This window comes from Haemaphysalis longicornis, unplaced genomic scaffold (assembly GCF_048455015.1).
Source record: "Haemaphysalis longicornis isolate Haplotype H1 unplaced genomic scaffold, Haemaphysalis longicornis Haplotype H1 scaffold_207, whole genome shotgun sequence".
Taxonomy (NCBI): Eukaryota; Metazoa; Arthropoda; class Arachnida; order Ixodida; family Ixodidae; genus Haemaphysalis; species Haemaphysalis longicornis.
The window spans coordinates 110,245-398,602 of NW_027526298.1; the positions used below are offsets into that span (position 1 = coordinate 110,245).

Here is a 288,358-nt window from a genome sequence, read left to right on the forward strand (position 1 = left end):
GTGGCGTTTTCGTGTGACGTCAGGAGGGGATGAGCTGGCAATTGGCTGCGCCACGGCTGCGCTACTGCACGGCTCCCCGGCCGACAGAGTCAGTCGGCCCAGCGTTTCGTCCGCCGGCCGCCGGCGGGTCGTCGCAATCAAGGAGGTTAAAAAAAATTGCTTGGTCGCAATTCGTTCGCTTAGTTGAAACGAAGCCAGGACACGTTTGTGAATGGAAGAATGTGCCTTTTTTTACTTGGTTTGTTTGTACACTGTATCTAGCTCCAAGTCAAGGTCGCTTCACACAAGCGCTGCACATGCGACGCTTCGCTGACTGGTACGCCAGTAGGAAAATATAAGGCCTCTTGAAGGCGGGAGAAGAGTCAGCGAAGTCAATATAGGTACTAAGCAAATAAAATCAACTGATATTTTTACCGTACAGCGTAAAACTAGGGCGCGGGAAGCACTTTTTTGCGCTGGGCGAACAAGCACAGCGGTCAGCAGCACGACTACGCATCTGCGAACGCTTTTCCGTCTACGAAATGCAATTGCTAGACGTGAGCTACTGTGGAAACTCGGGCGACGCTTACTGCACGATCGCAGTACAACGAATTGTCACCTAAGCGGCTTGAAATGCCAAAACTAAATAAAAGTGTAAACCGGTTGTACAATATATACCCTATATTAGCAATGCTTTCGCGTCCCGCTCCGTAGCCTAGCAGTCTGGGGCGCTAGAAATTCACCGTAAATGTTTTGCGAGTCACGAGTACGAATCCCCGCGGGTACGTGCTTTTTTTTTTTTGTAAGTTAACTTTTTTGTTTCGTGCCGATGTTTTCTATATTGAGTTCACCTTTTTTGGGGCCGCAACGTTCATGGCTACACGAACTAGTTCACAAAACGCGCGCAGGCTGGCACTGGCGCGCTAGCGAGTTCTCGTTGGTGTGCTGTTGCCATAAGCACCGACTGCTTGCAGGCAGTGGGCACAGGCCAGAATGAACAGACCCTTGCCTGGTGCGAACACGCTTTTTACGATACAGGCATGAGGGAGGCAAGCTCCAAATATGGGGGAAAAGCGCATGACATTTGGGCGTCTGCGGGTACGCGGAGGGCGTTCATGCACTGCGTAGGTCTCGGCTAGTGAATGCTACTACTACAAGCCGTCCTGGGAGGCTTATCTTGTGCATTTTACAGCCGACAACATGGCAGAAGCGCGGTACGATGATTACTGAGATATTGAGAATGCCCATCCAACAAAGCCATTGGTTATGTTTTACAGAACCGAAACCGAAACCGAAACTTGTGTGATTGCTAACCTTGGGCATCGTCCAATCACGGCGCCCCTCCTCTCAACGTCACAGCCTTAGTTGGTGCGGCCGCCGCAAACCGCGCATGGTAGTTTTTCTTCTTTCGCGCTTTGTAAAATAATTACCGATTTGTCAACCGGATAAACGATGAAAAGTGTGCTAATTTGAGCCAGTCTACGCAGTGCAAGCAAAAACGGGAGCTTGACAAATTCACTTCAGTGTCCCTTTAATGCCCGGCCGCGCCTGGCTCTGTTATCTGTGTCCCATGCGAAGCGCGTGTTCCATTCTTTATTTTTATGCTGCACGGGCTATCTCATTCAGATAAGCAGAGTGTTTCGCCCTAACGCCGCTAGCCCAGAAAAATCTTCTGTGATCTACAATGTTCTGGATGCGAATCGACGGTTCCAGAAACTCTCGCGCCGAAATATAAAAGCCTGCACAGCAGACGCCGCGGCATTCGATTCAGCGACGCTCGCCGACGCACGTATACGTCACTTTGTTGACCGCTGCTTCGCCGCCTCTGTAGTCTTTTCAGTTGTTAGGGAGGGAAGCACAAGTTCGCTCCAATAAACTTGTTTCTTTTCCAAACAACTGCGTCGTCCTTGGCTTCGTGACAATATCACAGGACGACACGAACCCTCATTCCTGACAACTCAACTGCGCATGTCCATGCGTTTCCCAGAGCCACTGGCAGGCGGCTCTACCAGTATCACAGGCGGTGCGTTCCACGGTTCGTATCTGACTACACGCAAGAGATTTGAAGAGACATTTGCCCCTTTCCCAAGGGATAAACTAAATGGAAGTCATTCAGTGTCACTGCCGTTCACTTCACTATAGTTCATCTCACAACCTAGCTGCAGCACTGTGGAGGCTACATTGTTATCAATAGTGCGCCCACTGAGGGCGCCTAATCCGCCGTGAAGGGGGTCCTGAAAGGACACTCCCTTCTCCCCTCTCGGCAAGTGGCACCGCACGGCCCCGGCGCCTTTTGTCGCTACCGTCGCGGTGAGTTAGGCGCCCTGAGGGGGACAACAATGTAGCCTCCACAGTGCTGCAGCTAGGTTGTGAGATGAACTATAGACTTTTGTACCACAGGAGGACCAAAACGCCGCCGTGCGAGCTGTGCATCTCGAAGTACACCAGCTTCGCTGGGCCTAGTCCTCTCACGCGCTTCTTGCTAAAGCGTTTGAACGTCTTTCGCTGTGATAGGCGTCCCCTTTGAATCAGGGTGATGCGAAACGCCATCCCGCTGGCCGCAGTTCCCGACACCACCCCAAATTCTAGTTCAGTCCAACCTGGGTAATCCGCGTTTTTTACATTCTGACGTCAGGTTCTTCCGGCGCGCAACGGAACGCAGAATTTTACCCCAGCTTTACAAAACGCCGACAAAGGAACTTGAACGGTACGCAGCCCCACTCGCGTGCCTTGCATTACGCCGCGCAGTTGGATTAGCGATGTTGTTATCATTCGTTACTTGAGCGCTAGCCAACATACCTGGCTGGCATGGGCCACAACCCAAATCGTGTCTTTGAAGCAGCAAAGGGGGCCTCCTGCGCTGCCCAGGGGGCGCTGCGCAAGCGGCTTCCGGGCAGTACTTCCGGGTAGTACAAAGCTGCGTCGGTCCCATAGGATCCCGTGTTGACAGAAGCAAAATGAGCTTGACGCTCTCGATTATTTTGCGACGTGGTCACCAGCTCATCCCCGACGCGTCCGATCTATTTCAGCGATCAACTTGGCATTAGGGGGAAAAGCTTTGCAGCGCTAGACACGTTTACAGCGCCGACGAAAGTGCCGGGACCGTGACGGCGTCTGCTACTCCCAGATTCACCGATCGATGGTCGTACGAAGTGAAATTTTAAGTAAAATTTCTGGTTTAAACTAATACTCTAGGTGACAAAGACTTCTCAAAAACAGCCGATCAAAAAAGAAGAGTGGCGCAATCGGCGATGATCGCGCTTTAAAAAGCCAGCGAGTCCGGCGGACCGCAGGCTCGCCTGCTGCGGTGCGCCGCTCTTTTGCGTACCTGCACACTATGCGTGCACTTTCATTAAACAGTGCTCGTTTGCGTCGCCGTTACGAATACATGATGCAGAGTTTTGTTGCGTGTGTCAGTGACAAAATGCCGTGACCGACAGAAGCGTGAAATCTGTTTTGCGATTCCGAAATTAGTGGCCGTAAAACAAAGTGGTCGGGCGAACTGATGATGATGATGATCGTTGGATGTTTATGGCGCAAGGCCAACTGGGGCAAAGAGCGCCAAAACTATAGTCGATGATAGGGGTGAAACCTTAAACACTAAGTAAAATCAGCAAAAACAAAAGTAAAATCACGAAACGACAATGAGCATGGCTGGTGTATAGGGCCAGATTTCATGATGCGTGATAGGAAATGAGGTTTAAAAGCTTGACGTCGGACAAATACTCAAACACACGTTTCACGGAAACAATGGCATCATCACCTAGGAAAAACGATGGATGTAGGGGAATATGTTGTCTGTAGAGTTCTCTGAAGTGTTTGTGTCGTGTTGTGTGAAGTGCCTTGCATGTGATTAGTATGTGCACTACGGATAGGGCCTCTCCGCACCTGCTGCACTGGGGTCTAGAAGATCCCGTCAGCAGATACGAGTGCGTCGCATGGGTGTGCCCTATCCGTAGCCTACCCAAAGCGACTTCCGTGTGTCTGTTGCGCGAGTCAGCTGTGTACCGTCCCAAGTGTGGCTTTATTACATGTAGTTTGTTGTCTGTCTGTTCGTCCCAGTGTGTTTGCCATGTTCTGCGCAGGTGTTGTCTTATGTGTGGCTTGAGGTCTGTGTAGGGCACCGCTGTAATGTCCACAGTGTTCCTGAGTGCAGCAGCACCGGCCCTCTCGTCTGCCAACTCGTTCCCAGCGATCCCTGCGTGTCCTGGGACCCAGCAGAGGACCAGCTGATGCTTTTGTGCATACACGGACATGATAGTGCTGAATACAAGATTAACTATGTGGTTTTTGTGGGGCTTGTGCGATGACAGTGCGCGAACAACACTCAAAGAATCTGTATAAATGATGGAATTGGGAATTTGAGTTTCAAGAATGTGTCGTACAATCAGTAAAATTCCATACGCTTCTGCTGAAAAAATTGATGTGTGCACGCTCATGGTTCTGGCTGCATTGAAATTAGGACCATGAGCAGCGCACGACACCATACTGTTGGTTTTAGAAGCGTCACTATAAAATTCTGCACATGTGTACTTAAACTGCAAAGACAGAAAGTGCTGCAGTATTGCAGCTCGTGGTACATGATTTTTGTCAAGTCTCATAAAAGAAAGGTCGCACGACACAGGGCGAACTTGCCAAGGCGGTAAACTTTTAAAAAAGGATGACCTGTACACATCTAAAAACGAAGCACTGAGATCCGAGGCTCGCTCTCTCACTCTAAGTGAGAAGGGCAGAGGAACGGATGGGCGATTTGCAAAGAGCAGAAATGTTGATGTGTCGTTAAAGACAGCATAAAAAGGATGATTATTCAGTGATGAAATTTTAAAAGCATATAGCAAGTCCATGTACGTTCGTTGGTTTTCAAGGCTCCACTTATCACACTCGACATACAGACTCTCGACAGGGCTAGTGCGAAAAGCACCCGAGGCGAGACGAAGCCCCAAGTGTAGCACTGGGTCGAGCATTCGCAACGCTGTCTTAGTCGCCGACCCATATACCACACTGCCATAGTCTAAACGAGACCCAACCAAAGCAGTGTAGAGCCGTAGTAGGAGTTCTTTGTCGGAACCATAAGATTGATGGGAGAGAACCTTAAGTATATTCATTGTCTTCAGACATTTATGTTTAAGTTCCTTGATGTGTGGAATGAATGTAAGTTTCTGGTCAAACACAACACCTAAGAACTTGTGCTCCTTGTTCACAGGAAGCGACACGCCATTAAGAGTAATGTCTGGGTCTATATGGACCCCGCGCTTCCTGGAGAACACAACGCAAGAGCTTTTTACAGGATTTAATTTAAAACCGTTCTTGTCTGCCCAGCCGGCAAGTTTCTTTACACCAAGCTGGACTTGACGTTCGCAGACTGACATATTGCATGATTTATAGGATATCTGCACGTCATCTACATACATGGAATAAGAGATTGTGGGTGGCAGTGCCTTACCAAGAGAGTTCATTTTTACTATGAAGAGAGTGCAGCTCAACACGCCACCCTGTGGCACGCCATTTTCTTGCACGTAAACGTTTGAGAGGGCACAACCAACTCTTACTCGAAACGTTCTGTCTGACAAGTAACTAACAAGAGTGTTCAACATGTTACCCGAAACACCGAATGACTTGAGGTCACTAAGGATCCCATAACGCCAAGCGGTGTCGTATGCCTTTTCAAGGTCGAAAAAGACAGTTAAACAATGCTGCTTATGCGCGAAGGCATCCTTGATATACGAGTCAAGAGCTACAAGTTGATCATTCGTCGATCGCCCCACCCTAAAGCCTGCCTGGCAGCTCTCGAGAAGACCGTTGTACTCAAGGAAGTACACGAGCCTGCGATTTACTATCTTCTCGAAGAGCTTGCACAGGCAGCTCGTCAGGGCTATAGGACGGTAGCTTGAGGGGGACGACGGGTCCTTTCCCTCTTTCAGGAAAGCTACAACTATAGCCTCCTTCCAGGAGTTTGGAATGTGCCCCGAAAACCATATCTTGTTATATAGGTGTAAGAGTGTTAGAAGAGTGTCTGCGTGCAGGTGTTGTATCATTGTGTATGTGATGTTGTCTGGGCCTGGAGCTGAGGGTTTACACGTGCTCAGAGCAGCCCTCAGCTCATGTAGTGAAAACAGGGAGTTGTACGAAGTGTGTGATTTGTTGTTGTCGTGTAGGGACTTCTTTTCACAAGAGACTTTATGTTTCAGGAAAGTGCTCGTGTAATGTGCTGAACTGGACACGTGTTGGAAGTGTTGTGCGAGTGTGTCAGCCTGGTCTTCCAGAGTGTCCCCTGTTGTACTGACCAGGGGTAGGCTGTGTGTCTGTTGTCCTTTGAGTTTGCGTATACGTGTCCATACTTTCCGTGTGTCTGTGTAGGAGTTTATTGATGTTATGAATGTACGCCAACTCTCTCGTTTTGCCTCACGGCGCACACGTTTTCCCATCGCCTTAGCCCGTTTGAACAAGAGGAGGTTTCCCGACGTGGGGTACCGACGAAGGATACCCCACGCCTTGTTCTGGGCCTCTCGCGCCCGCCTACAGTCCTCATTCCACCACGGCCTCCGCTGGTTGCGCGGGGCACCAGAGACGTGGGGAATGGACTTTTCGGCGGCGTCGAGGATGTGCGCCGTGAGGAGTTGGGTAGCTTCTTCAACGTGTAGGTGTCCTATGGATGTGTGGTGTAGTTTGGATGTCTCTGTAAATGTATTCCAGTTAGCTCGTGCTTCATTGAACCTATTATGGGAAGAGGAACTGCTTGGGCCTTTACCTATACATGTAAGTGAGGTGGGGAAGTGGTCACTGCCATATGGGTCAGTTCCCACACCCCACTCGAGATGAGGAAAGAGAACTGCGGAGCCAATCGCCATGTCAAGACATGAGTATGTGTTGTGTCCTATGTTATGGTATGTAGGCTGTTTACTGTTGAAAAGGCATGCTCCTGAAGATGTAAGGAATTTCTCTATGAGGCGACCTCGGGCATCCGTGCGAGAAGAGCCCCAAAGAGTGTTGTGAGCATTAAGGTCGCCTGTCAGGATGTATGGTTCGGGCAGCTGGTCAACCAGCGCCTCGAAGTCGGAGCTCGTAAGTGAAACATCAGGAGGGATGTATATGGAGCATACCGTTATCAACCTGTTAAATATTATTAAGCGTATTGCTACAGCCTCAAGGATAGTGTTCAAGGTGACAGGGTGGCATGCTAACGATTTCCGGACGATTATGGCCACACCGCCAGAAGAGTGTGTGCAGCCATCCCTGTCTTTCCTGTATACCAGGTAACTATTCAAGAAATTTGTATGTTTAGAATTCAAATGTGTTTCCTGAACACACATAACACTTGGCTGATTGGTATGCAGAATCTCATACACGTCGTCAAGATTATTCAGAAGGCCTCTGCAGTTCCATTGTACTATGTTCTCTCTTCCCATTATGAAGTGTTCGGAGCTACTGGACTGTGTTGTTTATGTGTCGTCTTTCGGGGCTGTGACTCTCGTCTTTTTTGGCTTGTCGGGAGGCTTTGGCGTCGGGACGCGTTCCTTGCGGTGCACCGCAGACAAGAACGGACCGACGTCCATTTCATCCTCGGATGTCCTCGGAGCGCCTGAGGGATCAGGCTCCTTGGACCGCGAACCCTTTGGGGCGCGCTTTTCCTTGCCCGCAACCACCGAGGGGTTCAGGAACGCCTCGGATGGCACAGGCGGTGCGGTGGGGGTGGGAGCTGCCGCTGGCTCCCCCAAGTCCATCTCCTCTGCGCCCTCGCCTGTGGCTTGGGACGCTGGAGTGGAAGTGGAGGATGCAGCATCGCTTCCACCAGACGTGGTTGCCCCCACAGCCGCTGCTGGCTCAGCGATCGGTGCGGAGGCGGGTTGGGCTGCCCGAGGCAACCCAGGGGGGGGCGGGGCAGGGACCAGGTCAGACTCGCTGAACTGGGTCCCTGTGGACACCAGACGCCGCTCCGCCCCCCGGCGAGCCGCGTCGGCGTACCTCCCCAGAGGGAAAGAGGCGAACCTCTTTCGCGCCTCTGGAAAGGTGATGTTCTCAATGACCTTTACATTTATGATTTGTTTTTCTTGCTTAAATTTCTCACAAGTGCGAGACCAAGCTGCGTGGGGCCCCTGGCAGTTGGCACAGGTGAAACTCTGGGTGTTGCAGTTTTCGGACGGGTGGTCATGTTGGCCGCATTTCGCACAGGTAAGGCGGCCGCGGCAGGAGTTGGTGCCATGCCCAAACCGTTGGCACTTAAAACAGCGCCGCGGGTTAGGGATGTAAGGCCGGACCGGACATCGAACAAAACCTGCATTTATGTATTCTGGAAGGCTCGACCTGTCGAAAGTTAAGATAAGATGCTTTGTAGGTATTTGTTTGTCCTCTCTACGTATGTTTATGCGCCTGACTGCTGTTACGCCCTGACCTCGAAGGCCCTCCAGCAGGTCGGCTTCAGTTTCGTTTAGTAGATCGGGATCGGAGATCACGCCCTGGGAGCTGTTTAAGCTGCGGTGGGGCGTGACCCTGATGTCAAGATCACCGATTCGGGTCTGGCTCAAGAGTTTTTCTGCCTGCTGCTGCTTGGTCACTTCGACCAGCAATTGCCCAGTTCTTTGTTTCTTGGCTTTGTACGCCTCACCAATTATACTCGTCAGGAACTTCGATAACAAGAAGACAGACAATGAAGCGACAGATCTTTCTGTGTCAGTTGACTCAACTACAAGAAAACGGGAATAGTTGTTTACAGTTGTTGGAAAGACAGTTGTTGAAAGAGGTGGAAATGGAACTTCGGTGCGGCCCCTTTTCGGGGGCCGATCACGTCTGGGGGGGGGTTTTGAAAATGCCATATGACACATTGAAAAGCAGGGAGACGGGGGTACTTTCTTCCACAACCTTACCCTGATAGCTGAGGAGGTCCCGGAGCTCCCTGCCTGGTAAACAGACAGGGAGCCCATCCGCCGGAGCTTGACCTGGGCTCCGACGGCCACCGTTAGAGGTTTCTACCCTTCTCCTTAAAAAACACATCACCACGGTTGGATCCAGCTTATGTTTGGGGGCTCGGGGTCCGCGGTATCGCCAGTACCGTCACCAAGATTGCTCAAGGTGCCCCGTGCGGGGGTGGTCGGGCGAACTAAGAGGCCGCTCGCTTTCCTTGTTTGCTCTCACTTTACTTAATCATGCTCTTGCAGCATACATTCCCAGTTCGCACTTAATAGCCTAGAATGAGGGTCAGCAACGGCCGAGTTCCATGCAGCCGACACGGCGGAGGGCTGGACGGCAAATCGAAGGGGGAGGGGGGGGGGGGGGGAGGAGGGGGGTTTTGAATGCAAAGAGAAAAAATTCAGCGAATTTATAATATTTGACAATAATCTGGCGAAGTGTGAAGATGGTGGGGGGGGGGGTGCAATTCAACTGGAGGACGCCAATTCTCTGTTCTTGTCGTCTTGAAGTCAAAACTGTCGTGTCAGCGTTCATTCGACGACCCCTGCACTAGAAAACCAACGCAGTCAGTGATGATCGTATATATATTTTCGGGGCCCCGCGCCGTGTATGCGGCTAACAGCATATGTTATGCTGTGTTATGTGATGTTATAGAAGTACACATCTCTGCAGGCAGCGGGCGTGTGATTTGGTGCGTGTTTTGCGTCCTTTAATAGCGCTTAATTTGTTTATTTAATACTCGCTAGTATACATGTACCCTGCCGTTCGTAAATCGTGCGGCGTAAAACGTTACGCAAGAATCATTTAGTTTGCGAAAATACGAAACAAAATTTCCAGTCTTTTCAAAGGCGGTGCCAGGCCAGCGGTGTCAGCTGAGTCGGCTGCGCAATTCTTGCGTTCGCTTGCATGCTCCCGATGAAGCAACCTTTTGTAGTTACCTCATGATGTAAGCAGCGTTCCGTATTTATGCTACTCGTGAACTTTCCTTTGTCGACCACACGCAAGAAGAAAAAAACTGTAACTGCCGTCAAACAGTTAAACCACCCGACCTGGCGATACTGTCCCACGTCGCGACCACCACGACAGCTCGCTCAAAAGAAAGCCGACAAATCGGCTTCTTTTAGCGGATATTATTTTGTTTAGCCTCTGCAGCTACTTTAAGGGCTATTTCATACAGTCTGCAGTCATTTAAACACGCCACAAAGCGCCACAATCACCTTTCCCTCTGGCTTGTAATTGAAAACACATGGAGGGCGGCGAGGGTCGTCTGCTTTTGTACTACCCAGAGGCGTCGGCCGCTAGGGGCGCTGCATGTCGCCAAAACTCCAGCGCAGGAGGCCTATTGGCGGTGAGCGCGACCACGGGTGGCGCTGCGAAGGGCGTCTTCGTGACGTCGGCTTAGGGATTCTTGCATTTGTCGTCTGCTTCACTCGGGCTCGCTCTATATGCTGTTTCTTTGCACTCAGTTAACTTTTGATGATTGTCCGCACCAGATTTTGCGTATGCGCAACATTTTATTACAAGAAAAGGCTTAAAATCGCATACACTAGCTGAGGGGGTGATTTGCAGTATAGTTTTCGACACCGCTTCGGAAGAAACATTGCCGGCGTGGCCCCTTTCCTGCGAAGCCGGTCCTGCGTGGAGAGTCGGAGCTAGGCGTCAGCTTCTGTATTCAGAAATCTTTCGGGCAAGCGAACATCCTGAGTCTAAAAACCGACAGCAGCGAAAATGCGAGACCAAAACAAAATCCAGGCCTTCGCGGATCTCGGCTTTGTCAGAAGGCACTAGGATTCCTAGTAATCGTATGTAAGGTAAAACAGTTTTTGCAACCTTGCCGAACGCTGGAAAGTATTCTATCACATCACTTTACGTTGTCATAGCATGAAAGTGTTCCGACATGCACTATGGGGCGCAAAAAATGTAAGTTGAGTTCTAAATAACCTATGTGTGTATAGGCGCGTGCTGGTGCAGACTTTTAACCAGTATGGAGGCTTATTGAGCAAAACGGGAAACGGGTACGGCAAAAATACCGTAACAATATCTTTCTTCAGACCTCTGAGGGACATTTCGGTACATTTCCGACCGCCATGCCTTCCAATATTCAGATTAATAACATTTCACTCATGAGTACGAGGAGGAGGAGCCGGAGGAGGAAAAAACTTTAGCAGCAAAATCGAGCTCGTTAGTGGGCGGGTTCTTCAGTCCAGGACAGAGAGTAAGAATAATTTTCTTCAATTCATCGAATGTCATCCCGAATAGGCCAGGATTTGTTCTTTGCGCCTGAAGGGGTTCGAAAACAATCAATAGCTGCTTGGAGGCATTCATCGGTTATGATTCATCATAATACTGAACACCGGCACGTACACGGTTTATTTCGTTTCTCAGCCAGTATATCATATCAAGCCTTCAACACCGTAATCATGTCATAGCTGTTCATGTTGAGATTCAGTTCATTGGTTACGATAGAAATTGGGGGCGAAAAAATCGCCTTCAAGTACTCTGGACAACGTCGTCTGCGCCGTTGTGGCTTAGCACAAACATTCTCATTGCATTTGCATGTGAATAAACTCACGCTGCTAATATGCACCTTCTTGTACGCAGCCTTACCGAAAGCCAATTTCTGAAAATTGTAGTGTATGCCTCACAGCCTGAAGAACATATCCACACGAACTATGTGCGCCTCTCAAACATCCCCAAACCTCCTAATAAGACGTGCGTGGCGGCGCAGAACATTTAATGCCTTGGAAAAAACACTCACTTCATACAACTCAACAACAACGAAAGAAATAGAAGACAACCGCTTTGTTTCCTGCTTTGCGATGCGCCTGTAGGGACGCGCTGCTTGGTGCGTAGCATAGACTGTTGAGTATTTATAAGAACATATCGAAAATACTTTAGGGGTGCCTACGCATTTTGCATACTTATCGAGGAGCTCTGAGCCCTGAACCTGGCAAATAAGGTACAAAGGACGAGTTACACACGATTATCTGACCGATGCTCTGAAGAAAGTTGGTCTCTCTCTCCTCATTTGTTGCAAACTTTTGCGGTATACAGCTTGAAGTTATTAAGAGCTGTCAGAAGGTGTAAAAATAACTGAATTACTGGAAATACGCTTTTCGATGCCCTAAAAGATCAAAGCGGGGGATTTTTAGCTTAGGTTTTGCTGCCCGTCACAAGCGGACCTCAGCGGAGCGAGTGTGCCAGCGGCGCAAGTGTAGCAGACGACAGCGGCGCGAGTCCCTAAGCTGACTTCAGAGCCAGGGGGCGCCACTCAAACATCTCACCTAGAGTTCCTGTATATAGCTCCCGCAGGGAGCCAAGAGTTGCGCGACCGCCCGCCATCTTGTTATCCGGATTGCTGCGGGAAAGCCGCCCGTCGCGGGCGTAGGAGCCTCGCCGCCGTGCTTCCGACGGCGGCCGACGCGCGGTGGGGGCGCTTCGGTCGGCGGCGCCTTACGGCGGCTACGCTGGATTCCTGCGATGTCGCTCACGCTGCTGCTGCTGTTGTTCCTAGGCGGGGCGCGGTGCCGCCCGCGTCGGCGGCTGCGGCGCAGCCGTAGTGGGGGCTTCTCTGCGCGGCATGGATAACCGGAGTGTCGCAATCACGGCGGCGCGTGGAAAAGGGTCGCGCAACTCTTAGCTCCCTGCGGGAGCTATATACAGGAACTCTAATCTCACCGCCAATAAAGAGGAACGCGGCCAACCAAAACGCGAGGTCAGCAACCAAACGTCAATGTTGAGAGGAAGAGAACTGAGCGGGAAGTCAGGTGGGATCCGAAAATTTTTCGTTTTCGCGCGCGCGCGTTTACAGCGGCCAACTCGTAAGCCGTTGGGTGCGTTCCAATTTACCGTTTAGACAGCTTCGTTGCCGTCTTCGCGGACAGTACGCCATTTTAAGCCCGTTCCAATTCGAACGAAGTAGTCAACGAAGACTGCTTTGAGGAGACAGCATCGAAGTCAGCAACGATGCAGGCTACCTTCCTGTCTAAACTAATAAGTGACGCCAGCAACGCCAGCGCTACCTTTTTGCGTATTAATGTTGAAATAAAAGCACTTGTTCCTGTATTTAAATATTTGGTATAAGTTACTAGTGATGCTGATGACTTTGTTTAATTTTTAAATTACTTAACGTTTGCAATAACAACGGTAATATTAGTTACGAAATGTGCGGTTTGCGCAACTCAACGTGTCTGCTACGACGCTGTCGTCTGCGCTGGCGTTGCGCTTGCGACCGCGGCGCCGTTCCAATTTTATTCCTTTAGACGTCTAGTTAGACTGCTTCGTAGGCCGTCTACGAAGTTGTCCGCGAATTGGAACGCAGCCGTTGTGTGGAGACAAGGACCGGCGAACTGCCTGGCGTGTGTTGCGCATGAAGGCGTGTGTTGCGCATGAAGGGTACGCACCTCTACCATTCTCACGTTTCCTCTTCCTACGTTTCGGACCTCGCGCTCACGCACAACGTGCACGTGCGCAGGTCCAGTGGCTCCGGTTGTCAAAAAATAGAAATGGTTCTTGTGGCTGTTCCAATGTGGCTGTTCTCGATGATGATGGTTGGAGTTTTTTGGCGCAAGGCCACCTGGGGCAAAGAGCGCCAAACAAAAGTATGTAAAAGAAAATAGTGGCTACTGAAGCCAAAATAACAGCAGTAAAATCAATCAACGGCAATGGTGATGGCTGGTGTATAGAGCCAGTTTTGATTACGCATGATAGGAAATGAGGTTTAAAAACTTAACGTCAGACAAATATTTAAAAACGCGTTGCACAGAGACCATGGCATTGTCACCCAAAAACAAGGAAGGGTGTAGCGGAAAGTGTTGTCTGTATAGTTCCTTGAAGTGTCTGTGTCTTGTTGTGTCGAGTGCCTTGCATGTTATTAGGATGTGGACTACGGATAGGCCCTCCCCACACCTGCTACACACAGGTCTTGGAGAGCTAGTGAGCAGGTGTGAGTGTGTTACATGTGTGTGGCCTATCCGCAACCTAGCTAAGGTAACTTCAATGTGTCTGTTGTGTGAGTCAGTAGCATATGGTCCCAAGTGTGGTTTTATTACGTGTAACTTGTTATCTGTCTGTTCACTCCAGTGTGTTTGCCATGTGTTGTGAAGTTGGTGTCTGATGTGTGGCTTCATATCTGTGTACGGCAGTGTTGCTATGCCCACTAAATTCAAGAGTGTAGCAGCAGTGGCCATTTCATCTGCGCTTTCATTCCCGGCTATTCCACAATGGCCACGAACCCAACATATTGTTATTTCAAGACTTGATGCGTATGCCGCCATAAGGGCCTTAAAAACAAGATTGATTACATAATTTTTTGAGCGTTTTCTGGACAAAAGTGCACGTACAACACTAAGAGAATCTGTAAAAACTATGGACTTTGGAATTTTATGTTGGACAATGTGGTCTAAAATAAGTAAAATGCCGTGTGCTTCAGCTGTAAAAATGCTGTTGTGCGAGTTCATTCTTTTTGCCATGTTAAAGTTCAGTCCATGGGCAGCACAAGACACAGCATCAGCTGTCTTTGATGCGTCGGAGTAAAACTCTGCACACTGGTACTTATCCTGCAGGAAGAGGAAATGCTGCATAATAGCTGCCCTTGGTGCCCGGTTTTTGTCGAACTGCACAAAAGACAGGTCACAGGAAACATCCCTGGCCTGCCATGGTGCAATAAAATCAATGATCGGTGTCTTGTGGATATATGAGAATGACACTGCTAGCTCAGAAGCTTCTGCTCTCACTCTGAGAGGGAACGGCATGGGAATAGATGGACGGTTTAAAAAGAGCTGCTGTGAGGATGCATCATGAATGGTCGAGTTAAGAGGATGATTTGTCAGAGACATGATTTTAGAGGCATACAACAAGTCAGTGTATATCCTCTGGTGATACAGGGACCATTTGTGGCACTCTGCATAGAGGCTTTCCACAGGGCTGGTGCGAAAGGCGCCACAAGCAAGGCGAAGCCCCAAATGCAGAACTGGGTCAAGCATTTTAAGTGCCGTTTTCGTTGCAGACCCATATACGACGCTGCCGTAGCCCAGGCGAGATCCAACCAGTGCAGTATACAGACGCAGGAGTAGCTGCTTGTCTGCACCGTACGATTGGTGAGAGACAACTTTAAGGATATTCATAGTTTTTAGGCATTTTTGCTTAAGCATTTTCAGATGAGGAAGAAATGTTAGTTTGTTGTCGAATATTAGGCCTAAAAACTTGTGCTCCTTTTTTACAGGAATCGACACGCCGTTTAGAGTAATGTCAGGGTCCACATGGATCCCGCGAACACGGGTGAACACAACGCAAGTACTTTTTACGGGGTTCAGCTTAAAGCCGTTTGTGTCCGCCCAGCCAGCAAGTTTGTTCACGCCGAGCTGGACTTGCCGTTCACAGATTGACGTATTACATGATTTAAAAGATATTTGCACATCATCTACATAAACTGAGCAAGAAATGGTTGGTGGCAATGCCTTACGGAGTGAGTTCATCTTCACTATGAAGAGTGTGCAGCTCAAAACACCTCCCTGAGGCACGCCATTTTCCTGAACATGTACATTAGAAAGTGCACTACCAATTCTTACACGGAAAGTTTGTTCAGACATGTAGCTAGAAAGAGTGCTAAGCATGTTGCCCGAAACACCGAATGACTTCAAGTCTCTCAAGATGCCGTATCGCCATGCCGTGTCGTAGGCCTTTTCCATATCAAAGAAGACTGTAATGCAGAACTGTTTGTGAATGAGGGCATCTTTTATGTAAGATTCCAAGGCAACAAGCTGATCATTGGTGGAGCGCCCCGCCCTGAAGCCTGCCTGGCAGCTCTCGAGAAGACCGTTGTACTCGAGGAAGTACACGAGCCTGCGATTGATCATCTTCTCGAAGAGCTTGCACAGGCAGCTCGTCAGGGCTATTGGGCGGTAACTTGAGGGGGACGACGGGTCCTTTCCCTCCTTCAAGAAAGCCACTACAACGGCCTCCCTCCAAGAGTGTGGAATGTGCCCCGAAAGCCATATTTTATTATATAGATGTAGAAGTGCTTCAAGTGTGTCTGCGTGTAGGTGTTGTATCATTGTGTATGTAATGTTGTCTGGGCCTGGAGCTGAGGGTTTACACGTGCTTAGAGCAGCCCTCAGCTCATGTAGTGAAAACAGGGAGTTGTAAGAAGTCTGTGATTTGTTGTTGTCGCGTAGGGACTTCTTTTCACAACAGGCTTTATGTTTCAGGAAAGTGTTCGTGTAGTGTGCTGAACTGGACACGTGTTGGAAGTGTTGTGCGAGTGTGTCAGCCTGGTCTTCGAGTGTGTCCCCTGTAGTGCTGACCAGAGGCAGGCTGTGTGTTTGTTGTCCCTTGAGTTTGCGTATTCGTGTCCATACTTTCCTTGTGTCTGTGTAGGAGTTTATTGATGTTATGAATGTACGCCAACTCTCTCGTTTTGCCTCACGGCGCACACGTTTTCCTAACGCCTTGGCCCGTTTGAACAAGAGGAGGTTTCCCGACGTGGGGTACCGACGAAGGATACCCCACGCCTTGTTCTGGGCCTCTCGCGCCCGCCTACAGTCCTCATTCCACCACGGCCTCCGCTGGTTGCGCGGGGCACCAGAGGCGTGGGGAATGGACTTTTCGGCGGCGTCGAGGATGTGCGCCGTGAGGAGTTGGGTAGATTCTTCAACGTGTAGGTGTCCTATGAATGTGTGGTGTAGTTTGGATGTCTCTGTAAATGTATTCCAGTTAGCTCGTGTTTCATTGAACCTATTATGGGAAGATGGACTGCATGGGCCTTTACCTATGTATGTTAGTGAGGTGGGGAAGTGGTCACTGCCATATGGGTCAGTTCCCACACCCCACTCGAGAAGAGGAAAGAAAACTGCGGAGCCAATCGCCAAGTCAAGACATGAGTATGTGTTGTGTCCTATGTTATGATATGTAGGCTGTTTATTGTTGAAAAGGCATGCTCCAGAGGATGTAAGAAACCTCTCTATCAGGCGACCCCGGGCATCCGTACGAGAAGAACCCCAAAGAGAATTGTGAGCATTAAGGTCGCCTGTTAGAATGTATAGTTCGGGCAGTTGGTCAACCAACGCCGCGAAGTCAGAGCTCAAAAGTGTGACATCAGGAGGAATGTATATGGAGCATACCGTTATCAACCTATTAAATATTATTAAGCGTATTGCTACAGCCTCAAGGATAGTGTTCAAAGTGACAGGGTGGCATGCTAAAGATTTCCGGGCGATTATGGCCACACCCCCAGAAGAGTGTGTGCAGCCATCCCTGTCCTTTCTGTATACCAGGTAACTATTCAAGAAATTTGTGTGCTTGGAATTCAAATGTGTTTCCTGAACACACATTACACTTGGCTGATTAGCATGCAGTATTTCATTTACATCGTCAAGATTTTTAAAGAGGCCTCTGCAGTTCCATTGTACTATGTTCTCTCTTCCCATTGTGAAGTGTTCGGAGCTACTGGACTGTGTTGTTTATGTGTCGTCTTTCGGGGCTGTGATTCTCGTCTTTTTTGGCTTGTCGGGAGGCTTTGGCGTCGGGACGCGTTCCTTGCGGTGCACCGCAGACAAGAACGGACCGACGTCCATTTCATCCTCGGATGTCCTCGGAGCACCTGAGGGATCAGGCTCCTTGGACCGCGAACCCTTTGGGGTGCGCTTTTCCTTGCCCGCAACCACCGAGGGATTCAGGAACGCCTCGGATGGCGCAGGCGGTGCGGTGGTGGTGGGAGCTGCCGCTAGCTCCCCCAAGTCCATCTCCTCTGCGCCCTCGCCCGTGGTTTGGGACGCTGGAGTGGAAGTGGAGGATGCAGCATCGCTTCCACCAGACGTGGTTGCCCCCACAGCCGCTGCTGGCTCAGCGAGCAGTGCGGAGGCGAGTTGGGCTGCCTGAGGCAACCCAGGGGGGGGCCGGGGCGGGACCAAGTCCGACTCGCGGTACTGGGTCCCCGCCGAAACCAGACGCCGCTCCGCCCCCCGGCGAGCTGCGTCGGCGTACCTCCCCAGGGGGAAAGAGGCGAACCTCTTTCGCGCCTCTGGGAAGGTGATGTTTTCCGTGACCTTGATGTTTATTATTTTTTTCTCAAGCTTGAACCGCTCGCAGGTTCGCGAATATGCAGCGTGAGGTACTTGACAATTAGCACAGAGCAGTTGATTTGATGAACAGTCATCAGTGAGATGGTGTTGGGCACATTTAGCGCAGGTTGGCTGGCCCCGGCACGAGTTGGTACCATGCCCGAACCGCTGGCACTTGTAGCAGCGACGCGGATTCGGGATGTACGCTCGAACGGAGCACGAGATAAAGCCTGCCTTAATGGATTCAGGAAGTGTGGAGCGGTTGAAAGTCAGGATGATATGTTTTGTGGGGATTTCCTTCTTGTCTCGTCTGATGGTTATACGCCTCACTGCAGTTACACCCTGATCTTTCAGGCCTTCTAACAGATCAGCTTCGGTCTCATTCAACAAATCAGTCTCCGAAATCACACCCTGAGAGCTGTTGAGGCTACGATGGGGAGTGACTTTGATGGCCAGATCTGCCATGCAGGTTTGCGACAGGAGGTTAGTGGCTTGTTGCTGCGTCTTGACATTGACTAGAACTTCACCGGTACGAAGTTTCTTCGCATCGAACGATTTTCCGAGGATGCCTTCCAGGAACATAGTGATCAAGAATATGGACATGGAAGAAACAGGGTTTGTTTTGTCAACTGCCTCGATAACCAAGAATCGAGGATAGTTGTCAGGTTTCGGACTGTGGATTGTTGGAAGGGATGGAAAGGAGACTTCGGTGCGGCCCCTTTTCGGGGGCCGATCACGTTTGGGGGGGGGGGTTTGAATTATCCATATAGCATTGGAAAAAAGTAGGGGACGGGGGTACTTTCGTCTCAAACCTTACCCTAATAGCTTGAGAGGTCCCGGAGCTCCCTGCCTGGTGAACAGACAGGGAGCCCATCCGCCGGAGCTTGACCTGGGCTCCGACGGCCACCGTTCGTGGTTTCTAACCCTCCACCTATAAACACATTGCCACGGTTGGATCCAGCGTATGTTTGGGGGCTCGGGGTCCGCGGTATCGCCAGTACCGTCACCAAGATTGCTCAAGGTGCCCCGTGCGGGGAATGTGGCTGTTCTCATCTCTGCTTTCACCCCACCCAAAACAAAAAAGAATAGCGTTCACTAAAACGCGCAATAACACAGTGAATAAAAGACATTTTTTCTTAAATAAATTATACAAAAATGTTTACAGCAGTGTTAAGGTTATTTTGGAATGCACTGCGTGCGGGCCTAAACGCGCGGGTTTCGAATTCTGACACCACGGCCCCACGGTCTCACCACCACTCATTGCTGTTGCTTTCAGTCAGCATTTCTCTTCAGTGTGGATTCTGTGGACAACTAGCCCACAACCACCTTCTAAGTGCAATGACAGTGTCCAACCTACAGAATTAAACTCATTCGAGATGCTTACCCTACAAATCCGCGTTTAAGACGTTTTTTTTTCTTTTCTGTTATAGACGTTTTAGATGCAGTTTCTCACATTGATCCTTCTCAAAGTCCTAGTCCAGATTGTATCCACCCTTTGATATTTAAACCAGCTGCTCCATCTATGGCCTACTTTCTACGCGTCAAGTTTCAAAAAAGGTAAATGGGACCAATTCGGATCGCTTCAATAGGCCCAATTGGACCAATAGGGAATCCATTTCGACCCATTGGGTTGCAAATTGGACCAATTGGTCGGCCAATGGTTTTTTTCGGCTGGGCAGCCCGCAGAACCGCCTCCCCGGGTATCTCTTGCTGGCGTTCCCACGCTCTACCAAGACGCAGCTGTTTTTTTTAAGTGCCCTAAACGTGCAATTTGCTTGCAGACGTCACCATAACAAATTGTTTAGTGCGCGGAAAGGCAAAGAGAAGCGAAAGAGGACCAAAACGCCGCATGGCCACCGATCAGCCACGCAGCGCTAATCCCGTGAACGCCGTGAAGAAGCGGCGGCAGGCGGCGCAGCGATCGCGAAGCTCGAGGCGCCTCGAGCGCGGCCTGTAGGGGCGCCACTGAAATCCCCCTAGCGGCTCGTATCGAAAGCAGCCGCGGGAGACGCCGGCTCGCTCCCTACTGCCACCGTTGCTTTCGGGGCCCGTTCACGACTGAGATTTACCGTTTGTAGGCGTTGGAAATACATATTTATGTGGAGCAGTCACTCTGTTCGCAAATGTGGTGTTTGCGAGAGTGTAAATGTGTGTGACGCGATCTTAGACTGGTACATTCGGTCTGTACAAGCGCGAAGTGTGCGTCACAGGTCGGCGTCTGCGAAACCGGGATATGCATATGGAGATGATTGTGATTCCACTGCCCTGAAATTTACTAACAGTGTCTCCGTAAGCATAATATCCCCAGATGGTCATGCCATGGCTATATACACTACGATGTAAATCAGTTTTGTGCGCTTATATAACCTAGTGTAGCGCTCATACCTGACAACACGCCAGTTATGCTTGCCAATATCATACCTCAAATATTGATCACTACCCTGGAGATAAATTTCACGAACAATCTACGAAATAAGTGCGATGGTCCGATGGATAATCCGAAATTATACCCAGGATCAGCGCACGACAAAAAAAAATGCTGGGGCGTCTTGTCGTGAGCTGAGGTCCCGCAAACATTCATATATGTTACATATATCCTCCGCGAGCAGGCCGGAGAAGGGCTTCTACAGTAATGCCCGTTCGCGACTAAACGTTTCTTCGAAGCATAGCCATATGACGCAGGGAGCCTGCAGAATCTTGCACAAACGGAAATCAGAAGGCCTTATCCTTTTATCAGTTTTGAACTTGTATACCTCAAAAAATGCGTTCGCCGAGGGATCAGCTGTTAGTTGAAGTCTAAAAACTAGAGTGACGTGAACGAGCTCCTTGTGTGTGTGATTACTAAAACGTTCTTTCCTCGATTTCGCTCCGCAATTGTACACATACGATACGTAAGCGTCCCCCTCCTCTCCCCCCTCCCCATGTCTCGCGAAATATCAGTGCATTTCGCACACTAGTTGGTCTCGTCAGTCCTACCAGAGTCCTTCAATGCTTTACTGGTCACGAAACTTCGGCGCTCGCTTCATATTGGCGGTGAGATGTTTGAGTGGCGCCCCCTGGCTCTGACGTCGGCTTAGGGACTCGCGCCGCTGTCGTCTGCTACACTCCGCTTGTGAGGGGCAGCAGTGCCTGGGCTAGAAATCACCCGCTTCGTTGCTGTAGTGCGTTAAAAAGCGTATTTCTAGCGACTAAGTTATTTTGCCAGCTTCTGACACATCTGAATAATTTGAAGCTGTATCCCCCACAAGTTTGCAACACACGAAGAGATAGAGAACATCTTTCTTCAGAGTATCGGTCAGAAGATCGCGTGTAACTCGTCCTTTCTTGCTTATTCGCGAGGATCAGTGGTCAGAGCTTCTCGATAAGTATTCAAAATGCGTAGGCTTCCCTGCAGTATTTTTGAGATGCTCCTATGAAGACTGAACAGTTTAATGCTACGTACCAAGCAGCGGCCTCTACACGCGCATCGCACAGCAGGAAATAAAGTGGCTTTCTTCTGTTTCTTCCGTTGTTGTCTTGTATCAGATTAATGTTTCTTGCTTTTTTTCTGCCCAACGCATTAATTTTTCTGCGCCGTCACCAACTTCTTATTAGGAGGTTGCGGGATGTTTGGGAGGCTCACAAAGGTCGTGTGGATACTTCCTTCATGTTGTATGTCATACATTCCCTTCTTCACAAATTGGCTTTCATTACGGCTGCGTGCAAGGTGGTGTATATCCGCAACGTGTTTTGTTTATTCACATGCAAATACAATGAGAAGGTTTGTGCTACGCCCCCGCGATCGCGCCCTAAACGACGTGGTCCACAGTACTCGAAGGCGGCTTTTGTGCTCCGAATTTCTATCGTAATTATATCGTTATCATAACGAACTGACTCTCAACTCGAACAATGATGACATGATTAGTGTTGAAGGCATGATATACTCGTTAACTAACGTAATAAATAGTATACCTGCATATATTACAAGAATCGAAACCGAAGAAGAATTCGAAGTAGCTCTTCATTGCTTTTCAACCCTTCCAGGCGCGAAGAACAAATCCTATTCTACTCAGGATGGCGTTCTATGATTTGAAGAAAATTACTTTTACTCTCTTGTCCTGGACTGAGGACCCGTCCCACTAACCAGATTGATTTAATTGTTAAATAAAGTTTTCCTCTCCTCCCCTTACTCCTCCTCCTCCTCTTGAGTGCAGTTTTCCTATAACGCATATCCGAATATCGGGAAGATATGGCTGTGCAAAATGTTCCGAAATATCCCTCCAGGTCTTAACAAACATATATGTGTTACTATAAATTTAACGAATACGTGACTCGTTTTGCTCAATAAACCTCCATACTGGTTAGATGCCTGGTATAGAATCAGCACGCGCGTATATACACACTGGGTTATTTGGAACTCAACCTACAGTTTTTGCAGTCTATAGTGCATGCCGGAAAACTCATGCCTTGACAACGTAAAGTGATGTGACAAAACGCGTTCGAGCGTTCGGCAAGGTTGCAAAAACTGTTTTACCTTACATATAATTACCGGGAATCGTGATGCTTTCTGCCAAAGCCGACAGCCCTGAAGGCCTAGAATTTGTTTTGGTCTTCCATTTTCGCTGCTGTCGGTTATTAGCAGCTGACTGTTCCTTTTGTTCGAATGCTTACATGAGAAGCTGACGCCTAGCTCCGACTCTTCGCGCTCCGCACAGGACCGGCTTCGCAACGAATGGGGTGGCGCCGGCAATGTTTCTCCCGTCGCGGTATCCAAAACTATGCTTTAATTGACACCATGAGTTAGTGTATGCGATTTTAAGCCTATTATTATGATAGAAAGTTACCCACACGCCAATTCTGGTGCGGACAAGCATCAGACGTTGACCGAGCGCAAAGAAACAGCAGGGAAAGCGAGCCTGAGTGAAGCAGACGACAAATGCGAGAATCCCTAAGCTGACGTCACGGAGGCGGGCTTGGCAGCGCCGCCTGTGTTCGCGCTCACCGCCAATAGGGACCGCGCGCGCCACTACAGGCGCCACCGCCGCACGAAGGTCATCCAGCCGCCGCGCCTGCGGCGTATTGGCCAGATCTTGGCGTGCAAACGCTCGCTGTTTTAAATGCGAATGCATTTATTAGCCGGGGGTTGTCTTGCTCCGTTGGCCGGCGTGCGCCTGCATTCCTCCAGCGCGAGCGCACGTGAGCGCGCGCCTCGTAGTTCTGCCTTCGCCGTCGTCGTGGTTAATGCGAATGCATTTCTTAGTCGGGGGTTGTCGTGCTCCATCGGCGTGCGCCCGCGGGTGTTATCTCTCCGCGCTCCTCCTCGCCCCTAGCAACAGCTGTGGCGCGCCTAGCAACCGGAGCAGGTGGTAGCTCGGGCGGGAGTAGCGGAGGGCAAGGGGAGAGGAGGAGCGCGCTCGGGCGTGTGAGGGCGCTCGCATCGCGGAGCTCGGGCGGAGTAGCGGTGAGTGAGTGGAGAGGAGGAGCGCGCTCGGGCGTGTGAGGGCGCTCGCATCGCGGAGCTCGGGCGGAGTAGCGGTGAGTGAGTGGAGAGGAGGAGCGCGCTCGGGCGTGTGAGGGCGCTCGCATCGCGGAGCTCGGCGGGAGAGAGAGCTCGCGCGCGGGGCGGGCGTGTTGCGCGGGTCTCTCTTCTCCGCGTACCCTCTCTCCGCTGGCTGCGCTCGGAAAATGTATATAAATGCAGTGGAGCGCACGCCTCTCTCCGTTACTGCTTGCCGCAGCGCACTCTTCGGTGCACCCAATGCATTCGCATTTCCGCACGATCCCCTTCGGGGAGGTGGGGGGAGTTTTTTTTTTTTTGTGTCTGCGCGCTGATTAAGTGTTTTTTTTTTTCGTAGTAGTTAGCGATGAATAGTCCAGTTATTGTGTTTATCACGTGCCTTCAATGGGGTTTTATTTTTCGAAGTAAGTTACCGTAGGCTTCAGTCTCGAACGGCAACGGCTTCTGTGTGCTCTGGCACAAGCGCTGCGCCGTCGTGTTTACGGATTTTTAAATCTATATTGCTTCTTTTCTTAAAGCAAAGTTGTAAATACCACACATACGGTAGCTGTGTAGTCACGGACTGCTGCGGGCCTATCGATAATACAATTAAATAATTGAAAGAAACCAAGTACGCGTCGTTCAGACTACGCCTAATGAATCCGTTGATTGCTCTGGAATGCACAGAACGCTAAAAGAGATAGCCCAATAGTATTGTCGTTTCGATGAGTGGGTACATACTTGAGAACACCTAAAAACGCTGCAGAAACGCGAAGGATCAAAACACGAAGAGATATATGTTACTCCATGTGTCTTTCTGCTTCCACGCTTTGCAATCCTTGCAAAAACAGGAAGCGAAAAAAGAACAATGAAACTGATTTTATCACACGCAACAGAAAATTTCCTTGTTACGAAGGGAGACAAAAGAGCGTACGTGGTCCAGCGTACAAGAATTTATTTTTGTCGAGCTGCGATGTGCAGCACACGGAGGAAACAGAATATTGCCACGTAGCCAAGAACGACGCAAAGCTTTTCTGAACGCAGCGAGCTAGCGACCTCCTGCACTACAAAAGACTAGAATGAAACACAAACGTCTAAGAAGCAGACCGCAGTGTGACGTGAACAGATGAACGTCGATAAAGTGAGTTGCGCGGCGTTTGCTATGCATGCATTACTCTTGGAACGTTATTAATTTTAGATCCATGGAAATAGGATCGAGAACATTGTCGAAGATACAAAAAATCAGGTTAGCGACAAGGTGGCACCCTTCCCATATCAAACAATATTGCCCGACGGGACGTACGACAAAAAAAGCAAACGGGCGCTCCGGTTGAAACGCCAGATAAGAAACCGGAATCGGCCACGCGCGGTTACAAAACAAACAAAACGAACCCTAAGGGATAATTCGCGGAAATACGAAAAGTAAAAGCACAAGGATGTCCCAAAGCTTTTTTACACGCGAGCCTGAGCGCAAGGTAATACAAGTTTGCAAACAGGTAATGAAGCACCCATGGGCGTCCGGAAGGGGGGGCAAGGGGGGGCAACTGCCCCTCCCTGGAGATTCGGATATTTTTATGCACTACAAAAAAGCTGCGCAGCTTGGTTGGCCCATAATTAAAATAACTTTGCCCTGAAGGACGGAAGAGAGGAGAAAACGACACCGACGTTCCCTCCGTTGTCTCGTCCTTTAGCGCAAAGTTTTTTTCAATTATGTACGCGAACCAACTAGCCCAACAATCCACGCTACTCAAACGATTAGCACACCCACGACCTGCGTATCCGTATGGAACGCCCTTCAGGACTGTGCTCAACATTGCACTTTAGGCACTGACTAACATTGCCGGTCATATGACGGCAGTGAAACAGACTGCCTGTGCTGGCTAGATAGCGAACAATTCTGAAAGGTTTGACGTTTTTTTCTTGTTTTTTTTTCTAAACTTTGGATTTATGTAGTCTTACCACAAGAACTTCAGTTTTCGGACAAATTTGCAGCTATCGTCACCGCTACACCTAGTAGGGAGAGTGTAACATCCTCCCGTGCCATCCCATCACCTAGTACACCATTTCCTTCGAAATAGCGAAATTTCGGCACCACCCAAGCCCCGAAACAAAACCTATATATCAGCCCCTCAAAACGCTTGTATGTCTGTACTGCATTGAAAGTCAGGAAGGCCAGTAGTATCTTGTGTGAGCCATTTCAACAGACTTCATCACAGATGTCATCTCGCAATTTGCCCAGAAAAACCCGAGGCGTCTGCAGCTGCTATTTAAGGAAGATTGACGGAGTGCAGCTGTGTGTATGTGAACGTATTGTGCTGTGTGCAATTGGCGTGAGTCGAGAACCCTCCCGCAGCGAGACTGACCACACTCTTTTACAAAGTGAGAGTAACTTTTCGGATTTTCTTTATTCACTTTATTGCTTTGTTCGGTAATAAAATCCAATGTATATTCTCCAAGTCTGGTTCCAATTCGCTGTTTGTAATTTTTGTAACCACAAATAACGCTTTTTTGGTGCTATCTAGCCCCCCCCCTCCCCCCCCTCCCGCTGATGGATTACCCCCCTTGCAAAAAGTTCTGCGGACGCCCTTGGAAGCACCGCTACAACCTGACTGATATGACAAAAATCCGGCTTTAAGTTAGCCTTGTACGATTCTAGGCCCACGATGCTCTCAAAAAGGTTCATTGCTTTTTCCATTCTCACACACAGTGCATTTCCACACACTGTCGCACACTTATAATCGAAGCTGAAATCTCCCGTTGCTTGACTTGGAATGGCGCCCCTGCATTTCTCACACAGCTGCCCGTCGCTCGGTCAACAAAACAAGGAAACATTTTCTGTGGTATCGTTGTACAAGGAACGACATCCCGGGACGCAACACATGTTCGGCATCGTCGTTGCACTACTTAAGTCGCATCACAAGAGTGCGATATGCACGTTACACTTTTTCCCGCACAAAACAAACACAACTCGCCGCGGCTCCGCCGTTCGAGCCAGCGCAACGCCGCCCGAGGAGTGACCTCAGTGAGAGGGTGGCGCCATGGCGCGGCGGCCAAACGCAGCATATGAAGCTCTCTCATTGAGTTACGGAGCAGTTTAGTGACCAGTAAAGCATTGAAGGACTCTGGTCCTACCCAGCTCAAGTTTATACGAACATGTTTAGCATTTCAGAAGTTGCACCGAGTTTTTTTTTTTAATTTCTGTACGAGCTATTTTGTTTCTTCCGGACTGGCAGACCATTAATTTTTCAGTGGTTTAATACAGTTTTGTTGGTTCTTGCTATAAGACCTGAGTGCACATCTTTCACGACGCAGAGCCTTGGAATATACTTAACATTTTCGCGTGGCTTATATTCTTATAAACGGCACAAGTTATTATCAGGTATTTGGTAATCGCATCCCCGAAATGTATTTTTCTACGACGCATATATCCGTAATGAGGCCGCATTCGTTGTCCGCGCTACAAAACAAAACACACCTCTCAATGTGCCAGTATCAGGTATAAACGAGGCGACAATAACATTCACTTGTGCCGGACGTATTCGGAGGTGACAGTAGTGGTATGCTGCTGCGATTCGCCAACGCCCGTAACAGCGGCCGAGAAGGACGCAGAGCCGCTTTCCCGGATAGCTATTGTTGGTGTTTGAGCACCCTACCAAGACGCAGCGGCTTTTGAAGTGACCTAAACGTACTGTTTACTTACAGACGTCACCATAACACGTTTTTTTAGCGCTTGGAAGGGCAAAAAAAAAAAAGCGACAGAGAACCAAAACACTGCATGAACCCCTATGGGCTGCGCAGCGCTAATCCCGTCAACTCCGCGGAGAAGCGGCGGCAGGCGGCGCAGCAATCGCAAAGCTCGAGGCGTATATCGGAGTACTCCCTGTTCTGTGGTACTCTTGGACGTGGTTGTCGAGGTTGAAGATGCCTGCTGTGAGCCCCTGATTGGTCTCGCATGTTTTCCATCTTTTTAGCAGGACTGTTCCAGCCTTCAAGCAGTGGGACAGGTTTACGTGTGTCTACGTAGGGCTCATTTTCTTTTCTACAGTAATATTTAGTGTGATTCTTTATGGTGATTCGTACTTCACTCACAAAAGCAAGGTCTGATTGGTGTTGACCCCCTCAATCATTGCGGTATTTAGAAGTCAGTGATAGTGTTTTTTTTAAATCAGGTTTTTGGGGTTCAGCTCGAACGTTGTTAGTAGGATGGCACGATCGCTACCCATGCATTCCTGCGTATATATGCATCCAGTTAATCTCCACTCCCTCTCTGGCTGTAGCCAAGTCGGGATTGGTATTGTGTTCCATGGAATTCCCTAATGTAGTTTATTTGTGAAAGTCATCATGGCCGCAATAATTGGCTTCTTGTAGTGTGCGGAGAAGTTTGCTCCCTTATTTACTGTCTTGCTTGAGCCCCCAAGCAATGTGTGGGCCATTTAAGTTCCCGCAAGGATATGCTCGTATTGGCGTCTAGGCCTGTCAGTCTCAGGAGTTCCCGTAATTCATATAAATTGTCCCGGAGGGCTACAGGCATTGGTGACACGAAGAGCGCTTTTTAGAGTTATTGCGATTGTGAGACAACGCTCACAGTCGATTTCGATTATGGACGATCATACTGTTGCCGGAGAGAGGGGGGGAGAGGAAGAGACTTTCGCAGCACAAGTGGCTATCAGTCAGCCGCCGCTGACTCCAACGGCTGTTCGAACGGTTATGGCCAAGCTGCATTTTCGGAGTCGCATGATCGACGTAAGTGCCCCTCTCCACCGAGCACCGATGCTATGAGAGAAAGCTTCTCGGCGCGCGGCCGTGCTAGGTGGTGGTGGTTGTGGTTCGCGACGGGAAAATGAAAGGAAATTCACTGGGGATATTTTGAGCTCGGCAGGGAGCTCACCTGCATACAACCCAGTGCAGGGGAAGGGAAGTAGAGGGGGAGTGATAGGATAAAGTAGAAAGAGAGAGAGAGAAAGGTATAAAGAGAGCTGTCAGTCCTAGAACGCTGTCAGTCCGGGCACACCAGTCAATCACTGCACTCCGGGCTACAGCCGCTGCGTGAGGCCGGTCGTCTCCAGGAAGTGAAGCAGATAAGTGAACACTTCCCGTTGGGTTGCCGCAGGTCCCTTCGGGAACAGAAGGTCCTCCATGTCGGCGCTGGGAAGGCCTCGACGCTGGAGCGCTCGGTGGAGCTCTGCTCTCGGGCCTGCGTGGTGGGGGCAGAAGCAGAGTAGGTGCTCGAGCGTCTCCAGTTCGGAACAGTCCGCACATGTAGGGGAGTCCTTGCGGCCGTGTCGGTGCAGACGCTCCGCCACATTGCAGCAGTTCAGCCGCATGCGGAGAAGCAGGCAGCGGGCGTCCCTGCTGATGCGTGCGGGCAACGGTCTGGGCGCCAGGCCGCTCACGACCCGAGGGTCGGGGTGCATCGTCTGCACCATGCGGGCCAGGGCAGTGCGGGCCTCGTCGAACGCGGTGACGTCTTCGGAGACTGGGGTGCCCTCCTGGTGGGCCTCCCTGGCGCGGGCGTCGGCGTCTTCGTTGCCCCGGATGCCACTGTGGCCCGGCAGCCAGTGGAGCCGCAGGTCGCAGCCTCGGGAGGCCACAGTGCGCAGCTTGATTGCAAGGGAGCGCTCCGGGTAGCCGCTGCTGTTGGTGGGTTGATCGGCCGCGTGCAGCCGCAGCAGGGCTGTCCTGGAGTCCGTGAGGATGACCGCCCCGGGGTGGTTATGGGGCCCCCTTTCGAGGAGGAGGTCGGCGGCCAGGTGCAGCGCTGCCAGCTCCGCCCGTGTGGAGGAAGTGGGGAAGGGCAGGCGGCAGCTCCGGCTGGCTCCCAGCTCAGGCACCACGCACGCAGCCGCCCCCTCGCACGTGCTGTGCTTGACGGAGCCGTCCGTGAAGAGATGCAGGTAGCTGCTCAGCTTGTCCTGCAGCAGGACGGCCGCCTCTTGGCGGATGGCCTGGGGTGGTGTCGTCCGCTTGTTGCGGACCCCGCGGAGGGTCGTGGTGATCTGCAGGGCCTCCCCGGTGTCTGGTTGTGGCGGCTCCAGACAGGGTCGGTTCGGAACCTCGATGCCCTCCTCGAAGATAGTGAGCAGCGCTCCCATGTGCGAGTTGGGCCGGCTACAGAACCTCTGCAGGAGCGGAGCCCCGTCACGTACGGCCAGCAGACGCTGGATGTGCCGCAGCCCCGTCTGCAAGGCCCGCATCTCGATGGGCCAGGTGCCCGCCTCGGTGTAAGTTCCCGCAACCGGCGACGTGGAGGGGAGGCCCAGGCAGAGGCGGATGGCGCGGCGTTGGTCGATCTCCAGCTCCTGCCAGCGTCGTGGTCCCAGGTAGGCGAGTGGAAGCGCGTACAGCACAGCTGCGGAGGCCATGCCGTGGAACACGCGCTGCGCCACTTGGTGTGAGCAACCATTGCCTCGTGACAGAAGCTGCCGCACCCCTTGGAGCACCTGTGCGCTGCGTGCCCGGAGGGCCTTGACAGCGGGCAGCCATGTGAGCCGGCAGTCAATGAGCAGCCCCAGGTACTTCACGGTCAGCCGCCAGGGAAGAGGTCGCCCGTTGAGTGTGATGGGCGGTGTTGCCTGTCGAGCCCTCCATCCTCCCGGGTGCAGCATAAGGGCCTGCGTTTTGGCCTCCGAGAGCTGCAGGCCACGGCTCTCGAGGAAGACCGCAACTGCGCCCAGAGCCTCCTGGAGGCACGCCTTGACTATATGGCAGTCTTTGGTGGGGCCATGGGTCCAGAGTGCCACGTCGTCAGCATACACCGCCACCTCTACTGGGTGTCGCAAGCCTGGAGGGATGCAGTCGGGGAGAGGAGCCAGCACCAAGTTGAAAAGAAACGGGCTCAGCACGCTTCCCTGGGGCACCCCGGAGCGGACGTCTCGAGGACTGCTGGTCGCCCGGCCTACCTTCACCCGCAGGGTCCGGTCACGCAGGAACGCCCGGATGTAGCCTCCTAGGCGCCCCACAACGCCCATGCCGTCCAGGGCCTCCAGGATGGCCCCGTGGGCAACCGTGTCGAATGCCGACCGCATGTCCAGCAGGAGCAGGAAGGCCACCTCCTTGTCATGGCGGGCCTGTTCCAGCATGGAGATGACGTCCCCCAGGGAGTCAGCCGTGCAGCGGTGCCGCCTGAAGCCGCTTTGCTGCTCCCGGAAGACGCCGCTGTGGTCGGCAATCCACTCGAGACGGGCAAGGGCTGCACTCTCCATGACCTTCCCAGCAGCCGACGTCAGGGACACGGGACGGTAGGACTCTGGCTCCGTCGGGGGCTTGCCGACCTTGAGAATTGGCGAGATGAGCCCCACGATCAGGGTGGAGGGAGGACACCAGTCCGCCAGACCCGATTGAACAGTCGCAGAAGCGCTCTAACTGAGTCACGTCCAGGTTCCGCAGCATCTGGTACGTAACCCCGTCCATACCAGGAGCGCTCCGCCGCTTGGAGCATCGATTCAGGGCGGCCTGCAGCTCACGGAGCGTGATGTCCGTGGAGCAGAGGGACACCGCTTTCTGGTCGTGTGGGGCGGCTGGCTCCGCGTCGGGTGAGGCCGCAGGAACTGGAGGCGGGGTTTGAACGGCCTTGGCAAACTGGTCGGCGAACAGCTCCGCCAGGGCCCCTTCTGTGATGCCCAGGGATATGGCGACCGCATGCAGGGGACGCCGGCTGGTGGTGGTAGGCCCCAGCAGAGCCTTAAAGATACGCCAGGCTCTGCCCGGGTCCTTACGAGAGTCCATGGACGAACACAGCGACTGCCAGCCCTGCCTGCGACGCTGCCGTGCCCGTCGGCGGCATTGGGCGTCCGCCCGCCGGTACTCCGTCCAATCCTCTGGGCGCTTGCTTCGCAAAGCCTTCCTCTGTAGCTGGTTGCGGCGGGCCCGAAGCCGTAGCAGCTGCATGTCCGGGAGTGGCGTGCAGAGAGGTACCTCTCCCCGTACCGTTGCCTTGTCGGCGCTCCGCACGACTGCTGCGAGGAAGTCGACTTCAGGATCCTCGGTGCATTTGGTCATTTCCTTGCGGAAGTCGACCCAGCTAGTGACTGCGTAAGCCCTTGTGTCGGCTCGCTTGCGGTGGATCCCGGGGGTGACCAGTATGGGGTAGTGGTCAGAACCCCACGTGCTGGCGGCGGTCTCCCAGGAATAGGCGCACCGCTGCGTCACCAGGGTTAGGTCGATGCATGACTGCTGGACCGTGCCACTGCGACGACATGGGCGGACGAAAGTAGGGCTGCCGGTGTTGGCCACGTGCAGTCCACAGGTGGTGATGGCGTCTAACAGCTCTCGTCCCCTTCGGGTGGCTCGATGACTCCCCCAGGCAGGGTGATGTGCATTGAAGTCGCCGCACAGTACAGCGTCCGAGCCCAGGTTTGCGCGCAGCCGGCACAGCGCCACGGCGTCCCATGGTTTCTGCGGCCGGATGTAGACGCTGGCCACGGTAGTGTCCGTTGTCCCCATGCGTACTGTCACGGCGGCACACTCCATTGGGCCGTCAGCAACTGGGGCCAGGTCAACAGGAGCACTGTTGAGGGTGGCGCGCACATAGACCGCTGCCCGCGACTTTCCCGGTGGGTGGCTGGCGTCGCGGCACGGTGTGCTGCTGCAAGACCTCAGGCGGCAGCTCGTGGCGCTGAGATGGCACACGTAGCCCGGCAGACGCGGCGTGTCGCTATAGATGTACACTTCCTGCAGTGCCAGCACGTCGAAGGACTCCCGCAACAGGTGCTCAGTCAGCTCCGCGCTGCGACGGCCTAGGCCGTTGCAGTTCCACTGCAGGATGCGTGGCCGCTGGCCTTTCCCACTGGGTCTGCTAGCCATGGTGAGGTGGGTGGGGGGGCGAAGTAGGGCCAAGGCGTCTGTGGCCGCCATCCTTGCCGGGTCATCGGCAGGCAGTCGGCCCACCAAGCTGTGCGTCAGGGCCAGGAGGACGGGCATCAGCTGCTCTGGGCCGGGGGCTGCAAGCGCAGCGACTGGGGCTGCGGGCGGGGCGGGCTGCTGGGCAGTGGCGCGCCTGGCTGCCTTTCGCTGGGCTGGAGACCGGGGCTGCAGTCGTCCCTGCGGAGTCTGTGGGCCAAGCCGTGTTTGCTGCTGGGTGCTGCACCGCCTGACCATCTCGGCGTAGCTGGGCTGCGCTGATAGAACCGACGCCTCGACCTCAGCACGGGGCACTGGCTTTAGCGCCTGGGCCATGGCTGTGGCCACACGGCGCTCGTGCTGCCAGCGTGGGCAACGGGGGTCCGTCACACTGTGGCGGCCACTACAGTTGGAGCAGCGGGCAACACCTGCGGTGCACTGTTGTGAGTTGTGTCCTCCCCCACAACGCGCACACCTCACGGTACCCTTGCAGCCGGCCGTCACATGATCAAGTCTCCCACATCGGCCGCACTGGACAGGTCTGGGACGGCAGGCTCTCACGGGGAGCAGCAGCTTGTAGACAGCGACGAAGGCGGGTGGGACCGGTCCCGCAAAGTGCATCACCACTGCACCATTGCGCTGCCGGGACGTTTCACTTATCGGCACATCGGATTTAACGTTGGCCATTATCTCGTCCGACGTGAGTTGCGGGTCCACGCCGAAGATCAGGCCACGACTTGTGCCGCGTTCGACGGGTCGATAGGCTCGTACGGGTATACCGCATATTTCCTCCGTTGCCAGCAGAGAAGAGAGGCACTCCGCAGTCTCGGCATCGGCGGCAACAACGTTTAAGCGAGTGTTCATTCTCACTTGGGAGACACCGGCGACAGCGGCCAATTCTCGGGCGACTGCCTCCCTCGATACCGCAAGGAAGGAGGCACAGCGGTCAGTGGGACGAAATAGGCAGGTGCCGACAGCAGGCTGGTGTATCGGTCGCGTGGCAGCAAGCTTCCGCGCTTTGCGACGGTGTGCCTTTGAGATCTTCTGCGTCCACTGGCCCTCCACGTCGTCCGAAGAAGGTTCGGCGTTGGGTCGCCCTTCTGTGGGGACGCCTGTGGCCGCAAAATCCATCGGCGTGACCACGCACTGCGCCGCATCACCATCTTCTTCCTCGGCCAGAAGAGCGGACGCGGCCGCCGCTCTGTCACGCAGCTCTGCGGCGCGCCGCGCAAAGCGCACAAGCTCGTTGGCGAGCTCGGCGCCACTCGGCGAGGTAGCGGGGGCACCATTCGACGAGGCAGCGGGACGCTGAGGAAGCTCCCTCGCAGAAGCCGCCATCGCAACCTGTCCAGTGGAGGTAGCAAGGGGCCGGTAATGCGTAGGAGAGCTCACGTGAGAACGTGACCTGGCCTTTCGTGTTTTGCCGATCTGCGCAGCCTGGGACATTTTCACCCCTTGCGGAGCATCGCTGGTCTGGTTGCGGCGCTTGGGGATGGGGGCGCGCGCATTGGCCGCCGTCCCTGGGTCCACTGTTGAAATGTCACCAGCTGTATCCTCGGCGTACTCTTGTTCTTCTCCCGAACCGTCGGCGGGGTCTCGGCCGCGTTTTTTTGGCGGCGCAGAGTCGATGCTGACCACCTGGTCGTCTGCATCGGCGTTGAGAGGGCTGTGCTGCGCTTCGACGCCTGCACAGTGGTCGCCAGACGTAACCAGGGAGGGCGTGGTGGTCGATGATACAGCGCCGAGAGGGAGAGGTCTCCTGCCCCGAGCTTGCAGCAGCTCAGTGGCGCGTGCATGGCTGGCCAGGATATCGCTGCACCCGGCTAAGAGGAGTTCTAAGCTGCGTGCACAGTCGATGCTGCTGGTTCGGCGGTGCCGCGTCACTTGGCGGCGTACCTCAACTGGCACGAATGTCGTTGTTAACGGCAGGCTGTCTTGAGGCAGACTGTGGCTGGGCGGGCTTGCTCCTTGCGTGGGCATGCCGATGCACCGAAGATGAGCTTCTTTGGTGGCACGAGGGGTTTCCTCGGTGGTGAGAGCGCGTGCTTCAGCTGGAGATGCATCGGTGGCACGTGGCGACAGCGGCGATCGCGCCGTTGCCATGGCACCGAATTCGAACTCCTTGGTTAGGCTTGGCGAGTCCCGGGCATGACTACGCCTTCGGAAAAGGGGTTCCCAACGTGTATGCGGTCAAATGCGACAAATGATGGATCAGAATGATCCTGGAGGCTTGCCGAAGAGAGTACACCGGGTGGTTCAGGTCCCAGGGTCGATGGCCTGGAGCGGTGAGCATAGATTGCAGAGCTCGGTGTTGCGCCGTCTTTCAAGCGAGCGACGCACGTGCGTTCGGCCGTGCTAGGCGCCAACGAAGCTCGCGCACTGCGTCAACACGTGCGCACAGACGATTTGTAACAGCTTCTCCGCCCTGGGCCGAAAATCTCAATGGACGAGGGATGGTCAAGAAGAAATGTGCTCGGCCTGGGCCGAACGACATTGTGGCAGTATCCGGTGATTATGCTGAAGACATCATGCTAGACCTTCAACGGGTAGGTCACATCTCTCTCGCCCAGGAACGTCTCTGGCTTGGTCAGGCAAGCGACTGAACAACACCGAAACCACAACCACATCGCCGGCAAGCATGAAGACAAAATCACACTGTAGCTTTACCAGGCTTCTAGGAGCCACAAAAATACGCAATTAACTAGCCACACTCCTTATATTTTAGCCCAGCAGTACTTTAGCCAAGTGCACAACCTTGAAATGGTGACACTTCACTTCAGTGGAAATGTGCAAAAGAAATGCAATCGCAACGGGTGAAAACCTACATCAGGAAAAACAAAGCAATCGAGAAAGTCAGGCGTCCACAGGCAACTTCTCACGCTGAGAGATGAGACTTGAGTTAGGTGTGCCTGTTCACTAAAGGTTGCTGCGTCCAGTAGAGAGGACTCTTCTCGGAGAGGTATAGAGAGGACGTACTCTTTAGCCACATTGGTTGTCCTCTGCAACACACTTCAAGCGCGTGGAGAAAACTGCCCAACGTTCCATTGCTGGAGCAAGGTGCGCGCATTCGTTCTCGGAAGCGAGTTCAGTGCAGCCACTCGGCTCGCTCGCCTGGAACTATCGCCCCAAGTATGTCCGCAAGCTTTTCCTTTGCTGCCGTCTATCGCCTTTGGACAAACACCCCCGGCAAGCGAACATCGAAACACACTATCGTTCTCTCTCCTAAGCCAGATTTTGAAAGTTGCCTCGGCCATACACGACACCAGAATATCTACGAGCTCCACTGATGGTTGCCCGTAGTCGGGAGCCTTCATCTGGAGTGGAGCGGGTATGACGTACTCTTTAGCCACATCATCACTTTCCATTGCCCCTATCTCCTTTCTCAAGCTGTTACCAAATCCTAATGCGAAACGGAAGTCTCTACAGAGATTGCTGAGACCGAGGCCAATACACTCTCGCCCTCACGTTCCCTTCATGACAACCGATCGGCGTCCTGTGACAATATCAGATGTGCCGGACCATTCACCTGAAGCATCAGTAACTAACTGCTTGAAAAATTTGGCAAAAAATTCAAATGATAAACAAATGAGGGTAATAGCATAAAACCTCCCCTTAGGGATCCTTTTGATTGTATGGCTCCAGCCAAAATGGCCCAGCCCAACCAAAATTTGCAGAAGGTTCACAAAAGCATGCTTTTCCCAAGCTCAGCATTAGCTGTATGGTTGCAACACTTTCGAGCTGCAGTGAAGTGGTTTCATGACGCCAGTGTTGTACGTAACGGCATTCCTGGAACTAGTTCCTTTTTGGAGGAACAAAGGAACGCCACCGTTCCATTAAGGGTCGGTGGAACTGTAACAGTAACTCGTTAGGTTTTTGAAGGAACGGCAGGAATGGCATTCCTTCTGCAAACGTTACATTCTTAGAAATTGGCTGTTTTTGATACCAAGGCTCGAGTACGGAAATCCACAAGCCGCTGCTGTGTTTCTCTTTTTACAAGCTGAGAAATTTGCCCACCCTTCAGTGGAACGTGCTTCCTCGAAGGTCAAAGGCCGAAGAATGACCACGCAGCGGGCGGCAGCCTGTGCTTAGTTTCATGCCGGTTGACCTTGTGAAGTGTTCGACGGGTGAATAGGGAAGATGCTGGAATTCTGTTCACCTTTCATCGTTTGTCTGGGCAGGCCAGGATGTGCGTCTGGCCGATAGAATTGTTCCCTGCCGGGGAAAGGTTTCTAAGTCTGAGCAGCAGTGCAGGTACCATGCGAAACCACCGTATGTCGTGAGGGGTAATTACCACATTAGACGCGCGAGCCGCGGGTGCGTTGTTGTCGAGGGAGTTGCTCTCGCTGCGAGGTCATTCGAAGGGTCACTGGGATTGCAGGGTCACCGGGGCACCGGGAATTGTTCGGGATTGCAGGTTTGGACCCCTCAAAGAAAAGCGCGAGCTCGTTGTCGCCAGTTGCTTAATGCCAAAGTTTAAGCTATCATGGATCCCAGACAGTTCCATGCGAGACAAGGCGACCAACGACATAAAGACAGAGCTGGCTGCGGTGACCGAGCCATTCAGAGCAGATTTTGCTCTTTGTCCGCGCCCGAGAGTTTCTTTTCCTTAGGGCAGCGAACCCCTCCAGCCGAGGCACAGGATGAGCTGTCGCGGTTCCTGGTGGTACCAGTTGAGTACCCGCTGTCGCAAATGAAGAACTTCGAGGGAGGGAACCAACCTTTCTTCATGTATAACACGTCAGTACCCTCAAGCGCTTCCGTGGAACGGCTCTTCAACATTGCCAACGAAGTGTTGACGAAAAAACTGGTTCGCCTGTCTGACTCCAACATCGAGGTGCAACTCTTGCTGAATTCAAAAAAGGGACTCAACTTAGTTGCGACTGTGCATTCGGGCAATTTTCCCCACTAATTGTTTTCACATTTGTTTCATTCATTCTATATTTTTCTCTTCTGCCATATCCTGTAACTTTATGTACTTAACTTTTTTTCTGCTTGAAGAAGCAAAGAATCTGTCATTTCTGTACCACGGCACGTGTTTTCTCATTACTTTTTATTTATTTGTGGTTGTTTCTTTTACTTTATAATGTCGCAATTTGTGTCAGACTATATTTTTTATAGTACTATAAATGTTTTTAATGTGTGTGATTACCGTATTTACCCGATTCTAACGCGCCCCCGATTCTAACGCGCACCCGATTTTCCTGGCAAAAAAAACGAAAAAACTTGCACCTTCGATTGTAACGCGCACGTGACTTTGTGATTCAGACAAACGAATGCGAGAGAAACGGGCTATTTATTTCCCGAAGTAATCTCACTCATCTCACTCCTCGTCGCTCTCCGCTGACCACAACATCTCGTCCTCGGTGCCTTAAAGCGCGTTCGCGATGCCACACTTCTGAACGAACGTTCAACCATAGTCGATGGGATCGTGGCGCACGCCTCGCACGCCCGTCCCGAGAGGTTCTCCAGAGGTGCATGCTTCAGCCGACCGCTCGTTTTGAACGCGTGGGAGCCGCTGCTGCCATTGCTGTTATCAAGCGCACAAGTGAAACGATGTGACGATTTGGGTGAACGCCGATAGAAAAGCCTAGACGCCTAGGCTTGCTGCGTCCGAAAAATTGTTGCTAAAAGCTTTGGCGCCATCTTGAGATGGCAATGGCAATGGGTGGGACGAAATTTCCGCTGTTTCGGCAGTTTCGGTTTTGTATCCGATTCTAACGCGCATGAGATTTTTCGGCCTATTTTTTCGTAAAAAAAGTGCGCGTTAGAATAGGGTAAATACGGTAGGCTCCGTGTTATTTCTTGTGCTTTTTCCTTATGCGTATTCTAGCCATCGTAACTGCTTCGTGCGTCGCGTCCACATATTTGGCTATCTTTGCTGTTTCCTTTATCTACTACCTGGATTGCGTTCGGCATACTTTGCAATTCTTGTGCGTAGATTTCGTGTGTGCCTACGCTCTTGGCTTCTATTTTTTTCTTGTTATCGTCTTCCGACGTTATCTTGGATTACGAACCTCGTAGTCATTACTTGTCCTGCTGTGTTTTGTTTCTCGCAAATTTGTGGTGTGTGACCCGGAAAGCTTCACTTTTGTAACCCCCTTACAAAATTCCCTGCAAAGGGGCCTTTGAGGTATTTTAAATAAACTAATATTAAATCAGCATTCATTAAAGGCCTATGTATTGTTCCTTTCGACGCGGTTTCTAATGCAAGATATTTATTTATGTTTCTGCGTGCGAATAACTTTCTATTCGCATATCTGAAGTGCAGTAACCTTAGTGCGCATTCGTAAGACCAAAGTGGGAAGCGTCATATGTGTTGCACCCTAACAGACGAGCACCAAAATCGCAGTTAGACATGTAGCGTTTGTCCGGTGTTCCCTGAAAAAAAAAAAATCGTCTAGGAGCGTTTTTTTTTTTTATTCTTTTTATCTCCAGATAAACTTCTGCCGGCGGGGTTCATATTCCTATAAAATGCGTAGCTCCATGCGAGTTTTAAATTTCTCACTTTATTCCGCCTCAGGAATCCGACACCATATTTTAATTTAAAAATGAGATGTAACGTTAATGTAACGAGACGTTCCAATGCTGGAAGTGGAACTGGAACACGCTCCTTTCGCAATAAAGGAACTTGTAACGGGAACTCGTTTCAAAATAAAGAAGGAACGAGCTTTCGTTCCTGTTTTAGACGAACGTGTACAACACTGCATGACGCATACAGACAAAATGCTACCTTATCTTCACAAAACTTTATACATCCCTTTTCCCCAAATTTTTGCTTTTAGATAGCTACAACAGGAGTGACACTAACAAGCAAATGTTATGGCAAAAAAATCCGTAAAAACAGTGACTGCGTCATTTATTCCTCATTTACAACAAAATAGATATAAATATATATGCACCTAGAACAATAGACATTGGCAACAACAGCCCTTCGAGGAGAGCAGAATCGCAAGCACACTCTTCTTAGAGCTAAAAGCTTTTACAAGATATCGATTGATAAAAAGAACACTGCAGCACTTTTATAAGCTGCCCCATACGAACAGTGCTCTGCCCATTCCAGGCCTACAGGAATCTTACACTTTCACAAAAAACACAAGCACACCGAATTTGTGCAGTCCGCACTTAGCAAATTACTACAAATGTTTGCTAACCTTAGGGCAACCTGCATTTATCAGGATGATGGTACTATTATCACTACCAGTGCTACGATCCTTTGCGCATACATTAACATTCCCTCCAGACATATTTCATTCCACATCGCATAAGTAGAAAATAAGAAAAGAAGCCCAGCTACAGTATAGCCAACTTATAGCGAACCCGATTTTAACGAAATCCCGGCTACAACGAACAAATCTTTGTTTTTCGTTACCATTCGTATACATGTATTTCATGTCCAGATACAGTGAAAAATGGATATAGCGAAGTGACTTCCGTTTCCCTATGTGTTCACTATAAGCGGGCTAAACTGTACTTCCTCTCACCAGCAGTAACAATATACTTTGTTCATCACACAGCACACATGTACAAACATGTGCTGCAAGATGCAAAAGCTCACATTAGTGACTAAGGCACACTGCATAGATGCTGTTTTACAAGTATGCAACACACGACCTGTGCACTAAACCACTGCAAAAACTCTCTCATTAGATCTCTATTTACACCCCCAAACAACAAAGACAGTCGGGCCATAACTACATCAGCGTAGGACCTCAGAACGATCACGTAAGAGCAACTGAAATTCCTCCTTACTGCATACAATGCATAAATGTATGCAAGTAATTTTTGTTAGTTGCTGCGTTTGGCATGAAACGCAACAAATTTCCTGTCAATTTATCATTACAAGTGGTTACAAATGATCCCTAGCTATTTAGTTACTTGTTTTTAGTTACTGTTTGTTTGTTTTTGCTGCTTCCTGTGTATTTCTTATATTGCAATAATTAACCAAGGGTCCCATTGCAGTCTGTTTACTGTGGGACCCTTATTCGTATACTAACTTGAATGTATTTTAATTCCGGCGGAAATAATAGAGAATTCAAATTCACTTAAATTCAATTCAGTATCTCCTAATTTCAGCCCCACTGACAACGATAAGTGTCGGGCTAACCCTATGCTAAACACATGTCCAAGCTTATACACTCCATGGGGAAAATAGCATTCATTAGGGAAGAGATACTTGGCGAAAATAAGTGTTGCACCAGTGTTCTGTATTAGCGCTCACTGTTACTACCACAAAGAGTGATTCAGAAGAAAGTTCTGTGCAGCTCATTACAGGCATTGTCAAGAAGCCTCAAACAAGACCAATTGTTCGATTTTAGTTGCCTTCCAAATTGCGAAAAGAGTGAGTTGTCCAAGTGACGCTCCAAAGGAACATTTTACTCCGATTACGACATTGGCCAGTGGTCCATGCCTTGCCAACGAATAGCTCAACTACCTTCTTTTCAAATCCCGCCACATTAGCACCAATCAAGCCATACAAGCATACGTTTCTGTCATTATAAAAATATGCTCTCAGTCCTAAAACTAAAACTGTCAAGAAGGTCAGAAAAGCTGCGACATTTCCACCTGTGGTAATAAGCTGATGTCCGTTTAAAGTCTCACGATAGCTCTGTACAGCCCCCCCAGTTTCAATCCCTATAAGAAATGGCTAAATGGCTATTGGTTCATTTTCAAGCACAATGAGAAATGTGAAAACTCTCTCTAGGACGTGCACCGCGTGCATGTCTCTTTCATGCTGGATTTTAATTTTAGGCAGTCGCTATTAATGACAACCGGAACGCATTCAGAATGAAGCAATGTGCCACACAATGCTTCCACTTAATGCAGTACGACATTTTAAACACCACTCGAGTGCACAGAATTGCGGTTGGTACTTCCAAAAAGACTACATACATGGCGGAAATGGCACACACAGCAGCTACGACACCCTAGCCTTTGTGAAAAGCATTGTCACATGCTACAACAACAAACTTTTATGCAGATAATTGGTGCTAAACATTTTCCCACGTCTGTTGATCCTAAAAAAGCAGACATGGACATCATTAAATCTTCTGTCACATACCCATGCAGTTGTGCCAGCAATTTTGAATATGCTGTCTTCCTATTCGATGCAGTCTTTCCACTTGAAAGCCAAAGTGTAATCTATTGTGCGTAATCTTGCCTTCCCAAAATACATCTGTTGTCTTGAGGAGCAAGCAAGAGCAAAACCACACTAACATTTTGTATCCACGTTTGAAAGCCCTTGGAGAACAGAACTAATGCTCTAAATTCTCGACATAAAAGACTTCGACAAAGGTGACACCAGGAATAAACTAGGATCGCAGTTCATAATGGTGTCTAGCAAGGTCAAGCAATCCCAGTACAACACAATGTCTTGATGTCTTGTGACATGTTTACAAAGGCACACACCAAAGGCATTAGTCAAGCATATGCGAAAAGAACTACAGTAAAGTGATGGCTAACTGAGGACTCCACAAATATATCGCAGCAGCCGTAAGGATAAAGATTTGTCGCCATGCCCCCAAACAGGGAAAAAAAACAGCAAGAACTGTCAACAGAAGCAAAAATCAAAATAGCCCACATGAAAACACGTCTCATGGGCTTCAAGTGATGCCCCCTGAGAATATGCTCGCGAAGGCAACTCTGAACAACCCGAGTGTGCACTGGTGTAGATCTACGGGCAGTGGAGAGATCACGCGGTGCGCACACCTGTCTGTACACATTTTTGCAGTGTAGTGCTGGTTACAAAGCACGGTCAACATTACAAAAAAAAGCCGCCTATGAACTGCCGTTGATTCCCAAGGCACTGAAAGACAGAGCCACACTAAGCAGTTGCCCTGTCCTGTGGCCAGACCAGGGCAATGGTGTTGTCCGGGGCCTTCTTGAAGGTCGGCTGCGTGACGCTGGGAGTGATCTCGACCGAGACCGTGCGGGGCTTGTTTCCCAGCATGCACTGCAGCTGGCTGGACACCATGACTCGCAGATCCCGCTTCTGAGATCTGCATGCACGAAATGTCATCATCATCAGCAGCCTATCTACATTCCCTGCAGGGCAAAGGCCTCTCCCATAGATCTCCAACTATCACAGTCCTGTGCTAACTGCGACCAATTTATCCCCGCAAACTCCTTGATCTCATCTGCCCACCTAACGTTCTACCGCCCCCTGCCCTGCTTGCATTCTCTAGGGATCCACTATGTTGCCCTTAATGACCAATGGTTATCTTGCATTCGCATTACATGCCCTGCCCACGTCCATTTCTTCTTCTTAACTTCTACTACAGTCGAATCCCGCTACAACGAAATTGACGGGACGTGCGAAAAATTTCGTTGAAGCGAAAATTCGTTGAGGCGAAATCTGCCCCAACACACCACGGAAAGGCCAGAAAAATAGCCCCGTACGTTTCCGCAACATTGGCAGCATAATACAATGTTTAAAAAAAGGAGTGATGCGCCATAACTCATGTTTATTCGGATAACAAACATACCAATGGTTATCTGTTTTTTCACTGCACCCAAAGAACGCGTTACGGAGGGGGGGTGAAGATATGTAGGCGCAAAACGTATCGGTGTACAACAAGGCATGTCCACCGAGCTGATTACTTGCAGATAGCTGCTAGGCCGTCGGAAGCCCCCCTCTCGCTTGTGGCAGGAGCAGTGCCGTTATCTTGTCCTCCGACAGGGCACGGCAGCTACTGACCTTGGCAGGCAAGACGCGCGCGCTTGCATTTAACATGACCGCGCGCTCGCGACTAAGATAGGATGACTAGGCTTCAAGACCAAACACGCAAACATGACTTTTGCTCTTGGCTATGAAGAATGTTTGAAGGAAAACGGCAAGGACAGCTGCTCACAACGCATACATGACGGCACCGCGCCAGCAGCGGAGCACATTCATGCAATTTCAACTGGATACGGATTGGCTGTAGCTCTGGGGCTCCGCCTTGGCGAAGCGGGCCTGCGCCTCGTGTAAAGACGGCCAGCCACATCGTTATCACCATCAAGCAATGGCGTGCGCCTGAGTTATTTTTTGTTTTGTTTTGGGTGGCGGTGTGGTCGCAACGCGCATGTTTTCGGTGAAACTGAGCGTCCTGAATGTATAAAAAGTTACAGATAGCTGGCGCTATGCTTATTTTATTGTAAAATAATTGTTCAAACCCAGCCCAAATCATCGAAAATTTCGTTGAAGCGAAAGCAAGCCTGACAAATGGTTCGTTGTGGCGAGGACTTTGTTGCATTGACTTCTATGGCTAGCTGACGGGGAATTGGAAATATTTCGTTGAAGCGGAAATTTCGTTGAAGCGGCGTTCGTTGTAGCGGGGTTCGACTGTAATATGTCCTTAACACGCGTTTGTTCCCTGACCCACTTCGCTCTCTTGTCCCTTGATGTTATACTTATCACCTGCCGTTCCACTGCTCGCTGAGTCGTCCTCATAAATTTAAGTTGAACCCTTTTAGTGAGCCTCTAAGTTTCTGCCCCATAGGTGAGTACCAGTAAGATGCAGCTGTCATACACTTTTTTCTCTAGGGACAATAGGCTGCCATTCATTATCTGAGAATGCCTCCCGAATGCACGAAATATGAGCGCCGTGAATTGAAGGAACTTCTAGGTGGGCAGAAGCTCAGCCTTGACAGCGTGCAGTGCCATTGCCAATCTTAGCAAGAATGCGTACAAAGCTTCGGTGTCAGTTTTGACACTACACAGTACCACAAACGGCAAGCTTTGAAACCACAGGACCAAACTTTCATTACATGCGATACGTTGCATGAGGTGCAATGTACAATTTGCTTGCCACTTGTATGTGTATCTGGATTTCCTGCACAGCTGAGGTGTTGTCCAAAAAGGAGACTTTAATGGATGTGCTAAACAGAGAAGTCTAACCGACTGATGTGCCACGCAGGAAAACCCCTTTCTCGCTTTGCCAGCACAGCTCAGAAAACATAAAAATGAGGGGAGAGAGAGTTTTGCAGCAGGCCTTGCGGACCCCTAGAAATAGCGATCAAAGACCACAGGACCCCATCCTAAAGAATCACTGGTTCAAAAGGAAGAAGAAATTGTTTTTTTTTTTCTGTACTTTCAGTGGAATTTGTGTTTCAGATATTGTGAATCTAATACCAGCTCGTTTGCAGGATAACGCCTGTCCTGTCTACTTTGCTTTTGCGCCTTTTTTTTTTTTTCATTGCACAACATACTATGGGTGCAATGTAGTCTAGTCGTCTCGTAACGATATTGTTTATAACAATATATCAGATATAACGACAAACAACTATCAGATATAACGAAGAACAACTTTTATATGCTTCCTGTGGTAAAATAAACCACTTATTACAGTGCTCCAGTGCTGCAATATTGGATATAATGACTGAATCCAGTTCCAGCGCACACCCAAAATAAGAGTTGCCGCCAGCTCTCCGTGCCGACGGCATGCGCCGCGATGCACCTCACACCCCTTCCAGCCCTCAGAAAACAAGGCAACTGCGCCGCTTATGAGGAAGCGAGAGGAGGAGGGGAGAAGTTTTCCTTCCGAATCACCCTCCCGGCGCCATCGCATTGGCATCATCCTCACACCCGCTCGTGAGATCGCTGCGCCGCTCGCTCGCGCGTGTGCTTGTCGTGTCACATGCACACCACTTTGAATTTAATTTGACTGGGTGCCTCTTCTACTGCCTCCGTTTTTTTTTTCTTTCGAAAGGGGCATCAGGGCCGACGTTTTGGTAACGTCTGAGTGCCGCATTGAAAAGGCGATCGTTGCAGGAATACATGCTGGGGACAGTGGAGATGACTCTCACAACGTCGTTGCACAGCATACTCAGGTAGCGACTTTGTAGGAGGCTCAACGGATGACACTATTTCCGCCAAGCACCTTTTTCTCAGCTAGGCGAAGCACCCACAGACGCTCTTGAAAAAGATGTGCGTTAGCTTCGTGTGTGGCAAACAAAGCTGACCGAGTATGGCTTCTTTCCCACAAATAAGTAGTAGTACGACCTTGCTTGCATGCGAATAAAATGTTTTGAGCTCTCTTTCATCTTTTGATTTCGCAACCGCTTACACCAATTATCGGTTTAACGATGGGTTTTCCTTGGCATCTGGATATTGCTATAAGTGGACTAGACTGTACACTACTTTTTTCCAACAGCAAGACAAATAAAAACGCAGGACGTCTGCTTACATGAGGAGCAAAATAAGAGATTCATTATCAGAAGTAGCTGAAATGAAACCCTCTTGTCACTGACAGCCATACCCAGCCCCGTACTTTCTGTGCAGTTAAGATTACTAGGTGGATACATTCACTGGAACATTCGTAAACCATAGCAAACATTGCAGTGATATCGCACGCTGTCATATTACGCACATATGAGCAAAGAGAACACTGTGTGAGATACACTCCACATTTGACCCGGGTGAAAATATGCAACTGCTGCTCAGCTGGTATTAGCTCATCCCAACTGGTCCCAGCTGGGAATTAACTGGTCTCGGCTGGTACCAGCTGCGAAATCAACTGGTCCCAGTTGGGAGCTAGCTGGTCCCATTACACTGGGACCAAAAGCTGGGAACCAACTGGTCCCAGCTAGCACGGGCTCATCAGCCACCCACCTGTGCCACTGGCGCAAAACACAGCCCACCAGCTCCCCCACACGGTTGCAGTCGGCCGAGTTGGTGGTGGTCAGGCAGAGGACGAAGTCGTTGTTGCCCCTCAGGTGAAGGATGGCCAGCTGGTCGGGTCCGGGACTCACACTGATGCCCGTCAACTGCACGCACGAGGCAGGAACAGGCATAAATAGATGCTGTCTCTGTCCTTATACCGCGCTTTGTTTGCCGTTTCTATAATGTTTATTCTTGTGCGAGGTCTGGAGCTTAAATTACTTTGTAGTCATATTTGCATCTGTGCGTGCACTGTTCTTTATGTGTTTCCTTTTTTGACAGTGAACATTAGGGGCACGCGAATACTCAAATATACACATACGAATCAAACAGTACCTTTGCAAATGATTCGATTTGCGGATCAAATATCTGGAATGGCCATGAGACTCACTAGCTCATATTCAGGTTTTCAAATAGTCAAGCGGATTTTTCGAATATACCCGGCACTGCAAAAGTGAGAGATGTTGGCGCACGCTAGCGCACTGCTGCTACACCGCCTGCTCGGCAAGTTTCATTCAAATCGCGCTTGCGACAAGCTCGCCTTGCAGAGGCCGTAAATTTTCTCCCGCTGCACGGAGTAATGTGCAATTGCATCGATAAGATCTTTCCTTCGTTTGCCGCCGTCGTCTCTGGCCACCATTTTGAATACTGCGAATGGACGTTTACATGTTCGGCCAGCTTCCGGTAAAGCAATTGCTGCCGCTTTTGTTGTGTTTGTGACAGCGCCTCCGTTAATTTAAAATCAAAAGGGGTTCTGGCTTTTTTTAATGCAGTTGTATGTTTATTGCTTTTTTTTTTTGTATTTTTTAGGCCACAGGGGATAGGCTTGATCATGCACGGCGACTGCAGTGTGATCTTTTCTTCCGCAACGTATCGTTCACGCTTTACGTCCCCAACATAAATAAAGAAAAGTTTCCAATGTGCTTCCCAAGAAGTGCCTCATTGTGGTCCATGATTGTGGTTGTGCCATGTTTTTGTATCATATTGATCATGCTTGCAAAGTACTCGCTACGGAGTTCCGAGGCGCTGTCTAGTCGTTGCCTATGATTGCAGAACAGCAACTCCAATGCAACTTGTTTTTTCGTCTTGGATAAAAAGTGGCCTGAAAGAAGTAGATGACACTTGCAGAAAGGCAGGCCGCTCTTGCACTATCCCACTTGCCCCGCGTTCATACTTTGCCCATGCTCTTCTGTTTCGTCTCTTTCAGCCTTGCTTTGTTTTCGCAGATGCACTATTACTGGTTAGCCCAGCTTGCTACTCTGCTGGTACTGCTACTAGTTCCGGACAGGAAGTAGTGCTGTCGACAAATTAAAGAGCATCTTCACAAAAGAGTCCCATCTGGTGCTTCACGCATCGAATCAGCTTTTAAGTTTGTAATCAATCATTTGTAAATAAGACTCAACTACGTAGCGGATGGAACGAGGGATGGTGATACACACAACCGTAAAAGCTATCTCACAATGTATTTCAGTGATCAGAATAATAATGAGTTACTAAGCGTTAAGTAAAGCTGACTTTTACAAAATTTGGCTCACATTTTCGAGAAGGTGACTGCCAACAAATTATTCAAGGTGGCCTAACAATGGAATTCATGACTAATATTTACGGGGATGCTGTAGGAACTTGTTCTTATGCTACAACTGGTGAAGAAAAGTACACAGCTGGTATTTAAACATGTCCTCGGCTAATATACGGAAGTGGCTCGCCGGTACGTAGGCCTAACTCCAGGGTTTAACATTGAGGGTGACTCCCGAGAGAGGATTGCAATTTGCTATTTCAAAAACAACAACAACAACAACAACATTAAAAAAAAGGAAGCAAGAGAAAGTATATCCCACAGACAGTTATGACCCTTGGTGGTTGCTTTAAGTAGCCGGGACTCGCATGATTGGTACAACGGTACAACATAAAAGCTTTTTATGTACAACATAAAAAAAGGTACAACATAAAAAAAATTGGTACAACGGTACAACATAAACATAAAAGCCTCTGGTACAACATAAAAGCTGGGCGGGAAAGTAGCTGGTAAATTGGCACTGCTTCAACTGTTTTCCTTAATATATGGCCTAATTACTGACTGTTGTCTTTAAAATTGCACAATATTTATTGAAAAAAAAAGCAATATTTTGAATGCACCAGAATTGTATTTAGTGTTTACGGTCGCTTAAAACTAGGAAATATTTTTTCACACTTCTATAATAACCAACCTATCGAACCGGTTTGTGAACTGGTTCAAGCTTGCAAACCGGTTTGCTAACCGGTCTGGGTTATGATTTATAAACTGCGCAACAGCATTGCAGTGATGCAACTGGAATGCACTGCACCCCACTGCGTCGACACAACCAAAAGTTGAAAAATTTGTACTTCGAGTGAATGTGTGTTGACATCAGTGTGTAAAAGAAAAAAAAATACTGGTTAGATTATGGTTTGGGTTCAAAGGAAATAATTTCATTCCGGTTCGGTTCCGGTTCGACTAAATCACAAGCCGGACCGGTTAGGAAACCGGTTGCGAATGCAGGTTTAACCTAGGGTACAAGATGGGTTCCCATCCTGTTTTGTCTGTAAGTAACACAGGCTCCAACTGCATCCCGCTATGACCAAAAGTGCCAGTGTCTCGCTCACATCGCTGATGGGGATTGGAGACCGCAGGCTCTTGAACTTCTTGTTGTCCAGCTTGTAGATGGACGAGTCAGTGACCACAAGCGCTCGGTCGGACGACTGGTTGTGCCGGTTCACCTGCGTGGGGGGCAGGAATTTATTAAAACACAATACCAAGGCGACTACAGGTGAATACCAGAGTGAGACACTGAATACATGCCTCACGAAAGCCTTGAAGACCACCATATTCTGATATATATAATTGCGAAGAATACCGTATTTGCACGATTCTAACCCGCCCCAGAATAGATCGCACACGTATGTTTGCACAGGAAAATTCGGTAATGTCATTTTACGCCGATTCTATTGTGCAGATGTCAAAGACATGGCACTAGTACCTGGCAGAAGGAATTTTATTTGATGCATGCAACTTTGGCAGCAAAAATGATTCATAAAGTGCTTATCAAGCTCCTGCTGGAAATAAAACTGGACTGGGGAGCATTGACGCTTTTTTGCTAATTGCAGCAGCAGAAAAATGTGCGACAGATTACTGAGGTATGCCTATTGAGGTATGGCTGCGTCAAAACTTACCGTAAAAATCCGCGTATAGCCCGTGGCTGCTTTCTAAATTTTAGGATGCGAAATTTCGGCCCCGTAATATATGCGGACCCCAAAAATTTTCGGCCCGAATTCACAGTTTTGGTTTTTGTTTCGGCACTGGGCGGTGCTATCATCATCATCAGGTGTCTGCGCGCTTCTGCGTTATGTAGCGTTGGTGGCGTTAGTCCTCGAGACCTACAGGTACAGGCGGTACAGGCGTGGAACAGTGGCTATTGCAATCACTTGGCGCACATCACGACGGCCACGATTTTACTTCTGCTTGAGGGCTACTTTTAGCAAAAAAGAGGTGTGCATTAGAAATGTGCAAATACGGTATATACTCTGTTTTACTGCTAACACAACTCTAGAAGCAGGCTGAGTTTCACTTCATTAAATTGAGACTGCTGTAAGACGACGTACAATGTGAATTTCTCAAAATACATTATAGGTAAGTATTCGCTACCCCCAAGATAAAACGATCCCAGCAAATATAATTGCATGCATTGAGAACGATTTTAGTGTTGCACAACTTTTTTCATGCCATTCACATTTCTCGAAAACAGCCTGCCCCTTGACCCCACTCCCTCGCAAATTTCAGGTGAAGAGGGAGAGAACTCCCTCGCGCAGTCTTTTTCACCAGCATAAACGACCTTTTGCTGCCGACCTTTTTGACGAAGCTGGAGAAGACGACCCTGCGGAAGTTGTCCTTGCTCCTGAGTCCCGTGACAGACGTGATGTACGGCAGGCAGGCGTCGTTCTCGGCCGTCTGCGAGAAATCGAATCCAACAGAAGTATCGTGTCACAATCGAAGGCAGTTGCTTACAGAGGATACCAGGGCACAAGGATATACAGTGGACTACTGTTAAGACGAACTCGGTTAAGACGAACACTATGGTTGAGACGAACAACATTATTGCTCTCTTTTAACATCCGCAATGCAAAAAATGTCCGCTTAAGACGAATTTCTGCTCATACAAACTCCCTTCGAGTTCGTATTAATTAAAACGGGAGTCTACTGTCTGAACAAGATTAACCCCCTTCACAAGCGAAATATTCCTTGGGGCGCTTCGGCCTGCTTCCGTTTTTTGAAGGCAAAAGCATTACGGCGTCTCCTAGCAATCCTCCTTCAAGACTTATTGACTGCTACCCTGTGTTTGTGTCTTTTTTTGTTAGTTTTTTTTTTCTTTTGCTCGCCTTTGTTCATCTCTTGGTGTGAATTACTTCAACAGGCAGACTAATGACACTTCACACCACCGTTTCCCCAGAATTTCCCTAGTTTCCACAGGTGCGCCTTAACTCTCTGTAGCTGCACCTGTTTTTTTTACTCGCACACCATCACGTTCACCTGCCACGTGATATAACATCAGTGCTGCACAAACTAGGCTAACTCTGGCGTTGGCAACGTGCTGAGGTAGTGCACTCGACACCAGCTCTGCAGACTTGGGTTCAATTCATGTATTAACTCAAACCGTTTTTTTTTAAGCGCAAGCCCTACCCATGCCATCAGGTGAAAAATCTGACGTTACAAGCAGCAGATGGCCCCGAAATTTTACACGTGCAATTCCACTAATGTACGCGAAATGCAGCTTTTGGTTGAAATGGTGCCAAAAGGAAGAAATACAACAAAACAAAGGGAAACTTTACCATCCCGTCCCGAACAAAGTTGGGAGAAGCGTGAAAGCTAAGACTGCATCCAAACTTCACTGAAAGTGCGCCCAATCGATCACCGAACCTCCAAAGACCCGAATCGTAAACGCAGAATGAACCCATGCGACGATTTTTCGCGGCACACCAAGTAAACACATCTGCGAACAATGTAAATGTATACCGATACATAGTTTATGAGATAAAGGTAGGGTATGCTATTGTACTCCTCCTTCATGATCAATGCATGTATTGTCTTGTCTAGAACTGTTCCTTTTTCGCGATTTTCAAGTAGCCGTTTTTGACACAATGGAAACCCAGCTTCACGCACGCACCATAAGTCCAGAGATTTTATCTGAGCTTTTTGGTCCATCCAACCACTCTGTGGAGAAACGCATTAGTTTTCTAACAGGCCGGCATCAGTCCTACTAAGAAAGCTTTGACTTTAGAACAAGTGAGAGCCGATCGTGGCTCCACAAGATTGTGTCACTCGTGACTAACACGCCAGGCGAAGCAGTCAGTTTGCTTGGTGTTTGTTGGAGGTGTCACGGTTACCTGCACCGTGTCTCTGCATAGAAGATGCTTCGATGGTGGGTGTGCCTGCCGAGCACAGTCAACCAGGAAAGTACACCAGCAAGGCTGAAGTGCACGAGGCGTACCATGCCAGCAGAAGGCATAACACTAGCACATTCAAACCGCTAAGGCAGACTGAGGTGCCCCGAGGAATTTTTTTATATACTCTTTACGACGGCAAGTTATTTTACATGCCACACAGCACCGCCGATTTTTCGCGTAATCAAAAACTTGGTACTTTTTTCGTGCAAGTAAAAAACTAACAAGGAACTACATTAAGGAACACTAGAACCGTGCTCTTAGAGTAAAGTGATGATCAAGATCACTGAGCTGTTGTACTTTCATTACAAAAGTTAAGACTTTGGTTCAATGCTGTTTCCAGTCAAATTCATTCATTGCAATACCTGTCAGGACCCCATCCTCTTCTTTCTCACCGTAAACCTCACTGTGTGTTCATACGGTGAAATAGAATGCACCATGCAAGGCTGCGGCACCACATCATTTGCTACAGCAAGGAACCCGACTAGAATGAGCCCACTCAAAAAAGTTTGAAAGTTGAAAATTGCAGCATTACACCACACTACGCATAGAGTGACAGGTTATGCCAAAATTTTGTTGGACAGTCCTGCCTTGGCAGCCACTGTCCCACATCAAACATAAAATTGAAAAGGAGCACCAAATATCCTGATCTCCTGACTTCGTGGCCCTCACTTCATCTCAACCAGTGCTTCTATACCCTGAACCCAAAAAACAGCAAAAAACCGAGCCAGCAGCAACGTGGCACCAGAAAAATTAACGAACCAGCTGACAAGTGCTGTGTCCTGTACTCTAAACTTTCTCTTGCTGAAGCCGCGATATTCTATGGCTGGCCAGGATTTGTACCATCTTGGAAAGGGCAGTTTTTGGATGCCATTCTATTAAAAATAAAACATATTCAATGAAGTGAAGCAAGCTGGGAAGCAATATGGCGGCAGTCCGCTATAAATATTCAGTCGAAACAACTTTCGCCTAAAACTTAGTCTGTTGTAGCCGACAGTCTGCTCTAGCCGGGTCCGTTATGAGCGGAGTGGACTCCATTTAAAATGCATAGGGACCAGACAAACCAACAGAAATGGTCTGTTGTAACCGAAAGTCCGTTGTTGCCGGATCCGCCGTAACGAGCGTAGACTGTATCTGTGACTTCCCTGCCCCTTCTTCCTCCTACTTTCCTAATTCTCTTTTCCCTTCATTAAGCCTCGTTTCATATGCCGCGTGGCAAAAACATGGAGTGGAAAGAAAATTCGGGATTTATGCACTGGGCTAGGTGGCACACGATAAGTTGTATTCACTGGCGACGCACACATGCAGGCAACCATGTGAGTGCGCCGTCACTGGTTACATCGGGCTCTGCGGGATGGCGGTACTTGTCCGTGCTAAGCACGTGATGTGTGTTGGACATTCCAAACACTACCCCACCAAACGCAAAGTAATGCCTTGACGCCAATGTGAATGCGATTAATAACATCTCTGTTGACATCACCGTTGAGAATAGGGTTGAAACAGAGCAGACGACGCATGCCGGTGTTCTTTTTTTCTGCGGCGTGCAGGCGCAGTGGCACAAGCTGTGCCATGTCCGTGGCCATTTCCAGTGTTGCCAGGCGAAGAAATTGACAGCTAAACTTTTCAGTGAATACCACCTATAGAACTTCAAATTAGCTTAAAATCCCGAAAGCCTGCAGTTTCTTGACTTCCATCGGCCACACATGGCGGAGGCAGGCAATCCTGCCCGTTACCTGGCTGCTTATGACACAGGATTGCTTTGTGGTCCTCCCAACCAAACGAACCCCTCATAAATGAAACCATGCCTGTTCCAAGTGACCAGTCATCGCTTGGAGTCCGTTCCTTACCTGGGAGAGGTAGTTGCCGTGCCACTTGCGAGACTGTCCCCAGTCCCGGCGGCGACCGGCCAGCACTTCAGCGGCGGTCACCTTGAGGTGCAGCTGAGGCCACTCCTCGCGTGGGACCTTGCGCAGCATCATGCTGCCCCGCCACCTAAGTACGTGCAAAAACACACCATCGTGCAATTCGAAACGACTAAAAAGAGCTAAGAAACACCGAAACACTTTCAAATTTCCCGCTACACAACGTAAGCCATGACATAATAGGGAAAATACTAAAAATCCAATGCGCTGTTAAGCCTGCCTATGTTGTGTGAAGGTGAAAGCCTAGCAATTATCGAAGACTTCTTTACTACCACACCATGGTAGAGTCTCTTTCGGCTTTTTCCTCGTATTCATGCCAAAGTCGTACAGCACAGCAATTCTAGAGGACCTCAAAGTCTTGGCACGAACGCCCCATCCCCACTGCGACTTATCACCTCTCTTCTGACACGCCCTGTTGAGCATTACAGTCCAGTTGCCTTCGCCAACTTCCTTCTTTGCAGCATACCTGTTGCTGTGCGGTTTTGCCCAACAAAACTCTGACAGCCCAAGAAAGAAGACTGTTCAAAGGTTATTTTTCTTTGTTGCAAAATAACCTGCAAATCTGCAAATACAGAATTTAAGAAAACAGCGGTTCTTGAAGTGTAATAGAAAAAGGAGATAGATCTGACGACGGCAGTCTTACGTTCATCACAGGGAACAGCACAGCTAACAACGACGGCATGAAACCACTTAGCTTTCACAAAAAAACAGGGAAAGAAACAGTCACACACAATGCAGTCAATACCCCGTTTCACACGCACACACAGCAATCAACATGACAAAACCCAATGTCAACTAGCCCTGCCTTCCACGGTACTTCAGTTCGCCGAACTTTCTCTTCCAAATTGATTTCACGCAAACATGGTTGCAGTTTGGGGGTCTTGTAGACTGAAGCAGAGCCTGACTTATCAAGCACACAAGCATTAAAAAGAGTGGCATAAGCAATTTAGGCCCCTTCAGCTACGTTCAGCAACAACAAAAGCCTTTCCACTAAACTCTAAATGACAGTTGCTCCAGAGACAACATCACCACTGTAATCAGCAGCCAAAACCAACAACTTCACGTGTGCGTGTGTGCCAGATTGTAGGTCTATGCAACTGAACAGCCCCAGGCTTCCACAAAGAACTCTGGCTCGCACACATCCCGTGAGCTGGTGGGCAATGCACAAGTGTCATGGAAGGTCCCAGGACCGCTCCTCTCTGAAACTAGCCTACAAACAAACTCCTATTGTTCGACACTGCTTATTCCGTTTCTCACGTGGTTCGCGTATTGTCCGTGCTCCGTACAACCTGTCCTGTCAGCCTCCGCTTCTTTTTCCCAATGAATGCCTTGAATGCCTTCCGATGGAGTGACAACGAATGCTTGTTTTGAGTACCTGCAGTGACGGCGGAGACGCATAACCAACCTAAAACCACTTTCCAGCTTTGAAACGAACTTTCACAAGCTGTAGCCTCAGGCTTGCAAAGTTCTTCTGTGCTTCCTGCACAAATTTCCTGTTCTGCAGTCATCCGGAGCGCTTTACAAGACGTCTTGGCCAAAACTTCAGACAGGCTTTGCCATGCAGCTGCCAATTGCAAGGAAACAGCTGCGACTGGCTCACTATGAAAGGGTAACAAGTGGGTGTTGCGTGGCAAGCCAATGGCAGTGAACACGCACCTCGAGAAGATGGCCTTGAGGCTCGGAACGGCTTCGCGGACACAGATGGGTGGAGGCGGCCAGGCGATGCTCTTGCCGTAGTCCTTGGTCTGGTGCACATTCCTGGGAAGGAAAAGAGGTGTAGGCAAGATTTCACAAATGTGGGAAAATAGAATTTCGGGCACTGAGGCTTGCACCTGGAATGCAGGGCACGCCACAGTGAAGGCTAGGCAATATTTGACGAGGTTTCAGCAGACAGCAGGCGTGATGTCAAGTTACTGCGATCGTCTACGGCATCGGCAACCATGCTGAGATAAACATTCCCGCTGCATTTTTTATTCAAAGTGACGAAAAAGTAAAGTCTCGAGAAGAAAAGGGGGGGGAGGGTTTATTACGCGAGGAGGTTCATTACGTGAGTAAATACGGTGTGTGCGTGTTGCCAACAAAGGTGCCTTGTGCAAGTTTTTTCTCCCACCCTCTGCTAAGATATTGTGCCAAGATCTCTTCAACTAGTCAGGCAATAGAGTTTTAGCTGACCGCTTTTGACGGTCTGCTCTGCTCCCGGCGGCCCGCTCAGCACAAATGGAGCGTCAGCAGAAGAAAGGCTTTTAGCTAAGCTATAACCATATGTCCCTCGATAAGGAAGCATTCACGACACTGGTTGTGCACCCAACGCTTGCAAACCAAAACTTCATCTAAAAGAAAATACAAGAATCGGTATTTTGGTCACTCAAAGTAAAATACCATGTTTGCTGCCTTCTTTCACCTTTATGTAATGTAGTCCCTGACACGATATAATGGTCTTAAAAAATTTGAAAGAAGCCATTCAACTTTTGAATAGCCATGACAAGGCTGTCTTTCTGGGAGCTGCGTAGAAGTAGGCTCGCGCTTCGGTCAACCTTTTTGCACTTCCGTTCTAAACGTCGTTGAGATGTGCGACATCTTCCGGAGCTCATGTGTCAATTGAAAAAGCGGAGTTCGCAGTAGCGCGCTCGCCTTGCTGGGGGCAGCCAGGTTGACATTCCGCGCAGTAGCGTATGCTGCCACAATGGTCCACTCAGAAGGCCCGGCGAGCAGAGCACAGCCCCGCACCAGCAACGCCACTTGTGCCGGAGCACGCCACGCATGTGCAATGCCGCTCCCGCTTGCTATCGGAGCGGAGCGGACCGTCAGAAATGGTCAGCTAACACTCTGCGACAGGGGAAGTCCCCCAGTCCTCTTCTGACAAGTCGAGTTATGCATGTTCTAGATCTGACAGGAGCTCCATGAAGTAGAAGCAAAAGTGAAAACTTTCACTGCGGTTCCTCCCCGCAACCCGTGCAGCACTAGGTGCTCACCTGAAGGCTGTCTTCAGGTCAGAGATGTATTTGCGGGCACAGTACTTGCGGTAGTGTGCCAAGATGGCGATGGCTGCACGAGTCTTGCGGTAGCGCATGCGTGCGATGGCGCCGCGCCACATCTGCAAACCATTCACACCAAAGGAAAGTGTTGGTAGCGCAGCACTTCCTGCCTCCCATATTTTTTCTCTGCACTCACCACCAACGATATAAGCAAAATATGCAGCTGCACTGTCTCTAAATAGGTAGTAACAGCTGTAAAAAAATGTCTATAAACACAGCCCAGAAATGCCGTTTCGCTTCACTGCAAAGCCCATTCTGAGACACACTGCAGCCGTCAATGCATTGTAGCAAGGGGTCTCGGTTCTTGTTCTTTCCAATGGAATTTTTTCTACATGCTCCGTATACTTATTTTTGCTCATTCTTTTTTGCAAAATAAATTTTTGTCACCGCCATAATATTGAAGTTGTTGCACAAGACAGGAAGCATTCTTTTCCTCCATGAATAGGTTATGGGAATGAATAGTGTAGTGAAGTGATCGACCAAGATTTTTTACAGTGCAACCGCAGATAGTTGAGCGCAGCGTCTAGGACGTTTGGCGTTGAATGACCCATACACGAATGTACGAATTTACTGCTTGATTTAAGGTAAAAACTAAGGCCAGATATTTTCTATAATCAGCGGGTCATTGCAGGGTTGCCCGCAAGCAACTCATTTGTGTCATGAGCACAAAACCAAATTTTGAAGAAAAACTTTGAGATATGTTCCACTACTGTGAAAATTGAAGACCAGCAAAGCTTAATCGGTGGATAACTATATTGAGTTATGTATGGTGACTTACCTCATCGATCGAAAAAATGCACATACACAACTTCCTCAGAACTAATTTGAAATGAATTGTCTAATAATTTATGAGATAGTTTTGATAAAACTAGCAGCTGTTTCCTGTAGCCATGCTTCCTCCGTAGATGGCCATGCAGTGACAACAGATGGTAATTCTGTAACGCTTACAACTTTACTGTGAACTAACTAAGCACGACAAGGAAATGAAACTCGATGTAGTGGTGGAGTTGTCTCAGCAGCCAATTTCAGTATGTTTCTTAAAGCCAAGCTTTTTACCTCTACCAGCGAATGGTTTCGTCGTGTGCGCCACAAGACACTCCGAACCAGGCTAAATAAAGCTACTGGCGCCACCAGTGATCGGCCCCGGGCCAGAAGAAAAGCGCAGCGAGAGTCCGTCGTCTTAGTGACTAAGCTACACAAACACACGTGGAGATGGGGGAGACAGACAGTGGTTTTGGTTCAGCAGCTGGGGAGGAGGAGGGCGCTTTTTGGCACTAATCCCTAGTACCACCTGGCAGAGTCTCTGGTTTCACTCTTTGGAGAGTCACAAGTGTGAATTCAAGTGATGTCGCATGGCCAATTGTTGTGGGTGTCGTTTACAGCTTTGCTTTCCAACTACCTCCACAGCGTGGAATGGAGCCAAATTTTTTTTAGAATGTGAGCTACAGAGCATTTAAAACTAGCTTTGGAGTGGGCGCATGGTATTCTTTGCTGATGTGACCCAACAACAGACGCACACAATTTTGGTCAGAACCTAGCGCAAGACAGTTTCGCTGTAGAACTGTGAGGGCAGTCAGTGGGGTTCACGTGACAGTAATGTGCCAGTTTCGCCCCTTCCGCGCAGTGTGTGTCCCCCTTGCAGTGGCCGTACCTTCTGCAGGAAGATGACGATGCGCGGGATGATGGCCAGCCGCTCGTTCTCCAGGCGCGACAGGGTCTGGGGTGACCGGATGAAGATCTTGGTGTGGCCGTACTTGACGTCGTCCGCAAAGCCCATCCGGTCAATGATCACCTGGCAGCCCTCCCGGTCCGAGCCCTTCCGGAAGTTGGGCCACGTGAACTCCGTGATCATCTTGTACCTGCATGGCCATCAGGGAGGATGCCAGTTTAAGACTGTTCAGCTGACCTAAAACGTAATTTATTTGTGTACTTTTTTTTTTACATGCTCTGTATTCTCCTACGAATGTAGCCCCTCCACTCTTATAACGCTTTTTATAAGGTCTGAGAATCAAATAATGAAATAAATAAACCTTCCTCAACGGGATATCCCTTCATAATTCCATAGTTTTCATAATTCCAAACGCTTTTGTACAGCTTTATAAACAGACATTAAACCTTGTGTTTTGTCCCAATTTTCTGTTCTGTGCAAAGGGCTTGCTTTTGGTGGTTGGCAAACACAAACTTGTGTTTGCTGCCCTTTAGGTGATCACAGATGACGATCACATCCTTACACGACGGAGCTACTCAAGGGAAATATACTGCATTTTCTCACATATAATACACACCAAAAATTGAAAAGTGTGTTCGGAGGTCACGGCAATGCGTGGCATGTGCAAAGCAGGGTCCACATCCCTATCACCACTAACGTTTGTTAAGCCAATAAGAAGACGGCACAAGTCATAGTAAGATTCAAATCCATAATCTGTTTTAAGTCGAACACTCCACCTTTCACACGCTTTGCACACTTGAAACGTTGTTGGGCCTTGAGTCATTTCTCGAAGCCCCATTTTCACAGTTGGCCAGCTTTGCTTAACATCATCATCATTGTCCTAATCATCTATTATTCTATTAAGGGCTTCTTGCAGGGTATTACGTCATGGGTGGCAAAACAATAATAGAAGCATCAGAAGACAAAAAGGAGCAGCAACTGACTAAAAACACGTAGACAAAAAAACAGAAAAAAAAAACAGGCTGTTGCCCGATTATTTGAGAATGTGGGCAGTTAGTAACTCTCAGAATTTTGGATGTTTTCGCTCTGCTATTACAACAGAATAATACAAACAAGTGCGCCATGGCCAAATCTTGAAAGCAACCGAGCAACTCAAGACTGCATTTTCTGCTGAAAACAAACCAGCATCAAAGTTGCAGTGAGAAAGCCCATTGCTGAGTCCTGAATTCATAACAGGCAAAACAAAAAAAAAAACAGAACAGTCTCTTAAAGGGACCCTGCAACACTCTTTGAGCAGTGCAAGTAAACCTGCGCAACGTTTAGATTACACTGCCAGGAATACCTGAGCCAAATATTACACGTGCACGTGAAGCGGTGAGCGCGCAAATCGATGTGAAAGACGCGGAAAAACAAACCGCTCTCTCTTCAGTTGTCCTCATTATGCATGGCCTGAGGGACGTCACATAGGCCATGGCTGCCCGATCGGCTGTCACTGGTCAACTTCGCGGGTAGATTCTCCCATTTCCGTCATCGTCATCGCTGTGTACGAACCTCTTCTATGCCTGAACCTGTAGGCACAGTTTTGCCGTTTCTTTGATGTTTTGAGTGCGCGCGGAGTTTGAGTGATGAGCTCAATACTTCCCTTTCAACGGGACCACTCGACTACGAACGTTTATTGCTTCAAAAACGCCTTGCAAGCCCGAGCGCGCACTTGCGAGCAGGCACCCATGCCTGCTTTTTGTGGCACCAGACCGGAAATAGGCCCCTCCGCGTTGCGGAGAAAAGGAGAAAACTACCCGGCATGTGATATATCGAAGGCCGCAGAAGAGAACGCCGCGAGCCGCCCCCCTCTTCGGGAGAGAGCGCGCAGCTTTAGTCGCGTTGCCCGCGGTCGAGTTGAGAGGGAACGATTATGCGCGATTTCTCATCGCGCGTAGTTTCGTTAATTGTGAACGGATTTTCATAATTCTTGCGGGAGGAGATTTCTGGGACAATAGACTTTATCCCAAAATACATTACTAGTAGTCGATGGCAAGTGTTGCAGGGTCCCTTTAAAAAGCAGTGAAAGGATGCAAGAACATTTCATGACCCAAAGACTGGTGCATAAAAATTCCAGCCTTGAAGACCAGAGCATGTCCTGAACATTAAAAAAAGGAAAACGGTGTGCTCGTAAAGAGTTCTTCCCACGATAGCCACAGCAGAAGGAGAAGGAGGAGGAGGAGGAGGAGGAGACCAACCGCCGCAGGAAGCGGGTGTAGTCCTGCCGGTAGGCGAACCCCGCCCGTCGCACGCGCACGTTCTCCAGCAGGCCCAGGTAGTTGACCTGGTGTCGCACCCGCTTCTCGTCAAACAGGATCGGGGACTTGTGCTCGTTGGGCTTGATGCACCGCACGTAGAACGGCTCCTGTGGGAATGGAGGAAAACAGAGGGACATTCGTGGGCATGTGCGGAGACAGGGGCCACAAAGACAAAGTGCAAGTCTGGTCCAGCCAAAAGACTGCCCCGTCCCCACAACACCGATACAAATTTCATCACAAACTTCACACAAAAAAAATCGACCGCGTATCTGCTCCTTTCGTTGCAAATGTCGACGAAAGACGATTGTCAACATTTGCCAAGTAAATGCATCCCTTCTCTTTCCCGCTCACCTCTCATGCTGTTTCTCTTCCTTCACGCTCCTCCCAAGGTAAACACACTAGAGGTTTGCTCAAGCCAATTTAAATTTACCGCATTCCACTGCTCCAAGTCGGGTGCCTTGAGGCCAGCGTTGCCGTACGGTGGCGACACGCGTGACTTGAGGCGCCCTACTTCAACATTGATAGAACCACATTGCCCTACTCCACATGCATTCCAAGCAGAACGTGGAACCGATCTAGTAGAACCTTCCGTAACTGTTGAAGTTTGATTTCTTAAAATGCCGCCAGAAGCTATAGTGGTCCAGGCGACAGCAGGCGACGGAGTGAATTGTTTCTTTTCTGCAGTGGATGTAGAATTTGGCAGAAATCAAGCATACATGAATTTGTTATAAAGGAACAGTGCAAATATCACTGATGTATTGATTTTCTGCCTCATATTTGCGTGATGTATTGTTATTGTTCAACTATGTTGACAAGTATGAACATTGCCACTGGACTGATGTTTAGATCTGGCTGTGGGTATATAAGACTATTGCGTAGCTTATGCTTCACTTTGGCCGGGTGGCTGAAGCAAGTCACAGACAGACATACAGACAGACCAAAGTTTCTGCATTTAACTAGCTCAGGAAAGACTATCGTCTTTAATAATAGAGATACGGAGGAAAAGATTACAAGCAGTGGCGACACCCCAGCCTCTTTAGGGCCATTTCTCTATGAGGTCACAGAATCTTGTGTGAGCGATTGGCGGTCGCCGACCTAAGACACCACTAAGGAAACATGACAGAAATTGTAGTGGGAATTGTAGTTCCATTTGATCGTATCCCTTGCATGCTAACAAGCAGTGAATGCACTGATAGCTATGTTCTTAGTGCTGGCCCAAAAGACGTCACTCCTGGCAATAAGACATCACTGCAGCATGAAATTTGAAAGTTTTGCAATACTATGTCTTGCATTTCTTAAGTTAAGAAATGTCTTTTGTGGCTGGCATGAAGCTGAGTAAGCTACCAAGAGTGATTTCTTTCAAATAAAACAAAGTTATACTTTCTCTTCATGGCTCCTTTAAAATTCCCAAGCCACATTCAAATCTGAGAGGAAAGAAATAAGAAATGAAGGACGTGAAGTTAATTTTAATTCGATGCGTAATAAGGAAATAATATTCATTTTGGTTTGCGCTGCCCAAACCTTTTGTTGCTGGCAACTGACAAAAAAAGTAATCTAAAGCTTGTGCCAAAAATCAAAAACAGCTATCACTGTTTCTATTCCCATAGTGCATGTCCAAGCTTCCAATTCCATACCTTCCAGGTTTGCTGGGATGGCATTAGGGAGATCTGAGGGGGGTTGTAGCCACAACAGAATGGGGAACCTTACAGACTTTTTTATTTGCTTACAACATAGCAGGAAATGAACTGTTTTTTTGTCCAAACTACAAACAAGCTACACCACTTAAGTGTTCGATGTGGCTGCCGCCGCCCCTTTCAGAAAGTCCTGGAAATAGTACTGCAAGCGCAATACAAAACAGCAGGAACTGAACTGTTTTGTTATTTAGTCTAAACTAACAACAAGCTAGATCACTGGAGACTTGCTAAATCTTCAGAACTGCCGTCCAGAATTGGCCGTGCTCGTGCGTAAATAAAAGCGGCGGTGGCGCTGCGCTTCTATCAACAGTAAACTAACAATGGGACATGGCCGAGTACGCTTTTTAAGCACTTCACGGATAACGATGCCGATTGGTTTCGGGTTCAGGTATACCTCCGGCGCATTGTGGCCGGGCTGGGAAAAAGATTTGGCCAAAGACGAGTGCGTTTTCGGGAGATTTTTGTTTCAGTCGTACAATCGTACAAAACCATGAAAATTCGGGAGTCTCCCGGAAAATTCGGGAAACCTGGCAGGTATGCAATTCACACAATTACAGTGGCTGCCTAACAAAAGATGCAACAACAGGGAGGCCGCCAGTGTTTCAAAAATCCCGGAGAAAGAACGGATGTTACGCTCCACCCACCTTAGAGGCAAGGTTCTGCACCAACGCAACCATGGAATTCTTGAAGAGGGTGCCCGCTGTCAGGGGGCGCTTGGTCACCTGGAAAAAGAAAAGTGCAGAGATCAGAAGTGGGTCAACCAGCACGGTTAGTAGCCCTTAGCAGGCTGTACAGCCATCGACAAATGAAACGAGAAAACGAAAATATGAGCCAGAATTGCCACGCTAAAGTGATTTCCCACGCAAAATCGAAAAATACTGTTCTTGGAGGTGCACGCTATTGGTATACAGTTAAACCTCGATGTAGCGAGAAACCCTCGATGTAACGAACCACGGAATTTTCTTTAACTTCAAGTGTATGTACACCATGCATTTTCACCCTCTGAGTAACAAAGTCCCGTTTGCCGGAATTTCAATGTAGCGAAGTTTCACGGAGAGCTAGGCACGAAATTTAAGTTCTAGAGGTAGATTTTGGGAGACGCAAGTGGCGAAATGGCGACATAGGCTTCCCAATGCTGTGGATGCAGCGAGCCCCTTGCCAAACAAACTGCGTGGCGGGCATACACGGCTGGCGCACTGTTTCTGTTTCTGTCTGAGCTTAATGGTCTGCGTGGGCATCAGCGTGAACCGCATGGGGCGTTTTCGCCCCGGAAAACGCAAAACATGCCCCGCGAGCTACAGGCGCGCTGACGCTGCCGTGGACTCCACCCGTGCAATGTGACTGCTTCTAATCGCTTGCTGAAACGCAACTCGAGGGGCAAACGAGAGGGGTACGCAAGAAAAAGAGCGAATAATGTGGGTGAAATTTTCACTGTAAAACATCATACACGCCGCTTACGAAAGCGCCTATAAAATATCCTCCGCGGTGGTAAGCCTAATCACCTCTGGCGGGGCCGTCGCCGCAAGCCACTGCTTTGCCTTCGTTCGAGTTCACTCATGCTTGTTGGGTTTCATCGTTCCAGCAAGCATTTGTGAATCTTTATGAGACTTGCGTGCGCATTTTTTTTTTTTTTTCACACTGCGTCTGCGATTGCGTGCCGGTGGCGGCTTCTGCCTCAGCCTGCTTCAGTGCCTCAGCCACGAAGTGACTCGGGCTGCACGCGGCATTGGGAGGAGCCTGACCAGTTGCGCCAATGGGGAGGCGCACACCCTATGGCGGAAGCTTTGAAGCGCTCGGGGATGCTGGCTGGCCCCACCAGAGACGATTAGGCTTAACGCCGCGGAGGATATTTGATGGGCGCTTTCATAAGCGGCACGTATGACGCTTAACAGAGAGAATTTCGCCCACGTTATCCGCTTTTTTTTCATGCATGCCTCTCTCGCTTGCCCCTCAAGTTGTATTTCAGCGAGCGATTAGAAGCGGTCACTGGAGCTACCCACATCGCGCGGGTGGTCTCCACGGCTGCATCGCGCACCTGTGGCTTGCGGGGTGCGTTTCTTGCGGGGAAAAAACGCTCCATGCGGTTTACGCTGATGCCCGCATAGACGATTAAGCTCCGATAGGAACAGAAACAATGCGCCAGCCGTGTATGCGCGCCACGTTTTCTTTTGCAGAAAATGCTTCACGGGATGAAGACTTCATTAAAACTGCGAATTTCAATGTAGCGAAATTTCAATGCAACGAAGTAAATTACGAATTTTACAGACTTGGTTACATCGAGGTTTAACTGTATTTGGAAAGCCGCATTCCCAACTTTGTTACTGTAATTAAGTTACGTGTCATTTTGACTTGCATGGAGAGAAATTACGCTATTTTTGTGCTATGGTTCATATTTTCAAATTCGCATTTTATTTGTCTATAACTGTACATCTGCAGGGCTCAGTCAGTTGTTGTCAAATTTCAACAAGCTTGTTGCCACAGGCAACAGGTTACAATCCGGAATCAATCAGTTCCAACTGGACTTTGACTTGGACCGACTGGACCCATCTACTCCAATGCTATATAAGTATCAGAGTCGATGGGTACAATCAGTCAAATTCAAGGCCCATTTGTAGCCAATCGATTCCCATTTGGTCCATCTGAAATTCTTCGGAAACAATGGTCTTTTTTTGACATTTGTCAGTTGATGCAAATATTATAAGGAGTACAAATTTACATTGTCCCTCAGAATACTTTCATCAAGCCTCATTAAATTGATTGACTGTAGGTGGAAGTCAACATGAATTAACTATCTCGATGCAATGGACAGCCTGGTTTTAGCTTGGATACAAAAGCTTCCACCGGGTCTCTGATTAAAAGCAACCAGCTAGACAAACAGCACGCGGCATTAAAGAAAACTGAGCACTTCACATTACCTGCTTCACGTTCTGCGCTCCCTCAGGCCACATTGACTTGATGAGGGGGTCAGAGCTGGAAAAAAAAAAATTGTGGTTTTTTTGATGGAGGCAAAAAGCAAGGGAAAATGTCAGTGTGTGGAGATTTTGGCACACGTTAAAGATCTTCAAGGAGCCAAAATTCATCCAAAGCCCCCCTCCCTTCTCCTCCTCCTCCTCCTGTTCCCCCCCACTGCAATATGCCCAAGTGAACCTCCAGCCCGTTAAACCCCAAAAATTTCTATTTCAATTTGAATTTGATCCCACCGAATCCCTCATCAGTTAACCACCCACCTGTTGTAGAGGAGGCGCTTGAAGTCCTGGAACAGGGTGTCCTTGTTCTTGTCGAGAAAGCCCTCGATGGAGTAGGTCACCTGTCCCGCATAGTGCAGGATCCGGAAGTGCTTCTGGTGCTCCAGGGACTTGTCCGTTGGAGAAAGCTGTCCAGGGTAAAACATTCAGTTTAGCAGTATTCCGGCTCACTGCGGTTGCTCACGTGCCATTCCGTTAAAAGGGTCACACAGGTCCCATCACAGGACACGTAAAAATTAAAGCAAACTTGAAGAAATAAAAGCTGTGACACAGCTCACACGCAGCAGGCCCCGATGCATTAGGGATCATTTGCCATGCGTCCAAAGTTCTGCTCACTTTCCTCAGAAATACAGGACTGTACCAGTGCCTAGAAATCATCATCATCATCCTATCTATGCCCACTGCAGGGCAAATGCCGCTCCATAGATCTCCAATTATCCCAGTCCTGTGCTAACTGCGACCAATTTAAAGCAAACTTGAAGAAATAAAAGCTGTGACACAGTTCATACGTAGCAGGCCCCGATGCATTAGGGATCATTTGCCATGCGTTCAAAGTTCTGCTCACTTTCCTCAGAAATACAGGACTGTACCAGTGCCTAGAAATCATCATCTTCATCCTATCTATGCCCACTGCAGGGCAAATGCCGCTCCATAGATCTCCAATTATCCCAGTCCTGTGCTAACTGCGACCAATTTATCCCCGCAAACTTCCTGATCTCATCTGCCCATCTAACTTTCTGCCGCCCCCTGCAACGCTTGCCTTCTCTAGGGATCCACTCTGTTACTCTAAACGACCAATGGTTATCTTGCCTTCGCATTACATGCCCTGCCCACGCCCATTTCTCCTTCATTTCTACTAACATGCTGCCCATATTAGTAGACATATTAGTGTATAGAAATAGCTCTATGCAAGCATGCGGATCATCATCATATATTTCATTATCATCAGTTTTATTCATCTGGCATAGCAAAACAGGTATCATTGCCAGGCTAACCTCGTCAGTTTCATTAAAGACCGTTCTTTAGCTCTTGCTATAAAGCAGCAGGCATTAGCACGACAGCAAGCAGGGATATTAGGCACTTATATGCAATAAGTGCGACGAAATTCCCACAGCCCTCCCAAAATGCGAAAGCAAACGTAGCCAGGTTTGGCGAAAAGTAATGTAGGTTAGAAAGCGACAATCATCGTCACTTTTCCTGCAGACACAAAACTTTGTCTGCAGTTTTGTATCGGCAGGAAAGGCGACAACTATTGGAATCGTAAAAGACTGCGCCCCGTTATTGGGATTGCGTATAAATTATGCAGACAAACTTCATTGCGAGGTATGAATGAGCTATCATGCTGGCAAAGCTGAATTAGAATAAGCTTGGTCAAAGGCCGCAGTCCACAATCATGCTTTTGCGACTTCTTATTGAAAGCTGGTAGGGCGGGCACGAAACGGAATATAAAGGGCTGCTCCATCAAACTATCCAATGAGTGCAAGTACAGTTAGTGGCAGACTACTTGTTCCTTGAAAAATAAAGTCATGACTAAAATTTTCAATAACAAAAACAAAGATCATTACCCCAACAAAACACAGAACCAATATAAATTATGCACTCTCACAAAAGAATAAGAGAAGGACCTTTCTAGTCAGCATATTTTTTTTTTCACAAGCTCTCTCACTCATTTGTCGATTTTTTTTTCCTCTCCTTTAGGCGACAACCAGTTGATGGAAAAGGCATTAAAAGTTGACACAAAAAAAAGGCGGGCTACTTGAAGCCAACTTTAAGAATTGTTTGATTGATTGTAGGGTTTAACGCGCCGACGCAACGCAGGCGATGAGGCGCGCCGTAGTGGAGGGCTCCGGATTAATTTTGACCACCTGGGGATCTTTAACGTGCGCCGAAATCTCGTACACACGGGCGTTTTTGCTTTTCGCCTCCATCAGAAAAGCGGCCGCCGCGGCCGGGAATCGAACCCGCGACCTCGTGCTCAGCAGCGCAACGCCTTAGCCACTGAGCCACCGCGGCGGGTAACTTTAAGAATTGTGCAGAACAAGTTGCACAAACACATGTCGCATAACAGTACGCAATACAGCCGTACAAAAATAAGTGACCTTTCTGCACGATTTGAAAGTGCTCTAAATGAAATTATGTCACTACAACAGTGCTACAACCCAGCATCTAAAACAAGTGTTTCAAAGAAGTGGCAACCCTTTTTGCCGAGATTTCTTAGCATGGAATCCTCTGCTGTTTCGCCCCTTTCACTCCTGCCGCTTCTGTCACTGCACAGGACTTTCATTTCGTCACGAACAAACCCAGTTCCTCACCTGCCCACTGATCGCCTAAGGATGCCTGATACAGTGGAACCCCAATAATACGACTTTAAAGGGACCACGCGAAAGTGTCGTATGATCGGCGTATGGGTAAATGCCGGCCTAGTAGGTGGTGTCACGTGACAGTTGGGCAAAGAGCTTATTTAAACTGCTATACTTAGCGCATTATTGCGTATTTTTGTGAACCCCTAACTGAAATCGTAAGTTTCTAAAAAAAGCACACCTATTTTATGCCTCCCCTCCCCTCCGCGCTGTCTGCGCTAGCCCGCCAGCCCTGCACCATGTGCACGAGATAAGCTGGGAACGCCAACGCAGCCAAGCAAATTGAGAGGGGAAAACGCGGGAGTCTGAAACTGCTACGGCCAACCGAGACAAACGATAGTACGAGGCGGTGATGGAAAAAAGGTCGGAGCGCAATGCGGCTTTGAAAGACACTGATAAGCAGAGAACACAGAGAGGGGGAGAGACAGTACCATGTAAGGAAGAAACTTAGACTGAGCGGGTGCGGAAAGTGGGTGGTTTGGTCATCGCCGTGGAGTTGCGTCGCAAGTGTTTTCATGTTCATTGGCTCCATAGGAGCTTCAAATTTGCGGTCCGCTAGCCGCTTCGACTTTGACTCTCACGGTTGGCATCTTGGCGGTCTGCTGCTGTGTGGGGCCATCGAAGGTTAACTCCCAACCGCCAGTACCCGCCTGCTTGCTTGCGTCTGTTCAGCAAGTGGTCTGGCCACTCTGTGGACCTTTGCACATCAAGCAGCGTCAAACGAAGGTTAAGAATAAAAAAGGCAGGGACGAAGTGGCGAAGCAGTGTAAAAGATGGGAAAAACACAGGTTTATGCTGGCCAGGGTCTGTAGTATAAAGCGAACCGCGTGCGCCTGAGTGTTGTACAGTGAAACCCCGCTGTTACGTCCCATGGAATTACGACGGCCGCTTCTTGCGACGGATCACCGCGGTCCCGGCACACTCCCCATAGAAACAACGCATTAAAAAGCCCCATGACATGAGGCTCGGGTGCACGTGGTCCGCTTCATACGACGCACCCTGGCGTGGATAAACCGGCTTTTTTCCCATCTTCCACACCGCTTTGCCGCCTTGTCTCGACCTTTTTTGATTCTTAATCTTCGTTTGACGCTACATGATGTTCAAAGGTCGGCAGGTGTGCCAGACAACCTGGTGAACAGACGCAAGCAAGCAGGCGGGTACTTGTGAGCGGGAGTTAACCTGCGGTGGCCCCACGCGGCAGCAGTACGCCAACGCGCCAACCGCGAGAAGTCGAAGTTCAGGTGCCAGGTGGAGCGTGAATTCAAAGCTCCTGTTGAGCCTCCGATGAACATGGAAACACATACGACGCAGCCCCACGGCGATGACCAGACAGCCGCTTTCCCTGCCTGGTTGATCCAAGTTTCTTCTTTTCACGATGCTCTTTCTCCCTATATCTCTGCTCTCTGCTTATCAAAAGCCGCGTTGTCAGTCTGCTCTTTGCTGGAGTGCCTCAATTCACGCGCGTCCGCCGCAAAGGTGGAGCAAAATACAGGAGGCGATGGGGGGAGACACGCACCCGTTGGCGTCGCCATTTTGGGTCCCTCGCTGGCCGCTGCAGCAAGCCACTGTAGCAAGACCACACTATAATTTTCGCTGCAACACGGTTGACTCACGAAGTTTGAATTACCTTGTCCATTTTGCGTTGCTGGGTCTTGTGGGAAATGAAAACAGCTATGTGTTGAGTACTATGACCCAATAGCGATGGCACGGGACCGTTCAAAGGATGTCTCCATGTACGGTAATGCTGTTTTTTGTTCATTTCCACCTTGTACTATCATTCGTTTCGCTTGGCCTTGGCAGTTTCACACGCACCTTTTCCTCCCTCAATTTGCTCGACCACGTCGGCCTTATGTCGCGTACCGTGTGGCCCTTGGCTGGCGGGCTATCTGGACACCATAAAGGGGAGGGGGACACAACAAAAGCATTGCTTCTTTTTAACTTGGGATTTCAGCTAAAGGTTCGCAAATAATGCAAGAACTTGATGAATATAGTAGTTTAAGCAAGTTCTCAGCCCACCTGTCACGTGAGACCATCTACTAGGCCGGCATCTACTTGCACGCCGGTCATACGACTACCCAGTCTTACGACGCTTTCGCGCGGTCCCTTGAATGTCATCTTATTGGGGTTCCACGTACTACATTTGTTGCACGCACACACGCAGTTCACAAATGCTTGCGTCGTCCCTGGACAATGAACTGCTTTCACAAGCTACACTTATACAGGTAAAGACAAATGCCTCCGAGTGGTGTACAAACCACCCAAGACAGATCCCACTCACCCGTCTGCTGGTGTAGTGCTTGTGGTTCGCGAGCTTCTTGTCCATTGTCTCCAGCAGCATCTGTAAACAGTTGCAACGGGAGAATCACAAATGCTGAAACGGTTGATGTCGTTAAACACAGTGAAAGGTTGACCCTGCTCAACTCCTCTAGGCGAGCCCGAAACTTTAGCATGAAACCAGCATTCGAAGCCATTTCACCACCATCTTCCCTAACCTGGTCTACAATGCAGTACGATAAAAACCACTGCGCACAGTTGGGCCTGGTTATTTCGTGCTTAAATATTTCAAATTGTGTACACCAACAGTCCAAAAATCCTTTTGAAAATACTGTGTACTGGTATATGAGCATTCTTTTCTTGATTGAACTCAAGCACGAATATATAATACGAGAAAAATTTCCCTACACAAAATGGGAAAAAAAAATCTTTCAATGGGAGTGAGGAAGACTTGGTAAAAGCATTTGTTTGGCCTTGGTTTTGTTTCTCAAATGATGAGTGCATTTCTCTTTTTTTAAGTTTTAGAGAGCTTCTGTGAAATTGATATGTACGGTGATAAAGCAAAAATTAAAGTGTTTCCACACAATGTGAAAGCTGTCGGAAATGCAGAGCAGTGATTTGCCATAATGGGCTTTAGCGCTGTTATCCGCTCACTGCTTCCACCCAATGCAAGTCAAATTTCCCGCCTTCGCAGTGCTCGCGCGCCCCCTGCAGGAAACTGCATCAGCGGGAGTTCTGTTTATTTTGTCCTTGCTTTTCCTCCCGCACGTGCCGGCGCTGCACTGCCATTTTTTTTTTTGCTTACTATCGTAAAAACCAACCCAACGAGCGTTCATAACTACGTGAACGCGGGCACTGCCGGTTAATTACGTACTATATTTTGCCTCAAATGTACCTGCAGTATTCTTTGCGCTAAACAATGGGGAGATGTATGACAAGTGCCAGCGGTTCACGAGTTTCGAACGCTTACGACTATATAAACCGCTTGGCTTTCGAAGCCTCTGGGTTACGCCGACGACAGCCACTATGACGGAACGCCACGTGGCTCTACTTGGGTCCAGCGAGCGAGCTACGACGACAAGATGAGCCCCTAAGGTGCTCTGCACTTAAAACCTGACATAGCAGATACCGTAAAGTGCAATAGATGATTGCTTGCTCAATTCAATGTTAGCACTTGAGGTCACTCTTGGTTTCAGATCTCGCTTGCCTTCGATTGTAGTAGCCCACTATTCACATATGACCTTATTCGTGTTCCATTGCCCACAAAAAAGCCCCCCCCCCCCCCCCTCCCTCCCTCTCTCTCTCTCTCTCTCTCTCTCTCTCTGTGTCTATCCTTGTAAACTATGCATCCTACCCTGAATTATCCTGTCCCCGGTACTATCAATGGCTAACCAAGCTTTTAAAAGTGCCGGACACTGCCTTCACTGACACTGTGTGGACAGCTTGGATGTTGCATAGCGTGCACTCATGGGACTATGGCTGCAGTGGCAAATGACCCTAACAACCTTCACGAGTCTCGCAACACAGCAAGTCTGTGCCACTGCTAGGCAATACAAGCGGCACAACCGCTGCATTGTAAAACCTCTTCATGGTTATACCGAACAAAGAAACGCCAACCCGCATTTAAAGGTGCCTTATTTCAGGGGAAACAAATGTTCAAATCCGCACATAGAATGCAGTACGAATAAAATGCCTCAGAACTTCAGGGGGAAAAAACCCATAAAAAAACATGCAGTAAAACCTTGTTACAAGAGACACTCAAGGGAGTCGATAAACATGTCTCTTGTAACCAACGTTCCTTGTATGCGATGTCACTACCATGGCGAACATAGGAAAACCAACCAAACCGTTTTCATTCAAATGTCTCTCATAACGAAGTGTCTCCTGTAACGAGGCTTTACTGTATAACCCCCATAAAAAAAAAAAACTTGTATTCTAAGGAGGTTTGTTACATTAAAGGGGCCCTGCAACACTTTTTTCAACTTTTTTTGAAATCTTAAATGCCTGCAGAACGTAGTCACCCAACACACCCAGTACTTAGATTAGGGGGTCGCAAAGAACCGCAGCCAAAAATTACTGCTCTACGCCCACCAGATAACTTGGATACTCGCTCACAAGATTTTTCCCTCTTTCCCGGTCTTGACGTTCTTCGACCGCCTGAATTACGTAACTAAGGCCACGTAGTGGCTGCTGGCTGGTTTCCCTTCAGTTTCAGCAATGAACGCTTTTCGATAGCAACTTTAAAAAAGCCACAAAAAGAAAGCAGAATGGGAAGGCGTATCTGGTGCGACGAGCAAATCCCGCAGTGTCGCTCCGTGTTGGCGATAACTGTACCTTTCGCAATGCTTCCAGATGTGAAGGAAAGAGTGAAAGCATTCATCAAAAGTGTTGCAGGGTCCCTTTAAGGGGGGACATGGCTCTTCAAACTATTTCTTTTAATTTTTAAGTAAACTCCCTGAAACTTGTCACTCTTGCTGCTTCCCCCCCCCCCTGATTTCAAGTATGGCATTATTTTTTGAGTAAGTTAATTAGTTCTTGAGATAATTATCAATAATTAGTCATTTTTGGAAGAGCAATAGACGGAAACAGTGTTGGTCACAAAACTGTAAGCTTTACATTTTCCATTACCATGAACACTGGTGAGTGCAATAAGAGAATCGGTTTTTCGCTGCACCGCTTAGAACTGACTGTACAGCTCATTAAACTTTGGTGTTTGAAATGGGCGCTCAAAATGGTTCCTTGCCACTGGTGCCACCAAAGTTTAATGAGCTGTTAATTAGTTCCAACCAGTGCATCAAAAACCGATTCTCTTATTGCACTCACCAGTGTTCATAGCGTTGGAAAATGTAAAGCTTACAGTTTTGTGACCAACACTGTTTTGTCTATTGCTCCTCCAAAAATGACTAATTATCGCTAATTATATCAAGAACTAATTGACTTACTCAAAAAATAATGCCATGTTTGAAACCAGTGGGGAAAAAGCAGCAAGACTGACAAGTTTCACAAAGTTTACTTGAAAATTAAAAGAAGTTGTTTTAAGACCAGTGTCCCCCCTTAAGTCCCCCCTCCACCATAGGGAGACAAGTGCAGTCGGCGTGCGTACCTCGTCGGTGACCTTGCCGACGTTGAGGCAGGCGTCGTCGGCCAGGGCGATGATGCCACGGTGGGGCTCCTCAACGAGGTCGCAGATGATCTTGTTGTTGAAGTAGGGCACGTCCTGCCACTGGATGCCCTCGCGCAGGTACTCCTCCTGCTCCTGCTTCAGCACCAGCTCGATGAACAGCTGCTGCAGCTTCTCGTTGCAGTAGTTGATGCAGAACTGCTCAAAGCTGCATTTCCAGGGAGGGAAAGGGAACTTGTAGCATCTCTCTCATTAAAAGGGGTCACATGAAGACAAAACACAAGTTTGGTTCGTTGAAAACACTCCTTTGTCGCGGTATTAACTATACCAGTTTTAGCACAAACTTCACACAAATACCGTATTTTTGCGCGTATCACCCGCCCTTGCATAAAATCCGCACTTTCACTTTCAGCAGCCGGAAGAAAAAAAATCCTCACGTATTACCCGCACATTTGATACAGGAAAGGCTGCACCAAAGCCACTGCTCGAGCAACACATCACCTACTATGTAGACAGAAAAAGCGTATATTTAGTAAGTAGAATACACTGACTGCAAGGTGAAAGACTACAATTCGCTAATAAAATCCAGTTAGAGTACGCTCGTCGTTGTTTTTCATCCCTTGTCCTTGTATGTTTTGTGCAATTGCTGCCACGGAAGGCTTAGTCAGTGTTACTGAGTAGGAGCTTCACGGCACAACGCGCATTGCCGTGAAGCTGCACTAAAGGAAGAACCCCACGTATTATCCGCACCCTACTTTGCCACTAAAATTCTCACATTTTTGGTGCGGGTTATACACGCGATAATACGGTAATCAAGATGTTAAACAAAACATTTAAGCAAGTGGTGACTGTCCAACCACTTTCCAGTGTTTCTATACGATGTCATGGAATCCTGTTTGTGCGATTGGGGGCCGTCGACCCAAGCCGCCACCAGGAAACGTGACTGTGTGACTACAGTCGAACACGGATATATCGAACACGGGTATATCGAATTATTGTCTATATCGAACTCATAAATTATCCCCTTGAAAATTCTGTGTAAAAGTATAGGAATTCGTACGTTTATATCGAACCGTATTTTTCCCGACATCGGGTATATCGAACGCCGCGGGAGCTGGTAGGTGCTCTTCCGCGGTCGCTGCACCCCCGATTGAGGTTGAGGAGGATGTGGAGGAATGCGCGGGCATGGCGAAGGTCGGGTACAGGAGGCGACTCCTCGATAGGCTTTTGATGAACCTCCGCGTGGGCACCGAGCTTAAGGTTGACCTGCTGGGAGCCATACATATGATGACAAGCGCTTGGAACGGTGTGAAGAAGGAGACCGTGGCCAACTGCTTCCGGAAGGCAGGCTTTGTGACGGCCGAACTTTCCGAAGCTTGCGAAGACGGCGACGACGACGACGAGTGCATGGGCGACACGTTTCGTGAGTTGTCGTCCCTTTTCCCGGCTGCTGTTCCAGCCGGAGTGTCTGCCGACGACTTCGTGAACGCTGACACCAATGTTCAGGCTGTTTCGAGCCTCGGTGACGACGATATTGTAGCTGCGGTCGCGGGAACCCAGGCCGATAGCTCGAGTGGTGAAGATCGTCCGGACGAGGAGGCGGCTACACGATCGTACTCCGCGGGTGAAGTGGCCGCTGCGTTCAGCTTGATTCGCCATTGTTGCGGCGACATGGAAGGAACTGGGCTGTCGCACCTGGACGGCCTCGAGAAGATTGAGACCAGCGTCTTTAATTTCATTTCCAGGACGAAGAAGCAGGCCAAGATCAGCGATTTTTTTTTCACGGAAATAAAGCGTCCTGTTGCGTCGTGAGTGCGGAATTAGTTGTCATTCTTGAATGCACCCATCGGTAAGTGATCGTTCGCCATAGGTGAGGTCTCAGAGCCCATATTTTTTATATCGAATTTTTCATATATCGAACTATTTCGCGATCCCCTTGGAGTTCGATATATCCGTGTTCGACTGTATAGGGGGGCCTGTAGGCCCATTTGATCGCATCATTCGAATGAGAACATGCAGTTTACACACTGATGACTATGTTATTAGTGCAGGCATCACTCCCACCCATACTACATCATTGTGCCACAAAATGTAAATTTTTTACCAGTTCTGGCATTTTTTAATGCAAAGCATTCTTTGCCGAGTACCCCCCTAGCCAGGACCGTGTACCGCCCTGCATTTCCACAAAACTGCTGATATCGCGGAAGTTCCACTTGTGATCGTTATAGTAGCGTAAATGGAGATAATTGGTTGCACGAAATTTTGAAAAAATAAAAAAAAAAAAATTTAAAATCATGAAAAATGGCAAACCCTATAATGAATGGCATTTCTACAATGATGTAGATTTTGTGAAAGTTTCACCTGTAATCATTATAATAGCGTAAATGGATATAATTGGTCGAACGAAATTTTGAAAAACTAAAAAATAAGAAAAATATGTAGTAAAAATTACGGGAGAAGGAGAACCGTGTATGCATTTCCACAATAATGCATATTTCACATGCATACATTGCTTGGAAATAATTTTGCAGCTCATTAAACTTTGGTGGCACCAGTGGCAAGGAACCATTTTTAGTGCCGATTTCAAACACCAAAGTTTAATGAGCTGTAAAATTATAAAGTTCCAAGCAATGCATCAAGAAACTGCTTCAATTATTGCATTCACGAGGGTTCATAGTATTGGAAAATAATGGCATATTTGAAATCAGTGGGAAAAAAAACAGCAAGACTGACAAGTTTCACAGAGATCACTTGAAAATTAATACTCGTTTTAAGACCAGTGTCCCTCCTTAAGCCCTGCTTTAGGTTCTTATTTTGATTTACCAAACCTTCCCCTTCTAATTTGTGAACACGTCATAATTTATCACGGTCATGTTTGTTCACTACAAGAACTTTTTGTGCCTCTTCTTCTTGGTCTTTTCAAGGCCGCAGTGTGTTGTAAATAAAATAAAACAAAATAAACAACACTGCAACGTCTCCACATATGTATTCAACAATGGCCCGACAGCCAGCGTCGCACCTGTTGTTGTCGAAGATCTCGAAGCCGTAGATGTCGAGCACGCCGATGACGGTGTTCTTGCGGCCGTACGTGCCATTGGTGCGCACCTCAATGGCCTCGTTCACCCGGCCCACGATCCAGCAGAACATGCGCTCGTACACCGCCTGCAGTGGCAGCGAGAGGGGGAGGGGGGAAGCAGCTTTAGGGGTCTCTTCTTTTATGCAACCAGCACACTTGAGCTACTTCATCCAGCCTGCTGCCATCTAACCATTTTCCTATGGTAAGCGTTTTCCTGTGACGAGGCGGAGTGGTAACTCTCGTTGTCATTCGTATATTGTACCCGAGTACATATAACAGGTCCTGACTAAGTGGGGGCTTAGTAGCACACTGAAACTATACCTGGTCTACACCTGCCAACTGTCGATGCAAGCCTATTCACTTGGTTCCGAGTGTTATCAACAGCTAACGCAGCTTTTCTTTTAAAAATATTGGGCATTGCCTTCATAGCCCTGGCACTGTCTAGTTATGGTATTTTAAGGACTCACCTGATCACAGTCCTATGGGATAATAATAATTTATGACCCATGGTCTTAAAAAGCATCGTGTACAGATACAGAATTTTTTTACAGATTCACGAAAATGTTTCCAACGGCGTAGTTTGCTTCTTGTAGAAATACATCATTTCTTTACTGAAATAAAAATTAAACAAGAAACACATTTTGGTTTATCCAGCTTTCACTAGATGGCACTAACTGTCAAGCACGTCAGAGTTTTGTTTATTTAAGTGAAGAGGTAACATACTTCCGAAATAAAAAGCTAGGTTGTTTGGAGCATCTTCAATGATTTTCAAAAACTTTTCGTATGGGTGCACGATGGTCTTTAACCTCATGGGTCATGAAGCAGTTAAGTCCAATAGGAATGTTAACAGGTGGGTTCCCCTTAAAGGGACACTGAAGTGATTTGTAAACAATGCGGGATTACGAGTGCAAACTGTAGTCCGGAGTCCCTGGGCCCTGTTTCGACCACTCTGTGCGCATTTACGCGAATTTATTTAGTAGAAAAATCAATTCGAAAATGCTGTCCTCTCTTTACGCTCGCCCATTTTCTGTGGCGTTTTCATGTGACGTCAGCAGGAGAGGAGCTGACAATTGGCTGCGCTACTGCACGGCTCGCCGACCTTCCGCAACCGAGTCAGTCGGCCCACCGTTTAGTCCGCCGGCCGCCAACGGGTCGTCGTAATTCGCTCGATCAGTTGAAACTAAGCCACAACACGTTTGGGAATGGAAGAATGCGCCTTTATTTACTTCGTTAGTTTGTACACTGTATCTAGCTCCAAGTCAAGGTCGCTTCACACAAGCGCTGCACAAGCGCACATGCGATGCTTCGCTGACTGGTACGCCAGTAGGAAAATATAAGGCATCTTGAAGGGGGAGAAGAGTGAGCGAAGTCAATATAGGTACTAAGGAAATAAAATCAACTGATATTTTTACCGTGCAGCATAAAACTAGGGTGCGGGAAGCACTTTTTTGCGCTGGGCGAACAAGCAGAGCGGTCAGCAGCACGACTACGCATCTGCGAACGCTTTCCCGTCTACGAAATGCAATTGCTAGATGTGAGCTATTGTGGAAACTCGGGGGATGCTTACTGCATGAGCGCAATACAACAAATAGTCACCTAAGCTGCTTAAAATACTAAAACTAAATAAAAGTGTAAACTGGTTATACATTATATACCTTATCTTTTCCATCGCCGCCAGCGGCGCCCTATGGCCTAGTCGTCTGGGGTGCTAGGTATGTCATCGCAAGTGTTTTGCCAGTCACAAGTTCGAGTCGCCGCGGGTACATGCTTTTTTTTTTTTTTATGAGTTCACTTTTTTGTTTTTCGCCGATGTTTTCTATACTGAGTTCACCTTTTTTTGGGCCGCAACGTTCATTGCTCCACGAACTAGTCCACAGAACTCGCGCAGGCTGGCACTGCCGCGCTAGCGAGTTCTCGTTGGCGTGCTGTTGCCATAAGCACCGACTGCTTGCGGGCAGTGGGCACAGGCCATAATAAACAGACCCTTGGCCTGGTGCGAACATGCTTTTTACGATACAGGCATGAGCGAGGCAAGCTCCAAATATGGGGGAAAAGCGCATGCATTTGAGCGTCTGCGGGGACGCGGAGGGCGTTCATACACTGTGTAGGCCTCAGATAGTGAATGCTACGATTCCAAGCCGTCCTGGGAGGCTTATCTTATGCATTTTACAGCCGACAACATGGCAGAAGCGCGGTACTACGATAACTGGGATATTGAGAATGCCCATCCAACGACGCCATCGAATGTCAAACATGTTGTTTTACAGACCGAAACCGAAACTTGTTTGATTGCTAACCTTGGGCATCGTCCAATCACGGCGCCCCCTCCTCCCAACGTCACAGCTTAGTTTGTGCGGCCGCCGCAAACCGCGCATGGTGGTTTTTCTTCTTTCGCGCTTTGTAAAATAATTACCGATTTGTCAACCGGAAAAACGATGAAAAGTGTGGTAATTTGAGCCAGTCTACACAGTGCAAGCAAAAACAGGAGCTTGACAAATTCACTTCAGTGTCCCTTTAAAGTGGCTAAGCTACACCTGAGCCATGAGATGCACTGCAGTTGAGGGCTCTGAATTAATTTACACCATCTGGGCATCTTTAATGTGCACCGACAATTCGACACAATGGCATTTTCATTCTTCCACCTCTATTTGAAAGGCAGCCACTGCGGCTGGGACATATAAAAGACCCTACACACCACTGTCGCAATTCCCAGCATCCTTCCTTAAACTGCAGCAGCCTCCGAATACAAGTGAGGGAGCAAAGAAGGTTTAAAGCAATAACACCGAAACACGAGCGAGTTGGTGACAATTCATGACTGTAACTCGAGTGCACAAAAAATGACTCAACGAAAAAGGCACGAAGACCAGCGCAGACTAACAAGTGGATTTTTATTCATCCTTCACCACACATACTGTATTTGTACGATTCTAGGGCGCACCTTCTTTTGCTAAAAAGTAGCCTTAAAATTTGTGTGCGCATTACTATCGGGCTCAAAACCGAAACAGGCTTAAAATCAGCCAGCAGCATTGCCTTAGACACAAGGAGCGCACTAATTCCTGAATGACACCCCTTGCTCAGCTGTTAAACATTTTTCTACTATACTGCAATTAGCCCGTCTCACGTAGAACTATGTAGTTCAAGGCACTTGAAATCGCAAACAGCTTCGATGTTCCCCGCTATAGTTTTATTTGCTGCAGGAGCTGGATAAGCAAGTTTACGAAGCACAATTTACTTTTGGCTGCCACAGTTGCATGCGTAAAATAAAATCTCCTTCTTCCAGATACGTGGTGTCAAGACATTTACATATACGCGGTAGAGCCGGCGTCAAATTATTATTTTTTTTTTTCGAATTTTACTGCGCAAACCTACCCGCGCGTTAAAATCGGTGGCACGTTATAATCGTGCAAATACGGTATGCCCTCTGACAACACCCATGCATGATCAAATGTGTACCTATCATGTCATACACACAAACACAAGATAAAGACACCTTAAACTTTACATTACCTCGTGTCGTCTAACAACTTAATTTCCTTATCGGACAGGGCTACTGACGGTTGACTTATGCATGTTCCCTTTATTTCTGACATTTGCCAGGCTTCCACAATCTTTCTTGTAGTCCTATCTTAGTGGTGGAACTCCATCGTCGTTTCGTCAAGCAATGCCTCACACTTTTTTGTTGTGCACTACGCACTATGCGCAGCCAAATGCACGTATGGCCGACCTTTAAAGCTGGACATATGTTCTCGGAGCCTTATATTTACGCATCTACTCGACGACAAGAGAGATAGTGGAAGCCTGGCAAATGTCAGAAATAAAGGGAACATGCATAAGTCAACCGTCAGTAGCCCAGTCCGATAAGGAAATTAAGTTGTTAGACGACATGAGGTAATGTAAAGTGTAAGGTGTCCTTATCTTGTGTTTGTGTGTGTGACGTGATAGGTACACATTTGATCATGTGCGGGTGTTGTCAAAGAGGGTAATATGTGGTGAGTGACGAATAAAAATCCAGTTGTTAGTCTGCGCTGGTCGTTGCGTCTTTTTCGTTCAGTCCTCATTTTTTTTGTGCGCTCAAGTTACAGTCATGAAAGGTTGAAAGGGCCGTGGATTGCTTGCCTTGGCGAAGGCGTCCCGTCCGTAGACAGCTTCGGTGAGGGTGTGTCCCTTCTGCATGACCTCACCTCCGGCCGCGATGACCCGGTGGCAGAGCGCCTCGCTCAGCTGCTGCTCGGACACGCCCAGCAGCTGGCTCAGCTGCCGGAGGCTCCCCTTGGTCTTCACCTGGTCCTCGGCCACCACAAAGCTCACCTCTCCCTGGCCGGAAAAAAGGCAGCCAAAGAAAAAAAGAACATTGCATGGGGAAGGAGCACTCAACAGAACACTTTGCAAAAGATCTGAACTCTTCAACAACTTGCAATGTACTTTCGTGAACACTCAGTTATACCCGTGCCACATGTACACGAAAAATGACATTGGGTGCTTTATGCCTGAAGTTTTAATGCCATTAATTCACTGGGACACGCAAGAATCTAATGCCATCCCCTCTAATGTCGTTTTTGGTTTAAGGAGTTCCACACAACTCATTCACCTTCAAAAACGCCTTACATCTGCCTACTCTCGAATGCGATGAGCACCAAATGAAACCAACAAAACTCTCAGCACCGGAGTGTTGACGCGGAAACGTAGGTGAATTTCGAAATAAGACAATCTTTTGTGCAGTCTGGGTGGCGAAGTTCTGAAGAAGACAAAGTTCACTAAAACAGCGGCAAAAGGCAAAACATCATGTTACTCTTGTCGTTTTGAATTTTTCGGATTTGGCTGCCGCTGGCAGGCGATGGCAGCTGCTGAAGCCACTTTTAGAAACGGCTCACACCGTTTTTTAGAAAACACTTTCCTATAACGTTTTCTTTCACAAAAAAACACTAAGCCTTGAAAGACATCAAAAACTCTGCATTAAAAACTTCTAAAATATGAGTGCATTTCTCATTTTGGTCCTTATCACCATCATGCCTAACACATTTAATGACTTTGCGTCTTCGCATGTAGCACTGTCTGCCCAAATAATGTAATTCACTATATCTTAAGGGCCTGAACACTTAATGTCATTTTTCGTGTACGTGTGGCACTGGTGTTACTCTTCCATAAGTGTATTTTGCAAGTACAATCAAACCTGAATATATTGAACTCCAAGGGGATCGCGAAATATTTCAATAGATCTACAATTCATTTGAAATATACGATACCCCCATCTGAAGCTTATCTGAGAAGCCCAACTCTGCAGATCACTGAGAGCTTTCCAAGATTTTATTTTAAATGGGATATCAAAAGGGATGCTCGGACAGTCTGATATAAGCAATACCTCAAAATATCCGAGTTCAATATATCTGGGATCCACTGCAATAACTAATTGCTCCATCTCCTCGGCTCAGGACTTCTACTTCGTTTAACGTAGTGTGCGTGCGCATGATTAAATGGTCACACCCATGGCATGTAGGTTTCGTTAAGCCGCCCTTTCAGAAACGTTGAACCCTAAAAGGCTTGAACACAACTTGTGACGTGTACCTTTGTTTACAGTAGAGACTTCATTTGTTTGTTTCATTCAATTCTTTGTCTTTTGTTTCTATGGTTCAGTGGGCCCAGGCTTGTTCTGCTCTACATAGTGCCCATAAAATATTCCCAAACGTCCTGCCCGGTAGAATTAAGTAATCCCATATCAAATTTTTTGCTCACCGTGTTTTGATCATCAGAACACTTAAAAATGCAGACTACATTTTTTTTTTTCAGGAGGAGGTTGAAACTTCTTTATCACAGATACACAAGCTGGCATTACGTACACATGCCTAGCCAAATAATCTTAAATATTGTTGCCTGTTTTACGGCTCTACCATTTTGTGAAGTTGCTCTTTGGCAGTGTTTTCACGCTACAGCAGTTTGCTCCTCCAACGCCCCCTACATCCTGCAGCACAGTTTCCCCATGGAGTGATGGTCGAGCTACACAACTGCGCCTTTCAGCAGAAAGCTGTTAGTTTGCTTCAGTGTGGCAACTGTGGCATGGTAGATATTCCAGCACGAATAAAGTTTGCGTCTGCTCCTTGGAGAGAGCAGCATGATAAGCTGAAGACAATACATAACAAGCACTAAAACTTCTATCCTCTGAATAACAACTTCCTGCACATTTAAGCAGCACTTCGAGTAGTATCTCTGCACAGACACATATGCTAAGTTGATCAAACTGGTGGGGAACAAGGCTCACATGGTCGCAAAATTTTTGGGCCAGTAACGAGTGGGCCGTCAACCTAAAACAGCGCACTGCATACGGCTGTTCAGCACAAAAAGACAAAGCAGAAAGCAAAAAAAGACAGTTGAACGCTGATCACACCGTGTTCAGTCTCCCAACATGTGCCTTATCTTGGGTGTACTGCACGACAATAGAAGTAAAAGCTAACCCGCCGGCTGCAATTTTACATGTTGTACACTAATTAGGTGACATAGAGACCTTCCAGCCTGGCACCGTGAAAATTGGGGAAACTGATGATGATGATGATGGTTTGTGCTTAATGGCGCAAGGCCAACAAGGGCAAAGAGTGCCAGAGAAGGAGTTATTTAATGGTTGATGAGACCGTAAACACTAAAACATGTGAGTAAAAGTAAAAGTGATGCAAAACAAAAGACAATGGAGATGGCTGGTGTATAGGGTCTGGCATGATTACACATATGACAAGAGCTGCAGAAACTTTACCTCAGCTAAAAACTTAAGAACGCGTTGACTACAAAACATTGGTCAACTGAAATTCGGGAAACTGACGGGTGTGAGGGGGGAGTTTCAAGGGTTTGTATTTTAGTTCTTGTATCATGAAAAACTCTATTCCTGGTTCTTGAAGTAGAGAGCGGCAAACTTCTTAAAGGGGCACTGACACAAAATTTTGAAGGCGAGATAACTTCGGAGATAGATTGGTGGGAACACATATACATCATCTGCAAAATATCAGCGGCGAATACAGCCTAGAACATATTTAAAATCAATTTTGAAGTGTGCGAAACGCAACCGAGCAGCCGGCAGAGGACCACGCGCAATTGTAAATAAACAACATCCAAACACGTCACGAGTTTGTGTTTGCCGCTTCCGCACTACCGGCGTTTTTCGCCGGCTCGCCCGGCTCGCCGCTCCAATCGGAGGGCCGGAGGGCGGAGCTTCTGCTCTCGAGAACGAACGACCCGATCGTTGGCGGCGGAGGCGCCGTGATTTCGTCAGCTAATCGAGCAGCTGGCCGCGACCAAAGTTGTACAGCGATCTCAGGCACTCTGTTTCTATTACTGTTTATTACCATTGGATGCGAAAACGCGCCGGAGGCACGAAAAGCTCACTTAGCTAGCCGCACGGTCGCTGTGCAGGCGGCGGCCACGGCCGCGAAGTGGCCCAGGCCGGCGCAGGTAGCTCGAGTGATAGCTTGTTACCGCTGAACGAAATTGTCCCCAAGTCCCGACCATGGTGGCTTACATGAGAAAGGAGTTAATGATGCGATGGCGGATTGCATTAAAAATTGTCATCTGCACCGCTTACGAGAGCGGCACTCGAATATCTGCCACAGTGCTGAGCCGAACACATCTGTAGGCGGACCTGTAGGCAGACCGGCCGGCTGCTCCCAGCGCGCGTCTTGCCACTCACCGTCTCGAGCGTCGCACGTCGTTCTTTAGCCGCGGTAGCATTTGCACTCGCAGCGCCTGCGTCACATCCACGTTCGCTTTTTAATTAAGCGCCTTACGAGATCAGTACGTGGGGGCATTCGCAGAAACTGCCGTCGATGCGGATTCGACAGTGCTACGGCGGCTCTGCTCTGTGATATCCCTCCGACGGTCACGTGGTCAGCTTTGTTCACATAAAATCCACAAAATCCATCGTTTCGCGGCACTCGCTGAAACCGAAACTGCGACTGGCCGCATTGAAAATACCTCTAATTAAACAACCGTCGCACGCTGAAGCAAATGAGGTTTCTACAGGTTATAAGTAGGTCACTAGCTACTCATCGCAACAAAAAAAACAAGATGCAAAATTTTTGTGTCAGTGCCCCTTTAACTTGTGAGAAACCTGGCATTCGCGACATTCGCGGTTTTTGCAAGCTGCAAAAACTTGTCAGGATACATCTGGTGAAAATAATGTCCAGTTTGGAGGCACTTTACCGTAAGGAAGTCGCGGTCAGTTTTCTTGGAAAGCGACAACCGAAATTCGGTTCTTGTCTTCTTAATCGTGATAGAGTCTTCAATGATTATAAGAACTCTTGTGGTGCTAAAGACCCCTCCACATTCAGCATTGCTGCGTGGAATGGCAAGTAGCTGCCACATCACCTTTGCATTCTACCAAATTTCACTTCCCCATCAACGCTAGTTGCGTCTTGGGTTCATCCGTTTTTGGCAATATCATTGGACTTTGTCTTGCACATCTTAATATGGCACCTAAAAAAATGCTTATCGGTGCTCTACGGTACGGATACAATGAACTAGAATTACAGTGGCAAGGGCTCTTCCGCAGCTTCGCAACTGTCGCAGCAGAAAGAACTCGCATACGCCCGTGTTTAAAAAAAGCGACCTCTCTGCTGGGGCGGCCACTTTTCGGGAGACTTGAGATAGCATTCGTACAATCGGGAGATGTGGTCAAAATTTGGGAGTTTTCCGGACAATTCCGGAGAGTTGGCAGGTATGAACATATTCCTTTCACAGTTCCCAATGTCCCAAGAACTCCAGTCCCGAGCAAATCCTCAGCCAGTCACTTTAAGCACCAATCCTTGTGCTGCCATAACAGCGTCGTCTTACCAGGTGAATGATGGCAGCCACGATTTTCCAGAGGCAGTCACACTGTGCCTGTGTGAACCCGAGCAGCTTGAGTGCCGAGCAGACCTGCTTGAAGTCAGCCCGGTCGTTGATAGTCTCCACCTGCCAGAAAGACAAGCATGGTCACTCCATGTTGCTACCTTTAATGCAAAAAAGGGAATGCCAACAATCATACTCCCAGGCATAGTTTCTGCAAGCCACAATTAGAAAAATATTTAAAGGGACAGACAACCGATTTTTGTCAAGTATATATTCTCTATCCCAAATGAAAGGGCATCACTTAAAGCACCCTGACGAGAAACGGTTTTGCTGATAACACTCTAGAACTTTTTAAATAGAATTTTTTGATCTACGAGCCGTATGTGTCCCTCCCAAAACTAATGCTGGCAACCATGACATAGAGTAGCTCGGCAACATACGTTTGTATGCGAAATAAAAAACGATATTTAAAAACTTGTTCCCAGCTAAAAAAGTTTGAATCGCAGGCTTTCCTGTTCCTTTATGTGTTTTTTTAAATGCAAGGGTCTATTTTGCACGAATGCGCCATCTGTTGGGATAGACGATAGGTAGAATCTGGCTTCACGTTGTGGAGGCGGGAAGTTCGATTCTCCCCGGGCGCGACGTTTTTTTTTTTTTTTTTATGTTTAAGCTGCCGTTGGCGTATTTGGCGTCTTTAGAATTTTCAAAGTAATGTTTAGAAATACATATGCTATTTAAGCTTGTACAAATACTTGTGTTAAAAGGTTTTCAATACGTAAATCAACGTTTCAGCAGTTATAGTAGCTAGTAGGTTTGCAGGTCACGTGACAGGGACACATATTGTAGTGTCAAGTTTCGACACTACGAACCGCCACCCTTTCGATTTCAGGAAGTTTGCTGCCAAATTAAAATTATTTCCGCCAGTTTGTTTAAAAATTGCTTGTAGTTACCGGGCTATATAAAACGCTGGCTTTCATATGAGCTAGAGAACATATATGCGAAAAAAATCGGTTGTCTGTCCCTTTAATGCTAAACACAGACTTGCAAAAGCAATTTAAAACTTTTTTCCTTGTTTTAATTTTCTTCACTCAGGCTATGATTGCAAGTTAAGTCTGTACTCTCGACACCAACAGCACCAAAAAGAAAAAAATAACTGGCTTATGGAGGACATAATTGACCTTTATTTAGTAATTATGATTTGGTAAAATTCACTCGTATTTGCGATTACTATAATCATCAAAGCATTCTGACGGGCTAGTTGGTCTGACATGATGGAAATAAAGAGTGATTTTATTTCCATCATACTATAGTCAGTAAATACGATTACTATAATCATCAAAGCATTCTGACGGGCTAGTTGGTCTGACATGATGGAAATAAAGAGCGATTTTATTTCCACCATACTATAATCAATTTCGCAATGGTATTTTTACAATAGTGTTTTTATGGCCCAATTTGACTTTGAAAGAAATTTTTTTTTTTCGTCAGACGAAAGTGGGCAGCATTCGGGACAGCAAAACATGGCTGGTGAACGTGGAAGCTTCCAACCACGTTTGGGAATCGTCGTGTCTATCACTGCAACTTCTTTCAGTTAGAATGACATGAAATTTCGAAGGCCGATTGTCTCGAGTGTCGTTTCAAATGCCTGTGTAGCAGGGGTATTAGGAACAAGGCGATGCGTCACGCTCGGAGTCATGATTCCATATTCCTATAATCCCGTACATACGCGACACTTTTACTGCACGTGATTAGAAAGAAAAAAAAAGGGTCCTCACCTTGGGTGCTCCCCCTTGCTTGGTGTAGAAGTACATCTGTGGATCGTGCTTGAGCCCGTACGAGGAGAGCTGCGAGTCTGGCGCCCCGTACAGCAGCTCGTAGAAGGCGTGGAAGTTGCGCTCACCATCCTGCTGGTAGATCACCCGCGACTGCACCAGGAATCATAGGCACAACAGACACACTCACTCGTTGCACTTTCACCAGAGCGCACTTGAAGCAAACATGGGCTGAAGCTCCTCCTGGCCAGAGGTTTAATTCCCAACTTCCAAGCTGCACTTTCCAACACGTTACATGGAGACTGCCCCCAACAGACAGCATTTCTCACTGGTGGACATCGACAAGGTTTCAGACAATGCCAAAAACAAGTCACAGTTGAACCTCATTATAACGAACACTGATATAGCAAGTTGTCAGTCATAGCAAACTAAATATGAACTTTGGTTGGTCACGCTTCATGTCAATAACACTTATTCTTTTATAACGAAAGTGAAACTGTGAGAGCTGTGTGCACTATCGGATATAACGAACAAATAACGAACAGAGATCACATCTTTCATCGGAAAAATAAGAACGCAGGTCTGTTTTGTGAAATGAACATTGTTCTGTTGCAATTTCCCGTTTCATGTTCCGGTTCATTGAGCTTGAAATGCCACAAGGATAAAGATGAGGGTTACGTAGTTTATAGTAGGTTCACCGAAGATTAAAATAAAGTTTTTGTATCAAGGATTTTTGCGGGAACCAGATTACCGATTGGTTTTGAACTGATTTTGAGCGCTACTGTTACAACATATCAAATATAACGAACTAAATTACTGTCCAAATACAACTTAGTTATGACAAGGTTTGACTGGACATCATTTTGTCATTAGGATGTCGCCAGTAATTTGCTGCATACAAGCGCCCCAATCTACAAAGAGCATGTCTGGTGTACTTGACGCCTTATTAACTGGGAATAGACAGATCTCAGGCATTTTAGTACTGACAAGGGATGGCAAAACTTTCGGACGGCTGACACTCATATCGCAGCGACCAGCCATAGTAACCAAACGCATTCTCCACATTACGAGGCTTTCAGATATCTCATAGTGCGCAGCCTATGCCTGCAACCTAGGAGCGTCCGAGACGCATGCGGTCATGAAGCATCACCTTCTCGAGAAGGTAGTTGTTGATGTGGCCTCCCAGCGGCTCTCCCTTGAAGTCGAAGTTGATGTCCATGTACTTGCCAAACCGGCTGGAGTTGTCGTTGCGGTTCGTCTTGGCGTTGCCGAATGCCTCGAGGATGCAGTTGGACTGCAGGAGGATGTTCTTCACCCTGCGAGGCCAGGCCAATTGGACACATGTCAGCTCGGGCTTAAAGGGACGGACAACCGATTTTTGTCGCGTGCATGTTCTCTAGCTCATATGAAAGCCAGCATTTTATATAGCCCGGTAACCACAAGCAATTTATAAACAAAGTGGCGGAAATAAGCTTGATTTGCAGCAAACTTTCTGAAATCAGAAGGGTAGCGGTTCGTACTGTCGAAAGTTGACACTACAATATGTGTCCCTGTCACGTGACCTGCAAACCTAGCAGCTACTACAGCTGCTGAAACATTTATTTAGCTATTGAAAACCTTTTAACACAACTCTTTGTATAAGTTTCAATTGTATTTTTAAGCATTATTTTGAAAATTTTCAAGACACGTCGCCTGCCACCGCTGGGTTCCTCTCAGTGTGGCTAACTGAGCCACCATGCCCGAAATCAACGGCAGCGTTCAGTAAACAGACCCAGTGAAGGAGTTTTGACGAGACTGGCTGAGTCAGGGGCATTTGTTCTGCCAAAATATTTCATTTCAGTTTCTAAATATGCCAACAACAGCTTAAAAAAAAATGTCCGGCCGGGGAGAATCGAACTTCCGACCTCCACAACATGAAGCCAGGTTCTACCTATCGTCTGTCTCAACAGATGGTGCATCCGTGCAAAATAGACTGTTCAATTAAAAAAAAACACATAAAGGAATAAGAAAGCCTGTGATTCACACTTTTTGTAGCTGGGGACAAGTTTTTAAATATCGTTTTTCATTTCGCATACAGACAAAAATATGTTGCCGCGCTACGGTATGACATGGTTGCCAGCATTATTTTTCGAGAGAACACATACGGCTCGTAGATCTAAAAATTCCGATTTAAAAAGTTGTAGGGCGCTATCAGCAGAACTGTTTCGGATTAAGGTGTTTGAAGTGATGCCCTTTCATTTGGGATAGCGAACATATACTAGACAAAAATTGGTTGTCTGTCCCTTTAAGTTGCACCAACTTGTGCAAACTAACACAGCCAATGGCTGTGCAGTGTTTTCTTACACTGAAGGTTTTGTCAAAGTATAAAATGTAGGGCAAGCCAACACTATAAACAAACTGGAACAAATTTTAGAGGGGAGGATGATCCCCCCCCCCTCCCTGCAAAAAAAAACTACAACTCACCTCATTAATCGAAATCAATGTTTTTAAACTCACTGATTGTGTGCTCCCCTTAAAGGGGCCATGCAGACAAAATACAAGTTTATTTTATTCGAAGATTCCGTGCTTTATAGTGCCCCCAGCGCTTGTCCGGCAGCAAACAATGCTTTATTCACTAAGAAATTACTCAATTTAAGTTAAAATTTTGATTTTCCCATCAAATCGTGTGTTTCCGTGACGTCTACAATGACGTTACAAGAACAGGTCTTCAAGCTTTTTCGGAGTCTTGTTTACCGTTAGTCATCTTAGGTGGCACCACCATACTGCGGCGGGCCATTTGCTGCCTTTGCTTTGTTTTTCACCCTATTTGTACCTTGTTTTTAAGGTACAAAAAAAATCGTTTTGTGAAACATGGTGTTCACTCAAAAAATATGGTCACGTAAGACACCGTCACTTACGCCAATCGGCCAGGGTCGTCTGAGACAACCCCCAAACAGCCGCAATGCTATGCACCTAAAACAGCATATTGCGCGCAGTACCAAGAGCAATGCGCATCGGTACTTCTGTGTTTTCGTGTACTTTCGTAGCTTCCTCTGTTTGTCCCGCCATTCTTATTGCTATAAAAATAATGTGCCCTAAATGTAAGCGCAAACAACTCATTCGGCAGGCTTATTTGCCTGATTTGAGTTTGCTTTTGCCGGCCTCAGCCAATGGCCCAGCTGGGCATATGACATCATAGGTTCTGCTGCGGGAAATGAGCTAGTGGGTCGCATGGCCATTCCCCTTTTCCCTAATTATATAGCTTATTAAGCCAAGTATATGTTAAAAGTGGTGTCAGTATGATTCTAACGAGGCAATCTTTCGAATGAACCTAACTTGTGCTTTGTCTGCATGGGCCATTTAAAAGAAGGTGAAGTCGTCTCGATGAGCATTTACAAAACCAAGCAGAGCTTATCGCTTAAAAGAAAACTGCCCTTCTGTTTTCAACGTGAATTACATCCCCCTACGTAAACCAACCGACAACCATTGTGGCAGCATTGGCTGCTGGTCATGTGAAAGACATGAGGGGCACACCCTCTCCTGCTCACCTCTCAATCTCCTGCTGGCCGGTGACATTTGTGATGGCCGCGATGTACCTCATGACGATCTTGGACGCCTCCGTCTTCCCCGAGCCACTCTCCCCTGCAGGCGTTCACGTTAAAGGTTTCCACTGAGCTTCACAGGAGGACCATGCAAAACTGATAGTTGATGAGGCCCCATTTGAATTTAAGGTTCGAACTTGGGCTAGTTTGTTCTGTTGCATATTTTGATGAAAGCCAGCAGAGTGACGGGGACGTAGGGAGGAATTCACAGACATGAGCGCTGACCAACAGACAAGACCTTGTTTATTGTACCAGACAATATAATGGGGAAAAAAATTAGTGGGAAAGTGATGCGATGTGAAACTGGCATCAGTCCACCTTTTCCTTTTGATTGCATAGTGCAATAAACGAGGTCTTGGCTGTTGGTCAGCGTTCGTGTTTGTGAATGCTAAATTTGCTACTACATTCGAACAAATTTGTAATGCGATATTTCTCAAAATTGCATCATTAGCCCTCCTTCAAAGCAAATTATTGTGATCCAACTGCACTCAAATTATGGAAAGACTAGGAGAGTCCAATTTAAAAGCAAAATATTTCTTTTTTAAATTTCGATTTTTTTTAGCCTATAAAGCATAGCTAGATAAACATTTATCTAGCAAAGTAGTTGAGTGCACTGGATCAATTTTGGTCTGATCTGAGGCTGTTAGAAATGAACATGATGTGTGCGATAGCATTGTTGCTTCCTTGATGGGGGCAAACAAAGAAATACATATTGAGGTTTTGCATGTTCACATAACTGATTGATAAGCCATGCCAAAATCACGGCACGCGGGTGTTTTTGTGCTTTCTTCTTTCAGAAAAGCAGTAATAACAGCCAGTAATCACAGCCACTGATCATAGCCAGTGATCACAGTCATTAATCACAGTCATTAATCACAACTCCAACCTTGTGCTTGGCACTTTCTGCAACAGGAAAAGTAGGACGCAAGGCTGCTCAAAACAAACCCTACGAGTTAACTCTGCACCTGGACCAGATGGAATCACAAATAAAATGATCCGAAATTTAGACGGCACCTCAGTGGAGGTGCTGACAAAATACTTCAACAAATGCTGGGAAAGTGGCAACATACCAAGGCAGTGGAAGGCAGCCACAATAAAACTAATCTCAAAACCAGGAAAGAAACTAAATCTGGAAAATCTTAGTCCGATATCCCTCACGTCATGCCTAGGAAAGCTTCTGGAACACGTCGTACTCAGACTCTATCGATACATGGAAGAAAAAGATCTGTACCCCTTCACCATGGTGGGTTTCAGAGAAAAGCTCTCCACTCTAGACACCATGCTTAGATTGAAGAAGCAGATTCTCGAGGGGCACGGCAGTTCCCCTCTGGACACCAGAGTTATACTTGGGTTAGATCTAGCCAAAGCATTTGGTTCCGTGAAGAACGAAGCTATTCTCCAGAGTCTCGAAAAGATAGGGGTAGGAACACGAACCTATCACCATATCAGCAACTTTCTAAGTGACAGGACAGCCACACTCAGTCTTGGTTGCATCCAAAGCGAAAATATCAACCTCGGCAGCAGAGGAACGCCACAAGGCTCAGTGTTATCTCCCTACCTATTCAACGTGGCTCTACTGGATCTACCCAAGAAACTAGAGGGGATAAATGACCTGAAATTCAGTTTTTATGCTGATGATATCCTGCTCTGGACGAATAAAGGCAGTGACGGAGAAATACAAGAACGACTACAACTCGCCGTAGATACGATAAACGCATTCATCTCTCCTAAGGGTCTGACCTGCTCCACGGAGAAGTCAGCACTACTTATCCTCCGCCCTGCACATCGTACGCAACGTTCAATGCCCACTGATGATCCCCAGATTGAGCTGCATCACGCAGGAAGAACCATACCTACTGTAAACTCAATTCGAATCCTGGGTTTAAATATCCACGCCACAGGAAGTAACACGGAAATCATAAAGGCATTGGATAAGCAAACTACACAGACCATCCATCCGCCTTATCTCTCACATAACCAACCGAAAAGGGGGGATCAAAGAAGAAAGCATCATAAAACTCGTCCAGGCTTTCATCATCAGCCGGATAATCTACGTCACCCCTTACCTTAATCTCAAGAAGGGGGAAAAAGAAAAAATCAACAGTATGATTAAAAGGGCATATAAACGAGCTATTGGACTGCCAATGTCAACCCCAAACGACAGGTTCGATGCTTTGGGCCTTCACAACAGCATCGACGAGCTGATAGAGGCGCAGCAAATCTCACAATTTGAAAGGCTCTCCAAAACTCCTACAGGGAGACAAATTCTAAAAGAACTTTGCATTCCCTATGGATCGACACAAGCCGAAGAAGTTGACGTACCCACCACGCTACGAGAGCTTATACGCACAACTCCACTACCCTTAAACATGGATCCGACATATAATAAGGCCAGGAGAATGGCAAGAGCACAAGCTCTCACAAAACAATACGGCAACAACCCCGAAACAGTATTTGTAGACGCAGTGGGCTATCCCGACAGCAAAGGCATGGCTGTGGTGGTAGTGGACCACAAAGGACAAACGCTCTCCTCGGCGACAGTTCTCACAAAGAATACTACATCTTCAGAACAAGCAGCTATCACTCTTGCGATCACCGCAACACAAGCCAGATACATAATCAGCGACTCGAAGACAGCCATACGTAGCTACAGCAAAGGGCGGATATCCCAAGTCGCCGCAAGAATGCTTCAACAGCTGCGAGCACCAAATTACCGGTCAACGAAACTTATATAGACTCCTGCACACGAAGGGTTACAGGGCAACGAACAAGCCCACACAGCTGCTTGCAAGATCGTCACCCGAGCAGCAGTTAACCCCCCCCCCCCCCCGCAGTGGCAACAGAGCACTCAGAGAAATTCGACAGCGTCAACTAGTACAAAGAGATAACAAATTACTACAAACACAGCAGGTGCGAATTTCCAGCCGCCCACCACACACTCAACGCTGCGCAGGCCAAAGCATGGAGGCAACTTCAAACCAATACCTACCTGAACCCGCTGGCCTATAGTCACTTCCATCCAGAGACCTTCTCGGATAAGTGCAAACACTGCGGCCACCGCGCAGACCTCACACACATTATGTGGAAATGCCAAAGAAAACCACGGAGCAAGACCCCTCTACCCCCCATAGATATCAAACAGCTAGAGCACTGGGAAACCCTGCTGCGCAGCTCTGATCCTCTAACGCAGCTACGCCTTGTCCAGATGGCCGAAGAAGCCGCCAGGGACTAAGATCTTCTGGCTGACTAACGCTTCAAAGAGAGTCCAAGCTCTCTACTTCTGGGCGAATAAAGTTTTTTTTTTCTCTCTCTCTCCTCAAAGCAATGAAATTGCAATAACTGAACACAGCTATTATAATTAGGATATTGTTACTATTATCTGAACAGACTAAGTTACATATGGTTATTGGTGGAATATGCATTTTTCTTGCAGTACCTGTCACAAGAGAAACTAAGAGATGCCACAGGTCCTAGCGGAGCTTGGATATGAATGCGCCTGAAATATAAGCAGACGATATAAGTCTGGTTTTCCCACTTCACTTCTGCTTTTCCCTTTAGTCATGCAGACAGCATTATTTTGCTGCATTTATGTTCTTTCCTGCCTTCTAACTTGTTTAAAGAAATTGTTATCCGAAAAATCCTGAGCTCTGTTTCGAACCTTGGTCCTTCAAACAGTTTCTATTCCACAGCGCGCACTCCATACCACCGAGCCACGTTTATTTGTCAAGTTTTTGCTGTGGAATACTTCCATAGCTTCAACTGGACTGCACGCTATGTATGAAACCATAGTTTTTTTTCTTTGTCACTTAAATACTGTATTTCTTCACTCCGGCTATTTTGTCACAGTGGATTGGCAGTGCGTCAGTGCCACGGTTGTTATAAAGTGGGTCAGTTTTAACACTTACAAACCAAGTTATGAGCGAAAGGTCTGTTTGGCTTGGTTTTGCGAAGAGTAAGCACACAGCATTCAACGAAAGTTAGCACGCCTTCAACACTTGCACTCCGGTGCCAGCGAGCCATTTAAAGGGAAACTGAGCGACCAAGCGCCGGCGAAGCAGCCGTTAAACCTGAACGGTGAGGCTCCGTGCGAACGCAGCAGAGACGCCTCTCCGCAGCGGATCACATGACGTGACGTACACCTGCCAAACCTGCGCTCGGGCGGCTCAAGGTCGTGGCAATATGCGATACAGCTTTCGCACCAAAGAGAAACACCGTTCCTCTCACGCTCTCCGCTGTCAGCGCCCGTACGTCAGCGGTGACGGCGGAAGGCGAAGCAGCACATAGACGTTACACCCACCGGAGATGACGATGCAGGTGTCGCGCGACTTGCGCTTCATCTCCTTGTAGGCGGCGTCGGCGATGGCGAACACGTGCGGCGGCCGCTCGAAGATCTCGCGGCCCCGGTAGTCGGCCACCTGCTCGGGCCCGTAGATGTTGAGCGTCCGGTACGGGTTGACCGACACGCACACCTCGCCGATGTACGTGTACACGCGGCCGCCATTGAACCTGCACGCACAGGGAAGATTCGGGCGTTACGCACTCGCCAGCGCTCACATCGCTGGGAATTAAGACCCGGTAAAAAGCGGGCCTTAGTCGATCCCCGACACGCAGCGATTGCTCGTTGCACCAACATTGACGGCACGTACTAACAACGTTGCTGCGCAATTCCGTTCTTTAACGGGCCCGGGACAGATCCTTCTTGGGCCACCTACAGAAACGTACCGTATTTTTTCGCGCGTATAACCCAGCCATGTATATAATTCGCCCCCCCCCCCCCTTTCAGCCCGCCTGAAAAAAAAAATCCTCGCGTAGTGCCCGCACATTTCATACAGGAAAGCCTGCACCAAAGCAACACGTCACATACTATGTAGACAGAAAAAGCGTATATTTACCAAGTAGAATACACTGACTGCAAGGCGAAAGTCACAATTCAGTCAGTGTTACTGCTCTCGCAAGAGCTACCCCTTGAGCCACAGTCCTCACTGTTGTACAGTCATTTTCACGGCACAACGTGCAATGCAGCTTCACCGCACAACCCGCATCGCCGTGAAGCTACACTAAAGGAAAAATCCCGTGTATTACTGGCACCCCTACGTTGCCACAGAAATTTCGAATTTTTGGCGCGGGTTATACGCGCGAAAATACGGTACATACATACAAGCTCGTTTGAGTTTATTGCATGTGTTTACATGGCAGTAACCAAGAAAACAAGCAAGGAAATTCGTGTTTTTTGTTGTTGTTGTTGTTGTGTTCTCTTGTTGCACTAGACTACAGCGAGTTCAAAGTAGAACGGGTCTGATACGGTGCCCCCCAGTTCACACCTATATTCACTGTGAGTGCCATGGAAACAATCCGCTCAGGTGAAACTTTGCGGACAATGGCGAATAGGCACATATTTGAGCGTGAAGGCGCGCGGCTTCTTTCAGAACTCATTTTTGATCCGCAGTAACTCGTTTTCTTGAATATGCAATTTTAGATTAACCCGCAATTGAATGCTAACAGTGCCTGTGGCAATGCGAAACAATGGGAGGAACGTTTATGAGGCATATAACGCATCAAAAGCAAGGGTGTCTCATCCAAGTAAACATCTTCCATGCTCGGGGATTCATTTCCAATTCAATCATTGTTTGAACAGAAAGAAAACCTGTCCGTGTGTGAGAAAGTGATCAGGAAAGTAGTTGTTAATATCTCATTAACTTCCCCCTACTCTTTTTTCAACAGCGGAGCTGTTGTTACGGGCCGTAAGTTCGCCGTTGCAGGAAAAATACCAAGAAAACGCGGAGCGCTCGTGAGCGCGTGCCTCGCGGCGGCCGCCGAGTCCACAGCTCACGCAGTGGCTTTAGCAAAAAAAAAAAAAAGGAAAAGAAAACTCAAGCGCTGTCGTCAAGCGGTATCGCGCATGCAATGCTTAGCATGAGGAAGACAATTTCGATGGGTAAGATGATCAGGGCCCGGTTTATCCACAATTTCGATTTTTGGGGAAAGGGGGGGGGGGGGGGTGTATAAATTCCTGGGCAGGGTGCTCGTGGCTGTGGAATCTTTTTTTTTTTTTTTTGGGGGGGGGGGGGGTCGAAATCCTTCTTGGGGTGTTGGGGTGGGTATATAAATCCCTGACGGTGACTAGTATGGTAGCTACTATACTAGCACAGTGCCAAGCAACGACGGAACATGTAAATAAACAATTCCAAACTTGTTCAAATGCGTGGTGACGTGTCCTTCAGTGCTCTATTATAAATTAAATCCTGCAGCTTCGCTATGGTAAAGCCTTGCGTGACTTAGTGCAAGCTTCGTCAGTTGAGCTGGTAAAAGTCTACAAGGCTGAGGATCACTTCGCATCCACCACTCGCCGCGAAGACGACGACGACCTCTTCGATATATATGGCGACGATTACTAGCACCTCAACAACGCAAATATAAACAATGATGCTGAATTGATTGATTGATCGTAGAGTTTAACGCGCCGATGCAACGCAGGCGATGAGGCGCGCCGTAGTGGAGGGCTCCCGATTAATTTTGACCACCTGGGGATCTTGAACTTGCGCCGAAATCCCGTACACACACGGGCGTTTTTGCTTTTCGCCTCAATCAGAAAAGCGGCCGACAATGATGCTGAAACTTAACCATGCATCCGGCAGTGTTCACCTACAACAGCTTCACCATTCAAGTCTTGAGCGTGAATGCAACTTTCCCCGACTTTTTTTTTTTTTTTTTTGTGGTATTCAGCTTGCAACAACGAAGTTCACAGCTTCTGATTCACTACCCGCCCCCCCCCCCCCCCCCCCTAAAAAAAAAAAAAAAAAAAAGCAGCGATTTCTGCGCCCTAGCAGAACCCCAACCCAACAAGAGACAAACATTGTCCGTGCTTCGTTTAACGCCTTTAAATAAGTTGAACGCGGATTTAGTAATTTTCCAAAAGAGTTTAATTACTCAGCAAGGCAGACTTGCGGCTTATATCGCATTCAATACGCCTTCTACTCCCTCCAGATTTAAACTGTCCGTCCACCGGGCTATCGAGAAACATGCGTATACAATTCTTTAGAGCGCAGCTGTATGAAACTGCTGTCAAACAACGTGAAAAACCGCAAACACGGTGCGTGATCACAGATAAAAAAGCTTTATTTTGAGGGCGGATATTGCATGTAACATATGCGCCAGTCCTGCAAAACGCACAACTCATTCATTTGGCGCGGGCGTGAGTGTGCGAGCGGTAATAAGCCGATCACCCGGCCCATCCTTTTTTTTATCGCTAGATCGTCTACATCCTTTGTTGCACGACGGGCCTAATCAACGCTCGCGTTACCTGTTCTGCAAAAATAGCGTTGGTGACCGACGTTCACTACGATGTGAACACAAGGAACCCACGATAACAACGATTATGAATAAGAATTAAGCCCGTCTGAATTTTAGCACTAGCTTGAAGCCGCATGCTTCCCAAACTATAGCTCCGTCTTTTAGAGCGGAAACTGTACTTCCGAGCAGCAAGCTAAACTCGCCTGCTCTCTCTGTCTTGTGGAGTTGTTTTCTTTCGACTGTGTGACTTACGGGGGGGACCAAACTACGAGGCAAAGAATGAACGGGCCGTGGTGGTATGATCTGTTTTGGGCTTTTTTTTTACTACTTTGCCTCTAACATTTTCTTCTGCCTTTTAAAAATAAATATTTGACACTGCTCACACCGCCAACAACAACATGGCGGTGGTGACGGAAAGAGCGGTCATGCACGCATGAAGGACATGCCCCAATATCCGCCCCACATTACAACCGCGCCCCGAAACAAACGATTATCACGGTGGCTACGCCGCCGAGTAAACGTAGAAATCCTCGTAAGACAACCACCCCGGCATGGACAAACAGTTCGCAGCCGATAGGAGAGAGTGCCATCATTCAGGGGAAATTAAGACCAGCGATTGAAGGCAGCCGTCATCCGCATGCCTAATGGTGCACGGAGTCGCTTACTTGCGGCCGCACTGTGCACAGTTACCCCACGTGATCCGTTGTTTCACTGTCTAACCCTCCGCGGTGCTGCTGAGCCCAAGGACGCAGGTTCGAACCCCGTCGCGGTGGCTGCTTTTCTACATCATCAGCGTACTCAGGTACACTGCAGGACGAAGGCCCCTCCCATTGACCTCCAACCGGTTTTGGGGGGCGAAGCTCCGCTTGCTCGGGCCCTGTCCCGTCCCTCGTTGCTGCTGTATACGACACGGCACATTAATGATGATGGTGGAAGGATCCCCCTAGGGATTGGCCATCCAAAGATTGGCCGAAGATGACAAAACGTTCAACGCGTTCCTTGCTACCCAACAAGGAGGAGAGGAAGAAGAGGTTGTCGTTCGTCGCCCGAGAGCTGAAGACACGTACCGGGGTACACGACACAAGACGCTCTGCAGAAGGCGACGGCCAAGGTGGCTAAAATGTCACACACCGACTTCGCCAACTTACCCATGGAGATTCTCATCGTCCCAAACAAGCCCTACATAATCACCACAAACATCGACGTCACGGGGCTTCCATTCTTGCGCCAAATGCGCCAATTTGCGCCAAGGCAGATTCTCTGCTCCAAACTGATATAAACACAAAATATTGCGCCAGTGTGCTCCAAAATGACTGCCTGCATTTTTTTTGTCAGTTACCGCCCCCTGGCGGGTGTACCAAAACAGCGCGAGAATGGCGGGCCTTGTATGCTTGTAGGCGTTGCTCTTCGGCGCCATTTGTCGCATTTGTCACAGGTACCACTCGGTACACGTGCGGCTGAGTATCGCGTTACTTGCATTGGCGGAACGGTTGCCCTGGGCGCTCCCTGGGACTCGCAGCTTGAAAAAGGACTGGACTCGTCAAAGGCAATGCTTGAAAGGGCCCAGGGGCTCATCAAGTCTGGTGTGACTTGATGAGCCCCTGATGACTTGATGAGGAACATGGATGATGTTGAATGTGGCCAGGTGCTACTGTCTAAAGCTAATTCTAGCCTTGCCGAGAACATGGCCAAGCTGACAGCTATCAATGAAGAATTGCAGCTCCAGAATGCGGTGCAGTGGGGTCATCAGTTTCATTTCAAATAAACAAGTTGTGATCATATTCTGACTGTGTTCAGTGTCCCAATTTTAGACATTTAATAGTTTTTCTTAAGGCAGCATTTCATTCTCGATGCAACGCATTGTTACTTGCGATTTCCCTCCCAAAAAAAACCCTCCTATATGTCTATACAATTCATAATTTATTGCTCCAAAGTGCTCCAAAACTTGTATTTGGCTGCTCCAAAAGTGATCCAAAACCTAAATATTTGTGCTCCAAAAATTGCTCCAAACTGCAATTAGTCAGTAGCACCCCTGACGTCGTCGACGGGCTTGTCAACGGAGCGGTGGAAGGCTTGACGTGTCGAGTCTTTATATGATGTGCGGGCGAATGTTTCACGGTTTTTTCCGATAAGCATTTTTGCTGCGCCCCTCTCATCATCATTCACTTCGTGGAGATGGCGGGATTTTTTTTTTTGTTTTGCTAACGGAGGCAAAAAGCAAAAACGCCCATGTGTTGGAGATTTCGGCGCACGCTAAGAACCCCAGGTGGCCAGGATTGTATGTATGTATGTATGTATGTATGTATGTATGTATGTATGTATGTATGTATGTATGTGTTTATGGCACAAGGGCATCGAGGCCAAGGAGCGCCATGTCAGAGCGAGTGGTCTTTCGGTCAGTACAATACAATTTGAGAGGACGTCAGGAGGCTAAAAATCATTGGTTTGGGGGTGTAAAAGGCCCTCAGTCTAAAATTACGCGAGGTAGGTAATAAGTTTTAAAAATCCAGTATCTTGAGTGTAAGTTGAAAGGTGATCCATGGGAAACAGGTTCATCTGCTAAAAATAGCGAAGGGCATGGCATACCCATAAATCTCGGGAAAGCGACGGCGTCTAGCGTTTTCAAATAGTGAACATTCAATTAAGATATAGAGAACTGAGAGCCATCCTCCACATCTGTTGCATACTGGTGGTTGTGTGCTTTTTAATAGGCAAGAACCATACGTGTGGCCAATTCTCAGTCTGCACATGGATATTTCAGTAAATCTGTTCCGTTTTTCTGTAGTATATTGACCCAACTATAGGAGTAATTTATTAATGATTTGTTCGGCCCATTCCTGTTGACATTGTTGCCGGAGTTTTCTTTGCAGAAGTGGCTTCACGACCTGGCATGGGAACTGCGATATGTCTAGGCCACATCGGAGTGCGGCCTTACCAGCCCATCCATCAGCAATTTGCTTCGCCAGAATTTCCCTGTGTCCAGACCCCCAGCAAACTATTATTTGGACGTTGTCAGAATGAGGCAACACTATCGATTTGATGAGATTATTTAGAACCATATTTCTACTAGCTCTCCCTGTCTTCAATGCTGTGACAACGCTCAAAGAGTCTGTGAAGACAACAACTGGACAGAATCAATCCGGAGCCCTCCAAAAGGCGCACCTCACAGCCCGGGTGTAGCATCGGCGCGTTACACCCCACAAACAATCGATTTCACTGTCTGGCAGATATTCAGGGGGCTTGGTTTCTCTACTGAGCAGTCATGGAGGAAAGAAAATTAGGCTTAGGAGAGTCCCCTCTAGCCATCAATTATTATTATTATTATTTTTTTTAACCTGTACCCAGGCTCCGCCTGTGCTGTATTTGTCATTTTCACTACTTCAATTTGTGTGTCTTGTCGCTTGTTTGTTTCTTACTATATGTTTCTTGTATTTTGTTTTCATGTAACTACCCGTGCGCCAGCACTCAGGCCTCTGGCTGTTCCTGGGCACGTAAATAAACATGATTGATTGATTGATTGATTGATTGATTGATTGATTGATTGATTGATTGATTGATTGATTGATTATTCAACGCCTGTATAACTTTCACTCCAGGGAACTCGATATTTTTCGCCGTCCCCTTCGGGGGTTTGTGGCCGTGCTGTTAGCCGTGGCGCGCTAACTTGATTTCGACTGACTGACTGTAGGGTTTAACGCGCCGACGCAACGCAGGCGATGAGGCGCGCCGTAGTGGAGGGCTCCGGATTAATTTTGACCACCTGGGGATCTTCAACGTGCGCCGAAATCTCGTATACACGGGCGGTTATGCTTTTCGCCTCCATCAGAGCAGCGGCCGCCGCGGCCGGGAATCGAACCCGCGACCTCGTGCTCAGCAGCGCAACGCCTTAGCCACTGAGCCACCGCGGCGGGTTAAACTCCATTTCGACAGTACTCGCGTTCTTCAATTATTTTCCTCGTGCGTGCGTTGTTTTCCCAGAGTTTGTTATTTGTTTTATGTACTATGCCACACTTCTGTAGTCGACTCTTCATACACATTTTTTAAGGGGCCCTGGCAGGCCACAGTAACAAATGTTATAGAAACTTGTCATTTTCTGTGAATAGTTCCAAATACTTCCGTTCTTTTGTTTCATACATTTCTGTGTAATTGATGCTTCATTCTATTATGGTTATTTTACGATGCGTTTTTGCAATGTACCATAACTTACAGTCTCTGTTAATCGTGTAATGTAGGTTGGATGCCGCTTTCAATTTTATTCTCTGTGTACTCCCAGTTTTTTATTGTCCTTCACTCACCCACCTTTTTTACTGGCTGTTTATGTGTCAGCCGCTGATGTACTTCGATTCGGCCTTTTTCCCCCCCTCTCAGTGCGCCAGCACGAAGGCTTCGGCTGTTCCTGGGCACTTTAATAAAGGTTGATTAATTGATTGATTGATTATCACTTTAAATTATTATTATTATTATTATTATTATTATTATTATTATTATACTCTTCACGATAAGAGCAATACAAAAAGAACTAGCCAACAGAACGACACAAATATTCCCCCCAGGAAACCGCGCGTGTGTAACCTCGTTAATTTTAACGGGGCCATGAAGGCAAAGCGCAACTTTGTCCAGTGTGAGAGAACTAGAGTTCCGTAACACAGGGTCCATTCGTTTCACCTGCACCACGTGAACCAGTGCAGGCGGTGCAGCACTTCGCCGTTCGTTCCAGTGGTGCAGCTCGCGGCACCTGAGCTGCACCACTGGAATGAACGACGAAGTGCTGCACCGCTTGCACTGGTGAACTGGTTCAAGAGGTGCAGGCTGAATCGAATACACGCCCACCGGCCAGCTCCATCCCGGCCACGGTCCCACCTCGCCAGTCCCACGAACAAGATCTCGTGACGTCATAGAGACGCCACCGGAAAGTGGCCGCGGAGTTGCCCCCGCTTCATCTGTTCTGCAGTTAATACCGCCATTATTGGTACAAAGTTCGAGCTAAAATTGATGTTGTTATCGCGACAATGCCGTCTTTTTAATGAACTCAACTCGTATTTCGTTGTCATGGATCCTTCAAAAGTCTCGCGTACTTTTCACGGAGTCGGTTTTGTGCCGCGATAACGTCAAATCCGTTCGCGGTAGAACCCAGACAATGGCATATGCCGTCGGCAGTCGCTAAAGGCGCTGAAGATCACCTTGGAAATCTGAAACAACGTCGAAATGCGCGATAAAGTTCCCAGCATGTTTTCTTCCCCGACTGAACGGCGGCGATGATGGCTCCTTGAGAGTGCAGACAACAATTACCTGCTGGAATGCAATAAGGGCAAAAAGTTCCGTTTTCTTCCAGAGACAAAGAAGAAAATAAGCATTGACCTCCAGGCACTCAACCTTAGCGCACCTGCCAAACCTTATCGGCCCGCATTTCTTATCTGTTCTGCAGGCAGAGTGGCTCCCTACTCTTCATCGCTCTTGCACCGCGCTCTGGCCGTATACACCTTATCGCTCTCCCCGGTCGACCGACCGATGCCTCAAACAACCAGGGTCAAACACGCCGATAACGATAGCGCCCGTGAACAATTTCGGGGGGTGTCGACAGGATTGGGTCCACTAGTCGCAATCCAACTCACGAACGCGGATCTGGTCACAGGTTGGCCCGTATCACACCAGGGACGGTATTCTCGAGTTTTGTCCCTTTTGCGTACATTTCAAAAGTGTCCCTTTTGGCGATCCCTGATTGGCTAAAAGCAAACAACCGGAAGTGACGTAACGCAAGCGCGGCAAACCTACTTCCAATTTTCCTTCATGCTGCCAACGTCCACTTCTTAACCGGAAGTACGTCACGATGAAAGGGACGCAAAAGGGACAGTTACGAGAATACCGCCCCAGCTTTCTGGCTACGTTCCGACCAAACCTGCGTATGCCGATGGGGCTGCGTAGAGTAAACATTTTCGTTTCCAGGGGTAGAGTAAAATGCTCCGTAGCTCTCAATCTAATGTAGCTATCTTGGAAAAAAAGATGGCCGCTAAGATTACTACCATTACGGCGAGTTACTAGTACTTAGTGTCATAATTAGTTCCCAGTGAAATTGTAAACGTTACGGACTCCACTTCTGATATCAATACATGGCTGTACAAGGAGGGTGTATGGTTACAAAAAAACGGCTGTAACACTTGTGTTAACAAAGCTTACATCCCCAAACAAAATTATATGCCGCTAAGAGGCCGAAGTTTGCTCAACATAACACGACAGCAAGAATTGTGTAAGGAAGTGCCTCTGCGTAAATTTAGATTGTTTTTTTTTTTTTTTTTTCATGGGCCGAAGCTACACCTGTAGGCTATAAGGCGAGCCAAAGTACAGGGCTATGGATTAATTTTGACTACGTACCTAGGGATATTTAGCGTGCGCCGAAATCTTGACGCGCACACGGGCATTTCTGCTGTTCGCTTTTATTAGATTAATCGATTATGAGGTTTAATCGCGCCGACGCTACACAGGCGATGAGGCGCGCCGTAGTGGAAGGTTCCGGATTAAATTGGACCACCTGGAGACATTTAGCGTGCGCGAAATTTTGATGTGCACACGAGCGTTTTTGATGTTCACCTTTATCAAAAAAGCGGCCGCCGCGGCTGGGAATCGAACCCGCGTCCTTTGGCTATGCAGCCCAAGTCACTTAAATTTCGTCGCGGGTGCACTTTGGCGTCGGTACGGGTGAAACGGAGGCCGAAATTCTACAGAAAAGCTAGAGCGGGCCTGTGGCTCGCAAACAGTTTCCACCGGGTACCGTTATACGGTGTTTCCCTTCTCGTTCAGAAGGCTATAGCTCCAAACAGTGCTTAGCCAAAAGACGCCACCACTTGCAGGTGTAGAGAAAGTACGTTTTCATTCAGGAGATGGCCTCTTTCTTGAGTCCTATAGAAAGGAGGTATATGGAAAGCTATGTCAGAGGTTCTTCGTTTCTCTGTTGCTTTTTTAGCCGTGCATTTATTTATTCGTCCTCAACTTTCCCCAACGAAGAGGAGTTATGAGGGACTGCCGACAGCAATGCCTGGGTCCCATGGCCCTACCCCGTACAAATGGACATGTAGTTAACTGGTTCCAGCGGGGTAGCTTATGTAACTGCCTCATAACAATTATTCGAAGAAGCCGCGCCTCCGAACAGTGCCCGCACCAGGAACCAACAGTGGTCATCCTCGATTTACCAGTCCTGGGACGATCCGCGGGCGGTCTGAGGACTGCGTTCGGACCTGAAGTCCCATAGGAATACATGGAAAATCGAGCGCCGGATCGCGTCTCGGGCAGTCCGCGGACGATACGGGACTGACAATCGATGAGGCCCAGTGTTTCCGATGCGCTTTCTGAGTCCAGCGTGCTAACTCAAGGAAGATATAATGCCTACTAAACTCCTGTGCGTTCAACGAACGCGCGGTGACGTCACTGCTCCATTGGCGTGTGACCAACACGCCAGGAAGGGATACTCACTTTAAACCACCTGGAATGGGCACACTGTCCTTTATTTTTATATTATCACTAATAGCAGAGCTGTTAAGCTTTCAGTTCCGCCGTATAGCGTTACCATAAAAAAAAATGCCAAGGAAGAATACCGAGCGCACGTGAGCTTGCGCTTCGTAAGTAGCGCCATGCGTCTGCCGCTCGACCTTCGAGAACACTGGCGTAATCTGGCGTGCTCTTTTCCTGGCCAGTTCACGTGCGTTCGCGCCTCAAGTGGGGAGCACAGACGCCGAGTTCGCGAAGCCGAGTTCGCGAAGCGCGTGCTAACGCGGTCCACTTTAAGAGAGGTATGAAAGGCTGCGGACAAAACGATCTGGGCCTGACATTCACGAAGATTTTTCAGCGGCTAGTTGGGAAATCAGTGTGAGGTGCAACAGCCGATATTCGGACGAAGGGAGAGGAGCCGCCAGCTCTGCTGTTTCTCCAACCTTGCATGACTAGTGCAAGGTGCGCCACTTCATTATTGCGTAAGAAATATACGAGGCATGTGGGCAAAATTTTCGCGTCGTAAGTCAAATAGCGGGCGACAGTTCAGCAAAGAACGAGAGAGTCGTCAAGGAGACGTTAGTCGAAGCGTGGTGCGCCACCCGGCTTGGGCCGACGCACCGGTTCGATGGTGGGACGTCTCGACGGGTCCCGTGACTCCCGCCCCAGCTTGTACAGTCCTACACCATCTTAGCTGAAGCAACGTTTTACCCACTTATCGTCTCCTCCTGCCTTGGAGTAGGTAATTTAGTCACTAAAATGGACAGTTGGGCTAGTTGGTGTTGATACATAGCGCCTAAATACAAGACGAAGAAGACACACACGACGGCGCTAATGACGGCGAAGAAGAAACTACGACTCTTCTTCGTCCTGTCTTAAGCGCTACTTACGATGTAATTTAGCAACAACTCTGAAATTTTAAGGGGTCGCTTATGTCCTTCACATTCGTTTGGACAGTTCTTCAGCAGAACTTTCGAGACACTCTACGCTCAAGCCTAATCTTAGCTTAGGCGTGCTTCAAAGAGCAACACACTGCCTCTCGTATTGCCATAGAAACCTTCCTTCCTGATTTCTAGTTTCTCTCTCCTAGAAGACTTCAGGTTTTTTTTTTTTTTCACCTCCATTTTCTGTGCCAACGTCGTCGTCCCTGATGCTTTAACTGTTGTGTATACACCACTTTCCTTACCGACAATCCGTACCGCTTGCTCAGCTGTCTGGTCCTCGGTCTTCACCGCGAGTCCAGCTCCTCATATACAGGAACTTAAACAATCTCGCTTAGGCGCCTTCACGATTAGGCATCGTGAAGACGCCTAACACCTTCACGGTGAGTTAGGCGCCCTCACTGGCCCGGACTGTTGACAACAATGTAGCCTCCACAGTGCTGCATGCAGCTTCTGAAATGAACTATAGATATTTTGCCGCGCCGCGTCGGAAAACGGATTGCTCGGACGGACATGTGTCTCCCGATTGACAGTGAAAACGGTGCAAAACGATTCAACTATGCCATCAACTGAGTCGATCCGTCACTGAGTGTCCCTACAACCAAGATATCGCCAAAAGTCAAGGAATAGAAACTGTGTAGTAAACGGTCAGAAAACACCATTTCTGGCCTGCATCGAGGTTCGGGATACTGGGACCACGTTGATGATGAAAATGTTTTGTAAGGGAAATATAACTGGACACGCTTTCTCCAAAACCGAAATATATTAACGAGGAAAAATGTTTGGAGAGAGAGCGAGACAGAGATGGAGAGAGAATTGATTAATAAAACCGAGGAAAGGCTTCGGAAAGGCTTTGAAGACATCCTCATTCCAGGGTGCCTTGAGCTCGGACGGTGTCGAGAGCTCTAGTGATCAGGAGCAGCTGACCTTTGAGACCGAAGATCTCCCGAAGCTCTGCGGAAAGTTTAGGGGTTCATGGTAGCTTTGTAGCTGCCGCCCACTACGTGCTTGATGGCCCGAAGTTCTCCGCAGAAGTGGCAAAACGGAGAAAAAATGTGTGGGATTGACCAAAGTGGTGCATATGCTGGAGGGGTGTGGGGAGACGTTCACCTTCAGGGCGCGGAAAAATCCTTCCTGCCCCATGCGTAGCGAATGGATTGTGTATAAACACAATAAGCGACGTCGCTTGTCCGGGTGTAATACACAAGAATCGCGCATCTGGATGTCCGGCCCGGAAGAGAGCCGACGATACGCGTCTGAGGAAGGAAGGACGGTAGACGGCACGCCGGCGGGATGGCGCTCCGGAGCAACAAGGTGTGGACACGTCCGCAGCAGTGGCTGCACTTCGGCGGGGAGTTCGTCGCTGTACACGACCGCTATTTTTGCCGACACAGAGAGTCTTTGAAGTGCCATGCAACCGCACGATAAATAGAGTCCCGCTCAAAACTTTGCCCCCAATACCACTTTCTCGGGACATAGTAACTGGTAAGGCCAGAAAACAGCTGCAAAATCTAGATAGTTCAAGGGCCAGATTACGAAGGGCAGCACAAGAGCTATCTCCAATTTCGCAAGTTGGTCAAAATTTACGAACACGCTCAGTTGACCTGTAGCGGTGGCAGAGTACAGCACCGGAAGAACGAACGTACCTCCGCAGCTACCTACGCAGCTACCTCGACAGCAGATTTCAATTCAACCTCGACACGGACACAGCTCCGACATCCGTCTTATTAAGTATGGAGTGCCGCAATGATCAATTTTAGGCCCTTTGTTATTTAATTTGTACATCAACGACTTAATTAATATCCCTTTAACAGGGGACATCGTTCTGTATGCTGATGATGCCAGTATATTCTTTTCTGGGGGGGAACCTTCAACAGCTTGAAATTATCTCTAACAATTATCTTCATGAGCTCAGTAAATGGCTTCATATAAGCAGACTCGCACTGAATACAAGCAAAACCAAATGCATGCTGTTTTATTCAAAAAAATTCCCGCGCCTTCCCGCGAGGGGAACACGAGTAAATGCAGAGCATTGGGGCCTCAGTACTGATTGAAGGCAGTGTTGCTTCCATCGCTTCTTCCGTGATGCTGGAGTAGCAGACACGAGTAAACGTGGGCACGAGCGTCAACCAAGGAAGGAAGGAGCAACGCAGTGACTGAAACACGAGCGACCGCTAGCCGCTATATTTGCAGCGCGCGCAGTAGAGGAAGAGCAGTACGGGGGGGAGAGCGCGCATGCGCAAGCAGCGCGCGCCCTTCCACGACCCACCGCGCTGCTATCACGCACCTGTTAGGCCGAGACCGCGACGGAGCGAACGGGCTGACTACGACGCATGCGCGCGCCAGCTGCTGTTGAGAGAGAGGAGGGAAGGAGGAGAGGCGCACCTGCTGCGGACGCGAAACTGTTGACACCGTCTGACGCAGGAACAGGCGAGGCTAAGAAATGCTCTGCATTTAAAACAAAATGGTAAGCTATGAAATACGGCTTCAGTGTTGCGGTACGGCACTACAGCACGTCAATAGCCACTCATTCTTAGGCGTAACATTCGACAAACACCTCTCCTGGACAAATCACATCAACAATATTCGTGTACGTAAGCACGATCGGTCAACATGCTACGCTGCCTTTATAGGTTTTTACCTGGTTGGTTTAGGGTGCAGTTATATTACTCTATTATACACTCACATTTTACATATTGTGTGCTGTTATGCGGTATTGGTAACAAATGTGATATTGATAATCTTTGTGTTGCAGCGCCGAGCCATTCGCTTACTAAACCAGTCAAACAAATACATTACTTCGGGGAATCTTATGATGCAGTACAATATACCAGATATAAAAGAAACCTTTTTGATCAAACTTGCTGTGTTTGTTTACAAGCAAGTCTCCTTAAACTACGATGTATCTTTAAAAATTCTTAAATAGAACTACTGGGTATTCGCTACGTCACACATATGTTGTTGTAGACAGGCCACGTACAAATTACGGCATGCAGATGATGGATTATTTGATAATGAAGCTTTGTAATGACTACCCTGATGTTATTTCAATTGCCAAGAGTTGCAGGAATGTTCGCAAATTCAAAAGTGCTGCTCGAATCCTGTTTCGTTCCGCGAATGAGCCATCTTTACAATGATGCAAATTTGTATGTTAAGTACTTGAAGCGCCATCTTTGTCCTCGTGATTCCTTGTATTGGTTTATGTTGCCTGAGCTGATATTGCTAAAAAATTATGACGTGATTGCTATATATTACGTTATCCTACGGGTATTGAAGTGAAATTAGCTTTTTTTTCCCTTTCTTCCTATATCTCAAGACTATTTGTATATTGTATGCTGTTTGTGCACTACAGCTGCTTCTGTTGCTGCTCAAGCGGGGTGAAGCTTAGTCAGGACGGTATACCTCCTTTTGCTTTCCCTCACCGTCATTTCTGTATGGTACTGCCCAAACGGAGCAATAGATACAAAAATACAAAATACCAATGTCCACAGCAGATTTGCTTCACTACAGGAGGAAAATGGCGAATACATGAAAAAGGGGGTCACCGATTCGTGTAACTTCCGCAAGCAGAAGCACCAGCCATCGCTCTTGTCATTGCTCACACCTCAGCCGATACAATCATTACTGACTCTCAAGCAGCATGCCGAAGCTACCTACGCGGAAGATATATCAAGACCAGCTGCAGGAACCCTTCTCCAGCGATCTCCTCAACGCAATATCTGTCTGGTTTGGGCCCCTGCCTACTCGTCCCTTCGCGGCAATGTCATGGCCCACAGGACAGCCGGAGATTTAGCCTACCGGGCACCGCGAGACGACCGGCTTCAAGCGGCTCATCCCCTAGTAACATACCAAAGCATCCCACAGCACTACTAGCTGAGTAGGCAACAGTATCCTGCTGCCAGCCCGTCACTCACCAAGGAACAGGAGCATAAACTCAGGCTTTTGCAGACAAACACGTTCCCACACCTATCTAAACTGCACGCCATCAATCCCACCCTCTACAGCGCCGCCCGCTCCCACTGCGGTGAGATCTGTACCCTCTACCACATGGTGTGGGCCTGCCAGAAAAACCCAAATGTTCGCCCACCCCAACCCTTCCCATGAGCAGTGGGAGATACAACTGGCCAGCTCCAGCAGCGAAACCCAGCTTCTCGAATGCCTTACCAATTCGGCTATCTGGGTGACTAGGTCGCGGGTTCGATTCCCGGCCGCGGCGGCCGCTTTTCTGATGGAGGCGAAAAGCAAAAACGCCCGTGTGTACGAGATTTCGGCGCACGTTAAAGATCCCCAGGTGGTCAAAATTAATCCGGAGCCCTCCACTACGGCGCGCCTCATCGCCTGCGTTGCGTCGGCGCGTTAAACCCTACAATCAATCAATCAAACCCAGCTTCGGCTAGTGGAACGTGCGGAGAAGGCAGCAAGCTCCAACGGAATCCTGAAATGAGGAATCCGACCACGTACTATTTTTTGTCTTTTTTGCAAAATAAAGTTATCTCTCTCTCTCTCTCTCTCTCTCTCTCTCTCTCTCTCTCTCTCTCTCTCTCTCTCTCTCTCTCTCTCTCTCTCTCTCTCTCTCTCTCTCTCTCTCGCACGCCGACTTGCGATGAAGTGAATAGCGAAAGCGGATTGCTGATTGCTGGTGCTTTAACCGAGCGCTGTACAGTGAATGCATGAGCGTCGGCGGGATTTTGTTTTGCGGGGGGCAAAACCATTTTATTGACGAGGAAGAGGGAGAGGGCGGTGAATGGGGCAATTGCGATGATGCGGCTTGAGGCGGGGGAAGGGGGCAAGTGCCCGTTTTGCACCTCTGCCGACAGCCATGACTGAGAATTTATATTAACAGGAACATGTTTTTTATTATGATTATTTGGGCGGCGATAGAATTTTGTATATCATACAAGCCTCATCCTACAGTGCGTTTCATAACCTACAGTCTCCGCGTATCACATCACAGGATTACGAAAGTGAATGCTCAATCTTGCGGCTTCCTTGAGCTGCTAAAGTCAGTCTCACGTTGGCCCATCTGACAGTCGAATACTGCTAGAGTGAACGCCTACGTTATAAGCAACATTTCCCACCGTATTCTCTCTATGCCATACGCGACACGAAAAATCCTTGGTGCGGCTAAATAACTTTCTTTTTGCTCCGTGTTTTTGCCATGCGGCGTATCTGAAAATTGGTTTAAAAATAAAGGAAGAAAAAAAAACAGAAATGCGGCGTGAAAACCCCACAGAATGAGGACGGCAGTAAGAGCGACCGCATGCAGTCCAGTTTCGCGCAGAAAGTTCAGCAGCAACCTGTAATATTCGTTTCTCTGAACCTAGCGGCTGTAGGCTCAGTAGCTTGGCTTTAGTTTAACCGACAGTCCAAATTAAAATGTTCGCGACCTCGCCATCATATCATCAACCTCTTTCGAAGAGCAGTTAGACGAAGGGGGGAGCCAAGAAACGATTGGCGGCGGCGATAGTCACGCCAGCGAAGACACCCAACAATGCGAAACGGCAGGCGGCAACCTCCAAGGGCGTCGCTCGATGGCTTTCAATCTATTCGCGCGCACGCTTGAGTCGGCAGCTCGCGCACAAGGGCGGCAGACGACACACAAACCTTGACACACACACACGCTCCCAATGCCACCGCGACACCACCGCCGAGCACGTACACTGCCGCCATATGCGTGTATAAGCGTACACGCGGCACAGGTGAATCACGTGCCGTTCGCAACGGCCGGGCCGACGCGCACCATTAGCCGCCGCCTCGCAGACGACGACAACAATACGGCCGCACTCAGATGGCGCCCATTTGCATGCGCGTAAGAAGCAGCTTCGCGGCACGGCGGACAAAACAAACGCTTCGGTGTCGAAAACTGCAGACGGCACAGCCATGCAGTATCGCATGCAGCACAGCCATGAAGATACAAAACCATGACGATTATATGATGAAGCACTTTTAGCGCTTTCACTGATGAAGCACTGAAGCGCTTTCCCCTCGAAACAACCGTTGGCATGAGCGGAGAGCTTGCTGGTGTCAGGGTGCGCCTTGACCTCTCATGATTCCGCAAAACTTGACATGGCTTGTCTAGGATATCGTGGTGTAAGCCCCGTTCTCACTGTACGGATCGCTAATCATCTGGTGATGTGAATGATCAGCCGTTACTGCGAGGTTATTAACTCGTTCAGCGATTCCTCTAGTCGCTACATTTGCGACCATTCCGTTGTCGAATGAGGTGTTGCGGTTGGGGTAGGAGGCAAGGCGCTCATTACTCCGTGCACTCTGCCGGTGTGTTTAGTGCAAGAAGCTATACCAGTGTAAGGCCGGGTTCAGACTGTTGCCGCAACTGTCGTAATAACTTTGAAGAATGACCTCATTTCACGTCTGAGCCAACCGAAATGCGTGACACGCCGTTTTTTAACGTCCATTGATCACGATATGGCTCGTCGGTAGTCTGAACCAGGTCTGAACATAGTCTAACCACAACATCCCGTTATTACCCACTCGCGCGGCCGACTTTCAGCGTTGCCCCAGAAAAAGCTCAGCCACGTTCCTTCCTTCTTAAGAGTTTCGTGGTAGGAAGTAGGCTCACTTCATTACGGTGTTAACAACAGCAAGCCGCCAGGCTGTAACATGACCGGGCGGTTTCAGCGAAGTTTCCGCAGAAAACGAACGCACGCACTTTGAAAAGGGCAGTGACATCTCCCGGCTAACGTCTTCCTTTTTCACCCGTCGTGCGGTAGTGATCTGCCATTTTCAGTTATCCATAGTTAGAGGCTGACCTCCGAACCCCAAAAATGAAGGACGCTCGCCCTTACGCGTATACAATTGAAGGTAGCGAAGCTCACGAAGGTTTAGTTCCACGATTGCAGACGATTTGCTTCTTCGCTACTGCCACAACGACCTTTATTTTTATTCCGTCATTTGCTATAAGTGTGAGCTCCCGTCATTTTCTTAAAGTAATAATCATTGGACATCACCTTGGAGGGGCGTACGCTATGACGTGTCTTTCTCGTTCCGAGCAAGTGATGCCCCGATTACGGCAAACGCTGTAGTTTCGTCTTTATTTTTTTTTTGCCAGTCTTGGCCAACCTTCCTACGTGGGTATGCTTGCTTGACAAAAGTGTGCCGGGGACGTTGGGCAATCGTCGCGAGGCACGCACACACGAGCGCTAGGCATTTTCTTGGTTTTGTTAACTGCCAGGCGGTCGCCGCGAGTCCCGCGCTCACATGAGCGCGCTCGAGCAATTTCTTGGTATTTTTAAACTGCGGAAGCGAAAAATTGCGATTTGCTAAACTGCTTCGCTGTCAAAAAGTGCGTTGGCAGAGCACGTGCGCTTTGCGGGGGAAGCGCGTCAAGTCGCCCGGCGTTCGTCGCAGTCTTTCCCAAATGCCGTGATTATATAAGTCGGCTCGACTATTATTCACCACTACTGAAATTCGACTAGCACCCGTTTCCCGAAACAAGCACGCCAGTGCTGGCCAAGTTATTGGAGCAGACACCCGCAACCGCTTTCAACATATTTTTTTTTTTTTCGCTTTTGCGGTGAATCTAACAATTTCAGCGATCAATTACTGCAGCGAACGATCATTGTGTCCAGCGTTTCCTTCGTTAGAGGCTACCAGTACTGTACTAGTTGCGCGCCTTGCTCCGCGGGACGACGATAAGTTGCCTTGCCACCGCCATGGAAAAAGATGGACACCTGCTAAGCAATATATCTCTTTAGCGAAGAAGGATCCCGATTGCTAGTTTGTAAAGCCCACAAAAAGGGTTTTCCAGTGCGTTAGTTTCGTTGTTGCTTCGTCATTGTTTTCAACGGCGCGAACAACTGTTGTTAATTCTCACTTCTATTGAGCGCAGTCTGTGAAACGTGTGGAATGCCCGTTCAAGAACTGGAGTTGCGTCGAATGTTAAGGATTTTTGCGCGATTTAAACAGATCCGTTGGAAGGTTCAACCCGCAAAAAAAAATTAACCGAGAAACTCAGCCTTTAATCCGTTTGAAATCTAAGTTCAGTTAAATGAATGTGATGATATATGATAACTGTACTCATGCACGAGCCATTGGGCATACGTTTAGACCACCGTGGTTTAGACTACAGTTAAATGAATTCCTATTGCGCGATTAGAACTGGCCGTCTCTTCGGGAAAGCTTAATGCGTCCAAAATGCTATAGCCTTGCTTTGAAAAAAAAAAAAACTGGTTAATATTCTCCATTCGGAAGTGGCGAGGGCTAGGGATGGCGGTGAGACCGTCCACATTCTTTTGTGTATCCCCGTGGTGCAAGAAGTCCAGAGGGACATGACAGTCTTTTGGAAGCGCCCGGCCCAAAGCGACACCTACTCCTGAATGGTATTGATGTTCGGAGGAATATGAGCTCGCTTCTCCTCCGGGAGCCCCGAGCACTCCAACAGCACGCGTTACATTTTGAATGGACCTCGTCGGTGTGTGACACGTGGAGCAGGTCACGATGATGGTCTCCTTGTGGTTCTCGGGAAGTTTCCCTCAGGCGTCTCGGGCGGCAGGGAACGTATGTGCGCCCACCACTTTGCGAGCAGGACTTCCGTTAGAGCAGCCGCGGCTCGTATCATGTGTACCGGGACTTAATTGCAGGGTTTGATGTGCAGCTACACTTGTGCTACGAGGCGCGCCGGAAAGATAAACTTCAAAGGTTAAAGGAAAGATAAACTTAAAAGATAAGCTCCGGATAAACTTAGACCACCAGGTGATCTTTAGCATGTGTTCAAATTGCGACGCACGGGCGTTGTAGCTCTTCGCTATGATGAAAAAAAGCAGCCACCGCGGCCGGGATCGAACCGGCGTCGTTGGACTCAGCAGCACAACGCCTTAGCCACTGAGTCACCGCAGCAAATGTGTACGAGGACTCCTCCCCACCCCACTACCTCAGAAGTCCCCTGGCAGTGGTCTTGGGTCGCGAAAACTGGCAATAAATCTTCGACGAGTTTCGAGAAAGATTTCAGCTTCACACGCGCAACGCACGACTACGCCCATTACGCATCGATATCTGAACGGGCTTCTAAATGCGGGCCGGAACAGGTCGACGTGCTGGGAAAAATATACCGGGGCACCATCTGCTATGGCGCCGCTTTCGTCGAGTGCAATCGATACGATCGTCTACACTCTGTCGAGCAGCCCAGCTCTTTCGCTCTTTCACGGCTCTTTTCTCTCGAGCAGGCATCGGCCCAGCAATGCGAGCAGCCAAGCACGCTGCAGCGCGGGCGAAGAGCAGTAGTAGAGGCTGTAGATTGTGCCCCGGCGAGCAGCGCCGTATACCTCGAGCAAGCGCAGCTAAGAGGCACCGCGGACAATGCTGCCGATGAAATCATGGCAACGAAAAGCGAGGGCGCCAGGCCAACTCCATAAGGGGCGCCGTGAAGACAAAACACGACTTTGTTCAGTGCGAACGAACTAGCCTTTGGTAGCTGTCTAAGCTCATTTTCTTGGGCCCTGGGCCAATAGTGCTGACAGTACCTTGGGTAAAAAGTTCTGGCGTTTTTGTGGTACTGAGTTTGAATTAACCGCCGCTAAAACGTTTCGATCCAAACCAATGACAAAAGAAAGGCGAGTGTACGGTACAATGGTGGCCCAGGATCCTGACGGCCTTGATGTGAGCCGCTAGCGCCAGATTTCCTCTCTAGTGTATATTGCAAGAAACTATGCTGCGAAGTCACGCGCCAGCCGCTGCGTAATTTAACAAAACTTGTTGGGGAGCCACTTGGTTCATGATTCTTAAATATGTTTAGCGCTAAAACCAAATGCGGCACACAAGAAAGGAGACAGGACAAGCGCTAAACAAGCGTTAAACGAACAAGGGGAAAAAATGTTCCACTTTTATATTGATTTTCGCTTCAAAAGCGAAGAGGAGCCATATAGCGAAGCCAAGTAGGAGGGGAACGTTGCTAGCCAAGGCGCGGGTAAATGCAACTAAATGCAACAATTTTTTTTGACGCATCGTGCGAGCTTGAGGAGGGGAGGAGAGGCTGGCAGAGGAACGTTGCTAGCTGCTACGGCGGAGCCCACGACAGCATGCGATTGCGGCGACGGATTTTCCTCTAATCTCTACTACGCGCATATGTTAGTACGGATTGGAACTATGGGTCCGTTCGATTCGCCCTGCACCTCTTGAACCAGTTCCCAGCTGTACAAAGCCGGTTCCGCCAACCCGCATAATCGGCTGAACAAGACGTGCACTTTTTTCGCCCGCGTCTGCATCTCCTCGACCCAGAGTGCACGCATATGTGTCCACGGGTGCTCCCGCAGTGGCTTTGCTGCGCTGCTGCCACAGCCGTGAAAAAATGGGCTCCAGCTGAAGCACGACACCGCAGGGGAAGTGCCACGGTCAGCTCAACTCGATTAACTGCCTTGCGAGTTGCCCCCAAACTACCCCGCGGCGTTCGGGAGCAGCGAATTCGCTCAAACGTTTCGCGAGCCGCGAGTGCCGCCGGCCCGCCACCACCCGAGGAGTCGGTGGGCTGGCGTAGAGCACTGCCCGGGCCAGCCCGAAAGATGACGGGCCCGGGCCGGGCCCGGGCTAGGCTCACTTATGAATTCCCGGGCCCGGGCAGGGCCCGGGCTCGGTGTTACGGGCCCGGGTCGGGCTCGGGCTTCACAAAGCGGGCTCGGGCCGGGCTCGGGCCTTAAAGGAGCCATGAAGAGAAAACACAAGTTTGGTTCATTCGAAAGATTGCCTCGTTAGAACCATAACGACACCACTTATAACGCAAACTTCGCTCAAATAAGCTACATAATTAGGAAAAACGGGAATGGTCATGCGACCCACCAGCTCATTTCCCGCAACAGAACCTATGCCGTCACATGGGCTAAGCTCTGCGATTGGCGGAGGCCGGCAAAAGCAAACGCATGTTAGGCAGGGCTTACAGTTTGCATAACGAGCTAAATGCCCGTGAAACATACTGCACATTCTTTTTATGACAAAGAACGGTGGAGTAAACGGTTGAAGTTCCGAACGAACACGCAAGCGTGTGCGCCAATGCGTACGAAACAACCGCCTGGCCGAGCTCGACATCTCGCCGTCGCGCAGACGAATTTTCGGGTTCGAGGCGCTCTGACCTTGGAGGAAAAATGCCGTAAACACCGCGCATTGACGCTCGTATCTTTCTGGTCGAAGCAGAGAGCTCGCGCGAACGGCTTTCCATACACGACACCGGCCAACTGGCATAAGCGATACTGCTACTGAAGTTGAACTATTATTAACCGTAATAAAAATACGGCACATACGTACCAGTCTGTATTCGTCCGTGGCGACGGCGCTGACGAGGCAGCGGTGCCGACGGCAGGGCGTTCGTCTGTTGTGGCTATCGCGGAATGGTCGCTTTCCCGTCCACCGCGTATCCCACAACTCCTGCCGCTCGTGCACTTAGAAGCATTGAGCGTTGAAGTGGTGTGAGGTTGTTAAATGCAAGCCCTAGCTCCTCGGCGAGAGTTTTGTTCTCCGGATCAGGCGATTCCATGACTAGGGCTGCGGGTGCACTAGGTTTTACTAGCATTTTTAAAATGGCCGCCGTCTCGGTCGACTCCCGCGTGTGGGTGCTATATGGAGTCGACATACTAAGTATCTGTTTCATGGACCGGCCCGTGTGACACCATTGCTTACGTCACCAAATGTGCAATTTTAGCGGGAGATTTAAAATTTTGGCTTAAATTGCCTTATTTCTCAGTGAATAAAGCATCATTTGCTTCCGGGAAAGCGCTTGGGGTACTATGAAACACCTAATCTTTCGAATAAAACAAACTTTTGTTTTCTCTTCATGGCTCCTTTAAAATCAGGCCCGTGCAGAGCTCTAGGCTGGCGACGGCGACCGTCGCAATAGCTCCGCGACTGATATTTTACGGGAACAAGTTTCGTCGCGGCACTTTTCCTACCAGCTGCGCTGAATGATGACATTAAGGGGACCACGAAGACAAAACTTCAAACTGAAAAGCCCCTCCTTTGGTAACTGACTCAGCTCCACTGCAACCACGAAAGACAAAGTTTTGGCAAACGAGAAAACGCGAGAAAATTCATGCAGTTGAATGAGATCAAGATATTGTACGGTGCAGCTGTCGATACGCCGGCATTGCCATATACCGGACGTCTGCGTCACGGCTTTTCTTAGCGCCCAAAGGTTCTAGATAGCGTTAAGACAGTCTAGCGAATTTCCGATACGTTCGTTCAATGTAACTCAAGTTCCTGTCCTGTTCTAGGTCGGAATTTACGCTTTTAAAACTCTGCTGAGTTAGTACTACAAAATGTATCGCAGTTAAATACATTTCGGTCACAATTTGGTCACATTTCGGTCGCCTGTATGATAATTCTGCTAGAGCCGCTGCCCTGCATAATTCTGAGCAGTTTCTCGGGAAGGCGTTGCGCTGCTGAACACAATTACGATGCGGCGGTGCTGCTGGACGGTTTTCTTTCTTTCATTCTTTCATTCATTCATTCTTTCTTTCATTCATTCATTTATTCATTCATTCTCTCTCTTTCTCTCTCTCTCTTTTGTTTTCCCTCTCTTTCCGGTCGCGGGTTCGATTCCCGGCCGCGGCGGCCGCTTTTCTGATGGAGGCAAAAAGCAAAAACGCCCGTGTGTACGAGATTTCGGCGCACGTTAAAAATCCCCAGGTGGTCAAAATTAATCCGCAGCCCTCCACTACGGCGCGCTTCATCGCCTGCGTTGTGTCGGCGCGTTAAACTTTACAATCAATCAATCAAAGTTTCTCGGGAAAGCATATCACCAGAACTAGAGCGCGCACAGAGAATGCAGGAAGCGGGACCATTCGGGTAGGTGGTGGTATAAACGCTTATGGAGTAACAAAGAAAAGAACAAAGCAGAAAAGTGCCGCTGGGATCCTCTGTCCATGGCTTGCTGCTTGCCGCAGTCTACAAAGTGGCAGCTGATCTGGCGCCGACGTGCACGTGAGCTGCTGCTCCGCCCAGTCTTGCAGTAGTGGCGTCGCATGCGGAACTGGCATTGGCATCGCGGGCGATTCGGTACATGGCGTGCGCACAAGCCGGTCTCCGCCACAAACCATAGCATCCACCAGGGTGGAAGCTAAGGAGCGGCCAAACGCAACAACGGCAGGCAAGAAAGCAGCAGCAGCAGCAGCAGCAGCAGTAGCGCGTTAACTGGACGCAAAGCCGCCGGACGAGACAAAAGAGCGCCCGTAACAAGCTCGTCACGACGGAGAAAACAAGACGGAGCCGGGTAATCGCGCCAGGAAGCGGAACGGCGGAACGAGAGGAGAAACGACGTCCGCCGGGGGGCGAAACAGCGAGAGTGGAGAAACGGCTCGCCCGCCACACAACAACCGTGGCCTGGATACTCCGGCGGAGCACGCGGAGGGGGCCGGATGAAAGCAAAAATAAATTGAGAAAGCGGCCCGGCAGCACTGCGAAACTGGTGAGGTGTGCCAAGCACCCTGTCAATTGCCTTTGCGCGCAATGCTTGCGCTGTTTCTGTTTTCCCCGTCACCCTTTCCCCCCCTTCCTCCGCCTTTGTCGTGTGGCCCCGCGCGACTACGACCGCTACTACGGCCGGAGAGATCGGCGGCGAGATCGACCCAGATCGGGCCGGGGCGTTCAAGTGCGGCGGTGGCGGCTATCGACGCCCGCCAGCTGGCTGGCCGGCCGCCGCTTGGCTGGCTCCGGCGCCGCGGGCCCAGTCTGCGCATGGCGCTTTTTAATCGGGGCGGCACTTGCGTAACCGTACACAACGCGCCCTGGAAGGAGAACGCGTCGCTATCGTGGAAAAATGCGCCACTTTCGGTTTCAGAACCACGCTATGGGTGGTTCTTAAAAACAGTTCCCGTGTCGCGTCGGTCTGCATCAGTCTGCGTCGGTCTTCAGCCCCAGCTAGTGTTTTTACTGTTTATTCTAGCGCGGTAGTACGTTTCCTTTTGTAGCAGACGGGGCCATATATATACATACAGCGGATGCAACGTAAGGGGTTGTCGACTGAGAAAAGCTAGATGACTCATCAGACCTTGAGTTCTTAATGACTCATGAGCCCGTTTCGCTTCGTAGACCCCGTCACACATCCACGGTCTTTTTGCTGGTAGCAGGCGCCGCCCGATCGACGCATTTGTTCACACACTTGGTTTACGCAGGAGCATTTGAATTCCTTTCGGCAGTTCAAATCCGCTTGCGCCGTCCTGACCACACACAGGAAGCGGAGAAGACCACTTGCACACCATGTCGCCCACCAACCTCCTTGACAGTGCAATGCAAAGCATCCCTGCAAGTTTCGTTTTCAAGCGAGACCTGTATTGACCGGCTCGTGCCGTGGAGGCTCGTGACGGTGTTCCAAAAACCAAGCACTTCGGTTGATTCCTCTATCACATGAATCAGTAAGACACGAAAGTTAAATGTGCAGCGAAATCTGCAGCTGAGCACGATTTGCGGGTCGGCGGCTGTCTTGTGGGGGTGCTTGGCGAGCGACGCCCTGCTGGCGGGTCGCTTCGGCGAAGGTGTACTGGCGCCACTTACGTGACGGATATTACGTCAGTGAAATCTTCGTGAATCCCGGAATAAAATACTTTCGTGTTAAAATGCCTGCTGTGGTAGGGACCCAAACTTGCCAACCTGCAGGGGGCCTCGAAAATCGGGAGATTGCCCGCACCGGAGGGGAGGGGGGAGTTTTTTTGCAGCACACGTGACCTGTCTAGGCTGTCAAGGCCACAATATGCAAACGAAGCAAATTCAAAATGCCATTGTTGTTGACAAAGAAATTGTCCACGGTCTCCTGCTTCTCAGCGTCGACAACAAAGTTCCGGTGCTTGGGTCGTTGCCAAATGCAGTTTTATAGTGCTCTTCCCGCCACGCGCCACCTTAACGCCACATGCACAAATCGCGCGAAATTCGAAGTGCTCGTGGTACAACTAAAACCCCTTCATCGGCTTAGCTAACAGCCAATGAAGGGACTTTAGGTAAACACGCGGAAATCCTTGAGAAAAACTCCAAATACTCCTTAAGCGTCGACAACGCGATGTTGTCAACGGAGCTATAAAAAAAGGTCTACCGGCTCAGTCAACTCAAATGGCTTGTATACGACTTCGGCTGATTGCGTGGCAATTACGATGCGGCGGTGCTGCTGGACGGTTTTCTTTCTTTCATTCTTCCATTCATTCTTTCTTTCTTCCATTAATTCTTTCTTCTTTCTTCTTCCTTTCTTCCTTTCATTCATTCATTCTTTCTTCCATTCATTCTTTCTTTCATCTTTCTTCCTTCCTTCCTTCCTTTCTTCTTTCTTTCTTTCTTTCTTGTGGTGCGGTTGGGGCACTTTTTAGGGATACTATGACCGTTCCCGTACAATCGGGAGGATAGGTAAAGAATACGGAGTCTCCCGGGAAAATCGGCAGAGTAGGCAGGTATGGGAATCGAACCTGGGTCCTTCGCGTTATGAAGGCGACGTCTATACAATTGCGTCAATCGGGCAGGTTATTCATATATATATATGCAAAGAGTTGCAGGTGATCATGTTACTGCGCCATGGCCACAGACGCCGCCGTTGGGATTCATCATCTATTTAAAATCAAATATTACGTTCATAAATTTCGCAAAAAAAGTACGGAAAATTGCAAATTTCAAAACCACTGATACTAAGCATCGCACGTCGAGTTTCAACCACGATTGTGAGGTGGCGACGCAGTGTATGCGGACTATTCTTCGCAAGAATGATAGTACCTCACATGCTGCGCCGCTTCTTGGAACGGAAATTTTAAAAAATCGTCATGTGTTCGGCGAGGGAACTTTCTATAAGGATAAAAACAAACTCTGTTTGCGTAACCCAGTAAAAAGCTACGCGTGACAATGTGGATCAGCTGAGTGCGCAGTTCGACAATACACATTCAACACGCCCATATAATACTTACACAACAAATGAATTGAGCAAGAAAGCACAACTTAGTTACCTTAAAATACATCTATGTTCTTGCTTTTATGGCCAGCAACGGAAAGTCCTCTGATATATTCAGTGGATTTGTCGCAAAAATTAGTATTTTAGCGATAATTTTAGAATTGTGCATTTTAATGTGCGCATATACAAACAAGTCCGCATGCGGATTTGCAAAAACTTTTTAATCGTAATTATGTTGAATAATTTATAGAATTTTTTAAACTATCAGTGAGTGCTAGTATCAAGTAAGCAGTAGTTACTATGTACAAGGACTAGAATAGTAACGATAGCATTTAGGTTCCACTTAGTGGCAGGACGTACGTAACCTTCTGGGGGTAGTAAAGTTCGTAAGGAGTTAGTAAATACCACCCGTTACTACCTTTTTACTAGCATTTTTGTTAAGAGTGTACGTTCAGAAATTGGAGCAGAGTGGTGGACTTCGGCCGTCTGCCAAACGGACAATAGAGATAAGCCTTGCGAAGTGTTGCAGAGAATAGTCGCAACTCTCGTGATAACCCAGCTGCCTACATCCCGGCTTGGCTCGCCACAGGAAAATCTATTGCTCTCTTTTTGAAAGCAACGGCGCCTCTCGCGCAGAACAAACTGGCGCGGTTGCAAACGTCCACGCAATTTTCTCGACGCGACAGATCACGCTGACTGCATGGCACACGGAAAACGAGTGCAAATAAACAGATGCTCGAAACGCAGCACAAAAATCGAAGCCCCTTTCTTAAGAGACAGATGCTTAAAACGCGAAGATTTCTCCCTCCAACCTGAGTGAACGTACGAAATCCAAACAGCTTCCACCGTGTCGGAGTGTCGCGGCAATCGGATAGACGTCGGCTTCGATGCGAGGGACCCAGGCTCGATTCCGATCATGTGCACGGGAAGCGCTTTTTTAAATGCAGAGCATTTCTTTAACTCACATGTAGCGTCCGCCGTCCGTCCGCAACAGCTCAGCGCGCAGGTGCGCCCTCTCCCCCACTCCTCTCCCGCATCACGCTACCCTCCTCCCTCTCAACAACAGGTTCGCACCCCTCCCCCTACCCTATATAAAAAAATAATAGTTATCGGCGCCTGGTTACGATCCCACGACCCTGCGGCCGGAACGCAAGGTACATGGTGCTCTACCCACTGCGCCACAAAGCCGACACAGAATGGAAGGCTACGAACGCGCCTTATATCCTTGACTCGTTCAAACTACGTCAAGAAGTTGCTGATACAACGCATTCACTACCACCAACTCCCCAAACACTAAACGTTAACGCAATACACCCACCCCCTATGCGACGCATTTACTCGAGTCCCCCTCGCGGGGAGATGGGCCCTTTTATGGAGCAACCCTTAGGCGCCTGTCTTTCGGCTGAGCCGCGTCGCCGTCCTAACCGAGTGAACGATCACAAGACCGAATAGTGAGAGAAAGCAAAGGAGGAGGGGAAGGCGGTTCGACATGGCGGCGCGAGCGCTCCCGAAAGTGTGCGGTGTGGGAGCGGAGGGGGCAGTATGCTGTGCCCGCACGAGACGCTCGTCTGCGGGACGTTGGCGAAAACGTGAAGGGGGCGTGCGCGTGCACATCGCGCCGCCGACGCAGAGGCTCATCGCTGCCGTCGACAGAACCCACGAGTGATCGAGTGCTAGAGCTGTGCACGGGCCAAAAATTTGGGCCCGAGCCCAGCCCGGGCCCGGTGCTTATCGCAGTAGGCCCGGCCCGACCCGACGAAGAAGGCCGACGGGCGGGCCCACGGCCCGGCTGCGTGTTTCCAACCCAAATACCGTAGGGGCCCGCGCCTGATTGGGGCACGTTTGGAAGCGAAAACTACCTCAAGGCGGTAAAATGCATCGTAAGGGAAATGATAACAGGCAAAGCCAACATTAAACGGGCAAAACAACCACAATTAAACACAACAAGTCCTGATCCGTGCTTTTACCGCGTCAGCAACATGTAGTTTCTGCGATATTTTAGAAAACCTTAGCATTGCTTCACTGTGCCGGGCCAGCCCGGGCTGTCAGGACGGCCCGGCCCGTCCGAAGCATTTACATTTCGCCCGAGTCCGGCCCGGGCCCGGGTGAAAAGTAAGTCGGGTGAGCCGAGCCCGGCTCGTTTGCCGGGCCAGGCCGGGCCCGGGCTTTCGGGTAAGCCCGAGCCCGTGCACACCTCTAGACTGAGTGCTGCCTCAGCGCACTGCTGGTGTGCCCAAATATCGCATTAGGAAGTATCGTAACTTCCAGCCATTTTTTTCTTGGGGCGCTTGATGTAACCCATGGTGTAAGCTGGCTTTCTTGCAGTACGTTTTGGCAGCAACGACTGACTTCGGACTTTGAAGACTGCCTTTTTAACAAAGAAAGCTTCGCGTTTAAATCATCTCTCACTTCATCCCCGATCACCATAATCTTCAGAGAAAGTTGGCTTTCCAACAGTGCGTTTTGGGGCAATGTCGCCATTCGTGAGGCATAGAAGGCGCCAAGTTAGAATGCTGGGGCACCTAAGCAACCCTGATGGTATGAATGCGAAAGCATTAGTGTTCAATAACCGAGCGTATACTGTAGATTGCCGGGTTTTTTTCTCCGTTAATATAAAGGCGGTTTGGGAAATCGCCCTTGCTACCTCCATGTACATGCTGTTGGCGGAAAGGTGCTTTGCTACACTCCTCATAGCTACTCCTGTAGTTAGCATGCTTACATTACCCATGTCGCTAAGACACGTTTGAGACGTATCATCATCATCATCATCATCATCATCATCATCATTATTATTATTATTATTATTATTATTATTATTATTATTATTATTATTATTATTATTATCAACATCATCATCGTCATCGTTATTGTTTTTGTTGTTGATACTGTCAGCCCAGTTCTGGGCCAGGGCTATTCAGGAGTGGAAGGTTGCAATACACTACGGTCACAGGATGAAAAAGAAACCACACATCTGGAAATACTAACGCAAAGTACGGTAAGGAACCGCAATATGAAAGCAACTGCAACACGTGATGGAAATGCAGGTGACGACATTACATACGTGTGACTACGAGCTCTAATACATGTTTCAAATACAGTCCAGCCAGCTTATCACGAACACATCGGCAAACCGAAATCAGCTCGTTATATCCGTTGTTTGCTATATCTGGACATAAAATGTATGTACACAAATGGTTACGGAAACGAAGACTTGTTCGTTATAGCCGGCATTTCGTTAAAACCGGGTTCGCTATAAGTTGGCTATACTGTACACGTTTTGAAGTCGAAGGCCACAACGCATTAACTACTGGTCCACTCCACCAGGATCCACCGAGCATGTGTTCCGCATGCGTGCTTGTACCGCATCCCGGAGGACCGGGGTTCAGTTACAACTTCCCAGAGCCAAACCTAGTACCGAACGATCTTTTCAACTCTAGTACGTTGCTTTGTTTATAACAGCTTCTCTGGGAAATTTCTCCCCTCCCCGAACATTTCTTCGCCATGTTCGCTGAGCTGTTCGCTGGGCCATGTTCGAACAGACCTCACGTGATAGCGATATAGCTCATATGCTTGCGTCCCTACACCAACCTTCGGGGGGAAGGAGAGAGAGAGAGAGAACTTTAACGTCCGAGATAGGTTCCGCCGAAAGGGAGACGTCTTCTACGATCTCCCTCCCTTAGCCGTCAGCCAGGATTCCTCGGATCCTACTCCGGCCATCCCGACTGGCTCCAGAGTGGAGCTGGGCAGACTTGTCTTCCAATCTTCTATTGCCTTAATACTGTACTTCCTCAGCGAGTCTTCGCTGCTTGCCGGTTGTACTTTTTTGCAGCTCGTGACAAGACCATATCGAGTGAAGCAGGTCTACTTTGCTGTTAAACATATGTTGAGGTTTCAATCGGAATCCGGATAGTAAACGGGAAGACAGTTTTAAGCTTCCGATATTAAGACGAAAGTGCTCCGGATTGCGCGTAAAGTTGCTTCGTATTCTCATCGAGGTCTAGATGTGACGCCAGCGCCGCCAGGCGCCGCTATGCTCGGAAACAAGTTAAAAACGGCAATAGCTAATGTATGGTATCACTGCGACGCCGCCGGATGTCAACGGGCGCGCGCGTTTTGAAAGGAGATTGCTATGAAGGCGTGATGTCGTCTGCCTTTCCTAACGTAGTTTGTGTGTCGTCGCTGTAGTAACTTTAAGCACATTAAGTAAAAAAATCACGGATACGGCTCGTGTCATGTCCAAAATATTCGGGGTAACGCACTACTTGCGCCGCGCTAAGTAACATCCGCCTGCGGTGATGAGGCATAGGGAACCTCGGTTAGTAATTTGTTCCCGAGTATAATGCAGTTAGCGGGGAATTCGACGCGCTTCTGGCATAACTTGCCGCTCATACGTCATTCATTGGTATTTCAGATATTGTGGTACTCCCAGGCGTAAGTTTTTTTTTTTTCGTTGATAGCTGCCGACATAAGTGATCCTTGCTACCTATGGTGTGTAACACATCGTGTGTAACGCGTTCTATCTGTAAATTTCCATGGCGTGTAACGATATAAACTTATTCACATTTCCTTCGCGTTGTTTTTATTTTGTCTTTGGGGGCACACGTTGTGCGCGTAATAAGACTTTCACGGCGATCCATTGAATTCGACTCAAGCCCCATAGCACAAAGCGGCAGAGCTCATTCGTTCGTTGCACGCACGACTCTCTTCTTCCTGGGCCAGTTTAGCTAGGCTTCCTGATTTTTTTTTTAGGCCGTAAATGGAAGAAGCAAGTGCAGATGAACGGTAAAGTGACAAAGTGCAAACAGTAAAGGCGGACCATAAAACACCCCTCCGACGGATATGGGCGGCGAATGCCGGCGATAACGAGCCAAAGGAGTGCGCAAGGTTTTTGTTTCTTTTTAAAGCGAAGCTTTACGTGAATAGGCGAAAGGAAAATCCGGCGGTCACGAGTACGCAAAAAACTGCTCCGGCGAGACCCCATGCGCTAGAGCGAAAAAACAGGAGTAGGGAGTGAGTGAAGAGAGAGTGGGTGGGTTTATTGATGACGTATGGCTACATTCGCATCTGCTGACAATGGAAGCGGGCATCGGAGGCAGTGACAAAGGCTAGTAGCAGGAGAGCCTGCGCGAAGCGAGCTGCTATTCGCCCCGAGCGCGAACACAGTCGGCCCCTGGCGGCGGCGGGACGAACCGCTCCTAGTGTGGATGGCGCTCTCGCGTCGTCTGCTTTTTCACGTTGCGTGCGGCGCAAGACGCGTGCTGCACACGACAAAACAACCAATATGTGTGCTCGTTTGGCAGTAAGCAATGACATAGTAACCTCTGCGTGCTCGTTTCCTCTAGAAACGCAAGAATCAGCGGCCGTTGCGGGTTAATGCGCTGTTTTATAGTACCACGAAACACCTTCGCTGTGGTCACCGCTTGAGTGTGAAACGTGTTATAAACATTGCTTCCACACATTGCACTTTTCGTATTGTTTAGTGCAGTCGTCTGCCGTTTCGGGAACGTCGAAGGGTGCTTTTTGAAGGTGGCGTGGCGATTATTTAAAGGATAAAAGTTTGGTACGCGAAACGGGTAAGAAGCGACAAGACCTGTGCATACGCGTGCAAATTCCACACCCTTGTAAAATTGCGCTGTGTCTTTATAGAAAGAAGAAACAAACAAAAACATTTACACTGCACACGACCCGTGCGCTATCGCCCATACATTACCGGACACGTATTTTTCACCCGCAAGCGTCTGTGTGATCGTGTCCTTCCCGTACCTTTTCTAAAATAAATACCATTTTTGGACAGTCATTGGTTATACTCAGGAGGAGGAATAAACATTTATTCAACTGTATCGAGTTGCTAATTTTACGTATTATTTAAAATATGTTTCTATGGATGCGCAAGAGTATTTAGGAGGAATGTTTCGGTAAAATTAAGCAGTTGTGAGTTTGCGTCAGTCATGTGGCATTTTGTGTGTCATTTTCATATATATCATTTTCAAATCCGACATGAATCACCTTGTCCAGAAACGTGTCTCACTCAGCATAACCAAATGCCTAATTTGGTCACGTCTTAACCTCTTAAGGTGGACCTAAGTTTAAAGAAAGAGAAGAAAACGCGTTATATATAATGCACGTTGTTGCCCACATGTGTGTGGGGTGTGTGCCATGACTCGCTTTTTTTTTTTTTTTTCCACAATGCTTGCTTTCAATACAATTTTGAAAAAGGCGTCCCACAATTCCTGGACAATCTCGGACCAAAGGGGGGTTAATCATTTTGGAAAATACGTGTACTGCTTTTTCACCGCTACAGAACACGACGCCTAGTGTAGTTTCGATTGTAAATAATACTGATAACCATAGTTTGGCTTTTCGCGCGCGTTACATGCGTTCTCTTCTCGCTGCTCTTGCAACGTTGGCAGGACCCCCCCCCCCCTTCCCCTTCCCGAAAAAGAATGAAATGCGCAGAATTTCATTTTTTAATCAATCCTCAAGAATTAAATGCCAAGACAAAGGCGATATTCAGTTTACAAAACAAAGTAGTTACCGGGAACCCGTTACGCTGATTTGCAACGAGAAATAAAAAGGAAATGTTTTACTACATCTGCAACAGCGCAACTTCATTTATTGCCGCCTTTAGGGTTCGTAAGCGACCTTATACGCAAGAGTGCAAACACATCTCGCTGTTGCAGGCGCCTGTTAGATTTTAAAAGGAACGTAAATCGTCAACAGAGCAGCCGTCACAGAAAATTTGTGCTCACTGTGAGGTCCCAGTAAGCTTGGTTTGCACACTGTAAGCCTGCTTGTCACTTTGCGAGAACCTAGCTAAACATGAGACGTTGATTGTAATGCGTGCGTTGACAATTAAATTCGCAAGTTCACTTGCGACGAAAGCCGTAAATAAGTGATCCGAAACCGTTATTCATGAAACCTTCCTTCAGAGTCACTAAAAATTCATTTAAAAGACCCGTTAGAGCGGTTACATTTATATCTCTGCGCTGATCAAAATTCAGTAATTTTATGTTGCCTTTTGAACACGCAAAAAATATCGTAAGCTCTTAGAAGGAATTTCGGGGCAGTTAAGTAGTGTTACCATTTCAGAGCATCCCTCAAATGCAAGAATGCGTCATGCTACCAGTGAAAGCGACTGAGATTGCCGTTGTAAACTGAATTTCAGAGATCGAGGCTTCCTAATTTGTTTCTATTTATGCTTTTATTGAAGGCTCAAAGCCATAGTCTGGAAAGATCGAGCTTGCTACGAGCCACAGCGTGCAAGTTCATTGTCACAATTACGGCCATTCTGAGATTCCCGATGAGTCGTCGCGTTTTTTGGCGTAATAATGAAAACTGACTGCCGCTTCCATGCTATACATTGAACGTTGAGTAACCGAACTACAGCATACCACTCTTGTTTGCACCTGTCGTGCGCACATACGGCGAGAAAAAGGCACGAAGCGCGCCCACAGTGTGCATTCTTACGGGCCGCTCAGCGGAGCATCCACACTAGCAGCGCGACGCTGTCGCCACCTACATGTCGAGCTCGCGGCGAATACTCGGTTACAACTTAAGAACGGCAACGGAAGTTGCCTCTGTGCCTCATCACCGCAGCCGCATGTTACTCCGCGCGGCGCAAGTAGTGCATTACTGGGAATATTTTGAACATGGCACGAGCCGTTTCCTTCATTTTGTGGATTGATATGCTTTTAACTACTGCAGTGACGACAAATAAACTACGCGAGAAAACGCAGGCGATATCACGCATTCATAGCAATCTTCTTTCAAAACGCGCGCGCTCATTGACATTTGGGTCCGTCGCTCAGGCGTAGTGATACCGTAGATGAGCTATTGCCGTTCTCAACTTGTTCCCGAAGAGCAGCTGAAGCGACAGCGGCGGCAGTCAGGGGCGCTCGTCAGAGCTTTGCTGGTCATAACCATCAATACGGAGTCCATGGGCGCTTTTTTTTTAATAGTTTCAGGACACACGTGAGATGGCTACTCCTCCGTGACCTGAAACAACACTCCGCGTTCTTCTTCTTAGGTGGTTAGATGGAAAAGGAAAAGAAATGGACTGGGGATATTATTGAGCCCAGCTGGGGGCTCACCGGCATACAACCCAGTCCGGGGGGTAGGGAATATAGAAGGGCATGAATAGGATAGGGCAGAGAAAAAGGAGATAGGTAAAGAGAAAAGTTGAGGCGTGCAGCCTCGACAACGCGCGCCCTCTCCTCACGGGCTGATTGGCGGCAGCCCTTGGTCAGACCGGCAAAGCGCCGCGGTACCCCACGGCCCGCGAAGATCCCCCTTCCCGCCACGACCGATACGCATGGCGGCCGTCCGCGCGTTTCGGCGGGACATCGCGCATTCCGCGCATTCCGCTCTGGAAACGCGTAGGCGAGGTGACGCACCCGGAGGTACGTACCGCCTCACGGGGCCGGGAGAGATTTCTTTCGCTCGGACGACACGGTTATTGCGCGACGTCGAAAGTTGGGAAGTCGCTGCGAGCAGCGGACGAAACCCTTTTGCCAAATATTGTGCTTCCCTGCAGACACGGAACCGAGCGCTGCGAAGGATGCCGAGTTCCGACGAGCGCTAGCGGCTTGTTTCGAACTAAAAGGAGTACTCTTAAAGGGGCCCTGAAAGGCGTTTTGAGCACACTAAATTGAATAGCGCAATCGTTAGATTGGGTCGCCAACATTATCTGTGCCAAGTATTACTCTTTTACGCGCAGCGGAAAGCTCACACTTTTGTTGCAAAGTTTGTCGCTTTTTTCTCACCCTTCCCTTCGTGTTTTTGGACGCCGCCATCTTCACATGTCTAAATCATCGATTCCCAGATGTTCGACATGAGCGAGACATCCTGCTATTGGGCGGCTTTTTCACGCACTTCCGGCAAAGAGATGAGTCGTCTGCTCAGCGTCGGCTCGCCAGCTGATCTGCCAGCGGAGTGCCGGAGTGCTTGGACATTTTACGACAAACGAAACATGTGTACACAAACGCTTAACCGTTTGTATTGAATGCAACACGGCCATAACACGACATGGATATTCTCTTACTTGAGTACGTTCCATAAAGAAAGCGCTGAAGCCCCGCGGCACTTCTTTCTTGCAATCGCAGAGAACGCCCTGAGCCGAATGCCCGGGTTTGACGCATACATTTTATTAAACTTCCAAACAATCCAGAGACGCGTTTCGAACGAACACAACGTCACAACATGCGTTGCAAGTCCGAACCGCGATTGACAGACGATGGGTTGCCTCCTCCTGCCCCTCGTAAATTCGGCACTCACCTCGCGCGCGGTTTGCGGGGACAAACAGCAAGTCACTTAACTATGGCGCACAAGCAGAGATGGATTTTAGCCAGGCACACTGCACATACCCCATGCCAGGTTGAGTCGTACGCCGCTCGAGAAAGATAATCCAGACCATGGGAAGCACTATCCACCCGCAGAAGCACAACGTCGCATTTCATCGCGAAACAAATGCGTCCACAAAACACACACCATCGCTTCCTGTAATGCCAAACGCATCTCGCACTTCCAAATGGGAGTGAGTAGTATGCCTGCAGTGCCCATATGCCGCGAGGTGGGGCCCCAAGCTGAACCGGGATCACGCAGCCGTAACTGACTTCTAGAGCGGTTTGTGCCTTGTTGCCAGGGCCACCGATGTTTGATATTGTCAAAGAAATGGTGCTTGCTGCAGCGCTAGAAAGCTCCGAGCTGCGGCGGAGCATGTTTTGCCAACGTTGCCGCTCCCCACCACGCGTCGCCCCAAGCTGAACTGGCGTTTTGTGCACGGGTTCTGTATCGGTATAAAATGTCTTTTTCACATGCCTCCGGCAGGAATTACCACCGCCACAAAATAAGACCCGGCACCAGCGGAGCCACATCTGATACGGCGCTGTTTGGATAAACAGTGCGCTGTGCATCCAAGGGAGCGAGCGCACGATCCTCCCCGTGCGGCTGCGAGTTCGCCGCCGATAAAAAGTCACGTGCCGCCGATAGCAATGTCTGCAGCAACGTACACCGCGAAAGGGCAAGGCCAGGCCGCCGCACACACGCGGCCAGCTTTTTCGTTCGCTTTTCCAGCCTTGAGCGGAGTGCGGGATTCATGGTGTCAACAAAGCTTGCCCGTAGCAGACGGCAGTGTGAGCAGCTGAATAGCGGAAGTACGTCACCGCCGAGGAACGCAGCATCATGGGAGGGAAGGCTCGCTCGCCGTCAACAGCCGAGAGTAAGTTGAAAAGAGGAGGAAACGCGGCGCGACGATAATGCGTGGTTTTTTATTTACGATTTCTCAGCTAATACTCATCGCTTTAACAAAATTCTTGCGGGAGGAGATTGCTAATACATTGCTTTATTTGGTTACATGTACATCCACGCATCGGCGGAAGGTATTTCAGGACCCCTTTAACTAAGAGGAGTACTCTTCATGTTAGCACTAAGTGTCTGTAAATGACGATGGAGCATCTGAGGCCAAACAGCTCCAAAACTATGCGAAGAGGTCCTACAGTGTGAAATGATAGTGACTAACATATCTATGCTCCGAGTGTGATATTACTAAAAGTACTTATTACGAGGAGCGGAAAGCCTTTCATCTAATCAGTTCATGGTTGGACGGCATACCGTCTGGATGGGTAGCATAGTACTGTGGCGGCGCCCCAGCAGCTTGCGTCGTCTGCTGCCGCAAACGGGCACGCTCCAGGAACGATGACGCTGGGGCTGAGCCACGAGTGGCGCGTGCTGACCACGGGCTTGCGGTGCGCGCTGGGCACGAGCGTGGAATAAAGCGGGGCCTCCAGTTTGGGTCCACGGCGCTGTAGCGTGCAGACGTGTGTCTTCTCATCTCTCTGTCGCCGTCGCGACAGTACCAAAGATGAAACGCAGGTCGCTCACCGAGGGGCCCCACCATCGTTCCCTCGTAAACCTCATCCGGAAAGCACACATTTTTCACGTTCATCAACTTTCCTCATCACGAACTCATACTCCCTCACATATGCCCTGAGGGAGAAAAAAACGCTCTATAAAAGTAAAAAATAAATAAATAAAAGAAGGGCGTTTCCGGAGCGCTACGACTACCTGTTCAATGTTTCGTCTTTAGCCACTCATTTACTATACAATGCAAAGGTGGTCAAGGCATAGATCTCGGGAAGTGCGCTTCCGGGCAGTAGAAAGAGCCCTAAAGCTACGTGCACGCTAGCACCAAACTTGTCGTGCCGTCCTGCCGACGGCAGGACGGCACGACAATTTTGATGCTAGCGTGCACGTAGCTTTAGGACCTCCCGTAACACCGAGAAGGTATATGAGGGCATGTGCCGTAGAGATACGCTTAAAATTGCAATACCTGCAAATAAGTTAAACGACGTTCGTTTGTTAACATTTGCTGATCTGCTAAAAATAAAACGGCAAACTGTAATAGCGTAACCGCAAGAAAGTGTCGCCCTTTCGACACGTCACATACTGTACACCTAATTGAAACACAGGGGGCTGGCGACATTCCTAACCCTTCACGGATTGGTGGTTGTGTTTCATTTAATACATTTGGATGTGCAGCGTACGTGAGGCCTACTCGCAGTTTGCATATCGACATTCATGTGAACCCGTTCTTTTTTTTTCTTTTTTTTTTATGGTGTGTGGACGCGGACAGCGCTCATAGCACCCTGGAATGAGGACGCCTTTCTGAAGCCTTTCTTCGGTTTCCGTCGTTTTCTTTCTGTCTCTCTCTACATTATTTGGCCTTATAATGCGTAGTTATCTGCCTGTGCGCCCTGCAGAAACAACAGAGCACCGTCGTTTCCAGTGGTTTTATGTCCTGATACGGCCCCCCGTGGGACGTCTATGCCATTTCGAAATGCGGCCACAGCAAAATGCCGCTCTACACAGGAACCCAGCGCAGCACAGGCCAGCGCTGTTGCTTCGATGGCATCCGTAAAAATGCTTGTGTATCTGATCATTGTTTTCGTGACGTTAAAATCCGGGCCATATGCAGCACGTGACATGGTAGGTCTCGAAGGCCTTGACTGTCCTTCAAGAGTATCAGCAGAGGTGCTACCAAGGAGTAAGCTATATGAATTTCGTGCCGGGAGTTTTCGTGTGCTATTCTAAACTCACTCTGTCTATCTGCGTCTCTGTGTGTGCGCGTGTGTGTGTGTCCGAATTTATTGAGGACACGAAAGACCTCCAGCTGTTTCGTCTGGCCTTCCTTTGCATGCATTTCCAAATCGCTTTAGCCCGCTCGAAACAAATCACGTTCCCTGCTGTTCAGTTACGAAGGGCACCGAAGCCTTATTTTGAGTCTTCATTCATTCCACCAATGCCTCCGACGGTTACGCGGAGTACCGGAGGTCTGGGGAATCGAGTTTGCGGCAGCATCGGCATGCGTGCCGTGACGAGCCACAAGATTTATCAGCAGTCAAGTCTATTACGGATGTATGAAAGTTGTGATTATTCTTCCAGCTTTGACCACTGGGCACCAGCTTTTCTATATTTTTAGATGCGACGCTGAGAGGAGCATCTCTTGCCGGCGGCCCTGTCCTGCGTGCGTCCGTCGTCCGCGTCCGCACAGCTGCGTCTCTCCTCCGCTCGCCTCCCCTCCTCTCTCCGATAGCGAACACTCTCTCCCAACGTCTGCGGTCGCGCTGCGCGCGGCTGCGCACTGTGCGCATGTGCAGTACTCTCTCTCTCCGCAGTCTCCTCTCCTTCGGGCGCGCTGCGCATAGAAGCGGAGTGCCGCGCTCCGGCCGGTCTCTCAGTCGACGGTCGTCCGCGCTTGCGCTTGCTATCTTGCCGTACCCGACGGTTGCTTGATGCGACGCCAATGGAACCCCCTTCAGCGTCGCATCACACCAGGGTTCCCGCGAAGGGAGGTGGGCGTAATTTTTTCTATGTGAATTCAAACATTCGGGTGATTTACTAAGACATTTTAGAAAGACTGGTAACGGAAGTGGTCGCTTCCATAAAGGTACAGGGGGGATTAAAAGAAATATGAGCAACGGAGTACAGTCTCCGACGCATGCCGCACCGTCTGGCTGCACTGTCAGTAAACTGCGCGCATGCGTAGTCCTTTCAGAGCATTTGAGAGTGTGGCCTACTAACTGTTAGGGGAAATGCTTGATGAAGACGCGACGCCGGTCATTTATATTAAGGCGTCTTTTTATGCTCCGTCGCCACTGAGCGTCATGTTATCTATAGTACATTGGGGAGCCAAGCGCGCAGCAGGCTGATTGCAGCTAGCATGATGCTATTCAACGATCATCCTGCTCAGTGGCGACACAGCGTGAAAAGGCCTTAAAAAAAAACTGGCGTTGCTTCTTGATCAAGCATTTCCCCTAACAGTAGGCCACACTCTCAAACGCTCTGAAAGAACTACGCATGCGCGCAGTTTACTGTCTTGGCAGCCAGACGGCGCGGCATGCGTCAGAGGCAGTGTGCTCCGTTGTTCGCATTTCTTTTAATCCCCCCTGTACGTTGGTGTCCAGCTCCCAGCCAACGGACAGAAAAAGAATAGAAGAGCCAGCTGCCAAACCAATGGGTGTCATGGTCTGTTGTGTGGCCTGTGGCGCTGTGGCATGCTGGCTACTTTTTTATTGAATAGAGAAGCTCCCCGTGACAATAGGAACTTTTAAATTAAGCGGTTCAGAGCGTTTGTGCGTACATAATTCCAAATATTACTGGGGGCGATAGGGTCTCCTGCTTTGAATGGTTCCGGCAGCTCGCATTAGGGACTCAAACTCTCTGTGACCAGGATGAATTTACAATGAGAAAATTGTTATTAAATTGCTGAAAGTGATTGCTGGGACAGCGAGCGCTTTAAGAGTATAATAGACGAAGAGAGTGGACAGTTTGCATGCGTAACAATCGTTGCACAACCAGAAGCAGTAAGAGCAGCTGTTCATTCCGTATACGGTCTATCAAAAAAGACGTTTGTTTAGAGTTCGTGTTTATTGCGGGCACAAGATACGTGACTGATTTTGCGAAATCTTTTGGATTTGCCACCTAGGTCTTTCATTGGGCCCTACATTTCTTTTGATTAATGCACTGAACTACCTCAAATGCTTACAGAAGAATTAAGCTTTTGTGTGTTGGCAATGTATACGTGGTTATGTCTGCTGATAAATACAGCTACTTCTCTGGCCGCCTCCTGTTCCTTTTAACACAAAATAAAATTCAAATGCCTATGTCTATATGCCTGTACATGGGGCCAGTGACACGCGACGCTGGAGGTCTTTTTTTTCTTCACCGCAGCCAACACTGCCGCGTTGCTCCTTTGACGGTAGCAAGCAGAAATGGCTTAACGTCCATTTCCGCTATCCGAGCACTGTGGAGTTGAGGAGATGCCATGAGGGCCTAGGAAGCAAACTCCTAACGTGTTTGAAGCAGTGACGGCGAGTCCCACCACCACATTCTGTGGTGTGCCACACGTGGAGGCGGTCTGGAGACCCCTGTATGCGTGTCCGTTGGCGCCGGTGTTTCGGCGAACGGAAGAGATGGATTGGCGGCAGGCACGCCAACCCCAGCATTGTCATGTGGAGACAATGCCTGCGAGCACCGCAGTCTGTTTCGGCGGCCGAGGGCAGCTCGGCGGGACTGTGACCAAGTAAGCTTGGCTGCACCGAATGGCCACCGATACCTGGCGCCACCCCGCCCCGTTCCCCCGGCAGCCACGTCACAAACCTTTCTAAGGGAAGCATTGCACAGCGATTGCGTGGGTAACCGGAACCGATATTTTAGGTAACCGGAATGTTATTTCTTGACCAGTTTTGAATTTTTCGGCAAGATGGAGAATAGGCTGCGTGAGGTCCGCTGCAACTGGAAAACGAAGTGTGTGCCGTTAGCTTTCTATTGGATAGTGGCGTTAAGAGTATTATGTGCATACCAGTCGTCCTGGAGGGAAGTTCCTACCGTTCCGTACCCGACAGTTAGAGCACCGGCCTGGGTTGGGGATGTAGGGCCGAGTCAGAGAAAGCCCGCTCCGACAGGTTCAGGTAGTGTGCTGCAGTGAAATGCGAGTGTCCACCATGTGGAACGGACCTCCCTAGCAGACTCGCTCACTAGGAGTAGGTGTTGCTGCGGAGACTTCGTGTTGATCAAGACCTCTCTCGCGCTGTCACCGGAGAGGGGAGAGCACGCTACCATGCCCCGTTCGCACAGAACTGCCCCTTTTGCACGGCTCCTGCCGAAGATGCGGACACAGAACATTTGCTGTGCACGTTCCCTTCATTGGAAGCAGACAGAACACGACACCTTCGAGGCAAAGGCCTCCACCCTGGCAGACCACCTGGCCTTCATCGGTGGATATGGGGACCCTTGCGTTTCTTCGCGAAACGGGAGTTAAACTATACTTGTGACATAGTATTTATGCCAACGGGCATACTATCGCAATAAAAAAATGTGAGTGTGTCGTGTCGAGATGTTTTTACCAATGCTCCCTATTTGTAACGCGTCCCATGGCCGTAACTCCCCGCTCGCGGGAGCCCACAAGATCGCCGTAGGTTTCATCACACCGACAATAGAGGTTCGATGAAGGCTTATAGTAACTTGCAATTTGCCTAGGTTAGGTCGTGTAACAATTATATTGACAGCGCTTTAGTTTTTGACTTCAGTAAGGATGTCCCCAATATGTCTTCTCGACTCGTAGTTCTTTTCGACGACACCTTCAATGAACTTCGAAGCCAGGAAAACGGACTTGGTGGACGTTGCGGCATTTTTATCTGTTTAATGCATAATATCCAAAACCGTGGTAAGTCTTCAGGATTTGAAAAAGCCAGGTTGGAAGACTTCTGTGCAGGACCTCTCCTGGGGCCTGATTTTTTTTTTTTTTTTTTTTGAAGGTGGGAAGTTTTACAACATCATACGGAAACGGAAAAATTATGGCAGTCCGCTGAGCTTGACCAATGTTCTGAAGGACGCCGTTCGCGCGTGGTTTTTCCCTCCCCCTCTCAACACATCGCCACGGTTGAACCCAGCTTATGCATGGCTTCCAAACTTCCGCGGTGTCGCCGCTGACCGACACCAAGATTGCTCGAGGTGCCCCGTGCGGGGTTGCAGATGGTGTTCCTGGAGCACTAATGGGCCCATATATACGGTCGACCGCATCGAACAAGGGAGAGATAAAACCCTACACCACAAGACGTCAATCTTCCGAACGCCAGTGCAGTACAGTATCGATATATTTGAAGATTAATGCAGGGAAACGTGGCATCGGGTACGTGGCGTCTGGGTGAGGTCCATCCATCCCGGGTGGCCGAACGGTGGGCGCGACGCCCGATCACCAGTAAAGACCTCATACCAATCGCCTCAAACTGCGACGACGGGCTCCCCTGTTGATCTATTTATTTATTTATTTATTTATTTATTTATTTATTTATCATAGTACCCACAGCGCCTTTTCAAGGCATTACAGTGGGGGGGGGGATAGAGAGAGAGAGAGAGAGAGAAAGTAGAAATTCATACAAAATACAGGCAGAACAGAAATATCACTTAAAGCACAATGACAAGCCAAAACGCCCAGTGTAAAAACGCCCAACATGGGCCAGTATCGGAGTAGCCGACGAGATCAACGATTAAAGAGCTCCTGAGGCCCCTCTTGAACAACGTGCCATCGAGGTTCTGGGCAGTCGGCGCTGACAATATTCCTTGATGCGGCAGGTCTCCACAGGCACTGCTCTTCTGAGAGTCCTAAACCTTCCAAAGGCAGCAGGCTACCAGACAAGTTTTGTGTCGCATGACCACAGCAGAACGCCGGACTTTTACTTTTAGGACACAGATCAAGACCATATTTTAGCAGAGCCATGAAAAACGTGAACCCGAGCAGACAAAGAACGGCGATTTGTTCGACGGGGGAGGCAAGGTTATATGGCATGGGCCGGTGCCCCATCAATGAAAACTGATGCGCTTGCCAATTCCCAAGTGTAAGTTGCCCCACTAATACTGGGCCTCAGATAAATGGAAGATAGTATACACTCGCAGCACAACGCAATCCGACTTCCTGCTTCTGCGGAACAACAAGGCTTTTACGGCTATTTCAAGTGTAAACTCTAAAAACTTCAAGTTGGTGTTTTACGCGCCAAAGATGCAGGAGGTGGGGGGATAAAATGGGACTGTGTTGAGGTATAATCCGGAACTTCGACGTGCGCCGACATTTCATACGCGCGGGAATTCTTTTTTTATATTTTATTCTTGATGATGATGATTGTCTTTTTATGGCGCAAGGCCGACGAGGGCAAAGAGCGCCAGAAACAATTGTGATTTAATAAAAGCGATGAGAATTAAAATTACAATTGTAAACTAAAGTGAAGCAGAAGCTGTTTAAAAACAAATGGGATGGCTGGTGTAGAGGGCCAGGTTGTAATTACGCGCAGTATGAAATGAGCTGTAAAAAATTAATCTCTTTTAAAAACTTCGAAACATACTTAAAAGGAATTGTAGCGTTGTCGCCTAAAAAATGTGAGGGGTGGAGTGGGATGTGTTGTCTGTATAGTTGTGGAAAGTGTTTGCGTCGAGTTGTGGTGAGTGCATTACATTGAATTAGGATGTGGATTACGGATAGGTGTTCTCCACACCTGCTACACAGAGGTCTTGGGGATCCAGTGAGCAGGTGGGAATGTGTAGCATGTGTGTGGCCTATCCGTAATCTGGCTAGTGTAGCTTCATTGAATCTGTTGTGTGTGTCTGTTGTGTATCGTCCCAAGTGTGGTTTTATTAGGTGTAGTTTGTTGTCTGTCAGTTCGCTCCACTGTGTTTGCCATGTTTTACGATGTTGTTCTCTGATGTGTGGCTTGAGGTCTGTGTAAGGTAGTGTTGTTATGTCCACTGTGTTCGTCAGTGCAGCAGCGGCGGCACTTTCATCCGCCAGCTCATTTCCGCGTATCCCACAGTGGCCCGGAACCCAGCACACAATCACTTCGAGATTTGAGGCGTACGCGGACATAATGGTCTTAAAAAGAAGATTGATCACATAATTTTTAGACGACTTTCCAGATGATAGCGCGCGCACAACACTCAAAGAATCTGTGTAAACGATGGATTTGGGTATTTTATGTTGAAGGATGTGATTCAGAATGAGGAGCACGCCATACGCCTCTGCCGTGAAGATACTACTAAGTAAATTCATAGTCTTAGAGATGCTTAAGTTTGGTCCGTGTGCCGCAGAGGACACAGCGGAAGCAGTCTTTGAGGCACCGCTATAAAATTCTAAACACTGATACTTTTGCTGTAGGGACAAAAAGTGCTGCAGAATCGCACTTTGTGGAACCCGGTTCTTCTGGATTTGTGTAAAAGATGTATCACAAGAAACTGGGCGGAGATGCCACGGTGGTAAAAGGTCCGTAAACGATGAATTGTATAAGTCTAAAAACGAGAAGTCAAAGTCAGAAGCTTCCTTCCTCGCTCTAAGGGAGAAAGGTACAGAAACAGATGGACGATTTAAAAACAGTTGCAATGAGGAAGTATCGTTAAATACTGGTTTAAAAGGATGGTTACTAATTGATGAAATTTTAAAAGCATATAATAGGTCTATGTAGATTCGCTGATGTTCTAGGCACCATTTATCACACTCAGCGTACAGGCTCTGGACCGGGCTAGTGCGAAACGCACCTGACGCGAGCCGAAGCCCCAAGTGCAGCAATGGGTCCAGCATTTTCAATGTGGTTTTTGTTGCTGACCCATACACCACACTCCCGTAGTCCAATCTTGAACCTATTAAGCTGGTAAATACACGCAGCAGGAGTTGTTTGTCTGCACCGTATGCTTGGTGTGAGAGGACCTTTAAAATGTTCATTGTTTTTAGGCATTTATGTTTAAGTTGTTTAATGTGAGATATAAATGTTAGTTTTTCGTCAAACACTACTCCTAAAAACTTGTGTTCCTTTTTAACAGGAATTGATAGGCCGTTCAGCTTGATCTCAGGATCGGGCCGGATCGCGCGCAATTTAGAAAACACAACACAGGTGCTTTTAGCTGGATTAAGTTTAAACCCATTTCGGTCTGCCCAGCTAGCTAGTTTATTGGCACCAAGCTGAATTTGCCGTTCACAGATAGACATGTTACATGATTTAAAAGATATTTGAACATCATCTACATACATAAAACAGGATATTGTTGGTGGCAATGCCTTTCTAAGCGAGTTCATCTTCACTATAAACATTGTGCAGCTCAAAACTCCACCTTGAGGCACGCCATTTTCTTGGACATGAACCCTAGAGAGTGCAGACCCAACTCTCACACGAAAGGTTCGCTTGGACATGTAACTGCCAAGTGTGTTTAGCATGTTGCCCGACAAACCTAACGACTTCAGATCGCTGAGGATGCCGTAGCGCCAAGCGGTATCGTAGGCTTTTTCAAGATCAAAGAACAGTGTAATGCAGTACTGCTTATGAACGAATGCATCCTTTATATATGATTCTAAGCCAACGAGTTGATCATTTGTAGATCGCCCTGCCCGGAAGCCTGCCTGGCAGCTCTCGAGAAGACCGTTGTATTCCAGGAAATATACAAGTCTCTTGTTTATCATCTTCTCGAGAAGCTTGCAGAGGCAGCTTGTCAGGGCTATGGGACGATAACTTGCAGGGGAGGTGGGATCCTTCCCCTCCTTGAGGAAGGCCACTACTATGGCCTCCCTCCAAGACCTAGGTAACCGCCCCGAAATCCATATTCTATTGTATAGGTGTAAAAGTGTTTCTAAAGTGTCTCGGTGTAAGTGTTGTATCATAGTGTATGTGATGTTGTCTGCGCCTGGAGCTGAAGGCTTACAAGTGTTGAGAGCGGCCCTCAGCTCAAAAAGTGAGAACTCAGAGTTGTAAGACGTAGTTGATCTGTTCTTGTCACGTAGAGTTCTTTTCGGCAGATGTTTTGTATTTCATGAAAGTGTCCGTGTAGTGTGATGAACTGGAGACGTGTTCGAAGTGTTGTGCAAGTGCATTAGCCTGGTCTTCTAGTGTGTCCCCTGTTGTGCTGACCAGGGGCAGGCTATGTGTATTTTGTCCTTTCAGTTTACGTATCCTTGTCCATACTTTACGTGTGTCTGTGTAGGAGTTTATTGATGTAAGAAAAGCGCGCCAACTCTCTCGTTTTGCCTCACGGCGCGCACGCTTCCCGAAAGCCTTTGCCCGTTTAAAAGAAATCATGTTTTCTGATGTGGGGTACCGGCGAAGGATACCCCAAGCTTTGTTCTGGGCCTCTCGCGCCCGCCGACAGTCGTCATTCCACCAGGGCCTCCTTGGGTGCCGCACGGCTCCGGAGGACTGGGGAATGGACTTTTCGGCGGCGTCGAGGATGTGCGCCGTGACCAGCTCGGTTGCCTCCTCTACGTGTAGGTGTCTAATGTCTGTGTAGTGCAGTTGAGATGTTTCTGTGAATGTGTTCCAGTTCGCTCTAGCTTCGTTGAACCTACTATGGGAAAGAGAACTGTTTGGCCCTTTACCTATATATGTTAAGGATGTTGGGAAGTGGTCACTACCATAGGGGTTTGTGTCCACTCCCCATTCAAGAAATGGAAAGAGTACTGCAGAGCCAATAGCAAGGTCAAGGTGTGAGTAGGTGTTGTGCGCTATATTATAGTATGTAGGCTGTTGCTTGTTAAACAGGCATGCTCCCGATGATGTTAAGAACTTTTCGATGAGGCGACCTCGGGCATCTGTTCTAGAAGAGCCCCACAGAGGATTGTGTGCATTGAGGTCACCCATTAAAATGAAGGGTTCAGGTAACTGATCCACAAGAGCCTCGAACTCGGAGCTCAACAAGTGATAGTCTGGTGGGATGTAGAGGGAGCACACCGTGATTAGCCTATTAAAACTTATTACTCGGATTGCAACAGCCTCTAGGACAGTGTTCAGCTGGATGGTGTGACATGCCAAGGATTTGCGGGCAACGATGGCCACACCACCAGAAGAGTATGTGCAGCCGTCTCTGTCCTTTCGGAACACCAGGTAACTATTTAAGAAATTTGTGTGTTTTTTATTCAAGTGTGTTTCCTGGAGACACATGACACTTGGCTGATTGGAGTGCAGTAACTCGCATACATCATCCAGGTTCTTGAACAGGCCTCTACAGTTCCATTGTATTAAATTTTCTTTTCCCATTATTTTATGTTAGGAGCGACTGGAATGTGTGGTTATGTGTCGTTCGGGGCTCTGGCTGGCTTCTTTCTTTCTTGGGATTGTGACGTCCGATCCCGTCCCCTCCGCTGCGCAGCAGCGACGAACGGATTGACGTCCATTTTCTCTTCAGATGTCCTCGGAGTTGCCGACTTGTCGGGCTCCTTGGACTGTGGACCCTTTCGGGGGCCCTTTTCTGGGGCCACGACCGCCAGGGGTGCCAAGGGTGGCACAGGCGGTGGGGCGGAGGTGGAAGCACCTACCGGTCCCTCCGCGTCCATTTCCTCCGTGCCATCAGGTGAACTGGGGGCCAGAGGAGTGGAACCGGACGGAGCGGCACCACTCCCAACCGTGTTGGTTGCCACCGCAACCGCTGAAGGTTCCCCCTGCGGCACGGTGACGGATTGAGCTGCCAACAGCAACTCAGCGGGGGGCTCGGGCCGGGCACAGTCTGCGCCGCAGTACTGTGTCCCTGCCGAAGCAGAACGCCGCTCCGCCCCCCGGCGAGCTGCGTCTGCGTACCTCCCCAGGGGGAAAGAGGCGAACCTCTTTCGCGCCTCCGGGAAGGAAATGTTCTCGGTTACTTTTATGTTTATGATTTTCTTTTCTACTTGGAATTTTTCGCAGGTGCGGGAGTATGCTGGGTGGGGTCCCTGGCAGTTGGCACAGGTGAAGACCTGTGTGTTGCAATCATCAGTGGGGTGATCGTTCTGGGCGCATTTGGCGCAGGTTAGTCTTCCGCGACAAGCGTTAGTGCTGTGACCGAACCGCTGGCACTTGAAGCAGCGGCGCGGGTTCGGAATGTATGGACGGACTGGGCAACGGATGAATCCTGCATTTATGTGTTCTGGAAGTGTGGATCGGTCGAATGTTAGGATGATGTGCTTCGTGGCTATTTCTTTGTTGTCTCTCCGGATGGTGATCCGCCTCACTGCCGTCACACCTTGATCTTTGAGGCCCTCGAGGAGGTCGATGTCTGTCTCGTTTAGGAGATCCGTCTCAGAGATCACACCCTGCGAGCTGTTGAGGCTGCGGTGGGGTGTGATCCTGACATCTAGATCGGCCATGCGGGTTTGGTTGAGAAGACTTGTTGCCTGTTGCTGATTATTTAGTTCTACTAGGAGTTCACCAGTTCTTTGTTTTTTAGCCTTATAAGATTTGCCCACAATGTTTTCAAGGAATTTCGAGATCAGAAATAGACTTGGAAGTGATGGGGTTTTCTTTTTCTGTTGATTCGATTATTAGGAAGCGGGGGTAGTTGTCCGGTTTAGGGGCAGCGATTGCAGGGAGTAGTGGGAAGGAAACTTCGGTGCGGCCCCTTTTCAGGGACCGATCGTGTTTGGAGCGGGGTTTTGAAGCCATGAATTAATAAATTCTATTCGGCCGTGGTGCATCCGCCCACCCCGGGGCCCAACAAGGGGACGCGACAGGTACTTGCAAGCAAGGCCTGCCTGCGCCAGATTTACACCACGGCTATAACCACATATGGCGTAACACAGGGTTGTTAGCCACACCAGGTTAACCCTAGCCGCCAAGAAAAGGAGAAGAACCAAGAAGAGAGAAGGTGACAGGAAAGTTGTTAGAAAGAGGATAGGAAAGTAAAAGATGTAGAGGAGGACAGGAAGAGGCGACTGCCGATTCCCTCCGGTCGGGTCAGGCCGGAGGTGCCGTCTACGTGAAGCGTGGGCCAAAGTGGTGTGTTGCCTTTGCCGAGGGGCCTTAAAGGTCCAAACACTCGGCATTGGCTCAACCACCAGGTTCCCCTTTTCCTCGGACACGGCTCTGCCACGCACGGCTAGACGTGGGTGCTCGGGGTCCGTGGTGTCGCACATACACCAAACATCTGCTTGCGCAGATGCCCCCTGCGGGGATATTTTATTCTTGTTTTAGGGAACCACCCATACAGAGACAGTAGCCATTGCTATTTCCAGCCACATTATTGCTACTGCTACGGTTATTGTACTGTTGCCGTCGAAGAATTTTCGCTGGCGTCGACCGATACAACCTCCCGCGTGAGGTGATTCACTCACTGTTTATTCAACTCGGCAGAGTTGCGACACCACAATGCGCGGATATGCAATAACCGCAAGGGAATGTGACCGGCCTACCACCTCCTCAATATTGCGCGTAGATTTTACAGAGCTTGTCATGCCATGTTCTCCACTGCTGCAAGCCTCTGGACTGCCTCAACGGTGAATAATTTCTGATTTATTGTAGGGTTTAACGCGCCGACGCAACGCAAGCGATGAGGCGCGCCGTAGTGGAGGGCTCCGGATTAATTTTGACCACCTGGAGATCTTTATAACGTGCGCAGAACTCTCTAAACACAGGCGTTTTTGCTTTTCGCCTCCATCAAAAAGAGGTCGCCGCGGCCAAGAATCGAACCCGCGTCCTACCTCAAACAATTGATAAAATAAGTGCGCAAAGCCCGTTCTACCCTCAAAAAGAACGTTTAATGTTTTGACAATTGAACAAAGTGTCACGGGGTTGTATTAGAAAAAGGTTCCAGCTAGTCACTCGTACGACCTGCTGACGTTCGATTAGTTAAAACTTCCCACAGAACAGGCGGTGAAGGAACACTGAGCAAGATGGCGCAACAAGCTGCAACGATATTGCTTGTTATCGCGGCCGCTGATGACTCGAACATTAAATGTTCAAGCGACGAATAATTTTTACCTTAGGTCACGCGCTGCTGAAATGTGCGAGGGCCCCCAGACACTTCCAAGCGGTTGCCACCCGCTTTTCGTCTGAGCGACCCCCGGAACTGTTGGAATTAAAATGATTTCATTTGAACCTGCCCTGGCCTCACGGAACAAGACAGTCTATTCTCACGCAGTTTCAACAAAAAACCTGGCAGGCTTTTCTGGAAGCCTAACCTAACCTAAGTCAGAACAATTAACAAAAAAAAAAAAAAAACAAGCATCTCAAACCCAACATAACCCAGCAGGTGCTGCATGTCGATCTCCGACAATTGTATAGGGACAACCCCACTGAAAAACTCGACTAACGAAAAAAAAAAAGTTCTGTTCGAATCCGGAATAGGGAAAACTTTCTTTTTCGGCTTTCGAATTTGACAAGTTCTCGTCCAACCGTATTTTGTAGCGATTTTTTTGCTGCCGCGAGAATAGACACTACCACGAAACGCGGCCACTGCGACGAGCAGAGACATTTGACTGTCAGGCGCCCTAATACGCTCCAATGACGGCTTTTAAGGATGCTGTAAAATAAATGTAAAATAAAAACTTATAAATGAAAGAAAACAGACTTACAAAATGTCACCATGGAAATGAACTGGTTTTGGTGCATACTTCTTGCATTCATGGATGTCACAAAATAGGCGTTCGATATCTGTCTTCCTTTTAAAAAGACATCCGACTTTCCGCGCATCTAGGCTATAATTCGTCGCTTACGTAGCACCGGACGTTTTTCTTTTTTGACGAGGGCCAATGTCAAAATATTGGGCAAGGGCGAATGCTAGACATTCAGCTGACGCAGCTGGGTTTACACATGTAGCTGACGAAAGCAAGCAACGCAAGAACGAGCACGCCCAAATCGAAAGTTTTGCGCGTGCATGCGGCGCCTGCATTGACAATCAAGTTTTGGTTTTAGTCAGAGAGGAGTCTGCCACCTATGTTAGCGGTGAAGCTACCTGAAAATGTGTCCGGTCGAGTACAGTGTGAAATCAGCATTGTAACGAATGCAGTCGGAATAATGCAAAAAAAAAAAAGAAGGCGTTACAAATGTCAATAGGTGCGTCCGCCCCGACACGTGGTATCTCCCTCTAGAGAAGCAAAACAAATATCGCGAATAAAAAAAGCGGTCACAGTTGGCGGAAGTTTGTGAGGCGTAACGGGCACCACCCTCCCGATGGGCGTTTCCGTTAGCCGTAAGCGCACGAACTTCTATTTCCTGGACGTCCTGGCCATGAACCGAATACCACAATTACAAACAGCAAAAACAAAACGCGCCGCAAGGTACAGCGGATGCTAGTTGTGTTTTTTTTTTTTTTTTTATACGCGACCAGCTTAGACAAGCTGAGACGGTGGCTGTGCTATCAGTACACAACCTGCTGTACGTGTAGCGAGCTTCCCTTGACGCGAAAGCAACGCGACGTCCAAATGACGCTAACCGCTCACCCAGAATTGAAACCGGATTCGGAGTAAATCGCGAAGCTAAATCCGGACTTGAACCGCGGCTCGATCGACTTCCATATTTGGGCAGGCTTCTTTTATACCGCTCACAGCTTCCGGCGCCACCATGAACGTTACATGTAACGGGCGAACGGAAAAAAAAAAAAGGCGACCGACAGACTGCTTTCGTCAGCTTGCGGAGGAAGTCACCGTCAATGCGTAAATATAGCGCGCGCGCGAACCTTGTCAGCTCCCCAGCTCTTCGCTTAGTCGACCAGCGGTGAGTCACAGAGCATCGAGCGGGGTTCTTACACAACTTGGCTCATCCTCTGCCGCCAACTCGCGGCAGCTTCACGAAATACACATAGCGCACACTGAACACACGCCCCCAGCGTATTGACAGCGCCCAGTCTGGTTTAGTTCAACTTCACACTCGTAAAAAGATGCAGAGCTACACACCAGCTACAACTGGCGCAGTTACTAAAAAGCGCTCCGCCGGCAGCTGCGGCAAGCAGACGGCACATGCGGGCACCACACAAAGACGGTTCAACCACGACAACGTCGTCTGAAGCATGATTCCGGTTAGCATGCCCCGTGACACGAGCCTGATCGAAGTCAACAACAACCGCTGGGCGAACGAACCGCGCACGCGAAAAACATGACAACCCATTCCGGATGCACATTCCGAACTTTCCCGCGCACGCTGTCTGCCCGTCCGAAAAAAACAACGTGCGGTAGATTTGAAAACACGCGCCGCGCAGACAGTGACACTAACCTGACTTTGAGGTTATCCAAAAGGGCATCCGTGGTGATCTTCTCCAGTAGCACAAAGTCTCCGATCCCGACGTCGTCGAAGCCAGCCATCGCGCATTTCAAGCACGCCGCACCGTCGACGAGAACACAGACACCGGTACACCGCTCGACGAAGAAGCCCTCCGTACAATCGCACGGAGCCGGCAACGAACAACGGAGCCGCTCTTGGCGCCGACCGCAGCGCCGCGTCGCGACAAACTGGCCAACGACGGCGCACGGCACGGAGAAAATGAATGTGAGTGGGGCGAGTGGGCAAATCTATCGTGGCACGCCCGCTCGTAGACGCTTCTTCAGCCGCTTGAGCCGCCGCGGCCCTAAAGTGGCGGCAATTTTCTTTTGTTGCGTTTATGTCCCGGCCTGTCGCTCGAAGGAAAAGAGTCAAGTTGTTTGGCTCCCCGCGTACCCTTCGCTCGCCGGCGTATTTTCCCCCTCACGCCGCTGCTTCCTCCGAGGTCGCAGATCACCAAGAATGTATTTAGATAGGCAGTTTCGCTAGAGCATGAACCGGTAGGTACGCGGCATACTTCGCGGAACGCGCCTACGCACTGCGTGTAGCCGCTAATGCGAAAAGCGTCTCCGGGCACAGGAAGCACATCGTAGTTGCTACGAAGTTTGAACGGCCGCACTACCCCCTACCACCCTCGCTGCCGTAATCGTTCGTTGGGGTACTTCCTTTTATTTTATTTTTTTGCTGGCTTTTATCCTATTTGTGATTTTCCCTGTGCGTCTACGTTCTTTTTTTTATTATTATTATTATTCGCATGACAGCGACAGCAACGGCAAAAATGACGCCGCTTTTAACGGCTGCTCCTGCAGCCGACGTTTCGTCTGTCGGCACTGAGATGTACGGTTCTCGGGCGCGTCGCGCTGTGTTGTTTTTACGGGCTGCGCTCACTGGCGGCTTCAACGACCGAGTGACAGCGGCACTTTGCCGGCGAAACTGGAGCCACTGCACAACTGCACTCGGCGCGTCGTTCGTCGAGCCAGCTTCCTCTTTTTGCTCATCTCGCTGTCAGCGTCTGCCCGTGCGGATGTGTTTCGGCTCGCTACGAGTTGGACGCTCGCTTTCAGTTCGGTGCAAGTGTCCGTGGTTCGCAAGCTGTTGTGCCACACGTTTTACCTTAAAAGGGGTTCACCTGTTAACATTCCTACGGGACTTACTATACTTCACCACCCACGGTCTTAAAAACCGTCGTGCACGAATGCGAACAGTTTTAAAAGTACATACACATGTGAACAGCGGGCTAGTTTGCTAATGTTAGATATATGTCACTTCTGTAAGGAAATAAAAAATAAAACTCTCGCATGGAAGACAGCTAGCGCCATCTAATGAAAACTGACAAATTTTGTTGGGGGCGCTAGTTGGTTCATGATTCATAATTATGTTTAGCGCAAAAAACCAAGGACGGTACACAAGAGAGGAGACAGGACAAGCGCTATGACATGTCTACTTTCTTGTGTACCGTCTTTGGTTTTTGTGCGCTAAACATAATTAGGAATAATGAAAACTAGGTAAGCTAAAACGGATTTCTTGTTTATTTTTTATTTCAGTTAAGATGGGCTATATTTCTAAAAGAAAGAAGCTAGACCGTTAGGAACATTTCGGTGTAAAACTTTTTGTATTGGCACCGTATGCTTTTTAAGCCCGTAGGTCATGAATTAGTAAGTCGCATAGGAACGTTATCAGGTGAGTCCCTCCTTAATATAAATGATCTTAAATGAAAGGCGTTTCAAAAGCAAGCTGTTAGTTTTTTTTTCATAACCGCTATCAAACACTCAATTTCCCCCCTCCCCTTGCACTGATGAAGAATAACAAAATTCCAACGCTGGAACCACAAAAAAAAAGGGATATTTTAAATTTTTTTGCTCATCTTCGGAACCGCGATCTCCGCCTTGATCCCGCTATAGATCTTACTTCCATCTCATACCGACCTTCTAGGTAATACATTCCTTTCAATTTCACCCTATTGTTCTGCCGCACAAACGCTTATAGATATTCATTTTAGATGCGACTGCATCTCATTCACTCGCCTTGTCCATGCAGCGTCGTCGGCGTTGTTGTCGTCCGCACCTCCCCCATTCTCCTCGCCGCGCGAGCTGCGCTCTCCGCCGCTCACCCCTCTCCTCTCCGATGTCCCTCTCTCGCGAGGAGCATTGGATTGGATTCTAATGGATTGGATTGGCTTGGCTTGGATTGGATTAAAGTGGATTGTGTTGCGTCATAGCCGCGGCAGACGCACTGGCGCCGGCGCATGTGCAGTACTCTCTCTTCCGCGGTCTCCTCTCCTTCGGGCGCGCTGCGCATATAACCGGTGTGCCGCTCTCCGGCGGCCTTTCAGTCAACGGTTGCTCTCCGCTTGCGCTTGAACCCCCCTCAGCGTCGCATCACACCAGGGTTCCCGCGAGGGGAGGTGGACGTAATTTTTTTCCCTAGAACAACACCCGATTGGTAGAGCCTCTCGGCCACCGCATTTACTTCTGACAATCTACATGCATCCACTAATCGTCTTTTTCAAGCAGTTGTTTTTTTCCCCCGTTTTTTTGTTTGTTTGTTTCCGATTGCAAACATCGTATCTGGATTACATGCACTGTAATCATTTTCCCACTCCTGTTTGGGCCTGATGCTGGCCTGCAGTATTGTCTAACCAAAAATAAAAAGAAATTATTGTTGTGAATTCTATTGACACGCCAGTAACGAAAGAACACCGCTGACTCACGTGGTTTAAGATTTTCAGTATTCAAACTTTGAATAAGTAAATGAATAAATATATTTGATGATCTCATCGTGTTTGGACGTCGTAATTTGAAGTTTAAACTGGGATGATTACATTTTATATACATTCGAATCCACTTATAACGATACCGTTTATAACAATATTGTTACGTGGCGGCAGGACGGAGATGAGACGAACCATGGTAGATGGCGATGGCGAACAATGTATTTACATTATTTACAAGCGGCGAGGACAGCGCGCACGCAGGCCGCACACCAGCCAAGCCTTCGTCGTCGTCGTCGCCCTCGTTGACGTGGATGGCGGCTATGATAACATGGGGCATCGCCCGCCATGTCCCGTGACAATATATCGGATATAACGGTGAACAGCTATGGCAGCGTCAACTTTTGTATTCTTTCTATGGTAAAATAAACTGCTTATTACAATACTCCAGTGCCACGATATCGGATATAACGATTGAATCCGGTTATATTGTGCACCAAAAGTGCAACAGTGATGACTCTAATGACGCGGTTGCGCAGCCTACTCAGGTAGTGTCTTCGTAGGAGGCCCAGTGCGTGACACAGTCCCTCGGGGACTTCGTTTCCGCCAAGGACTTTACCTCAGCTAGGTGAAGCACCTATATATGCTCTTGGGAGAGATTTGCGCTAGCTTCACACGCGGCAAACAAAGGTGACCGACTGTGGTTTCTTTTCCGCAAATTAGTAGTAGTACCACCTTGCTGGCATCCGAATGAAATGTTTTGAGCTCTGTCCCGTCTTTTTATTTCGCAACCCGCTTATAACAATTATCGGTTATAACGATGGGATTTCCTTGGCACTTGGATATTGTTATAAGTGGACTAGACTGCAGTTATAGACCCCCCAGTTATATCTCTACGGCTTTGTGGTTTTGTGGTTAAGTCACTAATCTATTAAGCCACTGTACGAACTTGGTGGTTAAGCCACTAAGTGGTGTCTTAGTGGCTAAGGCGTTCGGTGCCAGCCGTGGTGGCTGCTTTTCAGACGGAGCCAAAGTGCAAAGAGGAGATACAGCGACAGCTGTGGATGCGAGAGATTCCAGCTTAAAATCTCGTTGTACGTTCATGGGAGGGGAAACGCGTCATCCCTATTTCATATTTGCCGCGCTTTCGAGGCGCTTTTTCAAAGAAAGTGCTACGAGTTGTGCCGCGCCTCCGCCAGATGGCGCCACGGGTCCCGCGACCGAGAGAAGACGCAGTGAAACAGTCCCGCACTGCCAGTATGTGCTTCTCTGGGGGTACGCACCACTTTCTAGAATACCCGCATCAACTCTCGAGCGTGCATTCCGAATGCCTAACGTTTGGGTTTTCATGGCGTACGGCGTGTATCGGTACCCGCTCCTTGGCGTTCGCTTCGACCGTGTCGAAATGGAGCAATCCGATAGGCGCCCGTGTCATAACGCGAGGCGCCCAGGTTCGTTTCCGGTTACGGGAAGCGTTTATTAACGGGATAGCGTTTTTAGGCTCATTTCTCGAATTTGCCGTGCTCATCAAATGTCCACAGAAATACGTCACCGCTGCCAACTGGCAACTACGACTGAGGCAGCCAGTTGCAAAGGTTAACTGGAGGGTGGGAGGCAGGTCAATGATGCTACGTCGGATGCTATGACAGAAATTGTGCGTGGCGAGTCATTAAAGGAGCCATGAAGACAAAATACAAGTTGGTGTTATTAGAAAGACTGCTTACTACCGATAACAATGATACCAATATCATCGCAATCTTCGAACAAATAACGGATATATTAAAGAAAACGTGTGAACCAGTCGCGACCCCCTGGCCAATTTCCAGCAACTTTTCTATGACGTCACGGAACCTTGTTTGTGCGATTGGCGGCCGCCTAACTGACCTGTCGCGACGACACATGACTGGACGTCTGTGATGGGGCCTCTACTTCCATTTGACCGCATCACTTGAATGCTAACGAGCAGTTAACGCAATGAAAATTATGTTTTATTGTTGGCCCGTATGACGTCATTCTTGCTCATAACATGTCACTGTGGCGCAATATTTGAAAGTTTTTAAATACTTCTTGTTTTTTTTTCGTTAAAAACATCTTTTGTGGCTCTAATGGAGCTGAGTGAGATACTGAATCCTAGTTGTTTCAAATTAAACGAAGTTGTATTTTCTCTTATACTGACACGAAAAGTTTATGTTCTATTTTTATTGCTTTTGTCGTTGCTTGATGGTCTGGCGAGCCCGTCACAGCACTTTAAATACTTCAGCGCGCGATAATTAATTACGTTGAACGGCCTGAAAATCATTTGTTTCAATTCCCCGCGCCTACAGCCCGAAAGGCGCGTATGACAGAATCCCGGCATGACCTCACCGCTTTGTGCGTACGTCAAAACACTGCGGAGGCTGGTGGGGGCGTTGTTTCGACCACGCCGCCGCCGGAGCTGAACGGCTGTGCTGCCTGAAGGTGCTAGGCCTACCATTACGGCGGAAATGCGATGACCGTTTTCAATAAAAGTCCTGATGGTGACTTCTGTTGCGATTCCGGGCTATGTTATCGCTCCCTTTCCCGTGCATGTGTGGAACTTTATTTTTGCCAACAGCGCTTTTCTGGGCAGCGGTTATGCCTGTATGTGTGGCTACGTGCACCTGTTTTGTGAATGCGCCGGCGCCCAGTCGCCGCTCGCGGGCCGCGCACGTGAAGTGACGTCACGAGTTTTTGACGAGCCCTTGCCGCGTCACTTCTTTTGGCTACCACGGGGTGATGTCATGCTGATGTCCATTTGCTGAGTGCCGCTCTGCGTGCTGTTCCGTCGGCGCGAGAAATGAGATCCAATTAAAGTATGTTCTTCGCGTCGCAGGTCGCTCATATTTCAGCAAGGGTATTCTTGAGCAAAAGAAACGAACTGTGCAATAATATAAACGCCGAAAATTGGTGTCGGTACTCCTTTAAGCTTCGCGTCTGCGCAGTGAGTTGGTTTCCCGATGTTGGTGCTTGCGCCGGTGGGCCACTGTTGACGAGATACCGTTACTGGGCTCATCGGAGACTTTCCGTAAGGGCTAACTGTCTGCTCTCAGCCGTGCTCATGAAGCGACCACGGAAGACAGTGTTTCCGTCAACCGGGATGTACGTTTGCACGCCCAAAAGAGAGCTCGCGCCAGAAGCTGTTATCGGGCGTAGTTGCTGAAAACCGAATGTGCAAAGGAGAAGGCACTCCCGTAGACTTGCCGACAATGATACTGCTGCACAGAAGACAGAAAGCATACGTGGTTTCGTCAATGGCCCCTTCTACGCAGTGAAGCTCCTTTTCCCGCACAAACCCGTATACTTGCTAGTTTCGTTAGGTTAAACTTCAGCGCTCGGAAAGCATGAATGGCGATTCCAAGCAGCCCCGTTCGAAGCTCTCCCTTAACGACGAGGTAACGCTATCGCGTCTTACATCTTAAGCCCTAAACGTATATGTCCCCTAAGCGTATACGTCCACTAAACGTATTGGTATTACGACAGTAAAATAATATATCAGTAGGGAAAACAGTATCGCCTGCTCGTAAAAAAAGAATGCGAAAAAGAAAAAGATCAGACATTTTGAGGGATATTTTGTTGCAAGTCGTCTGTCGTTGTAACTAGCGTATACGTAGATGCCGCGTGTCATCACTCCGTTTCAAACGGAAAGCTTTCGTCATGACCATAACCATGTTGACGCGCTCAGCGGTGTTTTGCAGTTCACTCAAGACGGCGCGGGTTTCCGACACACGCATTTACGTTATCAGCAACCAAATGGAGAAAAAAGGACTGGTCAACGACAGCAGCAATGGTTAATTTCTGAACACATACGTAGAGCAAAAATTTATAGTCGTACAAAAGCTGAGAGCTCCGAAAAGTGTGTAAAGTAAAGGCTGTACAGCCTTCAAAAAATATGCTTTAAAATGACGTGATACCACAGCATTAATGCATGTACAGGTGCCGTCAGAAGTAATTTAAGCACGGGAGCTGTGACCGAACCGCATAGGAGCGCCGTGTAGTGGCACCGGCGGTAAACAGAAGCGGCAGAACACGCATGCGCGCCTGCCGACGGTGATAGCCCCTCTACATTTCTCAACCCACTTCTTTTAACGCTGTTATGGCTTCTGTGGCCGAACCGCTCCTATGCGCTTCGGTCACAGCTCCCGTGCTCCAATTACTTCTGGCGGCACCTGGACGGTTTCTTTACTTCTGCCTTTGGCTTTCATTTTATTATCCTACTTGCTTCGTATTAGTGGCACGACCATTTTAGCGTTGAGACCATTAAAATCAATCATGGCAGAGCTGACTAGTTGCAATGCATTTGTTAGTGGAAGATGTGAATTCACACGTCGTCGATTCAAACTTTTCGGGGAGACCGTTCCGCTCTAGTGTTGCCTCATAGGGACTCGTTCTCTACCCGGGCTTCTCCGGGTGGCGGCTGAGGATCTGACCCCCGGACCTCCTGGCGATCGACTCATCTATAGGAGTAGACACTTAACACTTAAGTGGCGGATACACTTGTGACCGAGAAATCCGGTTTTCGGCGCGGCAAAATATCCTGCAGGTTTGACGCGCGCGGGGGCGGATGATCCGGGGGTCTTCAGACAGCCAAACTGGCCATGCATCATTTTCCCACTCGGGTGTTTTGCCCTTTATTAGAGAGTTTTAGCTGACCTTTTTTTGACGGTCCGCTGTGCTTCCGGCGACCCGCTCTAGCATAATCGGAGTGTCAGTAGCAGAAAGGCTTTTAGCTAAGCGATAACCGTATCTTCCTCGACGGGTAATCATTCGCGTCGGTGCCCTGTGCGTGTGTAAACGTCATCCCAGAGCAACGATACGAATTTGTATTTTAATCACTCAAATAAAGTAAAATACCGTGTTGAGTGCTTTATCTCACCTTTTTTTTAATAGAAGCCGTTCAACGTTTTAACAGCCAAGACAAGGCTGTCTTTCTCGGTGCTGCATAGAAGTAGGCCCGCGCTTCGGTCGGCTTTTTTCGCTTCCGTTCTAAAGTTCGTTGAGGTGCGCGGCAGCTTTGCCTATTAGGAAGCGCTTTCGCCTTTTCGTCACTCGTGTTTCAACAGAAGAAACGGAGTTCGCCGTAGCGCGTTCGTTTCGCTGCGGGCAGCCATGTTGGAGTTCCGCTCAGTAGCAGCTGCCGCGACGATCCGCTGAGAGGCCCCCCTGGCTAGCGAAGCGGGGCCCCGCTCCGGTATTAGAGAGTTTTAGTATGGCGTTTTAACTGTGGCGTTAATGTTTGCGCGCCGCAATCGCAAACGGATAGCGCCTCGTTACGCGACGGTTAGGGTGCCCGCTAACGCTATGGGCGCGATAAAGTGGTGCTTTCCGCTATACTAAAACTCTCTATTATTGCCGCTAGCGCCCTAGCGCACCACGCATGCGTAAAGGCGCTCCCGCTTTCTATCGGAGCGGAGCGCACCGTCAGAAACGGTCAGCTGAAACTCGGTATTTAAGATGACAAAGGCTTGCCCGACAGAGGCCGGTTAACACGACCGGCTCGAAGTCCGCCCACAGTTCTCCCTAGGTCGCGCTTTCCCAGCCTGGTTTTTATCCTTTCATCTCGAGTATCGGGAGAAGGAGCCAAGTGTTCTTCCTTGTAAACGGTCACGACTTTTTTGTCCACTCCTAATACCTCGTGTCACCCGTGGCCGACTGCTTCCTTGAACGGCCGGCAGGTGTGGCCTCTTTTCATCGTAAGTTGCCATCGCACTAACAGTCGGCGTGACTGGGAGGCAGGCTGTCGTCGCTGCCAGTATGCTGTCACTCAATTTGTTGTGCGGTGCATGTTCGCGGCGAGCGCTCGAAGCAGTTCATCGACCTCAGCCCTTTATAGTTGGGGAAAATTCTCTCTACTAGCGATTTGCGTTTTTCAACGCAATGGATGGGCACGCTTTACTGATCATGACCGCAATTCGCCTTCAGTGCAAAGAACCATCACCACCGTAGCGATGGTTTTTCGGTTCTACTCCTTAAGGCGTAACCATGGTTCCTTTAGTCTAGACCTCTCCAGCGGAAACCTCAAACCGGTGCGCAGCACCGCGCCATTAGCGATCCGGTTGGAGAGTACTGGTGGCCCCAGTGTTGCTCGCTGCCTCCGGACTGTTGTTTGTGGCGTGCTCCATGCATCCCTGCATGCGTTTCCGAGCTATTCGGTCCGGTTTTGCGTTTTTCTAAGGCATTTATGCCGTACAGCAATTCTTTCTCAACCGGGCAGCACTGCGCTGCATACGGTTGTACCAACAACCAAAAGAAAAGAAATGTCTTGCGTAAGCAGACCTGCGGCACTCACGGTGTCGCCCAAGAAGAGTGCGGCTGCAACATGTTTTTGTTGCATCGTTTTCCCGCCGACCCTGATTTAAGACAGCGGTGGTTAAGCGCGGTCAACCGGAAAGGTTTTACGCCGACAGAATCGTCGCGTCTGTGCTCGGAGCACTTCGTGGACGGCAAACGAAGCGACCGAAACCCAGTGCCGATGCTCCGTCTCGGCTACGAAAGAAAGGTAACCAGTGTGTTGATCGGGATTAATTTTCCTGTTACTAAAAACTGGAAATTTATTGTATCGTAGGTTGTAGTTGGAAGGCGACGCCTAGTAAAGCACGATTACCAAACGGCGACAAAAAAGGTACGTTGTTCACTTCACAAGTGCCGTAAAATGCGACCGTGCTTATCCGTGACTGTTTTGCAGAGGAGAGATGAGAATACGCCGGAAGCAACGAACTCCGAAAGCGTCCTCTTGGACTCTGAGGGATCAGACACAGAAAAGGCCTCGACATCCGCACCAAAACAGATGGTGAGACGGAGACTTTCATCTAGAAGATCGAGCTTTCACAATAACCACTGGCACTTTTCTCGCGCACATGCAGGCTTCAAGGTGTAACATGGGTTTAGAGGCGCTGTGTGCAGCTGCAGCATCTCTCAGCAAGGTATTTGATCCCGCATCTTGTTTAGAACGCAGCGATACAGTACGATTACGTCACGTGAAAGGAAAGGGAAGGGTTGACTCCGGATTCTTTTTTTCTCGGTACTGACTACAGTGACGGGGCCCGTCGCTTTAAAATCTGCACTACAGTGACGAGGCCCCGTCACTCTAAAAGAATCATTACAGTGACGGGGCCCCCTTAATATAACAAAATCAAAACCAGCCGATTGGCCGCCGATTCTCGTTGGTGGATTTGGTGTAGTGGTTCTGCCGCTGACTATGGACGTTGTAGACCGTGGTTCGATTCTCGCACCGTGTTTGTGTGTGTGTGTGTGTGTGTGTGTGTGTGTGTGTGTGTGTGTGTGTGTGTGTGTGTGTGTGTGTGTGTGTGTGTGTGTGTGTGTGTGTGTGTGTGTGTGTGTGTATCAAGACCGACTGCTCTCGCTGAAATATTGTGAAGCGGGCGTCGGGTGGCGGCTTGGAGATCCGTTCGGATAGAGCTAGAGTTAGTCCGACCATCTGTAATTATTAATAATGATTAATAATTAGCAGTGATTCTGGCTAGTCAGGGAGCGGTAGCGGTTTGGCCGGTTGGGTAAAAATCAAGAGAGACTGCTCTCAACGCGAGTTGTGTTTCCTCTGGACGGAACGCTAGACACGGCCTTTCCATAAACAAGCGCCAGGCAGCTCGTGCGCCAGGCAGCTCGTGCGAACGACTGACTGGCAAAACACGTGTAGTGCAGGGGCCCCGTCACTGTAGTGCAGATTTTAAAGCGACGGGCCCCGTCACTGTAGTCAGTACCTTTTTTCTTTTTCGGTACGTGCCATTCGTAGTGCTGACGTGTAACGGTTTACCAGCCTTGTAAGAAGCGCATCACGGACTTCTTGCATAAAGCCGAGGTTTTTGAAAATGGTCATTACAACTAGTCTGTTCTTTGTGCTGACAGTTTCAGACCCCAGAAGAAACTGCCGCTGATGTTCCTGCAGAGGCACCTGATGGGCCTGAACCAGACATCACCCATAAAGTATGTACAAGTAGTGTGGTTAATGTAATACCACATGCACTGGTCAATGTTTGCTGAATGTGCAAGTGGACACCTACACAGTTGTCTAAGGGAGCATTAAGAAGTGAGAAATGGCCAACTAAAAATTCATGTGTTCTAGGCAAACATGTGGAACATTATTTGAACAAACTAGCCCAAACCCAAGCCTTAATTAAACATGTGGAAGGCAGCTCATCTTTGGCCATATTTTCGAACGCCAGAACACTGCTTGGAAAGTTCAGGACCATTTCGTGCATTATAAACAATGATCCCATGTGGGTGCTGAAATGTTTATTTGACTAAAATTCATTGGTTGGTGTTGTTCTCCTTTTACGATGACCCACCATGACCAGGCGAGCTTTTGTGCAACCCTCGATTATTTCATAACTTAGCCCCCCCCCCCCCCTCAAAAAAAAAAAACAGCTGTGAAGGCAACAGTGCACAAAAATGGGACATTAAGGTGCTACAAACAAGAGTGCTGTTAAAGTAGAAGATGCCTCACAAGTGCAGTATGTTTTAGTTAGGCGTGCACTCGGCACTGCAAAGCTTCGCGTCGAGGCAAACTCCCATTGCTGCATGAGAAAAACCTGCTGTTTTTAACGAAGAAGCCCATAAAGTTGGTTATTTGTCGAAATGACAAGTTGAGCATGTGAACTGAACTGCTTGCATGCTAGAGGGGAGGAGGAAGAAATTTCTTGACATTTGGATGACTCTTGGCCTGTGGGTAACTGGGAAGGAAGGGAAGCTGTGCAAGTAGCCAAGCAGTTAATGCGTTAGTGCATGCTACACTCTTGAGTAGCCTTCTACTCTAGTGTACAGCGCTTTCTAAAGTAGTGCATGCTAGAGGCTTTTTTTAGCATGCACATAATTTCCCCTTCCCGTTTTACGGCAGACAGCGTACATGCTGGCCACCTTTGATGGTTGCAGTGCAGCAACCTCTTCACAGTGCATGGATGCTGTAAGTAGATCAAGCATTGCATTCACTGTGGTGCAGACATGTCTCATTGTTTCAGTTAACTACACTACTGTGAACCCGTTTTATTTCAGGCAACACAAACGTCGACTAAACCAGGCACTACTGCTGGCGCAAGGACCAACCCCTTAGCTACAGATGCTGTAAGTTGAATGATATTTATACCAGGCTGCTTCTGCACACCTTCCCTAAATACACGACAGTTAGAGCAATCACAAACTTTACTATTCCAGACAACACAGACTTTGGCCACTCCAGCCTCTGCCGACAAGACTAGCCCACAGGAGCAGCAAATACCAAAAGTAAGTAGAGTGAAGCACCCTCACAATCATTGTATGCAGGCTTCCTTTTGAAAAAAGCTGGCTCCAATCCACGCTGTGAAGGTTGCTTGAAAGCAAAACTGTGAACGACCTTCACAACAATTCCACGTGCGATGTCACTTGAATTCACACACGTAGCTCTAGAAAGAGTGAAACCAGAGATTCTGGCAGCCGTTCCCTGGGATTGGTGGGGCTGCCGTCCTCAACGAAGCAGCGTGGGCCACGGCTAGGCTCGAGCGGCAGACACTGCCGCTGTAGCCCGGCCGGGCGTCAGCAGAAACAAAACGGAGAGGAGCGTGTTTTGAAGGCTGAGACAGAGGAACCTAGCCATCCTGATGTGCTAGCTCGAGGCTACACCACCGCACGACACAAGCGCAGACACTGAAACAATCCGGCATGTGAGCTTGGTGATTCCCATTTATACAGATTTAAACTAGTCAGTTTAGTAAGTTTGATGATTGTGAGAAAGCTGAGAGAAATTTTATAAAACAATCCGGCATGTGAGCTTGGTGATTCCCATTTATACAGATTTAAACTAGTCAGTTTAGTAAGTTTGATGATTGTGAGAAAGCTGAGAGAAATTTTATAATCGCTATTTATCAGAACCAGTTGCTCCTTTCGTCTTTTGTAATACGGGTTAAAACACAACCGAATTGGTATTCAGCAATTTCGGAGTCCCATTCGTGACAAGCAATGCGCAAAAGGTGGCGTTTCTGTAGCGGCCAGATGTGTCTGTAAGTGGTCTCTACATTTTGTTTTCCCACCGTGCTAATGAATCCTTGACATATTTTTGCCGTATGACCACTTCATGCCCGTGCCACATATACACGAAAAATGACATTAATTGTATTAGGCCTTAAGATACCGAACGACATTATTTGGGCGGGCCGTGCGGCACGCAAACACGCAAAGCTATTAAATGTGTTTGGCATGATGGTGATAATGACCAAAAAGAGAAATGCACTCATATTTAGTAGCTTTTAATGTAGAGAAAGATGTCTGTCAAGGGTTAAAAATGTTTTTTGTGAAAGGAAACATTATGAGAAATAGTGTTTTCTAAGAAACAGTGTGAGCTGTTTCTAAAAGTGGCTTCAGCAGCTGCCATCACCTGCCAGCGGTAGCCAAATCCGTAAAATTTGGAACGATGAGCAACGCGATGTTTTGCCTTTTTGCTGCTGTTTTAGTGAACTTCGTCTTGTTCAGAACTTCGCCACCAAGAGAGCAGAGAAAATCGTCTTGTTTCAAAGTTCAGCTACGTTTCCGTGTCAACCCTCTGGTGCTGAGAGTTTCGTTGGTTTCATTTCGTGCTCCTCGCGTTTGAGAGTAGGCAGATTTAAGGCATTCGTGAAGGCGAATGAGTTGTGCGGAACTCCTTAAACCAAAAATGAGATTAGAGCGAATGGCATAAGATTTTTGCGTGTAGCAGCGAATTAATGCCATTTAATTATTTCAGTCACGAATTATTATATTCACTGCAGAAAAATTCCATACTTGGAGGTATAGCAGTGTCTAGAGGGAAGAAAAAAAGTTCAGTCTCTCTGGAATACTTATCACGCAAATGGCGTCGCGTCCTCATACAGAGACATTATTACTCAATCCTGCTTTTCCCTATAAAAAATAATAAATATTCTGAGGCAGTTTACAAACAAGGAGGTGAAATAATAATTTCTGCACATGAAAGTAGCCTTTATAAATGATTTGCGCCGCAGTAAAAGAGAACTTGGGACGGAAACACACCGGAGCCCCCACAAAACTTGGTGGCGTCTATTTTGAAACGATGTTTCTGAGTGCGGTTTCGCCATTCCACATAACATGGCGCTACCTTTCACTTCCGTAGGTTTCAAACATCAGCCGCACCGCTCTTCAGCATAAACTCTTCGTTTTTATGAGGAAAACGACGAAGAAAGTTGCGTCTCCATACGAAGACACGGTGACTGAAAGTTAAACTTAAGGCATTAAGCACTAAATGTCATTTCTCGTGTACGTGTGGCACGGGTATAATTTATTCGGGTGCAGATTACCCTGAAGGTGCTGTCGAACAATTTAATCAAGCCATGCGTAGTAAGCGCACAACGGACGTGAAGCAGCGCCAGAACAGGCCCAACACCGTCGCTAAACCAGACGACAAAGCCGACAGAAGTGTCCTGCCGACGCGGCCTCTGGGGTGAGCACGGGGAACGCTGGGTAATAGCGCCCTATCGCCGCACCATCTACACTGTGCTCCATGAGTGAAAAGCGCCCCCTGCCCCCCTCCCCTCCCGCCGCGTTGGGAGTTGCTTGTCCCACACGCCACGAAATAACTGTTGCTTGATAAGGGTAGAAAGCTTTGCTTTGAAACGCTACTACTACAGGACAGAAAACCTCTCATTTGTTTTAATGCAATGCATTTGACTGGTGTTAATTTGGCATTTTGTTTAATAAAGGGGCCTCGACACTAAAAGCTCTCGTCAAAGCGCCTATGCATTACTGTAGAACAAAGACAAGTGGGGAGTGCTGAAACCCACCATTGTAAAGTTCACACCCAACTAGTGGGTTGAGCTTATTTCATCAATTCTGCACAGCAGCAGTCAACGCACTCATTCTGACAATGTGTTTTGTATGCCTTACAGCACCTTCTCTCACAAGGGCTTAGCTCTGGGCTACTTAAAGGGACCCTGCGACACTCTTCGTGCAGTGCAAGTAAACCTGCGCGACGTTTAGATTAGACTTCCAGGAACACCCGAGCCAAATATTACACGTGCACGTGAAGCGGTAAGCGAGCAAATCGCCGTGAAAGTCGCGGAACAACCAACCGCTGTCTCTTCAATTCTCCTCATTATGCACCCTTGGCATGGCCTCTGCGACGTCAATCGGGCCATGGCTGTCCTATTGGCTGTCGCCGGTCAACTTCGCGGCTAAAGTCTGGCATTTCCTGTGACGATCAGCCGTCGTCGGCGCTGTGTATGAACCTCTTTTATGTCTGAACCTGTCCGCATGCTTTTGGTGTTTCTTTTGTTTTGAGTGCGCGTGGAGTTTGAGTGATATTCCACTTTCAACGAGCCCACTCGGCAACAATCGTTTATTGCTAGAAAAACGCCCTACCAGCCTGAGCGCTTGCTTGCGAGCAGGCCACCATGCCTGCTTTTTTGTGGCACTAGACCGGAAATAGACCCGTCTACGTTGCGGGGAAAAGGACGAAACTCCCCGGCCTGTGACATATCGAAGGCCGCCGAACAGAACGCCGCGCGCCGCCCCCCTCTCTGGGAGAGAGCGCGCAGCTTTCGGCGCGTTGTCCACGGTTGAGTTGAGAGGGAACATTTATGCGCTATTTTTCATCTTGCGTAGTTTCGGTGATAGTGAACGAATTTTCATAATTCTTGCGGGAGGAGATTGCTGGGACAATAGACTTTACCCCCAAATACATTACGAGTAGTCGATGGTAAGTGTTGCAGGGTCCCTTTAAAATAGCTTGCCACGTTCTTTTTGTAGCTAATACACAATGGCGTTGTTGTGTAACCAGTTATGTGCGGGCATTGTAAGCTTTCAAAAGCTTTAAATAAATATGTTGTCATTTTTGCTTACGTCTATGTGCCATTGTTCGAACTATTTTTCTACTGCATTTTGGCTAAATCAGTTGGCTTTGCCCACTAATGTGTGACGGTAATGACTATGGACGACTGTTCACAGCTACCTTGCACACAGGCCTCACAGATTCTAATTTGGTGCAGCCTTTTGAGTCATTTTGCAATCTTTTTTTTTCCCTGAGATGCATGCATACACATGGGGAACACCGAAGTGCTGGAAGTCACCAGCCTTTACATCAATGCCACGGTGCAGTAGATGAGAGCATGAAATGCAAGCGTCACTGGGGACGCAACAAAATGCATGCAATTTATTCAGCCTTTGTGGACCTTTGGTGTGTTGAGCTAAGTAATAATTTACGTAAAGCTAACGGCAGTTTCAGTTGGTGTGTCATAATGGCGGTTGCTGAAATTTTGAAGAAATTTCTCATGTTTTAGCTCTTGTCTTGCATTCTTTACAGGCCTCAACCTGTGACACTGCAACACAGTGGGAGAATCCCTGTCATCAAGATCACACATATGGTCAAAGCCCACCACTTGGGTTTCAGAAGCCATCTTTTGTTGAAGGGCTATCTGGAGATGACATTTTTTTCTACACTGGACTTTCAGAAGCTGTGTTCAGAAAGCTTGTCGAGGCAGTGGGGGCACTTGGAAAAAAGTCGTGCAAACTGTCCCGAGCTGACCAACTAATGATGTGCCTCATGAGGCTTCGCCTTGGGCTCCTCTATGGGCATCTGGCTCGCATTTTTGGGCTATCGGTGTCCAGTGTTGGCAACCAGGTAAACTACATGCTTGGCATACTTTCCGAAGTTATGAAGTATGTGGTTGTCTGGCTGCCAAGGAGCCACATTACCAACAGCATGCCGGCGTCTTTTATCGAGAATGGCTACGACAGCACCACATGCATTCTCGATTGCACAGAGGTCATGCTACAGCGTGCCAAAAAGCTCATGGCTAGGGCGCAGACGTATAGCAACTACAAAGCCCACAACACCGTCAAATTTCTTGTAGCAATTGCGCCAAGTGGCTACATTATGTTTGTCTCAAAGGCATATGGGGGCCGTGCCTCAGATAAATTCATCACTAGGGACAGCAGTGTAGGCGACTATCTTGTCCCAGGGGATGAAATCATGGCCGACCGAGGCTTTATCCTGGACGACGAGCTGCAGGTGCAGGGAATAAAACTGAACACCCCAGCCTTCACGAAAGGTACGTGTCCTTAACTTGCAATGCATGGCGGCTAAAAATGTTTTCGCATTTATTTTGCAGGAAAGAAGCAGCTCACGGAAAAGGAGGTGACAGAGACCAGGCGGATTGCCTCTGTCCGCATTCATGTGGAAAGGGCCATTAACCGGATCAAAACGTACCGGATATTCAAGCAAGCTTTGCCAATTAAGTCTAAGAAGACTATCAGTAGGATGATTTTTGTTTGTGCAGGTCTCTGCAACCTAAAAAGTGAGCTTATTCGCGAATAAGTGCTTGAAGAACGACGGTCTAGGCAAAACATCTGTCCGTATCCAAGAGGGTCCTCTGCAGGAACCAGTGCACGTGTGAAAAAAAAAGTTGGAGAGGAGTTAGGAGTAAGCGGAGAGGGAATGTCTGGCTCTTCCGCCTCGGAGCAACATGTTGGTAACATACGTACACTCTTGCACAGTCAGCGTGGAAAACACACATGCAAAGTTTGAGGAAGCAATGGGAAAAGGGAGGTCTGGTTCTTCCGAACGCGGTGAATGTGAGGGAGCAAGGGGAGGGGAAACGAATAACAGTGACACGAAAGCGGCAAGAGTCCATCCACCATTGCCATGCCACCAGTGTTATACGGGGCCACAAAGACAAAATACAAGCTTTGTTTGTTACGACTGCTTTGTCCCGATAACACTGATACCAATTGTATTGCAAACTTCAGAGGAATAGTGGAGATATTGAGTAAACAGACCAAGCAGTGGCAACTTCACAGCCACTTTTTGCGACTTCTCTATGACGCCACAGGATTATATTGGTGCTATTCGTGGCCACCAACCAAAAGCCACCACCAAAAAACATGTCTGGACATTTGTAGTGGGGCCTCTAATTCCATTTATTCTATCAGGGTAGACACTTTGAAATGTTTTTTTTTGAATAGAAAACTGGAATTTATTACCACAGGCTGTAGTTATGTCAGTCTCTATTCATGAGTTTGAATCAGCCTTGCTCCAATATCGTTTCGCTATGAAGTGGTCATAAGCTACGCCCATATTTTCTTTCCTCGAGTATAGTGTTTTGCCGTCTCCTTTGCATTTTCTTTTTTCTGTGTTATCAAGACGTTGCACTGTAAGACGTTATACGCAGTATTTTCTGCGCACATCTTGGTGGAATACTTGCTGCTTGTCCATGGTTTCTTGTTGATCATGCTGTGCTACTGATTTTTTTTTCTGCGCTACCAGAGTTCAATGCTTTTCTGGTCAAGAAACTTCTCCATCACGTTATGGGAGCGTCATTTGCTGCCAAAAGTGGCCGCAACGCAGAGCTGGGTGTCAGAAGGGGGCTGCCAGCACAGCCATAACGGCAACGAAAGCATGGTTCAAACGCTACTCGACTGGCACTGCCCGCCAGAAAACTTGCACAGTCCTTGTCGCACTAGATTCATGTGCTTGTGCCTCATGTATGAAGTAGCCAGCACGCAACATGAGCCCAACAATGCCTTAAATGGTGTTGTGTAACGAGCTGTCGCTTCAGGTGCAGAAGCATAAACCAACGCCGCCTGTATAAACATTGCCTAACGCGTGAGCGAAAAATGGCCAAACAGCCACTCTCCTATTGCTCTCTCCTACCCTTCCCCGCTCCGTAGCCTTCCAGCGTGCTTTCGTGTCCGCCAGCCAGCGCCGCTTTTCGGAGACTATGCAAAATAGTGGAAAGTTTGTTCAGCATTCCCGAGGCGGCGCTCCTACGCCTTCTTGTTTTTCACCATGCCTGTCTGTCTTGGCCTGTCGCTGATAAAACTGCCTTTGTCACGAAGCAAAATCCCTTGCGCTGCCGCAGGCTGATGCCGGCATTGCGCGCTTATCTACTCGGATCCCAGGCCCTGAAATTTTCTGAGTGGGGCATCCCACCTCTATCCCCTCCGCATTTCGGTCTTGTTTTGTCTCTGCTGTTCACACTCCGCATCGGTATGCACTTTTAAAATTGAGGACTGTACTGTAGAAGCACCCTGACGGCGTGGCGGGATCCTCAGCTGCTTATCCTTTTGTTTTCTATAATCTTCTGAAAGTTACAAGCACGTGATAATTCTGGAAAAGTAATGGTGGAAGTAATTAGCGCCTGAACAAAAAATGTGCACGCAATTTTTTCTTCCCTTAATTGTCCAGAGAGAAAAAAAATCAGTAAAATAATGGGTGCACCACCCGAGAATATCGTTTTTCTGTTCGCTATTTGGCTATCCAACAATTAAAATGTTCTTACACTGTTTAAGTTCTGCCTCTGCCAGTTATCTTTGGAAAAATGGAGCAAGTATGAAGTGAGCGACACCCCCAGCGTGCCCCAGAACTACCACCCCGTCGCGACTAAGATGTGAGCGAAACGGCTCTTGAAACCCAGCAGGAAAGCTGACAGACACGTCGTAGAAGTGGGTGCAGCGTTCGCGAATCGCGAGCAGTGACGCAAGGCGAGATGTCCGCCGGCGCGCGCCCCATAGCGGATGAGTGCGTGAACTAAGCATCCTTACCCTTCCCATTGAAAAGTGTGCAACGCATTAGGCAATGTTTATAGGGGCGGCGTTGCCAGAATACATGGGGAGAGGGGGGGCATGGTACCTATTGTTCACTCGCGCCTTATTATCCTTAGTGCGGTTTCGATGCTTGTTTTGTGGTTTTTTTCTTTACACGAATACTGAGCTCTATGCGGTACGCCAGATTACCCTGACGCATGCGCTCGACGTCTTGAGCGGGAATTGATGTGTCCTGTCTGGGTTTTTTGTTTACGACACGAAATTTTCTGACCAACGAGAGGCTAATAGCTTCACTGTAAAAAAGAAAACTTGAGCTGGTTGACATAGCAATTTGCATCTGTGAGTCAAGGATTGTGCTTCTCCAATGCGGCTCAGCTATCGTTTCGAAGAATTGCGTGTGTGCAGGTGATCCAGTTGCAAGGTACCTATTAATAGAGAAAGTTACCACAACGCGTGGACTTTTTAAGGTAGTGATCTTCCTTGCATAAGGTATTCCCAAACACACAAGTTGGCCGTACGCCTGCACTAGTAAGTGAGCTATGACTGATCATCTATGACAAATAATAAAATAGGAGTACGAGTAGCACGCACATAATTGTCAAACTTTAGAACGGCCTGCATGAAATCCTAACTCTCACGACTGCTTGTTGCCCTCTTGTGCACAGCAGTGCCCCTAGAAGCAGCTTTGGTACCTATATCAACCTTCGACCACAGTTTCATGACCAGAAAAGCATCAAAGGGCTCTCGTTGTGCTGCAACATACATTGTGCGCTAGTTTTTGCGCACACCCTTGTTGAATAATTGCTGCTTGTCTGTGCTTTTTTTAGGTCACTGCGTTTAAAAATGTATTTGTGCTATATGTTTGTTTGTTTGTTGTGCTATATTTGTAGTATGCAACTTTCTCGTTTTATGCAGCACGAGGATATTAAGAATCCTTGTCTGCGTGCGTATTTTGTTTTTTTAGCAAACCCACCCTGTAATAGCCCAACCAGGGCTAACAGTGTAAATAAATAAAATCACTTGAATGCTAACGCGCAGTGAACACACTGGTACCTGCGTTTTTACTGCTGGCCCATACGGTTTCACTCTGGCCCTTGAGACGCTACTGTAGCGTGAAATGTGAAAGTGCTTCAATATTACTGGCATTTTTTTTTTCAGTAAACAAAACATCTTTCACTGCTGGAAGGTAGCTGAACGAGATACCACAGGCTAGTTCTTTCAAACTGAACAAAGTCGTGTTTTGTCTTTGTCGGACTAACAGCCTGTCCATTGATGGTGCTTTTTTGAAGTTGCATGGGCAGAGAGCCCCGAACTGAGATTTTTATAAACTTGACTTAAAGGGGCTACACAGACAAACAATTTCGGTTCTTTCAAAAGATTGTTTCGGAATAACGCTGCATTTATTGCAAACTTCACTCAAATTAGCCAAACAATTTCGGTTCTTTCAAAAGATTGTTTCGGAATAACGCTGCATTTATTGCAAACTTCACTCAAATTAGCCATATAATGAAAAGACAATAGGACTGCATGCGATATGGCCCACTTTTGTGATCACCCGAGGCCGACTGAAATCAAATGCAAATTGAATGGATTGTAAGCTAGCAAAACTATATGTGCTTTGAAATTTAGTGCATAATCTTTTTACAGCAATTTATTTACAAGGCCCTCCTTGTTTGTGGAGTCGTACCTTTTACAAATTCTGTGTTCACCCCTTCCCCCATAAAAGAAGACGAAGAAGTGGTGAGCAATATCTGCTCCAGCTATGGAAGGTTTAGAACCAAAATGAAATAAACAAATGGGGCTAAAAGCCAAAATACATTTTCAAGAACAAGCCAATTTTCAGGGTAAAAAACAGTTACTTTCCATATTTTAGGCAACAGGCACGCTGTGCGTTGCAGAAGAATGGGCAATTGTGTGCACAAATAAAGGTGAATAAAAACAGCTAGCAAAATGCTGCAATTACACAGAATGGTAGGCATCAGGAAAGTTAAACAGCAGGAAGGAACTAGGGAGCAAGCAAGTGAAGAATACACAGTGCACTTGAAAGGTCGATGTTTTCCGGAAGTGTTCACCAGAAAAAGCAACCGTTTCAGTCTGTGAAAAATAATAAGTTCAAGCCGCTGTATTTCAGTTCACCAGACTGCTTGAAAGAAAAACTGCACACATTATGTACAATATGTACACCATACAAACGGAGGTGCTGTTGAGGAAGTCCAAAGTTGTTCTAACGTGAAAATCCAACATTCACTGCCACATGAGGTCACATGGTACACACCAGAAAAAGAAATGCACAGTAATTACACTTCAGACATTGACACGAACAGTGGGTCTCTAAAAAGAACATGGGCTTCGTGTAAGGTGCACACAGAAGACTCAAGGCAAAAAAAAACCGCACAGATCACTGGCAAAGTGATGGGGCACAAGAATGTTGTGCAAATCACACAATAAGGCACAGATGAAAGTTCACTTGAGGTCGCGGGTTAGATTCCCGGCCGCGGCGGCCGCTTTTCTGATGGAGGCGAAAAGCAAAAACGCCCGTGTGTACGAGATTTCGGTGCACGATAAAGATCCCCAGGTGGTCAAAATTAATCCGGAGCCCTCCACTACGGCGCGCCTCATTGCCTGCGTTGCGTCGGCGCGTTAAACCCCACAATCAATCAAAGTTCACTTGAACCACAGACATCACACCTCAGGCATGAAATGTGATCGACAGGTTCGATTAAGATCTTGACGGCTCTTGTGCATCATCCAATAGATAACGAAGGTTTGGTGATTCAACCCAATGTTTCACGAAACGATAACTACAAATGGTAAAATACGTACGGCAAGCACAGGTGTGAGCAGAAATAAACAGAAATAATCTAAGTAGATAGTCAGGAATTAGGGAGATAGGCATATACGTTCGTGGTGGAGAATCAAGGCACGGCACATTTAAGCAGTCTACACGTCCCGCAGACTTGGAACTTTTCGAAGTCCGCATGTCTGGAGTAAATGCAGCCTCCCGGGGACATTACGATGGGAAAAGAGAAGCGAAATTCAAAACGGAGGAGTGAAACTTTTCGAGCTAATGCAAGTTCGGAACCAAATAAAGCCTTGCAAGCACACAAACAAACAACATGCAAACACGACTTGACACTTTGAAGACAAACAAGAGCGCACACATGAAAGTCCCACACTTTTGCATCACATTCAGGAACTGAGTTTTGCACCCACAAATATGTTGACGGACACAAAAAATCCACAGAACCTTAGCCATAAACTGTTGTAGTGTAAAAACGACATCAACAATTGTCTCTTGCTCCTTTTTACCTATTCATTACACAATGCAAGCTGCACAGAACACTACTGAGTGCACATCTACATTCGGCAGATTTGGCCGTAACGGTACAGAATTTCCAGCTATCCACTGCAGTACATAGTTGTGAGTCGGGGAAGCATTTCAGAAAAATAAAACTTTTGTAGCCGTGCCAAGTTACTTTCAACAAAGTGAGCGCTGAAAGGAACCAGGACAGTAACATCACCCTGTGCACTCCACACATAAAAAAGCACCAACTACTCTTCGTGCAGAACATTTGAAACTGAACTTGGCTGTAATAGCCATTGGGACCATTTTGTGCCAGAATTAAAAGCCCATCTTTGTCTCGTCTGACATCATATTTCCCACTATCTATCAGAGGTAAGCAGTCGGTGACATTTGGGCACTTGATCTCAAGAATCGCGTTTTGACTCTCAATCACCCCATCGGGCGTGGCAGAAAGCCACGGCATTTCAGAATGCACAACGTTGCCAGTTTCGCTGACAACAAGCCCAGTCTTCGCAATAAACTGGGCTCGCGCGACTGGCTCCATCTGTTTGCCATGCCGTGTGGACGCGTTCCCAGAAAAAATGGGGGAAATCATCCTTTCCGCTGCTTTGTCGCAAGCCGTTGCTTCCTTTTTTGGCACCTTACTGATGTTCGATGCCGTCAAGCGCAGTCTTCTTGAAAAGAACCACAGCGGTGTCGACTGGCTTAACGTCTCGTGCTGAAGTGCAGTGGCACCTGCTGATGACAGCATGACATAACTGTCATAAAAAGCTTGGCACTGAGCACAGTTGTCACCTCCGTGGTTATGTACAGTTTGTTGACCAGATGTTCGTCGAAGGTCACGGTGCCGCTCTGGTGCGTTCAGCGTTTCAAAGAGCTGAGTGCCTGCGTGTAATGAATGCAGAAGTTACATTAGTTTCCAGAGTTCACCATAAAAGCAACACCTGACTGACATGCACTGTAATGCAAGCCTGGATTAATTTTGAGTACACAGACTTCTGACCTACTCAAAGAAAGCAGAAAACCCTAGTATTGGTTTTCCCTCAACCAGAAATACAGCTGCAGCATAAAAAATTGGACATCCCATTATAAGCAGGAAATTCTAGCCAGAAAAAACCATGCAAATTGTGAATTTGCTATTACTATGAAATTTGCTACGAAATTTGTAACCATGTTTATTGCAACTACACGAATAGCACTTTATCTCTGGTGCAGAACGCAGCATTAAAATGAGAAACTAGCTTCTTAGTCACTAATTACCACTCTAGCTGCCAAATGGCAAGACAAAATATATGCATTTAACATAATATTACTGTATGGCTGAGAAAAAACTATTTTTAAGTCACAAGAGCAATATGATTTAGGCTAGGCTGGGCATTATCATATTACTTTAGAGATATTTTGGGTATCTTAATTTCTGTCCCAACATTCATTTAACTAATGTATGCACACCTCTGTAAAGAAACACCTTTGTGATGTATCGATTCCATCATGATACTCAGCCTGACAAGTATCTTATTACATTAATTGCTTGAAGTGAGCCGACATGTTTCTACCATGCGGACACTATGTTAACTCGAGTGGGTCATTTGTGGTGGAAGTCTTCCATTTTGCCATCCCTTTTTTATGCTGGTTGATGTCATTCACGGCTTCTCTAAATAACTCGATACAACATATTTTCATGATTCAGGACCACAAAACCGTGAATGCGGCATTTATTCATTACAACAGGAAAATCTGATCACCAAGGGCGGTAGAACCACCTCTCACTCATATGCCTCGCAAGTTGTGCTCACACCAACCTGACACTACCAGGAAAAAAAAAACTTAAAACAGTGGTGTGTTGCTGTTCCTTTATGACTTGAAAATATTGCTTATACAAGATTAGTGCGCATGTTCATTTAGAATTTGTTCTTGCTAAGATAAAATTATGCTTTGCGATGCACACCGTGTTGCCTACATCACAGGATTTATTAATTTCGTCCTGGTGAATCTCCTTGCACAAAATATGTAAAGTATTTCAATCCCTATATTTTTCTACCTGAATCTGAGGTCCCTTTTCGGTGAATTTACAGAAGTATCTCTGAAATAGTTGTTAAGTGAAAAAAGTATGCACCCCGGAATCCGCATTTTATGTTTAAAGCAAATGTATCGCTACGTTTCTATTCTGTAACACTATTTTGAGTATCTTGGCCCACCTTCGGTATGAGGATGTCCACATGAGCAAGAAATGCTAGTTAGCTCCCCTAACGGCATGCTAAAACATGTTGAACATACCTGGAATCTTGAAGAGACCAGGGAAGGGCGATCCTTCATGCATTTTCTTTAGCTCCTCTGCGGTCATCACTGCAAACGCTTCTCTTCTGCGTTTTGCTGGAGGGTCATCTACAGTGGTGTTCTGGAGTTTGAAACTAATGTCTTCCAGCGGGGCTGGCTCCACATTCCGTCGCGTGCCTCTATTCCACTGCGCGGCCGTATCTGTGCAACTTGCTGCTGTTGAACCGAGCCGAACAGCCATCTCCACCTTCCAAAGGATGGCTCCCACATGGCTGCATGACCGGCCCTTTCCTGCCATGCAGGAGCAGCCAGCAGTGACCACCTCGCCACTTTTCTTAACGCACACCCAGGCGTTTCTGGCTGCAGAGCTGACAGCCTGTGATGGGCACACGGTTCCTTTGACGTAACTAAAATCTTCAGAAATCTTGTGCAGCAGCAACTTGCCCACCCAGCCACTCTGCACATAATTGTAAGCGTCCGAAGATTTGTAGTTCTTCATTGCTTGCAGGTCGCAGGCCTTGGACTGAATTAGATAATACAGTACGTCTGGTGCTTGCACGCACGGCCATTGACGGATGTCGTCTGTCCATGAGGCAATCTCATCAGGATGGCTGTACACTTGGTTGTCTAGAAGACAGAAGCAAGAAAAAATGTTCTTCAGGCGTCGTTAAAAAAAAACAAAGAAAACTATTGCATATGCTGTCTCCGACACAGCTTATTCTAAGAAATGCTGAGTGGGTAAGTGAAAACGCAGTATTACAGTGGAAGTTGGGCCGTTTACAAATAATAGCTGTAACACCCCACCCCCCCCCCCTCCCCCCTCCCCTTTAAAAAACGACAGTCCGGCTACATTAGTGTAGCACAGATTCGGTGAAATACATAAACATTGAATGTCTGCAGTTAGCAATCGATCACTACCAATTTGCATGTAGTTGATTAGGAATTGATTGATCGTCGATTGATTTCACGTCGACTGATAACGAAAAAATAGCAGCGACAGTGACCAGCACACGAACACAAAAATCCACTCGCTACTCGTGACTACTGCCGCCGACACACTGCGAAGTCGGGCAAGGTCTAGTAAGCGCCATCACCACCACCCCCGACAACCCAACCCGCATCACAACGCACGGTGGGTGCAGTCTGTCTTGCATTTCACCCAACCGAGAAAACCGCTCCCGCTCACTCAGTAGCTAGAATCACGGTTGTTGCTACCAGTGTTAGTTGTGACGCGGGCGTTGCCGGGGTGGATTTGGCGACGATTCCTTGCTCGAAGTCGTTCCACCGATACCATGCAATGCTCTCATCGACAAAAACGTGCGTTTAATCAGTTCGTCACCAACTATTTGTCACCAGCAGCGCCCGCGCGGGTGCCTGAACTCGTCTGCGATATGCTCGAGCAAGCCCTCGTTGGCCGCGCTCATGTTCGCCAGCAGAACCAGCACCCCGCATATACCCAAAATTACGGTAACAAAGACGCTTAGACACATTACTGTATCGTCCAAGAAATGCAACGCCTACACGTCGAGCAAACGGCAAGCGTCATCACTGAAGAGCCCTTGGGTCGCATAAGTTCGAAGGTAAACGTAAACAAGCACGACTGTTTCAAAATCATCGCGATAGGCGATTGTTTCACGTACAGCTTCGTATGTGGCGAATAAAATCGAAATGTTTTAGGTAATAAAATGGTTTGATTTACCTCCAAGGTCGACCGGTTCGATGAGTGCAGCGGCTGTTGAAGTCGACGGCGTGCAGCCGCCTGCGTCGTTCGACGATATCCGCCGCTCGTGATCGTCGATCGCAAAATTGCGGCTCGTAACGCAGGTGTAATGTCAGATCACAATACCTAGAAATACTGCACATACACTGGACCAAAAACCGTATATAACGGATGCTTCTGCAGCCGGAATATCGCAATAGAACGGGCGAGCTAGGCACGTACACACAAGAAAAGCACACGTTCGGCGCGTTCGGGGAGACCTTGAAACAGTCCAAGATGGAATATCCCACCAAGCAGACGCCAGACGTCGCTGCGCGCGCGCGCCTCAGATAATGGCGGCGCCCATGGAGCCCGCATAGGAAAGGTGTATACAGGAGAGACGGCTTAGGAAGGGCACAGCCTACCATGCGCGCCCAGGAAAGGTTTGCCAAAAGTCGCGCGTCTTTTGAAACGGGGCTGTTCTAACGCTTGCCTTGACGGCAGTCTCTGCTGGAGCAGGTGTCAGAGCAGGTTTCTCCGCCGCACGAAAACCGGTTCACAGTGAGAAAAAAATGATAAAAATAAAGGCAGGTCCTAGGGCCTTCATAATTTATATAAGACGGCTTATATTAATGCATTGCCTCCTTCTCGGCAATGCATTTGTGCTAAGAGGTGAAGCTGACTTTAAGGAAATCGGTGTAAGTTTGGTCTTTGCGAGCTGGATTTCCCACACTGCCTGTTGCTCACTGAAGTAGGGCCATCTACGCACGGAGTATTATTGCAGAAAACGGCTCTAACTCCTGTGTTATAGAAAGTACCTTAAATTCTATTATAATGAGCCGCAAAGACGACTCTACCATTACGCCAAGTTTCATTTTCTTGTAATAAGTAGTTACTCCACAGTGACGTTGCAAACGCTACAGAACTACAGTCTTCTGTCAGTACATGGGGGTCTACGCAGGAAATATAGTTAGAGAAAACTACTGTAAGTGTTATTTTACCATAAATATCTGAAAAAAAATTGTGACGGCTAAGAGTCGTCTTAGCCGCAAAGACGACTCTAAAATTACGCTCAAGAAAGAAACCTGAGCTAAAGGGAATCTTCGCAAAGACAATCCACAGTCCGCTGTTTATGCAGATTTGACACTGGGTGGAACTGAGTTTACTTTTCTTTTGCGTTCTGAGGAGAATCACGGGAAACGGCGTCGTGCAATGGCGGCGAGAGACCGGACCACCGAGGTGTGTACGTCCGGGCGCGGCCCAGCCGGTATCGAATGGTTGACAGGAGCCGACGGAGCAGGCGGCAGGAAACCGTGTAAAGGCGCAGTAGGTGGCAAGTGTGCCCTAAATACGAAAGAAAGAAATAAACCTTCTAGAATGGTGTTTCACACGGCGTGAGTGTCCCTCGTATGCTTTTTCAACAGCGGAGCATACTTAAACTTGAGCTCCAGCCGTGCCGGGCGACGCTCAAAAAATTAGCAGTGGCTTAGCTCGGCTATGCCAGGGTATACGTAGGGTGAGCTAAGGTTCAGCTGGTTATTCTTAGGTTTCGTGGTTGTCTAGGAATAGCTGATTATGCTTACTGCTGCTAAAACGATTTCCAATCCAATTCAATTCAATCCAATCCAGTCCACTCCAGTCCAATCAATCTAATCCAATCCAATCCAATCCAGTCCAGTCCAGTCCAGTCCAGTAACTGCTCCTCGCGCATGCGCAGCACGGCTCTCCAGGAGCCACGCGAAACGGCTATCAAGCGGCTCCTGCGCAACGTCAGACTTAGCTACTGCGCAAAGGAGGCGCACAGATAGGCACGCGCCCGCGCCAGTGTGTCTGCCGCGGCTATGACGTCACTCCTCTGGAATGCGCAGACTGGCGAATGTGTAGACCCAATTCTCTACACACCCGCACTCCAATTGGATTGGCGTTCAATCCAACACAAGCCAATCAAATCCAATCCAACCCAATCTAATCCAGGCCAATCCGATCCGATCCAAACCAATCCAATGCTCCTCGCGCTTGCGCAGAACGGCCCTTCATGGACCACGCGAAACTGCTCAACCTCGGCCAGTGTAGCTTACGCTACAAAATGGGCATAACAAAGCGGACAGGAGGAATGCTTCGCCAAGAAGTGTGAGGGGTAGTTGAGAGGAGGCAATGAGCCGACGCGCAGGTGTGGGGAGTGCGCGTCACGGCACAGATGTTCGGGTGGGGAGGCGCGCGTCGAGGATTGACTGGGGGATCATCATCAGGATTGGCCGCGGAATAATCATCGCCGAGGATTGGCTGGCGGAATCATCATTAGGCTGCGGCTAATGATGATTTTAGATCTGTCGTGCGGGTGTTCTCGTGTTGAGAGAGACGGCGTCCGCTCAGCGGCATCAGTGTCCGATCTACCGATGATACGGGCAGACTTAAGAAAGGGCCCTCAGAAAATCCAAGTTAGAGCTAGAGGAAGTGCGAAGTTCAAACTATATGAAAAGCCAAGGTTAAGCTATAGACGACCACCAGCTCCGCTGTTTCCTCAGTCTTCGCATGTCAACTGCATAGGCGGCCGCATTTTAAATGCGGAGCATTTCTTAGGCTCGCGATGTCACTCGTCGATGTTGTCGGCGCCGTCTACATGCTCACTGCGCATGCGCGTCGCGTCGAGGTGCAGTTGCGCGCCTCTCCCCCGTACCCTCCTCGCTCTCAACAACAGGTGCGGCGGTGCGGGAGGAGCGCGTGTACCCCGTGCGCTCCGTCGCTCTCAACAACAGCTGCGGCGGTGCGGGGGGAGCGCGTCTGTGCGCGCATGCGTCGTAGCTACCCGTGCGCTGCGTCGCGCTCAACAGTAACGGCGGCAGGGCGTGTACACGTGATAACGGCGTGGTGGGTGCGTGGAAAGTTCGCGCGCCTTGTGTACGGAAGTGTGCGCATGCGCATCTCTCCCCCGTACTCCTCTCCTTCGAACGCGGGCGGTGTGTACATAAGCGGCGGAGCGCGCGTTCGGAATTCAGTCAAGGGCGTCTTTGCTTGGCTTTCGCTTGACTTGACGCTTTGCTTGACGGCACCAAGCAATAAAGACGGACTTTAACTTTACACTCCTCGCCTTCGCTTCTCCTTCATTCAATAAATAAGAATAATAAAGACGAAATAACAATTAAGCATTCCCAAACCATACCCCATTACGCAACATTCACGCGATACCCCCACCACTCTGCGACGCATTTACTCGAGTTCTCCCCGTGGGAAGATGCGGGCGGGTTTTTTTTTAGGGGCGAAGCTCCTCTAGCTCGGGCCGTGTCCCGTCCCTCGTAGCGCCGTGTACATACCGCTGATGATGATTGTGGCGAGATGCCCCTAGGGATTGGCCAACCAAACATTGAACGAAGAGGTCAAAACGTTCAACGCGTTCGTTGCTACCCAACAAGGAGGTGAGGAAGAAGAAGAGGTTGTTGTTCGTCGCCTGCGAGCTCAAGACACATACCGGGGGTACGCGACACAAGACGCTCTGCAGAAAGCGACGGCTAAGGTGGCTAAAATGTCACACACTGAATTTGCCAACATATCCATGGAGATTCTCATCGTCCCAAACAAGCCCTACATGATCACCACAAACATCGACGTCGTCGGCGGGCTTGTCAACGGAGTGGTGGGAAGTCTCAAGCTTTGCGAGCGAGGAGTGGTGGTCTTGACGCGGCGGCGCCCGGTTTCGATCCCACGACTCTGGCTGCGATGGGACGTACGTGGCGCTCTTCCCACTGCGCTACAAACCGAGACGCGAGCATGGCTACGAACGCACCTTATGTCCTTCACTCATTCAGATGGTGCGCGCCGTCAAGAAGACCTATAACAACGTGTCGAGGCCTTATATGATGTGTGGGCGAATGTTTCATGGTTTTACCGATAAGCATTTTAGCTTCGCCTCTCTTATCATCATTCACTTCGTGGAGATGGCGGGATTTTTTTTCCACCCTGATCACAACCATTTGCAGAAACGTATGTGTATCTGTACATATATGCTGATGTGTATTTACTCGTTTTAAATTTACTAGCGTAAAGCTTGTGTCTATGTTTTCTGCCGCCAACGCATTTGTATATGGGTCTCCACTAGCTTCGGCTATTGGCCCAACACTTTCTTGCCTACTAATGTACCATTTCAACAAAATAAACTCAAACTCAAACTCAAACTACGGGAATGAATTTACAGTTTGCGTAACTGAAAGGAGCTATGCTGGCTCGTAGTGCTCATCGTAGGTTTATTGTAACTGGCTGTGTCAGGTGGCGCGCGAGCAGAAGTTTTGTCGCTCGCTGGCGACGCTAGGGGATACCACGGCGTCAGCGCCAGTGTGTAATGCTCCGAAGTGCGACCTCGCTCTAATTTTATACACCTTTGATGGGTGCGCTACCGTGCACACTGCAGACTTCGTCGCTGAGTACGATAACTCGCTCTCGCATCCCACGCTTTGGCGAAGCTTAAGAGTCCTTCAATTTTTCTTTCGGGTCTCTAAGCCCACAGAAATCTCAAACCAAGAGAAACGTAAGCCTGTATGATGTCAGATTCAAAACGACGGCTGATATTTTACACGTTTTACGCATCTCGCCAGGTCTTAGTGGAACGGTAGACCACCCACGATTTGTGCAGAGAAGGCGGAATTTGACTGGTGGGATGGCGCTGCAGACAAACGGAGCGAAGGTGAAGAAGAAGGAGACGGAGGCTCCTTGAACTGTTATAGCCCTGTCAAACGTGCCTATTTAAGTGCACTTCCACAGAGTGCAGACGGCTAAAAGGTCATTCGAGAGCATCTAAACGGCAAACATGAATGACATTTTACAAGGAACGCGCTTTAACCTGAGTGTATTCCTCAAATAACTTTACCGGGGCCAGCTCGTCGAGTGAGTAATCTCGTGAGCAGAAGTCCGAAAATCTAGAACAATAACAAAGCCGCGAGCGTTTAGATGATAATAAGTAATGTTAAAAGTTCGTTGCAGACATATTGCAGGTTTACTTTGCAAAAAGAGAAGCAGCGAAGAAAAACAAGAAAATAACCTCTCTCTCTCGAGTCGATTATGATGATGATGATGATGGTGATGATTAGAGACCCTCCCTTTGTATCGGAACGTCGGTTGTCACCAACCGATTTGCCTGTGTTATGCTACTTGTTTGCCTTATCCTTCACTAACCTAATGAGTTAGCCCCCCTCCCCCCGGTTTTAAACTCCCATCGCTCCCCCCCTTCCTGCCGTTGCCCCCCTGTTTACCCCCCCCCCCCCCCCACCTTCTGATTCTATTTCGGTATATTATAATTCTAATTCGGTATATTACTCATACTACGTCCCACTCTCTTCCTTACTCGATGATGAAGATGATGATTGCTATTGGTTTCCCCTTTGAAGCGGGGTGATGACATGTCATCTTACCAAAAAGAACTAATATAACCATGTTTACACACTCTTGGTTAAAAACTAGCGCTGCTTAGGGCAGGCACTAAAGCTTATTAGGCACGAAATACTTTTTTTTTCCCTGTTACAGATGGTAACTGTCCTAGGCAATATTCCCCTCTCTGCTTTTCGTCCACCAGCATTCTAATCTTCTTTTCGTCCCCTCGACAGCCTTGAAGTTAACTTCCCCTGTGATACCCTTAAATCCTAGGGCTTCTGGAAGCCCAATATTCCCTTCATGTAGATTTGGATGGATACCCTCACATTCTAACACTATGTGCCGCATAGTTTCTGTTTCTTTTCCGCACACCACGCATACCCCATCATTTTGTGAATACTTCCCCACAAAACTCTTAGTTCGCAGGCAACCTGCTCTAGCCTCAAAAAGCAAAGCACTGCCCTGGGAATTATCCTAGAAATTTTCCTTTCTGATGTTCAATTTCTCAGCCCTGCACATCTCAAATGACGTTTTAGCTTCCATTTTTTCCCTCCATTTATTCGTTTCAATCTGCCTTGCCTCTTTTTTGATTACCTTGGCTGTTTTGGATTCTCCAATTTTCTTTCCGTATTTCATAGTTGGCCTTCTAGTCTTCCTTAGCCGCTGCGTGTCCACGCTTTTCAAGTATAGGTACCTAAAAACCTTAGCTGCCCACCTTCGTTGATCCATTGGCCTCAACCTCATCTCAAAGCATATTTTACTCTAAGCTTCTCTAACTTCAAACGACGCCCAGCCCATATCTCCCTGGACTGCTTCGTTAGTTGTTTTTACATGCGCGCCTAAGGCCAAACGTCCTACCGTTCTCTGATTTACTTCAAGGCCTGATAGAACGTCTGATTTTAAGCAGAGTACAGCATTCGCTGGCAACGACGTGCCAGCGCCGCCTGGTGGGGCTTTGCTCAATGGCGGCCGTTCTCTGTGACGTTCTGGTAGGTGGTTTCTTGTGGCCCTGTGATTGTGTTACCGTTTCAGCCTTCTCTATTATATTCTACGCTTTCAGATAATTTCCCCCAAACGATAATGCTACTGCTGTTCGCTGCGCAGTGAATAACCGCGACGATATCAGCATCGGTGTTCAGTCGCCATCCCGACTCCGGGTTTTGTGGACTTGTGCGAGGCGCCGATTGCGATATTGAACAATGCAAACACAACGAAATGTTTACCTTGTTTCTCACGTGATTGAGAGGGGGAATTTCAAGTAATTTTGCGTAATATTTACGCCGGGCATCGTCACTGACATCATGTCTAAGGGCACTTTATTTCGTCGTTTGGCAGTACGCAGCCAAAGTGTCATTCGTAGAGCCCAAGTGCACTCGAAATAGGCATATTTGACAGTTGTCAGATCTTCAAATGCCCTCTACCACTACCCCCTGTTTCGTGGAGGTTCTTCATAAAAGCACATGGGGGAAGGCTGTCCAATAACCTGTCCGGTCGTTCCCCCGTGGGTCATGTCACGTAGGTGCCGCAAACGGAAGAAGTGAGGCCTGTGATGAGAGGGCAGAAAGTTCCCGCCGATGGAGTACACACCGCGAAAGGTGGCCGCATAACTGTTATTGCGTTTATCACGGGTCGTTTGGGCTAGTTAAACAGAGCATCACGTTTTCACGGGCCACCGGTGAAGGCGCACGGTGGCCGACCGGCGGAGCGTTTCTCCCGGACTGTTGACTTGGGAGCTCCTCGGTATTTCTCTGCTCTGGCAAATTAGCGCCGTCGCAGACACAGTAACCCGATTTGCCGCTCGACGACGCACAGTGCGCGCTCTCGCGGCACCAAGACAAGGTCGGCTGCCCCCCGTGGCGTCTCTTTTCCCTTTCTACGTGCGGGCTCAGGCCTGGAACACGTTTTAGGCAGCGTTATACGTCGCTGCGCCAGCGGGGAAAGCGTTACCGCGTGAACAATTAAGAAACTCTGAAATGGCTGCTGCACGCGGGGAGCGGGCACCAGCCTGTTCGGCGTGTACACTGCACTCAAACGAGAGCCGAAAGCGCGCAGATTCGAATACCGTAAAGGATTTTTGAAGCGGGGACATTTTTTAAGGGCGGTATTCTTTTGTGGGTTACTTGAACGTTTCACTTTGGCCTCTGTCTGTCTGTCTGTCTGTCTGTCTGTCTGTCTGTCTGTCTGTCTGTCTGTCTGTCCCTCGATTTAGCCACCCAGACAAACGATAAAGTACGCAAAGAAAAGTTTATTTACGCAAAATCTTTCCGAACAATTATATCTGGTACCGTAGAATTGTTGAGCAAACAGAAAACATTAGGCATATTTGAGCCAATACATTATTACATAACTGATATTACTACAGCCCTGTTTGAATTAGCAATAGACATGGGCGTGCTTTTAGCTGTATAGCAAGCACAAAAAAAAACGCCTTGAAAACAATACTTGAACCATATAAACTAAAAAAAAAAGGCTTGAGCTCAAGCGTGCAGCCTGTGGCTCGAGCGTCAATCCAAGAAGTAAAAATTCCAACAAACGGCGCACGAACTGAGCGAACGCGGGAAAATTGGATGACGTTCATTAAACGTCGATTGCGTTTATCATGGAATGATTGAGATAGGAGGGGAACAACGTGAGACGTGGTCAGGACAGAGAGAGAGAGAGAAAGAATTTTATTCTGGATCCGTTGGGTCAAGGACGAGTGGTGACCTGCGCTTGGAGGGCGCCGGTGGCCTGGGCTGCTCGTTCAGCGAGTCGTTGCTGGACCCGCGGATCCAAGCTGCTTAACGCCGCCTCCCAGTACTCCACACAAGAGGCGAGAGGGAATGAGTTTTGAGGTCATTGCCAAATGATATGAGCAACTGTTTTGTGGGATAGACAGGAGAGGCAGCACACGTGGATGGGGCTGCACAAGACTATCGTCTTTCGACATATGCAGCGAAGAGAGCACATGCGCGGCCAGTATTTTTTAATACGACGAGAATGTACCCGTGACGGACGGCAACTGGTCTACCTGCTCATCTTGGTCTGTTTCCACTTAAACCCAGGTATTAGATGCCACGACTAACACCATGGTCAACGAAGGCCCTTCCCTTGCAGCAGACGCATAAAAATCATCATCGTTACTTGGATCTGCATTTTGAGTGTTTTAGTCATTATTAAAGGCACCATTTTAAACACTTGTGGAGTCAAAATGAAAGTGCGTGCATGTATGCATGTGTCTTTCTTGGGGATGACCACCACAAATCTGCCAAGAGAAATAAGATGTACTGTTACCTCCCACCCGAATTGTGTGTCACCTCTACGCCGTGCGCTATATTCGGGAACAAGTGAAGAAAGGCAATAGCTAATGTATACCCCTCCGCCTAAGCGACGGACCCGATTGTCAACGGGCGCGCGCGTTTTGAAAGGAGATTATCGTTTGCCTTTTGTCACGTAGTTTGTTTGTCGTCGCTCCATTAGTTTATAAGCATATTAAGCCTAAAACGTCATGGAAACGGCTCGTGCCATGTTCAAAATATTCCAAGTAGTTGCGCCGCACGGAGTAACATCTGGCTGCGGTGATGAGGCACAGCGGCAACTTCCGTTGCCCTTCGTAACTTATATCCGAGTATAGAAAGATTCATCGATCATCCACTTTCGCAGGGCCGGAATAGCGAGTTAATGTTCTCGATAAAAGTCGCGACTAATTGATGCCAATCACTAAGCACTCATTGTCATTTTATAAAGATCTACAGTTATCTATATGCGTTGTATGCATATTCGTAGCAGTAGAGATCTGTAACGAGCGTTTAACACAGAACAGCGACGAATAAAACACGCAGAACTGTGTGCTCTGTGTTTATCAAGTTTATCAAGGGCGTGACGGTCTGAGTTTAAGTGTGCGCGCGGCCAGCCCTCTAGGTAGACGTGCAGTGGTTCTCCATGTGGGCCCCATTACTGAGTCTGTAACTAAAGTTTAAGAAACGACCCCTAATAAACGTATATTATAGTTTTAAAAGACCCTCTTTCGTTTAATGCGTGCCCCCGGCTTCTTCAATGGCGAACATACATTTCTGCTGCTAGCCTTCGCAATCGGGACATTCGAGATTTCGGAGTATGTTGTGATGCCAAACCCAGCCTAGAAGTTTCCTCCAGGTGTGCGTAATTGCATGGATATTGTCACAGCACATGTTAAGGTATTAGGCGTTAAATCCACTTTGAGGATGAATAAGTAAGGTCATTGGTTGGGATATAGCAGGTGAGGGAAGGACGCCGATGGCGTACGAAGGATTTCAGATAATGGGGGGAGGGCTCCCCCCAAAATAGAAAGAGAACAGGAAAGTAGAAAAAAAGTAAAAATAAATAAAATGGAAGAAACAATGAGCGGACTCAAGAAACCAACTAAAAACAAGCAATACAAATTGTGGATGCTTTGGTTTTCCCTAACGGAAATTTGTGGTTGTTTGTGTTTTTGTTTTTCTTTAAGGCCATTGCAAAATGGCTGAGCGTATCCGCGAGAGCCGACGTCGAGGCCGTCTAAGTTTGGTGCGCAGCTTGCGAGCGAAATATAATTTTCAGTACCTTTTCTTTGACTACAGACAGAGTTAGTGACCGCAACAGTGCCTCCCCCCCTTCCTCACCCCATCCCGCGCCCCCAGGTTCGTAAATTATGGGCGGCGCCGTACCTGGCTTACCCATAAACACGCTCGTGCACACCGCTAGTTCCCGTAATTACAGGCGCAACAAAAAGACACGGACGAATAAACAGAGTAGACGAGACAGGCACTAACTTCCAACTACTTTATTCGGCTATGTGCTTATATTCCCCAGGAAAAGGGAGGGGATGGCCAAGAATGATCGTACACATACACATAACATAACAAAAATAGATATGTTTACAGCACGTTTTTCAGAAAGCCCATTTCGCTTTTGTACAGAGCAATCGAGGTATCGAGAGCCAGGGAACATGAATTGTCGCTTACGGAGCACATTTTCTCACCAACTCTCGAGCCTGCGGTTGTGAGTCACGGTTCAATGAGTTCAATATACTAAACAAAAGCAAGAACAGGGAGGGGAGGAAAATAGCCGGAGCGTATTATATCAGGGAGAGAGCGAGTGACCGTGTAAGTGATACCTCGATTGCTCGACGATCAGTTTTCCGCATACTCCTGGAATGCGTACACAACCCAGCCCGACCACCCCTCTCTCTCCGTTCCTTTCCTGAGCTCGGGGAGGCACTGCTGACCAGCTGTCGACCAGACTGCCCTGGTGACACCAGCGAAGATTGCCAGGGCAACGCATGGATTACCATAACAGGGTTCCACTCCCACTTCCGGGCTCATGAAACTCTTTTCCCTCCCTCTCTCCCTCCCTCTGCCCTACGGTCTATTACCGTTACCATTTGTACAAGACAGGAGTCGACGCGCGTCCGCCCGTGCCTCATTTATGCCTTCGAGTGAGGCATAAACGTCTTCTGAGTACGGGGGGCGGGGCAGTACTGTGCATCCTGTGTAGCGGCCTGGAGACCATCACTTCGGACACCTTTGTAGCTCAACATTCTCAAAATCTCGTGGTTGGTCGAATAGATATCATCAGAGCGAAACACTGTTGCTGGAGATACAGACCGCAACATTTTAAAGCGAAGCTTTAGTGTTGTCACAGATGCGTGTCTGTAACGCAAAAAGGCCCTTCAGGAAAGCCAACTTTCTCTGCCGATGATGATGAATGATTGAGGGCGCAGTGAAAAAAAAAACAAAACAAAACAGGCCAGGCAATGAAAGACAACAGAAGACAGGTGCACGCACATGACGCGAATCTGGAGCTATACATCTGGTCGGCACATGGCGGCCTCAGGGAACCCCGAGGCATTAGGCAATGAATATTATAAAAAAGGCGGAAGGTTAGCTGTCATAACCTCTGAGAAAGTTTATAAAAATCCCTGGCCATTTCCACTAATGTGAAACCAAGGGAGGGGAGAAGCGTGCAGTGTTTAAGTGTATTCTTGGCACCTTGGCGTTTTTGCCAGAGGAGATGAAACCGTTGCGGGGTAGAGGTATTCAGCTTTGCTGGAAAAGTCTCTTTTCTTTGTAGCACGAAACTGTCTAGCGCGAGGCGTAAACGAGTGTCCCGGCGATTTTTTAGTACGCGTTACGAAGTGCTCCAGCGCGAGGCATTAGCGGGTTTCCCGGTGTTTTAGTACCGTGACCACATGTGGCGAGGATTACAGTGATTACAGGAGACGCCAACAGCCCCAGCCCCTGAGGGTCTTCGCCCCTAAAAAAACGCTTTAGTGGCCGGAACCGCGCTTGAATCCCTCGCGTTATAAAGCCGGCGTCTATCCGAGTGCGCCATTTCGACATGGTCGAAGCGGTTTGGAAAACTCAGACGACAACCAAGGAATCCGTCACGAGAAGGCTCCGCGTTCAACCATCGTCGTCGTTAGACGGAGGGGTGCATGGTTTTTATGGCTGAACTGAGTAACTGCGGGATCAACCGTAAAAACAAGGTTTGTTTCTTGTTTAGTGCAAATGCTTTGTGCACAAAAACCCATTCAACTTCAGCAAAGTTTTACGCAACATCGTGTCAGAGTTGTTCTACCTTAGCGTCGATTGGAGGCAAGATAGAAATGACAGGTGATTACAGTAAATTAATGTGGGTTTCAAAGTCTTGGCTTGTCTTGCAGCTTCTGCCTTCTTCAGTACAAATTACCGCGGTCATTATTTTAATATGTCTTTATAATCATCATAACTTGACATCACAATTACGCATGAGCCAACGCTGTAAATGTTCCTCTAGTTGCCAACCCTATAGGGTTCCGTTAACCGCATCGCAAGTACATGCTGTAAAGCACCCTTTAAAGGCGAGCGTCGATTTTCAAGATATTGGCGTGGACATGACCGCACATATATCGTTGCTTGGTTTAATAAGTGACGCTAGTGTATGCCGGCAAACGTTTTTTGGGTGTCCCCAGGACCCCTCCAAATTACTTTAAATATACTACCAGATTATGTGACCATGTTTGAAGTTTTATGGCCGATATTTAGGCATTTTAAACCAGAAGCGTGGCTTTGAGTGTTTCGTTTTTCTTGCCGTTTCCTCGTCGCTCAATCGTGGAAGTTGAGTGTAACGACTCGCTGACATATCCGATGGGCCACATTCGGCGCTTTTCTGGCATGTTTACATCTGAAGTGCGGGCCTCAACAAACAAAAATTCTAAAATGTCGCCTACGAACCGGTAAAAAAAAGCGCGCCAGTCCACCCTGTGAAGGTGGTTGGAAAGCGAAGCTGTAAACGACACCCACAACGATTACCCATGCGACGTCTCTTGAATTCCCACACGTGGTTCCACAGAGAGTGAAACCAGAGACAAGTGAAATGCGCTTCACCACACCTTTTATTAGGGGCGGAGCACCTTAGGACCGCATAATGTCCGTCAGCGTCCGTGCGCATAGCATTTACAATCGCAAAAAATCACACAGGCACCGGCAGGATTCGAGCCTGTGCCTGGCAGACCAGACAAAGTTAGCGTCAGTCGTCTTATCCATTGGGCTACGACCGTGGGTTAGTGCCCGAGAGTCAAATGGCTTACTCCCTCGCATCCACCAACATCAAGCGAAAATCAAGCGAAATTCGATTTGAGCCGTGAGTTGAAGTTCATTTAGGGAATTATCAAGGTGCAACTCACGGCTCTAATCGAATGACGGTCAGGGCGCAAATCAGATGTCACTCGGAACGCAACTTGGATGTCATTTCGAGTCCCCGTACTCCGCACCCTCGCCATCATCCATGGAGTGGAGATGCTGCCATTTTTACTTCAGAGACATTCTTTGCTAAGGTTAAATCATTGCATGATTCATGAACGGTGGTTAGTTCAGTTGTATTGGTGAAGCACATGAGCGCAAACTTTTGCTTTATAAAGTTAAAGGAAGCTCAGGCCCGGTGTTAGACGAGGTTACTTCTCCGTCTCTCCCGCCGGCGATGGAGGCGTTGAGATAGGAGCAGTGGCGAAGTGCGATGCAATTCGTTGGTGTGAGCTTCCTTTAATTGAGATAGGAGCAGAGGCGGAGAAGTGCGATGCAATTCGTTGGTGTGAGCTTCCTTTAATTTTTGTTAATTCTAGCGCATGCTCAAGGCGCGCACACGGATGCTACAGGTGCCTTGGGCGAAGCGTAAAGCGGCGCGAGAGGTAGCCTGAGGCTAGCACGTGGCCTTCAGCGAGAACGCATGTGGTAAACCCGCAGATGTGCTCGGTGAAGGCACCGTCTGTCTCCTCCGTCTCCGCATGAGCTGGTAGCTCGATAGGTAAGACATGGGGCTGTCGCTTTGTTTGCCTTTTCGTTCCAGGTTCGATTTCTGGCTGTGCGAGTAACTTCTTTTATTTCCTCGCGGGAGTTTTCTGCTGACACCAACGGTCGCGACAGAACCCTGCTTCCACCATGGTGCCCGGGAAAGACAGTCAGTATTCGAATGTAGCCGACCGGATTTATATACAGTAGTCATGTCAAACTCTTGGAGCCGTAAGCTCCAGCGTGCAAGACATCCCGATGGGTTCCTGAGGTTTGTCAACCAGCACAGCGAGTGGTGGTCGCATAAGACCTGAAATGGCCGGCCATAAAGGTAACGGCGGAACTTCATTGCAGCCCACACAACAGCAAGACATTCTTTTTCAGTGGCGGAGTAGTTGGACTCAGCGCGGGAAAGGGCCCTGCTCGAGAAAGCGATAATTCTTTCCGCGCCGTCTTGCCGTTGTTCGAGTCGCCCCCCGTCCGACGTTGCTTGCGTCTGTGCGGACCATCGTGTCGGCATTTTCATCAAAATGCGCAAGCACAGGTGGAGCTTGTAGGCGTTGCTTGAGCTCGTCAAAAGCCGCTTGCTGTTCTTCAGCCCAGGCAAAACTGGAGTCATTTCGTGTTAGTTGGGTCAGTGGGGCAGCAGTGTGCGAAAAGGCCGGTATAAAACGTCGGTAGTAGGAACACAGGCCCAAGAAGAGACGCACGGACTTCTTATCTGCAGGCGCAGGGAAGTCAGCGAAGGCTGCAGTTCTGTCGGGGTCATCCTCGGACCCCTTGACGGCTAACAACATGGCCCAGAAAACGGAGCTCCTCGCAGCCAAAATGGCATTTCTCAGGCTTCGGGGAGAGTCCAGCGGAACGAATGGCACGAAGGACAGAAGTCAGTCGTTTCGAGTGTTCGTAAAAAGTTTAGGAAAACACGAAAACGTCATCGAGGTAGACTAAACACGTTTGCCATTTCAAGCCGGTTAAAACAGTGTCCATCATCCTCTGAAACGTTGCCGGAGCGAAACACAATCCAAACGGGAGAACTTTAAAATGTCTGTCTGGTGTCACGAAGGCAGTTTTTTCACGATCCCGCTCATCGACTTCTATCTGCCAATAACCACTTCTTAGGCCCATCGACAAAAAATAGCGCGCATTGCGCAGTCTGTCCAGAGATTCGCGCGGGAGCGGATACACATCCTTTTTCGTGACTTGATTCCGCTTTCGGTAGTCAACGCAAAAGCGTAGAGTGCCATCTTTCTTCGTCACTAGGACCACAGGTGACGACCACGGGCTTTGAGATGGCTGAATAACATCGTCCTCGAGCATTTGTTGCACATGCTGATGTATGGCATCGCGTTCTTTTGGGGAGACACAGTAAGGATTTTGATGAATAGGCCTTTGGTTGTCGTCGGTAACGATGCGATGCTTTGTTAGCGCTATCTGGCAAACCCTCTTCATCGAAGAAAAGCAATCATGAAAAATTCGAGCAATAACTGCACAAGCCCTTGCTGTTTTTCGGGTGACAGGTCTGGACAAATGTCCAGAGTTGGGGGCGGGCGCTCAGTGCCTCATGTTTCTGTGTGCAACACGAGACATTCTGCACCATCAGCGATGTTCTGAAAGCTTGCCACGGTGGTATCTTTCGGGATTTGCTAACGCTCATGTCCAAAGTTTGTAAGTAAGATCGTGGTGCAACCATCATTTAAGTGTACTATACCCCGAGCAATGCCAACGCCAAGGTTTAGAAAAAAGCGCTATTCGACCATCTCCATGGCATGGCGAGTCGCACTTCACAGATACAAGGGCACATGATCGGGGTGGCAAAGTAACCCTGTCATCGATAACGCGCAACGCCGAGCATCGGTGCTCTTGGAGTTATGAAGGTACACAGCTAGTCGAAAATGTGACGGAACGCTCGCGGAGGTCTGTTACTGCTTTGTGTTCCCGCAGCAAGTCCATGCCTAATATGAGGTCTCTGCAACACTGCGGCAGAATGACGAGTAAGGTAACAAAATCCGAAGCGTCGATGCGAACTCTGCAAGTGCATTTTCCAACGGGCTCCATTAAATGTCCACCAGCCGTACGGAGGGGAGGTCCGGTCCACGGTGTTTTAACTGTTCGTAAGCGTGCCGCGAGACGTTGACTAATTATAGAAAAGTCCGCACCAGTGTCCACAAAAGCCGTCACTTTGTGCACGTCGACAAAAAGAGGCAGTTCAGCACTGATGACGTCATCGGCGCTTTCTTCGATTGTCAGCGTCGTCAGACCGCAGGTCACCACGTCGTCGCCATTTTCCTCACACGTCAACCTTGTCAATCGTTCTGGGTCGTTGGAAGGGCTTGGTAGCTGTCGTCCTTAGCAACCTTGCCTCCTGAGGTTGCCGCTTTTAGTTTCCCAGTCTCCCAGGACTCGGGGACCTTGCCCTAGTCACGTCCTCACGGCTTCGATGAACGTTGGGTGGGCTGTTTGCACGACCTGGTGACCGCGAACGCGGCCGAAGCCTGGCAGTTGATCTCGTCACAAGACAATCTTCGATTTCTGGAGGTCGTTCACCAAAGCGGGGGCGGGGAGCAGAAGGCGAAAAACCGGGAAGTCCAATTTCGCGGTACGGGCAGTGACGGTAGACGTGATTTGCTTCACCGGAGTGATATCACAGCGGCCGGTTGTCAACAAAACGCCACACGTCCGTCATGCGTAGCCGAGGATGGGTTCTGGGCTCGAACCGAGGCCGTGGTCCAGCAACTGGCTGTCGACGTGGTGTCGTTCACCTGTGGAATTGCGGGCGAGCCAAGACATTAGCGTAGCTCACCTGCGGCTCTTCCGGGTGATGTCTGGGTAGTGCGAGTGCCTGCCGAATTTTCTCACGTAAGACCTACGCAACAAGAACTCGAACTAGCTGGTTGGGACGGACATTATGTTTCAGGAGTTCTTCGCGTACAATCGAGTGGACGAGGGCACGCAGGGACGTGTCACGGTTTTTGAACCTCGTTCAACTGATTAAACGAAGCGACGCGCTCAAACTGATTGAGCCAGTCCTCCACGTCTTCGAACAAGTCACCATGAAAGATTTCAGGCTCTCGAGGATGTTGGAAAGTCACCTGTGGTTGGAAAGTCACCTGTGAAGCTTGTGCTTGTTCCATTTGTGGTTCTTGACGAACGTGACGAACCGTCGCGTTCTTCTCTGGGAGAGTGAAGAACTCAGGAGTGAGGCCTAGCAGTCGACGGCTGCTGTGATGAACCGGGGTGTAGACAGGTGCCGGCTACTTGGGGCCTGATGCACGCGAAGCACGAGGAGTCGCAAGCATGGGGTTTATGATGCCGAGCACCTCACCAGTGTAGCGAGGCACAAACTCAAGAAGACGAACTTGCCGGTAAAAGCACAAACAGATTTATTAAAAGGCGAACTTGTGCCTCACACGCCCTAGTCCGCTGCCACCAAGTTCTGTCTCGCGCCGCCGCGTGTCTCCCTTCTCCTTCTTCAGTACGTGGCGCTGTTGGTTTGGCGCTGTTGGTTGGTTGCTCTCTTGTTGCGTGAGTTACACTGGCCGAGGTTGAGCAGTTTTGCGTGGACCTTGAAGGGCCCTTCTGCGCAAGCGCGAGGAGCATTGGATTTGGATTGAATTGGATTGGCTTGGTTTGGAAGTCGAATCCAATTGTAGTACGGTTGTGTAGAGAATTGGGTCTGCACATTCGCCGGTTTGCGCATTCCAGAGGAGTGACGTCATAGCCGCGGCAGACGCACTGGCGCCGGCGCGGGCCTAGCTGTGCGCCTCCGTTGCGCAGTAGCCAAGTCTGGCGCTGTGCCGGAGCCGCTTGGTAGCCGTTTAGCGTGGCTCCTGGAGAGCCGTGCTGCGCATGCGCGAGGAGCAGTGACTGGACTGGATTGAATTGGATTGGAAATCATTTTAGCAGCAGTGAGCATGATTATCAGCTAATCCTAGACAACCAGGAAACCTAAGAATAACCAGCGGGACCTTCGCTCACGCTACGTATATCCTGGCATAGCCGAGCTAAGCCACTGCTAATTTTTGTTCTTTGTGGCCGGGCGCGTGCAACAGGCCATGTCGTGACAATATTGTTACGCGGCGGCAAGGCATAGATGAGACGAACATTGGACGATGGTACAAGGATGATGTATGTACAAGCGGCCATGAAAGAGCCCGCGCCAACCACCTCCTCTTCGTAGTCCTCGGTGACGGGTGATGGCGCTATGGGGCATTGTCCACATAGATGTTCCTTGACATCACCCCCCCTCCCCCCCGTCCACTGTCCACTGCTGTTACGGGGGCCTATAGGCGTTTCCTAGTCAGCACAGCCAAGCGACGCATGGCGCCATCTAGGAGCATGTTGATAGCTATGTCCACGTGCATGTGGCCCGCAATTTAATCGCTCAGAATCGCTTTCTCTGCTGGGCCAGGCCAAAGTGTGCTAAAGCACGTCAGAAGAATGGAGGTTTACCCTGGTATGAAAACCTTTTTCTTCAAATTACACACAGGCAACTTGTCTTTTGGAACTTGGATGCAGGATAGAGGGATATCTGTGCCATGGGGAACTCAGTGTTCAATTTGTGAACAACCAGAAACGATAGAGCACGTTTTTCTGCATTGTTGCGCTGCGGTGTTTTTGTGGGATGTCCTCCAGATGACCCTTCATAAAGATTTCCCGCTGAGCCCCCATGGCATACGCTATCTAGCGGTGGAAAACGAGGAGGGGGCCTCCTTGGACCTCGTTATGTTGGTGGCCTTGCATAGCATATGGCGCTCGCGCATTCCCTGGCTCCACGGTGATGTGGACGACCGGCAATGTTTTCGTGAGTCCATATCCCAGTACGTAGAAGTCCAGAAGCGCAAGGCATGCACTCCTGAGTGGCTGTCAAGGATAGAACCCTTGACTACGCTTAGGGAATTTAAGAGAGACATCAGTCATCATAGGTTGATGGCTTGTCGCTCGAGTTGGTCATGTGAATAAGTTTGTTTTGTGTTTATGTGTTGTGTCGAAGACCGGCATTAAAAAAAAAAATCTCTCGTGGTGTAGTAGTTCCGCTCCTGCGAAGCAGACATCCTAACCCGGGTTCAAATCCCGTTACCGCTTTTCTTTTTTCATTTTTAAGGGTTTGTCATATCTGAATATTAACATTTGCTATAACGCATATAATCTATTTATGACATATTTATGCAATATAAATGGTATTCCGGGTATTTTTTTGCCTTTTGGTCAGTTTCAGCTACTGCTTCTTGTACGTTCTTGCGGGTTTTCTGTTTTTAGGTCGGTTTCGGCTATTTCTGTTGAATATTTCTCTCCACAGTGGTTTTCAACCATTGCAGGTCCCTTTTGGCTGCTATTTATTTCAGTTCGGAACAGTCCGCACATGTAGGGGAGTCCTTGCGCCCGTGTCGGTGCAGACACTCCGCCACATTGCAGCAGTTGAGCCGCATGCGGAGAAGCAGGCAGCGGGCGTCCCTGCTGCTGCGTGCGGGCAACGGTCTGGGCGCCAGGCCGCTCACGACCCGAGGGTCGGGGTGCATCGTCTGCACCATGCGGGCCAGGGTAGTGCGGGCCTTGTCGGACGCGGTGACGTCTTGCGAGACTGGGGTGCCCTCCTGGTGGGCCTCCCTGGCGCGGGCGCCGGCGTCTTCGTTGCCCCGGATGCCACTGCGGCCCGGCAGCCAGTGGAGCCGCAGGTCGCAGCCTCGGGAGGCCACAGTGCGCAGCTTGGTTGCAAGGGAGCGCTCCGGGTAGCCGCTGCTGTTGGTGGGTTGATCGGCCACGTGCAGCCGCAGCAGGGAAGTCCTGGAGTCTGTGAGGATGACCCGCCCGGTGAGGTTATGGGGCCCCTCTCGAGGAGGAGGTCGGCGGCCACGTGCAGCACTGCCAGCTCCGCCCGTGTGGAGGAAGTGGGGAAGGGCAGGCGGCAGCTCCGGCTGGCTCCCAGCTCAGGCACCACGCACGAAGCCGCCCCTCCCACGTGCTGTGCTTGACGGAGCCGTCCGTGAAGAGATGCAGGTAGCTGCTCAGCTCGTCCTGCAGCAGGACGGCCGCCTCTTGGCGGATGGCCTGGGGTGGTGTGCTCCGCTTGTTGCGGACCCCGCGGAGGGTCGTGGTGATCTGCAGGACCTCCCCGTTGTCTGGTTGTGGCGGCTCCAGACAGGGTCGGTTCGGAACCTCGATGCCCTCCTCGAAGATAGTGAGCAGCGCTCCCATGTGCGAGTTGGGCCGGCTACGGAACCTCTGCAGGAGCGGAGCCCCGTCACGTACGGCCAGCAGACACTGGATGTGCCGCAGCCCCGTCTGCAAGGCCCGCATCTCGATGGGACAGGTGCCCGCCTCGGTGTAAGTTCCCGCAACCGGCGACGTGGAGGGGAAGCCCAGGCAGAGGCGGATGGCGCGGCGTTGGTCGATTTCCAGCTCCTGCCACCGTCGTGGTCCCAGGTAGGCGAGTGGAAGCGCGTACAGCACAGCTGCGGAGGCCATGCCGTGGAACACGCGCTGCGCCACTTGGTGTGAGCAGCCATTGCCTCGTGACAGAAGCTGCCGCACCCCTTGGAGCACCTGTGCGCTGCGTGCCTGGAGGGCCTTGACAGCTGGCAGCCATGTGAGCCCGCAGTCAATGAGCAGCCCCAGGTACTTCACGGTCAGCCGCCAGGGAAGAGGTCGCCCGTTGAGTGTGATGGGTGGTGTTGCCCGTCGAGCCCTGCATCCTCCAGGGTGCAGCATAAGGGCCTGCGTTTTGGCCTCCGAGAGCTGCAGGCCACGGCTCTCGAGGAAGACTGCAACTGCGCCCAGAGCCTCCTGGATGCCCATCTGGCGTAGCAAGCACTGCCGCTAGCAGAGCTGACTTCTCCAGCCCACATTAGAGTTCTGCCTCCCTCTCTCTCTCTAATTAAAAAAAGTTATTTGTCTCGATAACAATGATACCAATCTAATCACAAACTTCAAACAAACAATTCAGATATTAAAGATAATAAACAATGCATTGCCGACTCCGCAGCTACTTTCCGGCGATTCCTTTATGACGTCACATAATCTTGTTTGCACGATTGGCGGCTGCCTACCTAAGCCTCCGCCAGGAAATATGACTGGGTGATTGTAGTGGGTCCTCTTGTTATGTTTGACCATATTATTTGAATGCGAATGCACAGTTAACGCACTGATAATTATGTTTTTAATGCTGACACCTATTACGTCACTCGTACCCATATTACTCATTCATCTTCGCAGCGCACAAATAACGAGACTAAGGGGAGGAGAACACTGGAGGAGCTCTGAACCAAAACTAAAACTGTTTATTGAAGAGCAAAGACGGAGCGCTAATACACGAGTCAGACATTTTTCGAATTTTATGTGCTGACACTACTTCCCTCTTGCCGCTTTTAGATGCAGAATTTGCACATCTTGATGAGAGCGGTACACCAGAACGTGCGCCTGCGCAGTGGATTTTAATCGGTTCATGCGTGAAGTTTTTATCTTGGTTTTATACCTTCGATGGCTTTATACTTGTGTCTCTTCAATGAAAAATTTTACTTTTGGTTCGGCGCTTGTCCAGTGTTAGCCGCCCCTTTGTCACGTTATTTGTGCGCTGCGAAGACGAATCTGTACCAACTAGCCCGGTTTTCTACGCTACCCATCTTATCGTATCGACAAATTTGTAAGGTTGCCAATGTTTCTAGCACTCGTTTTGTCGGCTAAATACCGTCTGTCGTTGCTGAATGGAGCAGAGTGAGTTACCAAAGGCTAGTTCCTTTAAATTGAACAAAGTTAATTGCGTCATCTTCAGGGCCCCTTTAATGGCATAGAACAGCACAGCGCATAGATCGAAAATAAAATTAGTACAATAGATATCCGTCTCATTGGGGCCTCGATACAAAAAAAAAAAACCCGAAAAAGAACAGGCAGGGAACCAGAGCGGCACCCTGGCGAGAGTTGGCTGCGCACACCATTACCATCCGAATCAGTGCATTCAGTTCGCAACCGCAGCGCTGCGCAGCATTGTCCGGACGTGCGAGTTGGCACCGCCATGCCGCATGCATTTGCGGAAGCCGAGCCACTGCTGTGCTACCCGTGACTTAGGGACGGCCAGTTCCGGCTTGACCCTGAGGTGGTGGCGGTAATGCACCGGCCGGAGCGGCCTACATTTGTCCCGGAAGAGCGCGGGACGACGAGATTCGCTGCCGCCGCGGCTCGCGCACGGGACTATATTCGGCCCGGGAACACGAAGAGCAAGAATACCGGCGGGCAGGCATAAGGGAGCCCGTTCATGCAAAAAGTCAGAACTATGCAAGAGGGTGCTTTGTAATGCGGAGATTCCGTGTCGTGACTGCCCAATTCAGCGAATATGTGCCGAGAGACCGTAAAAAAAAAAGGTGCTGCAGGTTGGTTGTTATACTGCCAAAGAGAAGAATAGAAAAGAAGCAAGAAAACTGTTTCACAAAGAAGACGAGTTACTTGTCCATGCGGATGGTATAGTCGCGTTTAGTTCTCATTTTATCCAGCCTGTTTTGCGGGCAACCACCGCGGTGGCTCAGTGGCTAAGAAGGCGTTGTGCTGCTGAGCCCAAGGACGCGGGTTCGATTCCCGGCCGCGGCGGCTGCTTTTCAGATGGAGGCGAAAAGCGAAAACGCCCGTGGGTCGAGACTTCGGCGAATGTTGAAGAACTCCAGATAGAGAAAGTTAATTCGGAGCCCTCCGCTACGGCACTCCTCATAAATCAGGCGTAGCTTCGGTGAGTTAAAACCACAAAATTAGAAATTCGTTTTGTCGGTGCGCCTACCTTGAGCAATGCCGGTCCTATCCGAGGAGCTTTGATTTACGGGTGTAAATTTTTCACGTCGCGTTTACTTTTTCAAGTGCATTTCGGGGCTTGATACCATTCCCTCTTCAAGTTGCCTCGCAATCCCTGTACAGGTCGCATGGCTTTTTTGCTTGCCATCAGAAGTGGGCTCAAAGGCTTCGCAACAGCCGCAAGGACAGTAAGAACCACTACACACATGCATATAAACACACGCACGCATTGGCGTGCTTCCGCACACACATACGAGCGCACCAACATTCGTATAGGCACACGCACGTATTCAAGAATTTCTCCCTTATATCTAAGGGTCTTTCGCGGTGAAGGCATCAATGTTAGTAGAGAATAACTCTGTCAAGCCAGAGAGAGAGAGAGAGAGAGAGAGAGAGAGAGAGAGAGAGAGAGAGAGAGAGAGAGAGAGAGAGAGAGAGAGATCACTTTATTTTCCAAGCAAGTTGGCTAGGAACGTGGGGGTGGCCGCCGGCCGAAGGCTGGCGGCGACGGTGGTGGCTCTGTCGACGAGGAGTACTTGCACCTCCGTTTGCGAGCTGCCCAACGCGTCCTCCCACTGCCCGACGCTGGAGATGGGGGGGAGTGGGTTAAGAGGACACGTCCACATGACATGGGTTAGTATGTCCAGGGAGTCACATTTAAAGGAGGAGGAGGAGGTAGCCTTTATTGTGGCAGGAAGACTCTACGTCAAGTGGGGGAAGGGGAAGTAGAAGGTGGGGGTTTGTAACTTGGGACATCTTAAATGCGTACAGTTCGACCCAAAACAGGTGGGCTCCTTAAGAATGCTGAAGAGGCCGCGTGGGGTGAGGAGAGCAGGCTCACGACTCTAGACTGCTCGCACTAGACCGCTTTTTAGGGAAAAGTGTGCAATTAAAGCCAGCATGGGGGGGTTCCAGTGTACGAGGGTCGATGTAAAGACAGGTTGTAAAGACAATCATCAAAGATTAGCCATGCCTTCAGTTTTTTAGGGCGCGCCATTCTTCTTCAAGTACGCAGAATATTTACCCTCTCCCCATACGTAACTAAATGAGGCAGGCCGTTAGAACTTGCGAGAAATTTGGCACAGGTTTCGGGCGATATTCATCGCTGTTTTGACTGCCTGATTAATGCCTGATTTATTACAAGTATAATCTGAGGGGCTAGTTAATCTTTTGAGATGATAGGATCAAATGCCCCGAAAAGACAGGACGAACAGAAGACAACAGAGCGCTGTGCAGTGTCTTCTTTCTGTTGTGCACTTAAACTTATCATGTTTCTTATGGGCCTGGGTAAAAGCGTTATCACGCATGTCTTACAAAACGCGTTGATTGTTTGCCTTTGTCAACGAAGAATCGCAGGTGGTACGATGTTTTAAGTTGCACGGCATGGCGGCCATGCCGTGCAAAGTTTTCTGCCGGCAATCTGCCGACAAAGTTTTAAGGTACTTGGTAATTTCTAAGGCCGGGTTCAGACTGTTGCCGTTAGCTGTCGTAATAACTTTAAAGAATGACATCATTTCACGTCTCAGCCAACCGAACTGCGTGACATGCCGTTTTTTTTTACGTCCATAGATCACTATGTGGCTTTTGCGTAGGTAGTCTGAACATAGCCTAAGATTGGGAGAAAATGCGTTACGCAATGGCTTGAAGGTGTTATAAAGGTTTGCAAGCGATGTCATGGATGTCATGGAATAACTCGACCTGGAACAGCGTTTACATTTGTGGTATAATGTAGCGTGGCATGTCGCGTGTGATCCGTGGGCAAACTTCCAAGTTTGTGGGTACATTAGAGGCCGTCGGAATAACAACTAAGTACTCGTCTTGTTGGGGCTGCTTGTAAAGGCTGCAAGAGGCTATTGGCAAGAACAACTTCGCTACGAAGTATACAGCGGTTATTCCGTAGGTTTGCACAAGTGAACTGTGATTTTTCGCGCACGATGGGAAAATGACATTTCTATATTTCTTAACTCCATCAGGCCATGATGCTCTTTGGAGTCCAGTCTCCAGCACCCCATTTACTCCATTTCGTAATCCTCGCCTCGTTCGTGGCGCGCGGGTTTTGAACAACGCCGGTGTTGAGCAAATTCATTTCCCTTTGCCTCTGCGAGGAACCAACAAAACTGTCAACGCTTGTAGGGACTTGTGTGATGCGTAGAATTTGTCTTATGCTACATCGCTGGTACGGAGCTTAAAGGGGCCATTAAGACGACATACACATTTGTTCCATTGTTCCACTTGAATGGTCATTTACTCGGTGCCATTCCAGGCACAAAAATGTTTTTAACAAAAAAAGCAATTTTTAAAAACTTTTAAATTTCGCGCTACACTGACGTAATAGGGGCGCATGTGACGTAATATCAACCGATACAATCAAACGGAACTAGATGTCCCACTACAATCGCCCAGTCATGTTTCTTGGTGGTGGCTGCGATTGGCGGCCACCAGTCGCACTAGCAATATTCTGTGACGTCACAGAGATATCACCGGCAAGTGGCCGCAATTTAGTTGCTTTAAGTTCGTTGCTTGTCCGTCGAATATGCGCAACTGCTCAAGAACTACGCATGCTTTGTCTGCCGCTCTCGAGCGCGTTTCAGCGCTGCCTGCGAAACGAACCTACTCGTCCGAGAACTGCCGGCGCTGGCATCGACGCGTTCCGCTCTATACGGCCAGAGTACACTCCCCAGAACGCGAAGTGGTCAGTACGATTGTGTAGTGTGCGTTACGGCGGGCGGTCGTGCGTCCCCGTTCGTGCCATGCGTGCGGCTACAATTTCGCGCTTTGTGGCTGACGCCCTTTTGAAAAGGGCGCCAGGCTCCATCCGCCTTCTGCGCGTCCATCATGTTTACGTCCGGAAGCATGACTGGTCAAGCGTAGAGTTTGATACTAATATATACTAGAAGGAAATCTGGCGCTAGTGTCCGCGCGACCCGCGCTTCAGCTGCTGCGCCGTCATGTACCGCGTAACAACGTTTCATCGTTACTTGGCATGGCCAAAACCACCTAGAAAATTCTACGTGGCTTTGACATGGCTGCCCGACGAGCTCAGAAGTTGCCTGCGGACGCCTTCTTAATTATCATAGTTTTCTGCTGACATCGCCGCGAAAATTTGCTTGAGTGGTAGAGGTATGCCATACCGGTCCTCCTTTTTATATATGAAAGCGTGGGGACGTCACCACGGGATTTTTATGCTGTTGGGTACTTTTGCGCCTGGCGTAGCTCACGCAGTCCTACTGGGTAGGCATGTGCCTGCCTTCTTAATGATGATAGTTTTTCTGCTGACATCGCCACGAAAATTTGTTTAACGCTGTGAAGGTGGTTCGACTGCGAAGGTGTAAACGACACCCACAACGATTACCCATGCGACGTCACTTGAATTCTAATACGTGGCTCTACAAAGGTTGAAGCCAGGGACAAGTGAAATGTACTTAACCAAACTTTCTATTACTGCACAATGACGTTCACTACTGGGTTATGTTCTTCTTCTGGCTGTTCTTCTGGCGTCTTTATTTTCCGTGGTCTACCCAAGGAACTATACCGGTCTCCCTTTTATACCGTTCTCCCTGTCTATGTCGGTTTCTATTTTTATATATGAAAGCGTGGTGACGTCACTACGTGATTTCTATGCTGTTGGATACTTTTGCACTCGGAGTAGCTTCCGCTTCCGTAACATTTACCCGTATGGACAGTACCCCTGGGTAGGTATGTCACTGCCTTCTTAATGATGATAATTTTCTGCTGACATCGCCACAAAAAATTTGCTTGGATGGCAGAGGTACACTGCTTCGCATTAAAAAGCCATCCGGTGAATTCACAGTGTTACATATTTGCATCCCGCTAAACCCTTATTCCACCAACACTGAATCGTCAGCATTCAGTAGCTTTATATAAGTAGCGCCTGCTGTACCAATTACATTTTTCAACTGACTGCCCGACAATTTCTTGTTAATATGTCAAATGTAACGCGGCGTCATGCTACAGGGAGCACCTGGGAATAACAACAATATATCATTTCTCATCACCACACAGGTTACTTTTACAGTCAATAAAGTATAAAGTGCCGTATATATTCAACTAAACACGTCATTTAAGTCAATGTTAAAGACTTACATGCTGCGAAGTGCGCAACCTCGGTTTTAGCGACCTGTTAAGTTGATTGTTACGTCTGCATTTTCGGTCATCTGAATGCGTAGCCTTTTTAGGGTCGAAGTTTCTTAGGAGCTCGGCCTGTCGGCGACTCCTGTCGTCCTTGTCCTCTGGTGTAGTCACGGTACTAAAACACTGGGACACTCGTTTTCCAACGCCTCGCGCTAGAATGTAACTCCTTATAAAAGAAAAGTGTATAATGCTGCAGTCATGGCCTAACGGGGCTCCCTTTCCGAAGGCCGAAGGCTTTGGGATCCGGAGAAATGGCTTCGCGGAACCCCTGTACTCATCTGAAAGAAATAAGTGCGCTACACAGTTCAAATCTGCAGTGGGCGTGGGGAATGTTATCTATTTAAAGAGATGATGCTGACACATACACGGTAGATGATGGGAGCCCCACATAGTTCGTTTATTTCTTTTAACGTGAAGCGCAAAATTGGTAGCTATGCTACAGGCCATCGCGTTCGGGGGAGCACTTAGTGCCTTCACAAAGAAAAAGGCTCAGGTTTAACACTTGTAACCCTGGTTATCACGAACGACACCTGAAGCGCACGCACAAATGGCCCAGCCAGCGCTGCCTTCATCGGGAGACTGAGCGACCAAGCGCAGGAGAAGCAGCAGTTAAACTCTCACCTAGTCACGTGGTACCGCAGCTGCGAGGATGCAAACGGAGCACGTGGCGTGACGTCACACCTGCCACACTTTTTCTCCGGCGTCTCAAAGTGATTGCAACGCGATGAATGACCTTGCGAGACAAAGCGCAGTAGAGCTTTCGCACTAAAAATTTCCCATAATATCGGCGGGCTTGTGACACATCGGGTGGTACGTTCAACCCACAAGGTAACCAACCACCTGGTCGCTCCTGATTTAGTCAAACGGCATCCTTAGTTGTTATTAGCTGTTAGCCTAACTTCACCCCTTTTCTTGTCTTACGCTCGGGCGGAAGGTTATGCTTTTAGTTCCACTGCAAAAGCTTCTCGCTTGCCATGGTGGCTCAGCGTTTGCTGCAGCGGGCGAGTACGGGGTACGATCTCGGCCCGTGGCGGCCGTTTTCTGATGGAGGTGTACAACGAAAACTTTCCTGCGCCAAAATTTTAACCACAATAAACATCCCCAAGTAGTTTAAATTATTCCGCTGCCCTTCACTACGGTGCGCTTCGCGACCCATGCGTATACCTTCAGCACGTAAAACAACAAAATTTTGTTTGTCAAGTATTTGTCACTAGCTATAGAGGATGAGTTTGTACGTTGGTGGTCCGAATTAAAGTTCTCTCTGTGCGGCAGTAAAAACTAATAAACTAATAAAGTCACACAGCATGGCTCGTTTTCCAGATCCAGGAATGAAAGAGTTCACGTTGGCCCTTGTCAAAAGGCCAGGCGTCTGTTTAACACCAAAAGACATTAACCGCTGCCTTGTAAATCGGTGCTAGTTTTGCTTTTGCCAGACACATGTTTCCGCCTTCTGTATTCGTTTTTTAAACTAATTACCCTTGGTTTTCGTTTTCCATATAATTGCTATGCTGGTAGTGCCTTGCACTAACACAAACTGCTAAGATGTGCGACTATTCGCAGTTTCGAACACGAATGTAATGTTTATTTACTCTTAAAAAAAGGTCGCGGCACTTAGTAACGCAACACAAAAAAGTTACTTGTCGCAGTATACACGGGTACTTTGTGCTTTTACTAACTGGCCATTCATAACCGAGTAAAAAGCTACGTATGACAATGCGAATCGGCTCAGCGCGCAGCACGACATGGACACATTCAACCCGCACATACCTCAGTTAGACAAGAAAGAATAAATTGAGCAAAAAAAAAGAACCAATCGATTCACCAGGAGAGCGAGCATAACTTTTTTTATTTACTACCGGTCTTCGACATTGCATAACAATTGGCACACACAAGATATACAAAATCACACTGAGGGCCGCCAGCCTGACCTATTCTGGCATTATCATTTAAAATTCCTTCAGTGCCATCGGGGGTTCTATCCTTGGCAGCCACTCAGGAAGGCAGGCCTTTGATTTTTGCACTTAAACGAATTGCGAGATACTCTCAATGAAATACTGCCTTGTGGGTCGTTGAGCCAGGACATGCGTGAACGCCAAATGCTGCGGAGGCCCAGCAGCATGACCGTATCGTGTCCCCCCCCCCCCCTCTTGGTTGTCCACGCTCAAAAACCGGGGGCCGTGGGGATGTAACGGAAAGTCCTTGTGGATCCACCCAGCAACGCAGAAATACGTGCTCTATAATCTCAGGCTGCTTGGAAATGGAGAAATCGACTCCTTGTTCTTCTTCTTTCTTCTTTCTTGCATCTTCTTTCAGTCTTCTTTCTTCTTTCTTGCATCCAGGTTTTCACTAAGAGTGTAGCCGCATGCAACATAAATAAAAAAGACTTTACTTCTGGATTAACTTGCATTCTTTTCACGCGTTTCAAAACATCTTGTCCTGGGCCTCCACAGTACAGTGCTCTGTACTTAGGTCTCGGAAAGACAGTGTCGCAGACATCCTTATACAGTTTTCTACGTGGGAATGAACTGAAGTATTCCAGAGAAAAGCGGGTAGTTAAGAACTGAAAAGACATCACAACCTCTTTCAAATAAGCGCGGATACCACCCGACATGCCACCCGAGGATATCACAAATGCAGGTAAAGCACGCGTCAACCGTACAGGACTTACTGTGCATAGAAAAGGATTGCGAGAATCGCGTTAAAAACAGAAAGCGATTTACGAGCTGTCTAACGAACAAGTGTACCAACCCGAGGCCGCCATCGTGGACCCGCCTGAACAAATTAGTGCGGTTGCATCTCTTTCACGGTGATGACCACACAAAAAGAGCAAAAACCCTGTGCAATATTTCTGTACGTTAACCCGTGAGCAATATAACGTTTGCATAACGAACCACATCTTGCAAGAAAAAAAAAAAACAAAACAAATTACAGACAGTGGCCTTCACAAATACAGACAGCCGATCCCCCTTCCATTTTTGTGCCTTTTCCTTCAGTTTTTTTTATCTGTCCCCGCCAGTGCGGTTCGGAAGCGCGCTAATTTTCGGGGGGCGTGTCTAATAAGTACTTGGCAGGCGTTGTCACGCAACTTACATTTTCGAGAAAGCTTGGTGTCGATAGCCAAGGCCCGTGCCACAATCCGACACAATTTCACAAATTGACCCGACTTCCTGTGACATGACCGAAGCGCTTTACAGTTTGTATGACCATTGAAATGCTCTTTTTATCGGTGCAAAATACCGCCACATCGTCTGCATAAGCCAGGAGTTTTACCTCCGTGGCATGCAGTTTGTACCCGTTGATAATGTGATTTCTAATGATGCTCTGACACAAGGCTTCAATATAAATACCAAACAATAACTGGAACCCTTGGCGGTTCCAAACTAATCGACGCTCCCAGGTTTTAGGTGCGGAGCACCTTAGGACCACACGATGTCCGTCCGAGTCCGTGCGCATAGCATTTACAATCGCAAAAAATCACACAGGCTCCGGCAGGATTCGAGCCTGTGTCTGGTAGACCAGACCAACGCCGCCTGTATAAACAGTGCCTAACGCGTGAGCGAAAAATGGCCAAACAGCCACTCTCCTGTTGCTCTCTCCTACCCTTCCCCACTCCGTAGCCTTCCAGCGTGCTTTCATGTCCACCAGCAAGCGCCGCTTCTCGGAAACTATGCAAAATAGTGGAAAGTTTGTTTAGCGTTCCCGAGGCGGCGTTCCTACGCCTTCTTGTTTTTCACCATGCCTGTCTGTCTTGGTCTGTCACTGATAAAACTTCCTTTGTCAGGAAGCAAAATCCCTGGCGCTGCCGCAGGCTGATGCGGGCTTTGCGCGCTTATCTACTCGGATCACAGGCCCTGGAATTTTCTGAGTGGGGCATCCCACCTCTATCCCCTCCGCATTTAGGTATTGTTTTGACCCCGCTGTTCGCACTCCGCATCGGTACGCACTTCTAAAATTGAGGACTGTACTGTAGAAGCGCCTGACAGCGTGGCGGGATTCCAGCTGCGTATCCTTTTGTTTCCTATAATTTTCTATAGTTTACAAGCACGTGATATTATTGGAAAGTAATCGTAGAAGTGAGCGCCTGATCAAAAAAACGTGCACGCAATTTTTTCTTCTCTAAATACTCCAGAAAGAAAAATATCAGTAAAATAATGGCTGCGCCATCCGAAAATATCGTTTTTCTGTTAGCTATATGTCTACCCGACAATCAGTATGTTCTTACACTATTTCAGTCCACCTCCGTCTTTATCTTTGGGAAAATGCAGCAAGTATGAAGTGAGCGACACGTTGAACGAGATTCCCAGTGCGCCACAGAACTAGCGCCCCGTCGCGGCTAAGATGTAAGCGAAACGGCCCTTGAAGCCCAACAGGCAAGCTGACAGACACACGTCGTAGAAGTGGGTGCAGCGTTCGCTACTCGCGAGCAGTGACGTAAGGCGAGATGTCCGCCGGCACGCGCCACATAGCGGATCAGTACCTGAACTAAGCGTCCCTACCCTTCCCATTGAAAAGCGTGCGACGCGTCAGGCAATGTTAATACAGGCGGCGTTGACCAGACAGAGTTAGTGTCAATCGTCTTACCCATTGGGCTGCGACCGTGAGTTAGTACCCGAGAGTCAAACGGCTTACTCCCTCGCCTGTAGCGGTGCGGAGTACATTACGACCTCCCAATGTCCGTCCGCGACCATCCGTGCGCACACCACCTTCAAGCGGAAACAAAGCGAAATTCGATTTGAGCCGTGAGTTGCAGTTTTATTTACGGAACAATCAAGGTGAAACTCACAGCTCAAATCGAATGATGGTCGGGGCGCAACTTCGATGACAATCGAGTCCCCGTACACCGCACCCTCGCCATAATCCACGGAGTGGAGATGCTGCCATTATTTATTAACCATTAGCCGTGTGGTGCAATTTTGGTACGCCAAGGCCACGCCCTGAGTGATCACACGCCCAACATTAACATGTTCAAAAAAAAAAAAAAAACAGCAGTTCATGAGCCACGCTTTGTCTTGGTCCAGCTGAAGCATTGCTACTCCACTGTGAGTGGCATCACAACACTCCAGCACTCACCTCGCCTTGTGAATATTACTGAATATTGTGCGACCCTCTATTCCGCAGGTCTGGTGTGGTCCTACCAATTCCATCATAACTGTTTGCAGCCTTTGCGCGAGAATCTTCATGAAGACCTTACAGTCACAAAGATATCGGCCTATAAGTTGTCACACTTTTAAACTTTTCCGTATCTTCTGTTTTCGCAATTAACGCTATATGAAATATAGAACAAGATGGGGGAAGAGTTTTAATATCCAGCGATTTGTTGAACATAAATGCCAGGGCAGGGACATTTTCCTTATACATACCCAGCTTTCTCGCTCAAAATTCCGACCTCTCAGGAACGTAGGGAAACGAGTTCAGGAAAGTGATATTTGGAACAAAGCAAGACGACAACGTGGAGATGAAAACACTAGAAGAACTTCTCAGGATTCTGAATATTTTATGGGCTATTCGCTGTCAAATCTTACTCCTCATGCATTTCTATGGGATAGTTTCCATGGCTCAGGAACCTAGCCGCAAAACGTGCAAGACTTGAAACTGCGCGCAAAGCAAGTTTTCACCCCCAATAATAGCAGCGCAAAATAACTTTCAATTACGCTAAATAACTACAAAGTAATCGCTGTTGAAAGGACTGCCGTGAGCGGGAAAGCTGTACATGAAAAAGCCGCACTCAGCCCATCTGGGCCCGGAGATCTTCTGGGGTTTAGGCTTTCAATTGCTGTTTTAACTTCATCGTCTGAGATTGGCTGTTCTAGGGCTTCTTTTACATCGTTATCTAGTCGGGGCAAGCAATCGACCAAATATTTCTGGAACCCTTCGACATCGACGGTCTGGTAGGCGAACAGTGCCCGAAAGTGTTCAAAGAAAGCGTTCTTGATTTCGTGCTTCTCAGTCATAGCGCGTCTTTTCCATTTTATCTCGTCGATTTGGTTCCACCTTGTGTGCGCTTTTTCAATTCCGAGGGCCCACTTTGTGGGCGTTTTTCCAGCAGCCCAATGCTCTGCTCTTGCCCGCACCCGTGCAGCGCCATGACGCTCTTCATCTACGAGCTCAAGTTTCTGTTTAACTTCTCGTATGTCATCCCTAAATACACCCGGCATTCTGCTTTCCTGACCAATTAGTTTTTGCAGATTTGTTCTCAACTCTTTCTCCTTAATTTCTTCTACGTGTCTTAGAACACAGGACCTTTCAATCGCTTTCATTTTAATGTCTTGTTTAAAAATTTCCCATTCTTGACCAATTAGGTAGTTATGTGCTTCCTCGAATTATTGAAGCTTTTCAGCGGTGTAAGATGCAAAAACTTCGTGTTTTAGGAGCTTAGAATTCAGTTTCCAGAGGTCTCAGTTTCCCAGTTGAAGGGTGCTTTATATTTCTTCGTCCCAATGTCGCATTGCAATGGTCCGAAAAAAGACACAGGCAGTACCCTATAGTTTTCGCATATGTCTATTAGGTCCAGAGAGACGTACAACCTATCCAGTCGCGCGTGACTGGACCCTTGAAAATGGGTGTACTGCACATCTCGGGCTCCCTCCAGACACTCTGCTACATCTACTATGCTAGATTCTCCAACCATTTCCCTGAGGAGGTCGGTACTGGAATGTCTATAAGAGCTGCTACTTGATTTGTCACGCGAAGACTGCGCACAATTGAAGTCTTTTATCATGGAGTAATCTTAATCTGTCATTTATCAAGTGATATGTCAGGTTGGCAAAAAATTCTGTCATCTCATCCGCGCTACTCGGAACATATACGCATAGCATTCGAAAACTTACTGCATAATACACAACTTAGTTACCTTACAAATACACCTTTTCTGGTTGCTTCTATAGCTAGCAGTGGAGAGTCCTCTGATAAAGTCAGTGGGCCTGGGGCAAAAATCAGATATTTGAGCTATGATTTTGGAATTAAGAATTTTAATATGAGCATGTACAAGTCAGCATGGGAATTTGCAAAAACGTTTTAATCGTGATCTGGAGTGCGAAAAGTGTTGTTGTTACTATGTTCAATAATACATAGAAGTCCCTCATTATCAGTGAATGTTAGTATCAAACAAGCAGCAGTTACTAAGTGCACGGTCTAGACTAGTAACGAGGTTCCATGCTTAGTGGCAGGACCTAAGTATCGTTCTGGGGCTAGTAAAGTTCGTAAGGAGCAAGAAAGTACAACCCGTTACTACTTGTCAAGTGCAGAGCACTTTAGGGGCTCGCCTTGTCGTCTTAGCTTGCTAACGGTCGATGTTAAGCGACTGCCGGAATCAGGCGGCGCAGCGAGATAACGGACCCAGGTAGAGCATGGTGTAACGTCGTCTGGGAGTCAAGCTGAGACTTCGAAAACCACGCGGTTTAGATAGTCATAACCGCTCGTACCTCGTGAACTGCCGGCGCTTGTCATACCACGGCCGAGCTAGAGCAGCGGCGTGCGCGCGCCGCCGCTCTAGCCCGGCCGTGGTCCTAGATCTCCCCGTTGTTTAGCGCAAAGAAAACTGCAGGTACATTTCAGGCGAACTCTGTGTATATAACCGGCAGCCCCTGCGTTCATTTAGTTAGGAACGCTTCTTGGGTTGGTTTTCACGATAGTAAGCGAAAAAAGCGGACGCGCAAGAAATAAATGTCGCGTTCGAAACGACGCAGAAAATCTCAGCCGCGCAAGAAAAAACGGCGCGTTCGAAATGCCGGAAAACAGCTGCAGCATACGAAATATAAAGCAAGCACAAAAAGAATAGAACTCCCGCTGGCGCAGTTTCAGGCGGGGGGCGCGCGAGCACTGTGAAGGCGGGAAATTTGAAATGCATTAGACAAACCTCCGTTCCATTCATCAAGAGGAGTGAGACGGGGTGGCGAAGAGCGTGATGGGTGGTAGCAGTGAGCGAATAACGGCGCCGCCACTTATTATTGCGAATCACAGACCTGCACTTCCGACAGCTTTCACATTGAGTGAAACGGCTTTAATTTTTTGCGAGCATTTTCGTTGAGGGTGTTGTTATTAGATGCGTATTCTGTGCGACAGTTTGATACGCAATATGTCTACGATTGGTTTTCATCGAGTGTTCGGGCTCACCATGGGCTCACCGCTTTGCATAAATTAGCAAACCTGCTGTGGCTGTAAGACACGGGAGGTGAGTATGAACCATGCTTGTCGCATGTTGAAACGCGCATGCGTAGTCAGTTTAATTCGCACTTGTTGTGGTCCAGGAGTTCCTGCCCTTGGAAACGGCAGTGCGTTCTTGATAAATCTGATAATACACAGAATAAATTATTCCGTATTGGATTCGACAGTAGACGCCAGCTTCTTTTTAGTAACCGTATTCGATCAAATTCGGACATTTTACAATTCAAACCTTCTGAATTTATTGTACTCTGCTCGCAACTAAGGTTACAGAGTCTTAATTTCAAGAGCTGTCGACATTCAAGTCTCGTCGTATATTTTAGTGAGAACCGCTCAACTCACCATTGGTTCTCCTTTTAAATGCAGAGCATTTCAGTAACTCACGATGTCACCCGCGTTGGCGTCCGTAGTGCGCATCGCTCCCCGTCGGTCTGGCATTGGATTGGATTGGATTGGCTTGGATTGGATTGGATTGGCTTGGATTGGATTGGTTTGGATTTGGATTGGATTGGATTAAAGTGGATTGTGTTGGATTGTGTTGCGTCATAGCCGCGCCACGTTGCGTCATAGCCGCTCCACGTTGCGTCATAGCCGCGGCAGGGGGTTCACGGCACGTTTCACGTTTCACCATCGACTTCATCGACAATGTCTACGCGGGAAGAGAAGGCGGCGCGGCGGCGTGCTGCGGATGCTGAGCGCAAGCGCCGCAAGCGAGCCGCCGACGCCGAACTTCGCCAGCGAGAAGCCGCAGCCATTCGTGAACGTCGGGCGGCGATGCGGGAGGGAAAACAAGCACAAAAAGAACAGAACTCCTGCTGGCGCAGTTTCAGGCAGGGGGCGCGCGAGCACTGCGAAGGCGGGAAATTTGAAATGCGTCGGGTGGTAGCAGTGAGCGGATAACGGCGCTACAGCCCATTATGGCGAATCAGTGCTCTGCATTTCCAACAGTTTTCACGTAGAGTGGAACGGCTGTAACTTTCCTTTTGTATCCGCCAACAAGTAACGTTCACTTTGAAGAGTAGCCACAATTTCGTACCGGAGAGAGAGCGCCCCATCTTCTAACCTTAAAGGCGCCATGAAGAGAAAATGCAACTTCGTTTAATTTGAAAGAACTAAGGTCTCTGTATCTCACTCAGCTCCATTACAGCCGCAAAAGATGTTTTTTTAACGAGAAAAAAGCAACAAGTATATAAACACTTTCAAATTTTGCGCCACAGTGACGTGTTATGAGCAAGAATGACGTCATACGGGCCAACAATAAAAGATAATTTTCAGGACGTTAACTGCACGTTAGCATTCAAGTGATGCGGTCAAATGGAACTCTAGGCCCCAATACAGACGTCCGATCATGTATCGTCGCGAAAGGTCAGTTAGGCGGCCGCCAATCACACAAAAAAGGTTCCGTGACGTCATAGAAAAGTGGCGGGAAATTGGCTAGGGGGTCGCGACTGCTTCACACATTTTCTTTAATATCTCCGTTATTTGTTCGAAGATTGCGGTGATATTGATACCATTGTTATCGGGACTGAGCAGTCTTTCTAATAAACCCAACTTGTATTTTGTCTTCATGGTTCCTTTAAGCTAGCAGTACAGCCATGGACAAACGAAACGCGATCACGGAAACGTGAATCAGAACACACAAATAGCGCATTTTTTTTTCAATGCAAGTCAAATTGACGCATATGTCCTAATTACAGTAACAAAGTTGGCAAATGGGGCTTACCAGATATACAAATAGCGAATCATTATTGACTCCACGAACTGTACTTTTCAATTTTGCCTGTTCCGGTTGATATTTTCGTGCCCGCATTTCATTTGTTCACGTCAGTACATCTGATTATGTGAAGCCCGATGAGTAGTACGTAGGAGAGGTTGACGTAAAAGCCAAGTTATTGCCTTCAACACCACGTAATGCCGGGAACCTTGCCTTTTGGTTCGCTGACATGTTTTGTTACCAGCGCCTGGAGGCGCCCGGATATGCTATTTCGTGTTTTCAGCGAAGCGCTCGTTTCCTTCCTCTTTTGTATGCCGCACCGGCATTTCTGGACTTTTCTTTGTTTGTCGAAAATATTCTCGATACAAATCGATGCTTGCAGTGTGAGAAAATAACAGATCCATGCGTGGTGGTGGTGGTGGAAAGCAAACGCCGCGGCATTCTATTCACCGACGATCGTCAGTGCACGCCGCATGGTTGACTGCTTCTTCGACGCTTGTGTGTTCCTTTCAGTTCATTGCAGAGCAGAAGTTCTCTCCAGTGAAATTCCTTTATGTATTTGGCTAGGTCAGAATATTCCACCTCCTCGAATGTGCGGGGAATAAACTGTGACGCTCAACATTCGAACACACCAAGTAAGACCTCCCGAAGACATGTTGGTTAAGTCGCTGCGACGCGAAACGAGTCAGCCGGCGACGGCGGCCCCGAGCAAGCTTAGTCCTTGCATGCGATCTCTGCCACGGCTGGACGACCACGGGCGTATTAAGGTCTGTTGACAGAGCTCTGGCTGGAACAACAACACAAACGTCCGATCCACGGATGGCCCTTTGTGCCACAGTCTAGCGTAACCCTCAGGACGACGAAGAAGACTTCCCGCTCCAGCGAGCACGGCGACTACAACTTGTGGGGCGGGCGTGGTTCCTGGAGAGACGCTTTGTAAAACAACCCGTTGCCAGCGTTGCAAGAAGTTCACCTAAGCTTCAAGGGAGCTCTGTATAACCGGGACAGAAACAACAGAGTAGAGGGCCGTACGCTCGGCCCACTACTTCTGGTTTCTGGATGCGGCGTTGCGTTCGCATGCCGTTTTAACTTGGTTCGCGCCACTTGTTTTTCTCTTCTGGTGCCACGAAAAGGGAGTTTTAAAAACAGCAGTCATTCTTGGGCCATGTAAACGCGAAAAGTTTGGTCTGTCTGTCTGTCTGTCTGTCTGTCTGTCTGTCTGTCTGTCTGTCTGCCTGCCTGTCTGTCTGTCTGTCAAGCACTACTTAACAAAAAAGCTCGTAAAATGGTAGTAACGGCTGTATTCACTAACTTTTTACGGAGTTTACTACCCCCAAATACGGTACGTAGGTCCTACCACTAAGTGTGGAACCGTTACTAGTCCAGACCACGCACTTAGTAACTGCTGCTGGTTTGATACTAACATTCACTGAAGTAACAAATTCTATGAATTATTGAACATAATAACTGCAGCTCTTTTTCCACACCACATCACGATTAAAAAGTTTTTGCAAATCCACATGCTGTCTCGTATATGCTCACATTAAACTGCATAATTCTAAAATTATCGCTAAAATATTTTATTTTTATGACCGACCCATCGACTCTCTCGGGGGCTTTCCGCTGCTGGCTACAAAAGCAAGAAGAGCAGATGTATTTCCAAGGTAACTAAGTAATACTCGCTCTCCCCATGCATCTCGTTGGTTTTCTTGCTCAATTAATTTGTTTGATTGTCCACGTGTGATATGTGCGTGATGAATGTGTCTATGTCGCGCTGTGCAGTCAGAAGATCTACATTGTCACGCTTAGTTATTTACTAGGTCATGCATGACCAGTTAGTAAAAGCAACGAAGTACCTAGTCAATACTGGGACAAGTATCTGCTTAGTGTTGTTAGTAAGTGCGCCGACCTTTTTTTAAGAGTCTGTATGTTTGTCCGTCCGTCCGTCTGTCCCTCGAGTCAACCACTCGGCCAAAAGCTAAATGAATTCATCAACGAGACGTTTACATTAAGCAAACTTTTACAAACTACTACATCTGGTAACAGCAAACTTTATACTTGTTAACATTTCTCAGCAAAAAGAACAAACATAAGGCCTATTTGAAGTAAAAAACAAATTCGTAAGTGATACTACCACTGTTCTTTTATTTGTTCTTTTAATTTCATTGCTGCTTGATTTTTGCAATTGCGAACGCAAAAAAAATTCAAAAAATGCGTGAAGAACACTATTTCAACCGTAAAATACCAAAATGGCTCGCACTGAAGCCCACAGCTCGTGGCTCGAGCAATAAGGCAAACAGTAGCAAAAAGTCACCTGCATGACGAAAACGAGAAAATTGAATTCACCAAACTTTTATTTCATTAATCATGATAGGAGAGGAGAACGGCGTGAGACGATTACGTGGCAGGGGCTACAGAAGAATCGTCTTTCGGCGACATTTACAGCAAAGCCAGCAGATATCTGGCAAAAATTTTTTTTCTTGGCAAAGGCAAAACACGTATCCGTCACATTTAGAGAAATTCCTGGGAATGCCGCAAATCGCCGACAACGGTCGAGAAAGGTTATCACAGGTGACAATTTTCTGTTTCTGTGAGACAATGAGTGGGATATCAATCAATCAATCAATCAATCAATCAATCAATAAATCAATCAATCAATCAATCAATCAATCAATCAATCAATCAATCAATCAATCCTTTATTCGAAGAAACCAAAATACATAGTGTGCTACAGGGAGAGACTAAAGGCTAAATTGCCTGAACATGGATTGATTCAAGATATCTAGAACATGGATTGATTATACTAATGTAAATAGCAGAGGATCCCTACACATGTGCATATAATCATGTGTACAGTAAAAAAAATCTATACGTGCGTATAGCGAAGGTACTAATCCTACTGTCCTGTGAATGCCGCTGTTAAACGCGATATCCACCTTCACATATCCACCTACACATCGCGATATCACGCGATATCCACCTACACATGTCAGAATAGCTGACTATCTAGGCGACGCTGTAACTGCCGCGCGGCGCCCCCCCCCCCCCCCCCCCTCCGCATCTCTCAGGCGGAAAGGCAGCAGGACGCAGACCAGGAACCCCTCGTGACTTACGCCGAAATACTACAGTGGTACCGCCTCGGCAGACAGCTTCGGCCGCCCCCACACCCCAAGCTCACCAGGGCTGAAGCAGTGCTGTATAGACAAACTCTGTGATAACTCCGGTGCTGGCGCAATATGTGTGTCCAGAAGTGTACGAAAGTGTGCTGTGCAGTGTGTGCGCGAAAATGAACGCGACCTTGGTCCACCTACTGTGGGACTGTGAACGAAATCCAGTGGAGGCAACCGCCTCAACGCGTTGGCCGGACGATGTCACAAGTGCTATGGACTCGTCCGACCACTATGTTCAACTCCGGGCAGTCCAGCGGCTCGAGGCTGCTCTTGCAGGGCAGAAGCGTAGGGAGGCGTCGACGGGAGGTCCGAGGGATCACACCCGACGACCCTCCGCGCGTCGACCTCGTAGACGCCCGCAAGGCGTTGTCTCGGGGACGACTTAGGAAACGTCAAGGAGGGGGCAGGCCCTGAGTGGCTCCCGCCCACCTCCCCCCGCAGGACAATTCAATAAAGTCTCTCTCTCTCTCTCTCTCTCTCTCTCTCTCTCTCTCTCTCTCAACTGTCGCGACGCCGTATTCGCGAAATAATTTCGTGTTGTCCTTTAGTTGAGGGCTTCAGATCACATACGTGTTCATAATAAACTATTTTGCTTTCCAACTGCACGACGTGCGAGATGTGTGTTAGCATTCCTTAAAATTGCGGTCCCAAGCAAGCTTTAAGTGCAGCCATTAGATAAACTGAACTGTAAAGTTTCAGACAAATTAAAGTGTACCAGCAAGCATTTTCGTCGCTTCAAGGCGGCCGCACCCCAAAACACTCCCATTTCACAGATCTACGGTGAACATCTTTTGCGCGGAGATACAGCTTTCTTAAGAAAGCTGTCTCTTTTGTGCAGATGATTTCGTGTTACAAACGACCCATACGAGAAGGATTGTCCCCGCAGGAGCAAAATAGGCGTTGTGAAGTATATTTATTGTGAAAACCCGGTAAGTTGATACAGGATTTTTTACAGCGAAGCTGTTAGCCTCTCGTTGGTCGGTAAATTTCATGTCGTAAACAACAAAACCACGTAGGACACTGCAGTTCTCACCCAAGATTCTGAGTGCATGCCTCAGGCTAATCAATCACGCGGGCAGTATAGAGCTCAGTATTCGTTTAAAGAAAGAACTACAAAACAAGCATCAAAACCGCATGATGGTTGATAAGGGGTCGGTGAACAATGGGACACCTGCCCGTGTGTTTTGGTAAAGATAAGGTTTGCAGCTGCTCTCGAAGGGGGAAAGGGGTTGACGTCATTTGAGGGCTGGCACATGCGTCTGGCTAAGCAAGACACAGCAGTTCTCGCCCAAGACACCGAGCGCATGCGTCAGGGCTCAGCATTTGTGCAAGAGAAGCCGAGCACAAGCGACAAGCCCGCCGAGATCGACAACGAGGAACATTTCATACCCTCCCCCATCGCCAAGTGTAGTGGTTTACTGCAGCTTTACTGGACATGCATTGTCTCTGGGCGGGATGGCGTCCTTCTTTTTCGAACAACAAAAAGCACCCGCGTTATCAGCATACTTACTCCGGCAGCTGTGTGGACTTTTTAAAGCAAACCTTTCTACCTCTACCAGCCAATGGTTCTTCCGCGGCGTGCGGGACAAGAAACACCGAACCCAGCTGAAGAGGGGAAGGGTGGTTTTCACTCACGGAGAAGAGTGTAGATGGCGCGGTGAACACGCGCTATTGGACAGCGTTCCCTGCGCGCCGGCGGGCGCGACGGCGGGAACCATTGAGTCGGCTTTGTCGTCTGCTTTAGCGACGGTTGTTTTGGGCCTGTTTTGGCGCAGCTTCGCGTGCATTACGCGCTTCCTTCGCATGGCTTGATTAACTGGTTCGACAGCACCTCCTGGGTAATCCGGACCCGATCGAATTATGTGGTCGTATGGGAAAGATACGCCAAGGATTGGTTTGCAGGCCGGGAAAGCAAACTGTACAGGCCACGTACAGATATCTGGCTGGTAGAGAAATGCTACCAATTCGGTTGTGTTTTAAGAGGTATTGCAAAAAGGCGAAAGGAGCAACTGGTTTTCATAAATAGTGATTATAAGAGTTCCCTCAGCTTTCTAGCAATTGTCAAACTTACTAAACTAACTAGCTTAAATCGATATAAATGGAAATCACTAAGTTGATTGATTGATTGTAGGGTTTAACGCACCGACGCAATGCAGGCGATGAGGTGCGCCGTAGTCGACGGCTCCGGATTAATTTTGACCACCTCGGGATCTTTAACGTGCCCTGAAATCTCGTACACACGGGCGTTTTTGCATTTCACCTCCATCCGAAAAGCGGCTGCCGCGGCCGGGAATCGAAGGAATCTATAAGTTCAAATGCCGAATTGTTGCGGTGTCTGCGCTTGTGTCGCGCGGTGGTGTAGCCCCGCGCTAGCACATCAGGATGGCTAGGTTCCGCTGTCTCACCCTTCGAAAGACCCCCCCTCTCTTTTTTCTTTCTGCTGACCCACGGCTGGGCTACAGCGACGGCGTCCGCCTCTATAGCCCGGCCGTGGTTGACGCTGCTGCTGCGTTCGGGACGCCGCCACCGCGAATTCCAGGTAACGGCTGCCGAATCTCTGGTTTTGCTTTTTGTAGAGCCACGTGTATGAATTCAAGTGACGTCGCATGGGAAATTCTTGTGGGCGTCGTTTAAAGCTTTGCTTTCCAACCACCTTCACAGCGTAAATTGAAGCCATTTTTTTGTTCTGGCGCCAGAGTCAAAGGACTTATGACCTCCATTTAGGGAGGGCGATAGACTTCTTTCAAACTATTGGACAAAAATATATCTCCCCCTCTTCCTATGTGATACGTTTTCCGTATAGAAGGGCCGTTTTGAAAATAATGCTATGATTGCCCGGCTCCAGTGAAACCATTCCCCGCACGGGGAACCTTGAGTAATCTTGGTGATGGTATTGGTGACACCGCGGACCCCGAGCCCCCAAACATAAGCTGTACCTAACAGTGGCGATGTGTTTATAGGTGGAGGGTGAGAAACCACGAATGGTGGCCGTCGGAGCCCAGGTCAAGCTCCGTCGGATGGGCTCCCTGTCGGTTTACCAGGCAGGGAGCTCCGGGACATTTTCAGCTACCAGGGTAAGGCTGACGAAGAAAGTACCTCCGTTCCCTGCTTTTTCCTATGCTGTATGGATAAATCTAAACCCCCCTCAAAACATGGTAAATCCCTGAAAAGGCGCCGCACCGAAGTTTCCTTCCCATCCCTACCAATCATCAACATTCCGAAACCTGACAACTATCCCCGTTTTTTGGTCCTTGACCAAAATCGAAAGATAAATCGAAACCCGTCTCCTCCCAGTCTGTAGTCAACCCCAGTCAACCGGCGAAGTGCTAGTTGAAGTAAAAACTCAGGAGCAATCCACAATCCTCCTGAAACAAACCCGCATGGCAGATCTGGATATCAGGGTCACACCCCATGGCAGCCTCAACAGCTCTCAGGGTGTGATCTCTGAGGCAGATCTCATTTCCGAAACCGATGCCGACCTTCTGGAAGGTTTAAAGAATCAGGGCGTCACGGCTGTAAAGCGCATATCCATACGCCGCGATGACAAGATATAGCAACTAAACACCTTATCCTGACCTTCAGTCGATCCACACTTCCAGAATCCATAAATGCCGGCGCTGCTTCAAGTCCCAACCCGAACCCACGGCGCTGCTTCAAGTGCCAACGGTTCGGGCATGCACAAACTCTTGCCGTGGCAGACTTACCCGCCCTAAGTGCGGCCAGCATGACCATCCTTCAGAAAACTGTGAATCGGAAACTTTCACCTGTGCTAACTGCTAGGGACCCCTTGCCGCGTACTCGCGAAAATGTGAAAAGTTTAAGCAGGAGAAGGAGATAATCAATGTTAAGATCACCGAGAACATCCCCTACCCAGAGGCGCGGAAGAGGTTCGCCTCTTTTCCCTGGAAGATACGCAGACGCAGCTTGCCGGGGGACGGAGCGGCGTCTGGTTTCCGCGGGGACCCAGTACCAAAAGTCGGACTTCGTCCCCCCCCCCCCCCCCCCGGGTTGCCTCCGGCAACCCAACCCGCCTCCGCATCGCTCGCTGAGCCAGCAGTGGCTGTGCACTGGCAACAGCCACCGTCGGGACCGATGCCCCTCCGACCCCTGCTTCCCCACCCTCCCTGCTTCCACTGGAGCATGCGGAGGAGTTGAACACCGGGGGTCCCGCATCGTCTCCAACCTCTTTCGCACCGCCCCGACACCGCTCCCGACACCTTCGGCGGCAGCGGCTCAGAAAACGAAAGGCACCCAAATGGGTGCCAAGTCCAGGGGCCTGGTCCTGATATCAGGCCCCCCTAGGACATCCGAGGATGGGATGGACGTGGGACCGTTCCTGTTTGCGTCGCAGCAGAATGAACGGGCCCCTGCATCCAAACGTGTAGAGAGGCCGAAAAAGCCCCCCTCCGAGAGTCCAAGCCCCGAAAGACGATAGATAAAAAACACACTCCAGTAGCTCCGAACACTTCATAATGGGAAGAGAAAACATAGTCCAATGGAACTGCAGAGGCCTCCTTCAAAATCTTGACGATGTATAGTAAGTACTGCACGCTAATCAACCAAGTGTAATGTGTGTTCAGAAAACACATTTTAATTCCAAGCACACAAATTTCTTGAACAGTTACGTGGTTTTCAGAAAGGACAGGGATAGCTGCACACACTCTTCTGGCGGTGTGGCCATGGATAATCGCCCGGAAATCCTTAGCATGCCACCCTGTAACTTTGAACACTGTCCTTGAGGCTGTAGCAATTCGCACAATAATATTTTATAGGTTGATAATGGTATGCTCCATATACATTCCTCCTGATCTTGCACTTTCGAGATCTGACTTCGAGGCGCTGGTCGACCAGCTGCCAGAACCATACATCCTAACAGGCGACCTTAATGCACACAATTCTCTCTGGGGCTCTTCTCACACGGATGCCCGGAGTCGCCTGATAGAGAAGTTTTTCACATCCTCTGGAGCATGCCTTTTCAACAAGAAACAGCCTACATACCATAACTTAGGACACAATAAATACTGAAATATTGACTTGGCTATTGGTTCTGCAATTCTCTTTCCATGTCTTGAGTGAGGTGTGGGCACTGACCCATATGGTAGTGACCACTTCCTCACCTCACTAACATATATACGCAGAACGCAGAAAACGCAGAAAAAACTGTAGCGATGACATTAACAAGAAAGCGCCACCCTTTGCCTTTTTTGTATTCCATTAACGGCTCTCCACTATCATCTGTTGCAAGTTATAAATACCTGGGCGTCATAATTACTTCCGACCTCAGCTGGAACGAGCATGTCATGTACGTCCAGAAGAAGGCCATGCGGAAATTAGGATACCTAAGACGGTCATTGAGAAGATCAACAAGTGAAATAAAATTGATGGCCTACAAAACGTACATCAGACCGGTCCTCGAGTACGCTTCTGTCGTTTGGGATCCGTATACTAAAATTGACATCACCAAACTTGAAAATGTTCAACGTAAAGCAGCGCGATTTATTCATAACAGTTACAGCTCGAAAATATCACCTAGTACCCTTTTGCGAAGCGATAACTTGGACAGTCTTCAACTCAGGCGATATCGTGAGCGGCATAAGTACATGTATTTGTTGTACCATGGCAAACTACACGCAAGTAAAAACGAGTATATTGAACATGTTACTCGGCGATTCACGCGTGCGCAACATTCCAAAAAGATTAGGGAATTCTGTTGTCTAACGGAGTCTTTTAAACATTCATTCTACCCGCGTACCATCCGCGAATGGAATAGACTGCCTGCGGAAATTGTAGAGCGTGATAATGTACAATAATTTATGTCCGCAATCAACGACCACACGCAGTCCGACCTTCCCCCTGTATCTTTGTAGTATTTGGCTGCGCCTGATTGAATGCTTTTCTTGTTCAGGGTTCTTTCTAAATTATTTACAGTTGTGTTTTCCACTTGTTTGCTTCCCTGTGTGATTTGCGTGTTGAATTGATGTTATGCCGAGCGACAAAGTTGTCGTCTTTGAAGTTCCCCGTTCTTTATTGCTGTTTTATTTTGCCACGCGAACAAATGCGTTCCTCTGTTTGTTCTATGCGCGTTATTACCCGCAGTTGTCTAAAACTACTCCTGTTTCCCTGTTTTTGTATCATTATGTTTGTCCACTCCTGCCTAGGGCTTCTTAAATGAAGCTGGCAGTACCCTGCAAATAAATAAATAGATATAGGTAAAGGCCCATGCAGTCCATCTTCCCGAAACAGGTTCAATGAAGGAAGAGCTAACTGGAGCACATTTACAGAGATATCCCAACATACCGCACATCCATAAGACACCTACAAATTGAAGAAGCTACCCAAGTCCTCACGGCGCACATCCTCGACGCCGCCGAAAAGTCCATTCCCCACGCATCTGGTGCCCTGCGCAACCAGAGGAGGCCGTTGTGGAATGATGACTGTAGGCGGGCGCGAGAGGCCCAGAACAAGGCGTGGGGTACCGACGAAGGGCACCCCAGGTCTTGTATCTTTCGTCGGTACTCCACGTCGGGAAACCTCCCTTTGTTCAAAAGGGCAAAGGCGATGGGAAAACGTGTGCGCCGTGAGGCAAAAAGAGAGAGTTGGCGCTCATTCATAACAACCATAAACTCATACACCGACACAAGAAAAGTGTGGACACGAATACGCAAACTCTAGGGACAACAAAGACACAGCCTGCCTCTGGTGAGCACAACAGGGGACACACTCGAAGACCAGGCTAACACACTTGCACAACACTTCCAACACGTGTCCAGTGCGGCACACTACACAAACACTTTCCTGAAACACAAACAATTGGCCGGAAAGAAGCCTATACTAAATAACAATAGGTCGACATCTTCTTGTAACTCAGAGTTTTCACTGCATGAGCTGAGGGATGCTTTGAGCACGTGTAAGCCCTCAGCTCAAGGCCAAGACAACATCACATATACAATGATACGACACCTACATGCAGACACACTTGAAACGATTCTACATTTATATAATAAAATATGGCTTTTGGGGCACATTCCACACTCTTGGAGGGAGACCATAGTAGTGGCTTTCTTGAAGGAGGGAAAGGACCCGTCTCCCCCTCGAGTTACCGTCCTATAGAGAGGACGAGCCGCCTGTGCAAGCTTTTCGAGAAGATGATAAATCGCAGGCTCGTGTACTTCTTGAGTACAACGGCCTTTCGAGAGCTGCCAGGCAGGCCTCAGGCTGGGGCGATCGATAAACGATCAACTCGTCGCACTTGACTCGTACATCAAGGATGCCTTCGTTCATAAGCAGTATTGTTTAGCTGTGTTTTTCGACCTCGAGAATGCCTACGACACCGCTTGGCGTTATGGAATCCTTAGTGACCTCAAGTCGTTCGGTGATTCTGGTAACATATTAAACACCCTTGTTAGTTACTTGTCGGAGAGAACGTTTCGAGTGAGGGTTGGTTGTGCACTCTCAAAGGTTCACGTGCAAGAAAACGGCGTGCCGAAAGGTGGCGTGTTGAGCTGAACTCTCTTCATAGTAAATCTCTTATTCCTTGTATGTAGACGACGTTCAGATTTCCTTTAAATTGTGTAATATGTCCATCTACGAACGTCAAGTCCAGCTTGGCGTCAACAAACTTTCGAGCTGCGCTGACAATAATGGTTTTAAAATTAATCCCGGAAAGAGCTCTTGTGTTGTGTTCTACAGGAAGCGTGGGTTCCACCCAGACCCACACATTACTCTTGAGAACGTGCCGATTCCTGTGAACAAGTAGCACAAGTTTTTAGGTATTTTATTCGATGAAAAGATTACATTCATACCGCATATCAAACAGCTCAAATGGAAATGCTTAAAAAGAATTAACGTTCTTAAGGTCCTCTCACACCATTATGATGGGGCCGACAAACAACTCCTGCTGCGTCTTTACACTGCTTTGGTAGGGTCTCGGCTTGACTACGGCAGTGTCGTGTATGGGTCGGCGACAAAGACTGCACTGAGAATGCTCGACCCAGTGCTGCATCTTGGCCTTCGCCTCTCATGCGGCGCTTTCCGCACTAGCCCTGTCGAAAGCCTTTATTTCGAGTGCGACAAGTGGTGTCTAGGGCATCAACGGGAGTATGTTGACCTGCTATATGCATCTAAGATTGTGTCCCTTAACAACCATCCTTTTAATCCTATCATGAACGATACATCAAATTTGCAACTCTTTTTCAACTCGCCATTTATCTCCTTACCTTTCTCTCTCAGAGTTAGGGAGGAGGCTTCTGCACTCAAGGTTCCTCTGTCAGACACGCACAAGACACCCATCCATAATTTTATTCCATGATGGCATCTTCGTCCTGTATCATGCGACCTGTCATTCACACTAGAAGAAAAAAAGGGTACCCAGGAGTGTGATTTTGCAGCACTTCCTGTTCCTGGAGGACAAGTACAGGTGCGCAGAATTCTTCAGCGCCGCGCCCAAAACTGCTTCTACTGTCTCTTGTGCAGCGCACGGACCAAATTTTAGAGTTAGCAAAACAATAAATTTTTTAACATTATTTACACGGTAGAAGCGTATGACATCTTATTCGTTTCAAATCACAACGTCAAACATAAAATTCCCAAGTCCATCGTGTACATAGATATCCTAAGCTTTGTGCATGCACTGTCATCAGGAAGGTCATCCAAGAACTATGTGATCAATGCTCTTTTCAAGGTACTAATGACTGCATATGCCTGAAATCTTCAAATAACTATATGCTGGGTACCAGGGCACTGTGGAATCCCTGGCAATGAGGCCGCCGATCAAATGGCTGGTGCTGCTGCTCTCATGACTACTGATGACATTGCAACAGTACCTTACACCGACCTAAAGACACACATCAGACGACAGCTTCGTAACACATGGCAATTACACTGGAGTCAACAAACAGACGACAAACTACATGTAATAAAACCACAATTGGGACGCTACACAACTGACTCACACAATAGATCACTGAAGTCGCCCTGGCTAGGCTGCGGATAGGCCACACACATGTAACGCACTCCCATCTGCTCACTGAAACTTCGGGACCCATGTGTAGCAGGTGTGCAAAGGGCCTATCCATAGTCCACATACTAATCACATGCAAGGCACTTGACACAACACGACACAAGCATTTTCCCGAATTATACAGACGACACATTCCACTGCACCCATGATACTTTTTAGCCGACGAATAAATGTTTTCTAGTCAACGTGTTTTTAAGTTTTTAGCTAAGGCGAAATTTCTGCAGCTCTTGTCATATCACGTGTAATCATGCTGGCCCTATACACCAGTCATCTCTATTGTCTTTTGTTTTGCGTCACTTTTGCTTTTAGTCATATGCTTTAGTATTTACGGTCTCATCAACCATTAAATAACTTTTTCTTTGGCGCTCTTTGCCCTTGTTGGCCTTGCGCCATTAAGCGCCAACCACCAGCACCATCAGTGAAAAAATTGTATGTGTGGGTGCCTGTACGTCCGTCAGAAACTCTCTCCACCGCATCGGTAATTTCCAGCTGTATATACTGCATCCTATCGTAGTGGGTGACTTTTAAGGTCATGGCAGACAGTCGACGTGTTTAGAAGACAAGTTATTATCCGAATCATCACATTCGGTGTTAGTACCATTCTTCAATCAAAGAAAATAACACGGAATTAAAAAAAACAATTATACATTTCGAGCATAAAGGACGTTAATTTATCTATTGGCTTCATTCACAGCCAATTTATATTAGTATGCCCATGGAACAAGTTGCACGGTTGGCATCTTGCTGTTTCCAGCTGATTTTGAACTAGGAAACCTACCTAAAACCATAGTGAGGCGATGATTCTCAAATATGGTGGGCGGCTGTTTTGTACGCTACTTACTTCACAGGTATTCTCTAATGCAATGCATTTATCCAAAATATGCGGGAATTCTACGCACCCAGTTGAAGACCCCGGAGGTGCAAATCCGTGCGTTAAATGAGGTGGTAGCATAAACACGCGCTGACAGAGCTGGTAGTTAAATCTCTGCAGTAACTGTTCCTCTGGGTACCGAAGTTACGTTGCGTTTGATCTCAACCTGCATTGGAAGATAGACTGCGACGGAGAATTCCTGAACCTTGTGGCTATCCTTTTATCGCTGTAGTTACGGAGGAAAAACCGTGTGTAAAGTTGTTTTGTGGCGAACTTTCAGTTCACGGAAAGCACAGGGGCGGTATTCTCGTAACTGTCCCTTCAGAAAACGTCCCTTTTGAGTCCCTTTCATCGTGACGTACTTCCGGATAAGCAGTGGGCGTTGGCAGTAGGTTTGTTGCGCTTGCGTCACGTCACTTCCGGTTGTTTGCTTTTAGCCAATCAGGGCTTGCCAAAAGGGACACTTTTGAAAGGGACGCAAAAGGGACAAAACTCGAGAATACCGCCCCAGAGTCGTTACAGCGCGCGTCCGCTGCAATTTCGCTCTTGAAAGAGCTGCAAGGCGTTTTCCAGTGAGCCTACAAACTAGCGTACTTACTCCGGCAGCTTTACGGATTATATTGCGTTTGATCTTAACCTGCGTTGAAAGATGGACTGCCACGGACAATTCCTGAACCTTGTGGCTATCCTTTTATCGCTGTAGTTACGGAGGAAAAACCGTGTGTAAAGTTGTTTTGTGGCGAACTTTCAGCTCACGGAAAGCACAGAGTCGTTACAGCGCGAGTCCGCTGCAATTTTGCTCTTGAAAGAGGTGCAAGGCGTTTTCCAGTGAGCCTACAAACTAGCGTACTTACTCCGGCAGCTTTGCGGACTTCCTCGCGCCAGGGGTGTAAGCCCCTGGGGTTCAAATTCTTCCGTTCAATGCCTGCAATGCCTACAAACTAGCGTAATGCGCGGCGCTCAGAAGCGCACGCCATTTGCTAACTCGGGGCTCTCAAAGCTGTGCCACTCTGCAGCCAGGGATGTTTCGTGCTACCGAGGAAAATTCCCTTTGCGAGATACAAGATATCCCTTTTTACCCCTTTTCCCCGCTGATTTCTCAACATATCGCTGCAGGTTTCCCCGCGTGAACTTCATGCAGCTGATTGAGCAATTATATGGATGCCGAGTTTGTTTAAAGCATTAGGCAGCGCCACCTATGCTTACTTTACGTAGGCTTGCAACGGAGGCGCTGTTTAGAGTTCTGGCGCGAACCGAATTTCCACTAGGTGCTCAACAGCATTTGAATTCCTATAGGGCAGTGATGCGGTAGTATGCATTTCATGTTTTGTACAAACTAGCATGTTTACTTTGCTTGCTGACGCTCCAAGTTGAAACTGCCCGCATAAAAGAGAACGAAAACACTTTTGGTTAATTCATGTTTTTTATTCATAACATTTATTCAGAACTTCGATGGCTCTTAAAATTGCCTAAACCTGCAGCAAACATTTCCTTTTTTCCTTTAGGCCGAAATAACGACCGAAAATCATCCGGAAGAGACAACATTCCCCGCGCGGTACATAACGGACGGCAGCTGACTTCTTGTGATCGGATGCTTCCAGTTGGAAAGCAAGCCGCAGTGCCTGGCTGCCGCTCGAACGGCGAAAACCGGTCATTCGTGGCCGGCCCGGGCGGGAATCTAGAACGGCAACAACCTCGCAGTGAAGCTTTCCCTTTCCAGGCACGATAGCGGCAGCTGCCAAACACTATGCTACATCGGGAACGCCATGCGGAAGTGTAGAGCTCTCTGAAGAGTTCGCCGTTGGGTCCTCTTTTTAGGCTCATAAAGTGACGGTAGTCGTTACCGGGCTATCATGACAGGGCTCTTGTCTTTCGTAGTTGGCCAATCAAAAAAATTGGCTCCCATCCACGCTGTGAAGGTGGTTAGAAAGCAAAGCTTTAAAGGACACGACAAGCCCCGAGCCGCTCGTATGACGCCGCTCGGGGCTACAGCACCGCGCGACACAAGCGCAGACACCGAAACAATCCGGCATGTGAGTTTAGTGATTCCCATCTGTGCAGATTTAAACTAAGTAGTTTCGTAAGTTTGAGAATTGCGAGAAAGCTCACGGAACTTTTATTTTCTCTATTTATCAGAACCAGTAGCTTCTTCCTCCTTTTGTAATACCTCTTAAAATACAACCGAATTGGCATTCAGTAATTTAGGATACGGAGTCCCATTCGCGGCAAGCAGTGCGCAAAAGGTAGCGTTTCTCTAGCGGCCAGATGTATGTATGTGGTCTCTACATATTGTTTTCCCGCCCTTCAAACCAATCCTTAACGTATCTTTGCCGTACGACCGCTTAATTCCGTCGGGCCCGGGTTACCCGGAAGGTGCTGTCAAGCAAGTTAATCAAGCCGTGCGAAGAAAGCACGCAATGGACGCGAGGCTGCGCCAAAACCGGTCTAAAACAACCGTCTTTAAAGCAGACGACAAGGCCATAGCACCGACGGGCTCGCCGGCGAGCAGGCCCCATAGCAGGCACCTCCGCGCGGGAAACGCTGGGTAAATTCGCCGCGCCCTCTATAGTGTGCTTCGTGAGTGAAACCGTCCGTCCCCCCACCTCCACCACCACCTTACCTGCGTTGAGAGTTTATTCTCCCGCACGCAGCGAAAGAACTGTTGGCTGGTAGAGGTAGAAAGCTTTGTTTTAAAAGAGCTTTGAAGAACTACACCAACCGTAAGTTATCGCACAAATCATCGTCTTAATTATTGTAATATTCGTCATCATGAGTGCAGTATTCATCATCATCATTGTCTTAATCACACCATTTCTGTCCACTGCCACCATAGACTTCTAACGTGGAGTTGCTGGCCTGCTCCGACCTCCCAACCCGGCGCATGTTGGTAGAGAGGGCAGCGCGAGAAGGTCCCCTTCAAAACATCTTGGACTGAGGACGCCTCTCATCGGGTGGGGGCGCTAACATTGCCCTTGCTATCTTGAACAAAGTTTACTCAGTCAAGCGAACGCCCCCCATCCCGAGTGTTCCTGTCCACTCTTTCCCCCTAAATTTATCACACATTTCAACCGAACAGTGAGTCCCCTGGTGGCCATTTTGTTAAACGAGTTGTCCACATTTTGTCTGTCATCCGTTTTGCATAACATGCAAGGCCCACTGTTGTCGCTGATATTTGAGCCAGGATGTCTTTGACCAGCGCTTTCTTTAGATTTATATTTAACCGTACAGGTGATGGTTTATAGGTGCTGGAATATGTTTTGTGGTCCTGTCAACCCTATTAAACAAGGCGATGTTATCTTCGAATTAACACAGCCAGAAATATTCGCTTTTTGTTCGCATTCACGACTTCTCGATCAACCGGGGTACATGAAAACATTTTAGAAAGGCTTTTAACTTGCCTAAAAGCCATAGATATAGCGCTTGATTTGTGTGAGACCGGCTCAGAAGAGCGTGGCCCGGATTTCGATGGTAACGTCAACGGTTTTAAGCGAGGCTCGTCAGTCAGACAATGAGAATTTTATTATACACCAGTCAAAGAGAGAGCCTCAAGCGCATCCTCCTCCCCCCCCCCAACCCCCACCCCCCCATCAGTCTGTGGGTATCTCGCCGGCTTCTAAGGCGAGACTGATGATCTTTCCCTGGGTTTCGGAGGTTCGGCTGAGGAGCAGAGCCTACAAGGATGCTACGTTTCTGTGCGGTTTGTTCTACAAAGGACACGTTCAGACAGTGTGGACGAGGTCCGCCAGACCCTTACATTTCTTACAAGTGGGATCGAAAATGCCAATTACTGTATAGGACAGGGTTCTGCAAAACTCCCGTCTGCAAACGTCTCCAGTAACTCTCCTCTTTTCTACTTATATTCAGATCTGCAAGAGCTGGTGGCTTTCTCTGGGGTCTATAATATTGTGTGATCTCGCTATAGCCTCTCGGCCCTTCGTTCGCCATCACCTGGGAGAGTGGTTCGGCTAGCAGGGCCCTGGTCGCTGACTCGACATCAGCACCGGCGGCGTCGGCGGCGATCGTCCGTACTGTAAGACCCCGGGCGGTCGCGTGTGCTTTCTCATTACCAGTGAGTCCCCGATGAGCTGGGGTCCACACTCAGCTTACCTTTTCGGTTAGAAAGTCTTTTACGTTTGCGAGGATACTCCAAGCGGCGCTGGAGATACTTCCTCGGTCGAAATTTCTGATGGCCGATTTGGAGTCGCTCACAATCGTTCTAGTTTCCAGCCGGGTCATTGCTAGGGCAATGGCTCCTCGGCCTCTGTCGCGTCCCTACTCGGTACCGTGCAACACAAGACCAGAATCCCGCTTTCTGTAACTGCTACTGCCACGTAGGCTCTTGTACCCGATATTCCGCTGCGCCGGTGTAAGGACGTCCGTCTGGCCACCGTATCTGGTTTGCAGGGCCTTGGCTCTGCTGTTTCGTCTAGCTTCGTGATACGCGGAATGCATGCTTCTGGGCATGGGTGCTACTTTAATTTTCTGCCTGATCGACTTTGGTATTTCCCGTGTGTATTTGGCCAGCTCAACGGTCTGGTATCCCAGACGTTCGAATATTCTGCGAGCCGTCGTGCTGCCCAACAGTCTCTGCTGTTGCGATGCTTTTGCCGCCTCTATGAGTTCACCGAAAGTGTTCGATACGCCACGACTAGAAATCTTGGCCTTTGACATGTTTGGGGGAAGACCTAGGGCACATTTAATTCCATTTCTTATAATTATATCCAACTTATTCTTCACGGCCTTTGTAAGCCTTATGTAGGGGGCTACGAAAAGGATCCTACTGATTAGTGCATTCTTTTTATGTCCGAGAACAAAAACCTCCGAAGCTCCACCTGTTTTTGAAGCACGAGGCGTTCAACAGCGCGAAGCCTTCTACATCGTGAGGCGCTGGAAAACGAACGTCCCGCTGTGCGGACAAAGTCAAAAGCTGCTACAACGAACATGTAGGCGTTCAGTCCTGACGTTCGCGCAAGGCGTGTTAGCTCAGGACATGCAAGCGGGCTCCCAGGACGGTCGGCGCCGGGCACGAACGAGGTACCTCACCTGCCTCCTCAAGACCCATTCACATGTGTGGTATACGGACGCCTTCCATATAAAGGACGCTCCGCCCTTTGCGATGCCACATCTAACTTTCCCCATAACCAGGAAGTCGCATGCACCTTGCCCCATGGTGACATCACAGACGCAGAAGAGGCAGCCATCGCCCTTGCGGTTGTACAAATCGAAATCGCTCGCAGTGCCTCGCCTGGAATCATCGTAACTGACTCTCAGACCGCCCTGCGAAACATTACGAACGGCAAGTGCAGTTCCCCATCTGCTCGCATACTACGCATCATCCCCGAGACTCCTCACTTACTTCCCATACGTCTCCTTTGGACCCCCGCCCACTCGGGCCTGGAGGGGAAGGAGGTGGCTCATAAGCTCGCCTGCAAACTCACCAACCAGGCGTCAGATCATCCTGCCACTACTCGGCTCTCAGCGCCCCTCCTTAGTTTTCAAGATGTCCTAACTTACTACAAGGACGCTAGACGCATTTACCCACACCCGCACGCCTGACTCACTCGATACCAAGCGACCACACTACGTCAAATCCAGACGAACACCCTCCCTTCCCCAGCACTGTACAGCAGAATACACCCTACCTTATACAGCCCGTTGTGTCCATCCTGCGGAGTCTGGGCCAACATGCAACACCTGTTATGGCAGTGCCCCACTATGCTGACCGACAATTTTAATTCACAACGAATCAGACTAGGAGGCCGCACTGCTCAGCCCCAATACGGACATCCAGAAGGCACTTGTGGCTCTAGCGATCCGTGCGGGACCTAAAGTGCTCCAGCGAGATCCGCCACAGCAATCACCTCCGTGGACGGCCCGGCCACAGGGGGCCGCCTTCGGATCCAAGCTGGGCTCGACCGCTGACCCTCTGAACAATATCGGACCACTAAATAAAGTTCTCTCTCTCTCTCTCTCTCTCTCTCTCTCTCTCTCTCTCTCTCTCTCTCTCTCTCTCTCTCTCTCTCTCCGAAGTGGACGAGGAACGGGGTGGGTCAACGTAAAACGCGTATGGAGGGACTTTAGGTCAACGCATCCAGCGGATGTGTAGCAGAGAGGGTTCGTGCGGGGCCAGGGCTTCGAGCTTTAAAGAATGGAGCGGGCAGCAAAGGATGCCGAGTCGGCGTTCAACGCCACCTGTAAGATAAAGTTGTTGTAGTGTGTTACCCCTTCTTCACCCATTTTCTACGCTGTGTCGAACCGGCAAGAGCGTCGTGTGTGTATGTGTGTGTGTGTTTCTGGGTATGCAGTCTTGCCGTGCATCCAAGGCGCGTCCTCCTTGTGAGGGTGGCGCTGCGGGGAGGGAAATTTCTTTCGCTTTTCCGATTGGACAGCATTGTTTGTGGACACTTCCTGACGCTCATCCTCACCTCTTTATGCCCCGTACCTGTCCAGCCTGCGAGGCACTCGACACTCACTACCATTTCTTCTGCGAATGTCCCGCAGACCCGTACCCCCTGTCCCCTTCCCTCACCTCCGGGCGCAGATTTCGCGCCACCCGGGGGAATCGTGCCAAGTCCTGACCACCTCCCGGGCCCTGGCCATCGCTGCGGCCCTGTGAGCCTCCTCCACCCCATCTCTCTCTCTCTCTCTCTCTCTCTCTCTCTCTCTCTCTCTCTCTCTCTCTCTCTCTCTCTCTCTCTCTGACGTAGGGAACCGCGAAACGATGAAAAAAAAAAAAAAAAAAAAACAGCCGCGCTGCGGCTAGCCGAGTGTGTTCTCAACTTGATTCTTGCTCTGACTTGTAAAAGCGTCATAAATGAGCAAGTTCAGCTTGTACGAAACCGCGCTAGTGTTTTCGCTCAGAAGGCGAACCGGCTCTGCTATCGGACCGGGAGGCAGCGCTGGCTACGATATATACCATTCTCTAGAATTATTTTTAACCCAGCAGGTCTGTTTAGTCTTGCTCGTTTGCAAATATAAAACTCGCCACTCAAGCGTGTTAATCTACAAACGCACTGGGTCCGTTGGCGTAGTTTGGGAACTAAAGTAGTCAAAAAGAAGCAGTGCGTAACAAAAAAGACCTTTTGTTCACATGGTTAATACGAGAAAAGCCGAATTTTTTCTGTTTCGAGCGAAACTCTAAATTTATCAGCTTAAAAATGTCGAAGTAATTAAAAAATAAACATAAATTTTTGCTTCAGCCCTGAAAATATAGTCCCGGCGTCACTGGATTAAATCTGGTATAAGCTTGCATTCTAACTCATGCTTTGAACCATGCGCCACTTCACTCGTGACCGCATGCTAATACAGTCAAACGCCTGTATTACGAATCGTGTGGGAACACGATAATTGTTTGTTATACACGACACTTCGTTATGGGTGCCGCGAAATCTTTTTATTTGCGATAGAATGCCTGTTGGCGTAAAAGTAACCTCGCTGACCCTCTATAAAGCAGATAAGAATATTGGGAAACAGAATTTTGATTTACATGAATTTGAAATGCGATAAAGGGACAATTTTCTTCTGCACAATAGTATGACGTAGTGATTGCGTAACCACCGCCGAACTGATGCTGTCGAGGTTGACGGCGTGCTGCGGCGCGAGGTTAGGGAGTGTCGAGATATACATCTGCAGCGCGTCGAATGCCGCTACAAGTTCGCGGGTAGTCATAGCGCTTGGCTCCTCTGAAAGCTCTTCGTCCCTGCTCACCTGGGGCGGTATTCTCGTGTATGTCCGTTTCGAAAACGTCTGTTTTGCGTCCGTTTTATTGTGACGTACTTCCAGTTGTAGGCGGGCTTTGTTGACTTTTTCGCAACTGTTCTTGCAAACACATTTTAAACGACTAAACCTATTTTAAACTCTTTTATGCGCTTATTGCTCCGCCAGAGAACCAACATCAAGGCGACGAAAAATCGACTGCTCCTAATCGTCTGCTCCGAGAAGCCGCGGCTCATAGCTCAGCCGTGCTTGCATGACGTCACATCCGGGTGTCCGCATTTAGCCAATCAGGGCTTGCTCAAAACGGACGCTTATGAAACGGAAACAAAACGGACAAAACGCGAGAATAGCACCCCTGATCATTTGCGGCGCGCATTTTCTCTATGATGGTCTCCACGATGTCGTCAGCTGTCAGGTCAGAGCAAACCAGGACCTGGTCATCCACGGCGACGTAATCGTCGGTCGTCACAACCGATGCTGCGTCACAATGTGCTTATCGATTCCTGCAGCTATGTGGCCGAACTGGATCACTCACGGCTATTGACACCCAATCAGCTGTGGCGTCAGCTTCAGTGAAGCCTGCACTGCGCCAGCAGTTGCGCACAACGTGGACCTTCCACCTCGCGCCCTAACCATCTCAAAAGCCAGGTGAACGTTAATTTTGGTTGACCCTTCAATGTTGTGCTGAAGGTTCAGCAGAATGCGCAGCCGCATCACCGTGCGGTAGCGGTCTTTAACGGACCTTGAGGCCATGGTTGAACTGATCCAATCACTGAACTGTTACTCCAACAAGAATTTAGTGATTTGGAACGCATGACTTTTTTCGTTAGACAGGCAAATTCGCTGTAGTGTATTTCGCTGTAGTGGCGTTCACAATACATCTAAAACGTAGGAACCTGGCCAAGCCATATGCATATGGCTTGTTGTATAGGCTATTTCGTAGTAGACGCCTCGTGCAAGCAGCCCAATTTATACGAATGTGGAGATCTTAAGTTGCCCAAGGAACGTCAATGGGGCAGGAAGTAGGGGTGCCGAGCCCGCACTGAAGAATACTTTGGCGGTGGGGGGAATGGTTCTGCGCCCCCCCCCCCCCCCCCCTTACCTTATACAGCCTTTGCAGTCTTTGCAGACGTTACGGCGTCTCTGCGAGTCTAATCACTTGCGTCCTGAGTAGATTAGTCAATGAGAGGCACCTTGTTCAAGATCAGAACATTGATTTGTTCCTGAAGCTTTCACGCCTCACCTCTCGGATATGCGTTCTGAGTAGATTAGTTATCAATAGGCGCCATTTTTTATATAAGCAGACTCAAAATAAAAGTCTCTGTCTATGACTGCAGCCAAAGATAACACCCTTCACCTAAATTCCGTCACCTCTATGTCTTCTGCTAAAAAGCTTCATTGGTCATACTTATTCACGTCACTTTTTTTTCGTGTGGATGGACAATGCCTCTTCATTAACAAGGCGATGTATGCTTTGTTCCAAGAAAAACGCCACGTCCACTGTACGCTGCACGTGTGGCCTCCGCGTCTTCTTTTTCTTTACGTTCAACAGAGCGTGATGAACGCTCTGGTGGTCGACTTTATTTCGAAGTTAATGCGTAGCGCCGGTGGTCCCATAGTGTATCTCTCAGCACAGAAGCAACTCCACAGGCCACAGCTAACGGAAAGTCTCCGTGAAGCTCTCGTCGCGAAAGGGGGGAAAGTTCCTTCTCGGCAAAAGGCTCTCCTGCTTGGAGCTGCTGGCGCCATCTCTGTTTGAGAGGCAAACTCAACGAGAAAAGCAGACACCGCTGAATTGGCGCCACATTTTGAAAGAACGTTTGTTCACCGAAAGCGTAGTTTGCTGCCTACGCCTTCTCTAACTCTAGGTTTGTGATTCCCGCACTTTTTTTGCCGAGAAAACAAGAGAGAAAGCTGAATCTCGTTCGCTGGGTCAAGGCCCGCTGCACAGTCAAGACGGAGGATGAAATACTGAACTACAATGGTTTTAAACTTACCCTAGTTAAAAGCTGGCGCGACCACCCGGGGTGGGTACAGAGTAGGCGCTTGTATTGACAGTAGGAGTCACTGAGAATGTTGGCTAACATATTGATTCCTTACCGCCTTCATCTCTGTAAAATGCTGCGCAAATACCTCTGCATTTGTTCGTTTCCCGGCAGCAGCGGCCGCTTTTCCGATGGAGGCGGAAAGAGAAAACGCCCGTGTGTTCGAGATTTCGGCGCACGTTCCCGCTCCCCAGCTGGTCAAGATTAATCCGGAGCCATCCAGTACGGCGCACCTCATCCTCTGTGTGGTGTCGGCGCGTAAACCTATCAATCAATCAATCAATCAATCAATCAATCAATCAATCAATCAATCAATCAATCAATCAATCAATCAATCAATCAATCAATCAATCAATCAATCAATCAATCAATCAATCAATCAATCAATCAATCAACCTCTGCATTCGCATTCGAGAGACGAGAAGCGATATTCTTTTGTCCCATCCTCGGCGAGACTATCACAAGGTGTACGAGTCTGCTCTCTGCATTTGCTTTGTTGTCCTGCATGCGGTGAGCTAGCTCCGCTTCCGTACAACAATCCCAACTGCCAGCTTCTGCTTCTATAAAACAGTTTAGAAGTAAATAATGAAATTTGGGTGGACATTGCTTAATTTTCGCGGTCGCACGTTTCACGATCCTCGGGTCACAAGTTGGATACCAGCCGCCGACTTGTCGGGGTCTACCAAGATACGATTGCGTTTCTTGGCCAAACCTGCCAGGTATTCTAATGCGTAGCGTTGTTTGGTAAGTACCCGACAGCCCCAACCGTGCTATTCCATGCATCTGCGGAAAATTGCATAATTGGCGGAGTTGGCACATCCAATTGCTACAATACCGTAAATGGAGGTAACTGGTGCAACAAAATTTTAAACTACACAAAAATGCAAATATAGAAATATTAAGAAAAAGAAATTGGACTGACGACATCGAAAATATGGATCTTATAATATAAAAATGAAGTTTATTTTTCCTCCTCCTCTCCATCCGCCCCCCCCCCCCCCACCCCAAAAAAAATAAAGGCGGGACTAAAAAGAATATCCGGGAAAGAACGACAAAAAAACGAACAAGAAATCGTGAAAACGGACCAAGCGTGTATGCTGTACATCTGAACATGCGCAAAAATCATAATTGGTGGATTTAACCCATTTATCGTTATAATAGCGTTGGTCGGAAGGATATAATCAAACATACCAGAAATAAAAAAATTAGATGATTACAGAGGTTCCACTCAACGTGAAAGCTGTCGAAGTGCGGAGCAGAGATTCACCCAAGGGACTCTGGCACCCTCTCTTGACTAGCTTCAGTATCAGACTGACGTTGATACCGAAAGTAGTCAAGAGAGGGCGTTGCAGCCCCTGAAAATATCGGGAAGCAGGACATCACAAGGGAAAAATTAATCGATGATACCAAAGGGAGTGCATTTCTTTTTGAAACCAGGGTGGGTTGCTTGCGGAAAAAAAAACGCTTATCCGTGAGCCGGTACAGGAAAAAATATGCGACAGATTGGGAGCATACCCAGCTTTCTCGCTCAAAATTACAACATCTCGGGAACCTATAAAAACCCCTTTAGGAAAATGATATTTGGCATAAAGCTAGAAGTCAACGTGAAGATTAAAACGCTAAAAGAACATTTCAGGTTTCTGAATATTTGTTTGTGTAATTTGCTGTCAAATCTAACTCTCCATGCATTTCTATGGGATAGTTCCCATGGCTCAGGAACCTAGTCGCGCAACGTGCGCGCCTTGAAACTATGCACAAAGCAAGCATTCACCCCACATATTAGCTGTGCAGAAGAATTTTTCATTTCGCTAGAAAATTGCAGAGTAATCACTGTTGAAAGGACGGCCATGAGCGGGAAAGCTGCACATGCATATTGTAACGGAACCATGACCATGCGACATATTGTAACGGAGTGCAAAAGTATCCGTCCAGCCCTCAGTGATGGAGCCATCCAGCTTCCGGAGGCCCTTGGCTTTAAGGTTAGCGGAAAAGTGAATTGGACATCAGTAGAGGTTAGTAAAAGAAGGTTAGAGTGTTGGTGGGAAAAGAGCGGAGAACAATCCGGGAAGGCATGCGAACACAGAAGTCAGACTAGCACACAAAAATTTCGTTAAAACATGTTATTTTTATTTTTCATATTTTTTAATTTTTTGTTTGTATTTTTTTGGCGAGGTGATTGTACAGTGGCGTTGCGACTAAGGCCGCTGTGCAACGCCACCCCGTTACAAAGGGGAGGCCGCTAATCATCATCACCATATCTGTGAAGAGAGACTGGATTAAGTTCTTATATTTCCTGGGGTAATTAGTGCGTTAATTTATGATGTTTCGCTGATTTTCTACCACTGTGTACGTATTTGCGGCTTAGCAGCGGCAGCTTCCGTGGCAACGGCGGAGCGCAAAGATCGCGCTCAACACTTTTTTTTTTTCATTTTTATTTTTCTCAGACACTGCCTAAGAGGGCACCGAGGCTAAAGGCAAGGAATGCCTGACGGGGCCTCGGTGCCTTTACACCATTCAATACATACATTCAGAATATAGTGAACCGTTCAGCTTTGCGGTTCTTTACATCAAAAGTAACCTCATAAAAAATAATGCAATAATAGGCAAATACAATGCATATACAGTACAGATTCTACATGAACTGAGAAATCATGAACTCAGAACTTTGAACATGAACTCAGAACTCAGAAATCAATAAAGAAACATGTATTCAGAAGCAGCATTTTCATTATTATAGAACATAGCCCACTCATCAAATTGGGACATGTAACATAAGTGTAGAAAGTGGCATATGAGTAACATGTGCCCCTGAGGCGCAATGAGTATATATCATATTCGTAACGCCAGAGACTCAGGTTCGGTCCAGACCAGTGGAAGGGGTGATCGTCTTGAAGCCTCTGTTTGTGTGCGTGACGCAGTGAGTATACGGTGGCTGGATTCCGTGACCACGGACGAGCTACGACGATAAGCCCGACCCCTAAAGTGCTCCGCACTTAAAAAATATGAAAATGAACTTATGGAACAAAAAAAAAGACAAAGTGGATCTTTTACGTACAGGTGCCACCCTAGAAACGAAGACAAAAGAAAAAGCCTGCAAAAGAACGAAAACAAAGGTTAAAACGGACCTACCGTGTGAAGACCTGCATATCTGCAATAAAATGCACAATGGGCAGAGTTGAGTCATTTATTTATTATAATGGCGTCAATAGAAAGAATTTGTCGGACGGAATTAAGGAAACAAAAAAATACAAAATAAAATGCAGTAATACCTCGTTAACTCGAACTCGCACATCTCGAAAAACCGGCTAAGTCAAAATTTTCCTTTTCCGAACCGAACCATTTCCTGTACGTCCTATGTATTTGTTCCCTTTATTTCGAAGTATTTTCAGGCCAAACTGGGGATATCTCGAAATCTTGGCTGAGAGTGTAACGAAAATTTCGCCGCCGTGGACCGTTTCACAAGATTCTCGCGGTGCTGCCGCGCGTAAGTTCCTCCATTTTTTTCTCGTTGAGCCGCGCCTACCCCAAAGCCGATGTTTTCGCCGAACATGAAGTCCTAGCCTAGAGGCATATCAACTTCGTCAAGCAACCCTGCGGCACGGCATGTGGCACCCAGCCCGTGAACGTCTCTTGTATGTTTTTTTTTCTCTTTGAAACCTTTATGAAAAGCAAGAACGGAAGGTGCTGTTGAAAAGCTGGTAAGTAGTAGTGCCTTTTTGGCGAAGAACTCGATATTTTATGGCAATTCGCGTAACATTGCTTATCTCAAAAATCCGTTTATTTCGAAATATTTCCCGGTTGTTGCTACTTCGAGTTAACAAGGTATTACTGTACTCCAATTCTAAAAGCCAACTTACGAAATTAAAAATGCGCATCGTACACACCTTGCCCCCAAAACAAAGACAACGAATTCTTCGAGGCAGTTAAGTTTGCTTACGGGCTCTGAAACCGAAAGCCTGGTCCTACTCTTCAACAACTTCCTTACTGATATATTTTATTTGCCTATCTTCCCTCTCTTTAGTTATTTCATGTCTTTTGGTGTGCATTACTTCGCCCTGCATCTTTTCTGCTACCCCATGTTCGCGTGTCTTTCTTCGCTTTGATTTTTTCCTCTCTTAGCGCGAAGCACGCACTAGTTAACAACTTTTACGTTTTCAATCCAAAGTTTCGTGAGTTTTGGAACAGGGCACATAACCCCTCAAAGCTCGCGATTCCTGGTAATGTGTCACGAAGAGAGGATACGACAACAATGGCGACAACTTTTGCGCGGTCATTGCTTAGATTAATAAAGAAAAAAAAGTGCGCATTCCTCATTGGTAAGGCATCGGGACGCTACGGTGAAGACTCGGATTCAAAGGCCGGAAATTGAGCTGATGTGAAAAAGCCGACACTTGACCTAATTATGCGAGTTTAGAGAATAGAGTAGCAGAGTGTGTATAGGAGAGAAAACCAAAGTTTAGCAACTATTGGGCTTATTCTGGAGAATTGCAGTTGTAGAAAATATCTCGGGTTACCCAAAGGAGATGGAGCAAGCTATAGTGCCTCTAGTAGGTTGAATTAAACTAAAAAACTGCCAATTGACCTAATCATGCAGGCTGGTCAAATCCCATGGGATCACACATGGAATTTGTATTTACTCCTTACATCAGGGCCATTTGTTTGACCGGACAAAAAAAACAACAGCGGAAATAAGTTTCTTGCAGAAGGGGGCCCTTTAGGCCTTCGCTTAAAAAACATGAAAAGAACTATAAGAAAGAATAAAAAATTGTGAGATCAGACCAATGGACCTTTTTTCGGTAGCGTAGCCCTCTTGCGGCGGCCGACCGAACCACACTTCGGGGAATATAGAAGAACACGCCCCCTCTTTTTCCACCTGACCCGCGCAGTTGAGGAAGCCATCCCAGGCGCCACGCATGGTTCTGGTGGCAGAAAAAGTTTTCAATGGCAGCCGTAGCTCCTAACTGTCGGCCGCTTTCAAGGCTCAGAAAACGGAGCAGCACTTAGCTGGCTCAGCGTTCGCAACTTGCTAATACAATATAATAATAATGTATTTATTTCCATCCATTCAATAAGGGAAGATAGGGGAAAAAAGCTGGAAAAACCAGCTTGACAGGCTCCCTGTGTCGTTTTGCTTACATTTCGCCCCCCAAGAATGGCGGATTGGTCTCTGGGAGCGAGAGTAACGCATGCGTAGAGTGCTACTGGAAAAAAAGGTCTGTTGTGCACTACACCATTCATCTGCGCACATGCACAGGATTGGAACTCGATCGCTCTAATGGTGTAACTGTATGTACACCCTCGGCAAAAAGAAACAAAGGAAAACTTGAGAACAAGCAAATAACACAACGTATTTGGCTATAAAAAACAAAAAACAAGACAAGCGACGTGAGAATGCTACGCATTAGCTCTTTGTGCAGATTAAATTACCTTTTTGTATGGATTTCTCAATAACTGCTCGGCCTGTTGATATACCTATCTAGTCTTTGCTTGCAAATGCGGCCCATACAAATCCTCAAAACCAATTTAACAAATTTGTCCTACCAAACATAAAAAGTGGCGAGCGTATTTCTAAAATTACACCCCTGTCGACAGTTCTATTTGCGTTCGAATTGCGTGCGCCATCTGTTTGGACTTTTATGGAGCCATTGTTTATTATATAACTGTAATTGAGGGATATCCATCGCACCTACTGAAATAACACTTCCCATGGGTAAGCAGTCGTTTCGGCACACTCTATTGGTATGTACAATTTCTTTCGGGATAGTTCCGACAAAACGTGTGTTCCAGCCGTTTCCCACAACCATAGCCCCCGGTAAAACCCTATGTCTGGACAGCGGGCGGTAGTTCCTAATTGTGCATAACTCCACGGTGAACTAATTGTGTAAAGGGAGAATATATTACACACGGGTCATACCCATTAGTGTCCTCAGTATAGTGGCCCACCCGGGCACTACCGGGTACGACCATCCTGATCGGGACGTGGCGTTACCGGACGTCACATTTGCGTACAATTCGTCCCGTCACAACACCGCTTTACCTGCTCTACGGCCGCGAGCCCTCTTTGCCACTCTCTTGCCGCCTTTAACACGACATGCACCCCAGCTAGACGATATCTTTTCTCTAAAGGAAGAGCACAAGAACCATCAGCCTGCAAACACTGTGGTGGGTATCCTAATCAGCAACACGTCCTATGGGAATGTCCTCACACTCTTCCCAGCATTCCTCACTTACACACACCGACGCAGCTGCCATATCCCATTGACCCAACCTGGCGGACTCTTGCCTCCACTTTTGAGGAGCAGCTAGCTATAGTGCAATATATCAAAAACGCACTAGAGCTGAGTTCAGCATTCACTGAAGATGACCTGTAATTGGGTTGTCTGAACCGCCTTTGGTTCTAAATAAAGTTCTCTCTCTCTCTATCTCTCTCTCTCTTTCTCAGTTAAAACTTCCGGAAATGCCCTAGCCGCAGTCGACCTTGCCGATTATGCTTCAGAAGTTGCCCGCTCTCGCGTCTGCTCATCGCAGTTCTCCCAAAAGCCGCTTTATGATTTACGGCACCGAGACCTCCAATACTCACCTGGGACTCTTGTTCTTTTTGTGGTCGCCGTGCCGCCGCGTGGGGCTTTCTGAAAAACTGCTGTTCCCTTACTCGGGACCCTACCGTGTGATACGTCAAGCGACCCCAGTCACATACAAAATATCTCCAGCCGCCCCTTCACCAACTTACCACCACGGCACCGGCAAAACAGACATTATCGCCCTCCCACAACTTCGCCGTAGGAGGCACCGAGACAGCGCTTTTTGCCGAGGGTGTTATGCCACAGTGTGTACCAGCAGCCGAAGAATGGCAAGAAAGCCCCAAGCATGGCGGGCATGTGCTAGGGCTCAGCTTACAAGAAGACGACGCTGGGCACGCTGTGGGTTCGAGGGGGGCCGTGTCTAGAGTGCCGTCCGACGGTATTATAAGCACTCCACTATATCGACGTCCACTGGCGTTTTGTAACAAAATTGCCGCGTCTGGCACTACATCGCTCTAGATAACGTAAAGCTAGGCAACCTAACCTAAACATAACATAACATGACCTAACGCACACAAAGAAATAACTTAAAACACCAAAAATAACCTAAGCCATAAAAATTATAGTTCAATTTAAAGATGAAATAAAAATAATCGAGGCAAAAGTAGGTCTCGAACTACCGCCCTTGGGATTAAGAAGCTAAGACGTATCCTCTACAGTACAACGACAGACGCTTCGGCCTGCGATAGCCTAGTCTTAAGTATTTAAACGTCGTCGGACGGCACTCTAGCCATGCCTGCAGCGCTCAGCTACAGTGCCGTCGGACGGCACTCTAGACACTGCGTTCGAGGCCGTTGGAAGTAGAGGAAGAAGAGGTTTGTGCTATGGCCAATACGGTGCTCGCTTCTCTGTAAATACGTGTTAAATGCATCTTCATTTTCATGTTTTTTTTTCGGCACAAGCCTTTCAAATGAAGCTCAAGAAGCAAAGCGTCACAATACCAGCAGGTATGAGGTTCTAACGTAGGAGTAAGGAAAAAACCGCCAACAACCAGCATTACAAGTTATACAAACCTCAATGGAGACAGTCTTTGGAAAGGCGATCGTAGAAAAGGTCACCTCAATCTTGACGAGACTAGCAGTATTCGTCAAAGTGAATATTGCAGTAATTATAATTAGCTTTTGAGTACCGTAAACAGCGTAAATGTGAAATCTCATATTGAACACTTCACGACTGTGTGTTCGATTCCCGGCCGCGATGGCCGCTTTTCTGGTGGAGCCTAAAAGTGAAAACGCGCATGTGTTCGAGATTTTGGCATACGTTAAAGAACCCCAGTTGGTAAAAAATTCCCCGCATTTCCCCGAGGGGAAGAATGTGAAAGTGCGAATGCACGAGTTGAATTTGCGCGGTTCGGTAATGTTCGCGAAAGAGAGATCACACACACACACACAACTACAAAGAAAGAAAGATGCATTTATTCACAGACACCTATTTGTGTTGTCGTTGTACTTGATTGCTAGAGCGGATCTCAGTTTTGAAATTTCGTGTCAGTACTCCTTTAAGCGGGTGCATTAGCCCTTCTCACGCCCGATTCCTGGCCAATCCCCCACGTGGGTGTGTGCCATGTCAGCATGAACAACAACAAGATGAGCCATGGGGACGCGGCCAGGCAGCGCGCGCCCGTCTCCCCCCCGTTGCTAGGGAAGACGAGGAGCGCGCGCACCCGCAGCTGCTTTTATGCGGACTACGGCGGCGGACGATTCAGGCTCGCTTAAGAAGTGCATTCGCACTTAAAATTAATCTGGAGCCCTCCACTGCCGCGCGCCTCATCGCTTGTGTAGCGTCGGCGCGTTAAACCTCATAATCAACCATGATAGTCTGCTAGGATCGCCCCCAAAGCCCGAGAACGCAAGATTCCCGACTTCCATTAGAAAATTACCAAGATTTGGCAAACACAAGGTTTTGTCCTCTTCCGGTACAGTAGCCATCAATGAGAAAGTGTATGACGTTTAATCTCAGTAAAACATTATAAATGCCCAGGAGGAATCAAGATAATTAAAACTTCGAAGATTTATAATGATAGTGAATAAATTTATACCACGAACTTCGAGATTATGCTTGGGCGATATGCATAGTTAATTCTTGCTAACGATAAGTTAAGCCCAACGTTAATGCGTGCTTTCGGCCGACGCTACTCAAAAGAAGTAACGTCACAGGGACGAGTGCCTTGCTGCCAACTGTGGCTTGTATCGTACCGATGAACACTAGCTTGTTGAAACGCTTAGATTTGTTTAGTGACAAGTACGGCTAAAGAGGCTGCTGGTTGGTTGTGCATCGGCAAATCTGGCGCACTGCTTAGGAAGAACCAATCCCGTGGCGGAAAACGAAAAAAACAAATGGCGAGTAATTGCTCGTTACTCGTCAATCCTTTTCCGTGTTGCATCGGGAGGCGCAAGTCTTTTCTACACACCTACGTGGGCGTTGGTGGTTGAAAAGCGCAACACTTAACTCCACATATAGTACACGCTATCATGCAATTTACAGCATGCAGTCCGTTACCCATGGCTGTTAAGGTTTGTTGCTGCCTGACTTACTCTTCCCAAAGAATCACAAATCGACTCGAGTATCTCTGAAAAACAAATGCTCTATTAACACTTCAGAAGTGTTCATATACGTTGCTGTCACGCTTATGAAGTTGGTTTTTGAAACTTGACAGTCCACGCAGCCGTTTCTCCCAGAAAAAACATCTCTCGACAGGATTCATGTGCTTGCCGTCCGCACATTTGTAAGCAGTCGCGAACTCTGGCATATTCATCAAGGGAACGTTCACCCTGAAAACATGGCACAAAAAAGTTGCGAGCAACTTTTACTGGTGGAGCCCTGGTTACAGCCGGTCACAAAACTTCCCCTGAAAAAGGTTTCGCGCAATTTTAGGTTCTTTTGGGATATAAAGGTTATCCAAACTTGCCGCTGTGTTTTTTTCGACCTTTTGAAATAATACATAACCCATAATTCTCAAGCAGGTGAAGTACTGCGCTGATTTTTAATGTTTCTTTTATCATAAAAGTGAATGTATAAAGCCCGCCATTTTCGAGCGCGAATATATTTAGAAATTACGTGAAAATTTTGCGAAATTAAGGGTAGGCTACGTTTAAAAAGTGATAATTCAATTCGCACTGAAATAAGCAAAGCAAGGCTGCGAGCACATTTTGGTGCATGCAGGAGAGCACCATAATTACTTTAACCAAACACATGCACCGGATATTGCCCTAATTGGGATGGTGTGGTCTTGTCATGGTAGATAGAAGTTCAAAATAAAACCCTTTGGGGGTATTTTCATGATTACGCTTTTTATATTCTAAAACACCAACCGGTGTATTGAGCGGTTGAGCAGGGAGCAAAACCGTCTTTAAATGGCGCACGTGCGACGCAGGGATAAAATACTTAAACGAATCAAGTGCTCAATAAAAAAAAAATATGCGCCTGTATGGAAATTGACCTTAGGGCTCTATATTGCGAGCTAAGCACGCCTCCCACCACAACAGGCGTTGTTGTTGACGAGGATGATTATTACAGTGGTTTTCGTTGTCGCAAGGTCATGGAAGTGACCATACTGCCGCCTTCTGAGTAAATTACGTTTTACCGATACCTATTTGGCAGCGACGCGAACATACACATCCAGAAACCTGACATATCCACTCAATTAGATTATTTTTCCAGTGACGATTACGACTGCTGACAGAGGCCCACGGCCAATTCACCAGTTCCTATTCAGCTTCGAAGTCACCAAAACCAATCCGAATTTTACAACCTAAACCATTCTATCATTTAGACTATCAAATATGTGCATTAGCAAACATCACACTCTGACATTCAATACAAAGGATTCCGCATTTCTGGACAGCGCCTGGCTATGCTCGTTGGCAGCGAGTCTTCCTATTGCTGTCAAGAGTCATCAAGTTGCCAATACGCTCTGCATGGCTGTACGAGTCTACCCCTATGACATCCAAAGCGCTCCCGTCGGACGACGAACACGTCGTGGCTATAAAAGGAGACATCGGAGCCGTGGATCTCTCCGTAGAAGTTACTGAACTTTCCGCACTTCATTTATAGAAAATACCGCCCAAATGATTCCGAGCTACAGCCAACGTGCTACCGCCCATCTCTGGAAAGTAACCTGCCCCAATTCAATGACAAAACCTCGAAACATGTCACACAGGAAAACTTGGGAACTTTTCTCGCGGCGCAAAACTCCGCAAAACATTCAGTGACATTTAAATGGACCTATCTCGCACTCGTAGGAAAATGTTCGGTGTCTCTGAGCCCTTTGTTCTCCCGAAGTGCTCTGGACAAGCTAAGATTTAATAACTATGCCGGAAAAACATCTGAAGATTTCATCACAGAGCCTTCAGCGCAGCGGCACGTCCGAAGCGCCTGGTGCTAGAAAATAACCCGAAAGTGCCGAGCAATGTACGCCATCCAATTGTCTCTCAGTCTTTCGTCTTACTTCGAGTCAGCCAGAGTTTTTTCTGTATTTTTCTTGTTGCTCTTTCTTAGGTGTCAAGAGAAGGAGGAAATGTGTTTTTCCCTTGTCATACGGGGATCTATGTTGGCCTAGCGAGTCTTCTTTTCAGCGAACGGCTAAGACAGCTCGCCTACGAAGTGTTCTCAGTGATGTCCGGTCTTTTTGCCGTTCGGCGCAGTGACGACGAATGCGTTTCCGAGCGTTAATTATGTCAGTTCATATGTGTCCCCGGGACCAGCTGACGACCGCGAAATTCTTGTGGACTTTGATGTAGCAGGACTGGACACCGCATTTGTTCTCAAGTGCTCCCTTGCTTCGTCTGGTTTACGTGTGTGCATTCGAAAGTTAGTCTACGCACCTTTTAGGCTGCTCTTAGTTTAATTTTCGGGCAGTACTAGAAAAGATTCGTCTACCTCGGCCACCTAAATAACAACCTTTGCAAAGGTAAAACAAACCACACTGACGAATACTATTGACCCTATTTTTACTGTGTTCGAACTTCATGTGTATATCGAAACAATGTTTACATAATTTTTTTTGATAATAGGTAAACTCGCTTCGGGTTGAAAGAACTATTAAAGGAGTACTGACACGAAATTTCTCGCTTTCAGTTTTTATGCTGTAAAAAATACCTAGTGGGCCAGTAATTACGAAAATCGAATCGAAAGCCGTCAGCCGCCAACACAGAATTAATTAAAGCAAGTTTATTGCAACCAATTTCAAATTTGGTCGCTGCGCGGGAAAATGGTCGTTCGAAGGCCAGCCTGCAAGCGGGCCAGCCTTACGTCACGGTCTCACCCGTGACGTCAGGGACGTTTTTCTTTCCTCCATGCGTTCGCCGCATCGTCTGCTACGATTGCACATGGTCCGCACTCGCCCGCGCAGTCGACATGTCGTCTCAATCGTCAGACTAGGATGAGTCGCTGTCACCCGACAGACAGAACAACTTTATTTGGCCAGGCGATTAAGCCGGCGATGCCTTCACTGTCGTCCGTTTCTTAATATCACTGCGGCTCGAACCGGCGCAGACCGTGATAGCAACAGCTTGTCGCCACTCTTCTAATCAATCTGATCGAGAAAAAGAAGTTCCACATGCGAGAAAGTAGATGTTAGTGTGTTGAAAAATTGTGCTAGGGGTTGTTATCAGCACTGAATTTAAAAGTGGGGTTCAGATATTTGCCGCGATGGTAAGCCTACGCTGACCGGCAGCGGAGGTTCGGCGCTCCGACCCAGCACTGCCGGCACCGCAGTGCGGCGAGCGGCCGAAAGATGGCGCCACCTGCACGCTAGAATCAAAACAGGCCGCGGCAGATGTCTTGGTCACCGATCGCTGAAACGGAAATTATTGCCAAAATAAAGCTCCATATGCGAAAAAGGGGATGATAGTGTGGTGAAAAGTTGTGTAAGGGATGGTCATTGGCAGTTGTACAGATACCGCCACGATACTAAGCCTAAAGTTCCCAACACCCAAGGTGACCCGAGCAACCCCGAGCCCGCTGGCTTGGGCGACAGTTCTTGCGGCCGCCGCCGCGCACGAACTCAGTCCACGTTTAGCGTTGCATGTCGTCACGTGGAAAATAATGCATCTTGGCGCCATCGTCGATTTGCTCGGACAGGGTTGCAGGAGCAGTACTTCGCATACCGCGAGCTTGCCATACCACAACTTGGGCGAGCTCGGCGACGTGCACCGCCGCGCCCGTCGACATCGCGCACCGCGCGGTGCTGGCACCACGCAGTTTTCGGCACCAGTGCCGAACACCATGCGCCGGCAACGAACTGAAGAGCAAAGACGTCGAACACGCAACGTTTACAAGCATTGCTCACACAGCTACGCCCACGTTTCCTGCCCGAACGAATACCACCGACAACAGCAGCGCAGGATATCGTTTCCGGCTCCGAAAACGACTATATGACGTCACCCTAAACCGGCCAGACAGGCAGGCCGATGTTTCGTCACGCCGAAAGTGATTTCGCTAGTGCTGCCGATTTGTGGAAGCTCGCGGCCTGGGCCATCAAAATCCATTTTAGATGTGATTCCGGCCTCGGATCGCTGCAAAAATTTCTGTGAGGCATCTGTACAAACTACTGAATCCAATTATATCATTTTTAGGCGTAAAAATTTGGTGTCAGTACTCCTTTAATGCCCCTAATGTCCTTGCTAACAATATCTTAGAGGGCTACCATTGTCTTATAATATGAATTGAGCACGCAGGCAAAGCATATACTGTACGCATAAATGGTAGAAGATCCTACAAAACAATTTCATGTGCTACTCTGTATCGGCGCTTTTTACGACCTCGGAGGCAATTTTTAAAAACGTTAGTACTACCATGCAATACCACAAGTTAGCCAAATTTATTGTTTAATTTGCAATACTTCCTCTAAAGCAGACATTTGAATTATGAAATAAAAGGCAGGCTGCGGTTAAAGTTAGTCTATTTGGTACGAACCCAACTAAACATTGCATCGAGCTACTGGCGTGCGTCCTCTAGGTTGTCCCGTAAACATAGCAGCGTTTATCCCCACTACGCACGGCCCCTGTGAGGGGATGTCATTTAGAGCGCAGGTGTCATTAAAGGAAAGGTTGGCGATTCATATCACCAACTCCAACGTTTGCTTGGACTTATTTAAGCAGCGCGCGCTAGTTGTAACTTCTGTCCGATACAGACGCAACGACGCGTGACCACAAGAACCTTTTCCACCTCAATTTTTTTCTCATTTTTTGTCGTTAGCGTCTGAAAGTGCCGCTGAGAAATACACACCACAATTAAAAAAAATCAAATTTTGGAGTACGATACCTGTCCTCGGCGAATGCCTTCACGCCAGGGTCGTTTTGGGAGGCACTTGCGCAGTTACTCTGAAAAGAAAAATGTAAAAACGTACACATTAAGGCGGAAGCTTACACGCCTCAGAAACGCGAAAAGTGTCCGGTGTTGTGGTCGTCAGCGTCAACCCGTATTGTACCAAAATGACCGCCACTGTAAAGAGAAAATAAAACAAAAACAAAAACACATTCGGATTTTGGTGGAGTTTGAGGCAGGGTAGCCGGCGCAGCAGGCACGTTTTCTAACCACAGCGATCAGCCAGCGTCATGCCGGAATGGAACAAGAACTAGCGTTTCATTGGTTGTGTGGTTTAACGCGCTGAAGCTACACCTGACATGTGAGGCGCGCCGTAGTGGAGAACACCGGATTATTTTTTACCATGCGGGGATCTTTAACGTGCGCCGAAATCTCGACACACGGGCGTTTTCACTTTCTGCCTCAGAAAAAAAAATTAGCAGGGGCTTATCTCGGATAGGCCAGGATATACATCGTGAGCTAAGGTTCAGCAATCCAATCCAATTCAATTCAATCCAATCCAATCCAATCCAATTAAACCCAGTCCAATCCCATCCAATCCAGTCCGGTCCGGTCCGGTCTAGTCCGGTCCGGTCCGGTCCAGTCCAGTCACTGCTCCTCGCGCATGCGCAGCACGGCTACGTAGGAGCCACGCGAAACGGCTATCAAGCGGCTCCGGAGCAGCGTCAGACTTGGGTACTGCGCAGCGGAGGCCCACAGCTGGGCACGCGCCGACGCCAGCACATCTGCCGCGGCTGTGACGTCACTCCTCCGGAATGCACAGACCGACGAATGTGCAGACCCAATTCTCTACACGCCCGTACTCTAATTGATTGCATTATTTCCAATACAATCCAATACAATTTAATCCAATCCAATCCAACCTAATTCAATGCTCCTCGCGCTTGCACAGAACGGCCCTTCAGGGCCCACGCGAAACTGCTCAACCTTGGCCAGTGTAGCTTACGCTAGAAAAGCAGCCACCGCGGCCAGGACCGAACCCACGTCCCTGGAATCAGCAGGACAACGCGATAGCCACCGATCCACTGCGGCATGTAAGAATAGTGTGATGCGTGCCCTGCGACAGGTCAATGCGACGGCACGTGCATAGAAGAGGTGCATGCGGAGGAGAGATCTCAGAGTGGGAAAGGTGTACGTAAATTGCATCCAGTCTGCCTCTCGAGGTGATTCGCCCCAGACGACGAAGAAACGGAAGCGAACAGTCGCAAACACAATGCAGCACTGTCGAATAAGAACTGGCTTTGGCCTTCCAATGTATACCTGCCGCAGTAGCTCAGTTCAAAGTGCACGTCTGGAAGATTCACAGTGCTTTTGCTGTCTTTGCGCGGGGTTCAGTCATGTGAGCGTACGAGCAGGTGTAATATTTTTCCTAAGTGTGAAGTCTGGGGAGTTGGTTTGTGTCGTGTGTTTCCTCGGAAAATTGTACAGCGGTTATTGAAAGCGGCCTTACTTCGAGTTAGCCAGAGTTTTTCTGTATTTTTCTTGTTGCTGTTTCTTAGGTGTCACGAGAGGAAGGAAATGTGTTTTTTCCTCGTCATACGGGAATCTATGTTTGTCTAGCGAGTGTTCTTTTTAGCGAACGGCGAAGACAGCTCGCCTACGAAATGTTCTCAGTGATGTGCGGTCCTTTTGCCGTTCGGTGCAGTGACGACGAATGAATTGTTAATTGATAAGGGTCATCCTTTGCCGCGCACGTTTCCGCAGATGATTCTGGCCAGTGTACTGCCTGAGTTTGTTGTTTCCTCTAGAAACAGAAGATCCATATGATGTAAAGGGTTTTTGAAAAGTTGATGCTTTTTACTTTATGGCAGTACGTTTTCTTTTGAATATATAGAAGTCTTGCATTTCCATGAAAATCCTAACAAAGGATTTAAAGGATGTTCTTTTTCTACGGACCCTTTACAGATCAATGTATTGCGACAGTCAAGAACAAGAACATGCCAAGCTTACTCACCAGGGCGTAATACGTAAAGAATAGCTGGTCTGTGGACAAATCTGATCCGGCAAGGCGGTAGCTTTTCCCCAGGTACTTCTTCGTGAAAAGTAGTTGTTGAAAGTTCTGCAATAAGGTTAAAAAAGAGCAAATGCTTGAGATTTTTATCTTAAAGGCTGCTGAGGTTAGTTTTTGCTATTGTGTTTTCTTGCGAGAAGTCGCTCGCAGACTGCCGCAAACCCCGCATACCATAAACACTCGCTAATTGGCGCCTCCGAGCCCAAGGACGCGGGTTTAATTTCGTACGCTGTGGCTGACTTTTTGATGGCGGCGGAAACGAGACGCCAATGACAAGGAGAAGGACCTTGTATCGTTTATTTAGCTTACCCAGTTGAATTTTGTTGGCTGCCCTGAACACAAGACAGCACTTGCAAACAAAATCAAAAAGTTTTATGCGCTCACAAGGATCAGCTTGAAAGTCGAGTCCCAGAACGAGGAAACGGAAAGACACGCGAATGCGTGACTTAGTTTCATTTTAGAAGAAGTGACAACTGGGCTAATTGTCATGGTTTGTCGTTTCTTTCCCTAGTGTCCGTGTTTAAGTGAGCTACCTTCAAGATGTTAGTTTCATTTGTGTGCTATGTCAGTCTTATGCATTGAGAAGTCCCATTCACTGTGCAATAAATCCATTGGCAGCCTGCTTTTAATTTCTGAGATTAAATGTTTCTGTTGTGCCTCTTCGTACCTTTTGCTCACCGTCGTGAGTTCGGGCACCGCGTGCGAGGATCGCGATATTCATCCTTATCAAGTGCGGTGTGATAATCGATCACTCTTGGAAAATACATGAGCAGAAATTTATTCACTAGAGGCCTCCGTGTCCTCACTTGTGCTTTTAATTTTTGGGTGCGGAAAAACGTAACGGGAACTTAAAAATGCAGCTTGTCTCATGCGCTGCGGAACGCGAATCGCTGCCCAAGGAACACCCGGCCAAGCGCGGTGGGCGCTCGGCGCATCGATGATGATTTCTATTGGTTTCCCCTTTGTATCGGGGTGATGACATGTCATCTTACCAAAAAAGACTAATATACCTATGTTTTACACTTTTGGTTCAATACTAGCGCTGCTTAGGGCAGGCACAAAACGCTTATTAGGCACAAAATACTTTTTTTTTCTGTTACAAGTGGTAACTGTCCTAGGCAATATTCCCCTCTCTGCTTTTCGTCCACCAGCATTCTAATCTTCTTTTCGTCCCCTCGACAGCCTTGAAGTTCACTTCCTCTGTGATACCTTTAAATCCTAGGGCTTCTGACAGCCCAATATTCCCTTCATGTAGATTTGGGTGGATACCCTCACATTCTAGCACGATGTGCCGCATAGTTTCTGTTTCTTTTCCGCAGACCACGCATACCCCATCATTTTGTGAATACTTCCCCACAAAACTCTTAGTTCGCAGGCAACCTGCTCTAGCCTCAAAAAGCAAAGCACTGCCCTGGGAATTATCGTAGAAATTTTCCTTTCTGATGTTCATCTTCTCAGCCCTGTCATCTCTAACGACGTTTTGGCTTCCATTTTTTTCCCTCCATTTATTCGTTTCAATCTGCCTTGCCTCTTTTTTGGTTACCTTGGCTGTTTTGGATTCCCCACTGTTCTTTCCGTATTTCATCGTTAGCCTTCTAGTCTTTCTTAACCACTGCGTGTCCACGCTTTTCAAGTATAGGTACCTAAAAACCTTAGCTGCCCACCTTCGTTGATCCATTTCCCTCAACCTCATCTCAAAGCATATTTTACTCTGAGCTTCTCTAACTTCAAACGACGCCCAGCCCATATCTCCCTGAACTGCTTCGTTAGTTGTTTTTCCATGCGCGCCTAAGGCCAGACGTCCTACCGTACTAGGTAAAGAAGCGCCACCTACGCAAAGCATGAATCAGAGGAGCGGCGGTCGCCTCCCGTTGGCGTCACCTGCACCATATCCAACGAGCCGAGATTACGGCGCACAATAAAGATCGCCAGGGGCTGAAAATTATTTGAATCGCTTCACTACAGCGGGCCTCATAGCCCAGGTAAAGCTTCGGCTACATGCGTCACGAAGGTTTCTGTATTTACAATGCATGCTTTTGTTGCTCCCTTCCAGTATTGTGCGACGGCGCTGTGTCGTCTTACACGTGTATGAATGCATTGTTTCAAGCAAGCCGATTGCGAGGAGTATTTTCAAGACAGAAACACATCACCCACTTTTTCCTACCCCATTCCTCAGCCAAGGCAGCAACTAAGCACGCTAAGCAAATACCAATGGATTCAAGCATTCCGTAAAGCATAAAACCTTCTACTAAAAGATCAGAGGACTTTTTTCAATTATCACAATATTGCCGTGGGCGTTCCTGCTAAATGTTGCCTAACAGCACACCAACTGAAATGTGCGGTAAATCTAGACACTAATTCGCGTTTTCCTTGCTGATTCATTTTTATTTCCTTGTGACTTGCTTCTAGTCAATATGCTTGCGACCCTGGCTGTGAACACTGATAGAAGATAAAGATATCCGTGATATTTTAAGGTGGCCCTGCAGCACTTACCATCAACTACTCGGAATGTATTTTGGGGTAAATTCTGTTGTCCCAGCAATCTCCTCCCGAACGAATTGTGACAATCCATTGACAGTTACCGTAACTACGCGCGATGAGAAATCGCGCATAATTGTTCCCTCTCAACTCGACCGCGGATGAAAGCTGCGTGCTCTAGCCCGGAGAGGTGGACGGCTAGCGGCGTTCTCTTCGGCGGCCTTCGATATATCATAGGCCGGGGAGTTTTCTCCTTTTCACCGCAACGTGGAGGGGTCCATTTCCGGTGTGGTGCCACAAGAAAGCAGGCATGGCTACCTGCTCGCATGCGCGCGCTCGGGCTGGTAGGGCGTTTGTGAAGGAATAAACGTTTGTTGTCGAGGGGGCTGGTTGAAAGGAAAGTATTTAGTCCATCGTTAAAACTCCGCGCGCACTCAAAACCAAAGAAACACCAAAAGTATGCGTACAGGTTCAGACATAAAAGAGGTCGGAACACAGCGCCGAAGACGGCGGATCGTCACAGGAAATGCGAGAAATTAGCCACGCAGTTGACAAGGGACAACCAATAGGACAGCCATGGCGTCAATGACGTCGTTTAGGCCATGCCAGGGGTGCATAATGAGGAAAATCGAGGAGAACGCGGTTGGTTTTTCCACGTCTTTCACAACGATTTGCGGGCTCACCGCTTCATGTACACGTGTAATATTCGGCTCAGGTATTCCTGGCAGTGTAATCTAAGCGTCGCGCAGGTTTACTTGCACTGCTCAAAGGGTGTTGCAGGGTCCCTTTAATCATTGGTGAGCTGGGTTGGCAGCGTTCCTAAAGATGACAGTGTGCTTACCTCATAGGCAACGCGAAGTCCACCATTGTCTCCGATTCTTGTAAATATTGAAGATGGGGGCTAAAAGAAGAACGTAATTACTTTAATTAGTTCAAAACGCAAATCGGCTTTATAGCAGATGAAAGTAGCAAATGAAAGTAGCAAAAAGAAAGCAAATGAGTAGAAAGCAAATTGATTACGTTGGCCTCGCTCAACTGCTCTCGCTCTAAATAAAAGGTAAGTAGTATATAGTAGTAGAGTATAGGTAGTACTATATAGGTAGTATAGTATAGGTAGTATAGTATAGTAGGTAGTATGGGTGTAGCCCGAAAGAACCCATTCCCGTTTCACCCCTTCCCGTTTGAACCCATTCCCGAAACGCCCTTCCCGCTTGACCCGTCCCGTGTGCGCCCGTTCCCGAAACGACCTTCCCGTTTGGGCGCTTCCTGTTTCATCCCGTTCCCAAAACTCCCTTCCCGTTACAACCCGCTCCCAAAGCGACATTCTCATTTGAACCCGCATTGTTGCAAACCATTTGAATTTCTGAAAATATGCGTTACCGTCTTCGAAACTGTTCCCCAAAATGTGCTTACAAGCAACGGGTCATGCACTGAAAACTTGTATGCACCAACTATTCCGGAATCGACCGGTATTTCCGGCCGGTAAAAGTTTCCGAATGCGTTAGGTCGATACTGCCCTCTTGACACAAAATTTGTAGCGGCGAAAGTTTACTATAAAGATACCCAATATCTTGAGGAATGCACGCATTGGATTTTTCTGCAGTTGGTGTTCGTACGTGCGGCTGAAATTTATTTATCAGCCGCTCTTATGCTCATTGTTTGGAGCGTAGCTTTGTCTTCGGGTTCGAGAGATCTATAGATCAAAGATGTCCGTAGGAGAGACTTTAAAAAAGGCAAAAAGATGTGCAGAATTCTGATAATTGGCTACAAATGCCTTACCTACGTGAGTAATGGGCAGATATTTTTATTTATTTACTGATACTTTACGGCCTGGTCGGGCTCATGCAGGAGTGAACATAAAAGCACATCAGTATTGGTTGGCGTAGTTTAAAAACGCCCCAGACAAATAAGTAAAAGACAAATACGTAAAAGACGCAAAGGGGTCCGAACAAGGATATGCATTCGTAATGTATTCCAATTTTAAAATACGACGATTCAACCAGAACACCTATTTACAATACGTGGGGAAAATTTTTCTAACGATACCGAGCTCACTGTTCGTTCCGTTAACGTATTACAGTAAGAAATTGCACGAGGAAACAAAGAGAACTTTCGAATAGTAATTCAGCTGATTGGCTGCCTAATGTCTTACTATGATGTCTTCTGGCTGAACGTCTGAAAGGTCCTTGGAGGTAGTATTCCCGTGACAATGTTAAGTTTCTGTAGTAAAGAAAATTTAGGCTAGAGACGACCCTGCACTGCTTAAGTTTTTGAAGGTTTTCCCTATTATGCAAATTGAGTACGCTAGAGTGACGGGAATAAACAGAATCAATAAAACGCAAAGCTAAGTTTATAATTTTCGCCGCTTCTCATGACTGTGATTTTTTAAGTGTGATGCACTTCTTAAGCGACCCTGAACCTGCGTCCACCGGCGATGTCCGCATAGCATACCCACGTGGGGGATTGACCAGGAATCTCCTCGTCTTCTTTGGCAACGGGGGGGAGATGGGCGCGCGCTGCCTGGCCGCTGACATGGCACATACCCACGTGGGGGATTGGCCAGGAATCGGGCGTGAGAAGGGCTAATGCACCCGCTTAAAGGAGTACTGACACGAAATTTCAAAGCTGAGATCCGCTCTAGCAATCAAGTACAACGACAACACAAATAGGTGTCTGTGAATAAATGCATCTTTCTTTCTTTGTAGTTGTGTGTGTGTGTGTGATCTCTCTTTCGCGAACATTACCGAACCGCGCAAATTCAACTCGTGCATTCGCACTTTCACATTCTTCCCCTCTGGGAAATGCAGGGAATTTTTTTATAGCCAGATGTGGCATATGTATCCAGATAAATAGGGTTACTTTATTTTTATACATCTTTTTATCTTTTATAGTTTTCATCTGTTTCTTTTCGACATTGATGTACACTTGCGCTAATATAACGATTAAATGTGTTAGTCCGCCAAAATGCGATTTCTTTCAAAGTGAGGGTGTTTTTGCGATTTTTTATTTGTTTCCGCGGCGCTTTTCTGGGGTTTTTGGTTTTATCATTTTTTGGTTTGTTAATTTAAAAGACTTGTTTGTTAATTTAAAAGATTTGTTTATTAATTTGTTAATTGTTAATTTGTTTGTTAGGCTTTGTTAATTTTAAAAAATTGTTAATTGGTATGACTTGAATTGTAACCAAATTTCGTCGTGTGTAGATTCAAAAAGTAAAGCCCAGGTTTGAAAAGCAGTCAAGGACTCTGGATGTACTGAGCATGCTATCGCAGCGACAAACGGAAATAAATGAAGAATAATATAAAAATGTTTTTTATAACATTTCATAAACTGGATACGTTATTCCGGGAACGGGCTAAATAAATAGGAAAATACGAAACAGCAAGGTTCTTTCGCCCCGGGTTGAAATGGGAAGGAACAAACGGGAAGGTTGAAATGGGAACGGGTTCAAACGGGAACGGGCCAAGTGGGAAAGGGCGAAACGGGAAGGTCGTTTTGCGCCGGGTTGAAACGGGAGGGAACAAGCGGGAAGGGTGAAATGGGAATGGGTTCAAACGGGAACCTCCCGGTAGTATAGTATAGGTAGTAGTATAGTAGTAAATAAAAGTAGTAGTAGTAGTCACCCAAGGATGGCTCCAGTATGTAGTCTATTACCTTTAAATACGGCTCTATATCTGCAATGGCAATATAAATGTGTTGTCCCAAGAAAAGCACAACAAATCATAGGGCTATACATTTATTAAAATTGCGTCAAAATGCTACGCAGAAGCGCAGGAAAAAAAAAACAAAAATAATTTATAATAGGGACAGAGCACTCACATATTTGACAGGATGGTACTGTTTTTCGTAGCACTGTTCCTGGGCCTTCAGGGCAGCCTGCGCTTCTTCAGTCCAATAAATGCGGAAGGGTTTGTAGAAGTTATCTGCAGGTAGAATAATAATGAATTGTTCTTGAGCTGACGCAACTAATAAAAAATTAGTGCAAGTCTCTCTAGCGAAACCGTTTTACGTAAAATGTCAGGGCAAATTGAGCAATGCAGCTGTAATTGCAGGAAACCGTTGAGTTGCGTAGATATTGGACTCGGTAATGTAGGCGACAGGTTGCAAGAAAAAGGAACATTTCTTCGAAAATTTTAAGCAAGAGCAGGAGCTGTGGTGACATTGTGCTCACCGCAGACTTGTTTGTGCGTGTCGACAGAAGAGCAGTGTTTCTCCTCACCGAACACATATTAGTGGTTATTTTTTAATGCACTAATATTGTTTTAAAATGAATTTACTGCATTATGTATTGCATTACATATTTCACTCCTGAACATGTTATTAATGGACTAATCGCTAAGGTGCCGATCCGGAAGCTGTAGAGTTCTTTAAAAAACACGAATAACGCAAGTTCTTCGGGATATTGTTATGGGATGACATGACGCTTCGGTTCCAGCCTCCGGCGGCGAAGAAGCTGCGGGTGTGCGCAGTCAACGCGTGCTCTGTCAGGACCACCAAGTAAACACCGTAAATACATTGTTCGCCTATCTCATGGTTCATGTACTTCTTACAGCCACAACGTAACAATATCATTCGTATACACTGCATGCTTTTTTTCGAGGAAGAAAATAAAAACTGCGGCAGAATATTGCCAAATGCAAAATACATTGGTGAAAGATCCATGGGTGGATCTTTAGGAATGAATGAGCATTTCATCTTTTTCGCTCGCAAACATTAGGCTCACATCGATGCGGACACCTGTTTCGGGCTTTTAAATTCCGTGACCCGGTGTTTCTTGCCTGCGCCTCGCACACCGTGGAAGCCTGCTTTGCGTACTAACCACGGCAGTGACAGGTGTTCTCGTTTCTTCTTTCCTCGTCTTTTTTTTGTCACCAGTATCTCGATTTTGTCTCCAGCCGAAATTCCCGCCATGGCAACGAGTCGACTTGTGGTTCTCCCAGCAACAGTGCGAGAGGTGAAAAGCCGTCGCTTCCCGAGAAACAAGCCGCAGCGATGGTAGGGTCACAGTTGTCCTTTTAATTGATCTGCACCCTTAAAGGAATTTTAGCGGACTTTAACTAACACCTTTACGCCCAGGCAAAAACGCAAGGTACCACCCTCTTAAAGGAGTTACGAACGGCGAAACAGCCTTTAACGAAGATGTTTCCTAGTTCTCACTACGGTGTAAGGATGTTAGTTACATTATAACACCAATTAAAGGGCTCACTCTTAGCCGCCACAGTTTCTCAGTGTCTAAGGCGTTGTGCTACTCAATAGAGCCCAAGGACACGGGATTGATACCGGCCGCGATGCCAGATTTTTAGCCGAAGGTGACAAGCCAAAACGCCAGTGTGTTGAGAAAAAGTGCACCTTAACAAAACCAAGTGGTCAAAAGTAATCCGAAGCCCTACACTGCGGCGCGGCTCTTAACCCAGGAGTAGCTTCGGCGTGAGGAGCACAAAAATTTTAGAAGGGGTGTTTTCTTGTACTTTGCTAGGGTGTAAGGGTTGTAAAGGCAGTAAAAAATCTTGCACCCTCCCCCCCCCTCTCCCCTTCGTATAATGAAGACGATGGTTGAACGCAAAGCTTTCTCGTGATGGATTCTTTGGTTGGTCGATCCCACACTGCAAGTATGTGCTACTCTGGAGGTACGCACTTTTCTAGAATACCCACAGCAACTCTCAGTTTTGCATTCCGTAGGCCAAAAGTTTGGTTTAGGGTTTACGGTGCGAATCGGTACGGTGGGAATCGGCGTTCGCTTCGACCATATCGAAATGGAGCAATCGGGTAGACGCCGGCTTCATAACGCGAGGACGACAGGTTCGATTCCGGCCAAGGAAAGCGTTTTTGTAGCGTAAGCTATACACTGGCCGAGGTTGAGCAATTTCGCGTGGACCCTGAAGGGCCATGCTGCGCAAGCGGGAGGAGATTTGGATCGGATTGATTTTGATTTGAGTGGATTTGAATTTGGAATAGGATTGAATTGGATTAAATTGGATTGTATTCTAACCCAATTCAATGGGAGTACGGGTATGCAAAGAATTGGGCTTGCACATTCGCCGGTCTTCGCATTCCAGAGGTGTGACGTCATAGCCGCGGCAGACGCACTGGCGCCGGCGCGTGCCCAGCTGTGCGCCTCCGTTGCGCAGTAGCCAAGTCTGACGGTGCGCCGGAGCCGCTTGATAGCCGTTTCGCGGGGCACCTGGAGAGCCGTGCTCCGCATGCGCGAGGAGCAGTGACTGGACTGAACTGGACCGGACGGTACTGGATTGGACTGGATGGGATTGGATTGCTGAACGTTAGCTCACGCTACATATATCCTGGCATTGCCGAGCTAAGCCACTGCTATTTTTTTCCTTTCACTTCACCCACGATCATTCATCATCATCACCGAGAAAGTTGGCTTTACTGCAGGGCGTATTGGCTTACATCGGCGCCAGTGAGGACACTAAAGCTTGGATTTAAACTTCTCCTTAAGTGTCCAAATCGTTTCACAGTGCACCATGTAGGCTCGCACGCGTCCTACATGGTGCACCTCTTCCCGCATGCGTCCTTTCGCCCTCGGTCGCTCCTCTCTTGACGGATCGGCGGCAAAATTTTTCTGACATGGCCGCTTTATTTATTGCTCACGCAATATTGCGTGCAAACGGATACACAGGCTCCTCCACAGCAGCATTTTCGTATGTTTGATACACGACTACAATCGTTTTTCGTCGAATCAGACAGGGCTGCGCCATGCCGGATGGCTCGATAGTCTCAGTGGTACACGACGGGGAATAACTTACTGCATCGATGATTCCTACCTAACGTAGAACTGCGCCCGAAGTATAAAAAGGAACGTGAGAAGCTTCTATCGCCGCAAAATGCAACGCACAACTGACATTCCCGGCGCCAGTGTTTCGTGCACAACCGAATCGTACAATGTGCAAGGGTCTTGAACGGCTGCACATGTTCGCCCGTTGAGACCAATTTTTTTTAAGTCATACGGAGACAAATATAAAAAAAAGCATTATGGTGCTGAGGAACAAGTTAACGAGTAAATGTACGCAATTGTTCCTTCCTGCAGTCGATTTCTAAGAGAGCGCCTTGTCTTGGTGAAGCAGTACTTGTCACCAGTGTGGTCAGATTTTACACGCAAACGTAAGTTCCACGTCTGTGTGAGTCGGAGGCCGCCGAGCTTGACAGGAGCGAGAGAGAGAGAGAGAGAGAGAGAGAGAGAGAGAGAGAGAGAGAGAGAGAGAGAGAGAGAGAGAGAGAGAGAGAGAGAGAGAGAGAGAGAGAGAGAGAGAGAGAGAGTACAACTTTATTGAAAGCGAGCTCCTGAGAAGCCTGCCTGGAGGTCTCGGGAGCGGAAAAGGTACGAAGTAGGTGGGGTGCGGCGGAACCGGATAGAGAAAGAAAACTAAAGGCGCCGGTGAAGCCTGAAGGGGAGCGCCTGAGCGCGAAAAAAGCCCAGCAGCGCGTCTCCACACCCCTCCTACGTGACCACGTGACTTCCTGCGGACTGGAGATTTACGGCCACGTTGTGGACACGTCGATGGCCAGCTACAGATCACATGCACACCGAGTCTCGGGGGCACACAGGAGCGATCGCCGAGCACTATCGGCACTAGACCAACAAAAGCTGTGGATTACGTTCGCCCAGAAGGCCTGCGCGTAACCCGAATCAGTGCATCGACATCGCACAATTACAAGTGAAGCTGTTCATGGTCGACACTTTCATGGGTCGAAATGTGGTAACCCGGTCGCAGCGGGGTGAAGAGCAAGCGCCAAGTACACATGCGGTAAGTTAAAACAATGCTTGAACGATATGCTTGCATAGGCAAAGCTATTATAAACTACTAAACCTGTTGGATATGTTTATACTTGTCAACACTGTTGAGCAAAAAGAAAACATGAAGCATATCTGAGATGAGACATCAATTCATAATTGCTATTTGCATATTTGTTTGAATTAAATATACATGGCTGCTTGCTTGTTGTGACAGCAAATATAAAAATACGCCGTGGGAAAATTGGCAGCATCTCCACTCCGTGGCTGATGACGAGGGTGCGGAGTACGGGAAAAATGACATCCAAGTTGCACCCCGAGGTACATCCGATTCGCACGCCGACCGTCATTCGATTTGAGCCGTGAGTTGCACCTTGATTATTATCTAAATGAAACTGCAACTCACGGCTGAAATTGAATTTCCCTTGATTTTCGCTTGATGGGGGTGTGCGCACGGATGGACGCGGACGGACATTGGGAGGTCCTAAGGTACTCCGCACCGTTACATGCGGGGGAGTAAGCTGTTTGACTCTCGGGTACTAACCCACGGTCGTAGCGCAATCAATAAATAAAAAAAGGGTCGTATTCCAATCGGTAAGACGACTGACAGTAACTCTGTCTGGTCTACCAGGCGCAGGCTCGAATCCTGCCGGTGCCTGTGTGATTTTTTGCCATTGCAAATGCTATGCGCACGGACGCGGACGGACATTGTGCGGCCCTATGGTACTCCGCACCTAATAGAAGCGCTCACTCCGCCCCCTTGTGGCAGCGTTTCAAGTTAAAAAGTAACAAAAGGTTCCAGTAGATGGTGCGACCAGTACAACGCGGCAAAAATGAATTTGCGCTAACGGGAATCGATCTGCTGGCTTTGAGCCATTCTATTAAACTTAGCCTAGCGATTAGGGAACGCCAGGCAACTTCTCTGCTAACATGAGCGTTTCCGACTTCAAGTCAGTGAAGATGGAATAATTGTTGCATTTTTCACTACTTTTGTTAAGTTTAAGAACCCTACAGTATACTTCCGTAATATTTCTAATGCCATTTAGCAAGTACTCCTTTTAAGCATCATTCTCGGGGTGGTTTATATTAGTGCACACAGCTCAGCGCAAAATAAGCCCCGCGCATATTTCAGGCAAAACAAGCAAATGGCCGAGAATACGAGCGTTCTATAATTCAACATAGGATTCGTTGTTACAAGAACAACGTTAAAAAACAACTGGAAACCAGCGTAGAAAAGAGGTGGAACGTAAAAGAATTCACAAACACAAAGAATGTTTGCACCTGTTCTAACGACAATGATACAAAAGATATAACAAACAAGAGCGCTGTCGCAACCCATACTGCAGTCAGTGGCGCAGTCAAGCTGAATTGTACTTTGCAAGGATTTATACAGGAAGGGTGGCCTATGGAAAAGAACGTAAGATGTACAGGAAGAATTGCCCTAAAGAAAAGGGTGTAATGATAGAATTTGAAAGTGATGCTTTGCAACTGAAATCGCAAGGAGTGCTTATTTTACCCGGCATTTTTTCTTGTAGTTGTGCAGAAGCACGGACAAACTTTAATGTGCGAATATTTTGTACTGATTATTGCTTTGAAAGAGCTGAAACTCACCCGTGAAGGTGGCCCTAACGAGACAGGAGGCAAGGCGATGGCCAACTCTCGGGACGTGGAGCATCCTGGTAAAATACGGGAGGTAAAAAGAGGTCAAAGGCACGTGACTAACTCCGAAATTGGCACCTGGAAGGCAAAAAATACATGCAGGCAAGTTAGCGCATTTCCAAATCAATCTCAGTGAGGTTCTAGAACTAGCGCGAGTGAATTTTTCTTCGTACATCCTTCAATTTTTCAATTTTTCTGCACTTTCACAGGGGTGATTATTGAAGTAACCTCGCAAATGTTGTTATTGCTTTGATCATGATTAATATTTTAGAGAGGTAATCAATTGAGCTTCAGTAAAACCTACCAAACAAGCTCCTTATCTTTAAAGTCTGCGTTAGCCCGAGCTGTAACCCGCAACCCGCTTCCAGTAGAAGTAGGATAAAATGGTGACTGGCCGTGAGAATGTTCACGTGGTTTTACATGCAGAAACCACATCTCTGCCTTAAAGGGACCCAGAAAAGCTTTGTGAAGGTGGCAATCAAATGCATTCAGTTGGTAGAACACATAACGGGGGATGTTTGAGCCAAGTGTGAGCCCCATACGTTGTACGGATAATTTTTAAACAGCTTTTAAAGATCGCCTTTCTCAGCCGATGAGCACGACGCCGCAGCGAACCGCCCGCGACTGACGCAACGCCGACCGCGGCTGACGCAACGGCGAAGGCACCCCCTGATGCGCCCAATCGCCGGTGAGGTCGGCCGCCGGCAACGTCACTGCTATTGGCGGTGAGATGTTTGAGTGGCGCCCCCTGGCTCTGACGTCAGCTTAGGGACTCGCACCGCTGTCGTCTGCTACACTTGCGCCGCTGCTACACTCGCTCCGCTGTTGTCCGCTTGTGAGAGGCAGCAACGCCTAAGCGAAAAATCACCAGCTTTGATCTTTTAGGGCATTAAAAAGCATATTTCCAGTAATTCAGTTATTTTTCCAGCTTCTGACAACTCTTAATAACATCAAGCTGTATACAGCACAAGTTTGCAACGAACAAGGAGAGACAGACCAACTTCATTCAGAGCATCGGTCGATAATCGTGCGTAACTCGTCCTTTCTAGCTTATTTGCGAGGTTCAGTGCTCAGAGCTCCTCGATAAGTATGCAAAATGCGTAGGCTCCCCTAAAGTATTTTTGAGATGCTCTTATGAAGACCCAACAGTGTAATGCTACGCACCAAGCAGCGCGTTCTTACACGCGCATCGCAAAGCAGGAAACAAAGCGGTTGTCTTCTATTTCTTTCGTTGTTGTTGACTTGTATCAGGTGAATGTTTTTTGTGTGCCCGACGCATTAATTTTTCTGCACCGCCACACACAGGAGGTTTGGGGATGTTTGAGAGGCGCACGTAGTTCGTGTGGATATTTTCTTCAGGCTGTAAGGCATACATTCCCTTCTTCACACATTGGCTTTCGTTATGTCCGCAAACAAGAATGGGCATGTCCGCAGCGTGCGTTGTTTATGCACATGCTAATGCAATGAGAAGGTTTGTGGTACGCCACCGCGAAACGGCGCAGACGACGTTGTCCAGAGTACTTGAAGGCGACTTTTCCGCCCCGAATTGCTATCGTAACTAACGAACTGAATCTCAACCCAAACAGTTATGACATGATTACAGTGTTGAAGGATTAATATATTCGCTAAAAACTAAAGAAACAGTGTACGAGCCGGTTTTCAGTATTATGAAGAATCATGACCGATGAATACCTACAAGCACCTATTTGTGGTTTTCCAACCCCTTCAGGCGTGAAGAACAAATCCTGGCCTACTCGGGATGATCTTCCACGAATTGAGGAAAATGTCTCTTACTTTCTGTTTTGGATTGAGGAACCCGCCCACTAACCAGCTCGATTTTACTGCTAAAGTTTTCTCCTCCTCCTCCTCGTACTCGTACTTTTGAGTGCGGTGTTACTATAACGCATATCTGAATATTGGGAAGGCATGGCTGTCGAAAATGTACCGAAATGTCCCTCAAGGTCTGAAGAAACATATCGTTACTGTATTTTACCCCACACGTTACCCGTTTTGTTCAATAAGCCTCCATACTTGTTAGAAGCCTGCACCGGCACGCGCCTATACAAACCGTGGGTTATTTGGAACTCAACCTACATTTTTTTGCGCCCCACAGTGCATGTCGGCACATTTTCATGCTATGACAACGTAAAGTGATGTGCTACAATACTTTCGAGCGTTCGGCAAGGTGGCAAAAACTGTTTTACCTTACATACGATTACCAGGAATCTTAGTGCCTTCTGCCAAAGCCGAGAGCACCGAAGGCCTGGAATTTGTTTTGGTCTTGCATTTTCGGTGTTGTCGGTTTCTAGACTCTTGATGTTCCCTTTGTTCGAAAGATTTCTGAATACAAAAGCTAACGCCTGGCTCCAACTCTCCGCACAGGACCGGCTTCGCAGGAATGGGGCCACGCCGGCAATGTTTCTTCCGAAGCGGTGTCGAAAACTTTCTGTAAAGCACGACTTAAGCTAGTGTATGCGATTTTAGGACTTTTATTAGGATAAAAAGTTGCGCATACGCAAAAGCAGGTGCGGTCGAACATCAAACGTCAACGGAGCTCAAAGAAACAGCAGGTAGAGCGAGCCCGAGTGAAGCAGACGACCAATGCGAGAATCCCTAAGCCGACGTCACGAAGACGCCCTTCGCAGCGCCGCCCGTGGTCGCGCTCACCGCCAATTGGCTCCCGGCTGCTCTTCCTCCTTCCTGCGCGATCCCGAGGCAAAGGCGGCAAAGGCGGGTCCGCAGCGATTGACGCGTTCCCAGGCGCAGGAATATAGCTAGCGCAGAACGGAAGTCGAGCGTCGCGATGTCACATGGCTATACGCCTCGAGCGCGGCCTGTAGGGGCGCCACTGAAATTACCCTAGCGGCCCGTTTCGAAAGCAGGCGCGGGAGTCCGCGCTCCGCTCCCCAGTGCCGCCGCTGCTTTTGCGGCACGTTCACGACTGAGATTTACAGTTTGTGGGCGTTTGAAATTCATGTTTGTGTGGAGCAGTCACTCTGTTTGAAAATGGGGTGTGTTTACGAGAGTGTAAATGTTTCCGACGCGATCTTAGTGAGGTAGTTTCGGTCTGTATAAGCGCCAGGTGTGTGTCACACGCCAGCGTCGCGGAACCGGCGTATGATGGAGCCGATTGTAGTTACACTGACCTGAATTTACTAGGCGTGTCTCCGTAACCACTGGTTCCTCAGATGTTCATGGTATACGGCTATACACTACGATTTAAATCGGTTTTGTGCGCTTACATAATCAGCGGAGCACTCATACCTGACAGCACACCAGTTACGTTTGCCAATATTATACCTCAGATATTGATCACCACCATTTACAAGCCAGTCTGTGTTAATTTCGGGAATATTCAACGAAAGTACGATGGACAATGCATAATTATACTCGGGGATCAGCACACGACAGAGTCGTCTTGTCGTGAGGTGCGCGCCCGCAGACCTTCATTTGCTACATATATCCTCTGCGAGCAGCGCGGAGATGGGCTTACAATATAATCCGCGTCCGCGACTAAATGCTTCTTCGAAATATCGTCATATGGCACAGGGAGCCTGCAGAATAAACCAGAAACTGAAATCAGAGGGCCTTCACATACCACACTCTTCCAACGACACATTTCATCGCTTGTTGAACAGCCTACCCTGTATACTTCCAAAAATGCGTCCGCCGTACGATCAGCTCTTCGTTGAAGTAGAAAAACAAAAGGAAAGTGAATGCGAGATTTATGTGTGGGATTGCTAAAACGTTCATTGCTTGATTTCGCTCCGCATTTGTACACGGCGTCCCCCTCCCCGCCCCCCCCCCCCCCCCCCACAGATTTCTCGCGAAATAGCAGTGCATTTCGCGTATAGTTGGTCTAGTGAAACCTACCTGGCTTAAGTTTAGACGAACGTCTTTAGCATGCCAGAAGCTGCACTGTTTTTTTTTTCATTTCCGTTAGAGCTATTATGTTTCTAAATTCCGCATTGGCACAGCATTTATTTTTCTGTGGTTTCATTTTATTGGTTCTTGCTATATGGCGTGTGTGGGCACATATTTAACGACGCACAGGCTTGGAATATACTTAACATTTTCACATGGTTTATATTCTTATAAAGGGCATAAGTTATTGTCCGGGATTGGGTAATCACATCCCCGAAACATATTTTTCTGCGGCGTATATATGCGAAACGAAGCCGCATTCGTTGTCCACGCTGCAAAATGAAGCCAACCTCTCATTGTGCCAGTATCTGGTCTAAAGGAGGCGTCAGTAGAATTGATTTGTGCCTGATGTTTTGGAGGTGACATGGGTGATATGTTGCTGCCGTCGCCGACGCCCGGAAGAGCGGCGACGAAGCGCGCAGAACCGCGTCCCCGGGTAGCTCTTGCAGGCGATCGCGTACTCTACGAAGACGCAGCTGCTTTTTAAGTGACCTAAACGTACTCTTTGCCTATAGTCGGCACCATAACAAGTTTTTTTAGGGCGCGGAAAGGCGAAAAGAAGCGAAATAGAACCAAAACACTGCACGAGCCCCTATCAGTCACGCAGCGCAAATCCCGTCAACGCCGCGGAGAAGCGGCGGCAGGCGGCGCAGCGATCGCGAAGCTCGAGGCGTATACCCAGTGTTTCCACTTGCTTTGAAGGAAGCACAGAGGGAGGAGGAGCCGATGGGCAAGTGGGGAGAGGTGCATTTAATTGCTTCTGGCGCAGCTAATACTGAATGTAGATCAATAATTCCAATGGCATTGCATCGCTGTATTCGCCCTACGCGACAATACAGGCCTTTTGTAACTTTGACCGAAGGCTTTTCTGGGTCCCTTTAAGGGGCGCCGTAGTTAAAGCAGTAGTGAGACGAAGTTTTCTTGTTCAGTTTTTTTTGCTGTTATAGGTGCTTACCAGCCCAATAATCATACAGCGTAAGTAATTATTTACAGCCTCGTTTATTCGTGAAAGTCTCGGTTTCGGCAAAACGAACACCGAGGTGGCCGCCATAACAGGAGGGCGCTTGTGAAGCCACCGTTCTCGCTGCACCACTGCCGGTGTCGATCCCCGCTCGTACGCGCGCTTAGACGGGCCGTGTTCTCCACCATTTCCACGCGCCCGGGCAACATGATATCAGTCTCAAACCGTGACGCCTACACACGGCAGAGCAGCGCGCGCCAACCACAGCCAGTGCTTTGGCCACGTCACGGAACCCCTGACGTCGGCAGTTTGGGGCCATGGGCCATGCCAGGCGCTTTATTCTCGACTGCACAAATTCACAGTGAATTCGCTGTGTTTTTTGCGTAAGCAAAACGTAAGCAATACGTAACGTGAGGCACGTATAGCTATGACGACATGCAGTGTAATTTGACGCTAAACTCGAAGGTCACAGCCCAGCTATCAAATATTGTGCATAAGAGATATAGAAACAGTTGGCATGTATTATAAAAATAAGGACGGCAACTTAAGTTGGAAAATGAATCCCTTGTCTGCACAATAAATTGGCGTCAACACCACAAGGCGATCGAGTAACGTTGATCCAAAACGAGCGAAAGGTGGGTGTTGAGCTAAAGAACACCACAAAATCTTTTTTACCGTATCTGTTTCACTCGCTTTTAGTAACATAGTTGAGCTCTCTGCTTCAATGCAAGCTTTGTTGCGTTTTCACCTTCCCGGCCGCCACCACCGCCACGGTATCGTCTGCTGCTATGCTGCAAATGCATGCCGGGAGCGCAAAAAAATACGGCCGTGACCATTGGTAGTATCACGCGGTAAGGGCAGCGAATCGCTACGCCTGATAGCGGCATAGCGTACTGATGCTACGGATTCACATTCGTCAAGCTCGAGCTCAATCAGCGCAGTAATGAATAAAATAGCCAGTTTTCTTTGTTAGTTTTCTGTTGAATTAGATTATGCGACCCACCAGCTTACAGGAGGAGTGGGGACAAATTCCATGCGTTGGGTTAATTGTAACGGAGGGGCTTGTGGTGTCCTCTTATGTTACTGTTACGTCAAACAAATAATTGATGTTTTATTACCAAAGATAACAAAGACGAGGCGTTATTTTTATGTGCCGTTATGGCTGACTTGGAAACAGTCAAAACTATTATTTGTTTTCCTAGAAAACAGTCTTAAACCGCACGTCATGCGAAACTGCGCCTGTTGCAAATTCACAGGGATTACGTGCCACTGAAAGACGTAAGTCAGCAACGGCGGCCATTTTCGCGCTTATCAGTGTTGCAAGATTGCCGCAATCCACGGCCTCACTGTTAACTTCGACCGGGTCGTTTACTAACAACAGTGTTGAAGATGCAGCAAAACGCCATCTTTGGACACACTTCTGCTGCTGCAGCGCTTTTACACGCGTTATCTTTGTTTGGCATTCGGAAAGACGTTAGTCGCGCGCAGCCACGCAGTAGGGAGGACAAGCTAAGCCTACGAGAGTTCTTTTTTTTTTTCGAGGAGGTTAGGATTCTGTTTATTTGCCCTTTGTATATTGCATGGCCGATGATAAAAGCTGCATAGAAGCAGCTTGACCATCCCGTCAGCCCAATTGTAGCGCTAAGCAGCAGAAGGCAACAGGGACCGGGCACCTGGACGGGTGGCGCCATCGCTCTCCTCGTTAGTGGAACGAGCCGGTGCATTGGACTACACATCCTCCCATTGTTTTTGCCGTGTTTGCTTCGGCGCTTTCAATTTTTTGGTGGTGTTGTGAGCGGATGTGTGAGGTGAAACGAAGTCTAGACAGATGTGTTGGGTTCTTAGATGTAATAACGGCTACGTAAACTTCTAAAGTTGGTATGGGCTACAATGTCATGAGCGCGTTTTGTAGCGATCTACGCTTGGCTCTACCCGGTCTGAGTACGAATAAAACTACTACTATTAGTATTCTTTTTTTAAATGCACTGACAGCTACGTAAACTTATTTGACGCTTCTAAGTTTGGGAGTGGGCTACATTGACATGAGTGTTTTTTGCAGCTCTGCGCTTGGCTCTGAGCGAACTGAGTAGGAATAAAATTATTGATATTGATTTCTGCCACTTTAAATTGTCTTCACTGGTTTCAATGACTATGGTTTCCATGCCAGCCTTAACGCTGGGATACCTCGATACGCGTGGTTTGAAGAGAAAGGCACTTTTGTACGAGATCGATTACTGTGTGGCCGGAAACGTCGTAACAGTTTACGCTTTCTTTCTGTAATCGTGAGCTTCGTGTCTGTGGTTTTAGTGAGCGAAACTGTGACAGCATGGGAGCCTGAGAGCCGAAGCGGAACTCCCCCGTTTGTCGTGGTAATTTTGTCAAGAGCCAAAGTTATTGAACCACTTCACAGCCCAAGCTGCATTTTACCACCCATTTTACCACCTGCGGGGAATAAAGGCTGGTACCGATGGTTAAAAATTGTGGCAGTGTTACCGTTAGCGTTTGGTTTTTAATGCTTAAGTATGATTGGCCGAGTACCAAAAAATCGTGTAATACGCCTTGTGAATAAACCAACGGGAGACTATTTGCCTCAAATAGGAGTGCATCAGCCCGAGTCCTCCAGCACAGACGCATTTCCGACACGCTGACGCTGGAAGCAGTGAAGATTTGGAGTGGAGTGCACGGAAGGGAAAAATTAAACAGCAATATCATCCAGCCCTCCGTTTACCGATGAAGATGGTTGAACGCGAAGCTTTCTTTGTGCGAAATCGAATGGGAAATGGTCAAAGACAAAGAGGCTGCGATTAAACGACCAAACTGCATGCTGGTCAAATTCAAAGCTCAGCTAGTCAAAGTTTAAATCCAGAAGGCAACCAAGGAAACCCACACGAAAAAGCTTTGCCATAAGCCATCACCGTCGTTCGATGGAGATGTGCATGATTTTTCAAGTGTAGATGGCAACTTCTAAACCTCGACTGAAGCATTCAGTTGCAAAACAGAGGGTAGGTTTTTGGAACCCTCCTGTCTCTCGCCCACCAACCACGCGGGAATTGTTTTTTGAAAAACCATTAACCAAGTAGCCAGCAACCATTGCAATTCTTGTAAAGTAGTGCTTTTCGACGACAAGCAATAACGTTCTACTATGATGCGGCATTTGTTCTGTAAACAATTCCCGATGGCTGCAATAAGCGTATTTCTGTGAAATTAAACACGTTTATACCTAGTTAATGAAGTTACGGAAGCGTCGTTCATCATAACTTCTGTTTTGAGAAAAATCTTAGAAAGCACCCCCCAACTTCGTGTTTCGCTTGTGCACGATACCATTTCGTCATAAACGCCAAAGGCCAGCCCCGCAGCATTCCTGGACCGGCTGCACGCACCGGCTTTGTAGGAGCATTTAGCTGCATATTTCTCGATACGCCAAAATGCATGCAGACACGACAAATTTGCAAGAAGGAACGGACTTGCACTTCCAGCTTGACTTCCACCTTGGCGCATTGAGCGTCGTCTGCTATTTGTAATTACTGAGTGTCATGTGTCAAGGGCACCCCCTGAGAGGGGATGCATCAAAACCCCCTAAAAGAAAAAAAAGAACAAAGGAACGGCCATTTGAAGTGCGCGCCCGGAGCTCACCAATAAGCAAACGCCAGCGCCTAAACACCGAGGCATCATGGTCAAATATGGCAGCGCACTAGTCAACCAATGAGAGAACGCCGTGCTGGAGATGAGTGGCGTGATGACCATATATGGACATGAAAAGGAAATAAGCCAATGAGAGCGCGCTACGATCAAGCCCAGAGGGGTTAAGTTAAAAGCTGGTCGCACAAAGAGAAGGGAGAGGCAAGAAACCAGGAGGCGGCAGGAGCACGTGAGCTTCTAGGAACGAGCCAGGGCAACGATTATGCCTACCAAGCCTGGGTGGGAGCGGGCCGACTTCGCATCGGCTGCGGCATCCTAGGCGCACCACGACCCCGTGTCTTTGTGGCTCCAGCGTCGGCGGTCGGGCACCTGCGGCCAACGACTACGCTCCGTCGACCTTCGCTTCGACGGCCCCGAAAGGCTACGTTCAGGCCGAGGCTACCTGGGACCTCCAGCAGCAGCGGCTACCAGGGGGTAGCCACAGAGGAAACGTCAGGACGCGCGGAGCCCACGCCGTCTAAGGAAAGACCGAGCGCATTAAACGCCGGCATCGAAGCGAGACGAGGACGGCTACCATCGAATCTCGGCCACGCAATGGGTGCGACACGTCAGCGCCGATGGCAGCGGGGTAGGCCAGTCCATTAGGGACGCTTGTCGTAGGACACAGCTAGGAAGTAGTTGTGGTAGAGACTTGGCTCAGGACAGTGGTATTGTTTACTAAGGGTATTTGGACGAATTGTGCAGAAGTTTATTGTGGAGGCTTTTTGGGTTTTGGTGTGAATGGTATTTTGAGATGATTAGTTAGGGGTTGGATTTTTTATTGGTTGAATGAAATTGATTTATTAAGTGGTTTGCTTTAGGGGTTTTCCAAGTGTGCATAAATGTGTGTTTTGTCAAACCCATCAACGGCTTTCCTGCGTCAATCTCTCGGAGCTGGTCAAGACAACCTCACCATCCGTTCACGTGCCACCGAGTATGGGCGTAAATCACACACACGGCATGCCTCGCAACGGTCACCTCCACGCTCAAGATTTACCATTCTGAAAAAAGTCCTTTTGGTTATCTACGCTTTGCAGGCCTCACCATAGCAGAAAGACAGAAAGCCATGCGCAACAACGCTGCTCTGACCGCCACCGGCATTCCACTGGGGAGCGGTTCGACATGGCGGCGCTGTTCGCTAAAGCGACGGTGGTGCCATATAACGGCCGTCCGGTCCCTATATGCATTGTTGTACAGTTTCTACAGCAATCAATACAATGGCTTACTAAACCTACCTACAATTGACCTACAGTTGACCTACTAAAACGCATTAGCAACAAAAGGCCAGCACCCATGAATCGTCGCAGTGTACACGTAATGCGAAAGGACCAATGATCGTGGCGGTGCCACGGAACAATGGGAGAAAAGTGTGCCGATACTCTGTACCCTCATCTAGTGACACTTGCCGAGCGCGCAAGCGACAACCCTGCCGCGACGACGATAAACATTTCATACCCTCCTCCATCACCATTTCTAGAGGATTACAGCAGCCCTGCTGGACATCCACTATCGCAGAGCGGGATGGGGACCAATTTTTTAAGTAGAATAATTTTCTTTACTATGGGGCTAATTATTTTACAAAACTGATCCTGGCAGAATCTTGTTTGTCTTCAGGTAAAAGGCTTTGAAAAGCAGAATTCGTTTATCTAAAAAGGTCCCTGGAGCGCCGTCATCAGGGCCATTTTACGCTTGGTTTGAGCTGTGGAGCTGAAGTAAATATTGCTCGGTCAGGCCTCAGCAGTTTCTTTATACAGCCGTCTCGTTGCTCCATTAAATGAGTGTTGTGGGAGTCAGCTTCGAAGAAGTCTTTCCAAGAAATGAGAAAACCGCCATGCAGGTGGTTACTTGAAGTACCTGAATGGTCAGTTCATAGATGACCAGCCAAAGCTGGTACCAATATTTAGCCTGGACCCTCATGTCAACAAGTACGAAGTGGTAGCCACTATTGGAAGGGTGTCGGAAAAAAGTTTCCGCTGAAAGGAGAGGACTTTGTTCGTATGATTTGCATATAAATGCACAATGCCTGCCAGCGGACTGTAAGTTGGCGGACCTACGCCAAGTTGTCACTTAAATAAGCGGGAGCTTCACAAGGACGGTGGTTTCGCAGTTCTACGCCAACTTCGGAAAGCTAAAGACATTTCTGCTGTCCCAACATATTTTCACTACTGACAGTCTCATAGCGCTCCACCTCCTGAAGCAGGGAGGTATTTTCACTTCGTTTCTTGGTGACAATGTAGTACCTTTAAATAGTAATATCTTTGCAGTAGTACCTTACACTCCTCCATAACCATTTCTAGTGTCCTCCATCATCATTTGGTTTACAAGAGTACTACTGCACCATGCTCGTGCGTCTGACGACAATGAAGCACATTGAGAAAAAAAGACTTCACACGGGCTTCCTACGTTGAGGACACACTGTGCTCCGCCAATGTCACATGCTTCAAATGAGTGATACCTTTTACTCGCTTTTCCCACACGAACGCACATCGTGATTCCAATTGCAATCTGATGGTTTAGGCGTATCACTACAGTTTTCCAAAGATGTGCTCCTTTTCTATTTCTTCCCGTCATGCCCCGTATGCTACACTGCACTGGCCTTTTCCTGCATTTCTGTGGGCCTTAAGAGTACGGTACTACAGAAATACTGAAGCAGGAAGTGCTGTATTGATGAATTGAAGATGCCCTAATTTTGAGTTGATGCTATTTAACGCCCTTTGAGCTTCGAACGAATGGGCTACGGATACTTAATACAAAGTGAAAAACACGTACCTCTCTAACAGTGATGTCGGAATGGAGTAGTTGAAAAAGCCCGCGGGAATCACTGTAAAACGCAATCGCGTTCTAGAGTTAGACACTGTTACGACGGCAATGTTTTTGTCAGCCGTGCTAAACAGTGAAATTCTGGCTATCTATTTGCAGACTGCTTATGCGAGAGCTTCAACACTAATTAGCCACTTTTGAAGTTATAACTGCGTTAGATAAGTTTCCCGTCAATGTTTGTTCTAGGCAATGCTCTATTAGACGCTGTTCCTGAGCCAGATTTTTGGCCTCCTACTAGTATACTTTACACCCAGCTTTCAGGGTCAATCGGTGCCGCTTAGTAAATCCTGGGCGTGACAACGTGGAGTTTCATCTTTAAAGTCGGCTGTTGGCACTTCACCGAGCACGGATATAGTTAATAGGTTAGAGCAGGGGTCAGCAACCTACAGCCTGCGGGCCCCAAGCGGCCCGCGGGGCAGTTTTATGGTGCCCCCAGCCCGTCGTCAATACGCCCACCGCGGCCAGTTCTGTCCTCAAACTGCGCTGAACGGAAAACACTAACACTGGTTACGGTCGCTTCCAGTTGGCATTGTCCCCCATATTTACATTTAGCCAGACTATTGTAGATTATTGCCAAATATTATTGCCAATTGGCTGAAATTTATCTTTTTGCTTGCAAAGCCCCCCTTCCCCCCATCCCCCACCCGATTTGTCTTCTGAACCTCCACAGTGTCGGCTTCATGAAACTTGGCCCTCCACCTCAAAGTTGCGCACCCCTGAGTTAGAGAACACTTTCAGCCAATATGGTTATTCGTTAACAACGTAGGAATGATTTGTCTCATCCCTGGATAAATGACTTTGCTCAGAAATGTTATGCCCGTCACGATGGTCCATTTCATAAAATCAAGGTAATAAGTCACTGCGTCGTAACAGATACAGCACCCACGTGACGCAGCTGTAGCCAGGCTTTCATTAAACTGATCAGCATACCCTTTTGCAGATGTCTTCTCACACAGGGATGCTACGAACAGTCCGCCTGCTTTTAGTGCAGCGTTGATGCTAGAGTAGTCAAATACGTAAGGAACTATTAAACGTGTTAACTGCACCAATTTTGCCCTTTTGTGCAAATTCAGAGCCTTTGTGAGTCCGGCGGCGGCGTGGCGTCCGATCACCAGAACCTTGACTGCTTGATTTTACAGGTGGCCGCAGTTACCGGCAGACGCAGTTCTTCGTCGTCCAATGTGCGCGTGTTTCCATCACAGCTTTCCTATTCTCGGGCCGCGTACGCCTCGACCAGTTATGGTTTTCAAGCTTCCAACTTACCATCGAAGTTCATCGCTGGCACTGGTTACGGACTTGAATGGGACTGTTTCTACAACGCTTGGTATGGAGCGGGAGTGTCGCTGTTATATCTACCGAATTTAGCGGTGAATATAACCTCGACACCCCCTAAACCTCCTCTTCAGAGGGTCTGGCGGTGGTGTAAAATCTCTACAAGCTAGTCTGCTTGATTTTAAAGGCAGGCTAACATTTCAACTGTTACAGAAGTGATGATCATTTTTTGTTGCTGCTGCCGGATCATTTTTTGTTGCTGCTTGCACATATGCTCTGAATTCATCGTTGAGTTGGCTAAGAACGTTACTGCTGCTTTCTGGAGGACATCGAGTGTAATCCTGGACCAGAGATTAAGATATGCGGAAGATATGTTTTTGCCGGTCATCAAAAAAATAGCCAGGGTATTGCCATCCTCACTACTATAGTAGCGTCTCTCGATAGCAAGTTAAAAAATGTGGAGGCACAGACAGCTGCTGCTTCTGACCTATTTCCGCGAATGCGCGAACTAGAAATTACTGTCAAGGGCCTGAAAAACACAGTTGAATTTCTTAATCACCTTAACGACGATTTGAAAAATCGCCTTCGAAGAAACAACGTGATCATTTGCGGTCTAAGGGAAACAGCAAAAGGGACTCCTGAGCACCTACTAGAAACCGTATACGAACTCATAAATGTTAAACTGGGCGTCAAGTGTGAGAACATTGAGTGGTGACACAGGTTGGGAACTCGAAAAAGATAGTCCACGACGTGTTATTATTAAGATCATTGATTTCCGAACGAATACACAAATTTTGAGCAACTCATGAAAGCTAAAAGAATAAAAAATATACATAAACAAAGACTTCTCGTCACGTGTCCCACAAACACGGAAGTCTTCGTGGCAGACCTCGGCAAACATCACAAAAAATGCAGATAAAGTCCGACTTCACCACGATACTCTCATCGTTGACAGCGTTCGTTATGGTTGGGACGAAGCCAGCGGCACCCTTGTTAAATATTCTGAACCGGCGCCACAACGCCCGCCCGCACGTGCGCCTTAACATTAATCTCAACAACGTCCTACAGAATGACTTCGTATTGATCCAAATTTGGTAATTTTGAACATTAATTTAGTAGCGTACTAAATAAAATTGATAGGTTTAATTGGCTTATTGAATGTCCCCAGCCCTCAATTATTTTCGTCACTGAAAGCCAGTTAAATGATTCGATCTGAGATGCTGAAATTCTGCCCCCAAGGTTAATCGACTGCATGCAAGGACCGACAAAGTGGTCGTGGAGGGAATGTACCACTTTTGCAAGGACCGACAAAGTGGTCGTGGAGGGAATGTGGCATTTTTTACCAAAATTACACTGAATTTTCTTTGCTTCCCGATCAGCCAAACACCAAATCTATCTGTACAAGGTAAAAATTTCTGGCTTGGCTATTGCAATAGGAGCTATTTATCGCCTCTAAACGAAACTTGTGACGTTTTTTTTTCTGATATTACCAACTACATTGGAAATCGCAAGCTTCACCTAGGTAAATTATTTTTGGATGGCGATTTCAATACCCGGTGCATTGACTGGAATAATCTTGCATCCTACGGTCTTGACAAAAAGCTTTGTGACTCGGTTGTTAAGATGGCTGTATCATTTGACCTCGCTAAAATTGCCACCTCGGCTACCCGTGAAAATTCAACACTTGACCTTGTCTTCATAAGCGCTGAATTTTGCAAGAAGGCGATATCACAGTAAGGTTGTCACAGGCTTGTCTGATCACAATGCTGTAATCAAGTGGGTAAATATAGCCTGCCCGCCTAATCGACAAGAATTGAAGTATGTGTTTGATTTTCGCCGTGCTGATGACAACTCTATTATCAATACTCTGCCGTCTTGTTTCGATGATTTTTTTTCCAAGCAGTGGACTCAGTGATGTAAATGTACACTCTGGTTAATTTCATGGTATTGTCAAGGAATGCATATCAAATTTAGTGCCTGAAAAGTGTATTAAACGCAATACAACACATTCCTGGTATACAAGGGAAATCATCAAACTAACTCGCCGTGAGAAGCCACTCACAAAGGTCGTACTCTTCTGTCAGCTATGCGCACATGACCGCTTAGTTCTTTGAAATGCACTTTGAAGGCCAAAATGAAGGAAGCGAGAAATTTCTGTTTCAAAAGTACATTGGCATACTTTATGGTAGAAAACCCGACCAAATTCTGGAAGTCTATCAACTTTAAGCCATCTGTTCAGTCTTGTTTCTTTATCAATGACCAACCGTGCTCCGATTGTAAAACTATTGCACAAAGCTTCAACAGTTGTTTCAGGTCCGTTTTCTCTTGTAATAACGGCACTATCCCAGATTAGGCTTGTAAATTTGCTCAGTATACAAATCCAGACATCACAGTGGCTTGTTCGGGTGTTCACAATTTGATACTAAAATTAAACGTGACTAGAAGTTATTGTCCTCATGGCATTTCTAATAAGTTCTTGAGTTGGTACTCCAAACGATGCGCTTGTTATTTGACAATCATTTTTAATAAATCTTTTGCGTCGGCCACTGTTCCTATATTTTGGAAGACAGCTAATGTTTTCCCGTTATTTAAATATGGCAATAAGATTTCATTCCAAATTTTAGGCCCATTTCCCTAATTGCAACAAGCTGCAAGCTCCTGGAATACATCATTCATAAACATATTGTTGCGTATTTGCACGCGAATAACTTTCTGTCTCATGACTTACGAGCTGGATTTTAAACAACGCAGCTCTTGGAATTCACCCATGACATTTATGTCGGCTATATGTGTTTGTGATCGGAGCCCGTCGTTACCGCGGGTGACCAAAAAACCCTCAAGCCGTCGCAGAACGGCTTTTACCTTGGCCATCTCCCACTTTATAGGGCAACAACAAAAAAGAAAAACAAAGAAAGAAACAAAGAAAGAAAGAGAAAAAGAAAGGAAGAGAGGAAGAAAGAAAGAAAGAAAGAAGGAAAGAAAGAAAGAAAGAGCGAAAGTAAGAAAGAAACAAACACTTACACACCACTGAACAAGGGGTCAGAAGAACGCAATCTTTATAGACTACTCAAAAGCATTTGGCAAGATGTTCCACAAAAATTCTTCTCAAACTTAGGCCCTATTCTCAACATTGCGTATTAATTGCGTTCTCGATCTCAATTTGTTACTTTCAACCATGTGCAGTCATCCTTTGTTGAAATTACGTCCGGTGTACCGCAAGGCTCTGTGCTCGGGCCTCTGTTATTTATTATATGTATTGATGATGTTGTTAATGTCATCTCTGGAACCCCTGTAAACATACGTCTGTATGCCGATGATTGCGTGCTGTATAGCTGTATTACGACTTTCCAAGACCAGTCAACACTCAACAACGTATTCTCGCTGTTCTGCAATTGGAGTTTCACGTGGCAAATGCCCATAACTTACAATAAAACTGTGGCGATGACTTTCTCAAACAGAAAACAGCCTCTCTGTTTCAGTTATAACTACACTGGGTGCACCCTGTAGTGAGCGAATTCAAATGTATCGGCGTCACCTTTTCACCTTACCTTAAATGGGGCAAACATGTAGATAAAAGTTGTCACGCTCTAAAGAAACTATGTTAATTAAAGGGTTGTATGAAAAACTCCACTAAAAATGCAAGTAACTGCCTACAAGAATTTTGTGAGGTCGATGCTCGCGGACGCCTCGGTGGTTTGGTCGGCTCATCTTGAGCAAGATAAAAACAGGTTCGAATATGTACACAAAAATGCTACACGGTTCATATTTAATCGTTACAATCGAGACTTTTCACCGCCTTCACATGCTCATTTGCTGTCACTTCATGCACTCGAACACCGCCGTACGCGGGAGAGCGTTATCTGGTTGCGCAAGATTGTAGACAACACAACCCACATCCACGCCTCCTTATCTTTCGCTGATGTACCAGTGTGCACAAAGTACCGATGCTTTGAACATTGTAACCTTCAGGTCTCGTCTGGATCGCTTCAAATTCTCTTTTTCTCCGCGTGTGGTGGAACTGTGGAACAAACTTTCTGGTGCTTTGTGTAGACAAAACACTGTAGAGTTATGGGAGAGTTTTATGTTAGTCACGAAATTGTGTGCACTGTTTTCTTTTCTGTTCTTGTTTGATTTTTCTGTGCCTTCTCCTACAATGTTCCAGTCATGGCACCGCAGTATTTGTAAATAAATAAATAAATAAATAAATAAATAAATAAATAAATAAATAAATAAATAAATAAATAAATAAATAAATAAATAAATAAATAAATAAATAAATAAATAAATAAATAAATAAATAAATAAATAAATAAATAAATAAATAAATAAATAAATAAATAAATAAATAAATAAATAATTAAATAAATAAAAATAATAAATGAAATAAATGTAGTTAGTCTGTGTAATATTGTTTCCGTTCGTCTGTGCGGGAATTTTCAAGTTTTCTATCGCCTAATGAAGGCGGTGTATACCGTCAATATTTTTGAATTCGTTTGTTTAATGTTATGTTTTGTTACTTATCCTTTTACTTTTTTAATATCTTCAACCAATTACCTCTATTTACCCTATTAAAACTATCAAATATGTTGATTGTGCAAATTATGCATTTTTGTGCAATAGAATAATTGACGCAGTTATGTTTAATGCAAATGCCCGGTTGGCCCGCTATTACGGTTTGTGTTCTTTTATTAACGCGTTTTGTTATTCACGCTGTGGAGCCTCTGCGACCATACTAATCCCGGCGTGTCGTGGTCAAATTATTTTGCATTCCAACCTAACTATGTATTCGAGAGGTTTTTAATTAAGGACGCTTGAGTTGTGCAAATATTCTCGTCGTTGCGAATACACGTACGCCCGAAAGCGTTCGCAATTTTGATTGATTGATTGATTGTGGGGGTTTAGAGCTCCGACGCAACGCAGGCGATGAGGCGCGCCGCAGTAGAGGGCTACATATTAATTCTGACCACCTGGGGACCTTTAACGTGCGCTGAAATCTCGTACACACGGGCGTTTTTGCTTTTCGCCTCCATCAGAAAAGCGGGCGCCACGGCCGGGAATCGCACCCGCGACCTCATGCGTAGCAGCACAACGCCTTAGCCACTGAACCACCGCGGCGGGTCGCTGTTTTGAACAGCAAAAATTAGTTATTTTCAACAATCCCAAACTTGACACGTTGAACGTGCACCTGTATTATGAGCGCACCGTAAAGTTTTAACGGCGTAACGGAATAACATAAACCATCCGGGAATCTTTAACTTGCTCGGAAATCTCGAAACGCGCGCGTCTCAGTTTTGCGCCTCCAATAGAAATACAGCCGTCGAAGCCGGTATCGATACAGCCTCCTTGTACGCAGCAGTCCGACGCCGTTGCCAGCTCACCAGTGGTTTTGTTGCGTACCCTTCGCAAGCTCTTTAGGCGCACTTCAAGGAGAGGAGTATGCAGAGTGGGCGATGTCTTGCGTGCAATTATTCTTAAGATATGTGCTATCCGCACAAATGTTATGTGTACGACGTATACTCACCGAGTGACTGAGAATCCCCTTTGAAGTGACAGTCGGTATCAAACAGGTTGGAGTGGTGCCTGAAAAAACAAAACAAAAACATCTATCACCGAATTTTCTCCAGCTGATCTCTCGTTTTTACACCAGTTCGGGAAATGCAAGAATAGTATGCGTCGACGTCTTATTAGTACGTTGTCCAACATTTTCAAAGGCAAAGCTTGTGATGGCTACGGCTCCGAAAATTTTTTTATGCGCCCGAGCAAGAACGCCTTGCGGCGAAGCCACCGTTATCGCGAATTCTCAACAAAGTGAGCGTAAATTTTGTTTCGTCGAGACATTTCCAAAAACAATTATGTAGCATCTGCCAGCGAAGACTACTCTATAAATGCCCCAAGGTTAATTTCTCATTTAAGGTTAATTTATTTCTCCCAAGGTTAATTTATTTCTCATCATTAGTCACGCCAGTGAACCTGTACTTGTTAGATTTACAGATCCCTGCTGTCAATTCATGGTAATCTACGTCAAGTGCGTGGTCACATTAAAGGGACCCTGCAACACACTTTGAGCAGTGCAAGTAAACCTACGCGACGTTTAGATTACACTGGCAGGAATACCCGAGCCAAATATTACACGTGCACGTGAAGCGGTGAGCGCGCAAAGCGCTGTCAAAGACGCGGAAAAGCCGACCGCGCTCTCTTCAGCTCTCCTCATTATGCACCCCTAGCATGGCCTAAGCGACGTCACTGAGGCCATGGCTGTCCGATCGGCTGTCACTGGTCAACTTCGCGGCTAATTTCTCCCATTTCCGCTGTCGTCAGCGCTGTGTACGAGCCTCTTCTATGCCTGAACCCGTAGGCAGTTTTGCCGTTTCTTTTGTGTTTTGAGTGCGTGAATAGTTTGAGTGATGAGCTCAATACTTCCCTTTCAACAGGAACACTCGACAACAAACGTTTATTGCTTCAAAAACGCCCCAACCGCCCGAGCGCGCGCTTGTGGCACCAGACCGGGAATAGACCCCACCACGTTGCGGAAGAAAGGAGAGAACTCCCCGGCCTGTGATATATCGAAGGCCTCCGAAGAGAACGCCACCAGCCGCTCCCGTCTCCGGGAGAGAGCGCGCAGCTATCTAAAAACGTTGCGCGCAGCTTTCGTCGCGTTGGCCGCGGTCGAGTTGAGAGGGAACGATTATGCTCGATTTCTCATCGCGCGTAGTTTCGGTAATAGTGAACGGATTTTCATCATTCTTGCGGGAGGATATTGCTGGGACAATTGACTTTACCCCAAAATACATTTCTAGTACTCGATGGTAAGTGTTACAAGGTCCCTTTAAAGGCTGTTCGTGTTATCAAACCCTTGCCAAAAAATTGCATGACAATTGGCCGCTAAGTCGACTTTATCATTTGGATGCGCTTGATTTAGTTCTCATGCGCTTGTGCCCAATAAATATGTATGAACCTTCGTTAAAAATTCAATGTCACATTTATGTCTTGTGGTCATCAGCCTTCACAGAGTGGAATGGCTCATGGATTTGTTTTGGCAGATATAAACAAGAGTTTGTTTCTTGTTATTATATTTTAGTTATTTTTTACCGCAGCCTTATATTGGCACAAAATATTACCAATGACTCGGCTACGCCAGGATATACGTAGCGTGAGCTTAGGTTCAGCAATCCAATTGAATCCAATCCATTCCAGTCCAGTCCAGTCCAGTCCAGTCCAGTCCAGTCCAGTCCAGTCCAGTCACTTCTCCTCGCGCATGCGCAGCACGGCTCTCCAGGTACCACGCGAAACGGCTATCAAGCGACTCCGGCGCAACGCCAGACTTGGCGACTGCGCAACGGAGGTGCACAGCTGGGCACGCCCCGCCGCCAGTGCGTCTGCCGTGGCTATGACGTCATTCCTCTATAATGCGCAGACCGGCGAATGTGCAGACCCAATTCTCTACACACCCGTACTCCAATTGAATTGGATTTCCAATCGAATCCAATACAATCCAATGTAATCGAATCCAATTCAATCGAATCCAATCCAATGCTCCTCGCGCTTGCGCAGCACGGCCCTTCAGGGTCCACGCGAACTGCTCAACCTCAGCCAGTGTAGCTTACGCTACAAAAGGTGACACATGCGTGTCTAACAACACACGTGATACGCTACAACTATGACGTCCCGTTCTGAGGTGGGTAGAGTTCTGGTATATTGCGCAGCCGACTATTTCGTTCACAACGCTCGCGCTATTTTATTAAAAAGAACTTAAAGGAGTACTGACACCAAATTTTGATACCTACAAAATGATATAATTGGCTTCAGTAGTTTGTACAGATGCCTCACAGAAATGTTTGCAGCGATCCGAGGCCGGAATCACATCTAAAATCGATTTTGATTGTCCAGGCCGCGAGCTTCCACAAATCGGCAGCACTAGCGCAATCGCTTTCGGCGTGACGAAACATTGGCCTACGTGTTTGGCCGGTTCAGGGTGACGTCATATAGTCGTTTTCAGAACCGGAAACGATATCCTGCGCTGCTGTTGTCGGTGGTATTCGTTTGGGCAGGAGACGTGGGCGTAGCCGTGTGAGCAATGCTTGTAAACGTTGCGTGTTCGACGTCTTTGCTCTTCAGTTCGTTGCCGGCGCATGGTGTTCGGCACTGGGGCCGAAAACGGCGTGGTGCGCGATGTCGACGGGCACCGCGGCGACGCGGCGGTGCGCGTCGCCGAGCTCGCCCAAGTTGTGCTATGGCAAGCTCGCGGTATGCGAAGTACTGCTCGTTGAAGCCTGCCCGAGCAAATCGAAGACGACGCCAAGATGCATTATTATCCACGCGACGACGTGCAGCGCTAAACGTGGACTTCGTGGAGTTCGTGCACGCCGGCGGCCGCAAGAACTGTCGCCCAAGCCAGCGGGCTCGGGGTTGCACGGGTCACCTTGGGTGTTGGGAACCTAGTATCGTGGCGACTATTTGATCGCTGGTATCTGTACAACTGCGAATGACCATCCCTTACACAACTTTTCACCACACTATCATCCCCTTTTTCGCATATGAAGCTTTATTTTGGCAATAATTTCCGTTTCTGCGATCGGTGACCAAGACATCTGCCGCGGCCTGTTTTGATTCTAGCGCGCAGGTGGCGCCATCTTTCAGCCGCTCGCCGCACCGTAGTGCCGACAGTGCTGGGTCGGAGCGCCGAACCCGGTCAGCGTAGGCTTACCATCGCGGCAAATATCTGAACGCCACTTTTAAATTCAGCGCTGATAACAACTCCTAGCACAGTTTTCAACACACTAACATCTAGTTTCTCGCATGTAGAGCTTCTTTTTCGTGATAAGATTGCTTAGAAGAGTGGCGACAAGCTGTTGCTATCAGGGTCTGCGCCGGTTCGAGCCGCAGTGATATTAAAAAACGGACGACGGCAAAGACATCGCCGGCCTAATCACCTGGCCAAATAAAGTTGTTCTGTCTGTCGGGTGGCAGTGACTCATCCGAGTCTGAAGATTCAGACGACATGTCGACTGCGCGGGCGAGTCTCGGACCATGTGCAATCGTAGCAGACGATGCGGCGAACGCATGGAGGAAAAAAAAACGTCCCTGACGTCACGGGTGAGACCGTGACGTAAGGCTGCCCGCTTGCAGGCTGGCCTTCGAACGGCCATTTTCCCGCGCGGCGACCAAATTTGAAATTGGTTGCAATAAACGTGCTATAATTAATTCTGTGTTGGCGGATGGCGGCTTTCGGTTCGATTTTCGTAATTACTGGGCCAATAGGTATTCTTGACAGCATAAAAACTGAAAGCGAGAAATTTCGTGTCAGTACTCCTTTAAGGAAGCCCACTGGTCGGCCTACAAGGACTAAGTCACTGGTTCTGATGGTGACAGCCTGGGTTCGACATCCAGAAATTGTAAACATGTTTTTGCTGAATTTCTCAAAAAAAAAACACTTTTTTGCTGAAGTATACTGAATTTCTGAAACGTACCCTGATAACGATTCAACGCATTCTTCTCCTAATTTTTGCAGCGTAAGTGATAATGACAGACGGAATAAATACCGAGCGGCTTACAAAAAAATATGGTTTTACAATGAACACTTCCAAGGGATGTTGTTATGCGGTTGTTCTGTAACTTCGTCTTTTCCCGCTGTTTATTTCTACGGTGAACAAAAATGTATTCTATGTTGCGGTTCCCCTCAAATATTCAGTAATCATTAATTCTCACGGTCACAAGTTTGCAGGCACGTAACCATATATAGCTTCCCACTCACTGTCCAGATATAAAAATTTTTTTGGTTAACCCTAGTCGATAGCGAAAGCTTCACTGCCATGACTAGGTCTATTGTCGAGGTGTGGTCAAGGTGGGGTTTCGCAGTGATGTACAGATATGTTTGCAATGAATACACTGCTTATGGATAATTTTTTCCGCCTCACGGCGTTGTTTACGCCTCGCCGCTGCACGAGCGGCCACAGGTGGATGTTCGTCCTTCTCCATCGCACACGGCTTTGAGCCGCACATGGCCTCCTGGCGTTCATTTTTCGCGCACGCTTATCGCTGCGGCGGAAGCCTCCTCGCCTTCCTACGCCAGGTGGCGACACTGGTTTCGCGCACGTCTCCGTTCCCTCCTCGCCTATCTCTCCCTTGTAGCCTATGTCTTCCCGCCATCGGGCCGCTGCTCCGTGCCGGGCGCTTGCGGAAGGGGGCTTGACCTCCAAATCTCAAGGTCAGAACTGGTCACCCCGCGAAGACTGCCCGAGGTAGCGTAGTGTACCTTTCGTTACACAAACCAAAATTAGAGGGCAGTGTACCTAAACAATAAGCAGAACCAATAACAACCGCAATGTATAATGCTGCGCAAGTAACGTACGGCACGCATTAGAGCAGAAGATTTGTCGAAAGATTCGTGCGAATGTCATTCGCGTGTCGTATACCTTTTGTCGGATTCGATGTACTTCTTTCGTACGTTCCAGTGGGATGCCACGAAGGCGCTTAGGTTTATTATGGTGTCAATGGGGGTTGTCGCACCTTCCAACGCCCCTTTAACCTGAAAATGGAGAACATTGGCCTTTTTTATGACGCTCAAGATGGGCAAAGCAACAACCATGAGAAGCAATTCGGAATCAGCCTATTCGGCTTTGCTGTCGTGGCGCAGATGAAATTTAATCTTTAAGCGCAATAAGACGAGTTGTTGGAAATGCGGACTTATACGGAAACCCATTAATGCGCACCTGTCACGAAAGCCGGAAAGGGGTATTTCAGCTGGGCTTTAATTTAATACAGGGCAATACCTAGCACCTGTGTGATCTAATTTTACTCCTATTCAAGTTTAGTTCAGTTTCCATTCAGAGTACTTTCATGTCAATGCAATTGCAATTTCATTTAAAGATAAAACCCGCCAAAAGCCCACGTGCGCGGTATTCAGTAAGCTAAATGCTGCAAAAATATTGGAACTAAAACTAACATAAAACAATTCCAACGCGAAATCCTTTACTCTCCTCGTCACCGTAGCGTGTTTAGGGCCACTGAGCACAAGTCGTTCGCGGTCCTTTTTGCGAAAAGAGCACACACGTTGTAAATAGCCATAAAAAATGGCCGCGTATCTGATCCTTTCGTTGCAAATCTGATCCTTTCGTTGCAAAGACAACGGTCGACTTGCACCCCTGCTAAGTAAATGTCTTCCTTTTCTTTCCCGCTCACCTCTCATTCTGTTCCTCTCCCGTCTCATTCCTCTCAAGATAACACGCTAGATGTTTACTGAAGTCAATTTAAATTTACCGCGGTCCACTGCTCCAAGTCGGGTGTCACGATGCCAGCGCTGACGTACGGTGGAGACACGTGTGAATTGAGACACCCTACAACATTTATAGAACCACGTTGCCCTATTCCACGAGCGTTCCAAGCGGAATGTAGAACGTATATAGTGGTACCTTTCGTTGCGGTTACCGTTCAATTTCATGAAAAGCTGCCAGGGGCTATAGTAGCGCGGGCAACACCAGGCGAAGATTTTCTGCAGTTTAAGTAGTATTTTACATGCTATCGCAAAAACGAATTATCAATGATTTTTTAAATAAAGGAACACTGCAAACATCCCTTATGTATTGCTTTTCTGCCTCGTATTTGCGTAATGTGTTCTTCTTGTTCTACAATGTTGGCAAGTATGAACATTGCCACCGGACTTGCACGTTTTGATTTGGTTGTGGGCATATTAGACTACTGCGCAGCTTTGGTTTCGCTTTGGCCGGGTGGCTGAATCGAGTCACAGACAGACAGACCAAAATGTCTGCGATTAGGTAGCCCAAGAAAGACTATCGTCTTTTTAAAAAGACCCTCTACAATCTGCCTGTGTTCGAAAGTCGCATACATCCAGAAGCTGGACCACTCTAGCAAGAGATCTCCCGGTATATGCTTGTGGCCAGCTATCGTAAGCCACATCCACTGAATCTCGGAACTTCTTTGCTTTCTATACTCCCTCAGCCGGCAGGGTGGCTGAAGACCCCCACTGACAGTTCTCAGAATGAAATGAAGGTCTCTCTCCGTGTACCTGCGTTGCACGGATCGCCACACTGCTTTGTGTGCTCACTGCAAGGCAGCAGACCAAGCAGAGTCATGGTCTCATGGCATGGGTAGTACGCTGTCGTGCCGTTTCCGTCCTGGTTGTCGGCCATATCGATGGCAAAATCCGGAATGAAGTTTCAAGATTTTGTGCAAGTAATTAGTAGGCAGAAAGTCCATATTTTCTCCCGGGGGGTTGAATAGATGCTAAGGAATTTTAAAGCACATTGTTGGTACTTCTTAGCGCAGCTATAATATTGAAAAATTTTAAGATTTACGTTTATTCACTCTGTACGGTACGGAAAGAACTTTATTTCACAAGCCCAGCCTGTAGTAGGCCCAACTCCTAGTAAGAGGTGAAATTTCAATATGTACGATTTTTGAGAACTCACCTGAGCAGCGTATTTGGTGGCGTACGGATGGTATGACAAATGGGAAGGAAATGTTGTGTGCAGGTTGATGTTCTTCGCCTGTAACCCAGAAATTATTGTTAAACGTGTGGTGCATTTGACGGGGCTGGCACTGCCATGCTTATTGTTAGGAAAAGTAAGGAAGCACATCAGGGAATGCACAATACACAGTCAAGATCTTCAAGGGCCCTGCTCTGAGAAAAAAAGTAACAATTCAATTCGGGGAATATGAAAGCCCAGCAAAACCTTGAGAAATGATAGGATTGTGAATGCGTACGTATTACTAGACGTAGCGGCAACGCCATTGCGGCTAAAGAGCTTTGGATTGAGAAGTAAGCTTCCGTGAATACGTCAGCGCACTTTTAGTTCTATTCTTTGTATTTGTTGGTTTCTTATGTTACCATTTAACCAATTATGTACAGTTATGCCGTCGTAACGATAAAATGTTTAAATGTTTTTAATTATTTTTCTTGCAAATGCAGGTCGTTCCAGGGTTGGTCAGTTTTCCGGATGTTTTTGACCATCCGTCGGCCATCTGATTGAAGCTGTGTTATGTTTGTCTTAATATTGTGGGAGTGATGTATAAACTGCGCATTTCACATTTGTTTATGTTTATTTTTGTAATTTTACATTAAAAAAAATTCCTTTCGACCAGTTATTTACCTCCATTCATGCTACTTTAAGGATTAAATTTGGAAAGTTCGCCGGCTGTGCATTTTTGTGCAAATGTAGAGCGTTGCATGATTGGAGCTGTTTGGGTACTCGGCAAAGCATGCGAAGCATTAACAAACGTAGCACATAAGGAACTGACCGGGTATAAGGCACATGAAACCACTTGCGCTGACTGTGGTGGGTGTCGAACGTCACAACACAACATACACGTTCAGCACAAACGGGATAGTGTTCGGTCTGCATGAAAGCAGCCCAGTGAAATTCTCCGCACGTTCCAGCAATCATCATAACTGAATATTCTTCCCAGATAACTGATGATCCGAAATTCAACCACTGAGCTAGCAACTCAACTGTCGGCTGGCCTGCATACGTTATCCTAATAATCCGCCGGATCCTGTCATAGCCTAAGGGGTTACAAAAGCATTTCTCATATATATCCGCAGACGCCACTCGTCAGTCACTGAAATCTTCGCGCCCGAAATTTCCCCTCCTCCATAAACTGAGTTCAAGGTATTCCGGTACTTATTATGCCCTTCGGTAACCACCCCGCATTTACTCCTCCGGGCGCCACTCCTCTGCTTGACATATATTCCCTGCGTAAGACCCCCTGCCTTGAACCGATGGGAATCATTTCGCATATTCCGGCTCAGCACTGCCGCAGGTTACGGGGTTGAGACAAGACCAAAGAGAACACCGTTCTCTAAAGATGCACTTCTATGTTCTCAGGAACTCTCAAAGACAAAACTTTTGCAAGTACAAATGTCTCTGGCAACCTGCAGGAAACATCTGAACGAGTTGGGCTACCACTTACACGTCAGGAAAACTCATCCGTATGTGTGCCTGGAGTTCAGCACGACCACGGTATCCTATCGACATTGGGCAAATTAAAAGAAAGATGATTGCGACTGGTCAAGGCCGCATCATTTTGAGCGGTTTTATACCGAACGAAATGAATCTGCCAGTTATTAACCACGGGTGTGCGCACCTTTCTTTTGAATATCACTGTTTCGCTCGATGTTTTTGTTTGCTACAAACGTACTCCACATAAGGAGCTTATGGTCGAATTTTCTGCCCAAACCACCAAAAATGCTCTTTTGAAAACCACAATTTGCGCGGATCGTAGTACTCTATACATCAACCTAATTCCAGCGCTCTTATTCGTAACAAACGCAGTAACTTGTATGACTGACTGACTGACCGACTGCTGTTTCCGAAATCTTGAGGTCTCGTGA

The 288,358-nt window shown here is 48.1% G+C and overlaps 3 protein-coding genes and 1 long non-coding RNA gene across 4 annotated transcripts in view; 1 reads left to right on the forward strand and 3 right to left on the reverse strand.

Annotated features, from left to right (window-relative positions):
- Positions 1-39,087: 39,087 nt before the first annotated feature.
- On the reverse strand, positions 39,088-148,338 carry LOC144172446 (unconventional myosin-Id-like). The gene is made up of 22 exons (XM_077701146.1): positions 147,746-148,338; positions 94,495-94,703; positions 90,144-90,237; positions 87,767-87,932; positions 86,620-86,769; positions 84,848-84,967; positions 80,156-80,353; positions 75,983-76,125; positions 72,946-73,171; positions 69,847-69,906; positions 65,191-65,336; positions 64,879-64,933; positions 62,608-62,685; positions 60,210-60,376; positions 57,955-58,162; positions 56,241-56,362; positions 54,925-55,026; positions 53,194-53,338; positions 49,755-49,856; positions 48,515-48,628; positions 45,845-45,999; positions 39,088-42,251 (listed from the first exon to the last, which is right to left on the reverse strand). The coding sequence occupies exons 1-22, from the start codon at positions 147,832-147,834 to the stop codon at positions 42,077-42,079; spliced, it is 3,024 nt and encodes a 1,007-aa protein (XP_077557272.1). The 5' UTR covers positions 147,835-148,338; the 3' UTR covers positions 39,088-42,076.
- Positions 148,339-156,621: 8,283 nt separating this feature from the next.
- LOC144172448 (uncharacterized) lies at positions 156,622-168,233 on the forward strand. The gene is made up of 10 exons (XM_077701147.1): positions 156,622-157,014; positions 157,081-157,137; positions 157,201-157,305; positions 157,379-157,438; positions 158,382-158,459; positions 159,370-159,435; positions 159,525-159,593; positions 159,684-159,752; positions 163,792-164,539; positions 164,600-168,233. Exons 1-10 carry the CDS (start codon positions 156,697-156,699, stop codon positions 164,803-164,805), a joined length of 1,776 nt encoding a protein of 591 aa, XP_077557273.1. The 5' UTR covers positions 156,622-156,696; the 3' UTR covers positions 164,806-168,233.
- Positions 168,234-168,590: 357 nt separating this feature from the next.
- LOC144172444 (uncharacterized) lies at positions 168,591-174,557 on the reverse strand. Its single transcript, XR_013323006.1, has 3 exons — positions 174,314-174,557; positions 172,615-173,241; positions 168,591-171,222 (listed from the first exon to the last, which is right to left on the reverse strand). It is a non-coding gene; the product is annotated as an uncharacterized LOC144172444 (long non-coding RNA).
- A 68,072-nt stretch (positions 174,558-242,629) lies between these two features.
- Positions 242,630-288,358, reverse strand: part of LOC144172449 (neprilysin-2-like) — a gene marked incomplete at its 5' end in the record, with an annotated part of 50,859 nt that continues 5,130 nt past the window's right edge. Inside the window, 8 exons of the mRNA XM_077701148.1 lie at positions 242,630-242,906; positions 247,399-247,457; positions 249,416-249,520; positions 252,792-252,851; positions 255,767-255,870; positions 261,309-261,373; positions 272,689-272,740; positions 279,533-279,591. Coding sequence (XP_077557274.1) covers positions 242,732-242,906; positions 247,399-247,457; positions 249,416-249,520; positions 252,792-252,851; positions 255,767-255,870; positions 261,309-261,373; positions 272,689-272,740; positions 279,533-279,591 — 679 coding nt within the window. The remainder of the gene's footprint in view (positions 242,907-247,398; positions 247,458-249,415; positions 249,521-252,791; positions 252,852-255,766; positions 255,871-261,308; positions 261,374-272,688; positions 272,741-279,532; positions 279,592-288,358) is intronic.

What these genes read in the sequence shown, in the direction of transcription:
- LOC144172446 (XM_077701146.1), bottom strand. Translation starts at nt 147,834, where the DNA reads ATGGCTGGCTTCGACGACGTCGGGATCGGAGACTTTGTGCTACTGGAG. An exon ending in TCGGCAAGGTCACCGACGAG is followed by an intron (nt 69,907 to 72,945) that starts GTACGCACGCCG and finishes AACTGTTTACAG; the next exon opens with ATGCTGCTGGAGACAATGGA. An exon ending in GAGCGCAGAACGTGAAGCAG is followed by an intron (nt 62,686 to 64,878) that starts GTAATGTGAAGT and finishes TTCTTTTTCCAG; the next exon opens with GTGACCAAGCGCCCCCTGAC.
- LOC144172448 (XM_077701147.1), top strand. Translation starts at nt 156,697, where the DNA reads ATGCCGTACAGCAATTCTTTCTCAACCGGGCAGCACTGCGCTGCATAC. An exon ending in ACCAAACGGCGACAAAAAAG is followed by an intron (nt 157,138 to 157,200) that starts GTACGTTGTTCA and finishes ACTGTTTTGCAG; the next exon opens with AGGAGAGATGAGAATACGCC. An exon ending in CACCCCAGCCTTCACGAAAG is followed by an intron (nt 164,540 to 164,599) that starts GTACGTGTCCTT and finishes TTTATTTTGCAG; the next exon opens with GAAAGAAGCAGCTCACGGAA.